General features: G+C 42.2%; 1 protein-coding gene and 1 pseudogene across 2 annotated transcripts; one reads left to right on the plus strand and one right to left on the minus strand.

Annotated features, from left to right (window-relative positions):
* Positions 1–31,024: 31,024 nt before the first annotated feature.
* ROR2 (receptor tyrosine kinase like orphan receptor 2) lies at positions 31,025–226,912 on the plus strand. Of its 2 annotated transcripts, none has more exons than XM_053303768.1 (9): positions 31,025–31,374; positions 169,522–169,599; positions 185,430–185,717; positions 188,065–188,095; positions 198,430–198,557; positions 216,523–216,837; positions 220,579–220,824; positions 223,238–223,440; positions 223,904–226,912. In XM_053303768.1, the coding sequence occupies exons 1-9, from the start codon at positions 31,305–31,307 to the stop codon at positions 225,344–225,346; spliced, it is 2,802 nt and encodes a 933-aa protein (XP_053159743.1). In that variant the 5' UTR covers positions 31,025–31,304; the 3' UTR covers positions 225,347–226,912. The 2 variants fall into 2 exon arrangements, with proteins under 2 accessions (XP_053159743.1, XP_053159745.1); XM_053303770.1 differs by lacking the exon at positions 31,025–31,374 and adding an exon at positions 31,563–31,576.
* A 29,599-nt stretch (positions 226,913–256,511) lies between these two features.
* LOC128345685 (heat shock protein HSP 90-alpha-like) lies at positions 256,512–258,660 on the minus strand (annotated as a pseudogene).
* Positions 258,661–288,358: the final 29,698 nt, after the last annotated feature.

The following is a 288,358-nucleotide window of genomic DNA, read 5'->3' on the forward strand; positions in this document are numbered from 1 at the left end:
CTGGGCAGGAGTGGGAAAGACTCCTTCCTGAAACCTTGAAGAGCTGCTGCCAGTCAATGTAGACAATACTAAGCTGGGTGGATCAATGGTCTAACTTGGTATAAGGCAGCTTCTTACGTTCATAACATAAAAGCCGTCTAAAAACCAATAACACATTTTAAAAGTCTAAAACAACAGAATAAAGTAGTAGTAGCAGCAGCAGCAGCAGCAAAGAAAGAAAGAAAGAAAGAAAGAAAGAAAGAATCTTCATTAGGAATACAAGTCTGAAAAAATCCACCAAAATAAAGTTTTCAATGCCTCCCTAAAGGAGGCAGTAATGGGGTCAAGTGGGCATCTTTTGTGAGGCCATTCCAGATACTAGAGGCCACAGCTGAAAAGATCCTCTCCTGGTACCCACTGGTATTTTCCTGGGCAGAAATAGTGGATCTTTCTGCAGTTAATAGGAACACACACTGAATTATAGTATGTATCCCTTACATTTTAATCACCCTTGTATTTACTCAATTATGATGGCTTAAGAGTAATTAAGGGGGTGGGTTTTTCATTTCCATACCCCTTCCTCAGTGCATTCTTTTATGGAGAGTTATATGTGAAGTGTAATCAAAACTAACAACTGCTAACTTGGCAAAGAAGCACCTTTTAATGAGGTGATTCTCTTTATTTAGCAGGGGGAGAGCAACTGGCCCTATCTATCCCCAGCACAGTACCTTCAGTGGCTGTTGCTGGTGTTTATCTTATTTATTTATTTATTTATTTATTTATTAGATTGTGAGCCCTTTGGGGACAGGGATCCATCTTATTTATTTGTTTTTTCTCTGTGTGAACCACCTTGAGCCATTTTTGGAAGGGCGGTATAGAAATTGAATAAATAATAAGTACAGAATTAGAGGATGGTAATTGCCCTAGTCTAGATACATTCGTGTGTAATAAAAGAACACTAGTGCTGATCCAAGATGGCTCTCCAATGCTAATTAAATTAAAAATGATGTTGAACTATCATTAGGAAGTGTGAGCACTACAGAAGCAGGACTAGATAGCATCTTAATTCCAAAAGTGAATGTATGGTTTGTTTTTTGTTTGTTTCACTTCTGCATGGCTGTTCTCTTGGTAGTGGTGGTAGGACTGTTCCTGTTTGTACTAGCTTTACTATCCTGAGCCAGAGAAAGTTTCTTGGGATTCTGGAAGTGATTAGGAGACCATTGGAACTTTATGAACTAAAGCTTTAGCAACACCATATCTCAACAGCATCCTGAAAGAAGAATCAGTATATAAGAAGAGTCACAGCACAGGGTTGTTGTTGATTTTTTAATCTACCCAAAGTTTATTAATGGCTTTTAAGTATTTGGCTATGCTCCTAAGCACAGTTACTAGGAAGAAAGTCCCACTGAGCTTAATAGCACTTGCTTCTGGAAAAAAAAATGCATTGGATCGGGGTGTTTGTCAACTATCAGCAGCATCTATTGGTTGCAGCTTTTTGCATCAGGCACATTTTTATGCCAGATGGTCATGCAAACAGATCTCTGCACAGATCTTTTCCCATCAAATAGAAAGCGAACAGTTTGGGACCAGATGTTCAACAGCACAAATGTTCATTCTAAAGATGTAAAAGAATAGGGTGAGCAAACCAGAAGCTGTCTGCTCTTTTGTACTTGTGGCCCTGGAGTAGGAATTTTATATGGTGGGCGGTTTTGTTCTTCTTTGTAATGACTAGGCTACAGCTTCATGGGCTGACTCTCTCTGCTGCATACAGCATAGCTATCATATGAATTTTGAAACTCTCTTAGTTGGTATCAGACCATGGGTGGGAGGGCAGGCAACTTTGGCTCTCCTGCTGAAGTTGGACTACAAGTCCCATCATTCCCAGCTTGAATCAATAAGCCCCTATCTAGACCATAGGTTCCCAGCCTTGGGCTCCCAGATGTTCCTGGACTTCCACTCCCATCATCCCCAGCCACAATGACAAGAGAATTGTAGTCTAACAACATTTGGGGACCCAAGACTGGAATCTCTGATCCAGCCGAATGTTAATGGAGCAATCCAGACTCAGTCATGAAGCACTTGCCATCACCATTACAAACACTCCCATTTCCATGAGCAGCGAGAGGATGGAGATGATTGACACTCCAGGGCAGGACTTTTCACCCTTTCCTGGCACTTGTTAGCATGTATGGCGTTCCTTGTTCAAACATCAGAACAGGGCTAGATTCAAACTGATTTATGGGGAAAGGAAGCTACCTAAACTTTTTTTGTGGCCCAATTTATAATTAATAAATGACAGAAATGTTTAAAGATGCATGAACGTATTATCATTATATTTTAATGTGTAATCTATTATTTAGATTGGAGAGGTGTAACTATGGTAGCCGATGGCAGCAAAAACAACAAAGAGTCTTCTGTCGCAACTTAAAGCATAGGCTAAAGCATAGGCTTTAGTCAGGTAGAGCATATTTCATCAGATGAGCAAATGTATTTGAACAAACTTGTAGGATGTAGTGAAAGGAGAGAAATCTACAGTCATTTAAACATGAATGAATGGATAATCTATCTAATATGCAGGGGCGGAGGCACCATTGGGCCAGTGGGTTCAAAGAACGCAGGGAGGCTAGTTTAGCTCCTGAGCGGGGGCCGCGCGGCCCCTTCAGAAGCTTAACAAAGGTTGGTGCTGCGTTCGCAGCACCAGCTAAGAGCAGCTCTTCCCTGCCTAAGAGCTGCTCCTGGTTGAGCGCTGCAAACGCAGCGCCAGCCTAAGTCACTCCTGAAGGGGCCACGCGGCTCTTCCCTGCAGGGAAAAGCTGCTCCTGGGCTGTGCTGCAAAAGCAGCGTCAGCCTTTGTTTAACTGCCAAAGGGGCCGTGCAGCCCCTTCGGCAGTTAAAGAGCAACTGAGTCTCTCTCGGCCGAACGGAGCCTCCAGGCGTCTGGCGTCAGATGCGGGGGCATGGCTAGCAGGGGAGCTCTCCGCGGCCAAACACAGGCCGCCGGCGGACTGGCTACACCCCTGCTAATATGGATCCTAAAGACATTGGCTTAGTTAGTTATGACTAAGCATCATTGAAATAAATGAGACAAGTTAATCATTGTTAACTTAAATTCCATTAATTTCAGTGGGACTTAATCATGACTAACAGAGGCCTGGTTCACACAATTGTTCAAATCTAGGTTTAAGGTTGATGTGGTTTTGTGAACCCACACCAAGATTTCTGATGTTGGTTTGTGTCCCAAAATGAATCTGAGATTCCCAACTTGGCATGGGTTCATACGCTGATGTTGGTTAATGACTTTAATGACTAGATTCAAACAAAGGTGTCAACTAGGCCTAAGCCTGAGTGCTGTCTATTTGCTTGATAATAGTTCCCTTGAAAACAGATTGTTTCAATAAAAGCTTTCATCTTATTAAATAGTTTTCAGATGCTGATCTTTCTACACAAGTGTTTAGACACCCACCACTGATTCTATTTTCAAAGCATTTAAGTTATAAATTTGCAGATAAACATATTTGCATTGAAATCAATTGGGCAAAGCATACCACAGAAACACAAATCAACTGCTGGATCCTCCTAGCTGACATCTAGACTAAATGATTCATGATTAGTCCCACTTAAATTAATTGGACAAGTTACTAATATTCCTATGACCAGACTAGAAGATTTATTTTCAAAAACATTAAATAAAAGCAACATTTCCAGTTTGCATCTTGTTGTTCTTGTGCATACAGCCAAATCCAGGAAAATACTGAGAGTTGTTCAAACTCATTACAACTGTTTTTGTATTAAATAAATATAATAGTCTTTTATCCTGTACAGTAGGGTTTAATGGGCTAACAGCCCTACATACATTAAAAAAACACACAAAACCTTTAATTAGTTGTTCATGCCTGCTAAATTATTATTCCATGAAATATGAGGGTTGACTGAAAAGATTTTGGCCTACATAAAATGGAAATATCCATGTCCAGCTTTCGCTTTCAAAATGGAGAACTCTGGAGGATTCCCTGCAGATTCATCATCATCATCATCATCATCATTTATTATATTTACATCATGCAACAGAATCTCCAGCAAAACATATGAAGTGGGAAAATTAGGAGTGGTGGGTAGAAGTCTCCTCACCTAGTCAAATAGAGATTATCCTATATGGTTCAAAATTGATCTTGGGCAGTATGGAGAATGGGGTTTAAATTAAAAGGTTTCCTTAAGGGTTGGTTGGGTTTTTTTGTTTGTTTTGTTTTTTGGAGAGAGAGAGGTGAACCACTGATCTACAGGACAACTAATATAGCTTTGTATCCATATACTCTTCCTGATGTGAAATGCAGCCAGAAAGAACCCTCAAACACAAGACTTCACATACATAAAAGACAAAAGAACACAAATAAGCAAGACAACATCCTGTTTGAGTTCTATTCCAAATGACTTTGACAAGTGTAATAAATCATTTTTGAAATGTTTTGCAAATTTCAAAGAACAAACAGAAAGCATTTTCAGCCCCTTAATTGGTAAGGATACTTGATTTACTTTTAACAGTGAAATGAGTGAAATGCAATCCCCTGTGTTTTCAAGAGAGGCTCATGTTCTCTGGGACAGTCTAATCTTAGATTGCATGTTAATCTTTTAATGAAATTGGACAGTTAGAAGGAGCAATTGGTTTTTGATCACTTTATTTAGATGTGACATAGGTGCTCGGGATACAACTAAGAACAAGAAAAGAAGCCCAGTAAAAACAGATTGATGTCTATAGTTGACTCCATGCAGGCTTAAAGGATTATGAACACCAGGAAACATTTTCCTCCTTCCCTCCCCTACACAATCAAATTTTTGCATTCTTTGACATTGTGTGGCATTTTCATATACATGAGCGCTGCAATATGTGATTCTTCAAATGCGTATTCCTTCATTACAACATTGATATCACACAGTCTGTGCTATAGAGACTCCAAGATAATGATTCAGTAGGCCTGTCAACTAATTTTCTTAGCTGAGTAAGGTGATCATTCATAAATATGTGTGTGTGTACACACACACACATATTTTGTGTGTGTACAAACACACACACACACTTAAAAACCGAAAGAGTTTACAATCAGAAGAGAAAGAGTGATGCTGTGCTGGTGCTGGATAGTGGCATTATTTTATTTTATTTTTTGCCCATTGCTAAAAATAAGAGCCCACACTTTAAGTGTCTCTTTGCCCAGACAGCATGGGTTTATATTACTAACGAACATTAATTTGTCACAAATAAATCATTTTTCTAAATTTATTTTTAGTGTGTTTAAATTTTCTACAATTCTTTAGTGAATACCACATTACAAGATAATGGCTTAAATCAAAAGGTTTCTTTCCACCAGTGATAGCCTCTTCGTCTTACAGAAGGGCTGTTTCCAAAATGTTTCTAAAAACATTTCCAAATGTTTGTTACATTTGTTATACGAGAATGTAACAAATACAGATATGTTCTTCTATCAGTGCTACCTTTTTAAAAAAAGACTGCAAAAGTTCTTTTCAAGACTTCTTATGGTCTCTTAGAGCGTATATGCTACAGCCTGTATTTTCCTTATTAATCATGTTTCTACTTATTCCTTATGTTTCTTGTAGCAACATGCTTCTTGTTGCAACCCCTGATACATGATGGCTCTATAGTGAGAAACGTCCTACAACTTTGCTTGTACAAGACTTCATGGAGTATCAATAAATAATTTTGCTCTTTCATTTGCTGTTTTTTTGGACCCAAACCACTAATCCGGGGGTGGTGGGTAGTGGAGGGATCAGCCAAAAGAATAGAGGTGCTCAACTCGAAGATACAACTCTGGCTGCCTTAAAGAAAGTTCTTAAAACACACCTGTTTCTTTAGGCCATTAGTTTGTGTGTGTGTGTTCTTAAAAAATTAAACACTGTTTTGCTTGCTTAACTTTCAAACGACATCTGTTATGCAACAAGCAGAAATTTTGCTCTCCACCCCCCTTCTTGTTGTTTTGCTTAATACTCTTCCTGATGAAGAGTTCTGGAGAACTAAAAAGCTTCTTGTGAGTTCTCTCCTTGCTGCTCTGTTCACATGTGTTTGCAATGCCACCACCATTCTTTCTGCTCCCATACCTGCCACTGTTGGTGCCTTTGAGTACCCCCCCTCTCTCTCCCCCCTGCCCGCCTTTCCCCCGAGACCACAAGCATCACATTACAGTACTTCCTTTGCCTAAATACTGCAAATCAGTCGCAATGTGCATGCAAACTCATGCACACTACTACTTTTGCTTCTCCTCTGCTTTCTGCTAGTTGCTAGTGCAACAGGCTAGTAACCTCACACATACAGCAGTTCACAGGGCGTATGTTGTGCATCCTTGCTAGAGAACAAGCACCCAGCCACCCTCCGCATCATCATCAACACATTATTTGTTGTTATTACTATCTTCTCCAAAATATCTAACTATAAGAGCCTGTTATCAACAGGCACAGAATATATCTGTGGCTTTATATTTAATGGCTGTGTGCATTCCAAATAGTCAATGAGAAGCCACCATTCCTGCATGAAATTGTCTTTTACTGCCTCCTGTATTTAAGCTGAAAGAATGCTTGTTCATCATTAAACTATCTCACAAAATGTGTATCCAGTCATCGATAGTAAGTGTTCTTGAGTTTTTCCAAAGTTAAGAGACTAACATGTGGGCTGCTGTTGAATCAGCTTTTTACAAGAACAAAGGGTTTCCTCTTAATGTAACCCAAGAGCATTGTAAGGGAATTTCACTCTAATAGAAAGCCAGTTATTTCTCTTATTGATTGATGGATCATTGTCTAAAAACTGTACAGTACAGGGTATGACTACCAAGCATGTAACTAATTTCCTTTTTCAACAATTAGCAGAATTATGTTTATACTGAATTTTGTTCTATTGGGGGTGGGGTGGAGGTGGGGTAGGGTTAGTTACCACTTTAAAATTGTTCTCCTTTAGATTAGCACGCAAAGAACAGACAGGTGCATCAAACCAGATATTATTCCACATATCATTTTTAATGGTTTATTGTTAATATATTTTGGCTTAGGTTCTTATATTCATTGCAACAGAAGATAATAGAAACAAGTTCCAATTACATTGGCCAGACCCTGCAAGGATTCTTTTCAAGTAATTGCGTACATCACCTGTTCAATAGTTGTTGGTTGGTGTTATTTTTTGTTGTTATAACCCTACAGACCCAATCCATTATCATTTCACACTAGAATTCAGATGTTGTAACTGCATTAAAGTAAGTTATGTCACATTCTCATATGGGTCTTTAAATATTTTTAAGCTGTCTATATTTTTAAGCTGTCATCTATAATGTAAATTTGCCTAATTCTTTATCTGAGACATATGGTAAGGAGTAAGAGAACCTTATGTGGAAGAAATATTCAGAGTTAACTTTGTCAATCAGTTAAATTTACATAAGTTTCAATATTACCAAAAATTTCAATATATGGGGCTTTTGGAAATATTGGAAGAAATCTAAAATATAGTGTAATTTAAAATAAACTTAACTATATCAATTCTATAATGGTTAGGAAGAAAGCCCATCTTTAATATTCCCATTTCGATTTCCTGTTATAGTAACACACCAGACCATAAATAGGCTCCAAAAATAAACAATTGGGTTCTTATGAGCATGACTCATTAAAAGTGGTCCCCAGTTGAATTTATAGGCAATCCTTTGAACTTGTAGGTGATTATCAATTAAATGAATTAAAGACTCAAGCCCATGCTCCAGATATGCTGGATGGAGTGGATTAGTATTTCTGCAGATACTATGGTCATGTTTGCACGTAACACAGAACTGCGGGTTGAATGGTCCAGTGGACCTGCAGTTCCACTCCCCCCCCCCACTCTCCTGTATGAATTTGGACGTAATGGAGAGCTCCCGCTCTGCAGTCTGTGAGACTGCAGAGAAGGGGGGGGACTGGCTGTCTGGGCTTCCTTCTTGACTGAAGGACAGCCCTGGGAGCCAATAGCAGCCAGAGTGAGGAGGAACAGCCCTACTGTTCAGATGTAATGCTGCCACTGCTAAACCGCAGGTCTAGGTGGCAAAGCTCACTACAAACTTAAGATGCAAATTGGAGTGGGGGGTGGGACTGTGGGTCCATTTTCAGTCAGAACTGCAATTGCCCACATTCAGATGTTCACAAATTGTAACAGGAGGCCCCTTCAACGCTGGTATCATGTTATGTGCAAATGCGGCCTACATGACTCTCAAAGCACACATTTGCTGTGACTGCTGTGCTGGCATAATGACATGGATATACTGGCCTACTGAAACCAGTGTATACTACACTGGTGCAGCTTCTTTGGCTGGCACATTAAAATGGGGCATGTGAAATGTGAGTAGAGTAAATCCTGTATTCTCTGCCCTGCCCTGCACCTGGCCTCTACACTGGTCCAGCATTACTTTGACTTCAGAGGTAGTAAAAATTAAAAATCTTCCATTGAACTCCGTTTAGGTGGTAATATTCAATGGACAAGTGAAAGAAGGTGCTTTGCCCTTCTCACTCCCCACTTTCCCACTTAAACTTATCATAACAAGCTGTTTTTATCCCCAAGGCCCCAAATGATATCCAAGGAAATGTAATCCAAAGCTATGGAGCCATCAAAGTTTTTTCTTGTGAATCACTGATGTGGCAACCCATGCCATTTACATGGTGTGCTGTACGCTTACCTGGGCAAAGTTGCCAATGAGTAGATAAGGCAGATGTCTATAGCCTCATATTTTTAGCCATTAATCTAAATCTTTGAAGAAAAACAAATATATTTATAATGCAGTGCAGTAATACTTTAAACTGTCATAGAATCGATCATAAAACGGCGCTTTCAAAATAATCCAAGCTATATTGAAAGGTGCCAGACCTCTTCTTTAGTCAGACTAAATCCCACTGGACTCCAGATATACTTTCTATTAAAATCTTATATATAGTATTGTAGATACTAGATATACAATACTATATCTTTAATTAAACTGAGGTAATAAATAGATGTGGCATGAATCTGGAATTAGGAAGATATGGTCTTATTTGTAAAGTGACTAACAGCTCTCTCAATCTATATTTGGATCACTCTTCATGATCCATTCACTGACTAAAAAAAAATTAGGGATGTCTCTCCCAATTGTACTCTGTGCAACCATCTTTGCAGAATTTAATCCAAGCAACCTAACTTGCATCAGAAATGTTTGGCCAAATCCTAGAAATTTTATTCTTCTCTGAACAACTGTTACAGGCCCATTTTTCTCAGGCTTCTCAATTTTGAAATCTGATCACTCCTCAAGATCAAGCATCTGGAGATGAATTGAGCTATTTAAAAGCAACATATGACCCTGTTTCATTTCCCCATATGAAAATGAGTACCAGGTAATTGATGTAAGAGGAGCCGTAGGCTTTAGTGCAAGGAGAAAGTGCATTTGGTTGATTAGTAAGTAGCCTTACTGACAGGGAACCCCCTACTTTTTTCATTGCAAAGAGCAACTTCACACCAAGCAGACTTTTTCCCAGCTGAGGGAAGCCCTGGTTTGCTTGCAGTAAATCTCTTGCTCAAGGTTGTCTGAAGCTCCATTTCCCAGGAAATTAAAATTCACTCCTTCCCTCTCTGTTGACCAGAACAAACTAGCTGAATTGAAGAAACTAGTCCCATGAGAACACACAAAGCAATTTCTCTCTCTCTTTCTTATGCAAGAATACCTCCTACATGCAGCTCTTGTCAAAAATAACATGACTCTGAACGGATTTCTTGAGCCATGTATAAACATGCCAAGAGGTTTTTGTACTAGCAATTCTGGAGCAGACCCATGAGGTCACTTCAGAGAAAGTATAGCCTACTATTTAATGCAGATTAGTTGTCCTTAGTATATACTGTCTCAACCCTAATATTATCTGAACTGGCTTATTAATGATTGTGATTTGAGAATTAGGAAGTGATAGTTAGTGTATATCTATCACTGAAAAAGAAGCCAATATATGCTTTATTGACTACAGAAAAGCCTTCGATTGTGTCGACCATGTCAAGTTGTGGAATATCCTTAGGAAAATGGGCATCCCAGAAGATCTCATTGTTCTCATGAGAAACCTATACACAGGACAGGAAGCCACAGTCCATACAGAACATGGTGAAACAGACTGGTCCCAGATGGGCAAAGGAGTAAGACAAGGCTGTATACTTTCTCCTTATTTATTCAATTTATATGGTGAACATATACTGAGAGAAGCTGGATTGGAAAAAGATGAGTGTGGTTTTAAAGTTGGAGGAAGAAACACCAATGACCTGCGCTGTGCTGATGACACCTGTCTGATAGCTGAGAATGCGGATGATCTGCAAGCTCTAGTAGTGAAAGTCAAGGAACACAGTGAAAAATTTGACTATGACTAAATGTAAATACAACTAAACTAATGACAATGGGTACAGCAACCAGCCTCAAAATTGATAATGAAGACGGTGGATAGCTTCTGCCTTTTAGGATCAACAATCAACAGTAATGGATTCAGCAGTCAAGAAATATGCCACAGACTAGCATTTGGTAGGGTTGCAATGAAGGCCTTGGAAAGGATATTTAGATGCTGTGCCATGTCTATACCTACAAAGATTAGAATCATTCAGACAATGGTTTTTATGGATGCAAAAGCTGGACTTTGAAAAAGTAAGATAGAAAAAGTATTGCCGCTTTTGAACTTTGGTGCTGGAGAAGACTTTTGAGGATACCATGGACAGCCAGCAAAACAAACAAATGGATCCTAGAACAAACCAACCCAGAATTTTCATTCAAGGCACAAATGACCAGGCTCAAACTATCATACTTTGGACACATTATGCGAAAACCCAGCTCCCTTGAGAAGTCCATAATGCTGGGGAAAGCTGAAGGAAAGAGAAGAAGAGGATGACCAGAAGCAAGGTGGATGGACTTGATTACGACAGCAATGAATGCTTGGACCTTAAAGTCCAAGTTGGACAGATCATCCTAGAGAGAATGTATCTATGTGGTCACTAAGAGTGGACACCGACTTAACAGCACTTAATCAATCAATCAATCAATGAAACACTGAACACCCAGCATTCAAGAGCCATACACATCCACACTTGAGGTGTCAATTCGTTTAATCACTAATGAAAAATGGGCCTGAAGTGGTGCATTAATTCACTTACCATTTATTTTCAAGTGAATAGGAAAAAGGTTCTCAAATGAACAAAATGATATATAAACTATCCATTCAGGGATGTACTTGTTTTCATTAAGGAGGAGCTTGTAGCATGGTTTTATTTTAACTATTCACACTGTAAAAGGAATGCAGATCTCCTTTTGATGACCGACCACCTCCTGGTGACCACATTTCCCCCCATAATTCCCCAGACCTAGCTGTTAAAGGCAGCCAGCATGAATCCCCACTTCTCTCTACACAAACCCCATTGTGGCCATGATTTACCTCTAAGCATGGGAATGTGATCAGCATAATCTGGCCTTCCTGGGGCCTCGGAGAAAAACATGGGCTAAGAGCAGCCATAAATAAAAGACCAAGAATACCTTCAGCTGATAAAGGTATTGACACTGATTTGGCTTTCCTGCTCTAGGCAAGGTCTGGATCTGGCAACAATGAGAATTGCAGATGTCTCCAGGGAGCCTACAAGGTCAGCATACATTTCTCCCTTCACAGAAAGCACACCGCAGATTGATTATCTGATTGAGCATTGCCAATTGTTAAGAGCGAGAGATCACCTGCCTTTTTTCTGTTCAACTAGCTGACTGGAGTAGGGCATCACTGTCCCTAAACACCAGAATCAAACCTTTTGTTACCTGCCACTGAGGATCCTTTCAACATGGGCATCCACTTAACATAGCCTTGCCTCTAGGGCAAAGAATCCCTAAAGAATTCTCCTTCTCCTGTCAATGCAGGTGGTTCTTGTGTGTACGTGCCAACATGCACAACGTATGTGCTTTTCACAATCTCATGGACACTTCTATGTGCCTCAAGATCAGCGAAAGACTCTGGGTAGATAATTCCTGAGTTTTCTCCCTTAAGCATGTTTCTGCTGGGGAGATTGATGGCCTTTAGCTGCCTTTCCATTGTGCCAGTGGTCCTGCTGACCTGATCCCCATTCCCTTCCATTAAGGCCAAGGCCTCCCTGAAGTGGGTTGTTGTATTCTATCCAGTATCTTTTATGTTTTGTTGTTTAGAAGTTTGTCCCAGTGGGGATCCTGTAGAGAATGTGGGGGGTGATCAGAAAGGAAAAGAGAGGAAAAGGAGAAGGAGAAAAATGGGTTGTTTCTGAATAGCAATAGCAATAGCAATAGCAATAGCACTTACATTTATATACCGCTTTATAGCCGGAGCTCTCTAAGCGGTTTACAATGATTTAGCATATTGCCCCCAACATTCTGGGTACTCATTTTACCGACCTCGGAAGGATGGAAGGCTGAGTCAACCTTGAGCCCCTGGTCAGGATCGAACTTGTAACCTTCTGGTTACAGGGTGGCAGTTTTACCACTGCGCCACCAGGCGCAGTGGTAAAACTCTTAGTTAAATCTAACTAAGAATAAACTCTTAGTTAAATCTATATAAGATTACTTTGTGTTTGAGAGGGAAGCAGCTATAAAACACAGATCAGCACACGTCCTGTGCTTATGTCTGGATTGTCCAGGATCCTCAAGCCCTCCTCAAGATCCATATCCTCCTCACCCCGGTTAATGGCAAAGTCTATCCTCCTTCCACACAGAAGAGGACAAACAGTAAACTTGAAATCTATGCTCACTAGTCATGCAGAACTTAGGACTGGTATATTAACTGTAATTCAGTGTCCACCTTCAGACATAACACAGAACTATGGGTCCAATGGACCCATGGTTCCATCCCCACTATCTCCCATCCACATTCAGCCTTAATGTAGAGCATTAAGGGGGAGCTGGCTGTGCAGGCTTCCTTCTTTCATGAAGGACAGCCTGCACAGCCAATAGCAGCTGGAGTGATGGAGGTGCTTCCTCCCTCAACTCTGGTTGGGGAGCATGCTCACTGAGGTGCCAGCATTTGGACATAATGCTGGCACTGTTAAATCAAAGGTAGAGGCGATGAAACCTTGTGAAAACTGAAGGTTCAATTCTCTGTTCAGGGAGGCAAACTGCAGGTCTATTTTTTGCATCAGCTGTGATTGCCTGCATTCAGTTGTGCAGTTTGCAAAACCTAAGATGAAGTGACCTCTGGTTCCGTGTTACATGTGAATGCGGCCTATCTCTTCCTTTGCTTTGTCTATCAACCTCCCTCTCCCCTTCCCTCCATGCTAGGATTCTCTCATGCTTGCATTTGTTAGAATTTGGTGCTCCTCTTAAGGACTAGGATCTTGTAGTTAGAAGATTTCCATCTGGTTCTCCAGGAGATACCAACTAACACTTTTAGATGTGTATTGTTTGTGTGTGTGCTTATGTCTTTAATATACTTTGCTATTAAAGAAACCTGGTCTTGACTCCATTACTCCCTTCTGAGTACCCTAATTATTGCTGTTGTTGGGGAATCCCCAACATGGGTCAGGATGCTTCAGGAGGCCAGGACACCTCCTGGGGCCAGACCTCCCCTGGGTGGGCCTCATAGGGCTTCTCTGACCCAGCAGGGGAGCACAGACAAAAACCCCATCCTGGGACTGTCCACCTGGCCCCAGCAGGGATTAGAAGAGTGGCTGCCAGACTGTGGCATCATCTTGCAAGGCTGGGGGCAGTTCTCATGAGATTTCAGCCCAAGATCTCACACACTGATGAGATCTCGCGAGACTTACCCCGTCTGTCAGGGGCTATATAAGGACTGGCTGATGATGAAGGGACAGGCCAGGAGGAGAGCTCATGGTGGAAGGAGCCCTGGGATTCCAGTTGGGCCATGTAGTAGCTGCTCCCGCAGGAGGCTTGTGAAGGCAAAAAGTCTCAAAATCAGGAGTACTGCTCTACAGTGGCCATAAACTCTGAGGTTGTCCTGGCTGTGTTGATGTTCGAGGAGCAGAGAGACTGACAGCTGTATGCATGTTTGCACCTGATTCAAACTAGTTCCCCCAATAGATCAAAAGCAGTCACAGGGCAAGATAGCAACCACATGCCTGATCAAACATGGTCACATAGCAGCATGTCTAGTTTCCAAGACATTGTGTATGTGTGTCGGGCGGCGGGGGGGGGGGGCGGGGGGGAGGGAATGGCAGCTGCCAGGAGGCAGACGCCAAAAGAAGTTCTGCACATTAATGACACTTTAAATATTATATTATTTAAAGAAAGGGGAAAAACCCGCCATTGCTGCTGCTCTGCTACAAAACCGTCCTTGCTTAACAAAAACAAATGGGGATAACAAAAGCAAATGACTTTTAAACTAATGTGATTTTATGTATGAATAACTAAACAAATGAGGATTTTAATAATGAAAATGGTCTTTATGGTCTTTTATTTATAGTTATCATTTTATTAGTACTATACTGTTATTAGTTCTATACTCTAAATCCATCCCATGTTCTCCCGTCCCGCCCCCAACCCCTATTCTTCCATTCTGGCATGTCAGCTTTCATTTGCTTCTCCCATACATGCTTTTCTTGACTCCGTTGATTCCATATACAGGAAGAAATGTCTTTGAGTAATAAAACGGGTACACACTCTGTGTGTATGTGCATCTGTGTGTGTGTGTGTGTGTGAGAGAGAGAGAGAGAGAGAGAGAGAGAGAGAGAGTACATTTTGACAAGTATGATTTTTTTGACTGATTAAGTGCCATCAAGGTGGTGTCAACTCATAGTGACCACATAGATAGATAGTATCTAGATAGTCAGGCTATTCCCACGATCACTGGAAAACAGGCTAAGGGAGCTTAGCCCGCTTTCCAGGGATCGTGGGAACCACTGGGCTCCCAAGGCAGCTAGCTCGCCTAATTCTCCCTCCCCTTAAATGAGGTTAACGGAACGAGTGCTCCATTAACCTCATTTTTCTGCTCGTGTGTTGCCGCAGTGCATGGCAACACACAAGTAGACTCTCAACTGGGAGGCTGCAGCCAACCTCCTGGGCTCAGGGGTCTCTCCAGGATGCCCCACCCACACCGCAGAACTAACAGAAGTTCTTCTCACAGATCATGAGAAGAGCTTCGGTACCTAGATATCAAGTATACATGCTTGATAAATGACAATTAACAATTTAAAAATAAACCAGAGATTAAAACCCAAACATTTTAGGAAACTGAGAAAGCTTGGGCAAAAAGATGGGTTTTCAGGTATTTTTTTTTTTTTAAATTGTCAGAGGTGGGGAGGATTGTATCTCATCAGGGAGCACATTCCACAATCTCGGGGCAGCGACTAAGAACGCCCATCTCTGTGTAGCCACTAAACTAGTTGGTGGTAACTGGAGACGGACCTCGTCAGATGACCTCAATGGATGGTGGGGCTTGTAGTGAAGAAGAAACTCTCTTAAATACCCAGCGCCTAAGCCGTTTAGGGCTTTATAATTAGCACTTTGTATTTTGTCCAGAAACCAATTGGCAGCCAGTGTAGCTCCTTCAGTAAAGGAGTAACATGGTCTCTCCGAGATGACCCAGAGACCAACCTGGCTGCCGCATTCTGAACCAACTGAAGTTTCTGGACTACATTCAAAGGCAGCCCCACATATAGCACATAACAAAAGTCAAGTCTGGAGGTTACCAACAGATATACCACTGTTTTGAGGTCATTGATCTCGAGAAAGGGGCGCAGCTGGTGTATCAGCCAAAGCTGATAGAAAGCATCCCTGGCCACCGCCTCAACCTGAGAAACCAAGGAGAGGTGTGGATCCAGGAATACTCCCAGACTACGAACCTGTTCTTTTTGGGGAAGTGTGACCCCATCTAGAACAGGTAGCTCGAAATCGTCTCTAGAGTTCTGACCCCACACAATAAGTACCTCCATCTTATCTGAATTCAGCATCAGTTTATTCTCCCTCATCCAGCCCATTACTGCTTTCAGGCAGGCATTTAGGGAGGACATGCCAGCTCCTGAAGAAGTTGACATGGAGAAGTAGATCTGGGTGTCATCAGCATACTGGTAACACCCAGCTCCAAATCCCCTGATTATCTCTCCCAGAGGTTTCATGTAGATGTTAAAAAGCATTGGAGAAAGTATGGGGCCTTGAGGGACATGATACTTAAGCTCAGATTTTGAAGAGCAACAGTCTCCAATTGACACCACCTGGAATCTATCCAAGAGGTAGGAGTGGAACCACTGTAAGACAGTGCCTCCCACCCCCAACACCCTCAGACATTCCAGAAGGATACTATGGTCGATAGTATCGAAAGCTGCCAAGAGATCCAAAAGGACCAACAGAGTCACACTTCCTCTGTCAAATCTCAATTGGAGATCATCCAACTGGAGATCATCCATCTGGAGATCAATACCACCGGTAATTAATCCAAGTCATAGACATGACATGAGTTCTTTACCAATGGTAGTTAGTGAGCCTCTTCTCAAGAGCAGTGAGAAGGGCTTGCAGGCGGACTTCAAGGAAGGCAGATTAAAACTACCTTCCCCACAGACAATTGTCTCCCCTTCCCTGGGTAGGCGGATCACCCACCCAGATGAACAGTGGCTGCTCCCATCAGCTCTGAGGATCGGGGTGCTGGGATGCACAGCCACTCATTGCCCTGCCCCCCAGAGCTCAAAAAATACACCGCACAAGTGTGTGGTGCATTATGGGGATCCCTTCCCCTCCCTGAGTGTGCAAGCAGCCGTGGCTGACACACAAGCAAATAAATTAGGTTTAGAAAGCACTCTGCTCTTAGAACCTCATTTTAAAGAGTGGCTACATAGGCGGGTGTGCTGCCATGGAGCTGCCAGAACCATACCGATTCTGGTGGTTCACACACACGTGCAAAACTAGGGATGTGCATGGAACTGGTTTGGGCCTCCAACTGGTTCGAATGACCTGAGGTTCCGCCAGTTTGAAGGCGGGGGGGGTTGTCTTTAAGGGTGCGGAGGGTGCACTTACCCCTCCCTCTGCTTTCCCCTGACCAGTGCTCATTGCAAACCGGTCCAGTGGGGAGGCAGTGTAACTCCCTGCCACCCCATCCTTTCTTTGGATTGGAAGTAAGCGGAAGTACCCGGCGTGTGTGTGCACATTGGGCTCACTCACATGCACGTTGTGTACTTCCGCTTACCCCCGGTCTGAGGAGAGGACGGGGCAGCAGGGAAGTATGCTGCTGCCTCGCTGGACCGGTTCGCAATGGAGCGCCGGTGGGGGGAAAGCGGAGGGAGGTGTAAGTGTACCCTCCCCCACCCTTAAAGTCAATCCCCCACCTTTGAACTTCCCCCATCTGGTTCTGTGCACATCCCTATGCAGAACCTGGTGGGGCTCCCTTTGCCCGGTTTTACACATGTGTGTGAATAGCCTCGGTGAATATTAGTGGTAACAAGAAATGCTTTTCCACACACCACAACAGTTATAACTATGGTTAATATCTAACTCAGCTGATTAATATCTCAGTTACGCCAGCTGTTGCCACTTATTGCTTAATTTAAAATAACCTTTTGCTGATTTCAATGGGCTTTAGTGTTCATCACCTTTCATAGGATCAGCCTGCAAATTTATTAAATGGACATGTATTTAAATATTGCAAAATTTCCATGAGGACTCCTCTTAAAGGATCTGGAACAATTTACTAACAGTTTAAAATAACTTGGAAATGCATCAATCAAGGCTACCTTCATTATTCAAAGGAAATAACATCAGTAGTAGAGGTACATACCTCCTGTCAAAAACCATGTGCTTTTGTTTACAAACAAATGCACATGGCTGGAGGGTGATGTCATAGTGATGTCACGGGGGCGATGCAGCTGTCAAAATGCTCTTACATCAGTGGAAATACGTCACTGGAAATACATCAGCGGAAATGGTCAGAGGAGACCCCCCACATGGCCAGAAAGGGTCAGAAGTAGGGGTACACTCTCACCCCCGGAAGTTTGGCCCCCCACTCTTCCACTCCTATCCCCAGAATATGTCCAGACATGTCCCAAAGGTGTATGTTAAGAAAAAGAAATGCATGCCCAGACATGCCCCAAATTGTTTTCAAAACACACAAGTGTGTCAATCTTGTACTGATTTTCACAGAATAAAGTAAGCCTTAAGGACTTTTAAAAGAGTATATGTGTGTGTTTGTGTGTTCCTTACCCGCAAATCAGCCACTACCAGCCTGTAAAATATATTTCAGAGAGAAAAAATTATTTGACACTTTTTTGTTTCTATCTGTCTATCTATCTATCTATCTACCTACCTATCTATCTATCAGGCTACAACTAGAGCCAGTGAGTTCTCACGGGTATTTTAGAAGTCCTGGGTGTAGGAGTTAAGGGTAGAGGGCTAGCTGTAGGGGTAGGGCTCTTCACATGCTCTAAAAACTCCCTGCTGGTACGGTTTCCTGTAACAGAGGTAGGGACATTTAACTCTGCCAAACTGCTCATAAACAGATCCAAGCCTTTAGGGAAGCATTTGGAAGGCAATGCATGAACTTGGGTGAATGCTTTGATCAGGTCCATCATGTTGGAACCCTCAACAGTAGCCCCTTATAGACGAAACAACCCCTCTCATCCCACACTGTAACTGCAGCATTCTGCCTCAACTTGTTTAACAAAATCTTTGCAGAGTTCCTAGAGTGCACAGGCAAAGTGTCTAAGATCTCTTGAAAGGAGGGGTCAGAGCTATGTGGAACTTCAGCAGCAAGCATCTCGGGTTGTGGTAGAAACAGGTTTAGTTTTCCCTTTTCGGCATCACCCTGCCTCACATGTGTTAAATATCTTTGAAGTAGACCCTCATAAAGTTTAGCCTTTTCATATTCTGTTAAGTCAGACCTCTGAAGAACTCCTTGCATTTCAGTGTCTAAAGTGTAGATTGTAGCTGCTCTGATGCTTTCCTCCTTAGGAGGAGGAGGGTTCCTTTTTAGCAGATCTAGCTGGTGTTTGGGGGTGGCAGTGGGGGCTAACAGGAATACCTATGAAAGCATCAGTGTGTGCTCCTTTTGTATCCCCCCTGTGGTTTTTTCTTGATGTATACAACAGGCCATTCGGGGGGGGGGGGAGACCTGTTCTGACCCTATAATCTTCAGGGGTTCTAGGGTTTAAATCCACAACTACGTAACCATAAGGTTCCCATGTGGCATCATGGTAGGCCTCTGTGAAATATCTGACATTCCTGGGGAAAATCTGGCTTGCCAAATTAATGATCTGTAATTTATCCCTCGGGTTTTTAAAGAGCACCATATAATTGGCATTAAGGGTTATGGTACGGGCAGATTTGCGTTGTCCAGGTTTTTTTTTATTTTTTAGAAAAACGTTTTACCACAGTTACTAGGTCCTGCAAGGATGGCAGAGAAGGAGTGTTGCCTGCCAGCATCCATTTTTAATACCTGTATGGTATAGTCTTAAAATCCTCAATGATGACGCGCTTATCAAATACCACTCTCTGTGTCTTCCTCAAAAGCCGTGTTTCTATCTTCCACCTCTTCTTATTTCTAACTATACCATTCTGCTCTACTACGATCTTGCTTGCAGTACTCTGTTCTGAAACGTAGGCAAAAACCAGGCCTTTAAGACTAGCAAAGTTAATCTTCTGACAGATAGCCACATTCAGAGTAATCCCCTTGACTGTTATACAGGATGCTCCCCCAGACAGCTTGTAGCCATAAGATTTAGGCCCTGTGCTCATGAATTCTGTTATGTACTGGTCTGATGGCAGCTCGTTTGTCAGCTCCCATAAAAAGTTTCCAAGGGGAGGGTTGTACTCCCCCTCATGAGACACAAAGATCACAGAATCTGTGTCATGGTACAGGCATCGTTCCTCTAGTTTCTCCATGATAGAGTACAAATGCAGGCCTGCATATGATGTTGTAAAACACGCTAGAAAAACATTTGTGTTGCCTGGCGGGACTATATGATCTTTTGCATCTTTCCAAGACACACAACATGTATTATCATCATCAAGGAATTCACACACAGAGACCTCATAGCTATCTGAAAAGAGGTATTGGAAAAGCTCATCAGGCTTTTTCCCTATGGAGGTCCTAGGGAGGTTTTTCCTCTGAGCAAATTTCCCCCACAAGGAATTTAAGAAAAGCTTGGCTATTTGCCGTTTAGCAGGGTTGACTTCAATCTGTTCGGGTCATAAACACACCCCTTCTTTCTTATAATACTCATCAATGTGTCTCTCTTTGTCCACCCTGCTAACATACTCTGCGGGATAGCCAGAGGATTCCTGCTTCTGGCGGAGAAATGTTTTGATGTACTCTGAAAAGAGACTGTCAGACCTCCTTTCAAAATGCCAAACCTCATAGATCTGTACTACCCTGTACCCTTTAGCGACAGCAATCTCCAATTCCACTGTGCACCATGTCTCCACCAGCGCCCTTTCCTCATTATTGTGGCTACAGTGCTCCAACTGTTGTGAGTCTGCACAGAGCCTGCACAGAGGAAACATGAGCTTCCTGTTCACCTTGACAGGTAGGACGGGGGGAAAGAGGCTGCGTGGTGGGTAAACCTTCACCTTGGCAATTCCAAAATACTCAGAGAGTGGTCTAAAATTATCATAAATTACTTCAAGGTGGCCTATAGGAAACTGGCGATTTTGCATAATAAAAGGATAGAGAGAGGTAAAGTCCGAGTAATGAATCTGTTCTCCCTCCTTAGCCTCATAATACAGACGCAGACAACCAGTCCTGCTCCCAAACAGTGCATCTCTAGGTTCCAGAGGTTCTGGAAACTGCTGCTGCTTCAGAAAATCCATCACTTTCTGGTCCCCCTTGACCATATCAGCCCACTCATGCTCCCATATACAATGGACTTCAAACCCCAATTGTTTTAGGACATCTGCCCTCCTCTCATTAGCATTGTATAGAAAACCATAGGTTCCCGACAACATAGGGTGCTGTTTGTGTGCAAGATAACAGGATAGGCACCTGTGATAAAAACATCTGTTAAATTCAAAGGCTAGTTTCTTTTCCCCGTTCACAGAATAGCCATCTAAATAATATGCCTTAACACCCCCTGATGCCTCCTGCAGCTCCTGAGGAATATCAACTTTAAACTCACTCCCTTTCAGAGCATGGTGAATATGTATGTTTTCCCTGTGGGCCATGTATTCCAGCCATTGAATGGATGGAGTTTAGAATCGTTTGCACTGATTATGGAAATCATCTGGTGCCGGTATGGTGATCTCTTTATCTTTCAGATACTTGTAACAGTACATTATTAAGCACACACTAGCAAGTGTAGGGTATTGGAAGGGGTCGATACCCACCAGCACCCTGACAGTTTTCTTCCCCTTAGCTTTATCAACTACATCCAAAGTCATCTCAACCAATTCATGTCTACATTTTGTACAGGCCTGCATCAAGATGTCTACATCTTTCTGACAGTAATAGGCCAATTCCTTCTGCATGTCAAACGTCTTTGATTTGTTTTCCTCATACCACTTCATGAATTCTTCCCTATCTGCAGGCTTCATGGTGTCCACACCATAGTACATGGGTTCTGGCATATTCCCAATATATTTCTCATTTTCTTTTTTATTAAAGAAATCTGGGAAATAACCCTTACAACCCTGAAAACCTATAGCTTTGGGGAGCTTTGCTAGGGCCATGGGCAGATGGCAAAGGGAATCTATAAATTTTATGTTATTATTTTTAACTGTTATACATAGTAGTTCTCCCCGCCCGAGTGAGTAGATCTACATCAAGACCTTCTTTGATTAGCTCCCCCAAAATGGGAATTCCGTTATATAATATAGAATTATGGGCTATAAAACTACAACCCTTAAAGCGACTGTCCGATGTAAATGTTATTACAAACTCATGCAAACATGAGGCCCCATTAAATTCCCAATCTTCCCCTTGGGGGCCCCACTTTTTCCAACCTTTCTGTTTCTCTTGATATGCTTTAACAGGATCCACCGTCTCCCCTTGAAAAGCCCTGGCATAAATATAGTTTGGCATGTGGACCCCATCCTCCTGCCTGCATTCGCAGTCATTAAACACATATTTTACAGATAGCTCAGGGTACTGTAAACGTGGAATGTAAAACTCATGTTCTTCACCAGGGCAAAAGTACTCGTAGCATACATGACACTGTTTTCCCCTACAGGGGCATTCATCTTCATGATCCGCCTCTACATAACGGCAGCACTTATCACATAGTTCACGTGGGATGCATTCTACCCGCCCCATTGCAGAGAGCATCTTATGCCTTCCTAGACAGTCTTGTGCTCTACACTGAATCTTGCATTCGGGGCATCTGATTATTCGCCCTACACGTTTTACACACCCCGTGTCCAAACAGCGGTGGCACTTCATGAAACAGTCATGGCTGTGTGCATACAGCATGTAACAGACATAACAAAAATTTCTGGAGCCAAAAAAACCTTTGATGTTCTTAACCCCCTAATAGTGAGCATCATGAAGTAACAGAAAACACATTTTGAGGTATTTCTGTTCAGTTTTTAAAACACTCCATCTGGAAGTTTCCCATTGCACAACCACAATATTGACCTTCATGTGAGTCTCTGTGGTTTTCACGTCTGCAAAAGACACTTCTTTTTGCTCACCCCACCCAAGATCCCTGTACAGTGCTGTTGTTTTTTTTGCACCTTCTTTTATCTGTGTAGCAGTAGCTCTCTCACCTAGAACAGCCATGAGACTCGCTGCAAAGCAGAGTGCTGTATTAGGCGTGATTACATCTATCCGGTGCAGTCTCTTTTTCTGTATAATGCTGTTATAAGTTATTAATTTTATATGCCTGAGACCGGCTCCTCGTGGGGGTGTAATGACTATCGCTGCCAGTGTTAATGCCCCATCAGCTAAAATTTGAGCATAACTTTGAAGCAGGTTAGACATAGCACTTAAGGTTTCAGCATTCAGATGCCCTGCCTGCCTCCTTGCAGAGTAAAGGGGGTCTGCAATCCCTGGCCCGCGCAATCTGAGCTGAACAAAGTCCCCTGGCTCTATATGGTTGTTTATATTGTCCAGAACCCTTTGAACACATACCCAATAGTGTATCACGAAAGGAGTGTACTCTGTCCAAATTCACAAACTTGAATTCATAATACATTTCAACACCATTAAAACATGCATAGTTCCTATTATAACGTCGAATAAGCTGTAGATCCATGGGTGGGGGTTCTCCAGGACTGCCTGCTGATTCTTCAGAAGAGATTGGTTGGGAATCCACTGCAGGGCCAACATCAGATGCCAAGCCTCCTTGAGAGGACCCATTGTGGGTACCACACTGCTCGGGTGCTGTAATCTGATGGCTGGCAACACTATGTGGCTCTACAGGGGGTTCAGACACCGTATCAGAATCAGGAGCATTCCTGGAACCCTCTTGTTGACTGGGTGACATGTTCCCTCCCCCTGCCTGTATGCAGACAGGGTAAGGTTGATCATTTTTATTTCTGTCTACAAAATCACACATCGTGGATCCACATCTTATTAGTGCTTGCTGCTGTTGTGTAATATCCCTCATCAAGTCCTTTTCTTTTTGAATGATGCACACTGCTTGCTCACGACATTGCTCAGCCTCTGTCATGCGTTCTACGGCATCTGCCTTATCCCTTATTAATGTTTGCATGTATTCTGTAGCCTGCGCCATGCTGGCCAAGAACTCATTAGCATGGACATTCAGCACCTGCTCATCACAGACCCCAGGTTCATGTTCTGAAACAGATAGATCAGAGGCAAGGATCACCAGGCATGTCTGGAGTAAAACCCACAGTGCTAGGGAACGTCTTTGGGAATCCACACAGACAAGGCCCCCCCCACCCACATGGCACAAAGTTGTGTGTGCTTGAGGCATGAACTTGTTTGTGTCATGCGGTGCAGAAATGACTTACTCGCATGGTACTAACATGTGTGCCTGAGGTACGTAGTTGTTTGTGTCTTGCAGTGTGGAAAGGACTTACCAGGTTCCAGGTTGACCCTTCTGGGCTTCTTGTAGGGTGGTTGGCCCTCCACGTTGGAGCCTCCAGGTGTCTTGTGTTTGGGTTGCTGCTGTTCTTGGAATTCCACATCTGCAGACAAGGGAATCATATGGCATTATTAATAAATGATCCACAGAGTGGATCATCATGGAGAGGAGAGCTGGTCTTTGGTAGCAAGCATGACTTGTCCCCATAGCTAAGCAGGGTCTGCCCTGGTTGCATATGAATGGGAGACTTGATGTGTGAGCACTGCAAGATATTCCCCTCAGAGGATGAAGCCGCTCTGGGAGGAGCAGAAGGTTTCAAGTTCCCTCCCTGGCTTTTCCAGGACAGGGCTGAGAGAGATTCCTACCTGCAACCCTGGAGAAGCCGCTGCCAGTCTTTGAAGACAATACTGAGCTTGATAGACCAGGGATTCTCAATGTTGGGTCCCCAGATGTTATTGGACTTCAACTCCCATAATCCCCAGTCCCAGTGACCTTTAGTTGGGGATTATGGGAGTTGAAGTCCAATGACATCTGGGGACCCAACGTTGAGAATCCCTGAGATAGACCAATGGTCTGACTCAGTATATGGCAGTTTCCTATGTTCCTATCAGTAATAAAAGCTATACATAAATAAAATAAAAGAGTTGAAACATTGTTTTCCCTTTCTCCTACCCTTACTCTTTGCTTTTTTCTTCAACCTTTTTAGCTGTATGTGGATTGATTCAGACACTTCTGTAGAAAAAGCTGGGGTGGGGGATAGATAGAATTATTCAGAGGTTTCCACAAGGTGAGTTCATTTGCAAGGTTAGTTTAAAAAAAAATTAAAATCTATTTTACCCTCTAGAGCATTCTCAGCCAGATTCTGCACCCAGCTCTGGGTATTTGTCAGGTCTACTGTGAACAACATAGGTCTGTATTAATCAGAACTTATTGAATTTTAGAATGAGATATTACAGAGAGAGGAAAAAAGCATCTGTTCTTATCTATGTCATAATCACATCTCTGGCCTATGCCAACTGCAATAAAAATATATATAGATAGTCTTACTCAGAAAATCCTTCAAACTGTGCTCATCTAGATTTATTTTTTAATTTTTAAAATGTATTTTACCCAGTACTGTGTTTCTAACAGCCTGAGTTGTGAGAACCTCCTCCTTTGGGATGAGATATGCGTTTTGAGAGCGAAAAAGCGTTTGAGAGCGAAAAAGTGGCTTTCCCGGCCTGGCGAGGTTAAACAGGTTCTTCTGCAGAACACCAAATATAAATCAGACATGTATACATCTTCATAACATTTTCAAACAATCTAAAAAGAGAGAGAGTAGAATATATTCATACCATTTTCTTCAAAGATATCAAGGGGGCTCAAGTCTCCATCCCTAATGCTCATCATCTTTGGTGGAACCTTTATTTTTTTCTTTCTTTGTTTTTTGGTGAGTGCTGTTGAATATACAAAAAGATCCAGGCAGGGACATATTCAGACATATCCTGCCCTGCACTCCCAACCAGAACCCTAAACTGCAGCCAAATTTATGCTTTGGCTAGGGAATGCATAGAACAGGCCTTTGGAAAACCAAAACCGGAAGGAATAGGCCCCTTGCTACTTAAAATGGAGGCTGATTTAAGCCCCCACATGGCCTCTCTACACCCTAACAGCCTGATAGATATTGAGAACTTTTTCACATCCGTGATGGCTGCAGAATTTGCAGATGGAAAAATCAATAAGGGTGGACTTTTAACAATATTTCTCTTTGGTGGATTGCTTACAAAATACCTATGCCCCCGGTGAACCAGCAAATCGGTGAACCAGACAGGATGGCCCTTTTTATTACAGATTACATTGTGAGGACTGGGTGGATTGAACATGTGTGCTGGGTGAGTGTATTTAATTTAATTTAAGCAAACATGATTGTGAGTTGTGCATACATGACCCTATTTATCTATCTATTTATTTGTTTGTTTGTTTGTTTGTTTGTTGCAGGAGAGCTGTTTTGCAGAGAAAAGAATTTGCCCTTGGAATACTAGATTTCTACATATCTTGAGGCATACATTAAGAATGTTATATATAATACTGCCTGTGTAAATATGTGCTTTAAGAATAAAAATTTAAAAATAAAAATGTGAGTGCTTTTGTTTTAAAAAGTACACTGTGGCTAAGATTTCCTACAGCATGGGAGAGTTGTGAGTATATCAGTAGCAGACCATTACCCATCAGAGGAAAATAAGAAATTGCTAAAACTAGCAAACAGTTTTCAAACACTAACCTCTTCCCAACCACACGGCTTCCCAACCACTTAAACAGTGTAATTTTTTTTTAAAACCATGTTGAAAACATTGAAATAAATAAATAAAATGCTCCTCCCCTCCATTTAAACTACAAAAAGGGGAGCAATTTTCAATTAATACTTTGCAGTTGTTTTTAACTAAAAATGGGGGTGCTATTCATACCTTGGTGTTCTTTCTCTGCTGAGGGATAGCAGACCCCAGCTTGCTGCTGGATTCAGGATGAAAGAGGAGGATTTCCTGCCTCACAGTATTTTATCAATTTGACTCATGGTCTTGCATGGTCTTTCTGATTTCAGCCAACCCTGCTGCCTTAACTGGGCCTTATCTGATGAACTCTTCTAACTTATCTTGCTTCTAGGGCAGTACCCCACCCTCCCTCCTTGTAAATAAGACAGAAATAAGCTAACCCCAACAAAAATAAATCAGACATTTATTTAGAGTCATGTCCGTTTTTGTTTTTATGAAATGATACATAATAAAATAGCATTTAATAGAAAAACAGATGCAGTCTGAAGTTGTGTTTCTTCTGCATAGAGAACATGTTAAGGATGTGTTGACAAAAAAAGAGGCTTATGAGATCACCCAGCATCCTGTGTGCATCCGTGTGTCCATGTGTCCCCCCACCCCTCAACATTTCAACCCCTGGACCAATATGAACCAAATCAGGTACAATTGTAGGGACACATAGGGTCACCTCAATGGTGTAGTTTGTGATGATGTCATCCACCCCGATCCAAGAGGGCAGACATGTAACCTTTTGAGGCACAAATTGGCTAACTTGAGAACTGCCTAACCAATTTGAACCAAATTTGCTACAGCTTTAGGGACACATAGGGATGCCCTAATGCCATCCACTCCAATTCAAGATGGCAGCTGCATGAACATCTGCGGTGGAAGCAGGCTAATTTGTGGACTGCCTAACCCATTTGAACCAAATTGGGTACAGTTCCAGTGAGTGACACACAGGGATACCTCAATGGCATAGTTTGTGATGATGTCATCCACACCAATTCAAGATGGAGGACGCATAAACTTTTGAGGTGCAAGTGGACTGACTTGTGTTTAACCTATTTGAACCAAATTTGCTGCAGCTGTAGGGACCCATTGGAATACCTTAATGGCATAGTTTGTGATTATGTCATCTACTCCAAGCCAAGATGGCAGATATGTGAATATTTGAGGCACAAGTGGGCTAACTTGTGGACTGTGATTCGAACTAGGTACAGTTGTAGTGAGTGACACAGGGGGACACCTCAGTGGTTAGTTTGTGATGATGCTACCCACCCTGATTCAAGATGGCAGAACCATAATCTTTTGAGGCACAAGTGAGCTGACTTGTGTACCACTTAACTGTTTTGAACCAAATTTGCTACAGCTGTAGGGACACATGGGCACCTCAATGGCAAATAATGTGATGATGTCATCCACCCCAATTCAAAATGGTATATACAAACTTTTGAGGTGCAAGTGCACTAACTTGTGGACAGTCTAACCAATTTGACCAAATTTGGAACAGCTGTAGTGAGTGACACACAGGGACATCTCAATGGGGCAGTTTGTAATGATGCCATCCACCCCTATCCAAGATGGCGAACACATGAACATTTGAGGTGCTAGAGATCAAATTTGTAGACCTCAATTTGCCCCAGATGTAGGGACAGTGAAAGGAAAGTAGGCTGATTAGTTCTTATTAGAACAACTTGTTCTAAAAATGCATTGATCGCTACTGAATTCAGCCAAGAGTGGTATGGTTTGCTCTTGAATGTTCTTACTAATAAGAAGAAAAGCCAAAGCAGTTTCATCTTGAAAGGGAAAAATAATTTATATTTTCAGTTACCAACTGGAAATAAAAGCCATCTTTTCTTTCTTTGAAGTAAGGTCTCTCGCAGCCCTTGGGGACATACTCTTGACAACAAAAAGGGCTTTTACAGGGAGGGGAGAGAAGCAAAAAAAACCCGTACTCAGCCCCTCTCCGCACACTTAACTGCAGGGCAAGCCCTGAGTGAAGCTAGTTCACTGGCTGCATGAGGGAGCAGAGTTCTTGCTTCACCGTCCTGAGCTTGGCTAACATCAGCCACTATCTTTACTACTACTTCCCATGTTCCAAGGCCAAAGTCTGATTTTGAACCGGAAGGCCGAGTTTATGCCTGGTTGAGACACCTCCTTTTCTTGAGTGCACTGCTGAGTGTTTTCAAATGGTAAAGCTTAAGTTGATCTATGCTTAAAGTAATCTATAAAACCAATGTAAATGTGGACAAAAATTACAATTTACTTTTTGCAGGACATGTGCATGAAACATGCATTATTTATTTGAAAATGTGTAAGCTGCCTTTCCAAAGCTTAAGGTGATTTACATACAGACAAACAAATTAACAAAAATGTTGTGCCAAATCTTTCCATCCAAGCCAAACCTTTCCGTCCAACAGTCTTTGCCAGGAGAGAAGTATGGAAGTGTGAGCCTGTTGATTCTCTTGATGTCTTAACAGCGTTTGATACCATTGCTTGTGTCATTCTTCTGGGCTGACTGCAAAAACAGAAAATGCTGTTTGACAGGGTTCTGCTCTTATCTTTCGGGGTTGGTTCCAGAGAGGGAAATTAATGTTTGGGCCCATAGTAATTTCTTTGTGGAGTCCCAAAGGGACTTGTTTTATCCTCCTACATGAAATTGCTAAGAGATAACATTCAGGGATCTGAGGTGGTGCCATCAGTATGCTATTGACATCCAACTCTATTTCTCTTTTTCACCAGAGCAGTAGCAGTGAAGCTTCTGAATATCTGCCTGTGGTCAGTAATGGACTGGATAAAAGTGAACAAACTGAAGCTCAATCATTAGGGGACCCAAGAGCTTGTGGGATTCATTCCAAAGATGTGTGCAGTGGTGCCAACTGTGAATAGTGCAAAACTCTATTCAGAAGTTACTCTCCTGCTTTCCAGAAATGCCGTCAAGTGGGAATGCACTGGTTAGTAAGGACCCCAAGCGGCTTCCCAGGGCATAGCCTGCTGCCAGCATGCCACCTGATGAGCATGGCTAGCAAGAAGTATCTGCCTAGGCACGTATAAAGATAAAGTTGTGCCATTGAGTCGGTGTTGACTCCTAGCGACCACAGAGTCTTGTGGTTGTCTGGTAGAATACAGGAGGGGTTTGCCATTGCCATCTCCCATGCAGTATGAGATGAGGCCTTTCAGCATCTTCTATATCCCTGCTGCCTGATATAGGTGTTTCCCATAGTCTGAAAAACATACCAGCAGGGATTCAAATCAGCAACCTCTTACTTCCCCCGCTGTGCCATTAGGCATGTCTACTTAGAATTGAATTAAGTTGTCTGGAGTACAAAGGAATTTACTTTTATGTAGGTATTATTAAGTATGGATTATGTAATTGTAGGGTGTTTTCTAAGCTTCCCCCCAGCACTGACTAATCTTAGCCATTTCCTCTTATGTGTTGGGGTTTGGGACAATTGCTTCCAGGTAAAGTTGGTTTAGGTCCTGGGAGTTTTCTTTTAAGAAATAACCACTGCAGTCTTAATACACTGAATAATAATTCTGCCTAGCTTCTGCCCTACAGCCATCTACTGGGATTGGAAAGAGAACTCTCAATTCACAGGAAATGTAAGGTGAAGTGGAGATGATAATGGGAACAGAAAAGTAGGGGTGTGTACAGAGGTGGTTCGGTTCAAATTTGAACTGAATTTGAACTGAACTCCCTGGTCTGCGGGCTGGTTTGTTAGAGCCAGCTGGTGGTTCGGTTTGTGCACTAGAACTGGGTTGAACTGGTCCGGCCCAGTTCTGCCTGCTTGCAAAGAGGAACCCAGTAAGGATTCCCCTTTGCAAGCAAAGAGGGAACCCTATGGGATCGAAAAGGGGTGGTCAGGGAGGAGGTACCTTTACATGCTGTGTCTGCAGTGTGGCTCCCTGGCGGCAGCGACTCCCTTAGGCCCTGCTGGCACTCCCCCCATCAGTGTGGGTAGGCAGGGGCCCCGTATGGACCCGTGTTGATGTAGGGGGAGTACTGGCAGGGCCTAGGGGAGCCACTGTCCTGTTGCTGTGCACAAGGTTATCTTCTCCCCGTCCCCACCAGACGGATGGATTCTCACCCCTTACTGGACGGATTCCCCTTTGCAAGCATGCTGAATCGGCCAACCCAGCCTGAATTGGTCTGATCCACACCAGACCTGGTTCAGCTTTTTGTGGGGCTGGTCTGGTTCGAGCTCAAACCAGTCAAACCTGGCCACTTTGAATCAAACCCATTTCGATTTCAATTCAATTTGAATCAAACCCATTTTGATTTCAGTGCACATCCCTACAGAGAAGAGGAAAAGAAAGATGAGCTATGAGAAAAGAAGTGAAATAAAGGACAACGTCAGATAAGAGGTTTTGAAGGCAGCAGGAGAATGAGGGAATCTAAAAGACTGAGACAAGAGCAAAGGATACTTGAGAAGAGAAAGTCATAGAGCTCTGAGAGAATGGAAGACGGAAGTAAGGAAAGGAAGCAGAAAAGGCAACTTTTAGCTTTTTAAAGCTCATTTCCCAGGCTCCACAATCCGAGTCCATTAACTTCATCCCCAGTCCCCATGCTCAGGCTGTTGCTGCTCACACTTTCTTTTGCTCCCCGCTGTCCTCTGCCTTTCTGAAGATGCAGAGAGGACGAGTGGGGGAGGGAGAAGGTTCCCAATTGTTGCTCCCTCCTTCCTCCTCCTGTGCGAAAGATGCCAGAGGAGTAGGAGGAGCGCTTGCCCATCCGCTCGCCCCCTCCCTCGCTTTGGGGCTGCCGGTCGGTCGGTCGGTCCGCTGCAGGCTGAGCAGCCGCTGGCCGGCGTGAAGTGAAGTGCGCGCCCAGCAGGCGGACTCGGCGGCTCCCCTTTCCTCCCCTCAGGCAGCCTCGGCTGCGGCCAGTGCAGGGCGCGGATTCTGCTTGGGAAAGGCAAAAGAGCGCTTTCTCCTTCAGCTAGGACGAGCCGTTGCAGATCGGGCAGGCGGGCAAGCAAGCATCTTCCTTGGGGAAACTCCAGCCGCCACTTCGCCAGGAGAAGAGGCAAGCGAGGCCACAAAGGGCTCTTTGTGCGGAGGAAGAGGCGGCGGCGCGGCCCCTTCGTCCCTCTTTCTTGGCCGGCGCCAGCATGGGGGCAGCCAGCGCCGCCTTCTTAGCCCTGCTGGCGGCGTCCTCGCTTCTTCCCCTCGACGCTGCAGGTAAGGTGGAAGCGCCCCGACGGCTAGTGGACGGCAAGCTTTGGTGAGGCGTGCTCAGAGAAGTCCTGGGGACTTGAGACACGCGGCGAGCGCGCGCGTCCTGCTCCTTTGGGGCGTTGAAAACCATGCTGGCCGCGTTTGTTCCCAACTTACTGACCGGCTTACTCTGGAGTAGCCCTTTGAAAGACGGCCGCGTGTGAGCGTGCGTGCTGCTCCACAGGAGTTCAGTTAACTTTTCGCTTATTCCAAGTAGTCGTACAGACTTCACTTTAGCACTGGGCGCTAAAGAAGTCAGTGAGAACTGACTTCTCGTCAAGAGGCGTGGCAGTCTACCTATGCTGGAGCAGCAGCTCGGTAGAAGCCAGGGTAGGGGCAACAATGGTGCATTATTCTGCGCTAGACAGAGTAAGACTGGTGGCTGCTACGAATAGCTGCGAGTTATTTACTCCCGAGTTCTGTTGGCTTCCTAGGAACCCTTGGCTGACTTGCTGGCGAGCTGGTTGCCTTAAAGAAGTCCGGTTGACTTCCACCTAGAGTGCCTCTCCAGCGGGGCGACTACTAGATCTCTTGCAAGCTAGCCTTCCTTAAAACGATTCTGGATGGGAGTAGTCTTAGGTCTTTCTGAGTTCACCGGGACGCGTTCCCAAGTAAGCACCCCCAGGATTTCAGTCTGAGGGTGTGAGCCTCGGCTGCTCGCGAGTAGTCTCACTTGGCTAGATGAAAGCTCGCCGTTCCGTGACTCTCTGAACCACGGGACGGAATAGTTCCGGGCGGGCCCTTCGAGAGGGACACTCCTGAAAAGGACCACTCAAGGCGCCTGTCCTTCATAAGCACTAAGTGCTGCCGCTAAAATAGAAGAGCCTTCCTTCCATGTAAGCCTGTCGAGAGTTGTGCAAATCCTTTATTTACAGTTTCCCACAGCACCGCCCTTTCCCTCCCTCCTTAAAAGAAGAAGAAGAAGCCCTTTTGGTACAAAATAATTGCCCTTCTTTGTAGAGAGGGAGAGAAGATGGGAAGGTGAGCTTGGCGGAATGGTGGTTATAAAAGCTTTGGCGAAATGACGCGGCTCCATCCAGCATTGTCCGCTCCCCCCCACCCCCATTTGCCTCTTTTGGAGACTCGCAGTGGGATGACTGCTGCAAATTGTCACATGGGGGAAGTTTGGGGGCAAAGAGGCGGGAAAAGGGGGGGGTTCATCTCCTCTTTAAACACTTTCGGGGTGCGGGGAGGGCCCGAGAGAAGGTTATGTTTAGAGTCTGAGGAGACAGGAAGGAGAATGCCTGCCTCTTTGTTGGTGTTTCAAAGGAGCCCAAGATGGGCAGAAAAATCGCCTCCGCTGCGCCTCCCTTCCCCTTTGACTGGCTGTAATTTGTTGTTTGGCTTGTTGAGTGTAGCCAGAAACTACTGGGGAAAACTGTACCTGGGAGCTTCCTCCCACCCACCGTCCCCCCCCCGGGGGGGGGGCAATCCATTTCCCGTGTGTACCTGGCTGACCTAACCCAGAATGGGAGGGGAGAGGGGGGAGCGGCGGGGATCAGGAAACATTAGGACTCGGTTCAACAAACCTTGCAATTGTTTAGAGAGCCCGAATTCAAGCGGCCCTATTAACATCTGACCTTGCACCCTGGAGGACTGACTGCTGCTGAGCTGTTGCCAGATCACCCGGCATCTCTCTCTCTCTTTCTTTTTGCTCTAACAGCAGCAAGATTTATGGGAGCGCTTTGGTGAAGGAGGAGTGGGTAGTGTGTTGAGTGAATATGAGACTCTCTGGTGGAAGACTTAACAGACCTTGCAAAAGCAATTGCCTGATCTTGCATTTTATGCCCAGCTGTGGATTTGTGGCACTCCTTGTCTCAGGCGGACTGAGCCAGGCTTGCACTGCAAGGCAGGAGAGAGAAAAGGAGAAAAACTTAGCAAGTTAACAAGAAAAACTTGTTAAGTTTTTCTCCTTTTCTCTCTCCTGCCTCCCCCACCCCCCATGAGGCTGGAGAAGAAGGTGCTGTTTTAGGCTGTCTCTCTTTGATCCCTGGCTCAATCATTTCTTGGCCAATCACCCCTTTTACTCTGTCCAAATAACTTTGGCTCCATCTCTAGTCTGATTTGCCTAGTAATGGCATGGAGATGATAAAGTCCTTCTTCCCTTTGAGTCATGTTTAATCACTTGGCAGTGGGGCAATTTGGCAGGTAGCCAGTGGAGCTTCCATTTAATTTTTTTTTTAAATTGATGTTAACTTTGATTGCCCTGAAGAGCAATAATAGAGAATCCATCCCAATAGAAGAATAACAGGCCAAAGCTGCAGATTAGAGAAGGCCTGTTAATCAGTTGCACGTTTAAAAGGACTTTTCTTCCTTTTGTTGAATGCTCTAATCCATTTACCTCTCCCCAGGAGGTGACAGATGTCTAGATTTCCTGTTATTCAGCTCTGGGGTCTCATGGTCTTGCCATTTGTTGCTTTATCCTGGGGTGGGAGATAAGGTTTCTGAGTTTATTTGGGGGGGAACCTTATGGCTTTTTTGAGCGACTCTTGGGCGACAGAGAAGAATCAACAAGAGCTCCAACAAGCTGCAAGATCCCTGCATGGGCTTCCCTCCTAGGGAGCTTCAATCGCTTTGGGGAAGTGGTTTTTATCATTCCTAGAGCTGGGAAAACAGGATTGAAATATCCCCAGGGCTGGGAGAAGACTGCAAAATGATGGGGATTATACATGCAGACTCTGTGTGTAAAAAACAAACAACTTGGGAACTGCTAACCTGAGGATGATAGGCACTCTGTTTGGGGCTGGAACTCCAGCAAAGTGAGAAGCAGTCCTCCAGCCCAACCCTCCCCCACTTCCTTTCAACAGCTGGATCTGTTTTAAGGGGGCCAGCACTGAAGGACACAGAAGAGGGGTCCCCCCCTTGCTTCCCACTACAAGAAGTTCTCCTTCCTCTGACAGATTTCAGGCAGTCCTTAATTCCCTTAGCTCATTGTCATAATGGAGCCTTGTTCTTTTTAACAAGAGTTACTTTTGCTCCGATAACTTCACTGACCATTGTACTATGATGAATAAAATACTTGTTTCTCTTTTTCTCTTAAAAATGAAATTATGGGAAAGGAATGTCTTTGCAAAATACTGCTATTATTTTAATGAAGACCTAAGGAAAGCTGGGTGCCTGCTTCCTCCTTCTTTTACCCAGCTCTTCTTTTCCTCTGAAGTGCCTAATTTTAAGAATCCTGTGTGTCTCTCTTTCACTCCCCTCAGCGGAAACCTGTGTGTGAAATTCTAAAATGCTATTTCCAGGTAGTGGTCACACCCTATTTGCTAAGGAAATAGCTCTGCATGATTGAGTCTTTTTCTTTTTCTTTTTCTTTAAAGGTTCAACACAGTTTTAGATAGAGATGGAGGTGTTTGCCTTTTTCTTGATATTGAATAAAGTCGCTGCATGGGAGTTAATGCTGTGAGGGACATCAAGCTGGCAATATTATTACTGAGTATGATAGCGGGGAAGTATTGCCTAGGGAGCAAGAGGTTGCAGGTTCAAATCCCCACTAATATGTTTCCCAGACTTTGGGAGACACCTATATCAGGCAGCAGTGATATAGGAAGATGCTGAAAGGCATCATCTCACACTGCATGGGAGATGGCAATGGTAAACTCCACCTGTATTCTACCAAAGAAAACCACATGGCTGGCTCTGGTCGCCAGGAGTCAGCAGAGACTCAAGGGCACAACTTTACTTTATGATAGCACAACTTTACTTTATGATAGAAAATATCCATGTGTTTGTGGTTTGCTTGGATTGCTTTGACAAAATAACTTTTGCTGTGACCACCCTCTCAGGACTTTTAGCTTGGATGGCTTTAAAAGGGGCTTAGACAAATTCATGGAGGACAGGTCTATCAATAGCTACTAGTCTGGTGGCTATAGGCCACCTCCTGCCTCAGAAGCACAATGGCTCTCAATATCAGTTTCAGGGGAGCAACAGCAAGAGAGAGAGAGAGCATGCCCTCATCTCTTGCCTGAGTTGGATGAGATGAATAAGGCCCTCTCAGGAGCATTCCATGTGAGCTAGCCAGGCCCCATATCTGTGCCCAATCGCACAGAAATTTGTGTGTTTCCCCTCCCTTTTTTGAGGGGGAGGTATTGTAAAAATGGAGCTGCACATAAGCAGGCCCTTTCTTGGAGACATCAGTTCCCATGATAGACTGTTTTGCATGGTGGATGGTAGGAGCTTTTTCTGCTCTACAACAGCATGGCTGTGCTGGTCCTTGGTGAATGTATGAGCTGGGGCTGTGAGATTTGGCAGGCTGCAGAAATGTATTGTTTTATCTAGCTGGCTAAATGGGGTCCTGAAGTCACATTCTCATTGAAGCATACACTTACATACCTTTACACCTTAAAAACAAAACAAAACACCTCAGTGCATCCATTAGCAAGAAAATGGGGTGCCCTTTAGACGACTCTTTTGTGTTCCATTCAGTTGAGTAGGCTTTACTTCTAAGTGAGTTTGGTTTAGAAGGATTAAAGCATAACACTTGGTTCTTATACATAGTTACTTAGATATCGAAGACACACTCCAGGCTATGTGGGAGCTAGTCCTTGTGCCGCAGTCCCACATAGCTGAAGTATGCATGTGAGTATCTCAGCCACATGAATGGGGATTATAATGTGGTTCTTTCAAACATAATAACCACTCTCCCTTCTAGTAGGGTGCCAGACACTTAGGAAAGACCTGCATGGTCAGCTCTGTGCATGTGGTCACACATGTCCTGCTGCTGTGTGGAATATCATCACCAGGAAGTAACTCCCACTTAAGCCCATGTCAGACATTTTTAAAAGTAGGGATACTGCACTTATATATAGTGTCCTTGGAGTGGGTCTTGAAGCCCTGACCCTGCATTGACATGCTCAGAATCCCCACCTTCCTGCTGGTCATGTTTACAGTGTTTGAAGAAACACATGTTGTAATCATGGATTCTTTCCACCTGATTCTTTTCTCCAACAAGTGCAAGCCCTGTCCCCTGCACTGATGCCCTATGCTTATGGCATTTAGGAACATAAGCTGCCATATACTGAAGCAAACCATTGGTCCATCTAGCTCAGTATTGTCAACAGACAGGCGGAGGCTTCTCCAAGGTTGCAGGCAGGAATCTCTCTCAGCACTATCTTGGAGAAGCCAGGGAGGGAACTTGGAACCTTCTGCTCTTCCCAGAGCGGCTTCATCCCCTGAGGGGAATATCTTGCAGTGCTCACACATCAAGTCTTCCATTCATATGAAACCAGGGCAGACCCTGCTTAGCTATAGGGACAAGTCATGCTTGCTACCACAAGACCAGCTCTCCTCCCTGAAAAGACAACTACTGTAAGTGTGAACAGATAGTTTCCATGTTTGGAAGGTAGGGGAGCCCCCACACTTACAGTATGTGTTCAGACAAATGCTTTAAGTGTGGGGCTTTTGAAAGTATCAGTTCAAGGGCAGGGATTGTGGGAGTGTTTCAGGATGCTGCACATGAGCACAGCATCCTTGCTTTTTTAACATCCAAAGAAGGTTACAGTTGGGTGTGGGGTGGGGTGGGGAGGGGGGAAAGGTGGCCTAAATCTAAATGTATTCTATGGAACTTGTTCATACATGCTTACTCTGAAGTAGATACTACTGAGAGAGAACACAGCCATTACACTTACCTTGTGTTTGGCCTTTTGGGGTAAGAGATACCATGTGTAGACAGTGTGTTGAGTCTCTTGCTATCACTCTCAGGAATCTAGAAATCTGTGATTATCTGACGTGTTCTCTTGTGTTTTATGATCATATGGGATGGTATTCAGGCATCATCCCTTGTCTGTTGCTTTAGCAGCTTGTTCCGCTGCCCTTGTGGCTAATTTTTCCAAGACTATCTAGTCGTATAAGCCTATGGTTGATTCCTAAAGTAGCTGATATCCTTGGTCTGCCTTAGCGGTTCTGAACACCATTTTCAAATAAGGCAGAGTACTTCTTCCTAAACAACAAGTGATGCATCAAGGGATATCTTTTAGAGAGTGGGGTGGGGTGTGTGGAGGAAGATCTCCCTTAATATGTCTTTCAAAATCAAATAATGTTAAGAGAGACTAATATATGTGGCAATGATCCACCTCAATTACCTTGTCACCTGATTTATCCATAGTAAGCATAATGTCTGCTTTAGCTCTGAGACTCCCGAGTAAGTATGTATAGGGCTCCAACCTTATGCAGACGTGAGCAGTGAAGGTCATGGGGTGTATTTGCATCCTGTTATCTTCCAAATGATGCAGCAAAACAGTACCGTAGAGTCTCTGTGATGTACAGGCTTTTAATGTTGCATGTTCTGGTGCAAGGTTAGTCCCCCATCACGTCTATAGAGGTATTGGCCTCGTTTGTACAATAAAACTGGCTTGGTATGCAAGGCAGCTGCTAGGCTTGATCATGTGGTTACTCTACAGCTCTGCATTTCAGGTAATGGTAATTTTCAAAGGGAAAAAAAATAGCAAAATGTATAATATAACAGGCAGTTAATGAAATCTCCAAGCATCCAGAGAAATCAGATGTAACCTACACAGCTCAGCAGTAAGGCTGAGTAAAAGGGTGGGGCTAAAGCTGGAATTCTGAGGTGACAAGATTTTGAAAAAGGGAGGAAAGAGATTTTGAAGTGAAGAGGAGAACATCTGTTAGGTCCTATTATACCATTTTAAATGCTTTAGTGATGTACCTCCATTAGTGACATCTTGCATGTGCTTATGGCTATTTGGAGGGAAGTACAATTGAAATCAGTGGTTCTTGCATTTTAAGTACACTTAAGTCTTAAGTGCATTTTAAGTACATTTAAGTCTTGGGAACCAGTTTTCAATGTTCACAATCAAGGAGTAAACAAACCTTGAATTAAGTGCAATAGCTTGTCTCTTTTTTGTGGGTGGGAGCAGGTTGGTATAGAACAGGGTTTTTTAAAAAGCCCAAAAGTGCCAGGGAGCCATGGTGCCTAGAAATTTAACTGTGCTGCCTAGCCTAGGCATAAGGTACAATCTTTATTTGTTGCAGACAGCTCTCTTTCTGTTGTAAAGTATAAAACCCATTTACATTCTCCCTGACAATGTCAATCACTAAGTCTGGTAATTTTGTCAAGTGTCCATTGTCTGGCTCGCAGATCCAAAGAAAATGTGTCAAAGAGAAGGAGAAACAAAAATGGAATATTAAAAATCTGGACTTTGAAAGTAGATTTTCAAAAGTCACTGAATACAAACTTCCTTTTCTCCTCTCCTCCCCTTTGTAGAACCACTAATTTTAGAAAAACAGCAGTTAACCAAAGAGTAAATAGCACAAATATCAGATTAATAACGAATACTGTGTATAATAAAGCCATCAATATATCAGTCACTTGTTGCTAAACATCAACCACATGCTAGGAATTGGTTAATTCACTCCAAACTATAATGTGTGTGGTTGGAAAAAGAATGTAGAACATGGCTTTTTCTTTCTTTCTTTAATTAATAGAATATTTGGAAGTCAGTATGACAGGAAAATATATAAATAGGCTGTATTTTGTGATATTCACTGGGAGTTATGATGAATGTTTTGCTTAAAAACAGCTGTTATACAGCACCATCAATGGATATGGTGCCTACAGCATACTTTAAAAGGCGGGGGGCCTATTGGTCTAGGGCCCTTGGCCATTCTTACCCATCTGCTCTGCAGGTGGACATGTGGAAATTCTCTCACACACGCACAGATTGCTACTGATGCAAATGTTTGTGGACTGAGGCACTAAATTAGGTTCTGGCTTTAGAAGAGGACATCATCCACCTACTCTTAAGGGAAGAACTGCATATTATTTAGCAAATATGAGTTTCCAAACCAGTTTTTACTGAGGGAATGCAATTGTGACACAGCATATGTGGAGGAAAATGGGTTGGCATTAAGGATTCTTAACACTTACTGTGCCCACTAATTCTTCCTGAGGAACCCTCCTTTGGAGGACAGGTTGATAACTCTGTTTACTTTGGGCTAATTCAAACATGACCCAAACATACAGCAGGGATGTGCTGAGAGTGCACCCACCTTGACATAACAGAAGGATATCCCGACATGCTCCAATGCTTCAGGCCTGTTAATCCAAATGGCCTCTAAACACATGCTCCAAAACCCATTCACCTGTGATTGAAGGGAGCCCTGACAATGCGTCCGGATGTCCTTCAGTGACATCAGGGCACACACACTCTCTGCATGTTTCTGCCCATCTTTGTTTGTTTAGGCTGTGTTTATGGGAACCAAGCCAGTGTGTAGCTCTGCCCTAAAGCTGTATGCAAGGAAATAACTAACAAGTGAGGCAAATGAATTTGGCAAAGGCTTCACAGAAAAGGTTTAAGAAAAGCCCCCCTCAATTACATATTTTGGTGCCACAAAGAGGACTTAAGAAGGAAGGGGAGATCAGCAAAAACTGTCACTTCCCCCACTCAAGCAACAATGTAGTAGAAAGAACGTGCACTGCTGCATATGTGCAGTGTAAGTCTGTTGGCCATTGTTCCTTAAAATTCATTAGTGAATGGATGCCAGTGCAATGTTAGGGGAACTTGGCAATTTCAAAGTTGTAATGCATTTTATAGGAAATTATCCCTAGGAGGTATGTGAAAGAATATGTACATGTTTTATTAATTGATTCAGCAAAACAAGAAGACAAATTTCCACATAAAGCCTTGAATTTGTTTCATGAGAACGTTGAAAGTGCATTAAGTGTCTTTATTGATTCCCCCCACATCTAATATTTGATTCCCCCCAAATCAAATATTTCAGTTCAGTTACTTGAAAATCTTATTGAGATACAGCATGGGAAACTAATATGGTAGATTTTTGAAAATAAAAATAATAGGTTAGGGATGTGCACAAACCATTTTGATGGGGAGTGGTACCATATTATTATTACATTTATATCCCACTCTTTCTCCAAGGAGCCCAGAGTGGTGTACTACTTACTTGAGTTTCTCTTTCACAGCAACCCTGTGAAGTAGGTTAGGCTGAGAGAGAAGTGACTGGCCCAGAGTCACCCAGCTAGTTTCATGGCTTAATGGGGATTTGAATTTGGGTCTCCCCGGTCCTAGTCCAGCACTCTAACCACTACACCACGCTGGCTCCCTATTATTTAAGCAAGAGTAACCATAACCATTAAGCATAAGTAAAGTCAGATCTTATCTGTTCCTATGCCACACCACCACATTTCCTGGTGCAGTAGTGCACTGCTCAGAAGTCTGCATGCAACTGCGTCCATGTCGCTGTGTGCAGGCTGGGGTATAGTGCCGCAGCTGTGTGTGGACTTTTGAGCAGTGCAGTGCTGCACCAGGAAATGTGGTAGAATGATGGAGGATCAGATAAGGACCAGCTTTACTCATGTTTAAACGATTCGGCGGGCTGCACCGCTGAATTAGTGCACATCCCTAATATAGGTCAAATAGCATCCCAAATAAAATCACAATCTATTTAGGGCATCAGTATTTTACGTAGTATTTGCATAGTAAAAGTTTGAAAGAAAATTTATGCAAATGAGAAAAATTGCATGGGAAGGTTTTGCAATTCAAAGTTTTCTGGAAAACCCACATCTCTGAAGGAGTAAGACAGCCGTGTAAGATTTTAGTCAATTTCTCATCCACTTTGTGAAGATGTGTTTCTACTTACAAAAACCAGTTTCCTTTGTTCACAATTACATCAACAATTGTAGAATCTTTAGCTTCAGCTTCTTGTGTCAAGAAGCAGATAAGATTTCCACTGAAAAACTGTTTCCCCCTGAAGTGCCCAGATCTTGTTAAGAGCAGTTTTGTCACAAATACTTTTCTTCCACAATCTCTTTTCTTCTGCAGAAAGCATAGAAATGCAAGAGAGGAGAGGGGAGTGTGGAAGAAAAGAAGATTGACAAACCTGAGGGATTAATCCTATTTAGGAAGCTTTCAGTTGTTTGCAGGAAAGCTGATCTTTTAAATATACTTCACTTTGGGCAAGATGTTAATAGCATTCAGCACTTGTCATTTGTATGGAAGCAATTTGATTACTAATTACAAAATGAGCATTCAGGCTCTGGCTGGTTAGGATATTGAAATGCAGAAAGATTTGTTTTCTATGTGCTGTGAAATGTGCCTGATAACTGTGTGTTTCTTTACTAAGATTTTATTAGGGTGTCTTGCATGTATCCTGAATATTGACTAGCAAGTTATAAAGTCTGTATTAAAAGAAAATAATATGTTAGAATGATGTAGTACCTGAAGTGTATAATTACATGCCAGAAAAAGTTTAATACATTCTTCTTAGAGCTCTAAACATCACAAGCACGGTCAGCCAACATTTCCCATCTAGGTGGTATACAGCACAGTGCTATGAATGTCTGTTCAGAAGTAAATATCACTGAATTAAATGAGATTTGCTGCCAGGTAAGTGTGTATAGGACTGCAACCTTAGACTATCTTTGTATTGAGATATGTTTGTTCTGCGGGTGATTTAAGTTGTAAAATTCTGTTCCTTTTGGAACAGACTTTCTTGTGTAAAGAATGAGGTGCAATTTAAGCTTGTTTATTCTCTCTGAGGCTGTTGCTTTATAAAGGAAGCTGTCATTAAGCTCAGTATGTCTGGAAAGTATGCAAGTGCCCAAGTCTTCTAATCCAGTGAGTACAAACTAGTTAGAGCTTCAAAGAAAAGGAATGACAGGCTTTTGTTGCAATGAAAGAAGAAGCATTGTTTGTTAATCCTGTTTTTTATTGTTATTTAGACTGCTGGCTCCTGTAGCATACCCTGTAACCATTTGGAACAAATAGCAGTTTTACTTAAATGATTGTCTTCCCTTTGTGTTTGACTAAACCATGTGAGAGGTTTGAAGTCAAAGGGTCTTCCCAGTTTATACTGCATTTACTTTTTTTGGAAGTTGTAATCTGATTTTGAGCTTTTAGCCTGATGTAGTCTATTTTAAAACATGTAAAACTGATCTTACTTTCATTTCAAAGTGGCATATGTGTCATTCTCAGAAGAAAACTTGAGTTTCTTGCACTTCTGTTTAACATTTATCATCTTGAAATGTACAATTGGATAGATGGTAGCACACCAGGACCTCTTCGTTTTTGTTTTGACACATTTCCTCCCTTACTGTTTTTGACAAAGAAACACTATGATGCCTTTACAAATTTACTGAGCTGTGGGGAAAAGCCCTCTATTGCTGGATATGATAAATGGAGATTAAAAAAAGAACTTGGTGGCATTTTGGTTGTATACCTGAACCCAAGCACTTCTTGTCTCACATATATATTCACTAATGTGTCTTGAAATGCTTTAGCAAAAACTCCAGGCAAACTGAAGGTTGAGGCATTCTTCTTAATTTAGTATAATTAGTGTGCTAGGTACTTCAGAGGTCAGTAGATGGCAACTGCTGTGTTTCCTTCAAGTTGTGGTTCAGATAGGAGTCTCTTTTGTTGGATGGATTAAACTGGTGGATAAATATGCAAAATACTATGTCCCAGCTTCTCCCTCCAGGGTACTCTGTTGAGGAGCAGGGGAGGGGACGTGGGCGTGGAGGTGGAATGGCTGTGGTCTCTAAGATCAATATCTCCTTTGCCAGGATCCCTGTTGAAGTGTCTGACTACATTGAATGTGTGTACCTAAGTTTGGGGCCCAGGGATAGCAGCCATGACAACTATGGAGCTATCCCAAGTGGTCTTGGGACTGACGTATATTGCTAGTCACACACTTGATCTGGTCTTTCACTCTGAATAGGGTGGTGTTCCGTGGGTAGGGACTTTAGTGATTTTCCCATTGTCATGGATGGACCACCATCTGGTTAAGGTTGGACTCACAGTCACACTCCACCTGTTAAGATCATCTGGAGAGGTTCGTCTGTGGGTGCTGCCAACATGCCTGGTGGCTACTCGGGAATGGGCCTTCTCTGTTGCAGCCCCTGGACTTTGGAATGCACTCCTTGTTGAGATAAGAGCCTCCCCATCTCTGGCAACTTTTAAGAAGGCACTGAAGAAGCATTTATTCACCTTGGCTTTTAATTAGATCTATGGTTCTAAAAAGAAAAGAAATTTTCTTTTTCTTTTTAAATACTGGGTTTTAAATGTTTTAAAATTTTAAATGTTTTAAATGATTTTAATTAAGTGATTTGATGTTTTAAATTTTAATTGTAAACTGCCCAGAGACGCAAGTTTTGGGCAGTATAGAAATGTAATAAATAAAATAAAAAAATAAATAAAATGTTTCAAGTCCAAAGGGTTTCTGCTGAAGAACTGTGTAAAGTTTAAAAGCTTGTCTACTCCTACACCAACTTAAACTCCTGAAAACGTCTCCTAATAACTGTAACTTAAACATTTTCTTTTTGTAGCTTTAGGCCAGTGCTGCTTATCATACTACAGCAGTTTTAAGCCATTCAGGAACAGTTCATCTGGTAAGTATTATGTCAGAATGAACTGGCTCTCTAACTGAATTTCCTTGCTTTTTCCAGTTTAGTGCCCCAACATTATTTTTCTATACTTTTGTGTATTTAACTAGAAGGACTTTGCATGCTGTGTAAGGAAAAGATAAATTCAGCCATGGTTCTGCAGCAGAATAGAGTTGGGATTAATTGAGTGTGAAAGTTAGCTTTTCAACACAGATGATATAACTGTCCAACTAAATTGTAAAACTATCCCAGAAAATATTTTACTACTTGCATTGTGAAGATCATGCATAATAGATTTGGTTCAGAATTATTAGAATGGAAGTAATTAACAGAACATCTTCAAAGTGCTTTTGTAAAAAATAGTTCCATCAAGAGAGTCAAGGCCTTTCCTTGAGGTCTTTCTGGGCAGATTTTGTCTATCCAGAAAGCATTTGCCAAGTTGAGCTACCCAGGATCCAAGCATAGAGGTAGAGTACAAGACAAGGGCATTACCTGCAATGGGGACCTGGCTTGAGAAAAAATGGAAATGCAACTGCAGATGTTTTGCAGACTTGTTTCCCAAGGTGTCTAGATCATGTGAGATTAGCTGGAACCAGATAGAAGTAGGGATGTGCCGATCGTTTCAACCGCAAAACATGTTGACTCAAAACTGAACACCCTCTTTAAAAAGGGCCTGTTTCAAGCTCGGAGCAGAACAAGCCCATTTCAATTGAGATGTTTCAACATTTCAGACACCATTTTGGAGGCCTGTTTTCCTCCTGCCAATTGGTTTTCTTGCACTGGCTTCCAATTGGCTTGTAATAGCCTTGCTGCTTGCTTGGCTTGTTAAAATACAAATCAAGCATTGTCATGGGCAACTCTCTACCCATTGGCTTCGGGGGAAGCCGGAGAGACAGGGGAAGACAAAAGGAGGAAAATTCAAAGGGACAGGGAGGCTGAGAGAGCCTATCTATCAAGATTTATCTATCTTGAAGAGGATACATCAGGAGAGGAAGTAGGTAGGTTTGGTTTTGTGGTTTTCTTTTCTCGATACTGAGTATAATATGCTGTGCTATTGCTGCTATAGCTATCTGGTTTTGCTGCATCTCAGATTGTCAAAGGCAGAACCTGGGTGCCTACCTTCCTTGAGTTGTGTTTTGGTTTGTTTGTGAGATAGTGTTGAAATGGAAATTGGCAGCTCTGTGTGTGTGTGTGTGTGTGTTTAAAATATTTCTTGGGGACTAATGTGATGAGCTCCATGACTGGCCTTGAGATTACCTGTACTTCACTCACTTCTCTGGTCTGCCCTGCAATCTGTGTTGCAATGTGTACTCGGTAAAAAATGTGGTTGTAGTTGCTCTAGCTGAGCTTATGGCTATGCTTGCTGCTAAGTAAGGGTGCTGCTGTGGCAGCTGTTGCAATACTAGGAAATTATAATTGTATGTGAGAGAAGGCAACTTGTGCCAATGATGTTACTGCAGCTCAGGTACTGTGGGAGTCATCATTGTGTGTGAGAGAAAGCAACTTGTGCCAATGATGTTACTGCAGCACAGGCACTGTGGCTGGCAGTAGATTCTGGGTTAGTGAATCTTTTTTGGCCTTTTTGGACTGTGTTTGAAATGTGTACTCTGTGTTGGAGGACAGATTCCATTTTACTTTTTCAAGGCAGGGTTGCAAAATGTATTGCAAATGGCAGTGCAAAACTTGTGTGCATGCAGTCTGTGAGTGCAGGTTTTTCGAGCCAAAGGGAACAATTAGGAAACTCCAAACACGCCATTGTTCCCCATGGGCAGCTCCTAGCAACACCAAAGTGGGGTGTGTAGTAGGTCATGATGGGACCTACTTACCACCCAACCCACAAATGAAATTGACAAACAGGCAATTTTAATTTTTTTTTTAACCTTTCCCCCCCAAACCCTCCAAGCTTGGTTGGGTGTTCTCTCTAACCTTTTTCATCTGTGTGTGGAATTAGTTTTGTTATGAGTGGCAGTATCAAGGCAGTGTATGTGCTTGTACATTCAGAATGGGGACTTCTTGATTCAGCCTGAGTGGGATCTAAAATTAACTGGACATAAAAAAACTTGTGAGTGTGTGCCTTAGAGAGAATACTGAACCTGAATACAGGTGCACTTTTGGCCTGGGAAGCCATGATATGACAATCGTAATGTGTCCAGAAACATTTGTGAAAAGCCCTTCCACTTCTTTTTGTACTGACCAGAAATACAGAAAGCCCGTCCTTCCTTTACTTAAACAAATCAAAGATAAAATTAAATTTCTATACCAGTATAAAATCCTGGACCTAATTTAATAGGAGACCTAATGTATTACATCTATACTTTTGTAATCTGGACAACAGTTTTGTTTGTTTATCCCACCCTGAATAATTCTACTTGAATCATCACACTGGGTTAGGTTTGGGTGCAGTGTGAAGGTGTGGCTGTATTTATTTATTTAAAATATTTATACCCCCATCTCTCCAGTACACTACTGCTCGGCATGGCTCAGAACATTAATAAAATAGATACAATGTAAAATAAGACTAATAAAGTTGACCAAATTAAGTTAAACAAGTTAAAAGACTAGGTGAAAACCTGTAATTTTAAATTTTAAAATTACATTTTTTAAAAGTTTCAAATTAAAAGTTATTAAAAAATCCTAAAAACTAGGAGTTATAAAAACCAAGGAACTTACCAGATATAAGCAGCAGATGAAACATTTAAAAGTCTCTTTAAAAAGTTGTGTTTTTAACAGTTTTTAAAAAGCATTGAGGGAGGGAGCATGGCAAAGCTCTTCAGGGAGGTTGTTCCAAAGCTGAGAGGCCACAACTGAAAAGGCCATTACAACAACTTAAAATAATGTTAATGCTATTAAAAACCACCAAACTATTAAAACCAGTATCTAATTAAAGCCTGGGTGAACAAATATGTCTTCACTGCCTTTTAAAAAGTTGTAAGAGATGGGGAGGCTCTTATTTCAGCAGGGAGTGTGTTCCAAAGTCTTGGGGAAGCAATGGAGAAGGCCCATCCCTGAGTAGCCACCAGATGAGCCAGTGGCAACTGCAGACAAACCCCTTCTGATTATCTCAATGGGAGGTGTGGTTCATAGCAAAGAAGACATTCTCTTAAGGGCCCAAGCTGTTTAGTGCTTTATAGATCATAATCAAGACTTTGTATTTTGCCCCAAAACATATCAGCAACCAGTGTAGATCTTTTAAGATAGGAGTGATATGGTCTCTCTGAGATGACCCAGAGACCAACTTGGCTGACACATTCTGGACCATTGGTCCCTCTAATTTTTTTCATCTCTCTGCGGAATGAGTTTTGTTCTGGGCGGATGTATCAAGGCACTGTGTGTGCAGATGCATTGAGAGTGAGGCCTTCCTAATTCAACCTGAGCGGAATCTAAAATTAGCTGACCGAACATCAGAAAACTTGTGAGCACACGCACGTGCGCACGCCTTAGAGGGAACAGTGTTCTGGACCAACTGCAATTTCCGAACTATGTACAAAGGCAGCCCCACATAGAGCACATTGCAGTAGTCAAGTCTGAAGGTGACCAGGAGATGTACTACTGTTCTGAGGTCATTTATGTCAAGAGATGGATGCAGCTGGCATATCAGCCGAAGCCGATAAAAAGCACCTCTGGCCACCGCCTCAACCTGAGGTTCGGATCCAGAAGCAAAGGGGAAATAAGTTCTTCTCTAGCATCCCAATACAAAGAACAGTACAGCAGAACATGGGTGACAGTTTCCAGGAGGCCAGCACCACAAGGGCAAAAAACCATAGCAAATTGGTCTTTAGTAAACCTCTGTTCCAAAAGAGAAGAGGGCAACACGTTTAACCGAGCCCGAGCAAATGTGACCCGAAATGCAGAGGGGAACAACAAGTCCTGTTAGCCAAAGACATTAGTTCCTGACGTTCAGTGACATGCAACCAGAGAAATAGTATTTCCTTCACCTTATTGCATTCCTGAGTGAGAAGTTCAAAAGGAAAAAGGTCCAGTTGCATTATTTTGTTATTTACATATGTTAGCCAAGGGTTGGGATAAGAATCCACCCATAAGTATTGAAAAAAAGAGAATTCCTGAATCTCTGAGCAGAGTTTACACCATCTGGCAAAGGTAAGCTCCCAGGCTTTACAAGCTATGCAGAAAGACCCAGGTTCCAGGCATAGAACAGAGTATGACATGCACCTAGGCACTGCGAGGATTGCTCTTTAAAAAAAATAGACTGTACTCTCTCCAGTTCAGCTGACACTCCCTGGATCCACAGCAGGACTCCAAAAAGTAATTGGGCCACAATCTTAGCATGGAATACCTGAAGAGCCATGGGAACAAAAATGACCCCCTTTAGAATAATAAAAACGCAAAAAGGCACTGAGTGTATTATGGGCTATATGAATTGAAGACAACCTATGGGCGTTCCAATTAAGATTATATTGAAATATTTTACCTAGATTTTTATAGCTGTATACCTGCTCAATGTGATTCTGATTTATTACCCATTTGTATAATTTCCTGGATTTTGAGAAAACCAGGACCTTTGGTTTTTTTTATAATTAACGGTTAGTTTGTTATCATTATAGTAGCCGGCAAAAGTGCGCAACAGTCTTTGAAGACCTAATCTAGATTGAGATAGCATAGCTGCATCATCAGCATAGAGTAAAACGGGCACTCGTATATTAGCCAGCTTCGGAGCATGGGAATCCACCCTGCTATCTTTTTGTTGTTTCCTGCTCTGGCCAGAGCTTAATCCCTACCTCATATTCCTCCAGGTCTAGAATCCAACACTACCAACAAATAGAAGGCAAAATTTAAAGTAAAAGGGATGCACGCTGGAACAAACACATTTTTACATATACGCAGATGGAGTATGAATTGCCTGTGATTACTCAGGAAACAAATCTTTGGTAATTCACTGACTCTGACACTTTCAGTGAATTACTAAAGATTTGTTTCCTGCAAATTCATACTCCATCTGCTTATACTGTATGTAAAAAAAATTGTTTGTCCCAGCATATGCATCCCTTTTACTTCTATTTGTTGCCCACTCACCCAGTCCAGAGAGATCCTTCTGGAGCTGCTCTTAATGTTACCATCTTGAATAATGTGGTATTATTTGCAAACTATTTCACTACCTACTCCAGATAACCAATGAATAATAAGATGCAGGACATATTCCAATAGAAATATTTGCAAACCCAATATACTGTAGCTGCTAAGCTGGAGTGTAATTATTGAACATCAAAACGTGTGAGTTTATCTGGTTTGATGTCTGAAAGGTAAAAGTGTTGTTTTGGTTTTGACTTTATGTTCTGTTTTGGTCATGGACTGTAATAATCTTGAACTTGAATATACTGTAAGCAGTTTTGTATGAATTCTTCTAGTTTCTTTCTTTCTTTTTTTTAAAAAAATCTTCTTTTGCCAGATCTCTGTTAATTCTGAGTTAGTCAGGTCAGATGCTGGACATCACTGTTGAGTAGAGGCTGCTAAATTGTATTGAAATATATGATAGTTTCATAGTTGGACAAAAGCAATGGCGTTTAGTCATCTTCTGAATGCCTTTAAAATCCTGACTTGGAATGGAACTATGAGTTTCCAGGAGGAAAAGGAACAGTACTTTTACTTAAAAAATTTTCATGATAATGTTTCCCATTGGCCTTTTGTTGTGAAAGTGTTCACATTGCTTAAGAAGAAAGCAAACATGAGTTTGGTTGACAATGTTCTGTTCAGTGATGAGGTGATGGTTATGACTAACAAGATATTTATGAAGTGATAAGATTATTCTGTGGTAAATTTAGTTGCAGTAAAAGTTCTTTTATTTACTAGTCAACGCTCTGAGTAGCTTCAAATTAAACATAAAGATAAAATTTAAAAAAATTGTATTCTTTGAGAAGCCACTTAGATCAGCTGATTTATTTGAGAGTTCAGAACTATAGTAAGTTAACCCTTCCACCAGGAGAAAAAAGTAAATATTTTGATCTGTAGGTGTACCATACGTGGCTGTTCTCCAACAACTTGCTAAATTTAAATGTTGAATCTTAAAATTTCTGCATCTACCTTCAGTAGGTATCTGCTTCCAAACTGTAGAAATGTGCTTGACTGTTAGAAGTTATGCAGGGTTTTACCTGTGATATGCAGTGACTGAGAATGTGCTCCAGGATCATTAACTAAGTTTATTCAAACCAAAAGAAAATACCGTATCTGTAAAATACCTTATTTTTATTCTTGGCTTAAGAAAATGCCTTATCTTTAGTTTATACACATTAGGGCAGGGCTGCACAACTTTGGCTCTCCAGTTGTTTTTGGCCCTCCATCTCCCATCATCCCCAACCATGGTGGAAGTTGTAGTCCAACATTTGCAGGGTGTCTGAATTTGTGCATCCCTGCTTTAAGGGCTAGTATAGATGTTGGTGATGATGGAAATGCTTTATATTCAGTGCTATGTGTGCTGGTTCACGTTGCCATAATCCTGATGTACACATACACATTGGTGTGTGATTCCCCACACCCCCTTCACCTTCTTCTGTTGCAATGGCCTGTGTTGGTTGGGCTGAGATCCTTCAGGCTGCTGAGCAAGGCCTTCAGTGAGACTAGCTGGAGTGGGAGTTATCCGGCAACAAGCAGCAAGTTCTAGATGGTACGGCGAAATGAGTTCACAGCTCTTGAAAAAGACCGATGTTGCTTTGACAGTGGTAGCAATCCAATGTGGACCATAAATCAGTGTACTTTGTGGGAAGGCCCATAAGCTAGTGGTGGCTCCCATCAATCATAAGTGTGGTTCCCTGACTGATCATTTCCTAGGCCTGTGTGAAACTTTGACTGAAGCCGAATACTTGGCACAACTCCCTGGCATCATATGGAAGCGACCATTCTCATTGCACAATGTTTTGCCCAGCACTGGTAGGGCTCCTTGAAGGGGAAAAAGTCATCCTCTCAAACACTAGATCATCTTAGAAGGTGTGCACAGAGTGCTGGGAAGTGTGGTCCTTCCCAGTGCTTAACCCATGGAGCTCTCTGCGGAAAGTGCTGGGGAGGAATACATTTCTTCCTAGAACTCTGTTGGTTTCCCAGTGTTCTTTATGCACCTACGAAGATGGCACTGGAGAAGGCTCAATTCCTCCTAAAGGCCTTCCTGCGACTGAGAAAAGGAGAGTATTGAAGGGAATCATGTTGAAGGTTTTTTGGCAAAATGGCCTCTGCTTGAAAAAAAATGAAGATCTCTGTCCTAAATAGTAAAACAGACCTGATGATTTCCTAAGCCTTGATACTCAGCTGAGAGCTAACTTCAAACTGTGCCCTTTGGTGTAGGCTGGGTTCCAGAATGAGTGGTTGCACAGTTTTTCCCATTGTGGCGAATTGTGCAACTGCTTGTTCTGAACAGCTTCGGGGCTACTTACGAGTCTGCAGCACCTGGCAGGGCAGAGCGTCACAGAGACTGTAGGCTATGCATCAGGTAGCCACTGGCCCCAGATCCCCTCTGTTAGTTGTATGCCTCCCAGAAGTCTAGCATTCTACCAAGCATTTGTGTTGCTAGTTTTCATCTTATGGTATTAAATAGAAAATGCAGTGAGATAAAAATTATACTACATTTTAGTGAAACCAAATAGTACAGTCTGGGCAATAAAGCACTTTTTGGGTGGTCTATTTGTAAGACCAAATATGAGAAACTGATTAGGAGAGTATACAAGAGCTACATTTTGAATGGATATATGCAGTCACATGTGAATGATATGTATCATCATGTGCTATTGCAGCTTCTGGTCCTATATTTTTCATTCAGCAAAATAGAAATGTATATTAGTTCTTACGTGATGGTTTAAGCTGGCATTTCTACACAGAAGCAATACTTGTGTAGAAAGCCATATGTGAGAAGACACTGAGTGGTTCACTAACATGTGTTTTGGAGTATGGTAATACCCTTTCTTTGATGCAGCCTAAAGCTGCAGCAGTTTGGTAGGTATGGTTTTAACTTTTAAAAACATTTCTGTACTTAGTCATTCTGAAATCAATGAGGTGATAAATGGGAGGAAGGCCTTGGCATGCAACACTCTCTTTGGAAGGCAGAAACTCCTATCTAGACATCATGGAATTATTATTGCTTTCATAAAGTCTCACATCCTCCCCACTCCCCCCAAAAACACTCCCAAAAGGTCTTTCAAGACTTTCCTGGTCTCTCTCTGAAGCACCAAGAGAAATAACATACAAGCCATGTTCTTTCTCTGCTTCCTGTGAACATGTGCTAGAGTTCTTGCTGATGCAGCTGGGCTTTCCATGCAACTTGTATTTGACTGTATTTGCCAGAACTCTTTTGCCTTCTACTTCTGTAACTGTTTCTTCCCTGGCTAAGGGTAGACTATTTTCAAAATCAAATTGATGCATGTACTTTCCTACTGGACTGTTTCTTTAAATAGCCCAATTTTCCTTAGGTAGTTCAGTTTTCAGCTACTAAGGAGCTTCTAGATCCAAACCTTTCCCTGGTGTCCAAGGTTGAGGTGGTGGCCATTGGTGCTTTCTAATAGCTTTGGATGATATGCCAGCTGCGATGATATGCCTTAAGTGTCCCCTCTGATCCTAAGCGTCCCCTCCAACCCGCTTCAAAAGTGGCCCCTTGGTATACGGAAGATATACGGGGGCTGAAGCGGCAAGGTAGGCGATTAGAGTGCAAGTGGAGAAAGACTAGACTCGAATCCAACAGATTACGACATAGAGCACACTTAAAGATATGTGTCAGGCAATACATGCGGCAAGGAAGCAATTCTTTTCTGCCTGTATTGCTTCTGCGAGTTCACGTCTGGCAGAGTTGTTCAGGGTTGTGAGGGGGCTAGTATCTGCCCCCCTCCCTTGAACCAGAATTTGGAAGCATCAGTCACGCGCTGTGATGTGTTTAATGAATTTTTCTCAGACAAAATCTCTCGGATTTGGGCCAACCTAGATGGAGACTCTACAATTAATTTTATGTCTGAACTGGAGGTGTCCAATAATTCCTCTTATATGATTCGACTAGCTCAATTTCAGTTTGTGACTCCTGAGGATGTGGACAAGCTGCTTGGATCGGTGAGGCCTACCACTTGTTCTCTTGACCCTTGTCCAACATGGCTTATTCTATCTAGCAGGGAGGCTGTTGTAGGCGGCCTGGTAGAAATCATAAATGCTTCTCTGAGGGAGGGCAGGATGTCTCCTTGTCTTAAGGAGGCAATTATTAGACCTCTTCTAAAGAAGCCTACATTAAATCCCTCAGAATTGAGCAATTATAGGCCTGTCTCCAACCTCCCATGGCTGGGCAAGGTAATTGAGGGGGTGGTGGCCTCTCAGCTCCAGACAGTCTTGGAGGAAACTGATTATCTAGACCCATTTCAAACTGGTTTTCGGGTGGGCTATGGGTGGAGACTGTCTTGGTTGGCCTCATAGATGATCTCCAGTTGGGAATAGACAGAGGAAGTGTGACTCTGTTGGTCCTTTTGGACCTCTCAGCAGCATTTTTGGAGACTGTTGCTCTTCAAAATCTGAACTTAAGTATGGTGTCCCTCAAGGCTCCATACTCTCTCCAGTGCTTTTTAACATCTACATGAAACCTCTGGGAGAGGTAATCAGGGGATTTGGAGCTGGGAGATATCAGTATGCTGATGACACCCAGATGTACTTCTCCATGTCAACTTCTTCAGGAGCTGGCATATCCTCCCTAAATGCCTGCCTGGAAGTAGTAATGGGCTGGATGAGGGAGAATAAACTGAAGCTGAATCCAGATAATACGGAGGTACTTATTGTGCGGGGTCAGAACTCCAGAGACAATTTTGATCTACCTGTTCTGGATGGGGTCACACTTCCCCAAAAGGAACAGGTTCGCAGTCTGGGAGTACTCCTGGATCCACACCTCTCCTTAGTTTCTCAGGTTGAGGCGGTGGCCAGGGTGCTTTCTATCAGCATCAGCTGATACGCCAGCTGCATCCGTTTCTCGAGATCAATGACCTCAAAACAGTGGTACATTTGTTGGTAACCTCCAGACTTGACTTTTTAATGCGCTCTATGTGGGGCTGCCTTTGTACCTAGTCCGAAAACTAGTTGGTTCAGAATGCGGCAGCCAGGTTGGTCTCTGGGTTATCTCGGAGAGACCACATTACTCCTTTGCTGATGGAGTTACACTGGCTGCTGATAGGTTTCCAGGCAAAATGCAAAGTGCGAGTTATAACTTATAGAGCCCTAAATGGCTTAGGTCCTGGGTATTTAAGAGAGCGCCTTCTTCGCTATGAACCCCACCACCCATTGAGGTCATCTGAGGAGGTCCATCTCCAGTTACTGCCAACTTGTTTGGTCACACAGAGACGGGCCTTCTCGGCTGCTGCCCCGAGATTGAGGAATGCGCTCCCTGCTGAGTTACAATCCTCCCTGTCTCTGGCTATTTTTAAAAAGCATTTGAAAACCCTTTTTTTTTTAAACCCAAGCCTTCTCAGGTTTTTAATTTAAAAATACTGTTTGTTAATTTCATGGTTTTTAAATTATTGTATTGTTTTAACATTTATATGTGTTATACATTTAACTGTTTTAACTTTTTATGTGTTTTAATTGTTGTTAGCCCCTCAGAGATGTAAGTTTGGGCAGGGTATAAATTTAATAATTAATTAATTAAATCTGTTTCTTGAGATAAACAACCTCAGATCAGTGGTACATGTGCTGGTAACCTCTAGACTTGACTACTGTAATGCGCTCTGTGTGGGGGCTACCTTTTGTATAGTAGTTCTGCAGTTGGTGCAGAATGCGGCAGCCATGGTCATCTCGGAGAGACCATATTACTTATATACTAAAAGAACTACACTGGCTCCCAAAATATGAAGTACCGGTTATAACCTATAAAGCCATAAACAGTTTAGGCCCTCTGTATTTAGAAGAATGCTTTCTTGCCATGAGCCCTACTGAGATAATCTGGAGAGGTTGGTCTGCAGTTGTAGCCCACCAGCTTGTCTGGCTATGCAGGGATGGGCCTTTTTGTTGCCGCCCCGAGACTCTGGAATGCACTCCCTGCTGAAATAAGAGCCTCCCCATCTCTGACAACCTTTAAAGTCTCTAAAGACTTCTTTTTTCACCCAAGTTTAACAGCTGGATTGTGGTTTGAAATTGTTTTAAGGTTTTCATTTTTAATTGGTTTTATGTTGCAAACTGCCCAGACACAGAAGTTGGGCGGTCTACACAATTTGACTGACTGACTGAATATTTCCCTCTTCCTCTCTGTTTCAGAGAGACTTTGGGAGGACTGAGAAAATAAGAGTGTTAGTAAGGAATAACATGATACTGAGGGGTTGTGGGTGGCCATGGGATTGCAGAGCAGAATCTTGTAAGATTGATTATTCTGGTTATTGGCATCAGAATCCGTTGCTATAGATATACTTAAATGTCCAGATGTTGGATTATGTACTACTTGTGTTGGCTTGATCTCAAAAAGATACCCTGAAAAGAGCACCTGTGCCTCTAAATTCTGCGTCTTCAATATTTGTTCAAGAATCTTTGGGGATTTTCTTCTTGGTTGTTCTTTCCCAGGTCTTACTCTCCTTCCCTCAAATAAACTAATCGCCTCTTGCTGTCTGTCCTAACCGCTGGAGGTTTTAATAAGCTCTGTTCTGCTCTTTATCTAAAAGGCAACACAGTTCATTTTGGTTTTGCATAACTGTTTTGCATCTAGAAAATTTTAAAGTTGGATGAGACTTGATGGGTCATCAAGTGCAGCCCTCTGCTGTAACACAGGAACTCTCAGTCAGGTCTGGGAAAACGTTCCAGTTGCTTAGACTTCTGTACTGCATTTTGAGGCATCTGGTATTTTTCGAGCAGTGGGATATCCTTTACCAAAGACACTCCTGCCAGATGGTCTCAAAAACTAGAAGAGATTCCACAGTCTCTCAAGGCACCATGTTCCCCTTTCTGCATCACTGCTGCACTAGGACTAGGTCTACTTTCCCATGGTCTAAAATCCACTGTGTTTATTTCAGCTAATTGAGTTGTTTCCTGCCATCAAGTAAATATCTGAAAACATGGAATTTTTTTTATTTTGTGCCCTGCCACCTTGGGGACAAACTAGAAGTGATTTGGGCAGCCACATTTGTTTGTTCACATGTCTGATCTTTAGCACTATAAAGAGTGCTAGGTGCATGTGTGTCTAATTTTGGGATGTGAAGAGAGCTGAATCTTTCCCTCCCACCCCAACTCATTGCCTTACCTCTCTGTGGCTTGTCACTTCAGATGTTCTCCTTTCTGGTATTGGAGCCCGGATGGGAAGAAAGTGCCTGAGGCGGTGTCGTACAGGGCGGGACAAAAGGCCAACTCCCCATACCCACTCACCCCCCCCCCCCATTGATTGGTAGCCGTGAGACAATTATGTACCTATATCCTCTGATAGGAAGGCATTGTTGTATCTCTTTGTACTGTATTGTTTTCCTAAGTTGGGAAACTCTTTTGTTCCATCTTCCAGAGCTTTAAAGCTCCAAGAGTCCTGCTGTGTTTTTTCAGCTCACTAAAAGCCCACAATCCTTTTCTATGTTTCTTTTTCAATTTTTTCACTGCAGAGTATACATATTTCCCATGATACTGAGATGTCATAGGGTTTTGGTCACTATTGTTGGGCAGTGATTGTAGAATTTGGAAGAGCTAGGGATGCTTGGTAATGTGAACATTTGTGTCCTTTATCACTTGAAATTCCACTAGGTAACTAATAACAACTCTTCTTCACATGGGAAAATTAGACACAAATATACCTACTACCCTTTATACATAAACAGAGCTGACAAGTGAACATCCACTGGGATGTTCATCCACTGGGTATGTGCAGCCTGTTAGCAATTTGGGGTGTACAAATCCAAGTACATTTAATTGATTAAAAATTTCAATAAAATAAACATTTTAATAAAATTAATCTTATGTGAAGAGTTTGTTAACCATCCAGATGTCATTACATTTATTGACTGGAATGCTTGGTGCAGGCTTACCGCTTTGTGAGCATCTGGGTAGAATGCTGCCAGCACACTTTCCTTCTGTAAAAGAAATTGAGTCTTTCTCTTGTTCAGCTTGAACATTCAAGGGGGAGCCATTCCTGTACCATGTTGGCTTTCCCATGGCTATGATCCTGCCCCATTAAATGATTCCACACCTCATTTTAATCCCCACTACTATGTTTAATTCTATGTCCCACTACCAGGGATTCTTAAGAAATGCCTTTTCATATTCCTTAAGGCAGGGGTTCTCAAACTTGTAGTTCAACCGCATCTGAGGTCCCAATACCCATCACCCCCAATCACAGTGGTCTGACTCTTTGGCTTTGAAGGTTGCTCTTTCAGCCCTCATCCACCAGATAAATGGCTACTGGGAAATAAATTGTCCTTAGCAGTTGGATTACTATTGTTCTACATGTCTGGTGGGGATCAACATGGAACTAGTGAAGGCTGTATGATCCATGTGCCAGTCATGATACTGAGCACAAAGTTCCAGGGGGGAAAGTACATGCGTTTCCAGTTGCTGTTTTTGAAAGGTTCTTTTTGCAGCCCTTCAGAAGTTCCATGTGAATGCAATTTAATAACTCTTGTGTTGTTTGATTTGCTTTCCTTGCCATCTGGTTTCTCTCTTTCAGGATAAAAAGTTTTTTCTTTTCTTCAGCGAACATTTTAAATGTCAGGCACATCATCTGAACATTTTAACTTTGCTCTGAAACTTGGTAATGAAACTTGTTTTCATTGAGAGAGGCCTTCTATTCTCCTACATTCTCTCTCACCCTCTCTCACTTTTGAGTGGTAGCTGTAGACAAGTTAGAATGGCAGGAGTTTATGATCTTTTCTTTTATACTCTAATATTAGTTGAAGGCTCAATAAGTTATAATATGGCAATTAGGTTGCATACATTAGAGAGCCAGGATAGCATAGTGTTGGACTAGGACCAGGAAGACCCAGGTTCGAATCCCCATTCAGCCATGAAACCCGCTGGGTGACTCTGGGCCAGTCATGTATCTCTCAGCCTAACCTACCTCACAGGGTTGTTGTGAAGATAACAATAAAAATAACCGTGTACCTCGTGAGTTCCCGGAGGAAGAGCAGGATAGAAGTGTTAAATACATACATATATACATACAAACACATTACCTGCTCCTGTTCCTGATTCTTAGAGCTTAATTATTAGGGCTGAACTAAGCTTTTATTTGTGGTAGAATAATAATTGCATTAAAGCTTGGTGGTGATGGTGAACTTTTAATTTAAGCTTAATTTCTTAGCAGAAACTATAGAAGGATAGAAGAATCTGATGTAACATTTTTATTTGCGTTGCTGACGTGGTAAAGGTTTTTGGGCTTTGTTTTTACTGCTACATTCTTCTTTATTGGTGAGGATATTGCACACCAGGACATATCTTTGTATTCCAGCAAGATCTTTCCCTTTTGGAAATTGAGGTGGTCTCTTATGGAGACCACTTTAACAAATGGAAACAGACTGGCTTTTTAGTTTTGCATTACACAAATTGGAAAATTGAATGAAATCGCAACATTGATGAGAGCATGCATGCAATTAAAATGGCTCTTTTACTTTCTGTAATGCAGTCACAACATTGACAAGTGACATCTTCCATATTGGGAGGTCTTCTTAGCTCCAGTTGTTAAAATGATCCAAGCAATCAGGTTTTAGGCTGTTGATTTCTGGATGTCCCAAATCTCACTCTATGGGACGATGGTAGTTTGAAAGAGGTGTATACTACACAGCTGGTTTACCTTGAGATTCTAGACTGAAACAATTTTGCTGAATCTGCACGTTCAGAATTTATTACTAACAGACTTTTCAGTTGGTGATTTATATTTTAGGCAGCCTGTGTTTTAGTGTGTGCATATACTGAGTCAGCCATTTTGTTAGATTTCTGAAATCTTCACTCAGTCTGTTGTGTTTTCTCTGCAATGCAATGGTTTGACTTTGTGAAAAGATCAGATATATTCCTTGTTGGACATTATATGCATGTCTATTTATTTAAATAATTATTTTTCTTTTGCTGCTTTAGATGTTCTTAGGTCAGCTTTTCCCTTCCTGAAACAGAAAGTTAGGCCAAAGTTATCTTAGTATTCTTCCTATTCTCTAAACATTTTTGGTTGGAGATCAATATACAGTACACACTTCAATTTAGACAACTAAATTGTCCTACCAGAATGATACATTACTGGTATGCCTTGGCTGAAGCCACTTAGCATAAACTAATCATCCTGCATGTTTCCATGCAGATATTCCCTGTAATTTGCTACAAGTTCTTTAATGTGTACTGTATTCTATTACAAAGATTGACTAGTCATACAAAATATGACTGTATGATAGTGGCCATATTGAAACATGCAATGGGTTATAGGGATGTACAAAAGATTTGACAGGATCGATTCAAATTTGAATAGATTCAACTCGAACCTGCTTGTACAGAATGTGGTTTGTTCGAATAGATTCAATTTTGCTTGAATTGGACTTGAATGCGATTTGAATTCACCCAAATATGAATTGATTTGAAAGAATCCTATTCTGTGCAAGCAGATTCAAGTCAAATTGATTTAAATTTGAATCAATTCTTTCAATTTTTTTGCACATCCTTAATGGGTCATTTTATTTTCACAATGTTCCTGGGTACTTAGGGCTTTGTATTCATCCTTTATTTTAGTGAGAGATTTCAGATGATAATATTTTTGCTCAAGAAATGGAGACACATATATTCACACCAATACACACAACTCTATTGAAAAAAAATGCATATACCAGTGGTCTTCATTGCATGGACACTAGTGGCAGCCTGACATGCCTTCCCCTTCCCCTCCCCCCCACTGTTGGTCATAGCACGGGGGTGGGGAGAGAGAGTGAGGAAGCAAGCATGATGTCGGGGCTGGTGCAGCCTGTTGCTGCTGGTGGTGGGGTTATAATTTTAAACAAAAACACATTCACCTGCAGCCAGCACTGCTGGCATCTACAGGTGAAACTCGGAAAATTAGAATATCGTACAAAAGTCCATTAATTTCAGTAATGCAAATTAAAAGGTGAAACTGATATATGAGACAGACGCATTACATGCAAAGCGAGATAAGTCAAACCTTAATTTGTTATAATTGTGATGATCATGGCGTACAGCTCATGAAAACCCCAAATCCACAATCTCAGAAAATTAGAATATTACATGGAACCAAGAAGACAAGGATTGAAGAATAGAACAATATCAGACCTCTGAAAAGTATACAGTGTACTGTGCTTGATTGGCCAGCAAACTTGCCTGACCTGACCCCATAGAGAATCTATGGGGCATTGCCAAGAGAAGGATGAGAGACATGAGACCAAACAATGCAGAAGAGCTGAAGGCCGCTAATGAAGCATCCTGGTCTTCCATAACACCTCATCAGTGCCACAGGCTGAGAGCATCCATGCCATGCCGCATTGAGGCAGTAATTGCTGCAAAATGGGCCCAAACCAAGTACTGAATACATATGCATGCTTATACGTTTCAGAGGTCCGATATTGTTCTATTCTTCAATCCTTGTCTTCTTGGTTCCATGTAATATTCTAATTTTCTGAGATTGTGGATTTGGGGTTTTCATGAGCCATGATCATCACAATTATAACAAATTAAGGCTTGACTTATCTTTCTTTGCATGTAATGCGTCTGTCTCATATATCAGTTTCACCTTTTAATTTGCATTACTGAAATTAATGGACTTTTGCACGATATTCTAATTTTCCGAGTTTCACCTGTAAGCTCAACTGGCAGTGCCCAAGGCAGGATTCTGCAAGGAGGCTGCCCTGCCTCTGTGCATGTGCAGGTGCCATTTGAGGGGGTCAGATATATTTTGCATGTTTTGCTGTGCTGACCTCTTGAATGATGTCCGTGGATGTGCAGAGGCCCCCAAGAGGCTGGGTAGCCTCCCTTTGGGACCCTGCCTCAGGCGCCAACGGTTCAACTTGGATGCTGGGGGTACTGGTTGGGTGAGATTTTTTTTTTTAAAAGTTATACCTTGCTGTCCTTACCGGCCCCCATGGCAGGCTTCACCGGCCCTGATGTCATGAGCACTGTCTCCCTCTTGCTCTCCACACTTCTGTGGCTGAGGCCACTGCTCTTGCTCTCCCCCTCCCAGCTCTTGGCTGCAGCCCCACTCAATGAAGATCACTGGCATATACTTCCATAGGGAATGGTGCATATATCTGTTTTGCTGTGCATCCACTGAGAATTTTCTGACAACTGTGGCTTCTTTAAACATGTGCATGCTGCAGAATGTATACACAACCTTTAATGCGTAATGGGGTATGTACTTCACACTCATTTCTAGCATTGGTTCACAGGCAGTGAGAAGAGGTTAAATGTTCTTACTTCATGTACACCCACAAAATACAGGTGAAACTCGGAAAATTAGAATATCGTGCAAAAGTCCATTAATTTCAGTAATGCAAATTAAAAGGTGAAACTGATATATGAGACAGATGCATTACATGCAAAGCGAGATAAGTGAAGCCTTAATTTGTTATAATTGTGATGATCATGGCGTACAGCTCATGAAAACCCCAAATCCACAATCTCAGAAAATTAGAATATTACATGGAACCAAGAAGACAAGGATTGAAGAAAAGAACAATATCGGACCTCTGAAAAGTATAAGCATGCATATGTATTCAGTACTTGGTTTGGGCCCCTTTTGCAGCAATTACTGCCTCAATGCGGCGTGGCATGGATGCTATCAGCCTGTGGCACTGCTGAGGTGTTATGGAAGACCAGAATGCTTCATTAGCGGCCTTCAGCAATTCTGCATTGTTTGGTCTCATGTCTCTCATCCTTCTCTTGGCAATGCCCCATAGATTCTCTATGGGGTCAGGTCAGGCAAGTTTGCTGGCCAATCAAGCACAGTACACTGTATACTTTTCAGAGGTCCGATATTGTTCTTTTCTTCAATCCTTGTCTTCTTGGTTCCATGTAATATTCTAATTTTCTGAGATTGTGGATTTGGGGTTTTCATGAGCTGTACGCCATGATCATCACAATTGTAACAAATTAAGGCTTGATTTATCTCGCTTTGCATGTAATGCGTCTGTCTCATATATCAGTTTCACTTTTTAATCTGCATTACTGAAATTAATGGACTTTTGCACGATATTCTAATCCTGTATGTACAACAGGATTAAAGCCAGGATATATCTAAGGATATATCCTGGCTAATAACCCTGTATCTAGTGATGCAGTAATAAATCTTATTGATATGTTGCAAAAGCATGAATGGCTGAAGTTTATGGTCTGGTCAATAAATAAATGCTTAGACTGGATGCATGCCACAGATGAGACAAGCCAAAATACAACACAATACCAGTCTTCCAGAGCTGTCATGTCCTGGGTGAAGGAAATATGTGCCAGAACAAATGCTTTAAATTGTGTGATGTTCTTGATTTAATATGAGAGGAGAGTTGGTCTTGTGGTAGCAAGCACAAATTGTCCCCTTTCCTTTGGTAAGGAGTATCCACCCTGGTTTGCATATGAATGGGAGGCATGTATAACTAATATATTCCCCTCATGGGGCTGCTCTGGGGATTGTGCAAAAGGTTCCAAGTTCCCTCCCTGGTATCTCCAAGCTATTTTGGCTGAGAGAGACTCCTTCCTGCAACCTTGGACAAGGCGCTGTCAGTCTGTGTAGGCTATAGAGGAAAGGAAAGGTTGTGCTTTCGAGTTGGTGTTGATTCCTGGAGACCACAGAGCCATGTGGTTTTTTACTGCTAATACAGAACCACTGCTAACTGAGCAAAGAGCCATCTTTTAGAGTGGTGATTCTTATTTTTAGCAGGGGGAGAGCAACTGGCCCTGTCCAACCCCAACACAGCATCCCGTGGCTGTTGCTGGTGTCTACCTTTATGTTTCTTTTTAGATTATGAGCACTTTGGGGACAGGGGTCCATCTTACTTATGTATATATTTTTCTATGCAAACTCCTTTGAGAACTTTGGTTGAAGAGTGGTACATAAATTTTTGTCGTTGTTGATGAGCTAGATAGGCCAATGGTCTGACTTGGTATAAGGCAGTTTCCTATGTTCCTATGATAGTTACTAAGAGCATCTTTTGCTACAATAGAATAATACTCGAATTTTGTCTTGAGCAGTATGAATACGATGAATATTGATATATTCGCTTTTCAACCAAAGTTCCCAAAGTGGTTTACATTGATAGATTAGATAAATAAAATGGCTTCATGTTCCCAAAGGGCTCACAATCCAAAAAATAAACATAAGATAGACACCAGCAATAGCCACTCGAGGGATGCTTTGCTGGGGTTGGATAGGGCCAGTTGCTCTCCCTTTGCTAAAAAAAGAGAATCACCACTTTGAAAAGGTGCCTCTTTATCAGTTAGCAGGGGATACTAATAACATATATTGTGCTTCAGATGGTTAATGGTTCTGTATGGTTGCCAATCCTGCATTGTTGGTGAATAATCCTTCACTTTTTAAAGTAATAGAAGAGTTAAAAAAATTACTGATTTTTAAAAAGATATTTAGGTTTGCATACAACGTGGCGCTTCTCAGAATGCAGTCAGCCCAACTGTTTCCTCTTTATCAGGTAGTCCCCCTGAGCCCTTATTGAGATTTGAGGGACCCTTGGCAAATCTGTCACTTGTGGCAGAAGTTGGCCACAGAGGGAGGGAAGTAAATTGGGTGTAAAGACTTGTTCCACTAGCAATAGCAATAGCACTTACATTTATATACCGCTCTATAGCTGGAGCTCTCTAAGCGGTTTACAATGATTTTAGCATATTGCCCCCAACATTCTGGGTACTCATTTTACCGACCTCGAAAGGATGGAAGGCTGAGTCAACCTTGAGCCCCTGGTCAGGATCAAACTTGTAACCTTCTGGTTACAGGGCGGCAGTTTTACCACTGCGCCACCAGGGGCTCATGCTAGTGCACTTCTGCCTGGTTTCTAGGTGAATTCCAGCTTGCAGCCACCTGTGCCACAGCCCACAGCAGTCCTGAGGGTCCTTCAGCCCTCAGCAAAGGCTTTAGTGAAGCATAGGGGTTGCCCTGTTTCAGAGGAGAAAAGGTGGTGACTGGCACAAGCTAGAGTCAGGAATGTTCTCATTGCTTCTTGGCACTAAAGCTGCTGTTGCCCACAGAGGTGTAATGAAAAAGTTATTTTTCTTATTATTTCAAATGATTTGCCCCAAAATAAATCTGGATAATTAACGGAAACAGGACAAGTGATTAGAAATGAGACAGATATTTCATATTTCCAACACTTTCTTAGGTCATTCTAAAATCTAATGTACTTGTAGGATGTTTTTGCATTTGGTTTTATTGTTCAAAATAAAACGTATAGGAAATCCTCACTATTCATGGGAGTTCCATTCCCCAACGAAATGCAAAATGAAGTGCTCTACAGTGTTCCAAGGGCCTCCAGCACTCCAGCAATGCCTCCCCAAAGCACCAAAACCTGCCCCACACCCAACAACCCATGATTTTTGGACTTTAAAAAAAACCCAAAAAGCCACAAAATGGATCTGATGCCCCAAATGGCAGCCAGAAATGAACTCCGTGGCCATTTCTGGCTTCCTCTGATCAGTGGATACACAGATTTAACCCTTTTTGTGCTGGTTTAACTTTGCATTTTCTGAGGTCGGTTGCCGTTTACCTGACCGCGGATACGTGAAACCACGAGTGCTGGACCTGCAATTAATGAGGTCCTCCCATACTTTAAAGCAGCAGTCATGTTAAATTCTTAACATATCACCTGTAGAGAATGTTTATATTGCCCATGGAGAGAGAGAACTGGTGGCTTTCATACGTATCTCACCTCTGCCATGAACTGGCCTTATAATGCTTTACTTTGGTTGAGGGGGTTACTACTGCTGGTGGATATTTGGTGAGTCACTAAGGCCCAGTGCAAGTATAACCAAGGCTAAGAGACTGGTATTAAGTCTCCTGAATCCCTCTCTCAAAATTGGTCAACCACTTGCTATATGGAGATGCTGCTATTTTATAGAACTGTTGTAAAAATTACTGAGATAAGAGTTTTCAAAGTGCTTTGGATAATTAAGTGCTATATTAATAGTAATTACTGTATTATTATAACACAGTAGCTTATTTGCTTTTCTGGATGAATTCTGATTTCTGCTGATCATAGCGTAGTTTTTACATTTTTATTGTGTCTCTCTCTGGGCTTTGGAAAAGTTAGAGGTCAGTATTTTAATATAAATTGTCTCTGTCTGCATATACACTTACACTTTAAATTTTGGTTATGGGTCATGGTGTTATATACACACATGGACAAACTTGTTGATACCCTTATACAGCTCATTGAAAAAGTGTTTTATGCCTCCTGAAAAGCGATTAAATGAAAAGCAATTGTCCCATGTATACCTGCATGCCTTTGATACTGTATGTCATCGAGTAAAGCAAAGCAAGTGTGAAAAGAGATAAAGTATTGCTTATTCTACAAAGATATTCTAAAGTGACCCGGACACATTTGTTGGTACCCCTAGAAAAGATCATAAATAATTGGAGTGATTTTTCAAATTAGCTGTTTTCTTTAATTAGTATCACACATGTCTCCAATCCTGCAATCAGTCATTCAGCCTATTTAAATGGAGAAAAGTAGTCACTCTGCTATTTGGTATCATTGTGTGTCTCACAATGAACATGGACCAGAGACAGCAAAGGAGAGAGTTGTCTGAGGAGATCAGAAAGAAAATGATAGACAAGCATGTTAAAGGCAAAGACTATAAGACCATCTCCAAGCAGTTTGATGTTCATTTGACAACAGTTGCAAATATTAAGAAGTTCAAGGTCCAACCTCCCTGGACAAGGCCGCAAGAGGAAAATCGACCCCAGAATGGGCAGTCGAGAATGGTAGACAAAAAGCCAAGGACAACTTCCAAAGAGATACAAGCTGAACTCCAAGGTCAAGGTCCATCAGTGTCTGATCGCACCATCCGTCACTTTTTGAGTGACAGTGGGCTCAATGGAAGAAGACCTAGGAGGACTCCACTGATGAAAGTAAAACATGAAAAAGCCAGACTGGGATTTGCTAAAATGCATATTGACAAGCCACAATGTTTCTGAGAGAATGTCCTTTGGACAGATGAGACAAAACTGGAGCTTTTGGCAAGTCACATCAGCTCTATGTCCACAGCTGAAAAAATGAAGATTTCAAAGAAAAGAACACCATACCTACTGTGAAACATGAAGGAGGCTTGGTTATGTTTTTGGGCTGCTTTGCTGCATCTGGCATGGGGTGCATTGTGTCTGTGCATGGAACAATGAAATCTCAAGACTATCAAGACATTCTGGAGTGAAATGTACTGCCCAGTGTCAGAAAGCTCTGTCTCAGTCGCAGGTCATGGATCCTCCAACAGGATAATGACCCTAAACACACAGCTAAAAGCACCCAAGAATGGGTAAGAACAAAACATTGGACTATTCTGAAGTGGCCTTCTATGAGCTCTGATTTGAATCCTATCAAATATCTATGGAAATAACTGAAACATGCAGTCTGGAGAAGGCACCCTTCAAACCTGACACAGCTGGAGCCATTGGCTCAGGAAGAGTGGGCCAAACTACCTGTTGACAGGTGCAGAAGTCTCATTGAGAGCTACAGGAATTGCTTGCTTGCAGTGATTGCCTCTAAAGGTTGTGCAACACAATATTAGGTTAAGGGTCACATCATTTTTGTCCATGACATTTTCATTTGTGTTATTCTTTGAAATATTCTGTTGCATCAAAACTCTTAAAGCAAAGTCTGATTTTTGTTAAATGCAGAATAAACAATGATGGGTGCCGGTTACTTTTGTCAGTTTCAAGTTATTTTAGAGACAATTGTGGGTTCTTCTTTTTTCGTGGAGGGGTACCAACACATTTGTCCATGTATGTAAATACTTTTTGTAACTGTGCTGTGTGTAGTAAATCATGGATGGTTGATTACCCATTAATAACTATTTTACACCAAGCAATCTAGCAGTCAAGAGTTATGGAGGTGAATTCAGCCCCCATTAATTTGAGTAAGTCTTGTAGGCAACCTTGGCTTTCCAGTAATTGTTGAACTACAACTCCCAGCAATTATTAAACCATTTACTAGAGGAATTCTTGGTGGATTGCATCTTCTTTCTTTATATATATTTCTCTAAGGCATACCCGTGGCTAATCCCATGAGTTCAGAGAGCTGCCGGATAGCCACAGGACTGGTGGGGGAAAGTAAATGGTGGTGGCCGGCCAGTGGGCAACGAAAAAAGCAGCAAATAGTGGTGGGCGCGGCGGCCAGCCGGCCAGCAAAGAAAAAGGTGGTAGCAGCACGGGGAAGAGGACCGGTGAGCAGGGGTGGGGAAGAAGACGACTGGCGAGTGGGGGAGGAGGAAGATGACTAGTGGGTGGGCAGGCGAGCGAAAAAGCGGGGGGTGGGGGAGAAAGCAGTGCGGCGGGGGGGAGAAAATGATGGCGGTGGTGGCTCCAAACTAGAGGTGTAGATGCTCTGCGGCCAGCCCAGCTAGTATCAAATAATTACAGAATATTTTTTCCAAGTATCTGTATGAGAAAATGATTGTAATTGGTCTTGCTGTTTTTCATCCTCCTGACATAGTTTCATGCATGCGTCCATTCCACTTGCCTTCTGGTCATGGAAGACAGATGTTCTCATCTTTGTTGGGAAATTAGTCTTTTTTCCCCTCTTTTTTTTTTTTTTTTGTCAGCCATGAAACTGGTTTGGGAATTGGGTATATATTAATATTTTAATATATTATTCCATATGTTCACAAAGCAATCACGGTAGGATATTGCATGATGGTCAACGGAATGTTTCCATTATCTCTCGTAAATTATTAATGTAATGCCAACTAATCTTGTATTTGCTTCCATGGTTATATGGTTCTTCTGGGATGTTAAGAAGTCTTAAAAGTAAAATTGAGAGAATAATTTTTACTAAAATTATGTGGAAATATTCTCTGGATTTCTGTCTTTCCAAATGGAGGAAATTTCATATATTTTAGGAACATATTCTTTGAAAACGTGTATAGCCTGTTATGTTTCTTTTTTTTCCTTAAAAAAAATATTCTTGTTTAACAAATGTAAACATACAGTTGCTGCCTGAGGGATTCTTGTGAATAACAATATGCAAGTTCATGTGCATAACAATACAAGATTAACTTTCACAGCAAAGAATGTGAGTCTACATTTGCAAAACATTAAGATCTACTGAGATTAAGCCCCTGCAGTTTTTACAGAAAATGTATTTTAAAACTACTCACACCTATTGTTTCTTTATTTACTATACTCACAGCTATTTATTTTTGACTGCTCTGAATAAACAGAAGAGAGCAAGGGATAATAATGAAATAGAAATAGAGTTGGAAAGCTTAATTTTCAGTTGGTTTCAGATTTGTCTGCCTAAATGATCACCATTGTTCAATAACCTGTGTTGGGGCCCAAGACTCAGGTTCACATCTTTCATGTTTTAGTCAGCTCAGCAGTGTTTTGTGTGTAAGTCTATGTGCTGCTCCTGAGTTTTCTTGGGTCCCATGGGCTATACTACTCTGGTCTGTTAATTAAAATGGCTGCATTGATTGAGCTCTTATTAAGAACCTGGCTTGGTAGACCACCCAAGATGGAAATGCTGTTCTAGTTCTCTTGGCTTCATCAGCTGCATTTCATATGTAACATTCAGCTAACAGTCCGTAAGTGTTCATTCTATTATTTTTTTAAGTGGCCACAGCAGGAAATGGTGGTCATTTGGATCTATTTCATGTGGGATATCCTTTATATGACATTCCAAAGGTCTGATTTATGTGAATATTATTTGTGTCTGGGTGGAGCCTGAAAAATAAATGAAAGCTCAAAAAGAATGATTCCCTATTATTGTGAAGATATGTCCTGACAAAGTCATTTCAGAATTACCTCCCCTCGCCCCCAAGGCGAGGACTGCAACGAGTGGCTGTTAATAACTTCACAATTAGAACGGAAGATACGAATACGATGCATATTTATATACCACTTTTCAACAAAAGTTTTCAAAGCGGTTTACACAAACTGCTCCCTGTCCCCAAAGAGTTCACAATCTAAAAAAGAAACATAAGAGAGACACTAGCAACAGCCACCGGAGGATTGCTGTGCCAGGGACAGATAGGGCCAATTACTCTCCACCTGCTAAATAAAGAGAATCACCACTTTTAAAAGGTGCCTCTTTGCTCAGTTAAGCAGGGGACTTGTTTTGTTGACCATATAAGGACACAACCGCCCTGCTCGATCAAGCCAAAGGCCTATCTAGTCCAGCATCCTGTTTCACACAGTGGCCCACCAGATACCTCTGAGAAGCCCACAGACATAGTTGTCTTTGGTAGAAGGATGGGTTTTATTTGCATGCTCAATTAGCATGCATGGGATATTAAAACATAGTAGTTGGTATGTTTTGTGAAACATATATTATTAAGTTGGTTTAATGCCATTGATGTGAAAATTTTAATTCAGCTTATTAAAAATAAATATTGTTGTTTTCATTAAAATGCTCAAAGTGGTTTACCAAGTATTGGAAACAGAGATAAATTTTGTATCTCTCTCTCTCTCGTTGGATGATAACATTTGGTAGAATGAAAGTCCGTGAATGGGAAGAGAATTGTCTCCAATGTAAGGGGTCCTTGCCTGAGTGCAGCTCTTCTATTCACTGAAGGAGCTTTCAGTAACAGAGCACTGATCTGCCAAAGGTTAACAATGAACCCATTATCTAGATATAAGAAATAGTAAAACAGTAGGGCCATCTACAATAAAATCCCATAACTGAAAACCTAAAATCAGCCTACTAGTACTGCCTTGAATTACCAAGGCAGAAAATTATCATGAGAAAAATCACAACTGCCTTCTGCTTGAGTATATTTTACATTTATTATTCTGTGCTTTGTTACAAAGGCAGTGAGACTTTCTGTTAGAATATTAACTTACTTTAAAAAAAAATAGCATCTACAGTTTACTTATCTGCATTATTGCTCTACTTTATTGTAAATATGGTGTGTCCTTGTCTTAAAAAGATCTTCCCTGGGAGGACTCCTTGGTTGTCTTGGAAAGGGACTTGAAATAAGTTAATTTGAGGGACATTGCGTCAGTTTAGCTGTTCCCTTTTTATGTAGGGGAAAGTCTATATTGACAGGGAGATTGTTTCATTTCATTAGTGGGAACATTCTGCATGTCCAAAGGGGAAAACACACAAACAAGGATAAAATGTTGGGAAGCCCTTTCTATGTGCTCAGAGTGCAAATGGATCTCTGCATCAGGGGAAAGTTGCAAAATATTATTCTGTACAAATGAATGAAATATAATCCATTTTGGGTTCTGTCCAGTACAACCTTGCATAATCTTTCACTCAATGGCGCTCTTTAGACTGGACTTCTGGGATGAAGTCTGGAGCTTCCAAATGACTTGCCGGAAGGGACTCCAGGGGGGACCTCGGAGCAGCCCGTTGTGCTTGCCTGCTAATCTCTTGTGGGCGGCAGGGGGTGGAGGCTGAGAGCCGAGCAGCCTGAGAGAGGGCCTGGCTGCTTGTGGCCAGGTGGTGGCTAAGGCGCCAGGCCGGGCCTGGGCGTTTGTGACGCTTGTGCAATGCTGGCCACTAGCATTGCAAGCACATCACATATTTGCAACACTCACGCCTGTGCAGTGCGACCCGCTAGCATCACAAGTGCATGATGTCACATGCTTGTAACACTAGCGAGTTGCACTGCGCAGGTGTGAGCACCATAAATAGGTGACGTGATGTGTTAGCAGCTTGCACTGTGCAGGCCCGGGTAGCCAGGCAAGCGACCTGGCCAGGCCAGGCCCAGTGACTTGGCTGCTGGCTTGGGCTTTCAGCTGCTCCCTCCCCTCCGGCTGCACACAACAGCCTGGAGATTGGCAGGCATCCAGTGGGCTTGCCTCAGACTAGCAGTGTGCTTGGCCACATGCTGCCACCCCCAGTCTCCGAAGACCGGCAGGTAGCGAGTGAGCATTCGGCGAGCACACATCTGTGCAGGTCAGTGAAGTATGTTTCTCATACTTTTTTATTTAAAAAATATTTACCAGCTTTCTTTGTGCATGTTCTCTTGTGTAAAAATAAATAAATAGTGCATTCTGATAATTTAAGTGCCAGGACTCTCAATGCAAAATATGGTATGCGCAGGTCTGTGAGAAGTATTGTCTTCATATTCCACCCCCCTCCTAAAAAAACACCAATTTTGTCCAGTCACTTTTATTGCAGCACTGCAAGAGAAAAGCAAAGTAGCTCCAACATTTTGCCTGCTGTTCTGAATGGTGGGTCCTCTTTCCTACACAGTCCCCAAGCTGTGTAGGAAAAAAAGCAACAAAAATCCCACAGTCTTACCCTTTCCCCTCCAGATACCTTGTGTTTTTACATCTTTACATTCTTGCAAATTCAATTGCTTAAATATTGGATCCTTTTGAGACAGAGCAGGGAGTTGGTAAAGAAATACATGGGATGGAAATGTGTTAAGTTGCATGTTGAAATATCTGGGCTAATGCTTATTTGCATAAATATACTTGTTTTACATTATTACATTGTCCCCACACCCCAGTCCCAAGAAGCACACAGAAACAATTATTATGGGTATAAGGGCCACAACTTCATTAGTTAAATTAAATTGAATAAGTGAACTGGATGGGGACAAACTCCACCCCCCCCCCGACAGCGCGAGCCTACCCAAGACTGATTTCAGACATCCCTGTCCTCCCCTGTGCCTTGTATGGGCAACACATCCTGACTCTGAAAGGAAGCAGGTAAAACCCGCTGCCAAAATCACAAGGGATTGATTGACCAATCTATTCTTTAACTGCCCAACGGTGATGACCAATGTTAAATTCCTCCTAACTTACTACCTGGCCCACACTTTCCCTGCCACAAAGGAAGGTTAGCCTAGCTTGGCCTATCTACCCCACCACCCTCCAAAACCACTGCAAGCCCCTTTAGAATATTTGCAGGTACAGGTCGCAACCCTCTTCTGACAAGTGTACTCCATCGGGCTGGAACAGTTGAGGTAGGGTGTGTGTCAAACCTGGCTGTGGGAGCACAGCCCCTCCTGAGGCAACAGCAAGTTTCCCAATGGCTGCCAGTGCCTTTCTCCTTGTCTGCTCAATACCCCTCATACTTTGCACTCCCTTCCCAACCTTGTGCTGAAGCCATTTGGCCCAGATGATACAAACCACAGGAATCCAACTTTGTATAATGGGAGGATTGAAACCCCATCCCCGAAAAGGAGATACTGGTCAGGGATACATGGGCCACTGGCTGGTACCTTCCTGGGAAGTGTGTGTCTCATGTTCACCTGCTGACGGCAGCATTGGTGCTCCACAGGTACTGGCTCTGCTGGTACAGGTACTGCTGGCACTGGAGGACTGCTGGGCACAGGAATCACAGGAGTTGGATCAGCTGGTCTTTGTGGCTCAAGCGGAACTGGCACTGATGTTACACACCCTTCTTCCAGGGACGCCAATCTATTGGACAGGGACTTCAGTAATTCAGTCTTCACTGTCCCCCGAATACATTATTCCCGTATGGAACCCTAGATGTGCCTGCCCCTTTATCAGATGGAGCCTTCCTGGCACCCTCAAGCACCTCCATGTGCTGAATCAGCAACCAAATCTGCGCAAGGTCATCGTCATCCTCCAAGGATGAAGAGTGGGGGGCAGAGCGTCTAGGGGGCCTCACCAAATGTCCTCTGTCTTTCCCTTGGCTTTCTTAGGGTGCATGACCATTCAAGCCAAGACCCAATTGAAAACCGTGTTAGCTACCAAGTTATCAATACCCCAAAGATCCAACCCAGAGCTGTCCCTTGGTATGTGGCACCTCTGCCCCAATCAATGCCCCCAAGGTCCAGCAGGAACAAATGCCAAACAAAAAACGAACAAAACAACAATCCAGTAACCTGCCCCTGGGAAATATGTGGGATGGGAATGTGTTACGATGGCATGTTGAAATGTCTCTGCTAATGCAGATTTGCATAAATATACTTGTTTTACATTATTACATTCTTTTGACTTCAGTTGCTGTTTGTGCCCTCAAGAACCCATGTGTTAAAAATACTGCCTGTGTGTGTGTAGGGGGGATGAAGTTTAACTTGTAGTGGGGGGGGGATCCAAAGGCTTTTAGGTGATGATGCTTAACTTGTAGGGGGGAGGGGATCCAAAGGCCTTTAGGTCCAGGCTCCAAAGTTACCTAGGTGCATTACTGATTTCACTCTCAAGTAATGAAATGATACCTTCTCACATATATCCGCTGTAGAAAGTTTCCTAGAGAACGAGTTGATCTTTAGAGACTTTGATCTGATCTAAAAGTACAGCAGAAACATGAGATAAAATTTTTCCTGGTGATCATATACAACTTCATATTGCTAGTGGGAGATCTCATCTTGGAATCATCCTCCATGGGAAGATGAGTAATATTTATATAATGCTTTTCAACAAAAGTCCCCAAAGCAGTTTACATAGAGAAATAAAAATAAATAAATATGGCTCTCTGTCCCCAAAGGGCTCACAATCTAAAAAGAAACATAAGATAGACACCAACAACAGCCACTGGAGTGATGCTGTGCTGGGGCTGGATAGGGCCAAGATAGGGGCTGGATAGGAAGGAAGCATACATAACTAGTAGCATGTTGGGCAGGAAGCCTAGCCCTTATGTTGAGCATTCTAAACAGAGCATCTTAAAGTCTACAACATGTAAAGCTTTCTTGGACAATAGTCTACTTAATCAGATATTAATTGCTCCACTTAATCAATCCGCTACAAGACCCCCCCCCCCTCTCTCTCTCTGCTACTATGTGGTGATCCTTCTAGATCTGACTGGTGACTTGTGTGCTGATTGCCGTGTGACTTGCCTGCCTGGTGCAAAGGTTCTACCTAGACATCATGAGATGTCTAGGTAGGCTGTTGGTGAGTGCTAGCAGGGAGTTAGCAGCTGTGGTACCAGTAAGACTGGGTAGTGCAGCTGAGCAGTCCTTGAAGTCCTTGAGCACCAAATTTAAAGTGCTCAGTAGAAGGTTGAAGTCTAGATAGTAGTTTTGGAAATGCTACCAGTGGCAGCTTAAGAGGACGGAGCTGTAATGTAGATGAGATGGTGGTATTGGAAAGTTTTACATTTTGGGCTCATTGAGGAACATTTTGGGACAAGGGGGTGGGGCTATTTCAAAGATAAGGACCTGTTTCAACTATAAGGAACCACACCACCGGCTCTTAAAAATAAATAAATAAAAGTAGGTCTGAAAATTTTTCCAGTATTTATGTCCTGGAATGAGCACTGGGAAAGTCTTAGTTTTTTGGGTTTTTTTTAAATTATAACTAAAAAAAAAATAAAAAATTACATGTCCATAATGTGGATATAGATTAGAAGTTGACAATGAGCACATTGACAGACATCCAGACTAAAGACATGCTGGCAGATTCCATTGCATAAGTAAACAGCAATTTTTTACAATCTTGAAAATACGTCCCTGAGGGTCCAACAGCTTAGGGACGTAGTTTTGGGAGGGACCAGTGGTTGTAGGAGAGGGTGATTTCTGGCAATTCCCCCTTTCTCCTTTATGTGATGGAAAACAGCCCTTCACCATTGTCATTAGTGTGAGTGTCAGCCACTTTAACTAATGAGGTTTGCATAAAATGACTAAAGTTTACATTCAAAAATGATACTTAAAAGGCAATCTATGCAAGTGTTTATATGCTAATATTAGAGTCCTCATAGCAGATGGGGAAGTTAGGCTGTCTGCGTCCAAAAGATAATATAGATATAGTGAGAATATAGTCTAGTAGCATCCATACACATTTAAAACATTGCACACTTTTCAATAGAAATTATCCTGCTATTTTGGGTATCTTGTAAAGCTGCTGGCTGCAACTAACTGAGCAAATGATTTCCAGAGAAAAAAATGGTGTTTCTGTACATACATACCTATAAATACAATGTTCCTGTAAGTAGTTACATATCATGAGACATTAAATCAGACATTGAATTATTTGTCTAAATTAGACAAATCCAACATTTAAAAAACATATAATTGTTTCTAATGGCATTCAGATGATAACTTAACTTATAATTCAGTATTTTTATGACGCCAGGACTTGACATGACTAACACTCACTTTCCACCTCTCAATGAAGCATCCACTCCAGAATATGTGGAAACATTTCCTTAGGTCCTATGCCGATTACGATCTGACATAGCATGCTTCATTAACATTAGACCCCTTGTGTACAAATCAGTAGGCCTTTAGTGAATATGTTTATTTTAATAGTCCTGCTGTCTAACTGTTCATCCTTTCTTCCAAGGGATAGTCAGCTGAAAAGATTAATTACAACTTTAAAACTTCCTGGTTTGTTTGGTATTGCATCAATTCATTTTTTCTGAAACTGTTTTTCTGAAATGATGCATTTTTTAAAAATGGAAATTTGTCTGTTTATATATTGTAATGGTAAATATTCTATCGTGCATCACTGTATAAGGTACATTGGGTACCTTGGTGCCTGTGCAGTGGGCCTGAACAAGAAGACATCTAAGCCCTATGCACATGTTATGTTCAACACATAAAATCAGTGTGCAGTGCATGCATGTACACATCTATATTATGTTGAACACATGTACTGCAGAACACTTCCCATCTGTATTCTGCTTTTCAGGGGCCCCATACCCAGGTTCATTTGTAAACTGAATCGTATCCAGTCATTTACACAAGTACATGTTTCATCCCTTGCCGACTGCTAGGGTTCCATTTTGGCAAAACCATGCCATTGGCAAATTTGCAGTTGGCAAGGCATTAAGGTCTATGACCACAAAAAAGTCCTAAAAATTAAGGGAAAAAATAATAATTAATAATATAAAATATTAAATTTTTTTTAAAAAATCACAAAAAAATAATGTAATATTGCCAAGAGTCACCAAGAAGGAGTAGATCAAATCTTGGGAAAATTTTTGAACCCCCCCTCCCCCGCCCATCACTCAAAGGCATTTTAAATTGGCAAGGGCAGCAAGGGTCACTAAGAGGAATGAGCAGATTGAACCTCTGAACCCCGCAAAATAGCTGAAACACCGGCCACAACCACTAAAAAAAACCCCTCACCAACCGCAGATACCTGGGTCATGGTTGGCAGGACCTGTCACAATTTTCCCATTTGCTTATAGTCAAAACCGCAGTTGGTAAAACTGTGGTTGGCAAGCGAGGACTGTATACAGATCCCTGAATGTATGTACAACATAATGTCTGAACAGAGCTCCAGAATGAGAGAGGTGTTTTTAGATTTCTGTATATGGAATCTCATAAGTAGCTTTGAGTCTGGACATTTCTTGTTTTCGATATTACAATTGCAAGAAAAACTTGAGCCAATTTGTGTCCTGTCTAGCTGAATCCTGTGTCAAGTGGTAACCTTTTAAATGAGTTTTTTTACCCGAAGGAAAACGGAAGATTTTGGAGAGAAATGAAGTGTAGTAGAGCACAGCTTTATTTTCTGGGGCCTGGCCAAGTGGAAAATGGATGTATGTCAGTACTAATTAAAGAATTCTTCATTGTAAGAGTACAGCACCTTTTATAATGGTGATGGAATGAAGTGTAATGAGAAAAAATAAAGGTTTGGATTGAGCAATATTTTGCTTTAATCCGTTTTAAATCTGAAGGGAACTGTTATGCTTGCACAGAGCCTAAAAGGGACTAATTAAACAGCAACATTTTCCCTCCTCTAATAGAATTAAACACAGTGTTTTCATCTAAGATAAATTAATATTACCATGCCCTTTGCTCTTAAATGAAAAGGGAACAAATTGAGAGTGTACTTTAAAAAATTGCAGGTAGTGCATTATTTGAAGATACTTCATAATTGCTACCCTGAACTCAGAATCTGGGCCGTATTGTAACAGACTACCTAGGGAAATGGGCTGCCTTAGGTTTGTTGTTCCTTGGACAGAGTATTGATCTCTGCAGACACATGTACATCCTCTCTCTCTCTGGGTGAGTTCACATGATCTTTGCGAAGTCAGTAACCAGGCGGCTGAGATTCTACTGAGATTACTCACCCAACTTCAAATCTCGATTACAGAAGTTGGGCACATCTCAAGAAGTCCACTGTGGGAGCCAGTAGCTTGATACAGCACGCTTGCTGTGAAGTGGAGGTTCCCAGATTATTGGCTTGGTGGTGAACTTGGGAACCTTTTTCTCCCTTCCACAATATCATCCTCACCCACTTTTACTCATTGAAACACACTTCCTTGTGCTGAAGAGGATGTGAGAATGATCTAAACTACGTGAGTTTAGACTGATAGCATGGCTGTCTCCCTTCTGTTTGGTAGCCTTCTTTCTTACAAGGCTGCCTGGTGATGTGAGAGAACAAAAGGCTGCCTGCATTATGAGAGAACAAAAGTCTTGGTTACTAATAAAATCAACATCTTAACAGTGGCCATTACATACTCGTGCTTGTTAACTTTTACAGTATTTAAAAGACATGAAAACTCAAGTTAGTATCAGTACTCCAGAAAATAATTAATTCCAAGTGTCAGCTTTAAAAAATATTCAGTTGATCCACCCTACCCTCCCACCCTTGGCCTCATCTATCTATATATTTAATTCTTCTAGATGTACCTGTCGCTAATCCCATGTGTGGCAGCTCTCGCGAGAGTTCGCAAGCAAGTTGATGATTAGCGACGGGACGGCCAGTCACCAAGGGCAAAGCGGCGCCCGGCGAATGGCTGGGAGTGGGGAGGAAAACTGGTGGCCTGAAAAATGACTGGGGGTGGTGGGAATGGCCGGCCAGCCACGGGGGGAGAAGTGGGCTGGCAAACAGCTGGCTATGGGGGATGGGGAGGAGAAGCGGCGGCCAATGCCCAGCCGTGGGGGGTAGGGAGGAGAAGTGATGGCCCGACAAATGGCTGGCCGCCGGGCGAAGAATAGGCGCACAGATGCTCATTGCTAGGTCAGCTAGTTTACTTTATTCAGTCAAGTAATTTCATTTCATTGAAACCAAATAAATCCCCCAGACTGAACTCAAGTTGAGCCTTTTTCAGAATCGTTTTCTGCTGTTCACAAAACATCTGTTGATTTAACCAGAATCTTTCTGGCAGGAGATACAAAATCTAGAATGATTCATACCATTTATTATTATTATTATTTTACACAGTCAGACAGGTGTTATTGACTGGTTTGTTTTATCCAGACATCGAGTCCTTCCCAAGGACCTGGGATGGCTGAATTTTATTGTCAATTGTTGTAGATATCATCGCAGAATATAGGCTGTTCCCAGTAAAGTTGCTTTTTGTAATTGGCCGATGGTGATTTCTGTGGCCCCTATGGTGTTGAGGTGCTCTTCAAGGTCTTTTGGAACTGCACCCAGGGCGCCAATTACCACTGGGATTATTTTGGTCTTTTTCTGCCACAGCCTTTCAATTTCAATTGGTAGATCTTTGTATTTGGTGATTTTTTCTATTTCTTTTTCTTCTATTCTGCTATCCCCTGGTATTGCTATGTCGATTATTTTGACTTGTTTTTCTTTCTTCTCGACTACATTTATATCTGGTGTATTGTGTGGCAGATGTTTGTCTGTTTGTAGTTGGAAGTCCCATAATATTTTTACATCTTCATTTTCTACCACTTTTTCGATGTTATGGTCCCACCAATGTTTGGCTACAGGTAGCTTGTATTTTTTGCAGATGTTCCAGTGTATCATCCCTGCTACCTTGTCATGCCTTTGTTTGTAGTCAGTCTGTGCGATCTTTTTACAACAGCTGATTAGGTGGTCCACTGTTTCATCTGCTTCTTTACAAAGGCGGCACTTGCTGTTTGTTGCGGATTTTTCGATGATGATGATGATGATGATTTCGATTTCTATACCGCCCTTCCAAAAATGGCTCAGGGCAGTTTACACAGAGAAATAATAAATAAATAAGATGGCTCCCTGTCCCCAAAGGGCTCACATTCTAAAATGAAACATAAGATAGACACCAGCAACAGTCACTGGAAGTACTGTGCTGGGGGTGGATATGGCCAGTTACTCTCCCCCTGCTCAATAAAGAGAATCACCACAGTAAAAGGAGCCTCTTTGACCAGTTAGCAGGGGTATTTTAAAGGTCTTATATCCAAAAGTAAAGAGGCTAGGTGGCTTCACACAAGATGAATTTCTTACATGGAAATAATTTTTATGTTATGTTGCTTCAATCCGGCATGTAATCGTTTGTTTGTAATGAACATCTGTACTCCTGTTCTCCTGCAGCAAAGTGATTTTGAGATATCTGAAGTGGCCCTTGGGAGAAATGTGGATGGAAAAGAAGCAGCTGACCCCTTTTATGAACTGTGGCACTTAACTGCTGAGCTAAAAATGTTTTTAAATTCCTGACAGATATTTTATTTATTTAATATATTTTTATACTGCCCACTACCAAAGTCTCTAGGCATTTTACAATAACAAAATAAACAAATTAACACATTTATAACATAAAATTAACAGTTAAAACAATAAATAAAATTCAACTAAAACAACTAAAAACTTCAATTAAAAAGCATGGCTGAAGAGAGGTGTCTTCAGTAGTTCAAATTAATTGAAATGATTCAATTTTAGAGTATTTTGTTAAGAAAAATAAACCTAAATCATCAAGATTGTAGATTTGAATATGTAGTTGATCCAGAATGAAAGCATAATGAGGAATAAAGGTTTTGATTCAAGATGTGATAATTTTGTAATCATGTTCTTAGATGTTTGGCTGAACATAGTAGCTGCTGGGGCTGTTAATTTTAAAAATGGGATAATTGAGCACTGGATGTAGTAGCTACCACCAGATTGGGTTGATCCTTGATTTACTGCCTAAATGATTTTTAAATGAATATAACTTCTTATGACTGTATTTTTCTTCTTTTTTTAAATGAAGCTTTTGAGTACTTGGAAGCTTACTGTGCACTCTACGCTGAATGTTTTCATTCTGCTTCGGAGCCCTGCTTAGTTGGGATTTGAAATACATCAGGAAGTGCCGTTAGGAGGTACATTCCTAGAGAACTCAATTATTATACTTGCAAGCTATTTAAGAAAGTAAATCTGGTCTGGCAAAGGACTTATAAACCTCCTGCAGCTCCATTTGCTGTATACTGTAGAAGAGGGAAACCTTGTCCAAAGGATTAGAGGCGGGTGGGGGGAGGGGAGGAGACACTAGTCACAAACATAAATTCTGTTTGGAAGATTAACCTTAACTTGAGGTTATAATTTATTGTATTAGATGAAAAGTGATTAATTCAAGTTGGTATTATATTCCGTAAGCTTCACTTGCACATATGCAGTATACAGTACATCGTTAACCCATTATAAATGGCTATTAGAAGGTAAAGCCTTTACAAGCAGTTAATTCCTGGGTAAATGGTAACCCTTCATTAGATTTAGGAACACTGTTAAACCACAGGAAAAAAGGTAAGCAGGAAATGTTAGGCACAATATAAGATATATTTTCTGGTCTGGACCAAATAAAGAATTTACTTATTATAAGATATGGACAAAGGTTATTTTTAGTTGTGTTGTCTGTGTCCTGTGATTTGCATTGTTTTGATTTTGGAGATACTGGATTTACTAACATTTGTGGTAAGGTTTTTAAAATGTAGCCACAGTTTTTGGCATGCTTTGTTTTTATTTTAAACTATGTAAATAAAAACATGCATACAGCAAATAAGCAAAACCAAATAAACTTGGCAACCTCCAAAAGCAATTGGACATGTTGGAAGCATCCTTTTCATGGAGGATTGAGAAAGGAATATTTATTTTATATGAAACAGAATAAACTTGAACAATTTCATTGCTAAATTTGTCAGATTGATTCCAATATTTAGTTTTCCAGGATCCCAACAATAAGGTTGTACTAAAATTTAAGAGCTTTTGCTAAAATAATATTTTAATGGGGTTTTATTTAATAAATAAAACCATCTGCTTTCTCCCAAGGCAGTTTGTAACTTGTATGGTTGCTATTTGGCTTTAAAATGGATTTTAGTTGACTGTTAGGTCTGAAACATTCAAAGAGTGGAGCACACATATATAAGTGGTGTAAAGTTGTGCTGTCGAGGCAGTGTCGACTCCTGGCAACCACAGAGCCATGTGGTTGGGGTTTTTTTTTTGTAGAATAGGGGAGGTGGTGTAGGTTGATTGAAAAGACAAGTTGTGTGGAAAAGGCTGGAGTTCTGATATCTTTTTAAAAAGTAAATTAGTGCTCAAGTTATTTAAGATAGTGATCAAATTGGTACTCTGAGTTTTTAAAGTCCCTGAATAGTCAGTATTTAAGAAACATTAAAGTGTGAGGTGCTTCTCCTCCTCACCCCCCTCACCCCCCCAATTTTGATTTTAAAATGTCATCTGAACCGGGTTCGAAACTGGTTTTCAACTTCAGGCTTAAGCCCTGAAACATAAAAATTAATTGTTAGAGAGAATATCTCTAAGCATGCGCAGAATATCTTTATTTCATGATAGTGTCAACAAAATCAGATCATTTTGGGGAATAGTGGTAACGGCTTATCCATGGCCAAGATTGCCAGGGAAGGTGGGAGGAAAGACGAGGCTAAGCAATGCATTCTGTTCCAGTTGAAAATAGTTCATTCTACACTGTTTTTAAAATAGCCATTTCACAAAGGGAGGTGTTAGTTTATAGCAATAGTGCCTTGTTCTTCACTTGGGTCTTCTGCCATTTTGTTACTTCAGAAATTTCTTTTTGTGGCAGAAAGATATATGTACATTCTTTCCAGAAGAATCAAATGTTTTCGGCATGGCTAAAGGAACCTTCATGCCAGTTCAATTACGGTCTTAGGGCAATGTTCTTCATTGCAAGGCCTGGAAGCCAGTGGTGGCTCCCATCAACCCTAAGTGCAGAGCCTTCACTGATGTCTGATTGGGCCTGTGTATAGTTTTAGCCAATGCTGACTGTTCTACACAGCCCCTCTGGCACTATGTGGAAGTGACTATTTCCATCATGCTTTGCTTAGCACTGGGAGGGCGTCCTTTAAGAAAGACGGAGCCATCTTGAGCTGGAAAGTGTAGTTCTTCTAGCACTTTCACCAAAAAGCTCCTAAGAGAAGGTTCCATCTCTCTTAAAGTGCCCTCTTGGCACTGAGAAAAGGGTAGTACTATGCAGAGTTCAGCACAGTGGGAAACAGCTCTTGCATTGAAATTGTTTTTGTTTTGTTTTTTGCCAGTAGCCCTCACTTGAAAAATCGTCAAGATCACAGTCTTAGGAATGGTCTGAAAGCTCATTATGCAGCAAACCTGTTGAAGCTAAGCAGGTCTGAACCTAGTTGCTTGACTACTGTAATGCACTCTATGTGGAACTGCCTTTGTACGTAGTCCAGAAATTACAACTGGTGCAGAATGAGGCAGCCAGATTGCTCCCTGGGACAACATGAAGGTAGGGGTGTACACGGAACCGCGGAGCTGCGGTCCGGCACTGGGGTGGGGGGTTACTTTAAGGCGCGGGAGGGTTTACTTACCCCTCCCACCGCTTTCCCCCCTCCGATGCCCGTATTTCATGGAATAATTGTTCTTACTATTTCCTTGAGCGCCCCTTCTCTGGCGCTCTGCTGCAGCGATTGTTTTAGTAATGGGGCGGCAGGATATCTCCCTGCCACCCCTTCCTCCGCTTGGCGTCATGGCATAAAGTGCAAAAAGGCTTTGCAGCAAAGCGAAACGGAAGAAGGGGTGGCAGGAAGATATCCTGCCATTCCGTTTACTTAAGAAAGTACGTGTGCGTGCGTGGCCTTTTTGCACTTTATGCCATGACGCCAAGCGGAGGAAGGGCTTACTCCTCCCTGCCCCCCCATTACTAAAACAATCGCTGCAGCAGAGCTCCAGAGAAGGGGCACTCGAGGAAATAGTAAGAACAATTATTCCATGAAATACGGGCACCAGAGGGGGGAAAGCGGCGGGAGGGGTAAGTAAACCCTCCCGCGCCCTTAAGGGGACCCGAATCCGAACCACCCAGGTCCGGACCGGTCTGGAGGCCTGTAGAATGGCCTCCGGATCCGTCCAGGCACATCACTACATGAAGGGACCACATAACACCGGTTTTAAAGGAACTGCACTGGCTGCCAATATGTTTCCGGGTGAAATACAAAGTATTGGTTATTACCCACAACGCCCATAATGGCTTGGGTCCAGGGTATTTAAGAGAGTGCTTCCTTTGTCACAAACCCTGCCAACTATTACAATCTTCTGGAGAGATCTGGTTACAGTTGCCACCGGCTCATTTGATGGCGACCCGGGATCAGGCTTTCTCTGTGGCTGCCCTGGGGCTTTGGAATATGCTCCCTCCTGAGAAGAGCATTTCCTTCTCTGTTTGTTTTCAGGAAGACCCTCAAGATTCAGCTGTTCTCTCAGGCTTTTAATTAGAATTGTAATAATTTGTTTAAGTAATTTGTTTTAGTAGTAAAAATTTAGTAATAATTTTTAGTAATCTGTGCTACTGCTTTTATTGTTTCATGTATTTTAATCTGTGTTGATTTTTAAATATATTGTTTTAAATTTTGTACACCGACTAGAGAAGAAATCAGGCGGTATAAAAATAATCTTAACTTCTTGAAAAAATTCTTCAGAAACAGCTGCTATTTCTTTTTTTTTTTTAGCATGATTGTTAAGGTAAGATTGTTAAGGCCATTAAGGTGGTTTTTGCATTAGGGTTCTTGTTAATCCACCTTTCCCAGTGGCAATGGATGTTTTTACTTATTAATATAAAATAAGTCACAGGTGTAAGAATCAGTGGAAGGCTTGGGGCAGGACTGGTGATAGTAGTGCAATATGAGCACAGTGGGAAGAAAGACACTTATGAAGTCTTGAGTAGTGTCTCGGTTCTTGTTACCTTATAGCAGATGAAAGTCAGTTTGTCAGATGTAATTTATAGCTTCAGTTCTTTGAAAAGGTCATTTCTTGAAGAGCTCATGGCCAACTCTCATGGCATATCCTGAATTACTTGGGTTTCATTTTCCTGTGCTGTTGCTAGGCATGAATCATAGCCATCTCACCATACCGTATATATATGATAAAGTAGCTTTAGTTATAAGGAAAAATGCCTTGGTGACCCAGTGAGAACCCTTGTATAAGATGTTTTGAAACATTATCTGTTGATTACCTTAGTGAATAGGTGAGCAAGTAAAAGTGTTGTGCTTAACTTGCTCATTGGGATTCTTTTGTATTGCAGGTATTCTGTATAAATTTTTGAGATGAAATCTTCATGATATAATTTTACATTGGAAGTACAAATATTAGCTCGATTCCTGGACCCATTTTCAAACCAGGAGAGAAAAAAACAAAATATGTTATGCCTGTAGTCTTGTCATTCGTCATTTGCTCAGTTGCTATTGGCAGCCTAGAATTTTGGGGGCAGCGATTGGTGCTGGAGAGGGAGTCTCTTTATTTTTAAAAAAGTTTTCACTGAAGCAGTGATTTCAGAGAGTACCCGCAAAAGCGGTCATTCCCCCATGAGGTCTGGTGAAGCAATGACCTCAGGAGTGATAACACCTGCTGCCATAAGGTCAGCGATACCTGGAGGGAGGAGTTCAGGTACCTGCCTCCCTTGCCGTGGGTGTCAACACATCTGTCTGCTGCTGCTGCCCAAACCACCACCTCTGTACTTTCTTGCCCCCTCAGAACTTTGGAACTCTCAACATTCTAACCCAGACTTCCTGGAGTCGATCGTGCTAAGTCCGTGCTAGTCCCAGCCCTCACAGGCTCCACTGGCCAAGGTGCCCCCCCCTTGCCATATTACTGGCTTCATCTGCCATATTACTGGCTTCATCTTGCTCTACCACCTGCTGTTTGTATAGCACATTCAAGGCAGTGTGCCTATGGTGGCTCTCAGTCGCTGCTGTACTGCTAAGGCAGTGGTGGCATGCACTCTCATCCCATCTCCAGCAACAAACTTGTCTGCTCTCCGGACAAGTTTGTTGCTGGTGGTGAGAGAGAGCTCCACTGCTGGCTTAGCAGTGCAGCAGTGATGGAGAGGCTAGCCACTACTGGTGGAGGCACACTCCATGCAACCTTGCATACTGCCCCAGCAGCTGAGGTTCTCAGCAAGGGGACAGAGGGCAGTGCCAGGGCCAGTGAGATGGGGTCGGGGTAGTGCCAGCAAGAGCGTTGTGTGGAATCATATTTCCTCATAATCAATAAATGAATGTACCTATGTTGAGTAATCAGAAAACTAATTATCTTTTTTTCTTACAGAGTATTCTAGCAATTAGTTTGTGCCAGTAGCCCTCTTCAGATGTTATTCCAAAGACACTATACACAAGTAGGGTGTCTAAGGGAACAGAGGTCCCACCCCAACCCTGTCATATCCATCGAAAGGCTCTGGGTGCTGCTATGGTCTTCTTCATATTCACATTATGGTACATATTAAAGTTGGGTTGCACAGTTCTTCTAACATGTTTGCGTCGCCATACAAACGTTAAATCTGAAGAGTATTGGGCTGCTGTAACTCCTGGGCTTATTTGAAGGAGCTCTTCAGGCATCTGACTGGCTGACTGGGGGCATGGCCACACCATTTGTAATCTCTCTTTCTCTCTCTGAGTGATCAAGGTTGCTTTTAATTTCTCTCCCATTAACTCTCCCCCCTCAACAAAGTGGCCTCCATTGTTCCAAAGTCAAGAAAGCTATGAAAGGGAAAGAAGAAATTGGAAGTCCTGCCCAAATGAAGAGAACAGAAAGGAACACAAACTCTGGCAAAAGAAATGCAAGGTGACAATAAGGAAGGTGAAAGAGTGTGAGCAACATTTCAGCTAAAAGCATCAAGGGGAATAACAAAAACTTCTTTAAATACATCAGAAGCAGGAAAACTGCCAGGGAAGCGGTTGGACCATTAGACAATGAGGGAGTGAAAGGGATTATTAAGGAGGATATGGAAGTTGCAGAGAAGCGAAATGAGTTCTTTGCATTTGTCTTCATGGCAGAGGATATTAAGCATATACCTGTTCCTGAAACAGGCTTTTTGGGGATGAGGCTAAAGAACTGAATTAGATAGAAGTGACAAGAGATGATGTTCTAAACTGTCTGGAAAAACTGAAAACTAGCAAATCGCCAGGGCTGGATGGCATCCATCCAAGAGTCCTCAAAGAACTCTTATGTGATATTGCTGACCTCCTTGCTAAAATATATAACTTATTCCTGCAATCTCTGTACCGGAGGACTGGAAAGTAGCCAATGTCACACCGATTTCCAAAAATGGATTCGGGGTGATCTGGGAAATTAGAGGCTGGTTAGCTTAAGGTCCGTTCCAGGCAAATTGATGGAAAGCATCCTCAAGGATAAAATTGTAAAGCACATAGAACAACAGGTCCTGCTGGGAGAGAACCAGCATGGCTTCTGCAAAGGTAAATCTTGCCTGACCAACCTTTTGGAGTTCTTTGAGAGTGTCAACAAGTGTGTGGATCAGAGTGATCCAGTTGACATAGTATACCTGGACTTCCAAAAAGCTTTTGACCAAGTTCCTCATCAAAGACTCCTGAGAAAACTTAGCAGTCATGTCATACGGGGACAAATACATGTGTGGATTGCTAACTGGTTGAAAGACAGGAAACAGAGGGTAGGTATAAATGGAGAGTTTTCACAATGGAGGGAAGTAAGAAGTGGGGTCCCCCAGGGATCTGTAATGGGGCTGGTGCTTTTAAATTTATTCATAAATGATCTAGAAGCAGGGGTAAGCAGCGAGGTGGCCAAATTTGCAGATGCTACCAAACTCTTTTGGGTAGTGAAATCCAAAACAGATTTTGAGGAGCTCTGAAAGGATCTCTCCAAACTGGGGGAGTGGGTGACAAACTGGCAAATGCAGTTCAGTGTTGGCACGTGTAAAGTGATGCACATGGGGACGAAAAACACCAACTTCAAGTATACGCTGATGGGATCTGAGCTGTTGGTGGCTGACCAGGAGAGGGATCATGGGGTCATGGTGGACGACTCATTGAAAGTTTTGACGCAATGTGCGGCAGCTGTGTAAAAGGCCAATTCTATGCTAGGGATCCTTAGGAAGGGGAATGAAAATAAAACTGCTAATATTATAAAACTGAACTTAGACAGAATGATAGTGCAGCCACACCTGGAGTACTGCGTACAATTCTTGTCACCACATCTTAAAAAGGACATTGTTGAACTGGAAAAGGTGCAGAAGAGGGCAACCAAGATGATTATGGGCGTAGAGAACCTTTCTTAGGAGGCAAGGCTACAACACCTCGGGCTTTTTAGTTTAGACAAAAGACAACTGTGGGGAGGCATCATAGAGGTCTATATATCATGCATGGTGTGGAGAAAGTGGATAGAGAGAAATTCTTCTCCCTCTCACATAACACTATAACCCCGGGTCATCCTATGAAATTGATCGCCAGGAAATCTAGGACCAACAAATGGAAGTACTTTTTCACACAACACACAATCAACTTGCAGAATTCTCTGCCACAAGATGTGGTGACAGCCAACAACCTGGATGATTTTAAGAGGGGTTTGGATAACTTCATGGAGGAAAGGTCTATCATCGGCTACTAGTTGTAGGGCTATGGGCCACCTCCAGCTTCAAAGGCAGGATGCCTCTGAGTACCAGTCACAGGGGAGTAACAGCATTAGAGAAGTCATCTCCTCAATTCCTGCCTGTGGCTCCCAGTGGCATCTAGTGGGCCACTGTGTGAAACAGGATGCTGACTTGATGGGCCTTGGGCCTGATCCAGCAGGGCTGCTGTTATGTTCTTAAGGGCAAAATTGGGATGTACTTATGATAACCGTTCTGATTTTTCTGCAACGTGGCTCCATTTCAAAACTTAAGAATGGTAATCTTGTGTGGCATAACTATGTTGCTCAGGTGCTGTTCTGTCTCTCATTCAGGAGCCAATCTGCAAGCCTGAGCTCCAAAGATTTCTTGACTTTAATAAGGTCTAAGGTTTAAAATATAAGTGGAAATTACAAAAAATTGCTTTATAAGCCTGTAGGCATTGATCCAACTTAATGCAAGTGAGCTTGCATATACATTAAGTGGATGTGACATATCCACAGGTTTTGCTAGAAGTTATAGAACTAACCTTCCTTCCTATCTATCTCCCTTCTCTCCAGTGTGGTGGTCCATTAAGGTAGCTTGTGTCCCAGGAAAGTGTTCATAATCCATAGTTCAGTGTCTTGTTCCTGTATGTCATTTACAAGCAGCTAGTAATAGCTTGGACCATAAACATTAAATAGAAGCTAAAATTGGTATAATGAAAACCTGCAGGTAATTGCAAGATTTCTCAACTCGCTACCACAAGAAAACCAACTACAAGTTTGGTGGCCACAGCTCTGAATGTTCTTCTTTAGATAATGTTTTGTGCACCTGAGGAAAATATTTATGCACACCAACACCAGGTTTTGCTTAAAAAGTCTATTCCGTGACCGTAGCCAGAAGCAATTCCATGCTGCTTGAAATAATGTATCCCAGATACCTAAAATGGGAAGGAATTCTCTTCCTTTTGATAAATGTATTGAATATTTTTTGACTAAAAGCTAAAATGTTTCCTACTTTAAATACCACACACACACACACAATTTTAAATATTTCAAAAACTTAGCACATTGGTGGTTGAATTTTCATAAGTTTATTATTATTAGATACTAATTACTTAGGCTTGGCTTGACGTTACATGACTGATTTGGTATGGTATTTGTTACTTAATGTTTTTGTTTTGTGTTTTAAAATGTGATTAATGTATTGATATCTAACTCTGATTGCAGTAAGTGTGAAGCAATGGGTTGGCTTACATATGTATGCTCTTCATTTGACTCTAGCATCAAATATTACCTGTGTTTATGAATAATCACAGAAAGGATAGCTGAAACACAATTATTTTCATTAAAATAGTGTCACACATTCAGTTGTCAATAGTAAAGTGTATGGTAATCAAGGAATGAATGACCAAGCAATGTGTGCATACATGAACCAGCTTCATGATTCAACAGGGCTATTCTGGCTGAATTTTGCTTAAAATGAAAAACCTGAACACAACTAGTTTATGTAATTTCATAGTAGTAGAACTTTGGAACAGCTAAGTCAACTTCACAGCATTGTCTTGTATCTGAAAAATAAAATTAATTATGCATTTTTCTTATACTGCTGTTTGAGCTCGGATTTTCTACATGACAAACTCAGACTAGTGCACACCTGAAGAAAGCCAAATTGTACATTGAGGTACTGGGAAAGCTGACCGTGGATAGGATACACCTGTGTTAGAGCACTCAGGAAGGCACAGCAGAATACAGACACATTTCCTTTAGGCAAAGTTAAGTTTTATTAAAGGGCAGAGATTTACAGCAAAAGCTTTGGTTAATACCAGCAACCTTGCTGAGAAAATGATCTTCCCTAAAGAGGTTAATACCCTGAGAATGGCACTGGAGGGCCTCCAATATACATTCACAAGTTAGCACTAAGGGTTAGAGGATAGAGTTATAGGCACTAAGAAATTCGAGTGTGAGAGAGAAAGTGGGAATAGAAACCCCAATCTATAGCTGTCTGATCTTAGGTCGATGGGACTGGATTACAGATATTGGAGTTTGTGGGCTTCCTTCGTAGAAGTAAGTTGAGACTTTTCATTGCTGGGGCTGAGTGGGAATTCTAGGTCACTAGGCAAGGCAGTGTGTCTAGCAAGCACCAAGCTCTGACTGCCAAGGGAGGTGCTCCAAAGGATTTCCCAGGGAAGAAAAACAAAAGAAAAAGCCAAAAATGCCCAAGTGCAAGAGACAGATCTCTATATGTACTGGCAAAAGATGAGATGCCTTTGGGATGGTGGGAGCAGCCAATCAAGCAGTGTGCTGCTCCTCAAAACCATTGCTATCCAATTTAAATGTGTCTGTAGAATCCACAGTTGCCTCTATGCAGGCCCGTTCATAGGACGGGATGACCGGGGTGATCACCAGAGAAAAAGCAGCGGGTGGGCGTCTGCGCAGCTTGGAAGTTGAACTGTTCTCCTGATTGTCCTGTGGAGAACAGTTGCTGGGTTATATTATGCCATGGACTTGCTGGAGTCCCTGCAATGCTGATGTTAAATTCTTCCTTCTTATACTTCTCTATCTGCAAAGCACATTTTGTTTCCCTCTACTCCTTCACCCCCTTTCCTCTTATTTACTACTTCTTCTGGGATCCCCCCCCTTATTGTTTCAAAACAGTTGTTACAGCAAATAACCAACCCTGACCCCACCCCCCCTCTGCTAATTTGTGCCAAAGCTCCTTTTGAAATTATGCTCGCCTTAATTTGCTGTGGAACCTCCATGGACCCCACTCCCCTGCCTCCAACAACTCTCTCCGAAGGAGGGAGTTTTAAGTTTAAAAAAATGTATTTTGGTTTGACCCCAAACTGAATACGTTAAACGTCAAACCTGTTTGCACATCCCTAATCTTTTGCACCCTGTCACTGACACTGCCTAGCAACACAAAACATTGTCTGAGAGGCAGGTCGATTTGCCACCCCTCAAAATTTGCCATTGTAGGCAAGTGCCTGGTGGGATGTCCCTGGTGGGATGGCAAGAGGAGGTCTTCTATAACTTCCCAAGGGCATGGTACTGGGTGCCAGAACCTAAGGGGTATACTCGTGAGTCAAATGGGCTGTAACCCAAAATTTGGCTTTAAAAAAGCAATATCTGGCAACAGAGCGTCGGGGCCTGCCTACATTGTTCTGTGGACAGGGAAATACTTAGACAAAAGCTGTTGACTATGGCCATATGTTCTCTTATACATTTCTCTTAAAACAAAAGGCTGAATAGGTTCTCTCCCAAGGGAGGCAGCTGCAGGAGGAATGAAGACACTGATCTTCAGCATGACTCAGTTGATTCTAAAAGTCTTATCTATGGGAGGGAGGCTGTCTTTGACTCCTTGGTTTATCTCAGTATTTGCTCATTAAGAGGGGGAAACTGCATTCCAAACTCAGTGTTCCAAAACTTTCTCTTTCTTGCACTTTCTGTATATGCTCAAGGACAGTGACCGTTAAGAATGCTTGGACCTATCATGGTACTCACTGAAGCAAGGATGTAGATGGCACAGCAGGTGTATTGGCACTTGTCTGAAACTCCCACTGAGGGCAACAAGCGGGGCATGACTGAATCAGGCAGGCCGAAGTCACTTCAGGGATCAGAAAGCAAGGCAGGAGTGACATCAAGCCAGCCAAGGTCTTCGCGGAGATCAGTGGGTACAGAGGACGAGGCAGAAGCAAGTTCAAGCAGGCAGATGTTGCACCAAGTGGAACTAGGAATCCAAGAACAGACTACAGTATCAGGTCCACAGGGGCTCTGCATGGGCTGTTGCTCCAACAAAGGCCTGGAGCAGACTAAAGGCTGTTAGCCCAGGTTTAGATTTTTAAAAATGGAGATAACTCTTTCCTCAAAATCAGGACCCCTAGGTTTTAAAGAGACCTGGTCCTGATAGGACTAGGCGTCTTCAGTCTCATTGGTGGATTCCTCAAAATCTTGATTCGGAGGACAATGCGGTATCTTCAGGCCATGGCAAGGAGAGCTGGGGTTCAGGTTCCTGTACCTCACTCCCTTCCTTGGCTATGGATTCCCAGAGTGAGTGGAGAGTCATGGCTACAAATCATGAGCCCAAGTGGTATTTCCTAAACCCTTGCAATTGCACGGTTGACCTGGGGGTACTAAGGAAAATCTGGCCAGAATGACCAATTTCCTTTCTTTGAATTAGAGGAATGCACTCAGGTAGAGGCTTCCTCGTGATTAGAAACAGTGATACAATCATTGCAGACAGCCAAGATTTAATGTGGGGATGTACTGGGGTGCAGTTGGGACAGGTGGGCATGACAACACTTGAGCCAAAATGAGGTAGTCATAACTCTGGGCTTAAATGGACAGATTTTTTGACTATCTAATTTCCATGGTTTGTGAAAAGGAAATTTATCATTAGTTTTGGCAATCCAGTATCCACACCAATATTACACTTAACACTGTATAATAAAATATTGTGCAGTGAACTGTATTATATTTTATATATTTCTGAAACAGTTTTAGGATATTCTGTTTTACAGTGGTGTAGTAGGACTAGGAGTCACCTTAAGTGGCGCTGTGGGGAAATGCTTGACTAACCAGCAGAAGGTTGCCGGTTCGTATCCCTGCTGGTACTATATTGGGCAGCAGTGATATAAGAAGATGCTGAAAGGCGTCCTCTCATACTGCGTGGGAGATGGCAATGGTAAACTTCTCCTGTATTCTACCAAAGAAAACCACAGGGCTCTGCGGGTGCCAGGAGTCAAAATCGACTTGATGGCACATTTTAATTTACTCTAGTAGGACTAGTGTGGTATAGTGGTTAGTATTGAACTAGGATTAGGAAGACCCGAGTCTGAATCCCAATTCAGCCATGAAACGTCTCTCTCAGCCTGACTTACTTCACAAGGTTGGTATGGGAACAAACTTAACCATGTACATTGCTGTAGGTTCCTTGGAGGAAGAGCAGGATATATTGTAAAAATAAGTAATAACAAAATATACTACAATATGTACAACAGTTTCTTGTAAGCAGTGGTCCCTTTAATCTTTTTCATCTCTGTGCGGAATGAGTTTTGTTCTGGGCAGCAGTATCAAGGCACTGTGTGCCCAGGTGCATTCAGAGTGGGGCCTTCCTAATTCAAAATGAGCGGGATGTAAAGTTAACTGAGCGGACATCAGAAAACTTGTGAGCGTGTGCACACTTTAGAGGGAACAGTGCTTGGAAGGCTCATGTGGGGCCCAGTTTGGTGAGGCGGGGGGAATCTCCAGCATGAGAGCCATTTCCCAGCTCCATGTAGTGCTGTACTTTTCCCTGTGTTGGGGGGGAAAGGACTATAATAATAATAATAGAGCCCTGTAAAGCCCCAGCACCATCCTGAAAGGCGCACATAGAGTGCTGTGAAGGGACATTCTCCCCAGCACTTTAGCCACAGAAATCTATGAGGAAAATGCTAGGAATGATGACACTTCCCTGCGGAAGGTGAGATTATCACGTACATGTACTGCATGTTGGAGTGCTGACAGATGTTTTCATTTTTTGGACTTACTTGCTACACTCTTGACAAAAGTGTTCATCGTCTCAAACAGTTCTGGTTACAGAAGGCAACCCATTTTCAGAGATGCCCCACCCACTACCTTCCAAAGAGTCTTTAGGATTGTGCAGGGGGCTGCTGTGACGATAAGGTATGGGGAATATCCTCTGGCACTTTGTTCCAGACAGGCAAGCTAAGATTTGTAGAGTGAGTGAGTGTGGGTGTAGGTTTATGTAAATGCTCTCATTATTATTGTGCTGTAATTGCATATTCATACAATTTTAGATATAGGATTGTCTTAAATATCAGTCATCCCCACCCCACCAAACCTCCAGAGGTTAGTTTGTGGAATCAAAAACTCAGCGATGTAGCATCTTTTTTCATAGGATGTTTGCCTCCATTTTTAACCTACTTTCCAGTAGGCTTACTATATCACACGTACGTGTGTGTGTGTGCGCATCAACTTTGCCTTGCCTGGACCAATATGAACCAAAATTGGATACAGCTGTAGGGATACAAAGACAACCTCAAAGGCATAGTTTGTGATGATCTCATCCACCCCAATTCAGGATGAAGGATGCATGAACATTTGAGGCACAAGTCAGCTAACTTGTGAACCACCTAACCAATTTGAACCAAATTTGCTACAGCTGTAGAGACATATAGGGATGCCTCAGTAGTGTAGTTTGTGGTGATGTCCTCCACACCGATTCAATATGGCAGACATGTGGAAATTTGAGGTGCAATTGGGCTAATTTGTGGACCGCCTAAACAGTTTGAATCAAATTTGCTACAGGTATAGGGGCACATATGCTCAAGGACATATTTTGTAGTGATGTCATCCACCCTGATTCTGGATGGCATTTGCATCAATGTTTGAGATGCAAGGGGGAACTGATTTGGACCAAATGTGGTACACTTGTAGGGACACCTAAGCAGCGTAGTTTTTGATGATGTCATTTACTCCAATTCAAGATGGTGAACACATGAAAATTTGAGGCACAAGTGGGCTAACTTGTGAACTGCCTAACCAATTTGGACCAAATTTATTCCAGTTATAGGGATAGTGAAATAAAAATAGGAAGATTAGTTCTTACTAGAACAAGTTGTCATAGATCTGGGTTCACCCATTCAGAATCTTAAGAGGAACAGTGGTTTTATATATCAAAATTTTAGTTAGACTGCTTTATATGTTACTGCTCTTGTGAATCATCACTGGTACTTTTTATTTTTGTTATCCGTGGATACAAAAGGGTTAAAACCCATGTATCTGTGGGTCCTAGGTGAACCTTTCAAGATAGTTCCTAGGTGGCCAGAAATGACCTCGAAGGTCATTTCTAGTTGCCATTTTGTAAAGAGGAGCCATTTTGTGTTTGTTTTTTTAAAATGCTTGCTATTTTTTCATGGAAAAATGGGGAATTTGGGACTGGGGGCATTCCTGGACCCACAGAGCATGGTAGGGCACATTTCTTTGCATTTTTTGCATTCCCCCACCTTTTCACCCATTTCCCAACCTCCAGGAACTTAACCCTCCCCATCCATTGACTTTAATGCCCCAGCATCTGCGGTCCCCTGCGGAAAGGAATCCCTGCTGATAACGGGGTTCACCTGAAGTCAGCTTTTGTCCAGTTGCAATGTTACCTTCTAATATTAATATTATAGTGAGCGGCATATAGTTTTCTTAGTTTCTGTCCACCCATCTTTTTGTGATTCTGCCGTTATCCCAAACTAATTGATCATGAACAGAAAACACCAGCTGAGCTGCTGCTGCTGCTAGCAGTTTATTTGCTTGAATGGGTTTTTGACTGATTACATTTTACCCATTACAGATAAAACTCTTAATGGAATAACTAAAAAAAAAAAGATGTAAAATATCCAGGCTTATAAAACAAGAATAAACTGTTTGAGATGATGAACACTTTTGTCAAGTGTGTTGCAAGTCAGTCTAAAAAATAAAAGAATATGTCAGTACTCCAACATGCAGTACATGTATGTGATAATCTCTCCTTCCTGCATCTTCCTTACCTTGGCATGGCTTTGCCTCTAATCTCCTGAGCTGGAGAGTAAGCTTCACTTTGTGCTGTGGCAACTCAAGCACCATTCTGTTTCTGACCAGGAATGCTACAAACTCCTTCTTGGAATGGCTGGCCATTCCATTATATTTCATTGTGCATAGAACTCAAAATTGAAACTTATTTGAATAAGTTTGGGCTTCTGATTTTCATTGGTTGGGTACATCTCAGTGGGATGCGCCAAGGGAAGTAGACCCAACACCCTCTGGAACATTTGGCCCAAAAGAATGCTATTGGTATGTGGTTCTTGCAACATGGACAGCCATTCTGGATTCCTTCGAAAATAGGATACATATCTCAAATACTAGCTAATTACATCAATATAAACACCTTTTAAATTTAATTTTAATTAATTATTTCTGAACTCTTCTATACAGGAGGTCAGATAACAAGGAAATGCACATTCTGTATCAACAGCTGGTATGGGCATTCAGCAGAACAAACAGAGATGTAGTGTTGGTACTTGTGTTACAATTATAATATTTTGAAAATGAACAAATTTTGTGAATGCTTTATAGTGGTGTATAATTAACCAATAGTTGAGAGGAAAAGGCCACCTGCATGAATATTTCCCTTTTATTTTCTTATGTTCAGTTGGGAAGGATTTATGCTTGATTAAGTTACTGTCTTTTATCATAATTAAAGAAAAATGTTGTGGAGAATGAACTAAAAACAGTGCTCAATGAAAAACAGATTGTCAGAGCTGTAGTGAAACAAAAGGTACCCTGTCGCACATGCCTCCTTCTTCCTGAATAATGACCAGTCAAAAAGATTTATCTACTGTGAGAATGAATCAACTATGATTTAACCATGGGGAGAAAAAGGAGGGTGAGTGTGTTGAAATTTTTTCAGAAAAGATGCTGTTTTGGCTGGAATGATAGGAAGAGAAACCCCAGAAATACCCCCCCCCCCTATTTGTAAACATTCTTGCTTGTTTCTACACTTCCTTTGCTTGAAAGTTGGTTGATTTCAACAGAATTTAAGTGAATGATTGCATACACATGGCTCTTGACTTATAAAGGAATTAAGTTCTCCTTGTGGTGCCTCAGAGTCTCTTATTTTAAACACTGTAGCTATCTTTACTTTTTGAAATATGTATTCTTCTAGCAGATTTGATTGTGCAGTTCCTCTCAACTTGTAACTAGCTGCAGTTCCCCACCAAGAGTAGCACACGGTAAGAAAATTGTAGTGCCATGCCACAAGTTAATGAAAGGAAATAAAACACATCTTTGTTTTTTGTTTTCCTCTTTTCTCTCTCCAACTCAGTCACTCTTCTTTCTGTCTTTCTTTCTTAATGGTGGTGTGCCAGGTTAGAGGAGACCATTTTAGGTTCATCAGAACATGTTCTGGTGCAGAAGATGAAACTTAATAACACAGGTTGAATTATTTTAACATTTTGATCTAATTGTGTAAAACTACTCCAAAAGTATGTTGGATGGATATCAACTGGTTCAGTGTTTAGGGTTTAGTGCTGCTTGTCATGTGTTTCAAGGTCATAATATAAGGATTTTCCCCCTCTGCCTCACCCCATTATCTGCCAAAAATAATTAACTACATCATGTAATTAGTGTGTTTAAATATTACAGGAGGTGGAAGACTTACCATGGGGATGCTCATCTCTCAGGTGAATGGGGGCTTGGGGCTTGTTCATTTGTAGCTTGAAACTCTAAAATGGCTTCTTAACCTGTGGTTTTCTAGATGTTGCTATACTACAGCTCCCATCAACCCTAGCCACAATCAATCATAGCTGGGGATGATGGGATGGGAATTGTACTCCAGCAACATCTGGAGTACCACAGGCTGAAACCCCTGCTCTAAAAGAATTAACTCTCAGAAGCCTGCCTACCTAAACTCCTGGAGGTTATTCTTAATTAACCTCTGGTGACCAGGTTTTACAAGCCATAAAGTCCTGCATGTTGGTGATGCTGTCCTTGACAGTCATGAAAGAATTATAAGATATTTTCTTTGCTTACTACATTCCCTGCCATTGGTGAGAACAAAGCATTGGCCAAGAAGAACAAAAGGTATATACTGACAACAAATAACATCTCCCTTACCAGGGTCCCTGTTAGGGTATTAGACCATATCGAATGTGTGTACTTGTGTTTGGGGACCAGGGATAGATTGGGACTTCTGTTGGTGTACCGATTGCCCTGCTGCCCAGTGGAATCCCTTACTGAGCTCACGGACTTAGTCGCGGAACTTGCGTTGGAGTCTCCCAGACTTTTGGTGCTGGGGGACTTCAATGTTCATTTTGGGACCAGAATATCCTGGCGGGAGAAGCTGGGTCCAAACTGGACCACTAGCCTCCCCCAACCAAGTCTCAGTAATACACATCAGGTCGGCCCCTTCATCCATGATCAAATCATGGATGAGTTCTGATTTATTTTGGACCGACCTGGCATTGCAGAGGAGCAAGGTAAGGTTATGTGGGATGTTGGCAGTGCTCCCCGAGGTCAAAGAGCTGGCAGGACAGCTGGAAAGGGGGACAGCTATTAGATTTCTGACCACCCTTCCCCTGGAACAGCCTGCTGACCTGCCAGCATTTCTTCTTCTATTACCCAACACCACCGGAATAGCTGCCCTACCTTCAATGAAGGCACTCCCTGGCTCCCCATCTCCAGACAAACCCACACACATTACAACTTCAACCCAACCTCAGCACAACTTAAAACAGATTGAATAGAAGCCCCACTATTGAATGCCTCCCTCTATACAAATGGTTGGACAAGGTGTCCAGCCCTCGCCCTCGTTTCTCCCCCAAAGGGGCAACCCCCTCTGGTGTTGCCCCTTCGGTGGCGGGCCCGCCACCACCGGCAGTCTTCCTATATAGGCTGAGCAGTAAGCTCAGCAGGTGGAACCAGGAAAAACTGCCCAGTCACCCTCACAGCCCCAGTCCTGCAAAGCCTCTCCGGAAGCAGCCCTGGGGGGAGGCAGATGGCAACCAGGGAGGGCAGAAGAGAAGAGGCAAACACCCCAGTCTCACACCCTGGGGGAGATGGTATCCTCTTCTCCAGCAGGCTTCTGAGGGCTGTGGCCACTGGCAGTCTTCCTATATAGGCTGAGCAATAAGCTCAGCAGGTGGAACCAGGAAAAACTGCCCAGGCACCCTTACAGCCCCAGTCCTGCAAAGCCTCTCCGCAAGCAGTCCTGGGGGGAGGCAGATGGCAACCAGGGAGGGCAGAAGAGAAGAGGCGAAGAGGATACCATCTCCCCCAGGGTGTGAGACTGGGGTGCCTGCCTCTTCTCTTCTGCCCTCCCTGGTTGCCATTATTATTTATAATAATCAGCAACAATTAGTCCTAGTTTGTAAGGAGTTTCTTTTTGTGGTGATTGTCACTTGAGCAGCTGTTGTCTGTTTACAAAGTGTCTTGCAGTTCTTTTCTAATTTCCTGTCTCATCAACAGCAAATTCCATGCTATGGATCATTAGGAAAGGGATTGAAAATAAAAATGCTAATATTATAATGCCATTAAACAAATCTATGGTGTGGTCACATTTGGAGTACTGCATGCAATTCTACAATGTCCTTAAGACACAGTGTCCAGAACTGGAAAAGGTGCAGAAGAGGGCAACCAAGATGATCAGGGGCCTGGAGCATTTTCCTTATGAGGCAAGGCTACAGCATCCAGGAGGGTTTAGTTTGGAAAAGAGGCAATTATGATAGAGGTTTGTACAACCTGGAAGCTGCAGTGAGCTCGTTCAACCTCTCCCTTAACACTGCTTAAGGGAGGCGCCCCGCCAGAGGTGCAAGCCTTTGGTGTGAGCCAAAGGGCAAGAGCCAAAGGGCTCTTGGCCTCTGTCTCTTAGCCTGGGGCTCGCAGCCTGAGGCACAGAAGCTGAAGAGTGGTAGTATTGCTGGGGCACACCTGCGGTCTGCAAGGACAGTGATAACAATGTGCCTCTGCAAGGTGCCTTGCTCATCAAGCAACACATCTGATGCATGTTGGAACCCATGCATGTGGTCTAGAGGGTGAAGAGGACTTTGCTTTTAGTAGTCTCTGTACTATGTACTTTGCCTTTTAATTCTGTCCACCTGTGGTAGCATGTGCTTAGGAGAGCAGGGGACTGGGGAGTAGTCTGGGGGCAGCTATTTCTCCGGTGGTGGGCAGAGGGAAATATGGCGGTGGGAGTTGGGCAGGCTGTTACAGGGGGAAACGATCTAGGCAATTGAGGCCTATTTCTTTTTTGAGGTCTTCTCTCAATCCTACAGCTGCAGGGAGTTCTGGGAACACTCCCTCAAGGATTAGGGTTCTGATGTTGATTGCCAAGTCAGTAGATGCAAAAACATTTAGTTGTGGATGAGAATGCTGACCTGGTGGACCTATGAGATAGGATAGGAGTTCTGATGGTGTACTGACCACCCCGCTGCACCTCAGTCTCCCTTCTTGAGCTGATGGGTTAGTCTTGGAGGTGGTGTTAGGTTTCCCTAGGCTTGGAGGGAAGCCTCTTGGAGGCTTCTTGGAGGACTTCAGTGTCCATGCCAAGACCTCCCTTGTAGGAGCAGCTCATGACTTCATGGTCGCCATGACCACCATGGGTCTATCTCAACTAATATCGGGCCCTACTCACGAGACCTGGCTTTTTCCAACAAGGGACTGAATGATCTGCAGGTGGGGGAGTCTGACATAACTCTTTTGTCATGGACAGATCATCATCTGGTGGGGTTTAGATTGACTGCTTCGACGAACATCTGCAGGGGTGGTGGACCAATTAGAATGGACTGCCCCTGAAGGCTTATGGAGCTGCTCGGTTTCCAGACAGCTCTTGGGGAGTTTCCAGTGTCCAGAGAACTTGTGACTCTGTTGAGACCCTGGTGAATCTCTGGAATGTGGATACACCCCAGGCTATTGACATGGTCACTCCTAAATGCTCTCTCTGGCTTGGTGGAGTCCATTCTGCTCCTTGGTTCTCCTTGGAGCGTAGGGCGATGAAACAACATGGATGATGGCTAGAGCGACATTGGAAGAAGACCCATAATGAATCTGACCGAACCAGGGCTACAGCCCATTTTAGGGACTACTCCGTGGCAGTTCTCTCTCTGCCTCCTTTGTGTCTCTACAGTGTAGGTCAGCACAGCTGTTTCATGTGGCAAAACTGAGGTTGAATCCAGACAAAACGGAGGTGCTGTTGGTCAGTAGGAAAGCCAATTGGGATGGGGTGATTCAATCAGTTCTGCATAGGGTTGCACTCCCCTTGAAAGAGGAAGTATACAGCTTAAGGGTGTTGCTGGACCTGGCTCTGCTTTTGGATGCTCAGGTGGAGACGGTGGCCAGGGGTGCCTTTGCACAGCTTTGGCTAGTGCATCAGCTGTGGCCCTTTCACGAGAAGGCATATCTGGCCACAGTTATCCATGCCTTAGTCATATTGTGGCTGGATTACTGCAATTCACTCTACATGGGGCTGCCCTTGAAAAATATTTGGAAGCTTCAGTTGGTGCAGAATGCAGCTGCCAGGATTCTTTCTGGAACTGCTTGCTTTAAAGCCCTTAATGGTTTGGACTATGGATACCTGAAGGACCGCCTGCTTCCAAGGATTTCTGCCTGCCCAACAAGATCATCAGGCGAGTCTTTGCTCCATGTTCTGACATTGAGAGAGGCTAGATCGTTGTGCACATGGGGTAGGGCCTTCTCTGTTGTTGTCCCCAGACTCTGGAATGCTTTCCCAGTAAACATTCACTGTGTGACAAATGTGGCTGCTTTTTAAAAAAACAACTAAATACTTTTTAATTTACTCATGCTTTTACTTCTTAGAGGTTCCAGGTTTCTCAGCCTTCTTGCCGTTGTTTCTAATTGTTTCTTGGTGTTTTATAGTTTTAATGTTAAATTGATATTAAGGTTTTAAATGTAACTTTTATGGAATTTTATTGTATTTTAACTTTTGTAGACCACCCTGAGATGCATTATGAAAGATGGTATAAAAATTGAGCAATAAATTAAAAAATTGAATAATGTGTATAGTAGAGAGAGTGGACAGAGATACATTTTTCTCCCTCTCTCATAACACTAGAACCAGGGGTCATCCCATGAAACTGAAGGCCAGGAAATTTAGGACCAACAAAAGGGAGTACAGTAGGTCCTCTTTATTCATAGAAACTCATATCCATGGGGTGTCTAATAGACACACATTTTCAGTATCTGTGGATAGAAAAGGGTTAAAACCCATGTTTCAACCCAACCTTAAAACCCATGGTTCAACCCAAATCCATGGTTCCTAGAGAGTGGGAAGTGACCATGGAGGGGACTTCCACTTGCCATTTTGTCTGTAGGAGCCCAAGAGGAGACAAGAGGAAGCATTTTGTGACTCATTTCTTTTTAAAAATGGACTTTTTCTGTGGCTTTGGGGGGCATTGTGTCCTTTTGGGGACATTCCTAGGCACATGCGGGGATTCCTGGAAATATGGAAACCCCACTGAGCATACCAAAGTAAGGGTTTGGGTTTTTTTTCCTCCTTCATTCCCCCTTCAGCCTGGAACCTAACCCCTCTTGCCCCATAGCAATAATGCCTCATTACTCATGGCTCTGTTACTTGTGGTAAACGAGGAACGGAACCCCCGTGAGTAACGAGGTTCTCCTGTACTTTTTCACACAGCACATAATGAATCTATGGAGTTCTCTGCCATGGGATGTGGTGATTGCCACTAGCTTGGATGGCTTTAAAAGAGGCATAGACAAATTCATGGAAGACAGGTTTGTCAATGTCTACTACTCTGGTGGCTATAGACTACCTTCAGCATCAGAGGCAAGATGCCTCAAAATACCTGTTGCAGGGGAGCAATAGCAAGAGAGAGGGCATGCCCTCACCTTTTGCTTGTGAACTTCTCATGGGGCATCTGGTGGGCCACTGTGTGAAACAGGATGCTGGACTGGATGGCCTTGGCCCTAATCCAGCAGGGCTGTTATCTTATCTTTTCAATACAATGTTCTTATCTTTTCAATACTTTCTCTGAATAATGTTGAAATATTATTCTTTGTACAGCTTGGATGCTACTTTAAAAATGACTGCATACTAAAATTCACAATGTTCCTTTCCCTCGTCTCTGACCGTAGATTTAAAAATTTGTAATATTTCTAATGCTGATGGCTTAAATTAAAACTATTTTTACATTTCCTTTCATCATTTACTTAAGGTTAAGGCTCACTGAAGTATCATTAGTGGTGAGCCACAGGTGATAAGTCACCCTTAGTTCCTAATTTAACTGCAAGATTCCATGATATAAATAACATTTCTTTAGGGTCATCTGTTTCTCATTGAGGAGAGATTACATGTGCTACCGCAAGATGCTAGCCTAGGAATTACAATGGAAATGTATGTGCTTCCCTTTTCAGAATTAATCTGCAAACAGGTTTCTATCAACATGAAAAGTGGAACTCTGAACTCTTGTAGGATGGATCTGATTTGGACCTTGTGGAGTTATATCTAGTGGTAGCAATGTAATCTTATATCCTGCTGTTGTAATCTGCATAGAAATTTTGTTTCTGTATGAGTGGCTAGGTTTTTTTCTTCCTTTCAGAAAATAAAAAAATATCAAATATCATTAAATCGAGGCTAACTAAAACAGCTTTGAGAAATGAATCTGAGCCTGTCTGTATGTTGTGATGGGCACCTGAGTAAATAGAAAGTTTGGATTGGTTGAGATAAATTCCTGCTGACTTTCTTTCTTTCTATATCCCCCTGGGATCAGATGATTTTGCATGGAAAGAAACAGAATCGGCTGAGGTTAGCCTGGAGTATTTGGGACCGCAATATATAGACCTTTTCCTGTATTTCCATGCTATGTCTGCTTACTTCAAACTTTGTTAGAGATATTTCAAGCAACCTGATATAATGCTGCATACATTGTTTACAACCAGGGAGAGTGGTTTGTGCCAGTTTGTCTGATGTAAGAAGGGTCCACAATGTATGTGAACACTTGTAAGATGGTGAAAAGAAAGAGGATTTTATGGTGCTGAAGTTATTGGCCCGTAGAGGCCCTTTTTTCTGGCCCTACTCTCTAACTGGAATAAGCTTGATGGGTACCAGAAATAACCTTTTTTTGCTGGCAGAATCACACCTGTGTAACATTTTCCTCCCCAGGGAGATCCATCAGGCTCCCTCTTCCACAGCAGTGGGAGATTTTTACGTTTGCCTGGCTTTTAGATTGGACTGTTTTAGTCAGTGAAACCGCATCTGTTTGTAGACTGCTGCTATTAGATTGTTTTGATGCTTATCTGCACAATTGTTGGTGGTACTACTATGTCTGTGCAGTACTGTGCTCTTCTGGTATGGGGATGGGGCCTTTTTATAGGAAGCCGAGCTCTGTACCCCACCAGAGGTGGTTGAGACAGTGCATGGGGTACACTATAGTCTGTTCCAGCACTCCCTATGAACACCAGGGATGTGTGAACTGGCGCCACCTTGAATTGGGCCCAGTTCGGCTTGAGATTTGGTTTGAGGGTGCTGGGAGACATTAATTTATTTATTTGTTAGAAGTTTGACTTGCTAGCTCTGAAGGCTTTGGCAGACTCAGGGTGCTGCTGGGGTGCTCCCTGGGGGAGTCTCTGGCAGCTCCCCTCCCCCCAAATCTCCACAGGCAGGTTGTTTGCATGCATGGGCCAATTGTGTGACCTGTGTGATGATGCAGTTATGCAAATGTTCCGCATGCATGTGCAGTGGCCCAGAAGATGGCTGCTGCATGCACAAATGGCCAAAACAGTCTGTGGAGACTTAGGGATGGCTGGCAGGGTGAGCTGCTGGAGACCCCCCCCCCCGCTGCCAGCTGCAGCAGCACCCTCCCCCCAAGGCCACCGAAGCCCTTGGTGGTAGAACAAATTCCTTTAAAACAAATTAATGTCACCTGGCACCCCCCAACTGGCCCTGAACCAGTTTGAATTAGAACTGAACTAGGGCCCACATTTTTTTTTTGGTGTGGGGGGGGGACTGAACATGCCCAGTCCAGTTCGAATCCGATTTGGATTCGAACACAACTGGGCAAACCATTTTTGTGCACATCCCTAGTGAACACCACTTTCTGTGCCCTGTGCATCGTCACAGCCTCTGCTGGGGTGGTATGGAGCTCAGCTTCCAGTAAAGGAGGCCTCCCCTCCATCTGAAGTGTGCTGCAAGTGGCCACTTCCAGTTATATTAGTACCAGTGCAATTGTGAATATTATTCAGCTTTGGTGGTGCCAAAGCCAGACCTAATATTCTAGGTATAGTATATTTTTAATTCATACTATATACCGTGTTTCCCCGAAAATAAGACAGTGTCTTACATTAATTTTAGCCCCCCAAAATGCACTAGGGCAATTAGCGGTACTTCAGAAATTACTGCTAGGTCTTACTTTTGGGGAAACAGGGTATTATATGTTACCATCTTTAACTTTTGTAAGCCACAGTGTGCCTCTAATTAACAGCAAATGGGGATATGAATAATAAAAATAGGTTTGGCATGTTTGTTTTTTTAAAGCAAACTCTTTTTTTTTTTTTTTTTTGCCTACTTTCCAGTAGGCTTATGAGATCACCTGGCATTGTGTGCGTGTGTCCCCCACTATCAACTTGGCAACGCCTGGACCAATATGAACCAAATCAGGTACAGTTGTAGGGACACATAGGGACACCTCAACGGCATAGTTTGTGATGATGTCATCCACCCCAGTCCAAGATGGCGAACACGTAAACTTTTGAGGCGCAAGTGGGCTAACTTGTGAACTATTTAACTGATTTGAACCAAATTTGCTACAGCTGTAGAGACACATAGGGATGTCCAAATGGCATGGTGCGTGATGATGTCATCCACTCCAATTCAAGATGGCAGCCTCATGAACATCTGAGGCGCAAGTGGGCTAATTTGTGGACTGTCTAACCAATTTAAACCAGATTGCGTACAGTTGCAGTGAGTGACACACAGGGACACCTCAACAGCATAGTTTGTGATGATGTCATCCACCTCAAACCAAAATGATGCAAACATTAATTTTGAGGTGCAAGTGGACTAACTTGTGAACAACTTAACTGATTTGAACCAAATTTGCTACAGCAGTTTGGACACACAGAGATGTCCCAGTGGTGTAGTTTGTGATGATGTCATCCACCTTGATCCAAGATGGTTGATGTGTAAACTTTTAAGGTGCAAGTGCATTAACTTGAGGACTGTCTAACCCATTTGAACCAAATTTGATACAGTTGTAGTGAGTGACACACAGGGACACCTCAGTGGTATAGTTTGTAATAATGTCATGCACCCTGATCCAAGATGGATTCATGAATGTTTGAGCTGCAAGAGATCTAACTTGTGAACCTCGATTTGAACCAAATTTAGTCCGGTTATAAAGTGAAAGGAAAGTAGGCTGATTAGTTCTTACTAGAACAAGTTTTAAATGTAACTTTCTCCTAGAAAAGGGGCTTTTAGGGAGTTTTTTTGGGATTCCGGTTATGAAGACATTTTCTTTCTAGCTATTCTTGTCAATGAGAGGGCCAGTTTATAATGACATATCTCCATAACTCATTATTGTTTGCTGGAAAGTCAGAGTGTAAGAACTAAAAGGATCCACTTTGATTTTCATTTAAAGAAAATAATAACGGCAGTAGTGTTTGTTGGATTCTGAAACCTCCTACTAAAGCACAGCAATGGGATCAGATCTTTTAGCATGCTAATAGTCTCTTCTTATAAATCTTAGTAGTTTTTCATTCACATAAGTACTAGGGATGTGCAAAACGGCTCGACATCTAATGGGCTTGATGTCGAGCTGGTTCGGTTCAACAGTCCGTTGTCGAACCAAACCACCCCCTGTTCGGTCCGACCCTGGATCAAAAACCCTAACTGTTTGGGGTTTCACTGACTTTTTCTATTTCTTTTCCTTTTTTCAAATTTTTTTTAATGCCACTTACCCCCTCCGGAGAAGTTGTTGAAGGCGGTGTATGTGTGGTGGTGGGGGTCTGCGAAGGTTCCCCCTCCCCCCGCCAGCCTCAATGCAGCCCGAACCAGCCAGTTAGGCTGGTGTTTGGGCCTGTTTGGGCCTTCCCCGTCGGCATGATGGCCATTTTAGAGGCTGCTGCACCTGTGGAATTGGCCTCTGAGAGGCCTGGGTAATGCCAGGCCCCTCATAGGCCAATTGCGCAGGCGCGGCGGCCTCCAAAATGGCCACCACACCAAGGGGGAAGGACCAAATGGGCTGAAGATCCAGCCGAACTGGCTGGTTCAGGCTGCATTAAGGCTGGCAGAGGGAGGGGGAACCTCCACGGACTCCCCTGCCACCTCCAAGAATGCCCCTGGAGGGGGTAAGTGACATAATTTTTTTTAATTTTAAAAAAAGAAGAAAAAAGAAAAAGGTCTGTGAACCCAACCAAATGGGGGCGAGTGGTTTCGAAGGGATGCTGGACCGAACTGGCCCGGTTAGGTTCGAGTCCGGTCTGGACTGAAACTGAACTGGGCCAGCTGGTTCCGTGCACATCCCTAATAGGTACTCCTAGCATTGACAAAACCAGTTCATTGTAACTGAACACAGGGCATTTCTATCTTCCCATGGATAGCTGTGGCATGATTTGTTATATGGTTATATATAGAGAACTTAGGTAAAACATGCTCCATTGTGAGGGTGTCTATTCTCTTAAATAAGCAAAGAGTAGCTTAGAGAGATTTAATTCAAACGGATGGAGTTGGTGACTGACATCAAGATGCCACCATAGATTAATTTTTTTTTAGCATGACAACCTCTCATTTGAATGTTTTGATATGTCACAGATGTATGGTATGGCGAGACTCCAGCCAACTGCATACTAAAAATATGTATGTCATCTGAGTTGTCACAAAAAGTAGTAGTGCCTTCACCATATCATTCACCACCTCTTATTCATCCCAGTCTAATCAAATTGTAGCTCAGTGGTTTTCAGTACTTTCTGTGTTGACTATCCTCAGAGGAATCTCTAAAGGTCTGGGATATTGTGTGCTACAGTGGATTCTGGGATGCACACAATGTTCAGGCTCACTATCACTTTGCATGACTTGTTCATCTATGGCGTCACACTTGCAATCTGCCACACAACTTCAAATCTTGGTTACAGATGTTGGGTGGTGAAGGCAAGTGCTGCTTTGCAACCCAATATTGGTGGGTTCAGACAACATGAAAGGCAGAGAACTTCCAGCTCACTTTGGGAGTATGTGATTTCTGGGAACTGGTGGTTGGCATGTAACTTGGTGCCAGGTTGTGTGAAGCTCTCCCATCTGCCTCTCCCGCTTGTTTCAGAGGAAAGTTCAGTAGTAGTGAGCAAGCTATCTTTCAGCCATCTTTTCTTATCTTTTCATTAAATAATCCCAGGGCTGGTGTCACACCAGCAGGCAGTCCAGTGTGGTCTATTGGAATGAGTTGTGTTGGGAGTGAGAGAAGGAACAACAGGTTTTCCCACCAGCTCAACCTCCCTCTCCCTCTGGAAAGTTGTAGGGATTGTGTATAGCTAAAATGGAGACCTGGGACCAGGTTTTTATGGGCCTTAAGAAGCCCCCTTATATTCAGCCCTCCCCACTTTCCTTGCCTCCACCAATGGCCAATTACAGGAAAATGATACATGCAATTTGCTCTGATGGTTAGAGAAAGTGAAGGAAGAATTATTTTCCTTCGCATGTAGAAGAGACATAGCTACTAGGGATGTGCACAAATCCGGCTTGGTCTGTTTGGTTTGAATTTGAAGCAGCTTCAGACAAAGGTGGGTAGGTTTGGTTTTGGTTTTGCTTGAACCCTCCCCTGGTTTGGTTCGAATTCGAACCAGTTCTAAAAGGTTCTACATATGGTATAATGGGGACTTGAACTGGCCCATTGTTCCCTATGTAGAGCACATAAGGGCACAAAACCAGGGTAGTGGTAGGCACCCAGGGGTGACAACCACCAACCGAACCCCAAAGCAATTGGACACTCATATGATATTTAATGTATTTTTGGAAGTTTTTTTCCAATTTTTGCATTTCTCCCATAGGGAATAATGGGGATTTGAGGCAGCCATTATTTGAGGGCACCCCAAAGTGGGTCTGGAGGCACGGCGGGTTGTGCCACAACTCTCCCCAGGCAGCCCCAAGCCGATCTTCATAGAGATTCATTGAAAGAACTCATACAGCCACTAAGAATCCAGTTTGTGTTTGGGGACATGGGGAGAGAGAGATTGAGACCAGAGAAGCTACTCTGATAGAGATATACTCTGAAAAGGATAGACACAAAAAATTTCCCGGGGGGGGGGGACGGCTTGGTGCTGCCTGGGGGGAGTTGTGGCACTACCTGCTGTGCCCCCAGACTCACTTTGGGGTGCTCTGGCACCCCGCAAAGGGGAGAATGGGCTGGCCGGGCTGCCTCAAATCCCTATTATTCTCTCAGGGAGAGATGCAAAAAGTTGAAAAATCTAAAATCACAGAAGTGTCCAATTGCTTTGGAGTTCGGTGAGTGGTTAGTACCCCTGGGTGCCTACCACCCACCCCAGTTTTGTGCGCCTAGCAGGACACCTACCAACATATAGTGACACATCTAAAAAGACAACCAACTGGAAACCAAAAAACCACCACAGGAACAGACCTGCTGCTGTGCCTGCACAAGTGCAAAGCCAAGGGAACCAAACCAAACAACAGCACAGACTACATAACAGCCACAAACCAACAAGACCTAACAAGACGGCACAAGGCAGTAAAACCAACCTGGCACGCAAACTGCAAAGAAAGAGGGGCAAGGCAAAAACACACCAACACACCGAAGGAGAACTGAAAGTAACACATACACACACTTTGTTCTTCTGCTCTTCTCTTTGTGTGCAATGCATGAGTTTTGCCTGTGGGGAAAGAAATGCCTCGGAGTGCCTGGTCCACCCCATCTTTGCTGGAGGCCTCACAGTGCCCCAGGCACATGGTGGTGGCACTAGAGCACATATGATTATTATCGGCATGCATGTGTGTTTGAGTTTGGTGTGTGTGCGCTGCAAGCTAGGAGTTGGGAAAGGTGGGGCGGGCTTTGAAAAAATTTAAGGGATAGGAACGCCTGGCTCAGAAGTGGGTCAGTGGAGGCCATGCATGATGTGGTGTGGCAGGAGACCACTCACTCATCATGGCTGGTACATGTGTGCGTATCAGCAGAACTGCAATAAACAAACTACTACTATACAAACCAGACCAAAAACACTATCTACAGAAAGGAAAGGAAAAACCTCTTCTACTACTGCTACTGACATCCACCCCCCCCCACACACATGCACACAATACTTTTATCTAGACAAGCATATATTTACACAGTCTGAAATATTTACAAATATATATTGACAGTCCTGCTGCCCTCCCCCCGCAAGTCAAGTATGTACAGCAGCAACACATTTAAAAATTTATGTACCACAAATCTACATTTTTACAGTCCCCGCCCCACCCCATGCCTGCTGCCTCCCCTCAAGTCACTTATTTTCACATTCAGAAATTTACATGCTTACAAATCTACATATTTACACACCTACACAGTGCCACACTGGCACAAACTGCCTAGTGTCTGTATGTGTGCCCATGGCCAGGGGCCAGTTCAGCATTGGGATACACCAGTGGGGGTGTGTATTAAGTTGCCAAGTCACAGCACTAGAAGGCACGCTGTAACATGGCATGTCTGAAGGAGGAAGGGGGAAAGATAGGGATGAGTGGAAGCTGCTGCAGGGCAGGTTACCAGCACCATGAGTCAGTCACTCACCCAGCTCAACCTCCAGCTCGGGGTAGCCCAGCAGGGGGAGGTTAACCTTGAGAAAAACCAGCTGCTCGACCAAGCCAGGGTCCAACAGGGATCGAGCGGGTGTTACCACATCACTAGCATGTGAAAACACCCACTTGCTCTGGATGCTGGTTGGCGGGCAGGAGGAAGCGCTCCACAACCACCACCAGGTCCCGCCAGATTTGGCAGTGGGTTGCCCAGAACTGTGCGTGGTCTGTCTCAGGGTCTTCCTCCACAGGCTTCTCCAGGTACTGCTCAACACATTGCGCAGCACTGGTAGGCCGAGTCTCCCACAAACCGGGCAAGGTGCCAAGGCACACCCGCTTAAACCACTGGGCTGGTTTAGTGGGAGATACTGTCTGTTGTGTTGGCTTGCTGAGATGCTGTGCCACCAGACTGGGAAGAAGAAGGGGTGGGAGCTGAAGGGTCGCCCACACTGCTATTGCTGGGTGTGGGTCGCGCATGTTAGGGGTGTACATTGAACTGGCTGGCCCAGTTCGATTTGAGTCCAAACTGGACTCGAACCTGACTGGCCCAGTTCGGTTCAGCACCTCCTCGAACCCCGCCGGTTCAGTTTTGCACAGCAAGTTAAACTTGTATCATATAAGGTTAGATTTTTGATATATTAATTGCCTGTGGTCAGGTTGTCTTCATTTCTCAGGGATAATGAATAATTATGTTGCTCTGACTAGAGCGTATTTATGTAATATGTTGAAAGTTTTGTTATTCCTTTTTAATTATATTAGGAGGACCATATGTGTATATATAGTATATTATTATATGGTCCTACAGGGATGCCATACACAAATTATAGTCTTATGTGTACTTTCTGGTTCTTACATTGTCATTGTTTCTGCAGTGTATGTATATAACTACAATTTCTTTGTGGCATCTCAATAGCATTAAGGACCAAAAGGGAAGTTTCAACAACAATGCTTTCTAATTATTTCAGAGCCAGAGCATCATAATTTCTGTAGCAATTTCTTTTTCTAAAATACTTGTGACATTGATCGGTTGCTTGATGGTAATACATTACTTTCCCTATAATTTGGAGTACTTGTCAGATGCTACTGATTTTTCCAGAATGAACATCCCTCACCACATCCACCCTTCAACATCTGCTGGCACAACTTCCGTGTCTTATCACTCCTCTTCTGTCACAAGCATTTCTGTACTGGGCCACAGATGGGAAATATTGTCTGAAATTATTCTTTGGCTTAGATAGGAGGCTGCTTGGGGCTTACTCTTCTATTTTGGCTTTTTTGCCTCTGAAAAGTTAAGCCATCGTAATAAAGATGGAAACAAAATATGATTATTCAGTATCAGACAGCACAAAAGGCATATACTAGAGTATAAGCTACTGTGTGGTAACTTCTGGCTTTCAGTACCCATTAGTTTCAAATTTAGATTAATTTTTCTTTTGGGAAAGTTTCCCGTGCCTTTTGGTTAAATGAAACCACGGAAGGTTATGATTGACAAGATGATTAATTCCTCAGCATTTTTGTCAAGTGTACATAAATCAAAGGTGCCAAAACATGTGATGGCATTTTGTCTTTCTTACTGTGGGCTGGAAAGTTGCTAGGAAACATGCAGTCATTGCTAAGCCACTTTTCTGCTGACTTTGAACCAGTTTTGTGGTTTTGTAACGGCAGACTACGGGGAACCAAAAGATATCTGTACTCTTTTACTCACCCTTCCCTGAATTACTTACTGCTTGGTGTGTGTGTTTGTGTACGCGCACGTGTATTGCAGGAAAAGGGGTACAAGTACATCCAGTGTTCTTTCACCCAGTAGTATGAGAAGTAACTGCCTGATTTCATGCAATTAAAATTAATTCCAAAGAGCAGCTTTTTGCCTTAACTCCTGATAACGGCCAATGGCTAGCTTGCAGGAATAAATTTCTAAGAGATGTGAATGATTATATAAAGGAAACAGAGTTGGTTTCCCATGGAAATGGAATGTTGGAATAGTTATAACAACTCACTCTAAGGACACCTGTCATCAGCCTCTGAATTTCTTTCCCGGTGAAAGAAATTCTTCTAGGGATTTGAGCAAATAGCCATCACAGTTACCCAAGCGGTGTGCATAGATGAATATGAGTCTTAATATTTCCCTCATTTTATTTCTGCTAGTTTACTGTGCCATTTATTTTTCAATATCTTTTGCCCAAGTTCAGTCTGCATCAGTCTTTATATGAACAGTCAGGAACCCTTTCTCCAGCTCTTACATCAGGACTGTACACATTTATATTTTGACTTGTCATGCATGGAGTGCCTCCTGTGAGTCCTCTAAAGCAAAGTTGTTCAGTATATTCATGAAATGCGGAGCATCGTTATGGACCTGGCCTCTATGGTGGATGTGCTGTGAGGTCCAGTAGAGGAATAAGACGTGAATGATTTTTCCTTTCAAATTTGTTCTCTGAATTAACAGTGAACATATTTCCTTCTCCTGGCTTTCTGAGTCAAATCACAACCTTCTGCCTGTGCTTTGGAGGCAGCTTTACGAGCAGTTCAAGCAGTCTGGCAAATAAGAAGCTTATATACAGCAGTAGAAACAGCACAGCATAAATTACAAAAATCATAGTTTTGTCGTTGGGAAAAGAAACTGGAAGCTTAATTGTTAAATCTGTGTAACTGTGATAGGGAGTGCTTGCAAGTGGTGGGGTCGAAGCCACAGTTGCCTGAAACAGCTACTGGCTCATGCAGCATGATTGGAGAGCTTGCTGTAAATATACTGTACTTGTGGTTCCTTTCTTAACCAGTGGCGCCAGGAATTGGTCCCAGGGTTTTAATTTTCCCCCCCTTAAAAATTCTTCATATTACATTATTAGGGGTTTTTTTAAAGTGCTATTGTTCCATATTTGGATCATTAAAGGCTTTGAGGTATGCCCTCACGCTTATAAGAAGTATGGATGTCATCAGTATCCCAAGTAGTGTATGTTTTCTATATCTTTATTTTAATGTCGTTCTTGACTCTCTGCCCAGGTTTGGGTTATTAGGTTTTCCTCTCTGCTAGAACAGAAATTAATCTAGTTTCCCCTTTTGAGTGCACAAAGAAGCCTTCTCTTTAGTTTTAGTGAATTAAAGTTTTACTGTAGGCAGCATAACTGTATATTGTTGTTCTATATATTTTTTTAAAGTAGGAACAGGCCATTTATTTTTATGAATGTCTCAGCTGTAAAAAGGTGCTGTGTCTAATTATGAATTATTAGGTTATATTTTGAATGGATTCCTCTGCTCTTTCAGATCTTTTGATCCATTAAGCTCTTTGCATATAATGTTTTCTAAATATATGGTTAAGTTTGAAAAGTAAAGTTTAGATCATTTATATATCTTTCTTTAAAAATTAAAGATTAAATTGGGAATTGTAGCATAGGAAAGGGACATTGTTGCTGGGAGTCTAAACACATGATGTTGAATCCTGTGAAAAGACTGACCATCTTTCTAACAACAGAGGGGGAAAACTGAATTAATAAAAAAGTGAGGAAGGTGGGGTACATTTGTCATAGGAAAAGTCAGTGACATACATTGGCTCCACAGATAAGCTGATGTTATTTTTAAGGATGTTGAATTCCATATTTGTGCTTTTGGAAAACTCCCATATTCTGAGATCAAAAAACCACCCTTTAATTATGACTGGAATGAATCCTATAAATTGGGCTAATGTTATATGTTTTCTCTGCTTATTCTGTTGTTGGTGTATGTGTGTTCATTCCCACTCACTCAAACACATTTTGGGGCAAATTAAATTTATTCAAACCAAAGTGGCACACGGACCTCTCTGGTATGGAGGTTTTGCAAATCTTGTGTGTAAAAAATGTATGGGAGAGAAGTTTCATGGCTGAAGAGTTTGTGTTTCCTTAATGTTACCTTTTGGTGTAATGACTATTCTTTTAACATTTCCCATTCTAATAATTATTTTCAGGGTACATTTTTTAGGGACAAGAAGTTAGGAGTTTTTTCATAGTGCATTCATAGGTCATGCTCCATAGACAGGGCCTGATTTGCATAGCCCCAGTTTTGGACCTATCTTTGCTTCAGCAACAGGGCTGCAAAAGAGCTCTGTTTCCTTCCCTATCAGATTGATCTGCTACTTCCTCTTCTCCTTTCTTCCTCTCGCATAGCTCGCTCAAGTGGGAAGGGAGTTATTTTTTCTTTTCTAAGAACAGGATTTTTCCTTCTTCTCGTTTTTAATTCAGCCAATTGGTCCTTTGTTTGCCACCTTTACTTTTGTTTTCAATTTGTGGCTGTGGATTCCTCACAGACTGGGGACATTTTGGTGGGCTCTCAGAGGAGCCACAGTCTGGGGATCAGGGTCAGCCAGTGCATAAGCAAAGGCCCCCCCAAGAGACATCACTAGTGCTTAACTTGTCTTCCTCGCAAGAGAAAGCAAGAAGCCTCCTCTTGAGACTCATGAGTGGCTACGCAGCACTCCAGAAAGGCAGCAAAGAAAACCAAGCACCTCAGTACTCTGTTAGCAAGCATTTATTATTTCTTGTTTACACAGTCAGACAGGTGTTATTGACTGGTTTGTTTTATCCAGACATCGAGTCCTTCCCAAGGACCTGAATTTTATTGTCAATTTTATTGTCAATGGCTGAATTTTATTGTCAATTGTTATAGATATCGTCGCAGAATATAGGCTGTTCCCAGTAAAGCTGCTTTTTGTAATTGGCTGATGGTGATTTCTGTGGTCCCTATGGTGTTGAGGTGCTCTTCAAGGTCTTTTGGAACTGCACCCAGGGCGCCAATTACCACAGGGATTATTTTGGTCTTTTTCTGCCACAGCCTTTCATTTTCAATGTGTAGATCTTTGTATTTGGTGATTTTTTCTATTTCTTCTTCTTCTTCTTCTTCTTCTTCTTCTTCTTCTTCTTCTTATTATTATTATTATTATTATTATTATTATTATTATTATTATTTAATTAATTCAATTTCTATACAGCTCAGGGTGGTCTCCAGTGATCTACCACTCAAACAATTCTGCCTACACTTCTGAAGGAAGGAGAGCTGGAGGGAGATATCACCAGGTTTGGTGCCACTGTTCCCTCTAAGGTGTGTGCATGTGTGCGGGCTCACAAGTTTTCTGATGTCCGCTCAGTTAATTTTAGATCCCGCTCAGGTTGAATTAGGAAGGCCCCACTCTGAACGCATGTGTGCACACTCTGCCTTGATACTGCCGCCCAGAACAAAACTCATTCTGCACAGAGATGGAAAAAAATTGAGGGACTGCTGGTTGGCACGCTAACTCACCTCCGCTGCCACTGCCACAGCTGCTGGTGCCACTAGGATAGCCAGCTTTACCTTGCTCTCCTCTAGCAAGCTACCTTCCACCCTTGCTTAGTCCACCCATAGCTGACTTAGTAATGAAGGCCTCCAGTCTCACATTATTGCCACCACAGTGGCCTATCCTTTCTCTGGACATAGAGGCATCTACTCAAATGGTGACTGGGGAACATGGAAACCAACCGAATTGCCCAGCACCACTGCCTCCTTCATCTTCAAAAACCAAATAAAACAACCCAAAAGCCCCTACTCCCAGGGCATGCACCCTTCCTTGCCCATCCTGCCTATTGCACCTCTTAAGCTCCCTGCTAAGGAAAGAGAGCTACACGGCAAACTATCTGATTGGATCAAAGAACTGTTGGCTTGAGAACTTCAGTCCCATTTATTGGCGTACCCTCCCCAGCAGCCTGCCATCAGGGCCATTGGGTTTATCTGGGTCACCCTGGGGTAGTACTGGCAATACTCATAATAGCCCTAGACAGCCATGCCTCTCTTCATCTCCCCACTCTGGTCCTTCTAGAAACGCCATTGCAACTACAGAGCAGGGCAGTTCCATCACTAACCCTGCTGGCCAACAGGCACAAAGGGAAATCTGTCACCTCTGTAGGTTCTCCTAGTGACTCTCCTGAACACAAACTGCCTCATTCCACTCCATCTAGGCCTATCCCTAGAGCCCCATCACCATCTCAGCTTCTGGCAAATACCACTATTCCTATATATGACTGACTCTTCTCTAGAGGACCTGGACCTAGCTCTTCTCCCTGATAAGGAGAGAGGAAGGAGAGCTCTCTGATAAAGACACAGTGCAGCAGCCCTCTATCTCCATCTGCCTTTTTGTTGCAGAGGACTTTGAGGTGCTGCTTGCTAGGTTAAGAGAATTATTAAGGAAGTGACTCCTCCTGACCCCTCAACCCCGTCCCCCAGCTTCCTCTGGGCCAAGGAAGGCGCTTATGAAAGACATTCCCTCCGACACCTTAAATTACAACAAGATCTCAACAAAATAGTCTAAATAGCTTATTCTTCATGGCTGATTTGAATCTTGATTGCATTCAATATGCCTCCAGAGCTATGGTGTTGGACGTGACTGTCCATAGATCTTTATGGCTGAATCACTGGAATAAACAAAGTTTTGTTTCTCATTTGACAAACAAGCTTTCCCATCTTATTCCCATTCTTTTTCTACTATTCCATTTCCCGCCTTCTTCCAAAATGTCCTGATGGCAAAATGGAATGCTCCTGTTTCATCTAGAACTATGGGTATCATGTCTGAACAATTCTATAGCTTACCACAAAATATCATGTTTTAATTATCCGTTTCTCGCATTGATGCACCCATTGCACAGTTTTTCTCTGGAGTGGTTATGAATAAAGATGGGGATCAGTGTTCCCTCTAAGGCATGTGCATGTGTGTGTGCTCACACATTTTTTTATGTCCATTCAGTAAATTTTAGATCTTGCTCAGGTTGAATTGGGACGGCCCCACTCTGAATTCATGTGCGCGCACACTGCCTTGATACTGCCACTCATTTCACACACAGATGAGAAAAATTAGAGAGAACTGATGGGGATGAACAACTCAAAGCTCCAGAGAATAAAAAGAGTGACACATTATACGAATATGACAAATATTTATATACTGCTTTTCAACAAAAGTTCCCAAAGCAATTTACATAGACAAAAATAAATTTTAAATAATAAATTATTATATATATTTATATATTATTATTTATTATGTAAATTCCATTACATTTCAGTGACTGTGATCAGAGCAGCCACAGCAGATTCCAACTTTGTCAGGGTTTCTATGCTTGGGCCAAGAAACTTATGAAAGACATTCTGTTTGAACACCCTAAATTACAAGAAGGATTCAATAAAATAGCCAAAGTAGCACGCTTCATGGCTGGTTCAAGTTTTGATTGCATTCAAGATGCCTCCAGAGCCATGGCTTTAGATGTGACTGTTCGTATATCTTTATATACCTTTGCTAACTTGGCAAAGAGGCACCTTTTAACATGGTGATTCTCAGGGGGAGAGTAACTGGCCCTATCCACCCCCAGCACAGTACCTCCAGTGACTGTTGCTGGTGTCTATCTTGTGTTTCTTTTTAGATTGTGAGCCTTTTGGGGACAGGGATCCTTCTTACTTATTTATTATTTCTCTGTGTAAACCACTCTGAGCCATTTTTGGAAGGGCGGTATAGAAATTGAATGAATGAATGAATGAAATATGGAATCACTGGAATGTGGATTCTAAAGCCAAACTCAGTCTAGCCTCTACCCCTTTCAAAGGGACAAAACTATTTGGCAAATTCCTTGAGTCTGTTAAATAAATAAAAAGAAAGCCAAACCTTCAACTCTCAAATCATAGGGATTTCCCCACCACTATGGCCCAATCCACCCAAAATCAATGTGTGCATAGGAACAGGGTTCAAAACTTTGCTCCCATCTGGACCAGTTCCACCTAGGATTTATGGGTAGTAGCCACCCTTTTTCAGGGCTACTCTCTCGATTTGAATTGCATTTCCTCAAGCTACTTCATTATGTTGCCAATTTTCAAAAATCCAGTCATCTTTGGGTGACTGAAGCCATTCTATATCTTTAAGAGATCCATGCCATAGAACCAGTACCTTTGACAGAATTATGTACCTTTTTGACAGAATAATTATTTGTGATTCCAATAGAGGACAGATCATAGAGGGCAGTTCTTGACCTGAATTGTGTCAACCACTCCAATCTCAAGAGGAAATTTCATATAAATATGGAAGCTCTCAATACTCCATATCAAAGAGCTGATCAAACCAGGAGACTTCCTAGCCTCAATAGACCTATTGGAGGCCTGCCTCCATATTCCTATCCTACCAGCTCATTGACAGATCCTAAGATTCTGTTACAATCAGCAACACATGAGAATCCAAGTACGGAACACACATGAGAATCCAAGGGCTCCATTTCCAACCATACTTGGATGACTTCCTGATTCATGTACGTTGATGGAATCAACATATGCCTGACACTTCACCATCTGGACAGCCATTGAACAAAGGCCCACCTGATATCATCCCAAACACTTTAGCACCTGGGAGCCTGCTTTGACACTGCCAGCACAACCATTTCTCTTCCTCCAGATCAACAAATGAAACTATCAACTCAGCCTTCTACTACACAAGCCCACTGTGGACTTCATGTTCCTCTCCTTGGTCTTGGGCTCTATGATTGCATGCCTTGAATGCACTCCCTGGACCAGCTGGCAATCCCGCCTCTTACAGTAGCTCCTTCTACCATTCCAGGACCTCACCATGGCTTGCTCACACAAGATAATTCATCTGTCTACCCATCTCCACCACTCACTTTGATGGTGGCTCTGCCCCATACTCTCCAAGGGTTTCCTGTTGATGGATCCAATCTAGTCATCGCATCAGATGCTGGTCTCCTTGGCTGGGGAGCACACTGCAATGATCAGTTCACACAGGGCAGGTGGACTCCCCCAGAGCTTTGCCACAAAAACAGTTGGCTGGAGCTGCAAATGGATTGCCTTAACCTACTCCACTTCCTCCACTATATGTTACTGTCACATCCTAGTTTGCATGGACAAGATTACAGTGAAATCCTACATCATCTGTCAGGATCTCACTGCCTGATGGTGGAATCAAATCAGCTCTTCCATTGGGCAGAACTTCAGCCAGCTTCTATCACAGCTCAGCAGCACCATGAACCTTCCGGCCATCTGGCTCAGCTGTAGACAGTGGAACTAGTGGAATGAAGTCTCTACCCATAAGTGTTTCAGTCTATCATTCTCTGTCTAGTTCTCCCTCTTTTTGTCTCCATCCAACCACCTTCTACCACAATTCTTCATCAGTTTCCATTCTTCTCAAAAAGGAAGCCATATATGTTCTCACAACCCTGTATCCTCAGGGTCTCCTTATGTCTTCCCTCTCATAGTACTAATCAGGAAGGTACTTTACAAACTACAGCTAGAATGGGTAGAACTCATACTCATTGGCCCAGGAGGCTGTAGATTAATAGCCTTAATCCATTTTCCCTTCTTTGCACTTACCACATAAAACAGACCTTCTCTGCCAAGGTCCAATTCTCCATCCAGATCCCAAATGACTACAATTCTGCACATGAAGGTTGAGCACTTCTGATTAGCAAAGGAGGGTCATTCTGCTGTCATTCTACTAATAGTTTATACCAAACCACCTAGGCAGCCTTTCTTCACTGGACCTGGAGGAAACACATTGATCCTCTCTCTGGGTGTATTTCTCACGTTCCTGCCTTACTTCAATCAAGACTTGACCAAGACCTGCCAAGTCCCAATACCTTAAAACATCAAACACCTGCCTCAAGGTTTTACTACTGCAATGCACTCTATGTGGGGCTGCCTTTGTACGCAGTTCAGAAACTGCAGTTAGTTCAAAATGCAGCAGCCAGACTGGTCTTCGGAACAACTTGGAGAGACCATATTGTGCCTGTTTTGATACATTGCAATGACTGCCCATATGTTTCCGGGCAAAATACAAAGTGCTGGTTATTACCTTTAAAGCCCTGAATGGGCAATATAAGGGGCAATATAAAAATTGAATAAATAAAAAATAAATAAAATAAAGCCCTTATCCTCTTGATTGTTAGCATTTCACCCTCACATCAGACATTTCCTTTTAGGGACCTCGAATATTGCTGCTGCTCCTCTACACCGATTCCCATCATGTAACCTCAACAAAGTTCTTAATGCCATCACTCAAGCTTAGTTTTGAACCCCTGAGCTCAGCTCCTTTCAAAATCCTTTCTGATAAGGTACTTTTCTTGTTGCTCTGTGACCTCAAAGCTCTGTGACCTCAGCACACATCATTTCTGAATTCGAGGCTCTCTTAGTCAGAAAAGAGTTTCGCCTTCTCCAACCTGAATCAGTAGTGCTCAAAAATTGATCCTTCCTTTCTACATAAAGTCAGTTCTATCTTTCATAGGTCTCAGGATATTATTTTTACTGTCTTTTTGTCCTTCTCCATCTTGTCCCAAGGAAAAAGCCTGACATGCTCTTGATCTCCGCACTGTGCTTCTATATTCACAGGACCGGTGCTCAGATTTCCTCTTTGTTTCATTTCATCTGCCCACCTTGAAGGTGTGCAAAACCATTTATATCTTATTGGATTAGAGCTTATATTGCAAAGGCATATGAATATCTTTCACTACCAGTACTTCACATCATTACTGCTCACCCACAGCACCTCCATCTCTGCTGCCTTTTCAGCTCAAGCCACCTTGGCTGAAATCTGTAGAGCAGACACGTGATAACTCCTTTTATTAAACATTATAAGCTGGACTTCTTCCATTTGGCACAAGTTCCTTTGTATGTTGCAATGGGTAGTCCAGCACTGATCCACTCACTCCCTGTTGGATACCACTATGATTTGTCCTGTACTAAGGATGGCCTCCTGCATTATGGAAGAAGAAACATTGAACTTACCACAGTAAGTCCCTTAATACCGGACATATCATACCAAGAGTTCTTTTTTGAGATGGAGGTCATCTGAACCACCTGTGGATCTTATTTTCCCTTTTATGGTTTCCTTCAGGGAAGCACGACTCCCAGGGAATGATAGTGGTAGTCAGGGTATTTCCCTTCAATTCTCCCACTAATTTTATTCTCTTTCTTTCAAGTTTCTCTTTGTTCTATCTATTTTGGAAGCTACAACAGGCCCGGAACTGGGGTTTGGGCACCCTCAGCTGCTATGCAAATCAGGCCCTGTCTATCATCCAAGTCCACAACCTGTACTAAAAATGACCTCCATAAATTATGAAAAAGAACCCTTTGATAGGTCCAGTGTTTCTGTTTTCTGTGTGGAGAAGATAGATTTAAGTTCTCTTGTGGAATTTTTTTTTTTTTTTTAGATGCTACATGGCACATCTCAAAGAAGATGCCATATGGCAGACAATTTGTACATTGTCTCTTGATAATAAAAAGCATCTGTGGGGAGCTGCAAGTTTGAGTAGATGAGTTGCAAGGGAGGTACTGATGAATTCTTTTCTCTCTAGCTATTTTTCATTCAAAATTCTTCCCTACTTGCTTGATCATCCATAGGTGGAAAAGACACAGGCCATTAACCCCTGTAGTTGGAAAAGCAGCAGGGGTGATGATTGTGAGTGGAAACAGGAATGGGTTAAGCACTTTGTTCCCCTGCTGTTCTTCAGATTCTACTCGCACTTGCTGCCTCCCAAGGGTGCATTCCAGTGAAAAAAGGTCTGGAGACGGTTACATATGTCTGCAGTATCTAGTGTTGGCCCTAAGTTTCAACGCACCTGGCCCATTATCCAGCTGAAACGGAAATATCCTACTGTAGATGTTAGTTCAAGCCAAAAAACAATCTTGGTTTTAAGAGAAATGCATATTTATTGTGCATAATTATACATATAGGGATGAATATATCCCCAGCTGCATATAATGAAAGTCCCAATATCTGTTCCTTTTCTTTTGCTCTCCTTTTTCTTTATTTTAATGATTTGGGAAGATTACTACATTAAGCTTCTTGGAGCCTGAAATTATGTGAATTGATGTAAACCAGTGGGGCTAGACAGTCTTGACTGACCACATGGAGGGAAGAAGGGGCAATAAACTGGATGAGGGTGATCAACCCCATTAATTGCCAATAAATACATTCCTAGTATGATGTGTTTAGATATTTGGAGCAGGTTCTTTGTGCTTTTGAGAAACATAGTCAACAGACATTTTGAGTGTGAGAAGCTGAATGGTGCCCTTGGGGCCAAGACTTGATAGTATCCTATATGGATTCCCTTCACTCACCATTACCAGGTTCATCATCAGATATAATAACAAACAATGGCTGACACTCAGGCTAATGGAGTGTGTGTGTGTGTGTGTGTGTGTGTGTGTGTGTGTGTGTGAGTGAGATGAGTTCCAGGATAAAGTAGTGTAGGCAATTGTGTCATGGGGATTTTCACTCATCTCCCCTTTCATCTCCACTCAAAATTATGACCTTAAGGGGTGCACAACCCTAAGGAACATAGTTTAAGGTGGCAAAAAGCATTTCAGAGGGAAGGGAAGGTGGACAAAAATCACATGTGTGCTTGCCCCTTGAGTAAGCATCCGTGATGCTTCAGTCTGGAATGCAGCGTGCTACACACCTGCTTCCTTTGCTGCATGTGTGTTACATCAGTCTGGATATTGCAGACCACATTTTGAAGCTTTGCTTTTCCTCTTTTATGCAAAGGAAGGGGGAAGGGGAGGAGAGAATGTGAGCTCAGTGTTTGTACCTCATTCTAGTAATGATAAACTGTTGTTTGCTGTTAGGTCTGTCAGACCTATATTTGACTCAACCATGGTTTAAGTTATTGTTAACCAAGGCTTAAATGACTCTGGAGATGCACCCAAACTCCCACTCAGTACCCAGGGAGTTGGATCACCGGATATACTGTATTAATCTGGTTTGGAGGTTAAAATAAAGTTATTTAGCAAATTTAAAACCCGAGGAGTTGCATTAAACATGAAACCAGCTTGCTATATAAAAAGCTAGTGTTATATCTGAATCTGATTCAGAGCTCTCTTCCAAGAATATCTTGGCAAGCTCTTCTGTCATGCTTCCATTGCTTATCAAAAGCCAACTGTAAACACTAAAGCAACAGCAATAGCAACAGAAATATGGAAGAATCACCCAGCACACCTATATTTATCTGTGACTCACTAGTATGTTTTGGTTTCTATTACTTCAACATGCCCCCTTCTATTGCAAAACCTCTATTTCTCTAGCATAGGTGGCTTCAGTGACCTACTGAAGGTTTGATAACTGAAATCAAGCCTCATCCAGAGGTGGTAATTGGGTGAACAAGTTAAAAGGGTCAACTTAAGGTTCTTGATTGAGAGGTGCCATTAAACCTGGCCATCTAAGGAGATGAGACTGCAAGTTGCTTGATAACCGCCCCCCCCCCCCACCGAAACAACAGAATAAGTAAATATTATTCAACATGAACTGTGCAAATTGCTGATTTAAAGCACACACAACCCTGTTTTGATGTTCACAAGGACATTTTCTTAGGTGGTTCACAAAGAAGTAAAAACATGATACTATAGTTCAGGTTTGTAAAGGAATTACTTATATCCCATTTATCCCACCCCACCCCCACCCCAATTGTTTGTAATGATATTCTTGTACATATAAAAATGTCAATGAAAATAGCCAAAAGGTTATATCTTCAAGGCAAGGTGACCCTTTTCTACAACAACTGGAAAGAACAGGGGCTGATCTAAATAGGTATAGGAATTAAGAGTAATAAATTACTAAAACAGCATTTTGTGGGGTAACCCCTAGCACTATGAGTGTATAGTACTGTCAGTTTTCTATGCAACACAATAGAGGTAGGGGTTTGGGGTTTTTTTGGGGGGGTCATTCTCAAATATGATACTGTCTACCCTGATACTATCTGAGGGTTATGAATGTCTAGGGTTAGGGTTAGGGATTTTATATAGGGATTAACAATGAGTTCTGCTAGAGGAGTAGGTGGTTTTATGCACTGGGAAGAAAGGCAGCAAGGAAAGGGATCTTTCAGTCCCTTAGCCTTGAGTGGCATTCTGGTTGCATGAAATCTAAGGAACTGTTGATGGAGGGCAGCACTTAGAATTCCAGTTAAGTTAGAGAAGTGGTATAAGTGCTAGACATATGGATAATTTGTGTTACAAGATTATCATACAAAATTGCTAACTTTTGCCTAGATTTAAATGTGACCTCAAAAATAGTGATCATTAAGCTAAGTTGTTCAGGAGGTATAGGTAACACCAAGTGCTGATTACTATTATTAACCACGTTTTAACAAGAAATCACAAAGTGCAGAAGGTATGCAAATATTGCAACGGGTATGAAAACATGGCTTCCTGTCCCAAGGGGACTTGCAGTTGGAAAAGAAAATTCAAGGGAGGTACCAGCAACAGCCATTGAAGGAACACTTCATTCGGTTGAATAGACAGTTGCTTTTCCTTGGTAAATATAAGAGAGCTACCACTTAAAATACATTAAGATACAGCACTAAATCTGTCTCCGGCACGAAAAAAACAGGCCAGTGCCACTCTCTTGCTGAAAGAAGCCTTCAATCAGTGGAGGAGATGGTGCTCTTGAGGCCTTGAGCTGAATAGTTTACCATGTGTATGTTAAAGCTTTGGGACTTAAAGCTACTGGCCTACAGGGCTGCTTGATTTAGTTGTGGTTCTTGTTAGTGAAGTTTGACCTTTTAGTTCAGTAAGAGTTTGAAATGGGAAAGAGAGGGAAGACAGACCTTGACAGTATTTGACATTTCTGGGAATAGGATAGATGAATGGGGAGAGGGCAGTGTGAGAATAATCTTTCCTTGAGACATTAATTGAGAGAGAGGCATTCCCACAAACCTGATATGATGGATGTGATGTGGTTGATACTGAATATTCTCTAGCTTGCATGTGAACTAGAAGATGAAGAGGCAAGCAGTGCCTCTGTGTGTGTGTTTGGCGGGGGGTGGGGTGGGGGGATGGGGGCTTCCTTTGAAAATGCTACATGAGGTTGAGTTCAGTGGAGAAATGTGGCCATTCTGTGGGGAAATTTGGAATCTGCATAACTGCTCACCATCTTCCCCCATCACATGGATTCAGTCCTCTTCCTGGAGGCACTTCAAGAAAAAGCACCATTACTTCTTGCTAGGGATGTGCACCTTGCTAGGAATGTGCAAACAGGTTTGACATCAAACATGTTCGGTTCAGGGTTGAACCAAACCACCCCCTGTTGGGTCCAATCCCAGACCGGACACACACACCCCGTCCTATTTGGGGGGTTCATGAGTGGTTTTGGGGTTTTTTTTTGTTAAACTTAATCCCTCTGTGGGTGTTCTCCAATTCAGCGGGGGGTGGGTTGAACTTCTCCCTCCCTCTGCTGGCCTCTTTTTGGTCCAAAACCGGCCTGTTTGGCCATTCTTTGGTCCATTCAAGCCTTTCCTGTGGCACAGTGGCCATTTTAGAGGCTGCTGTGCTTGCACAATGGCCTCTGCATGGCCTGGCAGGCTGGTGGGTGGAGGGGGAACCTCCACAGACCCCCTTGCCGCCTTGGAGAGGGTACATAAAAAAAATTAAAAATAAAAGAAGTTCATGAACCTGAACCATACCCAGTGGGGGCGGAGTTAGAGGGGCTGCCAGACTGAACTGGCCTGGTCCAGTTTGGGTCCAGTTCAGACTCAAATTGGACCAGCTAGTTCTGTGCACACCCCTAGTTCTTGGCACTGGTGGAATGAGCATTGGAGAGAAGTAGAATATATCATTTTCTTCAGAGTCCTGTGGTGCCTCTCTCAGCATAGGAACTCAGGAATGCAAAACTGATAGTTGATGGTTCTCATCATAGTTCTATTGTCTGAAATGGATTCTCATGTGGATGGTTACGAATTCCCTCCCAATGACAGAAGGGAAAAAGTAGTGTTGGTGAAAAACTTTGAAACTATAGCCACTGTCGTGCAGGCCTCTCGCTTGTGCAACTTTTTCCTGGAACAACACATTTATGAGCAAATCAGTTCCTTTTTGGAGTCCAGAATGACACCCTACAAAATGGTCCTGTAAAGGTACCCTTTATTAAAGGTTTCCCTTTATTAAAGATGCTTTTCAGGATGCTATTCAGTTAGAAGCAAAATCCCTAGCCATGTTTATTGCTAAAAAGAGGACAAGAAATGTTGAAACATCAACATTCCCTATGTCTCCATTGACAAGGACTCCCAGTTGAGCCACTCTTAAGTGAGTGGATCAGATGTTCAGAGGACAAAGTGTTTCTCTCCCACTAAGCCCCAGAGAAAGCGGCTGAGGATGGGGGGAAGCAACATTCCTAGCAACACCAGGGAGGTTCCCTGCAACTGTCTTTAGGCATTTTTGACCTAATAGGAGAAAGTAATGCCAGATTATTTGATTCTCTACTCTGTGAGAAGCACTTTCATAGAACTTCATTGTTTATTAAGGGACAGGTTTTTGCCCACTCCACATTTTAAAAGATCCTCCAGAGTAGCAGTGGAGTTTTTACTTTTGTTTTTATTTTGCTACAGCTGTTCACGAACTGTCGAGAAGCCCTTTCCTTGGTAGGAAATCATTGCTCTTTTCTGCCTCCTGTCCTAGAGAAAGGGGACTTCCTAGTAGGTTCAGAATGTCTTCCCATTTTGGACTAGAATAAAAACTTAACAGATAAGAGAACAATATCTATTTCTTTTTGCTTACACTGGTTATTATACTGAGTGTCTATAATAATATAGGCATGTATTCTTTGGATCTGCATAGTCCTAGACTCCATTTATTTATCTATTGATTGATTGATTGATTGAAAATATTTATACTCCGCCCCTCCAGTCCACTACTGCTCGGAGTGGCTTACAACCGTTATTGTGGAGTTCAAGAAAATCCTGTTGGTGGTGCTTTCTTTTTGTGCACTCAAAATGTCATCTTCTTCATCCATACCCCTTTGCAAGCTACTCTTGAGGAGAAAATGAGTGCCATGTGTGTTGGAGCCAGTGAGGTGCTTCTGACTCCTGTTGGAGTTGCGTATTGTATATCTAGCTTGTCAAAGGTAGTGCTGTCTTCATCATCCTTTCACTTTTGTTTGCAGAACACTGGATCTGTGTTGGCAGTGGTAATATTGCTGGTGTTTTGGGAACACTGGTGCATATTCTTCTTCTTGTGGACATCTGCCTTAGACTTAGCCGCAGAACAACATTGCATAGATATCCAAAGATATCCAAGCATTCCTTTATAATCTCTTTTGAAGTAAGAGTACTTTAGGAAAACACTTTACTTCTGGTAGTGTTGATGATCACTGCTTTTTTCACATACTATTGCTTTGCATCATGGAGGTCCCCTAGAATATTGGCAGACACTATCTTGTATATCCACCATCACAAATACTAATAATTTTGCATTTCTCCAAACCTTTTCCCAATGGGCTTTTGCTTTCTGGAGCCAAGTATACCTTTTATTCATCTAGTCTTTCCTCCTTTGGAAAATCTTCCAAGACCTTGGGGAAGCATTCCCATCTCGGAATTAGGCCAACCATAACAGCTGCATAGGTCATCAAATGGTGAGTGAGAGCAAGCATCCCACAGAAGAAAGTGGAATTGAAGTTGAAGATATTTGTTCTTAGAGGATTATTTTATACTGGTGAAAAGGCTTGCAGAATAAAATTAATGAAAAAAATGTAGAAAAAAATTGACCTCTTCTTTTAGTACTCAGCCTTTTCTTAAGCAAAAACGTATGGTTTGATATTTTCTGGTCTCCAAGCTGGAAATATTATAGGAGGTCAGATCTGTGGCAAACCAGAAAATGAGACAAGCTCAGTCTGTTGCAACTTAGCATTTTATTCTTACCTAGAGTTTTATATATTGAAAGATATGGATATATTGAAAATGATTTTTTAAAAAAATCAGTCTAGTTTCCCCTCTTTTCCTAATTGGGAAAGAAAAATATGAATGTCTTTCATATAGAGTTACCAGTAAGTAAGTAGTTTCATTTATTATTTTTGTTTTGGTTTTGTTTGATAAAAACTTAAATCATGTTTGATTTAAGCTAAGAGTTAAATCAGAGTTAAAACGCTTACAATTTTTGCTCTGAAGAGTCTGGAAATTGCAAATGAAGGTGGATAGCTTAACTTCTGTAGTATGAAAATAGCACAACTTTGTGTTGTCCCACATTATGCTAGCTTTACAAATCCGGCTCCATACATCTAAACTTTGCCTTGATCTTTTCAGCTCAGCTTTGGATTATGAGGGCTGTGTCCAAGCAGAATTCAGCAGGTGCAGATTTGCAATAATGCTGCATGCAACTGATGGATTTCTGCCTGATGGATTGTGTCATGATCCACTTTTTTCCTGCAGTAATTTCAATAAATATATTGGCTGACATCCAGACTACTGGACCTGATGCGGAACTGAGAACTTCACATCCACAGTGGCAGCCTTCTTGAAGAAGGTAGCACCTAGCATGCAATGCTCCTTCCCTCCCTTCAAAGCACCTTGATAGAAATATGCCCCTGATAGATACAGAACTCTCAGGGACATATTTCTGTCAGACACAGAGTGTTTTGAATGGGAAGGACGATCTCTGAAGTTTGCCTTCCCCGCTTTGTGCACTAGGCAGTGCACGGTTATGTTAGGCTCTCCACAGTGGGTATTCAGTTCATCTTCTTTGTCCAGTTCAGTAGCCTAGAGAAAACATTGAAGCTCATCATTATCAGGCAAGAAAATGGTGTTAACCAGTGTGTTCTCTCTCTTTTTCATCTGTGTGCGGAATGAGTTTTGTTCTGGGCGGCAGTATCAAAGTAGTGTGTGAGAACGTGCATTCAGAGTGGGGTCTTCCTGATTCAACTTGAGCGGGATCTAAAATTAACTGAGCGCACATCAAAAATGTGTGAGCAAACACCTTAGAGGGAACATTGGTGTTAACTCCGTTTTAAAAATTGTTAAAGCCTGTCTTCCTGGAAGTAGTTTGCATTTCATGTACTCCCCATGAAATATTCCATTTACCATCTTCTCTACTTGGCTTTTATAACTTCTAACTGTACCCTGCTTTGAAGTGGTGTTGGTGTTGGGAAAAGAATGGAGAGGCCGGTATGCTCCCTTTTTTGGCCACCTGTTTTTAGTTCTTGGTTAGAAGTGAGGGAAGCTGGAGAGAGAAGAAAGACAGACAATAACATGGCAGGATGCCTCTGAGTACCAGTTGCAGGGGAGTAACAGCAGGAGAGAGGGCATGCCCTCAGCTCCTACCTGTGGCTTCCAGCGGCATCTGGTGGGCCACTGTGCGAAACAGGATGCTGGACTAGATGGGCCTTGGGCCTGATCCAGCAGGGCTGTTCTTACATTCTTAACAAGCAAGCAAGAACCAGGGATTCATTTTTACTATGGCCATCCCTACTTTTGTTGTTTGTTCCTGCTACTCTTCTGCAGAGGAGGACATAGCAGTATGTGCCCATGAGAGGAGGACTCCTCCAGTTGTTTCTGCACTCAAGTCCTCATATATCTCTGACTTGTTCCAAGAGCATCTGTTGCCAAAGGCCTGTGAATGAATAGTGAGACCATTTACTTAAGCTCTGCTGCTATATCATGTCATTTAATCTGAATGGAGCTTGTGCAAGAACATCAATGCCTGCTGGTTTGGTCCTCAGCATATTCAGACCTAGTTGAGTCTGAATAGTTAAAATCCCTTTTGAGTTAGAATGGGAAGTTGAGATAGTGGTCCCTTCTTTTTAAAGCTTGGCAGTATATATAAGCTAGGGATATGTATGTGTTAAACAGAATTTCATTTTTTCCAACTAGCCTATATCCAGATCATGCACTTTTGCAAGGACACAATGTCCAGCAAAAGGAACATCTGTTGCAAACTAGTTCTCCAAGTAGAAGATGTTAATGCTTGTCCAACCTTGTATGAGTCCCAGAGAACACAGGAACATAGGAAGCTACCTTGTACCAAGTCAGACCATTGGTCCATCTAGCTCAGTATTGTCTACACAGAATGGCAGTGGCTTCTCCAGGGTTGCATCTTTCACTAGTGGTTGTGCTACACCACAGAGAACCACAGTTTCATACAGCTCTGCAAAACTCTTGTGTGTGTAGCTTCTCTTGTGCTAGTGCAATACTGGTTTGGAGATCAACCATTGTACGTGACTATAATTCATGATCCTTCAGTCATCCTTAGCATGTCCTTGTGGACTTTCAAAATAATGTTTACTGAAAAGGGTATGAGATGATCCAGTGCCTCCAACATGGATGGGACACTGAGTCATCTCATAACTTTTTGTTGACAAGTAGGCTATTGGAATACCAGTTTGGAAGCAATGATATGTGGGAAGAAATATCAAACAGATACAAAGGAGAGCTGTTATTTTTGGACTGAATTTTCAGGCTATGAGGAAGAAACCATACAATTGGAATGAAACCATACAATTTTAAATTAAACATTTAAAAAAATGTCTATGGCTTTATTTTTTAGCTTCACTACTCAAGATGAATTTCTGCTTACTCCATTCAACATAGTTTGTAAAAGAATGTCGTATTGATTCCTCGGGGAATCAAGGGATGAACTATTTGTGCAATGCCCCTACACAGGTGCATAATCCAAATTTTTTTGCTATCTATTGCTGACTCAGGACTGCTCGGTGCACCATGCCTCTACATAACTGGGCTTGGAGGTGCAACTATGTAATAGGTGTACGAGATGTTATATGACCTGTTCCATACCTCTCTTTCTCCAAGCTTCCTGGCCAAGAACTGCACACTTCTGAATATAGATAATTGTGAAATGTTTTCACCAGGAAGAAAGGTACTTCTTGTTAGCTACCTTCTTATATTTTCTTCAGCTCTTTAATTCCTGTACCCACTTCAGTCAGTTATAGATCATAGCGTTGTCTTGAGGAATTCCAGATGCAGAATGTTACTGCATTTCTTCTGTAGCTGAAAGTTACAGTAAGAAGTTTTTTCCTTAACTGCCATGGCTCAACGAGCACAGTGACCTACAAGAATTCTACTTGTGTTCTAACTAGACTCCAGGCCATTTCACACTCTATGTGATAGCAGTAAGCCTTGGTTTGCAACAGAGTGTACACTCACTTGGGGATTGAGATCCAGTCTCCCATGTACTTGTGTGGTACAGCTAGATCTAGAATGCTCTTTCATTTGTTGTTGAGGGTGAGTGTCAGTCAAGTACAATACCAAACCAAGATTTGGAGGGATAAGAAGAGCTGAGGAAAAGATGGCCTGCCTGTCTTTAATCCTTAGCGACAGCATTGTGTTAAATTAACATTGGTCCTTAAAATGGTTCTGTTCGTTTAAAGTGGAATATGGATTTTTATGTTAAGCTGTACTGGCAAAATTTGTAAACTAGATTTACTGATCTCCAGAATGTGGCATTCTATATATTTAAATTTTTAAAAATTGCCTTCCTATTTTACATTAATTTCCATCCTTCTCTGTTTTTACAAGCTTTGAGTTTTTTCCTCCATTCTTCGGAGTGCTCAATTTTTATCACTTCATTTGTTTTTGCTGCTGCTTATGATTTTTGTGTGTGTATGTTTCCCTGTTTTGACGAAATACTGCCACCTTTTGTTTAAAAGAAGTGCACCCCATTCAACAAATACAAATCATTTTTAGAATTCTTCCTTGATTGAGTATTTTGTGTGTTTTCTAAGTAGACTTCATCTATCTAACCTTTAAAAACTTGGTCTCAGGATTAAGCTTAGTAAGAAATCTTGTGAAACAGTGTATGCCTTTCTTGTGGAATTTTTAGAATATTCTTGTTTCTTTTCATGTTCATTATTCAAAAGTAACTAAAAGACATTAATGAAATTGACATTTAAAGCACAACTTTGTGCATAGTTCTTAAGCCTTTGTGAAAGAGTAATGAGTGGCTAATAATGCCATCACCCATTATTATTATTATTATTATTATTATTAATAATTCAATTTCTATTGGGTGGATTGGGCCAGTTACTCTCCCCCTGCTAAAGAGAATCACCACAGTAAAAGGTGCCTCTTTGCCCAGTTAGCAGGGGCATACTTAGCAACCCCTACATAGCAGGGGTTATACTTTTCAGTGTGTCATTAAACTATTAAGTGATTTTAACTCTTGATTCTCTGCAAGTTTTTAAAGGCAACTGAACGGAAAGGATTATGTAAGTGTCAACTGCAGACAAATCTAAATTTGGATAAAATACTTTATTTCACTTAATTCCGTTTTTAGAGGTATCCATTGTAACGTGCCTGGTTTTGTATGAATTTAGATTTTGTCATTTGCTGCTATCTGATATTGAAAAGCAGTTGAACATTTAATTAATGTAATAGCAGTGAACATTTAATTAAGTTAACATATATTTAAGCAATTGATTTTGTTGACTAATTCCATAGAAAATATTGAAAGTTGTAAATTCAAGAATGGTAAATTCTTGAAATATATCTGAAATTTTTCTGTCATGTCAGGAACCCGAGATCAAAGTAAGATTAGGGTTATTGGCTGTGGGTTTGTTGAAAAGGTAAATTTTGAAAGATTAAAAATAGTTACACCACAACTGTGTAGATTTTACAATTTTAAATCATTTAGGTTTGTCCTGTAACTTTTATCTAACATGTCCAAAGTGATTTAACATCAATTGAGAGTACAGTTCTCCCTTGCCAACAATGAGGGCTCCATGCAAGCAAAACCGCACGGTTGGCAAAATCATGGCTGGCAAGACTAAGAAGTCTATGGGAATCAAGGGTTAGGGGAACTGCGACCCCTCATTCTCCTCCTTTCCCCCTCCCTCCCAAGTCCGCCAGACACTCCACCTTACTCTCCACTAGCCTCGCGTGCTGAAGATCCATGAGGTTGTTTGGGGGAGGAGTGCAGCAGCGGCAAGAGGAAGGAGAAATGCCCCACCCCACTCCAGAGTGTGGGGTGGAGAGGAGAGAAGCTGTGGTGGCAGAAGAAGGAAGAGAGGAACCAAACAGCCAGCTAGCCAGCCAGCTGCAGCAAGCAGGAGGAATATTGCTGCCTCTGTACACGCCTGAAAGGCGGCGAGGAACAGGGACTGGGAAGTGGAGCTCTGTGGTCTGGAGTGAACTCTCTCACCTCCACTTCTCTCTCCCTCTCCCTCTCCTCTTCTATCTCGAGAAACTCACTTATGCTTAAGTCGGTAGGATAGACCACCTACAAAAATCCAGTTGTGAATACTTAAAACTGTCTTAGAAAAATCCGCGGTTGGTGAGAGATGACTGTATTTTAACACTCCTTTCAGTCCTTGTGACAACCATTGTTTCCTGCTTTGCTGTGTGTGTAATCTATCTCAGCTACTGTGGCATTAGTATTCTTTGCAAGGTTGTGACAGAGTAGGAGCTTCTTGTAGAAGCAGACTGAGAATGACAACAAATGATCATTCTTGGGCCTGCTGCAGAGATAGAGTATGAATTGAGAGGTCAAAAATCAGGAGGTTGTGGGCTTCTCAACCAATCACTGTGGCAAACGTGATTGTTGTGTGTACATTAAGTGTGGATGAGTGACACACACAATTCTTCAAACACTTATGTACAGAGGTTTGGGAACCCTGCTGTATCTGCAGAAATAATGTATGCTGTATAAAGTGTGAAGATGTCTGAAGTGATCCAATCTGGATAGCAGTAAAGATTTTCTGAAATGGAGAACTGGATCCAATAATAAAACAGCAAACAGGTAAACCTAAGTAGTTTTAATATCTGATGAAATGTTTAATTGCCCAAGAATTATTGCTGACTGTTTATTTCTAGAAATAAGATGCGATTACATTGTGGGGATAACTATCAATGTTGTTCTTCAGGGCTCAGAGAGAGAAACTGAAGGGAATAGCTTCTGATGTAGAGAAACTGCTATGTATTGAGTTTATTTCAGTACTTGTTTTTAATGATTTACTATTTGTGTTTACCGCTTTCCATTGTTATTATTTTGCTTCTATTTCTTCCGGCTCCCTAGAACTTTTTCCTATTTGTGCCACTACACTACCCACTCCATATGTGTGTGTGATGCACAAAATGGCCACTGTGCATAAATGCATGGTAGCTGCCCATCAGTGTGGTAGCAGTGATCTGTAGCAGCAGAAACATGTAAGAGTCTTAGAGTCAAGCGGCTGATGGTAACTGCTGTACTGGAAAGGTTCTACCCCATGGTATATAGTGACTTATCTTTATGGAAGGTACATATCTTACTCCAAGTGAATCGTACTTGGAATCCCTTTTAGAAAAAGAAAATGAGATGTATTTGCTTGCAGAGCTGGTGTGATATCATGGCAGATTAAAGAAATCTGAGTACAAAGAAAATTGCTTGCTAAGATACAAAGCACTTTCTTACGAGAACCCATAAAGTTTATAAAGTCTTAGACAAGAGAACACTTGATGATTTTCAATGTTGTATTGCAAGTTATATAAATCATACATGCCTGCGGTTTTGGTGCTATAAACTTTGTTATGATTTGAACAGCAGTATACTGTGTTGGATAGAAACTGAGAGGAAGGAATATAGTATTAGAAGACTATTTAATATATTAAATAGTTCTTTTTATGTATTATCTGCTTCTAATGAGAGCAGCATGACATGAGCAGTAAAACCTATGACTGAATATTAATCCTGCCACTATTATCTAAAGCCTAAATGTTGTCTAGATCCTCCCTCTTTAGCCCACCCATAAGCAGACATTTTTGCCAGGAGACATAAGGCAGAACAGCATTCTTAGACTGAGTTGGAAAAGCAACTATTTCCTGGCAGAGAATGCACTTGGTTAAATTATAAAGTGGTTTCACTTGAACAGAGCCCATGCTATCAACTTTTATTAGGGCGCTGTTTATCTTGGGCCTTGTGGGAGTCAGAAGAAGTTGTTCAAATGGAACATTTAGGTAAACCTTTGTGATACATCTAATGGACCATGTCTTCATGAAATATAGGACTGAGGAAAGTGTTTCATTTAACTCTCAAGTCAGTTTGCTGCTTTGAAAATTCGTCTTTGGGGAAGTGTGTTTATGCTAAGCAAAACTAAATAGGATTTATTTTTGTATTTCCAGAGTTTCACTGCATTTGTTCATGGCACTTTGATAAAATATTGTCTTCATTTAATTCAAATGGAAGTTGACACTACATTGAATTGCTGTTGCACTGCTCCATATACGCATGCATGCATACATATATATACACACAGTGTAATCTGTGAATATAATTTATAAAGATCATGGAGTATGGCAACTCACATCATGGTCATGTTAACCTTGTGGTGTTAAGCTTCCTGTTTTGGCTTCGTTCTGTTGGTAGAAGTTGCTTGGCCTGTTCATATGTTTTGAGAAGCCAAATGTGATGTCTTCATACTGGCACATCTGATTGGAAGGTTTGTTTTCCTGACTAAAGCAATTGCTTCCAAAATAATAATGTGGTGTTTATTGGTGAAGACTTATTTCAAGTCCTAAGCCAGTCACTTCTCATTCAGAGACTCTCTTAATATGATGCTTAGTCATGTGGCTAGATACAGTCTTTAGGAAACTGAGCATTAAATCTGGGCATTTTTTAGTTTTGTGAGGAACTAGTTTGGTAGAGGAATATAACTGACTTGATTGTTAATTTTTTTTTCTGCCTGCTATCCTTACACTACCATAGTAAGAACTGGACTATAGTTTTTTCTTCTAGTTCTGTGCTTTTGAAATTGGACTTTAAAGTAGTGAAAGATGGACCTCTTGATTTTACATTATGGCTCAGGATGGAAACAAGGTAGCAGTGCTTGGTAACCCTCCACAGGTGAAGAGAAAAGTGCTGGGGACATCTGCAGGGTTGGGGCCATGGGTTAAAGCAGGCCTGCTCATCTTTGGCCCCCACATCTGTTTTTGGACTACAACTCCCATAATCCCCAGCCACAGTGGCCAATAGCCAGGGATTATGGGAGTTGTAGGCCAACATCTGCAACTGGGTCGAAGTTGAGTAGGCCTGGGTTTAAAGCAAAGAAATGCTAATGGACTGTACAATGTATTTATGGAAAAGAGAGTTCGTTCTAAAGGACAGCATAAGAATGAAAGGATTTGGGAGAAGGTGAAAATATATTCGGGGGGGAAAGAGATGATAGTGGAAACTCAGAGTGTTCAAAAGAAATACTCAAACTTCTAGGGGGATGCTACAGTAGTTTGGCTGGGGTACATATGGTCAAGGTTGCAATCCTATGCAAACTTATTTTGAAAAAAGATTTTACTGGCTGGCATCCGGATTAGAACATAGCAAGCTGCCATATACTGAGTCAGACCATTGGTCCATCTAGCTCAGTATTGTCTACAGAGACTGGCAATGGCTTCTCCAAGGTTGCAGGCAGGCACCTCTATCAGTTCTTTCTTGGAGAAGCCAGGGTGGGAACTTTGAACCTACATTCTCTTCCCAGCACGGCTCCATCCCCTGAGGGAATATCCTGAGGGAATAGACTTCTAGTGTCTCATTCTTATGCATCCAGGGCAGACCCTGCTTAGCTAAGGGGACAAGTCATGCTTGCTACCACAAGATGAGCTCTCCTCCTGGTACATCAGTTCCTGACATCAGACTAATGTTGTGGCATTGCACCAGGGGCAATTTTTACTATCTCCTCTTTTCTCTGAAGCCCACTGGGCCTCCTGAAAATATGTCCCTGACGGTCGTGCAAAGCACCAGCAAAGTGCTATTCTGGATGTCAGACTTACTTCCAAATAAACATACTTAGAGAAGAGGTCTTAATTTCCCTAATTAGATGAGTTTATATCCAGTGCTAGAAATAATAGTGTGCTTGTTAATATTGTTCTCCTTTAGCTGATAGTTCCAAACAATTTATTGCCCCCCTTCCCCTATTTACCATCAGTTTCACATAGCAGAGTCAGGAACCCTAAGTATATAAAGCTCTTTAAGAAGTCAAAACAGGACAGAGAAAGAGTTTGAATTTCCCAACGATTGTGGGCTTGAGGAGTGAAGAGACTTTTGTTTCATTTTAAAAGAGCAGGAGAGTATTTTAATAGAAAAAAAACAACCTTTCAAGCAATCCTAGAAAAGTAATTAACAACTCAATTATTCATATGTAGAGTTTAGATTGCCACATAGATTATTATTCTTTAAACCCAAACCCGTAGATTCAAAGAAATGTAAGCTAGCAGAGATTTGTGTGGTGATCGTGCATTTTACGAGGTACATACATTAGGATTTGCTCCAGTACTGTTATAGTGACCTGATGTTATGCCTATCCTAGCAAAATATCTTTTTTAGATGATAGAAATAGGTCAGTAAAAGAGTGTATGTCCATACTTCTTATATCCATTTGCAGTTGATAGGTGGTGTCCACATATACCCTCAGAACTGATTTGCTTTTATAAGAGACAGTTGCTGTAGCCTGACCTCCTAATTGTTGAATTGCTGTTTTTCTTTCTCCCCCTCAACAGGCAGACTCCCTTTTAATTTACAAAAAGACAGAGAATGCTTGGAATGTAGGCTACCTCCTGTTAGCCTACAATCATGGGGTCAATTTGCACTAATTGCACCAAAGCAGCTGTTGCCCCAAAGGGGACAGAAATGCAGTATCTCAATCAGAGGCCAAAAGGAATAAGAGCTTAGTTGCTCTTTCAGGAGCATTATCCAAACACCACCAGGGAGCATGAAGCACAATAAGTGAAGGATCAAACTAATCCACTTGCTGCATCAAAGGCAATGAAGCCTTTAAAGTCTCACTTCATCCTGAGTTGGCAGGAAATTTCAATTATTTATTTATTTAATAAATTTTTATGTTGCACAAAGCTTACTTTTCTGGGTGGTTTACAACAAGCAAAACAAACAGAAAAATTAAAACATTAGTTAAAACAGAATAATTAGACCATTTAGTTAGTTAAAACAGGATTAGACCTGTATTGACAGATTCAGATGGGCATCACACAACCCATTCATTCAGCTCATGTTTGATTTATAAGGCAATATGAGATCTATTTTTATGATAGCAAGTAAAGTTTTTAAGTTTTTGAAATACAATACACTTGCATAGATTCTGCTTTCAATAGCTGGGTGAGGAGTTGACTGGATGGATTTTCACCTTCACTATAATTAATGTAATTGCTGCCTTCAGCCTAAGATGCTGCAGTGTATGGTCTGTTTCAGGCCAAAGCCAGTTTAAGAACAAAATGGAAGAAGCAACATCTGATTCAGATTTCAGTCTAGATTTCTTTTTATATTTTAATTTGCTGGATGACAAATAAGCACTTGGCTTTGTAATTTTTAAAAATTACTGAGGATGCTACCAGGGTACAGCTGTTCATGTGAAGCATTGGGATCATGGCTGATCCCGGAGCTGCCTCACCAGGTAGCTCAGGGATTTTACCTGGGTAGAAGGGCACGAGTGTACGCTTCCGCTCAGATCTCTGGTCTTGTGTCTGCTCAGGCTGCAAGCCTGATCTACTCCTAGGACGCCCAGCTGAGGGGGAATCCCTCACAGTGCATTTAGGGATATTTGGAGGCTGGTCTGGTCTCCAAAATGGTCTCTATTTCCTGGCTTCCAGAATACCATGCTGCCAGGAGCAGTGCAGATTGTGTGGGCATGCAAGTTGTGTGGCCCATGAAGCAAAGATTGTCTAGGGGGAAGGTAGGAGCACTCCTCTCTCTTTCCCACTCCCCAGATCTCCCCACCTGGTGCAAAGGTCATGTGAATGACCTTACTATTTTTGTTGAAATAACAGTGTAATATCATCATCAACACATGCATATAACAAACAGTCATGAAGAATCATTATATAAGAGTACATTAGTAAATATAACCATGTGAAATATATATCAGTCTAATACTTTCTCCCCACGCTTTTTCTAGGCACAGGCAAAGTTAGTTTGTTTCTATGGTGTCTCAACTTTATACATCATTGACTGTAAGACTGAAAAGATAAACAGCCATACAGTAGGAGAAAATGCACCAAAAAGGAAAGGAAGTATCTTAAATTCTAGGCTGTTGAACAGGCTGCTTAGAGTAAATTAGTTTACTCTAAGTTACATAATTCAGCACTAAAGTGGACCTTCTTGTCTCGATCAATTTGCATGCTTTAAGATGGACTATATTTATATTTTGTAGAAAAGAATTGTTGGAAAGGGAGATCTTGTGTGGGCAGGAGAAGGTACCTATGACTCAGTGAGAATTTATCGTAACAGGCAGCACAGGCTCTGGGAGGTAAAGCAGCCATGCAGAGCTATGATATTGTTTCTCTTGAACTTTTCACAGTTACCGCTTATAGTTTTTAAAATATGCCTTCTGTAAGTCACATTTTTGCTTGAAAAAAATATTCCAATTTTGAGAATTTCTGAAACCCAGATTCTGCACCAGATTCCATATTTTGAATGTTGAATATCAGCAGATGAACAGAAGCTGCCTTAAACCGAGTCAGACCGTTGGTCTATCTTGCTCAGCATTGTCTACACAGACTGGCAGCGGCGTCTCCAAGGTTTCAGGCAGGAGTCTCTCTAAGCCCTATCTTGGAGATGCTGGGGAGGAACCTTCTGCTTCTCCCAGTGATCCCATCCCCTTAGGGGAATATCTTACAGTGCTCACATGTCTTCAGTTCAAATGTAAAACAGGGTGAACCCTGCCCAGAAAGGGGACAACTTTTACTTGCTACCACAAGACCAGCTCTCTAAAGGAACTTACTGCTTGACTGTATGTAGTAAGCAACTGCTACTAATGCACAGTTTGTTAACCAGACGGGACCCTTTATGTACTTACCAGCACATGGGAGTGTTTAGAAATAGGGTCCTAAATTGACTGATTCTGTGGTCTGGTACAATATACATGTCTGACAGTCTCTTTAAGCTCTGTAACTTGTCAGAAAAGTTCAGTTTCCTCATCTAGTGAGAGAGCACAGTTGCTCTTTTTTTGGTCCAGAATAACCAAATATTTCAACACTAGAAGACTGTGCTAAAGGTAGCTGCTATTTGGAAATTAGCTTCTCTCTTTTAAACTGTCTTCACCAAACACCCAGGAGAATAAGAAACTGCACTGAGTTGTACTACCACTGCAACCAGAAAGCAGATGGCTAGGTGGGTAGACATGGGTCCTTGGGATCACCCCCCACCCATGGTTTATCTGGCCTTGGCTCTTAGAGATGTGTGCAAGTGGCAACTGGGAATGATCTTGAGTACAAAGTGTCAGTCTTTAGAATTTGTAACATTGTACTGGAAAAGCTTGTATAGATGCATAGCTGTATATATTTTGGTTGTTATTGCAATAGGGAAGGGTTGTTGTGCTCGTGATATGGTTGTAGCTTTCGCAGAGGCATCTTCCTGGCCAGTGTTGGAAACAGCTGGGGTAGGTCTACTAGTAGTGGTTTTGCAAGGCTTTTGTTATGTTCTTGGCGTGTAAGTGGTTGGCCATTCTACGTAGCATTGAACCATGAAGAAACCAAATGCCTAAATTTTCTTTAATGTAACAATACTAAACTTGTCAAGAATGTAAAGGTAGACATTGTATGAAGATGTGCTTTCTTCATAGACATCTCACTATTTTGCTCTAATTAAGATGTTCTATAATTAGGAGAGGATCAAGCAGGTATCTTTTAAAAAATGATTGGTTCATATTTTTATTTTTATTTGATTTATAGTTCAATTTCTGTACTGCCTTTCATAAAATTCATCCCACAGTGCTTTACAAAAGTTAAAATGCAGTTAGAGATGTGAAGGTCTAGTGGGGTGGTGTTGGTGGTTTTTTCCCAGAAAAAAGTAAAAAAAATAACAACCACCCTGTGTATTTCTAGCATTCCCCTCCCCCAGGCCTTCACATCTCTAAATACAATAAAATTCCATAAAAGTCATTATTTAAAACAGAATTGTTAAACTTTATAATTAAATAAAAACAGTAAAAGCCGTAAAAATATTTTTAAAAACCCAGCAGCCATAATATATTTGCACAATGCTAGTTGTCGACTACTACTACTAGTAGTAGTAGTCGCCATCATCATCATCAATGAGTGAGGAACACACGTAAATGTATGTGTGAATGAGACTTACGTTTGCATAGCAAGCTAAACACATTCATTTTCCTGTTTATCTAGTTGTAGCCATGGGCACAGGAAGACATGCCAAACCAATAATGTGATCAGTACCCTGAAATACTATGTTCATCAGTATAGTAAGGTTCATCAGCTATAGTATCAGGAGGTGATTTTGAGATTGGGGCTTAATTTGTGTTATGAATTTAATTTGCTTTATGTATTGATCTTTAACTTAGAACTGTTGCTCCGTTTGATTTACAGCTAGGTAGTGTAGCTTGTAGGAGAGATTGGGCTGTAAAAATGAAATACCTCTTTTTGTAAACTTTTTTTTTTAATATTTGGGTCTACAACTGTATAGACAATAGCTTCATAGTTTTGTGACACAATTTTGGATAGGTATAGCCTTAGATTTGTACAACACATAATTGTAGGTGCATGTGATGGAAACTGATTGGATTGCAACATGTCAGTTTAACTAGACAAACGCTATATACTCTAAGCCCCAATCTCAAAATGACCTCTTTGAGTATATTATTAAATATCCTGTGGAAAAACCTTGCCACACACAGGTGGGCAAGATTCTAGGCAAGTTGTGGTAGTCCCATGAGAAGATTAAACCATACTATCTTAGCACATCTGTAGAGAGGTTGTGTTAGAGAAATTCCAGTTGAAACCTGTATCTGTGGGGGTCAACTTCATGCTTGTACTTGGCATCTTTATTCTGAGAGAACTCCATTTTTAAATAGGGTAAGCAAAGGACATCTGCAATCAAGTAAGTTTCTAGGGGACCCACCCAGTCTAGCCTAACAAGCTAGCCAGGCAATGCAGGAAAAGACCCAAGTAATCTTGTGTTTTGTATTCTCATGCTTTTGACACTGTTGATAGTTTTATTTGTTTCCTTTTTACTTTTAAATGCCATATAACTTCTGATTTCCTTAAATTCCATGTTACTTGTGAATTACAGTTCTCTTCCATCTTGGATTCTGTCCCATCTGCCATCCATGAATGAACTACTTTTGATCAAGTTTCCTTGTATGTCCTGTAATCTGGGAGGCAGGGCAAGAGGTCAAGGAATACCTTTGTACCCCTCGGTTATTCACAATGCAAATATAAATTTATCTGTCTTTCTAACTATACACACATACACATACACACACAAAGCTGAAGTGTAACTGAGTGGCATATGGTTCTTGAAAGACGGCCAGAAGTTGAATTGATTTGGTATGGCCAAAACTCCCCCCCCCCAATTTACCCCTTCCCATGAATCCAGATAGAAATTCTGAAAGTAGTCAAGTGTCATTGCTCCTCTTTTAAACTAAATCTTTATTTCTGGATAGATGCGACAAATATTAACCATTAATCAGTGGTCCCTCTAACAGGTATTCCCAGATGTTGACTACAGTTCCCAGCATCCCCAGCTGCAACAGCCTTTGTTTAGGGATTATGGGAGTTGTAGTTAACAATATCTGGGAATTCCTGTCTGGGAACACTGCTGCTAATTAAATACAACATTTGTCACTAGCTTGATGATGCATGTGTTGGCAGGAAAAAACCCATCTTATGGTCTGGTCTGGAGGGGAAAGTAGCAAAAGAATGGTAGAAGAGATTATTAAGATTATTGCCATTTCTAGTTGACAATAATAAATGAGAAAGTCTTTAGAATTTCTTAAGCCTTACAATTCTGGCAGGTAAAAAACCTATTTGTTTTAACATGTTGGGTACTAAAATTTGCAAACTACTGATTTTGTTTTTCATGTTTTAAGATGGATCTTTTCCATTGTGTTATACCTTTTGAGTGCAAACAAGATTAGACACAGTAATTCTTCAGAACAGAAAGTAGGTTGAAAATAAGATAATATGATTCCATCAAGTCTTATCCCTTAAAGCCTATTCCACACCCCATTTCCTAGGCCCATGGCGTGAATTTGGAAATTCAGTTATGTTACTTTTATTTCTAAAGTGTGGTCAATGATGTATAAAATAGGCGGAGACTTATGACACAATGAAACAATGGAAAACACAATGAAATTAATTACATACTGTGTAACTAACAGTTATTGGGCTACCTCATTTTGGCAGTTCTACATGGTAGGCAGTCTTCAGAATTGAGACAGCTTGAGGACCCAACACCTTCAGTACCTTTTTATTTTATTATTTAGAAAGATATTTTGTTTCCTATTAATATGAAACAAATAACTTTTGGGATAGAGAACTTCTTATAATACTATAATTAACATGCACAATTGATTACCATCAGTAAAACAGATTAATGGAGCATAACAATAGCTATTAGCCATGATAATTAGGAATGGAACCTCTAGCAATATACATCTGAGTTGTAGAAGCCAGGGATTATCTCTGTCTTTTCTACTGTTGAGCTTCCCTGTTGGTCTGGACATTTTTACACTGGGGTGAATGCACCACTAAGAGACCTTAAAGGCCAAGTTGGAGACAGATCATTCTGGAGAGAATCTATCTATGTGGATTATAAGAGTTGACACCGACTTGACGTTACTCAGTCAATCAGTCAATCAATCACACTGGGGTGAATGGTTTTCTGGGCAGATTCAGCATAGCAATTCTTGACTCTTTATTGAAAAGAAAACCTTGTACTGAGGCATTTGTCACGGAGAATCTTAGATGAAACACACACACACACACCCGCCGGCAAACCACGCCCCCCACCACCACCAAAAACATTATTGTGGCATTTCTATTAAAGCTTTTTCAGGTATTCGGAAACTTGGAATGGAAATATCTCATTAGGTGTGGCTACGACCTATAGAAGAAAGTGATTAGGAGTCTTCACTGGGGGAACAGCACAGTTAATGCAGCTTGAATCATGAAAGATTACAACTTTAAGCCATTGGCAGGTGTGTTAAATCTTGTATGAAAATATAAATGCCTTCAGTGCAAGGCCCAACAAATTGCACAGTGCTAGTGCAGTAGAAACAACATAGACAAACACTAACATTTATTGTGACACAAGCTTTCGTGAGATATGTAAAGTGGTGTGCTTAGTGGATGGGTATGCTTATCTATTTTATTTATCTTCCTTTGCCACATACATAGTTACTGGTGAACCTTGCCATTAGTGGATCTGATATCTGTAGTTTTGTGTATCCATGGTTGGGTAATTAACACTTGACCTCTGCATATGTGTGTGGAGAAATTTGTGCACAAAGGGTTAATTTTGCATGTCTGTGGGTTGGCCTAGGTTATTTCCAGCCACTATTAACCCCTGCTAACATGGCAAAGAAGCACCTTTTCACATGGTGATTCTCTTTATTTAGCAGGAGGAGAGTAACTGGCTCTATCCACCCCCAGCACAGTACCTCCAGTGACTGTTGCTGGTGTCTATCTTATGTTTCTTTTTAGATTGTGAGACCTTTGGGGACAGGGATCCATCTTATTTATTTATTATTTCTCTGTGTAAACCGCCCTGAGCCATTTTTCGAATGGCGATATAGAAATCGAATGAATGAATGAATTTTGAGGGCAGGAGCCATTTTGTGGCTCATTTGCAAATTTTTAAAAAATAATTCCTGGGGCTCACCTGTAAATGCTGTTCATCTTGCTTTGTCACTTGATAAATGGTTCACATCCTCTGACTGGATCTATTGACTGCATCAGATTTTTTTTTTAAAGTATGTGCATAGTAGGGATGTGCACAAAACCAATTTTGCATTCTGTTTCGAGCCTGAAACACAATGCAAAATGGCCAAAATGCATCATCAAAACAGCAGCCAAGCTGGTTGTTTTGACGAAACAACTCCAAACATTTTGAGTGTTTCAGCCATAGGGAACAATATGGAAACTCAAAACACCCCATTGTTTCCTGGGGTAGCTCCTAGGGACAGAAAAGTGGGTTGGGTGGTAGGACATGATGGGTGCTACCTACCACCCAACCCACAAAATAAATGGGCAATTTTTAAAAGAAATTTTCATTTGAGTAAAAATGTTTCGCGGTTGAAATGTTCTGCACATCCCTACTGCATAGTAATCTTTTCTTGCATTGCTTGGCCTTTTGGACCATACTCACTTGGCCTTTGGACCACCATACTCACTCATGGTATATTAGTGGACATATACGTGTCCACTAATGTTATCTCTTCATGCATCTGACATAATAGTGTCTGGCCCATGAACACTTTTGGCACAATAAATTTGTTAAGGCTGGTTTGGATGATACTCTTATTTATCCATGTCAATATATGGAGAAGTAGTATAGATGAATATGCATCCCTCATACACTCTGTGAAATTCAAATATAAAACTAGTACTTGAACTGTGAATAGAGGAACTGTGCATAGAGGAACTGGCTCCTGCTCTTGGATAGATGCCAGTGCACTGGTATGTTGGGTGGGGAGGAAGATGTGTACTTCTAGGCTTATCTCCCATGCATGAAATATCAGCGAATTGTCCATTTATCTTTTAGGGTGCCACAAGATTTATGATTGTTGTGTTTGTACCCAACAACCACTTAAATCAAATAGCTTGTAGTTGATATTGGTGCTAAGGAAAGGAATCTTTACAGTCTTGTAAGTGGTGATAGAAAATATTTTTCTATGGTGAGAGAAAATCATTGCGATGGAATGTATTTCCCCCCTAGTTTTATTAAGCCTTCTTACTTTGCAATGCTGATTAGTGCTTTATGCATTTACACCTTCTACCACCTAATTTTTCTTTACTCTCTATGCTTATACAAAGGGCAGCTGGAAAACATAGTGCTTCAGCCGGCCTGGCAATCAAGGCAGTATCACATTTTCCAGTAGAGGAACAAAATCTGTCCTGTATAGTTTAACAAGCAAGTCCTGCTTCAAGAACAGTGTTCACTTTGTTTATCTGAGGATTAGTGAAAATCCCATAATTCATCACTAGTCTGTCAGAAGCAAGTTTTAGTTGATTTAGTGCTTCATTCTACATTGGAAATGTATACACTTTTACCTTAAATGTTTAATGTTCTTTCTCAAGTACTACTTTGTAGCATCATGTTCTATTTCAAATGGCTACAGTTTACTTTCTGAAATGACAGATCATATTAATGAATTAAGAAATGCTTTATAAAACATTGCTAGGAAGATAGATGTATGACCTGATAAAACTTTGCAGAAAAGACAATTAAAGTACTGACTTTCAGGGAGATTGTAACTTGTCTGCAAGTAAACATTAGCCTTTATAAGACTGGATGATAAAAGTTTCAAGAAGGTTATTAAAATAATACTTCTGTTCTGGATTTATCTGATATTTCAGCAGTGGACCATGAAGCTACTGAATGGAATACAGTGACCCATTAAAGCTATAATGAGGGAATCACATAAGTGATACTCATGAGAACCAAAAATTTGTGAAAGGGTACCCCAAATGTTCAAAAAAATATTCAGATGGGTACCATCTGGGACAGCCTCACTTGCCCATCCCCTTCTCCCACCAGCTGCCCTTGTTGCCACTCCCTCACTGCAGCTCCTAATATACCTGCCACCGCTCTCTCACAGCTGCTTGGTAGGATATGCACAGACCAGTTTGGCGCCTCCTTAGGGAAGCACTGACCCAGATGGGTGGAGCTCCAGAAAATCAAAACATTGCAAGGAGCCAGCCAAAGCCCCAAAGAAAAAGAGCAAGAAGCCTCCTCCTTCCGTTCAGCTCAGAGAGCACTTGCTCATCCAGGCAGTCTGCCAGTAGAGGAAACTGTGCCGCCTCCCAGCTGCTTTGGCAGACCATGTGGCAGCCACAGCAAACTCTGTCTGTCCTTGGGGGCACGTCTGGGGCTTCTGCCCTAGCTAGTCCAGTGATCAGCATGGCAGAGGGGGAACCAGCTGGTCCGCACTTCCCTCCCCGTCTAAACTACCTCATCTCTTAATGGATGGCTCTGCTCCACTTGACCAAACTTCCTTTGAGACAGGAGGAAATTCAACTCCAGTTGAGCCAACCAACTGTGGGTAAGCCATTATCTGTGAATACTAATATCCCTCCTCAGGGACCATTTAAGCCACTAACTGTGAATACTAATGTTCCTCCTTGGCCATTTAATCTGCTTACTGGGGAGCAGTAATGTCCCTCCTCAGGCACCGTTTAACCCCTTTACACCTGAAATGGCAGGATGGCTGAAGGATTATATTGCTAAAGAGTGCTTAGCATTCCGCGATAATATTGCAACTCCTTCTGTTCCAATCATTCCCGCAGCTCCTCAGCTACCACCTGAGCCCCCTGCAAGACCCAGAAAATCAAAAGGGCAACTTTCTTCTTTCTCTCTAGACACCAGCCCTATTAGTCAGGCCATCCCCACCTGCGAAAGGGGTCACTTTGTATAAGTTAAAAGACAGCACAGGCCAAAAATTACAGCGAGACAGAGATGTGAAATTAAAATTACAAAATGCAGATAAATTTGTTATTTCTCTATGTAAACTGCCCTGAGCCATTTTTGGAAGGGCGGTATAGAAATCAAATTATTATTATTATTATTATTATTATTATTATTATTATTATTATTAATAACCACAATAACAACAATGAGGGTTTTTCACTCTTCCTCCTCAGAGAATCTCCCTCCTCCACCTAAACGCCCAAACCTCCCCCCAGCTACTCCTGTTCCTGCGGTATCCACTTCCTGAATTGGCTCGTCCAATTCAGCCATTTGACCGAGGGCCACCATGTCCTCATAAGGACGGACAATGTCACCAACAAGTCGCATGTCAACCACCAGAGTGGCATCAGATCCCGTACCTTGATGGAGGAATATGACCTCCTCTTCTCCTCAGCAGACACACATTGCGTTACTTATTGCAGAACACGGTGAAGCAAACCTTCAGGTGGACTGGCTCAGCAGATGCACGATAGACTGGGCAGAATGGAGCCTACACCCAGAGGTGTAGATGGCAGCCCACATGGGCCAACTGCAGATAGACCTATTTGCCTCCGACCTGAACCACCAACTTCTCCAGTACTCCACCAGGTTCCGCTCACCCCAGGCAGAAGCAACAGATGCCCTCCAAGTGCTATGGCCACCAACTCTCCTTTATGCCTTTCCACCCACTGCCATAATCCCATGAGTCCTCCGGAAGATAACCATGGAGAAAACAGAAGTAATCTTCATCGTTCCTCACTGCCCTTGGAGGCCCTGGTTCTCAAAACTAGTGGCTCTCTCTGTACATCCTCCATGGTGTCTTCCATATGCCAGTATCTTCTTTCTCATGGACCCCTAGTAGATCCAGACCCAGGATGGCTACATCTCTGCACCTGGAGGTTGAGCACGCCAAACTAGCCCCCCACGGCTATTCCTCTCTGGTTCAAGACACCATTTAAATCAGACCATGTATGCAGCCTTCTCAAATTGGTCCCTCAGGAAGAACATTCATCCTATTTCTGCAGGTGTACCTGAAATCCTTGCCTTCCTCTAGACTGGCCTGGAATGACACCTATGCCCAAACACACTTGAGGCAAACTTTGGCACTGGCATTGGTCCTTGACTTCTCTTCTGGTTCCCCTATCCACATATCTCCCGTTTCTTGAGAGGAGCTTCCAGTCTCACTCTCCCTCCAGTACACAGATTCCCTCTTAGAATCTGAACAAAATCTTAAACACTCTGAAAAAGCTGCCTTTTGAGCAGCTTTCACAACCCAGTCTGATGAGCTCTAGTCACAGGGGGAAAGAATCCTTCATGGTAAGACCAATGTTCCTTTCTCACATTTGGAACATCCCCCCCCCCCATGCAAAAGTCCTGTGTAAGTGAAAAGCAATGTGAAAATGACATGAAACTCAAAGGCTTCAGGACATTCTTACTCAAAAAAATATTATTATATTCACTTTTCTTTGGAAACTCAGTCCCACCAAAGATCTCACATTGCTCTATCTAAATGCATACACATAGCTTATCAGATCGTTCCTGTCTCTAGGGCTTTTTTCATCTGCTCTGCTCTCCCTATAGCAACCCTTTACCAGTAGCAGCTTCTGTGTAAGAGTTAGTTAAGAATGCTCTACTAATGACTTGGCTTCTGAAAGGAAATTCCATCTCACTAAGGTCATAAACACTCACCTTCATGCTGGGTGTGTGTGCCCTACTAAGTTTAATTATTAGTTCTGTGACATCTGTGTTAGGTGGGCTAAGAACTGGGAGGTCAGGTCAATAAATTATTTCTATACAGTATGCTTTTAAAACATTGAGTAGATTTATAATGCTTCCTTAGAATCCAGGAACAAACACATTACCTATTCTGAATGCTTACGCTATTGACTCTAGATCCCACGTGCGGATTAGTATTCCATTTAGGAATCACTGGGAATGGGGCTGAGGGGTAAATCCAAGATAGGTCTGCCTCCTATCTCCAGCTAATACATGGCATTGATAAGAATATGGCGAGTTTGTGATTTTAGAATTAGAAAAGAAAGAGAGAGAAAAGTGTTACATTAAAACAGTTCTAAAACTCAACCTACTTATAACTTCTGTGGCCTCGTGGCACCCTGATACTAGATATTTTTGCTTGTGGATTCAGCTGTGCAATAGCAGGTAACACTGGTGTAGTGTGGCTTGTGATGTTTTGTTTGTGCTTTGTAAGCACTTACTTGATGCAACAGCAGTTTTAAGGGACTTGTTAAAGCGTTTGTTAGTCACTTTAAAGTTTTTCCTCTGAATAGAGTATGTCTTGTGATGTTGTAACACAAGCAAAGTTGAAATTTAAGAACAAAAATGTACTGTAGTATAAAATCAGCAAATATTAGGTATAAAGAAAAACAGAGAAAGCAACTTAATTGTATATGTCTTCATTATCGAACATTACTGTTTTACCAGTTGGGGAAATAGTCCTACACACATTCTGCCATTGCATCTGTTCAGGTTTAATCTTTCCTATGCAAATGCAAAATCTATGCAAGTGCAAAATCCTTAAAACAGCCATGTTACTGTTTGAACAACTAGTATAAATAGTGTACCGCTCCATTACCAAGAATATAAATAAATTGAGATAGGTAAGAGTTCTCTAGAGCTGAAAGTTTAGGTTATGCAAAAACTTCAACAGCTGTAATTTGTAGGTCCTTGCAGACTGAGAGGTGCGAGTGATGTGAACTGTGGAAGTCAACATTTGGTGAATGTATATTTTGTCACGTTGCCAAAAGTCAGGACTTACTAATGCTTCTTTTGCTGTGTACAAATTCTGAACAGAGATACATCTAGGATAAAATAATTCTTCTGAAGTGTATTAAGATATAGTTTGTTTTCAAAAATACAACACATAATGATATTATTACAAATAAATAAATAGCTAATTGTTGTTGTACCTTTTGGTAACAGGCTAGTATTTCGAGAATAGGAAAAGGAGTCAGTGCATGAGAAATAAGTTGTCGTAGGTACTGTTCCCCAGACGGTCTCCTGCATGGGACCCATTTAAAATTTCTTTTTGTATGTACTAAAAAAAAGACATTTTATGGCCATGCATCTGGTTGGGGAGAACGAAAATATGACATTGAAAAATCTCACTTGGTAATTTCTCTATGTGTATATTTGAATCTAAATGTCAAAAAATCTAGCTAAATGAAGGTAATATCACTGTTTTGAAGATGGTTTTATTTTCTTCAAAGGTAGCATCTGTTCAGGTTCTACTGAATTCCTGAAGTTCATTTGCACTTCCGAAAATCAAATTTTAAGAAGAGCTTCCACTTAGACACATTAGCTTTTCCCAGTAATGCTAGGCTTTCCAGAGGCTGCTCTGGCTGCATTCACATGTAAAGCAGGACCGCGGGTCCAGTGGACCCATGGTTCTGTACCCCCCACCTCACCCCCACTCTACTGTCCACCTTCAGATGAAATGGAGAGCAGAGGGGTAACTGGTTCTGTGGGCTTCCTTCTTGCTGGAGGGACAGCCCACACAGCCAATCATGCATGGAGAGAGTGAGGAGCTCACTTTGTTGCTGCCCCCAGACTCTGGAATGCTCTCCCGGTGGCTATTCGCTCCTCAGTCTCCATCACAGCTTTTAGAAAGAGTGTAAAATCTTGGCTTTTTGCCCAGGCATTTATTTGATTCTCTGCTTCTGCTCTTTATCTTCTGTATTGCTTTTATGCTTTTGTTTTCAATTTTTAATCAGATTCGTTTAATATTTTTCACTTAATATTTTAATTGTGTCTTTTTTACCATCTTGTTTTTAAGTTTTTGCTGTAAACTACCTTGGGATTGTTTTAATGAAAGGCAGTGTATAAATTTAACAATGAATGAATGAGGCAGACTGGAACCTTGGTTATGATCAATGAAACTCATTACAAACCAAGGGTTCAAATTTGAGTGACCATCTGGATGTCCAGATTGGACTAGAGGTACACACATTTGGATGTAACGTGGGGGAAACCTGCAGCCCATGCAACTCTCTACCTTCTTCCAGTTGGTTACAGACACTTCAAAAATTAAAACTTGAATGTGTTTTTTTAGAAAAACAAGTTTTTAAAATGTTGCTCATTCAAAAAGAAATGGAATTGCGCGCACACATACTAAATCAACACTTAAATACTAAATCAACAATGAATACTACTACTAAATACCAACTTAAAGCTGGTTGTCTCAAAGTTCTTTTCTGATAATGGGGCACTTTCTTTCAACAATAGAGTAAAAAGGGGGGATAAGGTATTGTGTGCATTTAAAGCGTGTTATACGAAAAACAGAAAGCAAATTACAGAAAATTGTTTAGCAGATGTTTATCGTTGTTTCTTACATTGTGTGTGTGTGTGTGTGTGTGTGTGTGTGTGTGAGTAGGGCAATCCTCAAAAGCAAAATCCCGGATTGTAATGTCTCATATCCCCATAAGAACGTAAGAGCAGTTCTGCTGCCTCAATCCCAAGGTCTATCTAGACAAGCATCCTCTTTCCCGCAGTGGCCCACCAGATGTCTCTAGGAAACCCACAATCAGGAGATGCCCCCTCTCTTGCTGTTGCATCTCTGCAGATGGTATTCAGCGGTGTCCCACCTCTGAACCTGGAGTAGCCTATAGTCATCCAGACTAGTAGTCATTGGTAGACCTGTCATCCCTGAATTTGTCTAAGCAAATTCAGCTTTTAAAGCCATCCAAGCTGTGACATTGTCTACATAGTCACTTCTCTTCAAAGAGTCACATAGCACAAAAAGGTGTAATGAAGCATTCCCCGATGCTGAAGTGAATAGAAAAATCTCAACTCTTATGCAGTCCTGCATGTGCACCAGAGTTTCTAGCTGAGAGCAAGTATATTTAAATTGAGGAATAAGTATACATCTTTTAAAACCATAGTTGGGTATATTAGGGATAAAGTTGTTGGTCACTTGTATTTTGCATAAAGTGCATTGACAACAGAGACAAATTAAGGTATTTTTTAATATTAGGGAGGATGATGTGATAGTAAAATAAGTAGCTCCAGCTAGAACTAATTGAGCCAACTTTCTGCTGATTTTAATATGGTGACTCTTAGCTTTAACTCTCTCCTATGTGCTGTCAATTGGTTTTCTATCCAACTGTCACCCCAAGCAGTAGTGTACTGGAGGGGCAGGATATAAATATTTCACATAAATCAAATAATTGGTTTAATTATTTGTTTTAACTAGTTTTAACTTTTCTGTTTTTGTTGTTGTAAACTGCCCAGACACGTAAGTTTTGGCCAGTATAAAAATATGTTAAATACATAAATAAAAAGCTCTCTGTACATGGCTGACAAAGGGCTGTTATCTATACTTTGAGTAGCCACCAATTTGCAATGGCATGTCAGATTGGCAAAATACTCCCGTTGGACTCCCCCAGGACTTTCTTCCATGTGCTGTGAATTTGGTATGTATCAGACTGTAAATGCAGAAGTTATTAGAGGGAACACAGAGACCCCCATAAGCTTTCTTCCCTTTAGAAAGTAATCTATAAAGCAAACTTGGTCTGATTATTTCAGTTTTTAATGGACAGAGTCTGTCATCTGTTCTATCTATGGCCCATGCCCAATATATATAGAGGAATGTGCAAGGTAGACTGACATCATGTTCACATAACTGTTCCTTAAAATTACTTTGCATTGTCAGGGCATTGGAGAGTGGTGATAATGGCTTAGATCCAAAGGTCTCACTACATATGCTGGAGACACTGCCACATGAGCCTAATGTGGGAGGTGTTGGCTAATTTCCTCCTTACCCCATCTGCAGCCCCCTGCCCACATTCCCTCAAAGCTGTTCTCACAGTGTAGAAGGATCTTCAGGAAGCCTTCTGGGAGGTGCAGTGGAAAAATCACCAACTTTATCTTCTGCTTGCACAGTTCAGTCTTCAGCTCCAAAAAAGTAATCTTAATTACTTTATTCTGCATTTACATTAATAGATTATCTTTTTAAATTCTACAGTTGTTTTATCTTTATAGTATTGTGACTCAGTAATAGTCCTCTGTTCCCCCACCCCAAAATACAATGTTTAAAACATGTATTGGTACTTTCCCGAGCACTAACAGTTTGCATTTAGATATGCCTAGGATGTTTTTCTTCTTGCATAAGTATCGAGCAGTGAAGGTAGAGGAGGCAAATTGTTAAAATATAATCCACCCTATATTCATGTAGCATCAACTACATGTGAGCAGAGCACAACAATCTCAATGATTATATTTTTAAGTCCACTTTAACTTACTGCATCTTATCCTAAAAGTTCTCCTTACCAGCGATAGCATCCTTTAACTTCACTGAAAAAAGCACATAACTCAAAGGCAGTTAGCATTGTATACAGGCTTTTACAAAGTAATTTGCATAAGGAGATAAGGGATTCCATGTGCATTATTGGGTTGCTAGATGTGTTGTTTCCTCCTCCAGCAACAGCATTCTGTAGCCAGCAAAGATAAATTTTGTGTGAATAGCTGATTTCACTACACAAGCCACAATATGGGCTAGTTTTCAACTTTTTTTCTGAGTTAATACACAGAGTGGGTTCAAATGTCATGCTGGGCTCCATGAAAGCTCCCTCAGCCTCAGCAGCATGTTCCCTTCTCCAATCCTAATGCAAGTACAGTGCGACCTCAATATCCATGTATTTGCAATCAGGTAAAAAACATCCGACCTTGGCATATGCAGGAAAAAAGGGGGAGGGGTTTCACACCAACATCACCACGCAACACACCATTTTGTGTTTTGGAGCCTCAAAATGGCTCTGTTAGCCATTTCCCCCCAAAATATTTTCATTTTGGGTACAGTGCAACTCAGGGGACTAGCAAAGCATGGTAGGGAGCTTCCCGCTGCACCCCCCTCCATTTGGCCGATGTTCAGTCATTTTCAATGATTTTCTGACCAGGAACCTAACCCCTGTGATCTCATTTCCCCCAATGAATCCATATTCACAGTTTCCGTATCTGTAGTTGTAGCCGGGAACAGAACCCCTATGAATATCAAGGTCCTCCTGTACCTACTTCCATTCTCAAATGGGATATGTTGAGTTTGGTTGCAAAATCTGAACCTACCTATCTCAGCATATTCTAATCTACTTGTTTCAGAAAACCCAAGCCCCCAAACTCACTTGAACCCTTAGGTTCAAGTCTTGGGTTCTTTGAAGCAAATAGGTTAGGATGTGCTGAGGATGGTGGGTTTGAACATTGTGACAAATCTTTGCATGTCCTAATGGAGAAAGGCATTTGTGCAGGGGGGGGGGCAGTGTGTGTGCAGGGTGGGAGGGGGCTGGAGAGGTTCTGCGGAGCCCAGCTGCAACTGAGGTTCCACGTGATGTCTTAAGCTACCCACATGGTTGAATGTCTTCCATCTCCTGCAAGGTCCTTACAAGCATTATTCCGCCCCCTCACAGAGAGTATAAATTAAGGTTTATGAAAGGTGTATAGACAGGGGTCTCATGACACAAGTTAGTTTATGGTGTTATCCTATTTCAGGAAAGAATTTACAGAAGATTCTAAACTGAGAGTAGTACAGTCATCCCTTTCCAGCTGCGGATTTCCCAATTGCAGATTACCATATCTGCGACTGGGAAATTGTCAGCCAACCATGACCAGACTATCTGAAGTTTGGTCACATTTTTTTCAAATTCGGGTGGGTTTTGGGGTCATTTCTTGGGTTGGGGGCAATTTTGGGTGGTTCAGGGGGTTATTTTCAGGGATTGGGGCGGTTTTTCTATTTTTTACCTTATTTTTTTCTCTCTTTTCCGACAGCAGTTCCCCAACGCCCTGTTTTTCATGCATTGCTATGCCTCGTCAACTGCAAATTCCAAGAACGGCACCTTGTGGTTGGCAAGGAATGGCTGTATGTGAAAAATCTATCTGGACCAAGGGGCCACCGTGTCATTTGTACATGAGGGGAAATGTTTAAGAACAAGCTTAAAGCTCACTGCTGCAGATTAAATTAGAAGCTGGCATGTTATAAACACTGCTGCAAAGCTATTATTTCAAAATATACTTGGTTTGACTGACTTACGAAAGAAGTACTTGACTTGCTTCAGAAAAAGAAGATGGTTGGTGCTGCTTTCACAACACTTTAGAGCCATTTCTGCTTAAACATAACTATTAAAAATTACAAGGCAGTATAAAGTGTGTGAATGCTTGTCAGATGTACAAACAGTGAGGGGCTTTCTTTATCTTTCGGAAGAGCTTTCTTGTATAAACACTAGCAATTGTGTTGAAAAGAAGGTTTCTGATTTTCTCTTGAGTTTGAAGAGTCCTCAGCACAGAACAATGGTGTTTTAGAGGTGCCATACAGTTATCTCTTTCTTTCCCTTTCATCTCATAAGTACATATATCCTACATAGTCATAAGTTGTAAATTGTGTCAAATTTATATGGAAATTGAAGTATAGAATTATTTTAAGCTGCAGATATAACTAGGATAAAATTATGAATAGCTGACTGCCACCCACACTTTATTCATTGAGTTGGAGCATGTTGTCAAAAGTAGACATTTTAATTAGCTCCTTGACAATGGTGTGTTACTGTGGGCCCAGTCTGTGCATAGTTTCCCTTGTGTACTGAGTGCTGGCTCTTCTCGACCTGTTTTTGTGGAAAGCTGTCCACTTGTGCCAGTGTTTTGCTCTCTTCTGTGCATTCAGGAAACTGGCCTAGATCTCCCTAGGTTTAACCAGTGTGAAGCCTTCCTCTCCCTTCCTGAATTCTTCTATAGTTTTTAACGGTGTTATTCAATGGAAATTTGTAGTCTGTTTGAATGTAAATATACTGAAAATATGTTACTTACAAAAAACATACAGAGTAATATCCAAAACCTAGAGGGGTTATTCCAAACTACTTCTGTCTGTCTTGCATATTATTACACGAACACTTGCATGCATAGTGTAACACGCTAGCTGCTAAGGGCCTTCAGAAGTTATTCATGTATAAGAACCATTAAAGTAATGGAATCTAAGTTAGTAATGACTAACTTCGTCTCATTGATTTCAGTAGTATTTAGTCATGACTAACTTTCTTTGGATATAACCTATTTTTAATGAAAGTACTTGGGGAAAATTTGCAGATGGCAAACATCATTTTAGATATTGCCTTTCTCTCTCATGCAAGGGAGAATGAAATTCCTAAGATAACATACAGTATGTAACACAATGTGTAGGTTCATACATAATGTAGCACCTGCAGTGCTTGGAGTGCATGTCCCCTCAATCCCTGTGCGCATGCCTACTGACATTGTAGGTTATGCATGCCAAAATTGGTTGCAGTGTCTGAAACCACCAATCTTGACGCATCCTAATCTACCTACTCTAAGGAACCTTAGATTTGACAGATCTTCGTTTCAGATCTTCATTTCAGATCTTGGGTTCCCTGGGGAAAGTACGTTAGGCTATGCTGAGATTGGTGGGTTTAGATATTGTGACCAGTCTCACTATGGTTTTACTGTAACTAACAATAGAAATAGGACATGCTCACCTGGATGGAGGGGAACATGTTCTCCTGGAGCTGTGGGAGCTCATGCAAACCTCAGGTGCTGTGTTATGTGTGAACTCACCCACCATATCATTGATGAAAAGTATGCATTTTGCTTCAGAACTATTGTACTTACAAATTAAATTGTAAATCGTTCATGTGATGAATTGACTAATATTTCTTTAATCAACAATGCTAACACAAATGCATTGAATTCCCACTGGTGGCAAGGTGATTGGCTAATATGCGAGCCAGCCATTGTGGTGTATCTGTGCTCATCCTTTCATAATCAGGTTTGTTATGTATATATTTTTGCTGCTCCTGCTTCACAAGATTCACAAACAGCATTTGAATAATGACCACTTACATAAGATTTGGAACAATCTTAGAAGTAGTAACAGTGCTTACAGATGTGCCACTGCTTACAGATGTGCCAACAAAAGAACTAATAATATAAAGGTTGCTAACAGGTGTAATAATTGTAACATTAAGATAATTGCTATTCACTTAGGCCAGCTGCCCACTTTTTCAGAACTTAACAAGAAAATTCCAGTTGAGACCACACTCCATGCACTTTGGGAATTCTTGGCAGCAACTGAAAGCTTTAAAATGTTGCCCCGTAAGCTTTCAAAATGATTAGAATTTCTCCTAGAACACCAAATTTTGATACTTTTAGTAAATACAGCTCCCATTGGTCATTATTTACTTCTTGATTCTCTGAGTCTTCATTTTGATCTTAAAAATAAGTCTGTACTGTATATTATAGCTAAAGTTCTTGGATGGTTAGAAGGCACTGGGAAAGTTTAGGACTATCAACCTTTCTGCTCCTAGCTCTGTAGAAAGTGCCTCATTGGAGTCAGACCATTGGTCTCTCTGGCTTAGTATTGTCTATACTAACTTGTAGCAGCTCTCCAGGTTTTCAGACAGAGTTTTTGCCAGCCCTACCTGGAGATGCCAGTAATTAAACTTGGGACCTTGCACATGTTCTCTTCCACTGAACTAAAACCCCATTCCCAGCTTCCCCTCTCCTTTCCTCAGATGCTTCCAGGATCTGAACATTTTTAGAATTAATACTCCATGCTGGAAACACTTAGTATTGAAAATGGCAATATCAGAATGTGGAGTTCTTTTTCTGTTGAGAGGAGTTATCCATTACTAATATCCTTTCACTAATACCCATCCTGTATTCAGGAATGATGGATTAATTTTTAGTTATTTAAATCATATCTGTTACTAAGAAATAGTATTTAATTCAGCATTATATCAGTACAATTTAAGTTCCAATAAGCAGTAAGTGGCAGCCATCATTTTTTCATCTTACAAATCTATATCACTTCTTGCCCATCAAACTGTTAATTCCAGCCATTTCTGATGATTTAAGAAGCAATTCCATAATTCTGGAACAAGATATAAGATTCCCAAATAATCCTAACCACTTCTAATACATTTCAAATTTAAACAGTTATCCATCTCAGAAACATGGAGACATTTCAGGAATATGCATCAAGAGTGTTACAGGTGTGTGCAAACCAATTCAACTTGAACTGGGGTCTGTGTCAAACTGGCTCAGTTTGACCAGTTCGAGCTCGTACCCAACTGGTCCTCCAAAAAGGGAGGCCAGTCCTAGCTCGAGCCAAACCGGGCCCAGTTCTAGTGCTTTTAAAGGGGGAGCGTCAGTGGGCCTAGGGGAACAACTGCTGGCCCACTGGCACCCCTGAGGAGCTGTGCCACTGCCACAGCGGGTAAGGTAACCGCACCAGCCCACCCTTTTTAAACACTGTAGGGTTCCCCCGGTGTTTGTAAAGGGGGAATCCTTACCGTATTCCTCTTTACAAGCACTATAAATGGGGTTGAACTGGTTTGACTCTGTTCTAGGCACGAACCAAACAGCCGGCTGGTTTGGCATAACTGGTACACAGACCAGGACGCTCAGCTTGAGTCTGGTTTGGACTCAAACCAAACCGTCCAGAGCAGTTCCGTGCACACCCCTAGTCACAGTTTAATCTATATCCTAACATTGTTGAAATAACTTCTGCAATCCAAGTTCAATATGTATTTGTATAAGGACATCTCTTCTAAAGACAAAGGAATCCTACATGCTCATATTGACATTTGCTGCACCACCACCACTGTGTGTGTGCCAGACAGTATCTTATTGGAACAATATTGGAACTTCTCTGTGGTGAGCTCAGGAGAAAAGCTTAGATGAGTATCTCACTGTGCCCACCATTCTTCCCTCTAACGTGCATGCTCCAAATCCCAGACCCCTATGCAGAAGATTCTGGCGGGTGCACAGTCTCTGTTGCACCCGACCCCTTTTCCCTCCCCTCCCCAGCCAGGAAGATTGCCAAGCTTTCCCCTTCCCCAGCCGGGTCACTCCCCCCACCATCACCTCCCCTCCCCCCACTGGGCCTCTTCCTCCTCCAGTTCTGGCTGCAGATCTCGCGAGATCTGCAGCCAGAGGAGGATGGGAGGTAGTGGCGGCAGTGGAAAAAGGACACAGTGGAAAAATAATCTGTGCATGCGTTTGTGTGAGTGAGTGTTATGTGCACACACTGCCTCAATTCTGCCTCACAGGACAAACCTCTTTCGCTCACTGCTTTTAAAAATTAGAGGGAACACTGGTGCCTGCTCAGCAGAGTAGAATGAAACACTTCATGAAATAGTCTAGAGGCAAATCTCTGAAGTTGCCCTAGAAATGTTTGTGCACATTAACATGGATACCCCCTTTTTAAAAAAAAAGAAAGGAAAAACTTTTAAACAAAAAAATGCATCCATCATGTAAGGGTACTGCTTGCTTAAGCAGTGTATTATAGATTTGTGCACTAAGACTCTCCTTGCATTTTTGCTTCTAGGAAATGCATGGGTTGCTTATATGAATGAAGTGGTAGAGCACATGCATTGCTTGTACAAGGTTCCATATTCTGTTTCTTGGTATTTCAGGTAGGGTTGAGAAATACCTCTTTCTGAAGAGAAGCTCTGCCAATCAGTGTAGACCATGTTGAACTAGGTAGACAAATAGTCTGACTTTGCTGTATGGACGTTTCATGCATTTCAAAGGTAATATGATAATAATAGGATACTGTTCTCGCCTCAGAACAATAGTACATTTTCTGGTCACCTCCAGACTTGGAGACTGCCTTGGTTGACCTGATGGATGATCTCCAATTGGGAATTGACAGAGGAAGTGTGACTCTGTTGGTCCTTTTGGACCTCTCAGCAGCTTTCAATACTATCGGCAATAGTATCCTTCTGGAGCGTCAGAGGGGGTTGGGGGTGGGAGGCACTGCTTTGCAGTGGTTCCACTCTTACCTCTTGGGCAGATTCCAGATGTTATCCCTCGGGGACTGTTGTTCTTAATAAATGAAACTTCGGTATGGTTTCCCTCAGGGTTCCGTATTGTCTCTGATGTTGTTTAAAATTTATTTATTTATTTATTAGGAACATTTAATATACCGCCCACTTCAAAGACTCTAGGTGGTGCACAAAAACATGCAAAACAAGGCAACATTTAAAATTGCATTTTAAATTAAAAACTAAAGTAACTAACCAAAAAAACCCCAACCACATAGGTAAACTACAGGGCAAAAAGAAAAATCTTCAGTATAGATTTGAAGATCAGTAAGGAAGGGGCTAGACAAATTTGAAGGGGAAGAGAGTTCCAAAGAAGTGGGGCACCAACCAAAAAGTCCCTTTTATGGGTCCTAGAGCTCCGAACCTCTCGGAAATCAGGGACCGAGAAAAGGGCCATCTGAGATGATCTAACCGGCTGGGATGTAACTGGATGGGAGAGGCGGGTCTGTAGGTAGACAGGCGCCAGGCCCCAGGCCCCACAAGGCTTTGAAAGTCAGAACCAGGACCTTACATTGAACTTGGAAGCGAATAGGCAACCAGTGCAATGACTGCAGGAGAGGTGTTACCCTGTAATATTTTCTGGCACCCATGAGTAGGTGAGCTGCTGCATTCTGGACCCGTTCTAAAATCTACATGAAACCACCGGGAGAGATCATCAGGAGATTTGGTATGGGGTGTAATGACACCCAAATCTTTTTCTCCACGAGGGCATCATCAGGAGAAAGCATAATCTCCCTAAATGCCTCCCTGGAGGCAGTGATGGGCTGGATCCAGATAAGATGGAGGTACTTACCATGCGGGGTCGGAACTCGGGAGATGATTTTGTTTTGCCAGTTCTGGATGGGGTCACAATTTCCCAGAAGGAACAGGTACACAATCTGGGGGTGCTTCTGGACACAAAACTCTCCCTAGTGTACTAGGTTGAGGCAGTGGCCAGAGGTCCTTTTTATCAGCTTCGGCTGATATGCCAAATGCGTCCATTTATTGAGATAAATGACTCAGAGTAGTAGTACATTTGCTGGTCACTTCCAGACTTGATTACTGCAATGCGCTCTATGTGGGGCTGCCTTTGTACGTAGTCTGGTAGCTGCAGTTAGTCCAGAATGAAGCAGCCAGGTTGGTCTCTGGGTCATCGTGGAGCACTCTCTTATTGAAAGATTGTTTGCTGATAAGTTTCTGGGCAAAATACAGCATTTTGGTTGAAACCTCCAAAGCCCTAAACAGCTTGGGCCCTGGGTATTTAAGAGACTGCCTTCTTCACTATGAACCACACTGTCCATTGGGGTCATCTGGAGAGTTTCGTCTGCAGTTGCCACTGGCTCATCTGCTGGCTAATCAGGGATGGGCCTTCTCCATTGCTGCCCCGAGGGTTTGGAACACACTTCCTGCTGAAATAAGAGCCTCCCCACCTCTTACAACTTTTTAAAAGGCAGTCAAGATGCATTTGTTTACCAAGGCTTTTAATTAGATATTGTTTAATTGTGTTTTTAATAGTTTTAACATTTTAAATTTTAATTGTTATGTTTTAATCTTTTAATATTTTTTATTGTTTTGTTGTGAACCGCCCGGAGACTTCCTTTTGGGGTGGTATATAAATGTTTTAAATAAACGTCTCTTCAAACAAAATAAGAGGCTTCAGGAGATATGTTTGATTTTTTTTTTAAGTAATGTAAATTTTCTGACCTTTTCATACTAACTGGACTTTTATCGAAGCAAAGGGTAAGGCTTAGTGCTTATTTGTGGAACAACATTTTTCTTCCAGCCTCATTCTTAAAGGGTTTAGTCCAAGGCGACAAACACTATGAATATTTTATTTATTATCTTTTTAACAGAGTAGAGAACCCTGAAAAATAATTTGTTCACCAGATTAATAGAGTGTTTGGCTCATAAATTATTATTTGAAGCCTTTTGGAGAAACTAGATCCCCTGCACCCACCCACCCACAGCCAGAAGCACTAATTAATCAATCATGCAATAATGTCACGGATAATCATTTTATTTGATGTGCTTAGAGCTGCAGGTGTGTTCAGTGCTGCTATTGGGTGTATTTAAGCTATGTATTTGCAGTTCAGGCACTCAAGTGTTTTTCTGAAATGCCTTCCCATTTTCAGGAAGCCTTTTTATTTGGTATAATACTTCACCAACACTTGCGATTTGTTCTGAAGGCAAATGCATGTGTCATTCTTTCAAGTTTAATGCTGTGCTTGTTTCATTAACTTGCATTTTAAAACCATGTACTCTCTAAACCAAAGACTAGTAACAGATGTGCTCTCTGCAAGTAGATGTGTGTAATTGTTTATCTGAAAAATTACCCACATGCTGTATTCTTCCAAAGTAAACAATGGATTGGAAATTTAAGAATGGTCTTCATGATCTAACTTGGGATTGGTGTGCCCTGATGCCAACTAATTACATCCCCTAAAATTCCCTGTGACACTTGATGATCAGGGGCATAGCTAGGGGATAGGGGGCCCATGTTCACCCCTCTCACCGGTGGCCCCTTAGAGTGAGGGAGATAATGAAGAAAATATGGAGGGATGGAGCTGGGGGGGCCAGGGTTCTTTGAACCCATCCACTCAATTATAACTAAACCCCTGATATAGATATAGTGTAGGGATGTGCACGGAACCAGCTCCCTTCGAGCCATTGGTGGGGCAGGGGTGGCTTTAAGGATGGGGGAGGGTGCACTCCCCCCTCTGCGCTGCCCCCCCTGCACTGCCCCCCCCGTACTGCCCCCCCTCATGACACTACCAGGCACTTCTGATCACAAAGACAACGGGGCGGCATGGATGTACGCTGCCACCCCACCAGACTATTTGTACTCAGAGTGCCAGAGGGGAAATGTGGCTGGGGGGGAGGGTTAAGTGCACCCTCCCCCATCCTTAAAGCCACCCCGCCCCCCGCCCCACCCTCCATGTTTGAATCAGTTTGAGCGCAGGGGTTCCAAACCTTTTCGGTGTTCTAAGGATAGAATGCCGACCAGGTTTGTGCACATCCCTAAATATAGTGCATGCTGGAAAAAGAGAGCTCTAGTTTGGTTGTGCAAATCATCATCATTCTTTTTACCTTTAACTACATACTTATTAGTTCTTACTTAGGGCACGATGGGAACTGAGGGAAAGAGAAATCAATTCTGCCTGCTAAATTGTGGACCCTGCAGTCATCATTGATTGATATTAAAAATAGGCCTACAGAAATATGTTAATGTTATTGTTAACATCAACTGTAAACCTCCCTGAGCCTTTTGGAAGGGTGGTATAAAAGTTTTGATAATAAATAAATAAAAATAAACTGTTAATGCTAAGAATAGGCCTATAGAATGTGCTTGATAGAATGTGTGTCTGGTGGGCCAGAAGGAAGGTTGAATGGAAAGTGCGCCCGCGGAGAGAGAAAGGAGAAGGAAGAATCATTATACAGATGAAACTCGGAAAATTAGAAAATCGTGCAAAAGTCCATTAATTTCAGTAATGCAAATTAAAAGGTGAAACTGATATATGAGACAGACGCATTACATGCAAAGCGAGATAAGTCAAGCCTTAATTTGTTATAATTGTGATGATCACGGCGTACAGCTCATGAAAACCCCAAATCCACAATCCCAGAAAATTAGAATATTACATGGAACCAAGAAGACAAGGATTGAAGAAAAGAACAATATCGGACCTCTGAAAAGTATAAGCATGCATATGTATTCAGTACTTGGTTTGGGCCCCTTTTGCAGCAATTACTGCCTCAATGCGGCGTGGCATGGATGCTATCAGCCTGTGGCACTGATGAGGTATTATGGAAGACCAGGATGCTTCATTAGCGGCCTTCAGCTCTTCTGCATTGTTTGGTCTCATGTCTCTCATCCTTCTCTTGGCAATGCCCCATAGATTCTCTATGGGGTCAGGTCAGGCGAGTTTGCTGGCCAATCAAGCACAGTACACTGTATACTTTTCAGAGGTCCGATATTGTTCTATTCTTCAATCCTTGTCTTCTTGGTTCCATGTAATATTCTAATTTTCTGAGATTGTGGATTTGGGTTTTTCATGAGCTGTACTCCGTGATCATCACAATTATAACAAATTAAGGCTTGACTTATCTCGCTTTGCATGTAATGCGTCTGTCTCATATATCAGTTTCACCTTTTAATTTGCATTACTGAAATTAATGGACTTTTGCACGATATTCTAATTTTCCGAGTTTCACCTGTACAATTGAGAACCATTGCCTCTTTTAGCACTTCCCCAGTCATAACTCTGCTGAGTTACCTGACACCTGCTGACTGAGCAAAGAGGCACCTTTTCAAAGTGGCGATTCTCTTTATTTAGCAGGGGGAGAGTAACTGGTCCTATCCACCCCCAGCACAGTACCTCCAGTGGCTGTTGCTGGTGTCTGTCTTATGTTTCTTTGAGAGCCGTTTGGGGACAGGGAGCCATCTTTTTTTTAATTTATTATTTCTCTCTGTAAACCACTTTGGAAACTTTTGTTGGAAAGCGGCATATAAATATTTGTTGTTGTTAACAATGGTTCTCTTAACTCTGCTGAGTATGGTGGTGCTCTTCCCTATCTTAGCTAGTTTTTTTAATCTCAGCTTGTTTCCCTTTTTCAGCAAGTTTTAGTACCAGGGAGAAGACTGCTATAACCTCTCCTATCCATAATATGATTTTATTTGGCATGAATTGACCTGGTGTGAAGTTTTGAGACCTGACTGAGTGATTCTGAAGAACTAGTCTTTTGGTTCAGTGCTACTTTAGGATAAGACTGTGAGAGAGGTAGAATCATTGTTATTGTGCTAAGGATTCTCCCTCTTTTGTGAGGAAGGCTGTATAGAGTACTTGCACTTTTGAGTGTACAAGTGGCCCTTGTTATCTGTGGTCTCACGGATAGCAGCTCTGTATATCTGCGGTTTGGCCTAAGAGACCTAGTTTTTTTAAATTTGCCTTTATTTTTATCTTCATTTGCCTAGTTTTAAAAATAGGCAAAATATCCACGGCTCCTGGTTGGTGGGAAATGACTTATGATGTCATTTCTGGCCGCCATTTTGCAGCACGGAGCCATTTTGTGGCTCTTTTTAAAGAGGGTTTGCTTTCCCATTTAGACAGCTCATTTGCCATTTAAAATGTATGAGAATAGACCAGGCATCCAAAGACAAGTGAAGCCTGTCATTTAAAGAAGGCAAAGTTCTCCTGCAGAAACTTCCTGTCTTCCTCTTCCAACGGTGATCAAAAAGTTACTGCTGAAATAGTTAGGTCCCAAACATCAAGTGATGCATGTTGATTTTTGTTCTCTCCCCCCGCCCCTTATTTCTAGAAACCTAGCACGTGGCAGAAAATGAACAGAACATATCAGAACTATGTAAATTATAATTCTTAAGCTAAGATAACATGGTTTTCTTCAAGGCTTTCTTTATTCTTCTAAGGATTGCTTATGGATAGTCAAGGATAATTTAATAGTGAATCTAACTTGAATCTTGTTGCTTAATAAAATTGTGCTTTGTTGACGTGCGTGGCTTGCCACTTCTTAGAGGACTTGCTTGCTTGAAAAGATGGCATTGCACTGTAGGCTTACATTCCTGCATTAGGTCACATTGCCTCCTAGGTCTGTGTGATGTCATTTGGCTCTAGCTTTGACTACTTTCATTCTGCAAGCTTGCTGTTACTCTAAATTCAGTTTGAGAGGAATTCAAAAGCATTTTTTAAAGTAAAGATTTAAAAATTGATATTGAAATCATTAACACTGCTTGTTTAAGGAAGCATAATGTCTGTAAATGTGTGTGTGTTTATCCTATCGTTTCAACAGGAAGTCTTCAGATTTGGCCTTGCTGTTTTTATTTCAGACAGGAACCATAAGTAACAGAGACAGTGGAGGTCCTATCCATGCATCTCTGTGAAAGGGATGTGCTAACTGTAGCAGTAACTGCCTCTTTGTAGGCATTCAGCACCCTTTGCCGTTTTGATGCCTGTTGCCAGGAGCTGCACGTGTTGGGGAGGGCGAGAGGGAGAATTCCTGTGAAAGGCTATGATTCAGCAGCCTAAGCAGCTTGCCTTTCACAGCCAAAGTAATTAGTTTGGCAGCTGAATTAAAAACTTACAGTGGGTCCTTTGTTTGAGGAGTTGTAGACGTTGATCACTGACAGTAGGCCAAAAAGAGTGCACCCAGGAAAATAATAGTGAGTGGCATGATATTAATTTGAAGGGAGTCTTCATTTATTCATGCGTTCTATACATACTCATTTTGGTGGTTCCATTTCAATTTCTAAGAGCTGGGATGATCAGTGGTAAACTGAAACATACCTTTTCAGCTTCTCCATGTGATCAGTATGGACACATTCTGTTTGCACATCTTAAATACAAGTGAGTTGTCTGCATGGGTGGGATGGATTGGCATAAAGGTATTCTGACCACAGCCATCTGCTGTGACATTAAACCTACACATTGATCGTGTATCAGTAATCAGCTGCAGGACTGCTGTTGAATATTTTCCCTTTTGAGTTGTATGTACCATGGAGCCACTGATGTTTCTCATCTATACACTAAGCAAAATATATTATACTTTTATAGCCTAGCCAGACCTGGAGGGTGTAGTGATGAAATATAATTGCTGTGTTAAATTTGGCCATCAGTTCACTTTAATTGCTTAGCACCCAAAGGTCAATAGTTCATTTCACATATCTGTCTATGTGTGGATTTTTATGGCTAGTGTATAAATCAGTCAGTGAAGAGGGATAGCAATGTTATCCCAGAATGCTATCTTTCAGATAACGGTCTGAAAAGGAAATTATCCATGTGTTGTGTTTGAGATCCTTTGTTGGGCTTATTGTATTGATCATTTAGGTCTCAGCAGTTCTCTTTTGTGTCAGATTTTCAAAGAGGGTCATTGAAATCCTAGTTACCAAGTTCCACGGTAGTATGGTATTTGTGCAGCTAGCTTGGTTTATTTTTCTATGTCAGCCAAATTATATAATTTGGCAAGCTATAATTTCATAGCTAGATTTCAAATCTTGGTAAGGATATTTCTCCCTAAAAGCTTTATATAATTCTCACAACTGGAAAACCTATGAAATATACAACTATAACTTAAATCTGTTGGAAAGAAGGAACCCATATGAGCCGAATATGTGTACATGTTTGTGTTTGACAAAATAGCTTGAGCAAGGATGACCTTTGTGTCACTTATATGTTACAAAAATTTGTCCTAATTTACTAGACATGCAAGAAATCATTGTTCTTTCAAATCTGTTCATCTCTACTCACACCTATGGAAGTCACATGTCAGTGACCCAAGAGTTTGGATCTAGTTTCTTTTTCCCTTCCAAAAAACTGAGAATCTAATACAATTTTTCTTGATAGGCCTGCATCAGACTAGTGATTCTGTGTAGCAAGAAGACCTTACTGTTACAGAATAACTCTTCACTAGTAGAATAATGGCATCATATGTGTATCTCTTTCTCAATCTCCTTTTTTAAGCACACAATTTGGTGGTGGTGGTTTGATTATTTGTTGGCACATATTTGAGAATGGGGTGTGTCCAATTTGGCAAGATTTAGCACATGGTAGTGTGTGACTTGTAAGCTTGATGTGGCGGAGAATTTTCAAAACAGATCAAGTAATTGTATTTTGGTGATACCATGATACAACTTCATGATTGTATCAATGTTGTGATCTGCTTCTGACCAAAGAAAGCTTTAAGAGGATAGGATTGAAAAACTTGGCAAAGGTAGAACTGGCCAATATGGTGAAGAACAGATGTTGGAGTATTTCAAAGCACCTATAAGCACTTTCATTGCTACACTGTTTATATGAAACAGCTTCAGTTTTCCTAGCACCAGATGGCTTATTAGCAGTTTTTGCAGAGTCTTGTACATCATCACTCATGCAGTGCAGCCATCATCGCTCATGCAGTGCAGAGTTTGAGGTTGCTGACTTCCAGTTTGGAAATTGTCTGGCCTAAAATTAAGAGACAATATAATTATTTAAGGTGAATTTTAAAGACCAGGGTATCGTTTTAAGAAGCCTTTTTTTAAAAAAGGAAGAAGTTGAAATGACAGGTCTGTTTTGAATGTATAATTTACGTAATGCAAAGAGGATCTTTCAAATTTAACGTTGCTTATTCAGACAGATGTTGCTGTTTTATACTTTTTGTGGCTTGTAATTATCCGCTGATAAGGGACATCTGGAGGTAGATGTTTTTGCAAGAAGTAAATATACTGCTCACAAGGATGAATTGCACAGAGCTATTATTAAAGAATTTTTAAATGAGCAAATGCTTTTGTCTCTTTCCATCTTGATTTGAGGGTTTTTTAAATCAGTTAGGAATGCAGAAGGGTGGGAGCTAGGAAATGAAACAGTCCCTTTTGTGTCTAGTACTGACTTCGAATGTTTGTCTGTCTCCAGTATTCTACTAAACAATTAAAAAAAATCTGAAAACACAAGAAAGAAAGCTGAATTTTCTCTGAACAAGCATCTAATTATTCAAAAGTGTTTTTCTTAATCCAGTTAACTGAAGTATGTGTTTAGAAGTCATGGTGTGGGTGTGCAGTGTAATGACTCTTGGATATTAAAAGCTTTGTCAATTTCCAGTGTTTTCAATCTATGCATATTCATGTTTCAAAACAACCTGAACGTTCCCAATCTACTGTACCCCTGACATAACTCAGATAATGGATGAGACTAGCACAGAGACATTTTTTCTGGTTCCTCTTCAGGTAGATAGAAAGCACATAATAAGGCATGAATGTAACAAGGCTTCTAAAAGTATAAAGGTCTCCCCTTTCCCAAACAGTGATTTAATGACATACCCAGTTGTTGACACTTATCTTTGCATGTACATTTGCAAATGTGTTCTATTCAAAGTATGGTCTTTGGCTTTCATGACACATATAAGATATTTACAATTGTCTGTTGAGGTGTAGATGGCTTTTGAAAGCAGACTTTGCAAATTGCCCCCTCTCCTTGTTATCTTCATGGCTGAAAATGGTGCATGGTTTTTCCCCAAAGAAAACAAATAATAAGAAATCATGGTTTTTCCCCAACTGGAAAACAAGTAATAAGAAATCATTTTTTCTTTATATTGTTTTTTCTCTATACTATTTCTTTATACATTATACTTATATTTTTTCTTTATATTTATTCTTTATACTTCTTTATAGTCAAAGTATGGAAGTGCCTGGATTATAACTGAGTTTTGTTTCTGCCTCATACTGTCCTGGTGTGGATGATGCATTCCCTGCCCATGTGATTAGAAAGGGAATGTGCCAAGAGAGTGCACTAATTGTGATGCCAACATGTCCCTTAACATATGGGAGGGGCTGTTCAACCTAATGGCAGCTCTACATGCAGCTCAAATGCTTAAGTACAGGTGAACCCTTTTATCCAAGGGGGTTCCGTTCTCTGCTACAACCACAGATAACGGGGCATTGTGGCAATGGAAATTGAGGGGTTAGTTCCTGGGGGCTGGAAAATGGGCAAAAACCAACAGGTTTTTTTCTTCTGCAAAAATGGGCAGGCATAAAAAGGATACTGTTTTAGAAATGGAACTTGCTAAGTAGCTTATGGAGCTGCAGAAGAAATTATGTAGTCCCTAACCCTATTCAAGAAATATTAGGCCACTTTCTACATGCATTAAAATAAAGGAGGATTGTGGTGGTAGAATGGACTGTACTACTTCAGGCTACAGGTTCAAATTCAAAACTGCATGAGAGGGGGAGGGTCTAGGAATGTGCACGGAACTGGCCAGCCTGGTTTAGCTCAAATCTGGTCTGGGTGCAAGACGCTCCTGGTCAGCTCAGTTCAGGCTCGGATGAGCCCAGGCCCGGTCTGGTCCAGCTGTTGAGCCAGTTCATGGACTCTATGGCCACACTTGTAAAGGGGAATCCGGTAAGGAATGGACTCTATAGCCATACTTGTAAAAGGGGAATCCGGTAATCTATTTCCCATTTGGAAATACACAGATTTATTTTGTGGGGTTGACTGAGTGCAATTAATAAAAGTTAAGTTAAGTAGATGGAAGTTTTGCAAAGTCAGAATAAAATCTTGGTTAGAGAGAGGGAAAGGAGAATCTAAACATCTCATCTAGACTTAATTTAATGTTATATGCTTTGTAATTTTTTGTGTAGGAGAAATGGAGATACCAGATTCTAATGATCCTTTGGGTCAAATGGATGGCCATGAGAGACCAGTTCCCACACACAAAGGTAATAATAGTCATTACATTTTGATGTAACATGTAGAGGTCTTGTGTTTATGATCTACATTTTTATACGAAGTATAAACTTGCATAGACGTGCTTTTTAATAATAAAAATATTAACATGCAAATTTATACCGCCTACTGAAATGTGCCACATATATAGGATCAAACGCTTTAATATTGATGTAAAGTACAAGTATTTTCAGGAATTTTTGCTGTTTGTCTTGCAGTCATTTTGTGATTGCTACCAATCCTTCCCTCAAGTCCTCTGCAGGTGCCAAAAGACTGGGTGGGGGGAAATGTTTTCTCCCTTTTAACTGATTTTGCAGTAGGTGCAAAATGAAACAAACACAACCCCCTTTGTCTAATCCTCTGGCATGAGAAGAGGATATGCTGGAGGGCAGAGTTTTGCTTTGCCTTGTGCAGACTACACTTTTTATACCCAGGGACTGCTGCTATCATCTGGGACTGGGGTAGGGCAGGGCTGGGGGATGGTAAGTATGCTAGTTGCAAAACCATGCTGTGAATGTTACACATGAGCAAGCCCATTATGTCCAATGGCCTACTCACAGGTAACAGATGCTGAATGATTTGAGCCACTCAAATCTAGCAGCAGCCAGCACCCCTCCCACACACCAGTAGCTTCCAAGCTACGTAAGGCCTGCCCTTGGCCTAAAGATTATGGTACTGCAATTTCCCTTCCTAATATTTGATCAAGGATTGCCACTGCTCAGTTTTCTGTGATGTTCACATTGATCAATGTTTTCATCAGCAGCTCTGCTTCCAGCATGTAGAAAACATCAGCTAAAGTACAAAAAGCATTGTTGTGCCTCCAAGAATAGCATCCCCCTAAAACCAGTTACTCTGCCTCTTGACTTTTGGGTCAGTTTAAGATAGAGATATCACTGCGATCTTCTCATGTGCCCAGTCAAGAAATGAGCCAGGGAAACTTGAATTTTCAGTTAGGGCTCTTTATACAGCTTAGTGAGCACTATTTCTGTTTTCTATAAGCCACTAATGCCTAAATGTCATGAATAGCTTAGAAGTACAAAAAAGCACCTGCTAAGAAATGTTTTTCACTGGCAACTCTGCTCTGAAACTGAATTTATTTGCTCAGCTGTGAACTAAACATAATTTGCTAAAACTTCAGATAAGTAAACTGATACTAACTTGCCTTTAACCTACCTGAGTCACTGAATTTTAGGTTCCTACTAACATGCATTCTGGTTGCTCTAGCTTCTCAGAACAGAGCACCTTAAAAAAACAAAAAAACTTTTGATTACCTTAGGCTTTTTTCTTTACAAGCTGTTTCAGAGCACACATGCAATTTGGAATGTTGCACATTTTGGAATTAGAATGTGGAACATTCAGTAATTATGCTTGGATATATGCCAAGCTGTGTACTTTTTGGCAGCATGAAATACTATCGTATTTGAATCAACCTGTCAAGGATCTGAACATTTTAGGTGGTGATATTTATTATAACTAAACCTCTGACATATGAGACACGAATTCTGATTACTGTATCCTCATTTAGTTCAAGAACATGATGCATCAATTCTGGTTTTGTATGCATCTTAGAAGTGCTATATTTTATTGGCCTGTTTTTGCTTGCTCCTCCTGAATACTGTGTTATGTGCTGCAGTTCATCTGCTGAACTTGAAATGGCTAAATTAGAGACACATTGGGTAGCTGCTGTGCTTTATGTTACTTGATGGGTTTTATGTCCTGCTTTCTCTTAAGTAGTTCATTAAATATTAAGCAGCCTGTTAATACAAACATGTTATGTCAAGTTTTTATTAACAAAGTAAAGAAGCAAGAACTGAAGCCAAATACAACTGTGAAAGTAAATGTTATATGGGTTGCATTTACTGATTTACATCAGCTACCTCACTGGAGTTTCAGGAGAATAAAGTAGGATGAGAACTGTTAATGTAATGAGGGAACTATGAGACATCCAAATATAACGAAGAATGGCCTGTGAACAGTGAGACTTTGGAAATGGCTCTGTAGCAGGCCAAGCTGAGTGCAAAAGCTGAATGCAAAATGCCTGCTCAGTGCTGCTCGCTTGTTTTTACAATGTTAGATGAGCAGTGAAAATTAGATGGGTTTGGTAGCCTCTAGTAGGCCACCATATATGGCTGACATGTTGGGTTTGACTTGGTGATTCACGAGTTGTGCAGTCCTGGTATAAGTTCTTTTCAGATGAGGTTTTAATGTGTGGAGTTGGAGGGGAGCAGGATCTCATGTACCCAACTTCCATGGGTTTGGAAGGAAGTTGCTATGCATGGTCGTATGTGCAAAGGACTACCACATGATCAGGGATCTGAAAAAAAGCAGGGCTCCTGATCATGTGGGAGAAAACCCTCCACATGTACAACTGACTTACAGGAAGTTTTTCAGACTTTAAATCAAATGCATGGAAGTGGGGTATGTTTGATTCCCTTCTCCTTGAAGGAATGGGGTTAATGTCTGAAAACAGCTCTAAAGAGGCCACCTTTCAGACTTCAGTGTGAATTGTCACAATGCCATCAGAAGGCCTACTTAAGACCTGCTCATCTTTGTGTGGCAGCAGAAGTACGGCTCTCTTGGCTGAGGGAATGACTCTGCAGCTGCCTCCTCCCACCCTTTCCATCTGCAAAGGGGAGCTTTGTCCCAGAAATCCATCCAGTGACACAGAACCATCCATGGAGGAGATGACAGAGTGGCTTACTTGGTCAAATGAGCTGCTCTGTCATCATCTCCTCCGTTGCAGGGACTTCTGGAGGAAAGCTCCCATTTGCCTTTAAGGAGGGCGCCTGGAGGAGGTGACAGAGCAGCTTGGCTAAAATAGTTCTCATGCAAAAAGGGGGAGCTTAAGCACCAGTACACAGAAAGAGAGGAGGGGAAAGACCCACAGTGCTGAAAAAGCTAAATGCCTGATGTGTTTGCAGTGCTCCACTTGTCAGTGTCTCCCAAATCTTTTTATAGCTTTATTTCTGTCACTGGAGTATGATAAAGCAAACGAAGGTTTGGGAGACACTGACAATTGCCTCTGAAGAAGAGTGGAACTTTTCAGACCTTTTCTGAAGTATATCCTATTAATTTCCAGTATCTTGGCTCCCTCCTCTCTTCTTCTGAGATAGTTGCCTGTCACACTGGGCATCTGGAAGAAAGCTCCTATTCACGGATGGGGAGGGCACTTGGAAGAGCTGCTGCTGTCAGTGTCACAGAGCCTCCAAGAGCTGGAGCCAATCTTTGAGTGTGATAACTTAAGAACATGAGAACAGCGCTGCTGGATCAGGCCCAAGGCCTATCTTGTCCAGTATCCTGTTTCACACAGTGGCCCACTATATGCCTCTGGGGAGCCCACTGGCAAGAGGTATGTGCATGCCCTTTCTCCTGCTGTTGCTCCCCTGCAACTGGTATTGAGAGGCATCATGTCTCTGAGGCTGGAGGGTGGATCACAGCCATCAGACTAGTAACCATTGATAGACCTGTCCTCCATGTCTTTGTCTAAGCCCCTTTTAAAGCCATCCAAGCTGGTGGCCATCACCACATCCCATGGCAAAGAATTCCATAGATTAATTATGCACTGTGTGAAAAAGTATTTTCTCTTGTCAGTCTTAAATTTTCTGATCTTCAGTTTCATGAGGTGACCCCTAGTTCTAGTGTTGTGTGTGTGAGAGAAATTTATCTCTGTCCTCCCTCTCCAATCCATGCATAATTTTATACACCTCGATCATGTCCCCAGGCCCCTGATCATCTTGGTTGCCCTTTTCTGCACCTTTCCCAGTTCTGCAATATCCTTCTTAAGATACGGTGACCAAAGCTGTACACAGTACTCCAGATGTGGCTGCACCACAGGGCATTATAATATAAGGTACAAGGGCATTATAATATTAGCTTTTTTTTTTTCCCCAGCCGCCTTCCTAATGATTCCTGGCATGGAATTAGCCTTTTTCACAGCTGCCACACACTGACAGTTTCAATGAGTTGTCCATCACGACCCCAAGATCTATCCTGGTCAGTCACCGACAATTCAGATCCCATCAGCGTATATGTGAAGTTAGGGGTTTTTTGCTTCTATATGGCGCACTATACACTTGCTTCCATTGAACTGCGTTTGCCGTTTTGGAGAGATCTTTCTGCAGCTCCTCACAATCTGTTGTGATTTCACTACCTAAATAGTTTAGTGTCATCTGCAAATTTGGCCACTTCCCCAACTGGCTGTATCCATTGGGGTTTTCCCCCCTCTCTGTGTTTATAGGGTTGGTAAAATCTTAAAACTGTCACCACACATTCAATAGATACATAACCTTTTGCTTTCAAACATTGTTGCTGGTGAACTGAATGATAAGTGTCATTGCATACTAATTCTGTTATCATGGACGAGAAATTATCAGCCAGGTCTAAAAAATAAATGTGAGTTAATTATTAATAACAAGCCTTTGCTATGAAAAACAACCAGATATGTTTTTCACTGCTCTAAAAGAGGGATGTTACCCCAGGACTCCGTTTGGTCAGAGACTTTTCAAATGAATCCAAACATTCGATATAATAGTTTGGGTTCGAAGAATTCCATGGCTAGTTTTGCATGTGCAAAGGAAATCTGGCCTTCTGTCTTGCAGCCTCCTCCCTCCCATGCCACATGGTAAATCTCTTGATAGTTAGGAAACTGGTATGTTGTACAGCATGGGGAAGGGGGGATACTGCTGTGTGAACGAGAAGGAGCAGGCAGGCGCAGTTTTGTCTGGACACACCCAAGGTCTTGGACAGTTCTAAAGTAAATGGTTGGATCCCAGCCATTGAAAACAATTATAAAATTTCATGGTCAAAATGAAAACTGATGTAATACAATTCTAGTGCCATTAACATAACTATAGTTGTTGCTACCAAGTTCAAGTTCGGCCAAAGTGGCTTTCCCCCAGATAACTTTATGGACAATGTTCAGCAATGTTTAACGGATCTTATTATCAATTGAGTATTACTTGTTTGACTTTAATGAAGTACCTAGGCAGATACCAGATACTGGGAAATCATAGAAAAGACTCTTTTGGGGGGGGGGGATGAATGCAATATTCTGTCTGATGCTTTGGCAGTGTTTTGGAATGCTGTTTTGCAAAATGAGTTCTTTTAGGAGCTATTTTATATATTGAAATGTAAAAAAATCAGTAATACAGGTGGCCTTTGTTACCCATGGTCCCGGCAACCGCGGTTTTGCATTTCTGCAGTTGAGCTATATAGACCCGACTTTGTTATACACAGTTTTAAAAATATTCATAATTTGCCTATCCGCGGTTCCTGGGTGTAGTTAAAGAGTTAAAAGTTAATTTATTTATTAATTTAAAATTAATTGGTTCAGAATACAAATGGCATTCAGTTTTGAGTGTTTTGTATTCTTTATACTTTATTCTGTGTCCCTTTAAAAAAAGTGTTACTTATATGTCTGTTAAAATAATATCTTGTTGAGCAATGTATCATACTGTAAGACTCATACTTTTACAAGTCAAAATAGGTCAGTACATTGTTTCTGTACAGGTGTAATAACAGAAAATTAAAAAGACCCTTGAATTTGTTTTGGCTTAATAGTAACATTGGAGCTCTAAATGTCATCTTTTCCAAGGACTACTTTGGCTTTGGGTATCTATTTCAATACAAAACATCTCTAAAAATTCTCTTACATATTATAATGCCTTGTGGTGCAGTCACATTTGGAATACTGTGTACAGTTCTGATCACCTCCCAAAAAGGATATTTTTGAGCTGGGAAAGGTGTAAAAAACAAACAAATTGATCAACGGTTGGAGCACTTTCCTTATGAGGAAAGGTTACAACATTTTGGGCTTTTTAAGGGAGGTAATCAATTGCCTAGCTCTACTTGACTGGAATTTATACAATTATGCATGGTGTGGAGCAAATGGATAGAGATAAGTTTTCTCTCTCTCCCTCCCCCCTCTCTCCCCCCCTCCCCCTCTCTTCACTCAGTGAAACTCAATGGGTATTTGAACGGGTCTCCCCGATCCTAGTTCAACACTCTAATCCGGTTCTGGGGTGGCTATTACTGTAGTGGTGGGATTGGAGAATAGAAGAATTGGCTCTGGCAGAGCAGCTGGACATTACAGGGGAAGGGAAACCAGTAATTAAGTAACTGTTTCCACTTCCAACTGCTTTGTCAACTCTCAGGCCTCGGGAAGCAGCTCCAACGACCCACAGAGTCGGGTCTTGATCCTCGGCAATGCCAGGTCAGTTCAGAATAAGACTGAAGTTGTCCACTATTTGATCATGGATGAGGGAGCCGATCTGGCATGTATAACTGAGACCTGGTTGGCGGAAGTGAGTGGTCCAGTGTGGGCTCAGCTTCTCCTTCCAGGTTACTTTGTCATGGAGCAGGCTGGGGGAAGTGGCCAGGGGGGTGGAGTGGCTGTGGTCCATAAGAATACCATCTCCCTTACCAAGGCCCCTGTGAGACAGTTGACTTATACTGAGTTCATATTTTTGAGGCTGGGAACTAGGGATAGATTGGGGATTCGGTTGGTCTTCCGTCCACCGCGCTGCCCAACTGACTCCCTAACTGAGCTGATGGAGCTGGAGTTGGAGTCTCCTAGACTTTTGATGCTGGGGGACTTCAATATCCATTTTGGGGCTGGCTTGTCTGGTGTAGCTCAGGAGTTCATAGCAGCCATGACAACTATGGGCCTATCCCAATTAGTTTCTGAACCAACTCATGTTGCCGACCACGCACTTGATTTGGTTTTTGTTCAGATCAGGAGGGTGTTCAATTGGTGGGGGATCCAGTGGTTTCCCCATTGTCATGGACGGACCACTACCTGGTTAAGGTTGGTTTCTCAGCTGCAATTCACCCCTGCAGGGGTGGTGGACCTATTAGGATGGTCCGTCCAAAAAGGCTGCTGGACCCAGTAGGATTTCAAAAGACCTTGGAGCAGCCAGTGATTCTGTTGATGCCCTGGTGGGAACCTTGAACAGGGGACTCATCACAGCAGTAGACAAGTTTGCTCCTAAGCATCCCTTCCAACCTGATTCAAAAATGGCCCCTTGGTATACGAAGGAGTTGTGGGAGCTGAAGTGGTTGGATAGGCGACTAGAGCACAAGTGGAGGAGAATTCGGTTCGAATCTGATAGGATGCAGCATGTGACCCATCTGAAGACTTATGCAATGGCAGTGCATGCAGCAAAAAAGAGATTCTGGTCTGCGTGCATTGCAACTGCAGGTTTGCACTCAGCAGAGCTATCCCGGGTTGTAAGGAGCTTAGTTTCTGCTCCTTCTACTTCAAATCAGTTCCCAGAGTTGTTCTGCAGTGATGCTTTTAATGGGTTCTTTGTGAACAAGATCTCCTGTATTCGGGTCGACTTGGATTCCACTATTTCTGTAAGGTCTATGGAGGAGGTGTCCAGTGATCCCTCTTGCAGTATTAGATTGGATCAGTTTCTATCTGTGACTCCTGGGGATGTGGACAAGCTGTGTGGGGCAGTGTGGCCTACCACCTGTTCTCTGGATCCTTGCCTGATTTGGCTGCTTCTATATAGCAGGGAGATAGTTGGAGGTGGCCTAGTTAATATCATAAATGCATTGCTGAGGGAGGGTAGGGTGCCTCCTTGTCTGAAGGTGACAATGGTTAGACCACTCCTTAAGAAGCCTTCCCTGGACCCCTTAGCGATGGATAGTTACAGGCCAATCTCCCTTGGTTAGGCAAGGTGATTGGGAAGGTAGTGGCCAACCAGTTCCAGGCAGTCTTGGAGGAAACTGATTATCTAGACCCATTTCAAACTGGCTTTAGAGCTGGCTATGGAGTTGAGACCGCCTTGGTCGGCCTGATGAATGAGCTTTACTGGGAAACTGACAGAGGGAGTGTGACTCTGCTGATTCTTCTGGATCTCACAGAGGTGTTTGAGGATACTATCAAACATGGTGTCCTCCTGGATTGCCTGGGGGAGTTGGGCATAGGGGGCACTGCTTTGCAGTCGTTCCGTTCCTCTCTCTCGGGTAGATTCCAGATGGTGGAGCTTGGTGACAGTTGCTCCTCAAAACAGGAGCTGTTATATGGAGTCCTTCAGGGCTCCATTCTGTCACCAATGCTTTTCAATAGCTACATGAAACTGCTGGGTGAGGTCATCAGGAGATTTGGTGCTGGGTGTTACCAGTATGCTGATGACATCCAAATCTACTTCTTTTCATCTTCAGGAAATGGCACTCATTCTCTAAATGCCTGCCTATAGGCATTAATGGGCTGGATGAGGGATAACAAACTGAAGCTAAATCCAAACAAGACGGAGGTGCTCATTGTGGGGGCTCAGAATCTGAGGGGTGAGTTAGATCTTCATGTGCTGGATGGGGTTACACTCCCTCAGAAGGAGCAGGTGCACAGCTTGGGAATACTCCTGGACCCAGGCCTCACCCTGGTATCTCAGGAGGATGCCATGGCCAGAAGTGCTTTCTATCGGCTTCGGCTGATTCGACAGCTGTGCCCATTCCTTGAAGAGGATGACCTCAAAACTGTGGTGCATCAGCTGGTAACCTCCCGGCTTGACTATTGCAATGCACTCTATGTGGGGCTGCCTTTGTACATAGTTTGGAGACGTCAGTTAGTTCAAAATGTGGCAGCCAGATTGGTCTCTGGGGCAACCCAAAGAGTCCATATTATGCCTGTTTTGAAACAGTTACACTGGCTGCCAATATGTTTCCAGGCAACATACAAAGTGCTGGTTATTACCTTTAAAGCCCTGAAGAGCTTAGGTCCAAGTTATCTTAGAGAGCACCTTCTTCTACATGATCCCCACCACATGTTAAGGTCATCTGAGGAGGTCTGTCTACAGTTACCACCGGTTCGTTTGGTGACGACTCAGAGATTGGCCTTCTCTGTAGCTGCTTCTGGGCTGTGGAATGCACTCCCGGGAGAAATCTGTAATTTGAGTTCATTACTGTCTTTCAGGAGAGCCCTTAAAACCTATCTGTTTGGTCTGGGCTTCCAACGTTTTTTTAAAATTACTAAAATTATTAAATTCAATTAAAAGCCTGAGAAAACAGGAGGGTCCTGAGGTTCTTCCTGAAAACAAACATAAGAACAGCCCTGCTGGATCAGGCCCAAGGCCCATGTAGTCTAGCATCTTGTTTCACACAGTGGCCCACCAGATGCCACTGGAAACCACAGGCAGGAGTTGAGGGTATGCCCTCTCTCCTGCTGTTACTCCCCTGCAACTGGTACTCAGAGGAATCCTGCCTTTGAGGCTGGAGGTGGCCTATAGCCCTCCAACTAGAAGCCGATGATAGACCTCTCCTCCATGAAGTTATCCAAACCCCTCTTAAAGCCATCCAGGTTATTGGCTGTCATCACATCTTGTGGCAGAGAATTCCACAAGTTGATTATGCATAGTGTGACAAAGTACTTCCGTTTGTTGGTCCTAGATATCCTGGCAATCAATTTAATGGGATGACCCCTGGTTCTAGTGTTATGTGAGAGGGAGAAGTATTTCTCTCTATCCACTTTCTCCACACCATGCATGATTTTATAGACCTCGATCATGTCTCCCTGCATTCGCCTTTTTTCTAAACTAAATAGCCCCAGGTGTTGTAGCCTTGCCTCATAAGAAAGGTGCTCTAGGCCCCTGATCATCTTGGTTGCCTTCTTCTGCACCTTTTCCAGTTCTACAATGCCCTTTTTAGATGTGGTGACCAGAATTGTATGCAGTAGTCCAGGTGTTGCCACACCATAGTTTTGTATGAGGGCATTATAATATCATCAACAGTTTTATTTTCAGTCCCCTTCCTAATGATTTCTAGCATGGAATTGGCCTTTTTCACAGTTGCCACACATTGAGTCGACACTTTCAACAAGCTGTCCACAATGGCCCCAAGATCCCTCTCCTGGTCAGTCACCAACAGCTCAGGTTCCATCAGCGTATACTTGAAGTTCGGGTTTTTGTCCCAATGTGTATCACTTTACACTTGCCAACAGTGAACTGCATTTGCCGCTTTGTCGCCCACTCACCCAGTTTGGAGAGATCCTTTTGGAGCTCCTCACAATCCGCTTTGGATTTTACTACCCAAAAGAGTTTGGTATCATCTGCAAATTTGGCCACCTCGCTGCTTACCCCTCCCCTACGTCTAGATCATTTATGAATAAATTAAAAAGCACTGCTCCCTGGGGAACCCCACTTCTAACTTCCCTCCATTGTGAAAAGTCTCCATTTATACCTACCCTCTGTTTCCTGTCTTTTAACCAGTTAGCTATCTACACATGTACTTGTCCCCTTATCCCATCACTGCTAAGTTTCCTCAGGAGTCTTTGATGAAGGACTTTGTCAAAAGCTTTTTGGAAGTCCAGGTATACTATGTCAACTGGATCACCTTGATCAAAACACTTGTTGACATTCTCAAAGAACTCCAAAAGATTTGTAAGGCAAGATTAACCTTTGCAGAAGCCATGCTGGTTCTCTCCCAGCAGGGCCTGTTCTTCTATGTGCTTTACAATTTTATCCTTGAGGATGCTTTCCATCAATTTACCTGGAATGGACATTAAGCTAACTGGCCTGTAATTTCCCGGATCGCCCCTGAATCCCTTTTTGAAAATCAGTATTATTTTTGCTATTTTTCAGTCCTCCGGTAAAGAGCCCAATTTCAGGGATAAGTTATATATTTTAGCAAGGTGGTCAGCAATTTCATATTTGAGTTCTTTGAGGAATCCTGGATGGATGCCATCTGGACCTGGCGATTTGCTAATTTTTTGTTTTTCCAGACAGTTTAGAACATTGTCTCTTGTCACTTCTATCTGACTCAGTTCTTTAGCCTCCATCCCTGAATAGCCTGGTTCAGGAACAGGTATATGCTCAGTATCCTCTGCCGTGAAGACGGACGCAAACTACTTATTTAGCTTCTCTGCAACCTCCATATCCTCCTTAATAATCCCTTTCACTCCCTCATTGTCTAATGGTCCAACTGCCTCCCTGGCAGGTTTCCTGCTTCTGATGTACTTAAAGAAGTTTTTGTTATTCCCCTTGATACTTTTGGCTAAATGTTCCTCAAACTCTCTTTTTGCCTCCCTTATTGTCACCTTGCATTTCTTTTGCCAGAGTTTGTGTTCCTTTCTGTTCTCTTCGTTTGGACAGACCTTCCAGTTTCAGAAGGAAGTCTTCTTCCCTTTTATGGCTTCCTTGACGGTACCCGTTAGCCATACTGGCATCCTTCTGGACTTAGTGGTACTTTTCCTTCTTTGGGGTATACAGTCTAACTGGGCTTCTAGTATTGTGGTTTTGAGTAAATTCCATGCACTCAGGAGCGAAGTGACTCTCCTGATTTTCCCTTTCAGTTTTCTTTTCACCATACTCATTTTGGAGAAGTTTCCTCTTCTGAAATTCAAAATGTCTGTGTTAGATTTCCTTGGTGATTCTCTCCCCGCATGTATGATGAATTTGATCACATTATGGTCACTGTTCCCTAAAGGGTCGATGACACTGACATCACACACCAGGTCCTGGATGCCACTCAGCATTAAGTCCAAGGTCGCCTTCTCTCTGGTTGGTTCCAAGACCAACCCAGTCTATATGTGGGTAATTGAAGTCACCCATTATTACAGCCCTGCCTCTCCTTGATGCCTCCTTGTTTTCCTGCTGCAACTCCCAGTCACTGTCTGCATTTTGATCTGGAGGGTGATAGCACGTCCCCAGTAGTATGTTTCCTTTCAGGCCTTGTATTGTCACCCACAGGGTTTCTGTGGAGGACTCCAGTGCTCCTAGGTTTTCTAGCTTGTTAGATCCTATGCCTTCTTTAACATACAGTGCTACTCCATCTCCAAGGCGCCCCTCCCTGTACTTCCTATAGAGTTTATATCCAGGGATAACAGTGTTGCACTGGTTCTCACTGTTCCACCATGTTTCTATATCTATTTCTGTGTTAGCAACCAGCTCACCCAGAGTGAGCAGAGAAGGAGATGCTGTTATTTCAGCAGGAAGCCCTGGGGCATCCACAAAGAAAGCCTGGTCCTGGGTCACCACCAAACGAGCTGGTGGCAACTGTTACTGGACCTTTCCAGAAGATTGTAACAGGCTGCAGAGATTATGACAAAGGAGGCTCTCTCTCAAATAGTCTGGGCCCAATCCATTAAGGGTTTTATAGGTAATAACCAGCACTTTGTATTTCACCGGAAACATATTGGCAGCCAGTGCAGTTGTTTTACAACCGGTGTTATGTGGTCCCTTCCGGTTGTCCCAGAGACCAATGTGGCTGCCACATTCTGCACCAATTGTAGTTTCCGGACTATGTACAGCAGCCCCACATAGAGTGCATTACAGTAGTCAAGCCTGGAGGTTACCAGCATATCTACCACTGTTTTAAGGCCATTCACCTCTAGTAATGGATGTAGCTGATGTAAGAACCGAAGCTGATAAAAAGTGCTCCTGGCCACCGCCTCCACCTGAGAAACCAGGGAGAGCTTTGGGTCCAGGCACACTCCCAAGCTATGTACCTGATCTTTCAGGGGTAGTGTAACCCCATCCAGAACAGAGAGATCTAAACCATCTCTTGGGTGCTGGCACCCCCTCAGACAGTAAAATAAGTGTGCCATCAAGTTGATTTCGACTACTGGCACCCACAGAGCCCTGTGGTTTTCTTTTTCTGTGGTAGAATACAGGAGGGGTTTACCATTGCCGCCTCCTGCACGGTATGAGGGGTTTACCATTGCCTTCTCCTGCACAGTATGAGATGATGCCTTTCAGCATATTTCTATATCGCTGCTGCCCAATATAGTATCAGCGGGGATTCGAACCGGCACCCTTCTGCTTGTTAGTCAAGCATTTCAGATTGCGTCTTATTTGGATTCAAATTCAGTTTGTTATGCCTCATCCAGGCCCTTACTGCCTCCAGGCAGGCATCTAGGGAAGATATGCCATTTCCTGATGTAGTTGGCATGGAGAAGTAGATCTGGGTATCATCAGCGTATTTGTTGATAACACCCAGCACCAAACCTCCTGATGATCTCTCCCAGCGGTTTCCTGTAGATGTTAAAAAGCACTGGAGACAGTATGGAGCCCTGTGGGACGCCAGACTTCAGTTCTCGTTTTGCAGAACAACGGTCTCCAAGCTGGAATCTGCCAGAGAGGTAGGAACAGAACCACTGTAAGGCAGTGCCACCCAATCCCACCTCCTTGAGGTGATCCAGAAGGATACCATGGCCAATGGTATTGAAAGCTGCAGAGAGATCCAAAAGGATTAGCAGAGTCACACTCTTTCCGTCCATAGCCAGTTGGAGATCATTCATCAAGCCTACCAAGGAAGTCTCAACCCCATAGCCCACACGAAAGCCAGTTTGAAATGGGTCTAGATAATCTTCATCATCCAAAAATGCCTGGAGCTGAGAGGCCACCATCCAGTCAACCACCTTGCCCAACCATGGAAGATTAGAAACAGATCTGTAATTAGTGAACTCTGAGGGATCCAGCATAGCTTTTTTTCAAAAGTGGTCTAATAATAGGCTCCTTAAGACAAGGAGGCATCCTGCCCTCCCTCAGAGAAGCATTTATAATATTTACCAGACCTTCTTTGATAATATGATTATCAGATGAGATAAGCCAAGTTGGGCAAGGGTCAAGAGAACAGGTTGTAGGATGCAAAGAGAAGAGGTTGTAGGACGCAGAGTCCAAAGCAGCTTGTCCACTTCCTCAGGGATCACAAACTAAAAATGATCCAATCTAATCCCATAAGAGGAGTTGCTGGACACCTCCACAGCAGAGTTCTCTCTAATCTTTTTCATCTGTGTGTGGAATGAATTTTGTTCTGGGTGGCAGTATAAAGGCAGTGCATTTAGAGTGGGACCTTCCTGATTCTACCTGAGTGGGATCTAAAATTAACTGAGCGAGCATCAAAAAACTTGTGAGTGTATGCGTGAGTGCACGCAAGCATGCACGCCTTAGAGGGAACACTGCTGCACAATAGACACTGCAGTAACTGTGGAATCCAGCTCGGCCCGAATTTGAGAGATTTTATCCACAATAAAGTCGTTTAAAACGTCACAGTGAGTGGCCAATGGTTCCAAGTTTAAATTCAAGGGGGGGGAGAGTACATATTAGACCCCTCACAACACTGGACAACTCAGCTGGATGTGAATTTGTGGAAACAATGCAGACAAGAACAGCTTCTTTGCCCACCCGTACTGCCAGAGTATAGGTCTTCAAATGTACTCGAACAGACTTGTGCCTAGTCTTTCTCCACTTGCATTCTAATCGTTTACCTCACCGCTTCAGCTCCCGTAACTCATCTGAATACCACAGGGCTGTCTATAAAGCAAGTCAGAGAGGACTCTTAGGAGGTATTGTGTCTACTGCTCTAGTAAGTTCATTATTCCATCTTTGTACCAGAGCATCGACAGAATCATTAGCATAGCCAACCCTAAAGCCCTCCAAGGCTTCTTGGAATCCTATTGAATCCAGTTACCTCCTCGGGTAGACCAATCTAATAAGTCCTTCATCCCTGAAGAGGTGGGTCATGGCTGTAAGTTCTACCTTAACCAGATGATGATCCGTCCATGACAATAGGGAGATGACAGGAGTCCCACCCATGGAACACGTCCCTGATCAGAGCAAAAGACCAAATTGAGCGTGAGACCAGCATTATGTGTCAGACCAGAGACCAATTGGGATAGACCCACATTCGTCATGGTCACTATGAACTCTTGAACCACCCCCGACAAACTGGCCCCAAAATGAACATTAAAATCCCCCGCCACCAATAACCTGGGCGACTCTAATGCCAACTTAGCAACCAGGTCCATCAGCTCAGGGACTTCACTGGACATCGGTACACCAGCAGAAGTCCCAGTCTATCCCTGGTCCCTAGGCTTAGGTACACACATTCAATATAGGCCAGGGGTGGGGAACCTTGGCACTCCAGCTGTTTTTGAACTACAACTCCCACCATCCCCTGCCACAATAATTGTGGCTGGGGATGATGGGAGTTGTAGTTCAAAAACAGCTGGAGTGCCAAGGTTCCCCACCCCTGATATAGGCCAAATCCCTGATATGGATCCTAATAAGGGAAATTGTATTTTTATAGACCACAGCCACCCCACCTTCCCGCCCACATCCTCCCCCTGTTCCCTAAGGAAACTGCCCACACCCTGTCAAACTGCCCCAACATAATGAGTTTAAAATTAATTGGCAGGTCACAAAGCCAGCTGTAAGGCAAAAAGGTATTTGTATAATATGTGACCATGGCCTAACTACACTTTTTGAATGTTGGAAATGATTTGATTATCAGAACCCTGGGTTCTTGCAGGACTTTAACTATATGTTCCATTGAAACATACAGATTATTTATTCTAAATATTTCTTTTTTGTCCTTTTAGCAAATTTAATATTTATTTAGTTATTTATTTATTGTTGAATTTATATACCACCTTTCATTAAAAACAATCTTAAGGCGGTTTACAAAAGTTAAAAAAACATACAATAAAATGACAATAAAAATATTAAGCTAAAAATATAAAAACGAACCAAATTTAAAATCTATAAAATACAAGCATAAAAACTAACAAGGTTAGTTCTGTTGGTCTTTAACAAGGTTGTTTTTGTTTTGAATATGATCCTTTTAAGCAATAGCCAGTTTTTATATTATTGAAACATCATAAATGATTAAAGTGATGCCATGGCACGAGCAGCTTTGACCATATACAGTTCCTGAAGAAATTTTTTTGATCAGACTAATTTCTCGAGAAATGCAGAATTATTTGAAAGCTTAGTTAATTGTGTATCTGTTCAGTGTATGTTTAATTTTAAAATGATTTTCTAATACCTTAGGAAGTTTGCTTCTCCCAGCTCAACTTCAATCTTCCGATCTTTCACCTTTTTAGGTTACTTTTTGACCTTTTTGGAACCGGTAAACAATATCACCATAGTCCAGGGCCAGACAGCGATTCTCCATTGCAAAGTAGCAGGAAATCCATCTCCCAGTGTCAAATGGTTAAAAAATGATGCACCAGTGGTTCAAGAACCAAGAAGGATCATCATAAGGAAAACAGACTATGGCTCACGTTTAAGAATCCAGGACCTTGACACCACAGACACTGGTTATTATCAATGTGTGGCCTCTAACGAGATGAAGACAATAACTGCAACGGGAGTTCTGTTTGTAAGGCTGGGTGAGTCACTTTGTTTTAAAATGTGGCTTTTATAACTAGATTTATTGCTTTATAGACTAGCTCCTACTTTTCACAATATCAAAATGAGAAATTAATTCACTGATTTTCCCCTCCCCTTTTGGAAAATAAATTGCAGCATGAAAGAAAATCAATAAAGTCATTGCCCAAGGCTTCCTCCTCAGCACAAAACATCTGGGTTGAACCTGATACCATTTACTAGTAATAAAAGAAAGTAGATACAGATGGAATGGTCTGTAAATATGAAGTTCTGAGAACAGCACCAATGTGAAATAAGGTTTAGTCTAAGGTACAGAAAGGCAAACTTTCATTACTTCTCATTTCACAGTGCTGCTTGAACTTATTGTGGCCAGAAGAGAAGTAGCAGCAGCCGCTCTCCATCTGGTATTCATAGCTTGGGACCCAATCTTTTTAAAATCACACGTCTGTGGTGGTTGGAAGCTGACTACCTGCTCAAAATCAAGGCACAAAAATTGTCTGCAGGAAGTGTTAGTCACTTTAGGACAGTTGTCGATGTTGTAAGGCCTATCACACACAAAAACCTTTGATACTTCTTAATGAAATCCTTAAATTCCACTTTTCCTTGCCTTAAATACAGGTGAAACTCGGAAAATTAGAATATCGTGCAAAAGTCCATTAATTTCAGTAATGCAAATTAAAAGGTGAAACTGATATATGAGACAGACGCATTACATGCAAAGCGAGTTAAGTCAAGCCTTAATTTGTTATAATTGTGATGATCATGGCATACAGCTCATGAAAAACCCAAATCCACAATCCCTGAAAATTAGAATATTACATGGAACCAAGAAGACAAGGATTGAAGAATAGAACAATATCGGACCTCTGAAAAGTATACAGTGTACTGTGCTTGATTGGCCAGCAAACTCGCCTGACCTGACCCCATAGAGAATCTATGGGGCATTGCCAAGAGAAGGATGAGAGACATGAGACCAAACAATGCAGAATTGCTGAAGGCCGCTAATGAAGCATCCTGGTCTTCCATAATACCTCATCAGTGCCACAGGCTGATAGCATCCATGCCACGCCGCATTGAGGCAGTAATTGCTGCAAAAGGGGCCCAAACCAAGTACTGAATACATATGCATGCTTATACTTTTCAGAGGTCCGATATTGTTCTATTCTACAATCCTTGTCTTCTTGGTTCCATGTAATATTCTAATTTTCTGGGATTGTGGATTTGGGGTTTTCATGGGCTGTATGCCATGATCATCACAATTATAACAAATTAAGGCTTGACTTAACTCGCTTTGCATGTAATGCGTCTGTCTCATATATCAGTTTCACCTTTTAATTTGCATTACTGAAATTAATGGACTTTTGCACGATATTCTAATTTTCCGAGTTTCACCTGTATTTTAGCCAACTTGATTGTAGAAATAAATATTCATTGTGGCAGCTATGTGATCACAAACAAGAAAGCATGCAAGAATACCTGGTTAATTGTTTCCCAGTGCTCCTAAGCCCATATACCGACATATTTCAAGGCTATAAATTTTTAGCATAAGTGTGTGTCAAATCAGCCCAGTATTTCTGCCAATAGTGGTTTGGCATCTATTATGCAAATCCTGTGACTGCCTTGTGATATATTTACGAACTTGCTTTTGCTTTGATCCAGAGCTCTGCATACAGAGAGCTGTCATTTGAAGGGTTCATTTCAATGAAGGGTTGTGATCTCTATGTGCAAGGAGGGAAAAACAGAGTGAGTCCCTCCATTGAAATGAATAGAGGCATTCTTGTGGATGGAATAATTCCATCAGCACTGTAAGCAACATCTTGTTCGAAGTAGTAAGTTGCACACTGGAATTATGTTGGGTGACTGGCTTGTTCTGAATCCTTGATGTAATGATACTAAACCTGAAGGATGCTATGCATTCTATGCATATCTGATTTTATTATGATGACTGTCACTACTGTTTAAGTAACTCATTAAAACATAGGGCCGTAATATCTTATCTTATTTGTAGCAAGTGTCACATAACAGTGCCTATTATCTTTTTTTAAAAAAAATCTACTGTATTTGTTTTAATAGTGCTGTTTTAATAAGAGACTCATTATGGAGAATACCATGCACTGAAGGATGTGCCATGTTTCTAGGCATGCACATGCACACACAAAAAACATTCAGATTCTTGCTTCAGCAGGTACAAGATACTGATTTGTGCTTTTGAAAATAACTATGTAAAGATGGTGAAGAAAACACATACTTCTATCTGAACTGAGCTGGTTATTTTTTAAAAGTGCATTTGTTTATTGATATTTTTGAAGGGCCAAAACAGTTAATAATGTTTTGTTTATGTGTTTATAGGTCCAACACACAGCCCAAACCACAATTTCCAGTAAGTACTACTTAAGAATCATTTACTGTGTGCCTAGATATTTTGGTGCAAGACATCAGGTGATAGAATTGTTAAGCACTGTAAAGTCAGTTCATGGCTTTACTAAAACTTTAGTTGGGTGGGACAATTTCAGAATGATTTAAGGCATCTTCTCTGATAAGAACATTGTGTTGTACTTGGTTGGAGTTGACAGAATGTTCTTACTTTGTTTTCTGCATGCTTATTTTATCTGTTGGAAGAACAATGCAGCCAAATGTCTTGGTGGTGATTGCACAGTAACCATTGTCACAAAATTCCTGAGTGCCAGCAGTGAGAAGTGAACAACCTTTTGTCACTGTGTTTTAACTTTTAGCCATTTTATTCTATTGTAACTCAAAAAACTGAGTTAAATTATATTCTACTGATGTCGGGTGTAGCAAGGGTCTCGGCAGCCCAAGAACAAACTTCTGGGTGCACCGGCTGTCTATACCTTTTCCTCCTACATCACCATGCCAATGCAGGGGGCATGGCAGCCCCTCACCAGTCAGCGGAGTGCTTTCTTCACTAGCTGGGTGCTTCTTTTTTATCACTTGCAAGGGAGAAAAAGGAAGCATCCATCTGGTGGAAAAAGCGCTCTGCCAATCAGGGAGGGCAGAGTGTCACCACATATCCATTCCCAGCACTGGCCACATGCCTGTCCTCAGCATGTCTGGAGTTGGCAGGTGGGTGGGAAGGGTAATGAAATGAGGGAGAGACCCCCATCGCAGCCTCCCAAGCCCCGTGCTGCCCCCCCACAAGGCCCTACAACCCAAGGACATTTGTTCTCCACTGCTCCATACATGCACGACTGATGTGGTAATTGTAGTAATATACTTATTGTAATATAAATCCAAAGGTTGTATTTAATGTTTGGAGCTACAATCTTCCTGGCCTGAATTCTTGCATCTTTCATTTTTAAGATGTATTTGAATATATTTAGAAATATAATAGTTCTGCATAAATGAGAGATAAAGGGATGTGCTTGAGTGTGAGTGTGTCTGTGTGTATGAGAGAGAGAGAGAGAGGGAGGGAGGGACAGAGAAAGAACGAGAACACACACTACACACATACTACAAAAAGCTGAATATGAATGGCAGTTTGTCCAGTCAGTCTTTGTCTCAAGGTAGGTTTTCTGTTCTGTTCAGGATCTTATTCCTAAGTAACAGACATATGCATTGTTCCAGTTATTCCTGGCTCATATATGTAATACAGGCAGATGGAACCATCAAGATTTCCTATGGAAAAATTTCAGTGAATTTGAGTTTTTAATCTAAATATCCACTGTATGTCCAATATCCATCCTAGAATCCATTTTTGACTCAAGAAGTCCTATCCTGCTGCACATCTACCAATCTTCAAGAACAAATTCTAGTGATACACGCTGATTCCTATTGCTGTGTCAACTTTGATTATTCTGGTTTTGTAGAAAATTGGCATATAATTTTTTTTAGAAAATAGCATTCCAGCTACCACAAAAACTTTGTCATATTAATAGTGCAATCTTAGTTACAAGAATATGGCACCAAAGCCCCTGACACATTGGAACTGGTTTCAGTGAGTGGAATGTATGATGTTGTCATGCCATGTCAACATGAGAAGCCTCAGCATGTACATGGCAAGGTGTGTTTCCTAAAATAATTGGGTTCCAGAAGGTATCTGACTCATTCCAAAGCAGCTCTGCCATGAATGAAAATGGATTTTTTCCTTTTTCTTTCTTTTTAATGCAATAAAAATTAATTAATAAGTATAAACTGTGTTATCATCCTTAACATAGCTATGGGGATTCTTTGGAACAGGATGTGTTGTATAAAGTGGTCTGAGTCTGCTTTCATAGTAGTTTGTAACAATACTGCTATAATTGGGAACATGGTTAGATGCTTAGGTATCTAACTCTTAAAACAAAGGACTTCAGAGCTTTTTGATACTCTTAAGAGTATCTAACTCTTAAAACAAAGGACTTCAGAGCTTTTTGTCCTTTGAATGTATAAGAGCTCTTGGGGAAAAACTGCTAGACACCAGCCCTTTCATCAGTAGCAGCATCTTGTATGTACACAAAGTATGCCAGTGAATAAAAGGATTCTCCTAATCTTCCAGATCTGAAAGCCATTTGGTCTTCAAAGAGATCTTTCTTGTTTTAAAACAGTTTGTAATTTGATAAGTATGTAGTGCTTTGAAGTGAAATTGAGCCATAACCTTTATAGGTAGCACATGAGTATTCATATGACTGTGCGTGAATAAATGTTTTAGAACCCGTGCAGAAACACAGTTTCAGTGTTATATGCCTTAATTATTGTATATATCAGAACACTAATCATATTATAACTAGTGGAGAATTACAGTAATATTGAAGGATGTGACATTTAACTAGCCAAAAGGGGGCTGATAAAAGAGTGGGGGAAACTCTTCTGAAGTAATACAGTAGAGTTGGCAGTCAACCTCAATTTATGTTGAAGATGAGACTTAAGGCAAATGGCGATTCTGTGGTATTTGGTTTGCAACACAATTGCAAACCAGGTTAAATTCCTAGCATCTTCAGGTGATACTGGGAAGGACCAGTCAGTGTTGACAATACTTAGCTAGGTGGACCAAAAGCCTGACTCAATATTACTTATTTATTTTATTTATTTGACATATTTTTATACCACCCACTATGTCTCTGGGCGATTTACAGTTAAAATTGTTTAAACATTAAATCAGTTAAACAATTAAAATCACCCAAATATTAAATTCATTAACATCTTTTTTTTTAAAAAAAACCCAACATTAAAATACAAAAGCCCAACATTAAAATACAATATACAGCAGGTTCCAAGCCACAAGCCTAACTTAGGCCAGTGACTTTCCTCCGATTCTACTTCACAAGGATTATTGTAAAAATAAAATGGGGCAGGGGAAAGCAATGTCTGTCACCTCAAACACCTGGAGGAACAGTGGTGTGTGTTTTATGTACTTTAGGTTTGTTTATGAAATAAATACAATTTCTCAGAATGTTAGGAGCTTTAATTTTCGCATGCAGCATTGCATGTAATTGCCAAGTTATTTGCCATTGTTTAGGTTTATCTTGTGGAATGCTTCCTGTTCAATGCAACCAGGAATAATCCTCTTATTATGATTATTTTTATAAACCACTTTACAAACGTTTTGTTGGAAAGTGGTATATATAAATAGCAGAAGAAGAAAAGTACTAATTTGGTTCTTTTATCTTTTTTTGTCTGATGTTTTCCCTAATAACTATTTTCTGTTTATACATTTGTCAATGTATATCTCTTTCCTCCAAAACTATATTTATCCTCATGTCACACTATAATGTTTTTAGGAACTCTTAATTCCCTGTGCCAAGGTATCTATTTCAGTTACCAATAGAAGTGAGCTTAAAGCTGATCCTTCATGTCGTCTTTTCTGCTATGGAATCAATATTCTCCTAAGGAATCAAGCAGCCACATCTGCTTCTCACTAGAGTTGTGCTACCCTCACACATGTCCACAATAGTCTGATTATACGTCTGCAGAAAACATTGGCCAGAGGCATCATTATTTCAAGAATGTAGAAATGCTGTCTTACCTCTTAAGCCAGTAGGGAATTATTTGTATTTCTTCTTGGCACAGTTCATTGTTCTTGCATAGCTAATCTTAGAATTAGCTGGATTACGTGTAATTAGATGAAGATATTGGTGTAATACAATCTGGACATAGAGGATTTGAAACTTGTCAAAATTGTATTATATTGCTATTGATTAAGAGCTTTCTGTACCCAAAAGTACTTGATTTAATTAGCCATTTCACTGCAGAATCCTATCTGTGAAAGACCATGGCAACAATAATAAAGCAATCGCTATCACTCCATAGGTGGGAGCTTTGATGGAAAGGTTTGTAATTAACCAAATACAGGAGAAGCACAATAGGTGCAGGTGTATCTATTCAAACAAAGGAAACCATTTCAACATCCTATCATAGGCACAAACTAGGATGAGAATCCACTGTAAGGACGTACTTACAATATATGTGTGTGTGGGGGGGTGTTCTATGTTTTACTGCTGGGAAGACTTATGTGGCAATTTCCATTTTTTGGTTGTTGCATAAGGATGTGTTAGTGGAGTAAACACTTGAAAGGTTGACGATCCTCTTGGCAAAGCCTTGCTATTCTTGGACACATCATTAACTCAGTTCACATATAAGGCTGCTGATGACACAACATACCAGCAGCACTTCCACCAGTGCCTCTTTGTTGCTTAAAGGGGCCTTTCTTGATTTTTCTCGGCACTGGCATCGGGGAACCTCTACTAGGGCTGCAAGGTTCTCAGAAAACTCCCCTGAACCAGAGAATAAAAGTGGAACTATGTCCTCAGGTTGTTGTGAAGCTGCTGGCTCAGATTCTCATCATGCTGGTTGGATGGTGGTCCTGGCAACACAGGGTCACCCAGGGACTGAGCTTCCCCACCCTCCATCTCCTCTCTTGAACTGTTCACCTCATGCCTCAACTGGTGGGAAAGGTGTCCTGTATTTGAGGTGATGACTGCCACCAGTGCTTAGGCTACTGCAGCGGGTTCTCCCACCGCCCCACCTCCGTGCTCTCTTTGCCCGTCGTCAGCCTTGGGTGATAGAGAACAGGTAGCAGTGGTGGTAGATTGCTCAATGCAAGGAGCACAGGGCAGAAGAGGGTAGAAAAAGATGCTCCAGCAGTGTTAAGCTGTAGAGCTTCCAACTGCTTTATCTGCCTGAAATAAGGAATAGGCAGAAAAGGAGGAGGAGATGCCTGCAGAAAAGAATCAATATTTTCTTCACATTATCCATAACCCTTCCATTCTAAGTAAAAGAAACCTTAGGATTTTAAAGCATCATGGGTTGTAGCTAAAAAGAAGAAGAAAGCAAGCCATGACTCAGTCCCATAGAAATTAATGGGTCTTATGTACTATATTGGACAGCAGCGATATAAGAAGATGCTGAAAGGCATCAACTCATACTGCATGGGAAATGGCAATGGTAAACCCCTCCTGTATTCTACCAAAGACAACCACAGGGCTCTGTGGTCGCCAGGAGTCGAGACTGACTTGACAGCACACTTTACCTTTACCTTTATGTTAATCATAGTCTTGATTGGTTTTCTTTGGATACAACCCAAAATTTTGTTTCCAGTATGGGAATATAGCATAGTAGTTAGGCTGCTACAGGCCTATCTGCTATATTGCTACTAAAAACAGCATAGTTGTTTTGAAGATACTTCATTTTGATATGCCTTCTGGCTCACTCACATGACAGCCAGCATACAATAGACATGTTGGGCAGTTAATGTACATCATGTTCTGTCTGTCTTTATCCTGAAAACTAGCTTATTTGATTGATGAAGAAAGGCTTCTTTGTTCTATAACTTTGAAGCTTTGTCTAGGTGTTTTTAGTATACTATACGATATTCCTAATTTCAGTAACCCAAAGGTCTAAGGGCATTTGAGACAACTTGCCAAAAAGCTAGATGAAGTTACATTCCATAAAACTACTAATATTGCTTCATCTTGAAATCTGAAAATTTGAGTTCTGATTAATGAAAGTAAATTATCTGCAACATTCAGGAAATTGGCATTGCCTGTTCTTGTTCATTATTATTTTTATTTTATTTTTTTAAAAAGTCTCCTTTTCCAAAGGCATTTATCAGTGCTAATGTGTTAAATACCAGTGATATTAATAAGTTAGATGTAGGTTTGGAGGTAGTATCCACAGTTGTGTTTAGTCTGCAATAGGAGTTTTTGCTCTGGAGTATGGAGTGCTTACTCCATATGAAAGTCTGCTTACTGTTCCTGACCAAGAACATTTATGAATGCTACCTTTTGTCCTTAGTTTTATGGGTGAGCGAGAACTGTTGTTGAGTTTGAGTACTGATTTTGCAGACACGTGAACAGAGTAAAACACAAACTACATGATTTTTTAAAAGTGCTTCTGGATTGTATCCATTTTGCACCAGAAGGAGACTTCAGAACAAAACAGAGGTTGTCTCAGAAAACTGTATCTGAAACATTGGCCCAGTTCAGACATCACCAAATAATCATGCTTTAGCCATAGGGACCATGTTTTGTATTGACACTCCTTCCCTCCTCCCTTCAGATACTCAGATTCTTTCTCTTACAGCATAGTGACATCCTGGCTCAGTTCACACACAGCTGGAGTTAAACGTGGCAGAGGCTGGAACTCCAATACGTCCGAACATGTGAAACTGTGGTTTCACAAAAAAAGCGACCTCTGGTTTGCCTCGCCAAACTCCAGATTGAACCTCCAGTCTGCACGCCGCTGAGTCCTCTGGTTTGCTTGCTGAAGCGCTATGTCTGACTCAGGATGCTGCCATAACCACAGTTTTGCACCGATTTTCAAACCACAGTCATAGAGGCAGCAGCACAGACCCTCCCAGGGATGTGGCAGCTCTGTGCCAGCAGTGCCTCTCACTGGCTGCTTCTTGGAGAACCAGCCCCACCCCTCCTGTCACCTCTGCAGCTATGGAGTTGCCCAGCTGCCATGCTGGACTTGCCGCACAGTTACTTAGGGGCATTCCCTCTTATCACTCTGTCCCCTGCTCCACCCACCTTGCAAGCAGGAGGGAAAGGGGACAGGATGACAGGACAAACACGAAGAGCTCCCCCCCCCCAGGAAGGAAGCGACAATGATGTACACTCACAAGCACAAACACTCCAGGTGGCTACATAAGCAAGGCACCCCACACAGCACTGGGAGGGGAACATTTGAAGGGTGTATGTGCATGTGCCCAGGGTTGGCTTTAAAAGGCAGCCCCAAGCAGGGTTTCTTGAACAGCCAAGTTCTATTTCTTACACAGGAGTGGGGGGGTCTTCTCCTCCGTAGGCTCCATAGACTCAATGCAAAGGGAGCCCTAATATAATTGTCTGGGAGCACTAATATCAAATGTAATAGTGGTACTCGTGGACATGCCACCTATTGTCCCACAGACTGCTCTCTCATGAGAGTGCCAGCCCTTGAATTCTGAATGTGTTTAAAGGTCTGTCCCTGTGTTTGTTGAGTCTGGATGGACTGCTTTGGCAGAGTGACCTCTGGCAACATTATCCTAGGTTATGTTGGGACAGACACCTACGCACCCCATCCTTTGCTCTGACTCATCTGCACTTCCCCTCCTGGGAAATGTCAGTGTTCCTCTCCCCTCCCAGAGTAACAGGGAAATATTCCCACCCACACACCACACCGCGAATTCATGCTTGTACGAGACTATCAGGATACAGGGCTCTTTGGCCACTGCCGGTGCCATCGCTGCCAGACGAAACACTGCCATGGTAGTGATTTAAATTCCCTTTGCCTGCCAAGGGCAGGAGATTCTCTCAGAAAATACATGATCACGCTCGGCATGCCCTCTTCAAGATTGTGGCCAATCGCGGCATGTTGAAGGTTACCACTTGTAATAGAAGGCCAGGCTACAATCCTCCTCTCTGCTTGCACTCAAAGCCTTCAAAGAAGTATATATCGAAAAGAGTACGGTGTGGATGCTACAAACAGGTATTTGAAAGCCTGTATATTACAGAGGTACATGTCATTGTACCTGAATTTGCTTTGGCCTCTATTTGCGCACTAGTGGCAAATGCAGGCTTGTTTTGTACAAAGTGCTACTAAGAGACTGTGTAAATTTAGTCTGTGTTATTCTTAAGGCCAGTTTCACGAGTGCATTTGTAATGTGAATGTTAGAACTGCACAAGCTACAGTGGCTCACATGCTGTACAGTGAAGTGCTGCTTAGGTTGAAAACAAGTCGCTAAAGGTCAAGTGACATGTTTTCGATCTAAGTAGCACTTCTGGAAAGTGGGCTCACTACTTTTAAGAACTTGGGCTCTTAAACAAACACTCAAGACCACCATCGCTTTGGTAGGAGTCCGCAGCAATGCAGAGGGACCCACATGATATTGCACAACATGTGGGCAATGTACTTACAGCAGCTCTTTTGCATTCTCTCCCATGTTCACAACAATCTCAAGCAATATGTTTCAAACTAAAGGGTAGTGACTGATATTCAGTGCAGTCTTAGAGGCCAGAGCAAGAGCTCTGTCTTCGCAAGGAGCTACTAAACTAACCATAGGCAAGGCTTGACTTACAGTGCAGGAGGAGGGTGAAGAGATTTTTTTGCTCCTCCCCCACTCCCCACAAAATCCCCCTTTGTATTGGGAAATATGTCCAAGAGACCTGCACAGCCCTTGTGGACGTTTTCCTGTACATGAAGTATCAGATATGCTACTTATAAGGAAAGTATCTTATTGTTAAAAGAGAGTGGCATATTTGATCTTCTCACTTAGTCCTAGTTACAGAACTATGGTTGGTATCCAGCTGGATACCAAGACTGCTGAACTTATCCAATTAACTGCTTGCTGATTCCCTGTTGCGGGATAAAAGGTTCACATGCAATCTCACCTTGGCTGTGTTTCTCTTTTTTTCCTCCTTTTTCAGTTTTCATCTTGGTCTCTCCTTACAAGGTAACCCCTTCAGCAGTGTGGTGTGGCCTCAGGTGCAAGGTTTTACAAATCAGAACTCCACACAAATTTAAAATAGCTTAACAGGTTTTACTGTTTTGTTGTGCCAACAATTATCAATTAAATTAAAAGTGTAAATGCAGTGATGAGTTCAAAACATATTTACAGGCTAGCTTAAGGCAGAAGCATGTCACACCACACTATAAAGAACCAGCTGACTCATTTGACTTACCAAAACATGAACCTCTTGTACTTCTTAGGTAAACGAGGATATCTTTTTTCCATATCTGGGACTCTCTGCTACTATCACTTTATTCCTCAGATACTGCATTTGCCAGGTGCCGAAAGCCCTATTCAGCCATTACATTTTACGAGTGTACAGATATCTATACACTTCCAAGTGTTTTTGTGTGACTGACTGTACTTTTATTCATTTTAAGTGTGAGCCTTATTGAGGGAACAAGGTCCCTCAAATGCTTGGTACAGACAGGAAGCGTACCACTTGACCTGTGTTCAACATCACATATGAATAACTGTACCTGTGTGCAGATTATATACATTGTACGATTGTTGGCATAATGTCCGAATGGAACGACAGTCATCATCTTACTCCCAAATTTCCCTCCCTTTCCCATTACACACAAGCATTCACTCTTTCCTTTGTGCTGTAGCCTAGCCAAGATGGAGAGAAACAAAGCCAAAGGTGAACTCTCACAGGCAAGATTGAGAAATGATGTGTTTTGTTGTGCTAATGAAGCTGTAGTTGAAAGCAGCCTTCTATTAACAGTAAACGTAAGCTCTTCTGGCATTCAGTCTCAAAGGGCTTTGAATGGAGCACCTGCCAGATCTAAAGCTATGTGAATCTTTCACAGCCCACTTATGACCTGTGCAGCAATGCTTGTCAGATGACTTTGCTCAGGGACTAGGGCTGCCAAGGCCAAAAGGACCCTACCCTAGCATGTGGACTGAGTGAAGTGGCGGCGTGTCCCAGAGACACGTTCTCGGTTCACACACACACAGCCCTTTACCCTGCCTCATTTCAAACCAGCTTTCAAGTTCCTGAAGTTGAACAAATACCATCCCCAGGGTTTTAGTAATTGGCCAATCCTGGCATTAAGAGGAAGACAAGACGACAAGCTTTTTATATAAGTGTTTCTCTGGAGGCGCTCCATTTTAGCAATATTATCCTGGTTTTTAAAAGTAGGACAGAGTTCAGTGCAGACAATAATTCAACATATGCATTAGGCTCTGTGTTGGAAAAAGAATTTGGCATTAAGAAGAGAAATGGAAGGGGGAGGGGAAAGTTGTGCACTGATTACTTTTCGTTCTGTTTATCTAAGCCATGGTTCAGAATTATGCCATATTTTAATTAAATCTTGGCAAGGCCTGTTTTGCTATTCACTGCAGGAAATGAAGAATTGCAGAAGGAGGTGGGAGAAGAGAAACAACTGCTTGCCTAATTGCACAGCGTTCCGTTAGATGCCAGCAATGTATTATGAGGTGCAACATGATCCATATAACTATCTCCATCAAACAGCTTTTTAATAGAATCACCTGTCACATCCCATTATCATTAGCATAGGATTTCTAGAATAATTCTTGTTTTCACTTTGTGGCATTTCCCTCACCGCGCTCTGAATTAAAATGTTCACTGGTGCCCTTGTTACTTCCATAGCAGTGTCAAGTGATACTAAGGTGAGAGAGCAAGCGTCTGGAGAAATGAAAAATGTCAGATTTACCATTTCTCTTTCCCCTTCTCCATTAAAGACTATAATTCTTTTTTAAAAAAAATCATCAGGGAACAAGGAGACATCTGCAGATGTGCTTACAGGCTCCCAATTTATCATTTGCAGGGAAGATTACCATGAAGATGGCTTTTGCCAGCCTTACCGAGGAATTGCCTGTGCTCGAATCATTGGAAACAGGACCATTTATGTGGACTCTCTCCAGATGCAAGGGGAAATCGAAAACCGAATCACTGGTAAATTGCATACTTCTCTTCTCAGAAAATGTTGTATTTCATGCAGAATCTTGAGATCCATTTTAACAACCTAATAAACAGAAATCAATCTGGATAAAACTTTAAAAGCTTGCTGTTTGGGGTGAATTCAGACAGACCGTTGTTTTTCCTATTGCCCAATGACTTTTGCAGTAGTTATATGGAATCAAACTGTCTGAAAGAATTCAGTGTATGCTGAATCTTTTGTAACTTAGTTTTTGTGCTTCTTGTTACATTTACTTACTGCATTTGTACTGCCTTTCTGCTGAGGCACTCAGATAGATTACTGTTTAAAATAATGAGTTACAATACATGCTGCATCCCACTTGTCTTCCAGTCTGTCTCCTTGTTCTACTCTGAATAGGTCTATTAAAATGTGGAAACAAAATTAACACACACGGAGTAGGGAATAAAATGCAAAGAGGAAAATGAGCAAAATTAGGAGCTAACACTTACGTAGAATTGCATAATTAAATTGCATAATAATCAAGTAAGAACACAAGAACAGCCCAGATGGATCAGGCCCAAGGCCCATCTAGTTCAGCATCTTGTTTCAGACAGTGGCCCACCAGGTGCCACTGGGAGGCCCACAGGCAAGAGGTGAGGGCATGCCCTCTCTCCTGCTTTTACTCCCCTGCAACTGGTGTTCAAAGGCATCCTGCCTTTAAGGATATTGCTCTCAGACTAAAGTGTACCGTTGAGTCGGTGTCGACTCCTGGTGCCCACAGAGCCCTGTGGTTGTCTTTTTTAGAATGCAGGAGGGGTTTACCACTGCCATCTCCCGTACAGTATGAGATGATGCCTTTCAGCATCTTCCTATATCACTGCTGCCCAATATATGTGTTTCTCATAGTCTGGGAAACATATCAGCAGGGATTCGAACTGGCAACCTCTGGCTTGCTAGTCAAGTCATTTCTCCACTGCACCAGTAGGTGGCTCTGCTCTCAGACTAGTAGCTATTTATAGACCTCTCCTCCATGAATTTATCCAAACCCTTCTTAAAGCCATCCAGGTTGTTGGCTGTCATCACATCTTCTGGCAGAGAATTCCACTAGCTGATTATGCATTGTGTGAACAAGTACTTCCTTTTGTTGGTCCTAAATTTCTTGGCAATCACTTTCATGGTTCTAGTGTTATACAAAAGGGACCCAGCCATTCAGGGGCCCATTGCACATGTGCAGCGGCCTCCGCAATGGCCACTGCAATGGGGAAATGCCTGGAACGGGTAGAAAAATGCCAAAGGCTGGTGGGGGGAAGCGGGAACTCGACAGACCTCCCCCTGCAACCTTGGAGAAGCCCCCCAGACAGGCTAAGTACAAAAAAAAATTAAAAATGTAAAAAGGCTTGTGAACCCCCAGAACGGCCAGCAGGGTTCAGTCTGGGGTCAAGCCAAACCAGAGGTGGTTCAGCTCGACCCTTAACCTTTGAACTGAACCGGTTCAACGTCAAACCAGTCCAGTGAACCAGTTTGCACATCCCTAGGTCTGATTGCTATCTTTTAGAGTAGGGAGTTCTAGGCCAGATTCAATGGTGGCCAAGGTGATAGTACCTTGCTTGCTTATTCAGAGTTTCATGCTATCGCTGGCAGGTTGAAAAAAAGGTAAATTATGCCCTGTTCACCGCTTATGGCACACAATAGTATGTGAATTGATCTTTGGGTAGATGGGAGGGGAATGATGTATTTAGATCTCTGCTTTGTGTGTGGAGACTTGACTATGCAACCTATAGCCACTAGATCAATAGCTATTAGTCTGGTGGCTATAGGCCACCTCCAGCCTCAGAGGCGAGATGCCTCTGAATACCAGTTGCAGGGGAGCAACAGCAGGAGAGAGGGCATGTCCTCACCTCTTGCCTATGGGCTTCTCAGAGGCATCTGGTGGAACACTGTGTGTAACAGGATCCAGCAGACCTGCTGTTATGTTCTAATTCTCATATCCCTTTTTGCTATATATTGTGTAACATATATATTGTGTAACACTCCCACTCCCAATGTCTCAAGGTGCATACCCTTTGTCCTCCAGTATGTCAGCTTGTTCTACTCTGAATAGGGCTTTTGAAATCTGGCAACAAAAGCAAACAAACATAAAAGGAAGACCTTTACTGAAATCAAGTGGAATTGTACATAGTGATCATGGAAAGCATCAGATCCTGATAAATTCTTATCTGGTTTTCAGGTGCAATTGAATAATCTGAGGGTAGAAATTTCACCTCTGGGGTCATGAGTCTTACCACCATATCTATGCCTTTATCCCAAGTTTATCTTTGTATTAAGAGGGCTTGACAGCCCCAGTAGCTGAATAGTACCATGCCACTGCTACCAATAGCTTACCAGTAGAACCTCACTGCAGTGTTATCAATTATCTTTTAAAATCCACTTGTGTACCAAAATAAAAGTTAGCTTTGGATGGGTTTTTATTATCAATTAACTTGACTGATTATGACTTAATAAACTGATCATGTAAACTTCCATTTCTAGATAATGATTGCTCATGGTGAAAAGGCAGCTAAAGTTATTGAAAGAAAGGGACGGTATACTTATAAGTTGTCAGATGGAAGAGTGTGGAATACTTCCCATCTTGCCCCTGTAATTAAGGAAGAGGGTGGCATTTCACAGTCAGTGTTTGATAACTTTGGTTCAGTGTCTGGATTTCAATTGAAAGTAGAAGAGGTCCCAAGTGCAAATGAGCCACCTTTCTATTCCTGCTGGTGAAATTTATAGCAATTAGCTATCACATTCACTTTTGGCACAAAAAAACCTTTAGAGCTGACAGTACAGTCTCATCTTTATCATCAGCAAGTGGCAAGTTACAAAATATACACTGTCCTTCTGTTCCTAAACAATGAAGGAGTAATGCTCATTTTCTTGCTTCAGAAATCGCTTCATTCTTAACTGCCAGGAAATAATTCTCAAACTTCTGAATCCAGACAGGAAATATAACTGGTGGCTCACCTGCGCTCTGAAGGAAAGGGGCTGGTGGGTAACATGCTATCGTAATTTGATTGCCAATATGTTGTATCCAAGACAAGACACTAGAAATATCAACCAGGCGCGTAACAATGATAGGGCAAGGGGAGACAGTTGTCTGGGGGCCCCACTGCCTGGAGGGGCACCCCAGAGGCACCTCATGTGACTCCCCATTACCCCCTGCCCAGCCCCATAGCCTCTCAGCCACTTGCCCTCTTCGCCGTCTCTCCAGCTTGTTCTGCTGGCCCGCAATCGAAGCAGCAGACAAGCTGCCAAGAGCTCCTTTTCTCCCGCCTCTCAGCTGATCGGCGGGTGGGCGGGGCTTCCACGGAGGCCTCCGTGTAGGCTGCAGTGAAGCCTGAACTCGAGTAGGGCCCAAGCCAGCCAGGAAGGAGGAGGCAGCCAGAGTGTTCTCTGCAGCAGAAGACCCCCTGCTGCACTGCTTAACCCAGACCAGCATTTGCCAGGTAGAGTGTGAACTCCTTTTTGTGGTTACCTTTCCCGCCCCCCCCCCCCCCATATATAGGGATCTGCTTGCCATAGGGCTTGGATATGGGGGGGGGGAGGGACTGAGAAGTCTCTGAATATTTATTTTGAAACAGCTTGGAAAATTTGCTGACTTAAAAAAAACTATCTAAAAAGTCCTATAAGTGGCTTGTTTCATGGCAGAAAATTGCAAAAACTTCTGGAACAGTATTTTATTAATTTTATTTATTCATTCATTCATTTATAAATGCACTTATGTTCAAGTTGTTTTGCAACCCAGAAGGTCTGAGTGAGAACTGTGAAGCATGTCTTGTGCTTTTATTTTATTTTATTTTTCTTGTGTGTGAACTGCTCCCCAATAACTTGCAGGGACTTCAGGGTCAATCTGGCCAACATGTGAATGCAGCACCTCCATTCCAGAGGAGATGTGTCTTAAAGGGCTTTAAAAGCCTCCTGTGAAAAACCTCCTGCAATCAAACTTGACTGAATTTGTTCAGAATTCTGAGAAAACAAACATAGGTTCACCCTGCATGGTTGAAAGTCTCCTTTGCTAATCTGCAGCGAGGGGCCCATTTTAATAATTCATCTTTCTAGTGTGTTCTAGGCATTAAAAGTAATACAAATGTATAGTACTCAATGTATATCACTATATATTGTGACGTGTGTGTGTGTGTATTCAGTGAAATGTATTTGCAGGCAGCATACTTATTTTGGAATATCAGACTTAAATCCTTGGGGGCCTGGGGTGTGCGGAGGCCCTGGACTTTGGGGGGGGCGGGCCCATTTTAAAATCTTGTCTCTGGGCCCACTCCAACCTTGCTACGCCCCTGATATCAACAAAATATGTTTATTAAGAGCTGTTCCCACAAGACATAACACACAGAGTCAGAGCTGAGCAAGCCTCTCTTCTGCTGCTTCCAGCCCTTTTTATCTACCGATTTGCTTCAGCTGGCTTACACTTCCATACCACTTAAAGGCACAGTACAAATCTTAAAACCACATACACCACAGGGTTTCAATTGAGGCTTCCACTGATGAAGGAGAAAACAGCTTTTCCTGCTATAAATTTACTATTCCCATTGCTTGTAGGAGTTGCAGTAGTGAAAACTAGAGAGAATATTCGAGTTACATGCTCATGAAGTCCACTTGCTTCATAGAAAAGGCTCCTTTTGATTCTACAGTTCTGGACTGAAGGAACTGAAACAATTTATTAAGCACCAATTTGAAAATATAAATGTTCGCTCTCATATAGAGATGTAAAACTTCCAGACATCTTGAAGACATGTAAAAACTAGGTGTTTTTTTTTTCTTTTTGTGGGAGGAGGGTGTGGCAGAGAACAGAACAGAAACTTTAGTAAAATTGAAATATATGCAATCCTTGTTTTTGTATTGTTTGAACTTAATTTGGTATTTTAAGGTTGAAAATTAAGATTTTCCTTTTTAAAAAGAAAATAAGGCATTTGTTCTTTTAAATATTGTATGAAACAATGATTACAAATATATGTAGGGCTAGAGATCAACCTGTAACACTCAGCTGATATACTTTCTTAGTTGATATACTTTCTTCTGTTGATCTCGGTGTCAAAACAGGTGGGATGGGACCAGGAAGAAGCAATTCTAAGCTACCCAGTATAAATTCCTATTGTTCCTGTTCAGCTCAAGGAAGCCAGCTCTCTTTAAGAAGAGGCACAGGCCAGGGCAGCTAGCAAACAGAAGGAGAACTGGAAAATGGGAAGAAGGGCTACTATGGAACTCTCTCCACACAAGCAGATAAAACTATGTATTGAAAAGCATTTCATGCATCCACTTGTGGAACTCTCTGCCACAGGATGTGGTGACAGCCAACAACCTGGATGGCTTTAAGAGGGGTTTGGATGACTTCATGGAGGAGAGGTCTATCAATGGCTAGTAGTTGGAGGGCTGTGGGCCGCCTCAAGGGCAGGGTGCCTCTGAGTACCAGTTGCAGGGGAGTAATGGAAGGAGAGAGAGGGCACGCCCTCAACTCCTGTCTGTGGCTTCCAGTGGCATCTAGTGGGCCACTGTGTGAAACAGGATACTGGACTAGATGGGCTGTGGGCCTGATCCAGCAGGGCTGTTCTTATGTTCTAGCTGACCTGGTGCAGAGTATCTGCGTCCCTAGTTCTCCCTGTCTCTCCGCCCTCCTATCCCTTTAGGTGTTCTTCCCCTCCCCTTCAGCTCCAGTTCATTCTCCCCCAACAGTCAGCCTGGTCACTTCCCCTTGCCACCCAGCGGCCAGCCAACCTGGGCGCCACTTCTTCTCGCCACCCAGCTAATTCCTCTTGCCACCTGGCTGCCCTAGCCGCTGCTTCCTCTCACTGGCCGCTTGCCTTCCTCTCCCCTTCCCCTTGTGAAATCTCATGAGATCTGCCACACATGGGATTAGTGATGTGTATGCCTTTGAGAAATATATAGATAGAAAATATTGTATATGAAGTCCTTCCCCCTCCCAAAATATCTAATTTCTCTGGCTCTGCCCTTGGACAAAAAAATGAAAAGAAAAAAACACAGTTCTTGCCCATTTCTCCCCCCTCCTCTCTGTATCTAATCCTAGTCCTATATAGGACTCTTCACACAGGACCTTTTTGACTAACATTTCCTGTAAAAAAAAAAAGAGCTTGTTCTATGAGAAAAAAACTTAAGATATCCAAACTAGAATGAGGAAACAGATTTGTGCTAGGAAAAAGCTGCTGTATATCTTGACTTAACATGATATTATTGTGTTAATTACACAACTTCAAAGTGTTCCATCTGTTAATTTGCATTTACTTCAAGCCAGTGCAGTTTATAACCGTGGAATGGAAAGTGGTGACACCTACTGCTCAAATAAGGAATTTCATTTAAAAGGCCAATTACAAACATTTTGGTCTTAAAATGAGCAGTGAAGCCTCTAGATCCTTGGACTACATCCTCTGTGATTTGTAACGGGCTTCTCACTTGCAAGTGGTGCCCAACGCAAGTTCTGTTCTATATATTTCCTGGCTAAATAATGGCAGCATGCCTCTTCCACAAGGCTGAGCCTCTGATTACAGTGTTTCTTCGCTGTGGTCTCTGTATTTTACACCTGCCAGCCGTTGACGTGTATGCCAGGCACGACGAACTTTTTAAAATGTGTCTGCTGTGGATCTAAGATCCCTTCCCCCACTATGCACACTGAGTGTCTCCTGTGCTTAGGGGCATCCCTCATTGTCGAGGCTTTTCTTCACTGCCAAAGGTTCACGTAGCTTCTCACTTGAGTGCAGCCCTGTGGGACCTGGCTCTCCATTCATCAGAAGCCTTGGCATTGAAATGATCGGCAAAAATGACCACGTCAACACTGTCTAATCGTCCAGAATCTGCTTCCGCCATGGTTGAAACCCTGGTCTCGATACTCTCATCAACACTCTCCGTCAGCGGGCCACCTACGGTACCGCAAACTGTGACTAGGACGGAGGATATGCAGAAGTGTCCTCTGCCACAGGTGCCACAATCTTCTCCGACCTCTGCTGGGTCAAATCAGCAGAAGAAAAAGAAGCCAAAGATCCAACATGACCTTCCAGCAGGTCAGCACCTTCCTCCGATACTAAAGAAGAAAGTCAAGCCGAGCTCCATGCCAGAAGGCCCATTGGCCAATAAGTAGAAGCAGGATCCTTCTTAAGCGGAGTCTTGTACAGGTGAAACTCGGAAAATTAGAATATTGTGCAAAAGTCCATTAATTTCAGTAATGCAAATTAAAAGGTGAAACTGATATATGAGACAGACGCATTACATGCAAAGCGAGATAAGTCAAGCCTTAATTTGTTATAATTGTGATGATCATGGCGTACAGCTCATGAAAACCCCAAATCCACAATCTCAGAAAATTAGAATATTACATGGAACCAAGAAGACAAGGATTGAAGAATAGAACAATATCGGACCTCTGAAAAGTATAAGCATGCATATGTATTCAGTACTTGGTTTGGGCCCCTTTTGCAGCAATTACTGCCTCAATGCGGCGTGGCATGGATGCTATCAGCCTGTGGCACTGATGAGGTATTATGGAAGACCAGGATGCTTCATTAGCGGCCTTCAGCAATTCTGCATTGTTTGGTCTCATGTCTCTCATCCTTCTCTTGGCAATGCCCCATAGATTCTCTATGGGGTCAGGTCAGGCGAGTTTGCTGGCCAATCAAGCACAGTACACTGTATACTTTTCAGAGGTCCGATATTGTTCTATTCTTCAAGCCTTGTCTTCTTGGTTCCATGTAATATTCTAATTTTCTGAGATTGTGGATTTGGGGTTTTCATGAGCTGTACGCCATGATCATCACAATTATAACAAATTAAGGCTTGACTTATCTCGCTTTGCATGTAATGCGTCTGTCTCATATATCAGTTTCACCTTTTAATTTGCATTACTGAAATTAATGGACTTTTGCACGATATTCTAATTTTCCGAATTTCACCTGTACGTCCGTGGCATCTACACGTGCAGAGGCTAGGAGGGAGCAGTTGGTACTGACGGATGAACTAGAGGGTGCTTTGTCCAACAAAGAGGCCTATTCACCTTATCAGCCAACAGAAGAGGCATTGTGGATGCCCCGTCGGTGTTCACCAGTTCTTAGGTGATCGGATCAGTTCTGTCCAAGGGATCGTGGTGCTCGTTGGGACTCGGATGACCAATCCTCAGTATATAGACAGGATAGGGACTGGGACTGTCTATATTTTTCCTTCTTCTGACCAATACCGCTCGATAGAACATCATTTTCCGCAACTATCAGGCATATAATGCCACATATAATCATTTTCTTTGGGAAAAGGTGGCTCTCTTCTTGGATCTCCTACCACAGGATAAGAAGGATCCAGCCAAAGCCTTGCTTCGGGAAGTGGTCCAGGTGACCAAGCAAGAACTTTTCTCAGCTCGGCACTCAGCGGAATGTGCAGCCAAGATTATGGCTACGTCATTGGCACTTAGACGTCATGCCTGGCTGCATTCTTCTGGCTTACACTACAAGGCCCAGGCTAGGAATGAAGAGCTACTGTTGGAGAGCACTAGCCTTTTCATGGTGCAAAGCAATGATACGCTCCAAAAGGTACCAAAAATGCGGAACACGGCGAGGTCTGTGTCGTTCTCTTTACCTAGAGTCAAGACACAGCGACCTTCCCGGTGGTGTCCATATCAGCAGAAGTTGTCCTTCCAGCAGCAGTCCCCTTTGGATCGGCCCTTTCATGGAAGCAAGTTCCAGCCATGTCATAAACTGGGCTCGCAATCGAGTAAACCACCCTTTCAAAAACACCACCCGAGCACTTTCACCAAGAAACAATGACTCGGGGAGTTTTCGGACTCTGCTAGCACCATTTGCGGACAAATGGGGAGAGGTGACGACGGACCAATGGGTCCTATCCCTAATACGTTTGGGATACGTCCTCGAGTTCCAGGGGCTCACCCCGCAGTCCCAAATCATGACCACTCCATCCACTCCTGACCTTCAAAAGTAGCTGCTCTACTTTCAAAGGATGCGATAGAGCACGTCATTGATCGGGAAATCGCGACTTCTACTTTCGGTACTTTATAGTGCCGAAACCAGACAGGGGTCGATGCTCAGACCCCAGGGCCCTAAACCAACACCTACAGGTGAAACTCGAAAAATTAGAATATTGTGCAAAAGTTCATTAATTTCAGTAATGCTAATTAAAAGGTGAAACTGATATATGAGATAGACGCATTACATGCAAAGCGAGATAAGTCAAGCCTTAATTTGTTATAATTGTGATGATCATGGCGTACAGCTCATGAGAACCCCAAATCCACAATCCCAGAAAATTAGAATATTGTGAAAAGGTTCAACAGTCTGGGCTCCAGGTGTCCCACTCCAATCAGCTAATCAATCCATAACACCTGCAAAGGGTTCCTGAGCCTTTAAATGGTCTCTCAGTCTGGTTCATTAGGAATCACAATCATGGGAAAGACTGCTGACTTGACAGTTGTGCAGAAAACCATCATTGACACCCTCCATAAGGAGGGAAAGACTCAAAAGGTAATTGCAAAAGAAGCTGGATGTTCCCAAAGTGCTGTATCAAAGCACATTAATAGAAAGTTATGTGGAAGGGAAAAGTGTGGAAGAAAAAGGTGCACAAGCAGCAGGGATGACCGCAGCCTGGAGAGGATTGTCAGGAAAAGGCCATTCAAAAGTGTTGGGGACTTTCACAAGGAGTGGACTGAGGCTGGAGTTAGTGCATCAAGAGCCACCACACACAGACGGATCCTGGACATGGGCTTCAAATGTCGTATTCCTCTTGTCAAGCCACTCCTGAACAACAAACAACGTCAGAAGCGTCTTACCTGGGCTCAAGAAAAAAAGAACTGGTCTGTTGCTCAGTGGTCCAAAGTCCTCTTTTCTAATGAGAGCAACTTTTGCATCTCATTTGGAAACCAAGGACCCAGAGTCTGGAGGAAGAATGGAGAGGCACACAGTGCAAGATGCTTGAAGTCCAGTGTGAAGTTTCCACAGTCTGAGTTGATTTGGGGAGCCATGTCATCTGCTGGTGCTGGTCCACTGTGCTTCATTAAGTCCAGGGTCAACGCAGCTGTCTATCACGAGATTTTGGAGCACTTCATGCTTCCTTCCACAGACGAGCTGTATGGGGATGCTGACTTCATTTTCCAGCAGGACTTGGCACCTGCCCACACTGCCAAAAGTACCAAAACCTGGTTCAATGACCATGAGATTACTGTGCTTGACTGGCCAGCAAACTTGCCTAACCTGAACCCCATAGAGAATCTATGGGACATTGCCAAGAGAAGGATGAGAGACATGAGACCAAACAATGCAGAAGAGCTGAAGGCCGCTATTGAAGCATCCTGGTCTTCCATAACACCTCAGCAGTGCCACAGGCTGATAGCATCCATGCCACGCCGCATTGAGGCAGTAATTGCTGCAAAAGGGGCCCAAACCAAGTACTGAATACATATGCATGCTTATACTTTTCAGAGGTCTGATATTGTTCTATTTACAATCCTTGTTTTATTGGTTTCATGTAATATTCTAATTTTCTGGGATTGTGGATTTGGGGTTCTCATGAGCAGTACGCCATGATCATCACAATTATAACAAATTAAGGCTTGACTTATCTCGCTTTGCATGTAATGCGTCTGTCTCATATATCAGTTTCACCTTTTAATTTGCATTACTGAAATTAATGGACTTTTGCACGATATTCCAATTTTTCGAGTTTCACCTGTAGTGTACAGGTGTTTTCGGATGCTGTCGATACCGACCATCTTGAGCATCCTGGAAAGAGGAATGTGGATGATGTCTATCGATTTAAAGGATACCTGTTATCATGTGTCTATCAGACCACAGCACCATCATTTCTTGCAGTTTCAGATAGAGGGATCCTCTATCAGTTCAAGGTGCTGCCATTTGGACTCATGACAGCGCCAAGAGTCTACGAAATGTCTAGTTCTGGTAGTCGCATTCCTACAGGAAGGAGGAGTGCAGATGCTACCGTAGCTAGACGATTTGGCTCGTCCTGACATAGTCCGAGCGGGCGGTCTTGGGAGTTCTTGGTATCGTGGTTCAGACACTGCAGGGCCTAGGTTTCAGGATCAATTTCAAAAAGTCTCAACTGGTAACGACTTGACAGATTCAGTTTATAGGCCTGATCTTCAATACTGTGTCAGAGAAAGTCTTCCTCATGGACCAGTGCATCCAGGCTCTCAGAGGGCTAGCTTTGACATTCCTCTCAGGAGGGCCTCAAACCATGCAATCGTTTAATGCCTGTTTGGGCATAGGGCAGCAACTACCGATGTTTTGCCCCAAGCTCGCTTCTGTATGTGTATCATTCAGAGGTGGTTTCTGGACATGTTCTTCGGGATCCTGTATACCTGGAGCAGACCTTCCCCACCTGGGTGTGCACCTCTGTGGTGTGGTGGACAGAATTTCCCCAGTTGGGGTTTGGGGCTCCATTCAGACTTCCACCATCACAATGGGTCATCACCACCGATGCTTCGGAACTCGGTTCTCGTCTGAGCGGGCATTGGTCTCCTAAGGAAAGAGCCCACCATGTCAATTACCTGGAGTTGTTGGCCATACTCATGGCCCTCAAAGGATTCTTGCCCAGAATTTTGGGCTGCATAGTAACTGTACAGTCGGACAATACCATGGCGAAAGCCTACTTGAATCGGCAAGGGGGCATGTCTTCGGGGAGCCTTCTGCTCCTCTCCCTGGAACTGTGGAGTTGGTGCTTCACACATGTGGTGTTGCCCCTGGCGGTTCACATACAAGGTGTCTTGAACGTCCAAGTGGACAGATTGAGCAGGTCATTGACGGTTTCCCATGAGTGGGCCTTGAACAGGAGTGTTCTGGAGGACCTATTTGCTCAGTAGGGGTCTCCAATCCTGGATCTATTTGCCTCTCAGGGCAATGCCCAATGTTCCATTTATTGTTCCAGTGGGGGACAGGGTGTGGGTTCATCGGGGGACACCTTTGCCCAGCCGTCCTAATATTATATATATATATATATATATATATATATATATATATATATATATATATATATTCCCCATTTCCCCTAATTCCAAAGGTCGTGAACAAACTGAAACTGGACCATTCACAAGCCATCCTGATAGCACCTTGGTGGCCCAGGAGGCCTTGTTTTCTGACCTTGAAAATACCAGCGGTGTCTTGGAAGAGGCTTCCACACCTGGCGGACCTGCTGTACTCCACCCGGCTGGGGTACTCCACCCAGAGTAATGGCCGAGTACTCCACCTGGATGTCCAATCCCTACACTTGACAGCCTGGAGGATCATACCAACTTCCTGCCTAGATTGAGAAACATTCTGGTGGCAGCCAGGAAACAATCTACACGGAAGTCATATGAACACAAATGGACTTGTTTTTGTTCCTTTTCTGTCTTACATGGTTTTGATGTGTTTAATCCCTCTGTGCAACATATATGCAATTATTTGAGGTCTTTAAAGGAGTCTGGTCTTAGACTTTCCTCCCTAAAGGTGTATCTAGCGGCTATTGTGGCCCCTTCTCCCCTCAATCAGCCTTCAAAGACCCATTGGTCAAAACTTTCTTAAAAGGCCTTTCTCATGTTTTCCCTGATGACCCTATCATGGCACCAGCCTGGGAACTGTCGGTGGTGTTAGCCGGCTTCCTAAGACCCCCATTCGAGCCCTTGGCTTCGGTAGAGCCGCGCCTTCTAACCTGGAAAGTCGCCTTCTTGGTGGCAATTACCTCTGCGAGGAAACTGAATGAATTGCAAGCTTTAAGGGTTGATTTACCATCTTTACAGTTTCACAAGGACAAAGTGGTACTTAGACCAGATGTCCAGTTCCTCCTGAAAACAGTGTCTATGTTTCACCGCTCTGCACCTCTCACTCTCTCTGTGTTCTTCCAGAAACTCTTGTCAGAGGCGGAGCGTAGGTTACATCGGTGGGATATCAGGAGGGCATTGTCCTTCTCTGTTCATAGGTCTGCAGAATGGAGAAAAACACCCTCCCTATTCATTCTCTATGATGGACCCCGTAAAGGGCTCCTGTTTCTGCTTAATCCATGTCCAGGTGGATAGTTTCAACAATAGACCTTTGTTATCAGTTGGCTCGTAGGCAGTTGCCTGCCTTTTAGTTCAGTCAATGGCAACATTTAGTTCATTCAATGGTGATGTCAGTGGCCTTCAATCGGTCATCCTGTTGGAAGTAATTTGTCAGGCTGCTACTTGGGCTTCACTGCATTCATTTATCTGCCATTATGCAATTGATGCCAGGGCAAGAAATGATGCTTTATTTGGCAGAAGTGTTCTGCAGTCCATTTTCAATTGAAACACTGGATTTGAAATAAAGGTTATGCTACTTTTAATGTTGCCTATGTCTCTTCCCTGCTCCTTGGGTGCTGGCCCATTGGTGTAAAATACAGAGACCACGTTGAAAAATGACAGGTTACTCATCTGTAACTTTGGTTCTTCTCATGGTCATCTGTACTTTTACACGCCCTCCCATCTTCCCCACTGGGTCTCCTGAAGGCAGACTCCATGACTGAAGAGTGAGGAGTGACACAACCACATATAGTGGCTCAGGGGTGGGGTTCCTAACTAAAGCAGGAGAATTGAGTTTGTTAGGTTCCAACGAGGTCTCTGCGCAGGCACAAAGCCCATTGGTGTAAAATTACAGATGACCACTAGAAGAACCAAAGTTACAGGTGAGTAACCTGTTGTTCCTTGCCAGTCTGTATCCAGCCATTTTCCAAGAATCTGTGAACTGTTGAAGCCCCATCTCCCACTGCAGCATGTTTGTCTTTGCGCACATCTTCTGATTTTAGAAATTTTTAGGCTAGTGCAGTTCGGCCTTTTAATAAAAGTCTGAAAAGTTTTCCTCTTGCCACCCCCCGCAGCCCTCTCTCCACCCCCTGCAGTGCTCTCGTGTCATCTTGCAACCCCCCGCAACTCTCTGTCCTCCATCTTTCTATCTGTGTCTCACAGTCCTTGCTTTTCCCTGCCGCTGCCACGGACTGTCGCTCACTCGCCTGACAGTCTCTGAGCTCCCTGCTGCTTCATGGCGCAGCTTAGCCAACCGTCTGCCACCTGCAGCCCCCAGAGCCAACTGTCCAGCTCCCAAAGCCACCCCCAGCCTCCGAGTTCCCTGCTGCTTCACGGCGCCCCCAAGCCAACTGTCAAACTACTTTCCAGCCAGTCCGCAAAACTCCCTGATGCTCTGGAACTCTCTCCCCCTCTGTCAGCCAATCACCTCCTTTCTGCCATGTCCCCACGCATGGCTCCTCTTGGAGAATTAATAATATAGATTTAATAGCTGCTGGCTTCCACAATTATCATAGGACAAACCTTTTTAGCTTAACCAGCATCTTTACGGCTGCTTCAGATAGGATATTTTGTCTCCACTCAATGAATCCTGACTTGTCCTCAAATGTGCACACATGCATAATGAAGAAGTGTTAGAATGAACTTGACACTTGTGGATACAACTTCCATGATTTCAGCAACTGAACAAACTGAAGCTGAACTTACAGCAATTGCTTGTTGTCTAAGCACATGTACTGCAAATTTTATTTATTTATGTATTTATTTATCGTATTTTTATACCACCTGATATGCATATCTCTAGGTGGCAAATTCACGTTTTCACCTGTGATCACATGCAGGGGGTGGGGGTGGGGATGTGGTCAAAGATAGATCAGATTGCTTGTGTTTAGGCAATAAGTGGTGCTTATTGTTAGAGATTTTGAACCAAGAAACTTTGATCTAGTGTTGCTAAGGAAATAATTGTCTCTTTATCCCAAATATGGAAAACCCTTCACTACTTTATGTTCCTTTTCACTGATTTATTTTGTAGTGGGTCCAGAACCTTCATTTATCTTGGCCATGTTCTTATCTGCATTCTTTTACAGCTCAGCTCGCTCAAGGATATTTTGCTATTGATTAAAGTGGGCTTGGCAGTTCATTGTACTCTTTAGTGCATATTACTGAAGTTCTCAGTAAACAATGGATTCCTTGAGGGGTGCTCTCATGCTTTTCACTTAACACAGGCATGGTTGTTGCAAACAGAAAAGAGTGTAGTGCAGAACGCTTATACAATCCAGCCTTACCTGCAAATTCATTGTTATATTTTTTGCATTACAAATACTTGATGTTCTTGAATATTGAATATTGTTGAGTTACTTCATTATTTGAAACATCTCCCTCTCCCAGCCCACCCGAGAAAAGTAATCAGTACTTTTTTGTGTTTCTGGGCACTAGAATATGCTCCATTAAGTTAAATGGAGAAAAGTAAACATTCTGCTGTTGTAGAAACCAGTGGAGGAGGTGGGGAGCATACTTGTTGAGCATAGGGGGCTGGTTTGATGTATTGCTAGTGTCTTTACTGTAGTCATCTTTCATAGTTCTTGCCATTTTGTTGCTTCTGTCCTATTTGCCACCTCTGTCCATCTTTCCCTTTTTCTTATGGCCATTCCTATGTATTCTCATAAAAAAGAAATCCTGGTAGTCATAATTGAAGATGAAGCTAAGGTGGCAGGGTCATCTGTTCCAACGGCCAATATTCCACTGCTATGTCAGCTGTGGGAAGTAGGGATGTGTGAATCGATTCGGGTACAAAACAATTTGTACCCAAATCTGTTTGGGGTGATTTGTGGACAAAACAAATCACCCCTGTGCTAGCTGGCCAGATTCAGATCCAAAACATATCGCCTAGATTTTGGACCTGAAAAATTCGTAGATTCAGATCTCCATGTTGTGGTGATATCTCTTGCTGTCCCCATTTTGGGTCAGAATTTTTTTAAAAAAATAAAAAAATCTTGCCCTCCCCAAGCTTCAGATTGGTGACTTACAGTGTGCAATAGTGGGCTTGCGATCCCTGCCTGGCTCCGGATTGGCTCATTTCCAGTCAAATATTGTGTTGCCAGGGGTGACTGACCCTGCATTGGCTAGGGGAAGGGTCAAAGAAGGGACCGGGGGAGTTCAAAGGAGGGATTTCCAAATGTAATTAAGGAGGCAGCCGGCCATCATTCTGCCTTTCTGCCTCGTGGGAGAAGAGAGAGAGAGAGCAAGAGGAGCTTTGCTTTGCTTTGCTTTGTCTTGCCTGCCTGCTGCCTGGAGTGGATTCTCTGCTTTTTGTTCCTGCTTTCCTGATTGAGGAAAAGAGAAGATTTTTTTTAATCCCCCTTCTTGCTGCTGAGAGAATCACTGCCTGCACCTGCTGTCTGTGCGAATCGATTTGGGTACAAAATGATTTATGTCTGAATCTACCTGTTTGGGGAGATTTGTGGACAAAACAAATCACCCCTGTGCTAGCTGGCCAGATTCAGACCCAAAACAAATCGGGAGTGATTCAATTTGGATACAATTAAAAAATTGATTTGTGCACATCCCTAGTGGGGAGTATAGGATCCAACTGAAGGAATAAAGGAACGTGGCAAGGGACTAGACTTTTCCATGACTCAACTCTCTGCAGCCCCTCTTCCCAAGTGCTTTTCTTGCATCCAGAGTCACTTCTGGTATTGGTATTCCCATCTGAGAAAATAGTGACTGGGGTGATCAGAATGAGAAGATTCTGAATTCCTCGCCTATGCAACTCTTTAATTTCTTAAATAAGACTTGCTTTCTACGTGATTGCAGCAGATTTGAGTTTAAACACACATTGTTCTGCTGCCTCATCTTTGTGCTTTCAGAAACAGTTATCTCTGGGCTCAGCTGTGAAATGTTTGAATAAATGTATTGAACAGCATGTCTTTGATCATGTGCTTTGTGCCTTTATTTTATGATTGAGTATACGGAACTCAGCCCAGCACCTCTGGAATTTCCAGGGCACAGGTTGTGACTTCCAGACAGGTTTAAGAATTTCTCATTTTAGAAATTAAGTGGTCTTCACTAATCAAGATTTAACCTTTCCATATTGTTTAGAACTGATAGGGTGACTCCACACATAATGGCAGCAAATAAGTAGGAAGGAATTACTGGCTCCCAGTGGGAGCACACTCCTGGTACTTCTGGCTCTTCCAAGTTGTCCAAACTGGACAATCTCCACCACCTGACTTCCTCTGCCCAACTTCAAATGTAGGTTACAAATGTTGGGTGGCAAAGGAAATGCAGCATTGGCAAGTTCAGATGATATGGAAACGGCGGAAATACCAGGAGCATTTACTCACCAAAAACCAAGGGTCCCACCCTGCTTACTTGCCACTGTTACATGCGAAGCCGGCCATAGAATATTGTAACACTGTTCTTTTACCATTCAAATCAACTTAAAAACCACACAACAGAGATCTGCATATGATGGCGTGGGAACTACTAAGAAGTTATGGCAAGTTGCTGTGCTGTTGGGAAATTAGAGAAGGAAAAAATGGGAGGGGATAATGCTGCAAAAGGAACTATAGTTAAGGAGAAATGACTGGACAGGTGCATTCCAAACAGAGAAAACGTTGATTGATCCTCAAAGAAAATGTTTCGGCTCTTTTATTGGCTGGGGTCATTTCTGAAGCTGCTCCTATTGCTGAATTCAGGGTGGCCATATATACACTGCCTAATCACCCAAGGCAATTGCTCTGGTGCTACCTCATGTGTTAACTAGCCCTACATTAGAAACAGATACGCCAGCTTTGTATCAGTTGAACTGCCACTTTATCCATCCAGGCACTTTGGAAATTGGAAATTTTATGAAGGTACTAAAAATTCTGCATCCCTAGACCTCACAATTGTATAAGTTACAGAGTTTCTTTGGAGGAAGCCTTGAGAGCCAGATCAGTTTGGGTATGTAGGGCAAATGTGCCCTGCTGCATTTTGTGAGCATGAGGTTGCCAAAATATTTCCTATAATATACAGGGGAATCCTACACATGGCATCTATTCTTTCGTCTCCAAATGTGGCTGCCTTTTATTAATATCTGTAATTGGTACTCTACTTTGAAGATGTTTCAATTAAAACATTATTATATAAAATAAGATTATATTCTGTTTATTATGAGAACTCTTAATGCTTGACTATTCTTTCTGTATTTCCAGCTGCATTTACTATGATTGGAACATCCACCCATTTATCTGATCAGTGCTCCCAGTTTGCCATCCCATCTTTCTGTCACTTCGTGTTTCCCCTGTGTGATGAAAGCTCTCGGACACCAAAGCCAAGAGAGTTATGTCGAGATGAGTGTGAAGTTCTGGAGAATGACCTGTGTAGGCAGGAATACAACATTGCTAGGTCTAATCCACTCATTCTGATGCAGCTTCAGCCGCCTAAGTGTGAAGACCTGCCACTGCCAGACACCTTAGAGGCTGCCAACTGTATAAGAATTGGAATTCCTGTAGAACGGCTCAATAGATGTAAGTTATCATTTTTGCATTTTTGCCTCAGCCTTTTTTGCTTATATAAAATATTTGATTTACATAGGACTGTTAGCAATTACTGCTTTTTTTGCCTATTTAATCATTTTTAATTGATGACCCTTGCTGAGGCTTAACAGCCCTTATTAACAGATTAAAACTACAATCTTGTGCATCCATACTTTGGACTAAGCTCCATTGAACGTAGGGAGACTTGCTTTAAATAAACATGCAGAGGGGTGGGTGGGTGAGTAAGTGATGTGTATTTGTATGTATATTTAAATACTATCAGAACCTTACTAGGTGCATTTTTTTAATATGTGGAGGAAAGCTTCTGAGGAGTATGAGATAATAGCTAATTTAATAAACAAAAGCCTTTATTATTTTTAGAAGGAAAGACTAATATTTTTGGTTAATTTTTATAATTTCTCCATAGAGTGGAGAGCTGTTTTTTCAGGACCCAATTCAATTCAGAATCCTTAAGCCTACTTTTACTTGGCTTTGCCTCTGTTAGCTCCTGCTGCCACGGGTGGTGGTAAAAACTAAGTAAAAGCAGGAAGTTTCTTTTTGTTTTTAAAAACAAAAAGAAACTTCCTGCTTTTACTTGGTTGGAAATTGAAGGACAGTTTTGGAATGTATTTATACCTCTAACTTTGGGAAAGCTGTTTGCTTTTTGTCAGGAAAACTGAGGAGTGGAGGTAATTTCTGATTAGCCACCTTAAATGGTATAGCAGAGAAATGCATGACTAACAGGCAGAAGGTTGCCAGTTCGAATCCCCACTGGTGCTATATCGGGCAGCAGCAATATAGGAAGGTGCTGAAAGGCATCATCTCGTACTGCGTGGGAGGAGGCAATGGTAAACCCCTCCTGTAATCTACCAAAGAAAACCACAGGGCTCTGTGGGCGCCAAGAGTCGAAATCGACTCAACGGCACACTTTACCTTCTACCTTAATATTCTGATTGCAATAGACCTTAATGGGCTTATAGATTCCTGGAAAAATCATCAAGTGCAAAGGCCTACATCCCCAAATGTTTTAAGATTGCTTTTGGTAAATGAAATAAAAATTATCTGGAGGATCATGGCCTGGGATTCTAAACTGAGTTTAGAATTTACTCTCTAGAATCAATAGAAATATCAATTTTTAATATCATGAAAGCTGCTTAAAGTCTTGGTTATTGGAAAAATGGTTTCAGGTTTATGTAGATCATGCATAAGAGAGCCAGTGTGGTGTAGTGGTTAGAGTGCTGGACTAGGACCGGGGAGACCCGAGTTCAAATCCCCATTCAGCCATGAAAACTAGCTGGGTGACTCTGGGCCAGTCACTTCTCTCTCAGCCTAACCTACTTCACAGGGTTGTTGTGAAAGAGAAACTCAAGTATGTAGTACACCGCTCTGGGCTCCTTGGAGGAAGAGCGGGATATAAATGTAAAAATAATAATAATAATAATAATGCACTGGTGCATTTCGACTTGGATTTTGGGAGAATTAATATGGAAATTGATTAGATGAATAAAGTTAGATGATAACTAAGCATCTAATACTTAATAATACATCACTGGAATCCTTCCTAACACTTTAGATTAGGTATGGGCATAATAATCTTTAAAATAATATATCATATTGCTATATATTATCGGGTAATAACTTAAGAAGCCCATAAGGCCAGTTTTCAGGATTTGTAAAAGATTTGTTTCACAACAGCAAAACATCCCCCCACCCCAATCCATTTTAAGAGAAATTCAGAAAATAGAAAACCACCACAAAGATGCAAGAACTGAATCTGGTTATTCAGTTAACCTATAATAGGTTTAACAATACTTTAGGATATTAGATGTTAGGAACAGTCATTTAAAGAAATAACCCTTAGTCAGAAGGAATAGAGAGGTTCATTAGCAATTCCTAGGATGAAAGAATTATTTTGATTGTTTCATATGTAATGACCTTGAAATGGTTAACCCAAAGGCTATAATGAGATTATCGGGGCTGCTCAACTTTGGTCCTCTTGCAGATGTTGGCCTACAACTCCCATAATTAATGGCTATTGGGCACTGTTGCTGGCGATCATGGGAGATGTAGTCCAAAAACAGCTGGGTGGCCTAAGTTGAGCAGTTGAGCCTGGATTAGGTCTTCATTTAGGGCAAATAAGTAAATGTATATTAATAGTTCAGTTTTGTATAAGATGCATATTTGATAAAATGTAATTAGTGTAAACAGTAGAACAATCATAATGGTTTTGATTACTTGGGTATAATCCTTACTATATACTATATATGGTTTTCTGTTTTGATAATACACAAAATAAAGTAGCAGTTGAAGGAAGGGTAAACTTTTAACTGAAAGGATCTGAAGAGGGACAAATTGGATTGGGCACAGGAAGCAAGCTGGATAAATGAAGACTTGCTTCTCTGATGAAAAAGATGCCTAGATTTAGCTCCCCGCTCCCCCATCATGATCCCAATCTCTCTTGGAAAACTATGGAGTTTAAAACTGAGAACAGGGAAGACTGAGCTTATGCAATTGTTTTTCTTCCATGAAGAAATGCATGTGGAACATATGGTCTGAATGCAAAGCTCAAGTGGATTTTGTAGGAAAATATGTGAGCAAGAAACCAGACTTCTGTCTGCTCCTCATCATAGGTGTTTTCTGCAAAAACATTACATTACATCTGGCTTGCGCTCCTCTCTCTCCCTCCCCCCGTTCCTTTTTACCTCCAGGCTACTTGAGATTGGAAAGGGGTGCATCATGGTGGTGGTGGTGGTGGTGATGGTGGGAAGAAGGAACAGCAGATGTCAGATCTCTGGCCTCTCTCATGTGATGGAAAAGGTTATTGCCAGAAGTAGGCAGGTTCTGCCCCAGGCACCTGAGCAACTGCCAGACCTCCCTGATAGGAAGGGCTGCCCTTTGCACATGCTGAATGCTTTCAGCTTCATTGTTTTCAATAGCATGCAATGTATATATGATACTGTGGCGTAACCTTTATGCTGCTGTAAAGTACTTGGTGTTAAAAATCCACAGTGGAATAGGGCTGGTGGAAGTGAAGGACTGACATCTCTGGAAAGAGCATGTTTCCACTGATAGAATGACATACCAGAGGCAGCAGGCCAGAGCAGATCACCTTGTGCAACTGGAGCAATTTTAATGAGATACATAAATATTATGAAACCAGTACAGTTATGTTTAGGAAAATAAAGCAAAACCAGACACAGAGTGAAAATAAAGAACAGGAGTTGGTAGATAGAAAGTTTCAGGGGCAAAGAGCAAGAAAAAGCAGTTGGAAGTGAGATACAAGACAAAAGGACATGAAGAAACAGAGGACAAAAATAACAGATGAAGCTCTGGTGGAATAAGAATGTTGGGCAAGGTTAAGTGATTCAGACATAGGCTGTTTGACATTTATGCAGTCATCTGTTTGCTTTTCAGAATGATTCCTTATTCAAATAGTCGACCGGAGAGTCATGCATCCTGAGTTATTCTGGTTTGTTTCTGCAAACTCCCAGAAGGGTGTTCTATAAAAGAGAGACTTAAATCACATTGAAGTGGATGAGTTTTCTAAGCAGTGTTAATGCATATTGCCAGCACTATACTGCATCATTCTGCAGATTTTCCATTATCTTAAATCACATTTGTATTCTATAGTTGGCCAACAAATATGTTTAATAGGCATAGGAAAGAATTTCTTGGAGGGAAGTGGGTTGCCTCCTATTAATCATGGATCTTCTGTAAAACCACTTCTTGCAGATCACCCATGTTACAATGGCTCTGGAGCAGATTACAGAGGGACTATCAGCATCACAAAGTCAGGGTACAATTGTCAGTATTGGGACTCTCAGCATCCTCATTCCCATGCCTTGACAAGTGCAGACTTTCCAGAGCTTGGAGGGAGCCATGCATACTGTCGCAATCCTGGAAGCCAGATGGAAGGTCCCTGGTGTTTTACACAAAACAAAAACGTACGCATGGAACTGTGTGAAGTACCTTCTTGTAGTATGTATTACTTTTTTTCTCCCTGCTTCTACAGTTGCAATAAAATATCTATAAAAGCAATTCACTCTTAAGAGGCATTTTCATTATACATTTACTTATTTTTACATAGTGAAATTAATCCGAAATGCTTTATTTCCTGTTAATGCATTGATTGTTTAGTGATACCTGAAGCCTGTGGGATTTAAGTGCATGTTAACCATGGCTTAGACTCTCTTCTCCTTTGATTTGAGGGTGGTGAGTACCAGTGTTCCCTCTAACAAGGATTTCCAGATATTGTTGACTACAGCTCCCATAATCCCCAGCCAAAGACCGCTGCAGCTGGGGATGCTGGGAGTAGTAATGAACAACATCTGGAAATCCCTGTTAGAAGGAACAGTGCTGAGCACTATGGAAACCATGCAAGTTTATAGCACCAAGGATAAGCTCTGTCATCATGATCTTCCCTGAAACATGAAAACAACTGTTAAGTCTTCCCAAATGCAATCTTATCCAATAATGTTAAGGTGCCTACAGTTTCCACTTAAGCTCTAAAAAGGGTGGAAGTTGAAAGTTAAGACATTCATCTTAATTCCAAGCCATGTAAAGAGTGAATACTTTGTCTTTACAATTTAAATCCCTCACATTGCCTTGGTTTTCAACATTAGACTGGAGAGGAGTGCACCCAGGCAGATATTCAAAAGGTGCCGCTTCCACACTAATTTGCTTGGGATGCTGATGATGAATTTCCGCTTGGTGCATCTGTATAAAGCATGGTACTTACCTAAATGTCACCTACTAGAGGAAATATCAGGGCAGAATTCATCAGCTTCACAATCCATCCTCAATAACTTTCTTCAGTTACACTTGATGGATTGGTGCTTGGTGCATTGGACATTATCCACACCATCTCACAAATAGTAAATGTCCAGACAGAAGTTCAATAGGTCCACAGTCATTTCCTACAAATACACCTGATGAATGTTCTGCCTGGTAAATCTCTGCAAGGCACGGTATGTATCCAAAATACTACCTATTACAGTAAATGCTGAAGCAGAATTTAAATAGGGATAGTAATCTCACCTATCACTCCTCCATTCAAGCGGATAATAATGCAACAGTTTGCTTTCCTTTCAATATGAATGTTGGAGTGGGGAAATACTGATTTAGTGTCATGCCCCTGATCCAAGATATTGGGGAACAAGGTGAATAGTTCATGCAATGGTATTGGTGGGGAAATCCTACAATCCAGACCCTGGACAACCCTTCTCCACTCTAGGTCAACTGGGGAAACCAAAGCCAGCACCCCGCAGACTCAGCCCTGCCTTGTCTTCCAATTTGGAGAAGTCTTTCAAGGACTTGTTCAAGTAGCAGTCCCCAAGCACCTCCAGAACCAGTGTGTACAAACTCAGACAGAGTCTTCCCCAGAGAAGAGGAGAGGGTTCTACTCTACATACGCAGCAGCCATATAATCTACTCATATCTGCATGGGCATAGCTAGGGGAGAGGGGGCCCATGTGCACCCCTCTCTCTGGTGGCCCCCCAGAGTGAGGGAGATAATGAAGAAAATAGTGACTGATGGAGCTGGGGGCCCAGGTTATTTGAAGGCTTTCACTCAATTATAGCTACACCTCTGTCTGTCTGTGCAGTAACCATATAAACTAGCAGTCAGCTACAAGCATCTGCTAGATGCTTATATAGAGAGAATCTTTTCTCTTTGCAGAGATGCTGGGGAAAAATCAAAAGACATCATTCAAGTCTCTGCAATTCCTCCAGCTGCTAATAGTGTACTGCTTGTTCTCAGGTGTGGCAAACTGTGTAAAACAATTTTCCAAGGCTACAAGTGCCACAGGTTATTAGAGAACTACAGATAGATATTGTTTTGCTGTATGGAGTCCAAGGCAAAATGTGGATGCATGGAACACATATCCATATCCATGTCTTCCTATGAGGGATTTTAAGAAAGCCTGCCAGTGGAAAAATGGGGTTAGAAAGCAACCATAGTTTTGGAACCTTAGTGCAAGACTAAATAACATGTGGCATCAAAAGTCCAACCTCCTGCTAAAACTGTGCTTGGGTTAGCAGCCTTGCATTAATACTATAACTAGAGCCTTCCTGACTGAGCTTTAGGAAAAGCATGTTTCTGTATTTTGAAAGTTAAGTTAAAAGGCTTTATGTATATGCCATCAGTTCGTGACAAGAGCACAAATGGATTGGATTTGTGTATTTCATATTTCTTTTCGATATCAACTAGTTTTACTTATTATTGGGAGTAGGAAATAATTTGTGATTGGTGCAATATTTATTTTACCATTGTGCTTGTTTGTGGGGGGCATGCAGGGAAGTGAAACTTCAGGTTAATCTCTTGGTGCCTGTTGCATTGCTTTTCCGTGTGTAAAACCCTTCTGAAAACATGAAATGATTCAAATTTAAACAGGTCCACGTGACAGCAGCAAAATGGGAATCCTCTACATCCTGGTTCCCAGCATTGCCATCCCTTTGGTTATTGCCTGCCTTTTCTTCCTGGTGTGTATGTGCAGAAACAAGCAGAAGGCATCCACCACTACACCACAGCGTCGTCAGCTGATGGCGTCTCCCAGCCAAGACATGGAAATGCCGCTTATTAATCAGCACAAACAGGTACCATTTTAAAAACATCATGTTTGTCAGATGCACTCTGTGTTTTCTAAGTTCTTCAGTTATGGGGTTTTTCAGCTGAAATAACTTTAGAAGGAAGTACCTGCAACTTCTATGAGAAACATAAGGGTCATTTTGTTAAAGTATAATCTCCTTATTCAAAATACAAGGATATCATATGCTCCTAAGGTGAATGGCCCTATGTATAAAAAGTATGGTAACTTATTTTACTTGCTTGCAGTTGTCAGTTCATAGATTTGCAATTTTTTTGTGAGTTTATAAAACAAATGGGATGCTTTTGACTACAATTAACAGAAGCTAAAAAGACGCTTTGATTAAATATTTTCTTTGCAGCATTTTTCCAAATGTTGTTAATGTGCTGTGAGCTCAAGGGAAGAGCAGGAAATAAATTGGTACATAGGTAAATTAATCCATTATAACATATACTCTCTCTATTTACTTTCAGACTAAACTAAAAGAGATCAGTTTGTCCACTGTGAGATTTATGGAAGAGCTCGGCGAAGAAAAGTTTGGAAAAGTTTATAAGGGTCACCTATTTGGTACAACTCCAGGGGAGCAAACACAAACAGTTGCCATCAAAACACTCAAGGATAAAGCAGACTTAACTCTTCGTGAAGAATTTAAACATGAAGCAATGATGAGGTCAAGATTACATCACCCCAATATAGTTTGCTTGCTAGGAATCGTGACCAAAGAGCAGCCCATTAGTATAATTTTTAGCTATTGTTCCCATAGTGACCTCCATGAGTTCCTGGTTATGAGATCCCCTCACTCTGATGTTGGCAGCACTGATGATGACAAGACAGTGAAGTCTACATTGGAACCAGCTGATTTTTTTCATATTGTGACTCAGATAGCAGCAGGGATGGAATACCTCTCAAGCCATCATGTTGTCCACAAAGATTTAGCCACTAGAAATGTGCTAGTGTTTGACAAACTTAATGTGAAAATATCTGATTTGGGTCTTTTCAGGGAAGTTTATTCTGCCGACTATTATAAACTAATGGGAAATTCTCCACTCCCTATACGGTGGATGTCCCCAGAGGCGATCATGTATGGCAAATTTTCTGTTGATTCAGACATCTGGTCCTACGGAGTGGTGTTGTGGGAGATCTTCAGTTATGGTTTGCAGCCTTACTGTGGCTATTCCAACCAAGATGTCATTGAGATGATAAGAAATAGACAGGTTTTGCCATGTCCTGATGACTGCCCTGCATGGATATACTCATTGATGTTAGAATGTTGGACTGAATTTCCCAATAGAAGACCAAGATTCAAAGACCTACACAATAGACTGAGAACATGGGGAAACCTCTCAAACTACAACAGCTCTGCACAAACCTCTGGTGCAAGCAACACCACACAGACAAGCTCGCTCAGCACAAGCCCGGTTAGTAATGTCAGCAACACTAGGTATGTTGGACCGAAGCAGAAAACACAAGCTTTCCCTCAGCCACAGTTCATACCAATGAAAGGACAGATAAGACCTATGGTCCCACCTCCTCAGCTCTACATTCCAGTCAATGGCTACCAACCAATGCCAGCCTATGGAGCTTATTTGCCCAATTTTTACCCTGTCCAAATACCAATGCAAATGGCACCTCAGCAGATGGCTCCTCAGATGATTCCAAAACCTGGATCCCATCACAGTGGGAGTGGTTCCACGAGCACGGGATACGTAACAACAGCCCCTTCTAATGCCTCCGTGGCCGATAGGGCTGCTTTGCTGTCGGAAGGTACAGATGATATACATAATGCAACAGAAGATGTTGCTCAGAGTCTGGTCCAGGAAGAGGAAGAAGAGGAAGGCTCAGTGCCTGAAACAGAATTATTGGGTGATAATGACACTCTTCAAATGGATGAATCAGAGTTTCAGTCAGAAGCCTAAGGGTGTTGCCTTGTTTCCAATTCAAAACTGGACGTCTTTCAGTATGACAGAAACTATAGTCCATCTGACTTGCATAATCAATTTTTTTCTTTGACTCTTAGGCACAACTCCTAATCCAGAACCACAGAAAATGCAGCAATAATGCTATTACCATGTTTTTGGACTTTTCTTTCCAGCAGATAACATGAAGATAGATAATTGCTGTTTTTAAAGCCAGGGTTGACTACAGTTTTTGCAGAGAGGCTGCTTTTATAATATACTGTTGCTGTGCAACATATAGTGGAAATGCATTGCACATCATGTATATCTTGAACTCTGATTGTAATTTTTTTTTTTAGTGAATTCTGGTTAAATCAATAACCAAACAAGTTGAGCTACAATGACATACAGGTTGGTTTTGCATGTGAAGAGGTACCCAAGATGTAATGGACATCTTACTAAGAGAGCATTTTCTCACTGATTATATTCATTGCAAGGGATTTATAAAGATATAGGTAAGAAACAGGTAAGAATATTATTCATAAGTTGAAATCCACAGTGAAGCCTGAGTTCAGGTGAGAATGCAGAATTAACTCTTGTATGTGTTGCTCTTTCAGACTGAGCACTGCAAGCCACACCCACCCACATAAATCAGTTGATTTTCTGTATGAATTAATGGAAGCCATACGTACAGTTATAGCAGCAAATACATTTTGATAGTCAAAAGAAGTGGCAGAGTAGGCTATGCACTAATCTAACAGGCCAACCTCTTTTTCCTGTTGGTGGTAAATTGTGAAAAAAGGCTCATTCTGTGGATCTGAAATAGATTTTGTCATGTTTTAAAAAGGATTTTAAACTCATTTGGTGTCAGTTAAGATGGTGCTAAAAGAATACACACACAGCCTTTTTTCTTAAAAAAAAAAAATCTTTTTAGTGATTGTAGATCTTTTAAGACCAAAATAAGCAATATTGTACAGAATGTTTAATGCTTTTTTGCGTGAGATGAATCATGTACAAAGTGGTTTTTTTAATGTAATTTATGTTTTGTTACATTTTATATGCTTTTTTTCATTGAAGCATTTGGAACTTTGAAAAGAATGCCTATATAATTTAACCGTTTACGTTATGATTTGTAACACATTATTGGAATTTGATTTGGTTTTGATATGGTGATAAAAATTGGTTCATACATTTCATACTCATTTCTGCAGGATAAATAACTACAAACACATAGTTGCAAGCTGTAAATCTAACACATGGAATATCTTACAAAGTAGCACATAAATGTTTGATTATTTTAACATGTTTTTTAAAAAAAACACTGTAAAAGTGGAAATCCGTGAATTTCCCTTTATGTTTTACCGTGTACACTGTGCCTTAGCTAAGTCCATTTGGATTCACTTGAGGTGTATCATTACAATCTGTAGCCCACATTAATGTCAGGAGGCGCTTCACTGGTTTCCAGTTTCTCTCATGAAATTGCTTATGCACTGGTAAGTAAACAATGGAAAGCTCTCTTGCTTGTAAATATAAATGCGAGTCGGAGACTATTAATAAATCATACAAATAAATTTGAATTTTATTTACTTTTTAAAGTGTTCTGTTGAACTTTGATACTATAGCATATTTATATATTCATTTAAGGGCTTTTTTCTTTTATGTTCCTGTTATCTTACCTATGAGCATAGAATGGCCATGCAAATAAATTTGTAAAAATAAGAATATTTCATAATAAACAATCCATTAAATCTTGGTGAAATCTTTCCACTATAGAATTATATACCTATCTATTCCTCCCTCCCCCTCACTGCTAAAATTATAACACAAGACACATTGAAAGAAAGCGGGGGGGGGTGTCTTTAGACCTTCGATGATATATCGTCATATGCTTCAAGACAGTTCTCTCCAAATATCTGAAGGTGTCTGCCAACCCACATGTATGGTACATTACTTTCTCAGACAGTGCTAAGCGAGTATGTCCTGCCGCTCATGTGTTAGCCTAATCATTTGGCTGTCACCAGCATGCTTTTGAGAGTAGAAATCATTGTTTATGCTCACCCAGTTTGCCAGCTAACCATCTTAGTGCTGGAGCCACATACATTATTAGCATTCCTATTTCCTACCAAATGTTGCATCAGTAAACATTTTCTTTCTGTAAACATGACTTTCCTTTATTCATTCTTATGTGTCTAATAGATCATACTACATATTTGATCTGGGTTGGCCAGATTGTTTATTGTCCTCAATTTTTAATCTGGGATTCACCAAAAAAAAACCCCACCTCTTCATAGTTATATGGATCAAAATATTTTATTTTATTTTATTTTATTTTATTTTATTTCTATGCCGCCCTTCCAAAAATGGCTCAGGGCGGTTTACACAGAGAAATAACAAACAAATAAGATGTAACATGTTACACATTTGAATCCACTTCTTCCTTGCTTCTGTGATAGTTGTGTTCCTGTATGACCAGGAATTCAAATAAGTTGATCCGAAGGCAGCAGCTTCTGGAAGCCGTGTAAGAATTACTTGATGTGTCACTATCCAAGTGAGCAGGAGTTGGGATCTGCCATTTCTGTGCCTGTGGACCCCCAACAGGCAATGTGATAAGATGATACATCAAGACTCTCTATATCTGGACAGCAGAGTTATGCAAATAGGGATGTGAATGAAACAAATTTTGCATTCTGTTTCAAGCTTGAAATGAAACATAGATGGCTGGAAAGTTCTGTTGAAACAGTGGCTGGCCCTGGCTGTTTCGATGGAACAAACTTGAAATGTTTTGAGTGTTTTGGCAATAGGCAACAATGGGAAACTCTAAACACTCATTTGTTCCCCAAGGGTAGCTCCTGTGGACACCGAAGTAGATTGTGTAGTAGGGCATGATGGATGCTACCTTCCACCCAATCCACAAAAGAGATGGACAAGCAGGAGATTTTAAACAAAATTTTAACCTTTCCCCAAAAATACCCCATGAGGTCCTATGGGGGTTTGGGGGAAAGGTTAAAATTTTGTTGAAAACCACCCACTTGCCTATTAGGTGGTAAGCAGTTCCCTGTAAAAAGGAATCTCAGATATTGTTGACTACAACTTCCAGCAGCCCCAGCAGCCCCACTGCAACTGGGGATGTTGGGAGTTATAGTCAATATCTGGGATTCCCTGTTACAGGGAACACTGGTGGTGGGTAGCACTCATTGTGCCCTACCACACTTCAGTGTCCCTAGGAACTACCCATGGGGAACAATTGGGTGTTGAGTTTCCCCATCATTCCCTATGGCCAGAACAAGTTGCATGCACTCAAGCTTGCAATGCATTTGCAACCCTGCCTTGAAAACCCTGCAGAAGCACACAATAAAAGAAAATCTGTCCCTCTCAACAAAGAACACTTATTTCAAATACAGTCCAAAATTGGCCAAAAAAGAATCACTGATCCAGAATCCACTGCCAGCCACAGTGCATGCGCTGCATTAACATCATTGGTACAAGTTACTCTCTCACACAGAGATATGAGTCTTTATGTATGTTCCTAGAATTGCAGCAGCTGCCCCAGCAGCACACCTAGAAGCGAGCATAACTATAAGCTAAACTAAAACAACTGCAGCCACCTTGCAATGCAGATAACAGAGCAGTGAATGAAGCACAGTTTAGTCTCAAGGCCAGACACGGAGCTAATCACAGCAATCACCAAGAAGTATTGCACCCACATAGAGAGCTGCCAATGTCAATTTCTCACCACAACACTATCTCACAAACAAAATAAACCACAACTCAAAGGTAGGCACCCAACTTCTGCCTTTGTCAATGACCACCAAAGTGGGGATGTCTCCTCAGTCAGCGCTGGCCTTCCTCCCTGCCAGGGCAACATGAATGCAACATCCCCTATAGAGCAGGGGCTCCTGGAGGGCTGATCCCTGCTGCTGTTTGTGTACTTCTCGAACAATGGCCTCTCTATCCCTGCAGCATCACCGCCATTTGCATACGCCTCAAGTACTGGCCTCTCTTTCCACATTGGGGGGTCAATGAGGATGCAACCTCCCTGCATGTGACTGCCTCTAGGTGACTGCCGGAGGCAGGGCCGGGCCAGCATGACTCTGTCCAAATCCTGCATTCGCAAGACTTGCGAAGCCTGATGGGGAAGGCCTGGGAAGTCAGTGATGAGGGCTAATTCTCTGAGGAAGACCTTCCTCATGCTGGTCCTGCCCTGCCTCTTGTGGTCCCCTAGCCTGCAGGGATTTTGTGTTCTTATTGACCCCCAGTGTGGAGAGAGAGGCCAATACCTGAGGAGTATGTGAGTGGCAGTGGTGCTGCAGGGAGAAAGGCCAGCATTTGCGCACAAGCAATGGCAGGGATAGACCCTCTGGGAGCCCCCACCCTATAGGGGATATCACATTCACAATGCCCTAGTAGGGAGAAAGGCCAATGCTGACTGAGGAGAAACCCCTGCTGCGGGGATCATTGACAATTGCAGGGTCATGTCAAGTTCTCGCTGACCCCCGCTGCGGGGAGAGAGTCCAGTGCTTGAGAAGTGTGTGAGCAGCAGCGACAGCCAGCAATCAAGATTCCGGCATCCCTAGCTCTACAGAAGATTTTTATTTTATTGTATTGTTTTGTATTTAACACACTTCTATAGCTCCCAAAACTTATGTCTCTGGGCAGTTTACAACAACAAACAAAAAGCTAAAACATTAGTTAAAATAAATGACAAAAAAACCCCTTAAAACAGTAGTTAAAACAAAATAAATGACATAATAAAAGTTAAAACATTACAAAAATTTAAAATATTACAACATTTTAAATTCTTAAAACATTTTAAAATAATGCTAAAACTGTTAAAGCAATATTTAATTAAAAGGGTGAAAAGGTACATCTTTAAAGACTTAAAAAGTTGTCAGAGATGGGGAGTTTATTTCAGCAGGGAGCACGTTCCAAAGCTATGGGGCAGCAGCGGAGAAGGCCTGTCCCCAAACGAGTCTGTGGCAACTTCAGACGGACCTCTCCTGATGATCTCAATGGGCGGTGGGGTTCATGACAAAGAAGGCGTTCTCTTAAATACCAAAGGCCCAAGCCATTTAGGGCTTTATAGGTTATAAACAGCACCTTGTATTTTGCCTGGAAACTTATTGGCAGCCAGTGTAGATATTTCAATACAAGAGTAATATTTATACTTAGGCTCCACAGTTATTGCAGTGTCAGATGCAGAGGTATCCAGCAACTCCTCTTGTGTGGTTAGACTGGATCAATTTCAGCTTGTGACTCCTGAGGATGTGGACAAGCTGCTCCACCTGTCTGCTTGATCCTTGGCCAACATGGTTTATATGATCTGGCAAGGGGGTTGTTGTGGAGAGCCTGGTGGCAATTATAAATACCTCTCTGAGGGAGGGCAGGATGCCTCCTTGTTTAAAGGAAACAAACCATATATGTGAAGAAATGCATATGCACCGTGTGTAATTATCTATTTCAAAACACACACACACATCATATGAAATAGTTCTCATCAAAACATGCCAAAGTTTATAACCAAACTACAGTTCAGTGAATCTTATCAAATCAATTAACATTTGCAATTGACCAGATATATAAATGTTTTGACACAGGTAATCAATTGAACCTCCTGTACTAAACTGTGGAGGAGGGGTTGTTTTACTTTTAGGGAATTTGTTATAATCCACATGATTCACATAGCAAGGCTTTGCATATGAACACCTCCACGGCAGGAAGCACTTTCATGTGACATCCACGTGTTGGTGCAGAAGAGGGCAACCAAGATGTCGGGCCTAGATCACCTTTCTTATGAGGCAAGGCTACAATACCTGGGGCTTTTTTTTTTTTTTAAGATGACTGCGGGGAGACATGATAGAAGTCTATAAAATCCTGCATGGAGTGGAGAAAGTGGACAGGGAGAAATTCGTTTCCCTCTCACATAACACTAGAACCAGGGGTCATCCCATGAAATTGATTGCTGGGAAATTTAGGACCAGCAAACAGAAATATTTTTTCACACAATGCATAATCAACTTGTGGAATTTTCTGCCACAAGATGTGGTAACATCCAGCAACCTGGATGGCTTTAAGAAGGACTTGGATAACTTCATGGAGGAGGGGTCTATCAATGGCTACTAGTTGGAGAGCCACCTCCAGCCTCAAAGGCAGGATGCTTGTGAGTACCAGTTGCAGGGGAGTAACAGCAGGAGAAAGGGCATGCCCTCAGCTCCTGCTTGTAGGCTTCAGGTGGCATCTGGTGGGCCACTGTGCAAAACAGGATGCTGGACTAGATGGGCCTTGGGCCTGATCTAGCAGGGCTGTTCTTTTGTTCTTATGTCCTTATGTCCTTCCACTGTAAATTTTATTGAAACCGAGTATAGGATGTACTTCCATTTTAGAATTGCGTCTATGCCCAGATAAAGATAATTTTCTGTGTAGCTCAGTCAGTATCATTAACTACTTCAGACCTTAGAAACATAGGAAACCTTTATACTGAGTCAGACTATTGGTCCATCTAGTTCTATTGTCAACACAGACTGGCAGCAGCTTCTCCAAGGTTGCAGGCAGGAGTCTCTCTCAGCCCTATCTTGGAGATGCCGCCAGGGAGGAAACTTCTACTCTTCTCAGAGCTGCTCTAGCCCCTAAGGGGTATATCTTACCATGCTCACATGTCTCTCATTCAAATGCAAACCAGGGCAGACCCTGCTTGGCAAAGGGGGTAATTCATGCTTGCTACCACAAGATCAGCTCTTCTCCCTTAATTTCATATGCACATACAAAGCCAAACTAGTAGCAGTCCTCCAAGGGTTCAGACAGAGATCTTTCCAAACCTGACCCAGAGATGCAATTGATTTGAACTTCTGAAGGCATGTGCTTCAATGCAGAGCAATAGCACCTCCCCTTTCAGCTGGTGTTGGATTCACAGCCCATGTCTGACCCTAGTACCAAAAATCTCTGCTGAGCCTTCGTTTGGCCCATCTTAGATTGCCTGTGCCAAAAAGCAAGTCAAGCTGGCCCTTCTAAAGAAAATTAGGTACATTGTATCAGGATATCCATTCCCTACAGTCTAGATCAGGGATTCTCAACGTTTGGTCTCCAGATGTTATTGGGCTTCAACTCCCATAATCCCCAACCAAAAGCTGCTGGGGCTGGGGATGGGAGTTGAAGTCCACTAAGACCTGGGGACCCAACGTTGAGAATCCCTGGTCTAGATGATACCGCCAGCAGCTTCACATAAATCCCCAGTTCCTTTAACCTGTTCTTAGCTCTTTGAAGAAGAGCAGTGTATACGTCTTTAACTATGCATATAGTTTCCATGAGGATACTCGGTGTCCTTGCCATCCAAATCTACACATATATGCCTAGGTATAGTGTTCATGTTTAGGTAGCCAAGATTACAATGCAACAGGCTGTGTTGAAGGTGGCCATGGAGAGTATTTTGCAACACATTATTCCATTGAAAGAGAATGGGCTCCTATTAGTTCTGTCTGTCTAACTTGGAGCCAGGCTGGCTTACTTAAATTGGCTGCTGGAACCTAGGAGGGCTGTATTTATATGCCCTGCTCCCAGTGCTGTTTCACAAATAAGTTCGTAAATAGGTTCTACAGAAAATAAATGTTTCAATGAGTAAAAATGGTATGAAGTCAATAGCTGTATTTAGTCATTAAAAACAGTCTTGCACTAAACAAATGTTCTGTTAAGAACTACTTGCTTGCTAGGTTGTAATCAGATTGTTGATAATAGTCTGGTTTTGGAAAATAGCTTCCAACATGTGTGCTCCAGATATGAATGCTAGATTTCCTTTCCACAAAAATGTAACTGTATACATTTGTTTGATGTGCCAATATGTGATCCTAACACCCTGATGAATCCTATTATATAAAATCATGCAATGTATTGTATTTCCTTTAATAGTTTTCAGTAACATGATTATGCCCATGGGGCTTAATTTTGCAGAAGTAATTGGGCATTGACTGTCTCTGTTAGCAAGGATGTGCTTTTTATATAGCTACATTTATTTTGATAATGCACATATTTTCAAAATAAGTTCTTAAATTACATTTTGAGTGGAACAGGTTTCTCTTAAAATGTATGGTTTTTCTGGCAGGAAAAAAACTATTTAAATGAAATGCAGGGTTTATATTGTGGGGGCTTGGGGGAATAATAGGCCTTTTATCAGTCCAAGAGAACTCAAAATGTCTAATAAGACATCACACTTTTAAACATGATTTTGTAGTTGCTTTGCCTGTGTGGAAGTGGTTTGGTGCTCACAGAGCAGCTGTTTTGCATGAACAAACATGCTTTGGATGCTACTATATTATTATTATTATTACATTTATATCCCGCTCTTCCTCCAAGGAGCCCAGAGCAGTGTACTACATACTTGAGTTTCTCTTTCACAACAACCCTGTGAAGTAGGTTAGGCTGAGAGAGAAGTGACTGGCCCAGAGTCACCCAGCTGGTATCATGGCTGAATGGGGATTTGAACTCGGGTCTCCCTGGTCCCAGTCCAGCACTTTAACCACTATACCACGCTGGCTCCATATGATCTGGGCAAAAAGGACAGAACCAAAGATCTACTTTTGGTGCATGGAATGATTTTGAAATTGGACTAGAAATGTGTGTGTCACCAGTGTTCCCTCTAAGGCATGCACACGTGTGTGCACACAAGTCTTTTGATGTCTGCTCAGTTAATTTCAGAACCTGTTCAAGTTGAATCGGAAAGGCCCCATTCTGAATGCACATGCGCAAACACTGCCTTGATACTGCCACCTAGAACTAAAATCATTCTGTGCACAGATGAAAAAAACACTGAGTGCCACCCCAAATCACTTTGCCAATGTGTGTAACTTCCCAATAGCAGCAGCAGCAGTAGCAGTGGTGACATTATCAGGTCCCAGCTCTGCTCCATCCTCCCTCCCTGTTTCATGTCGGCATCAGTAAGGGCGAACCTATGGAGCAGAACAGGGGCTCAATGCTGCCACTGCCATTGCCATTGTTACTGCTTTGGGGGTATAAAAAGGAGGCGATGCAGGAGGTGATGGCAAAGGAGATGGCAGTTGACTGGGGCCCTTCCTCCTCCTCCTGCAGTAGTAGCAGCTGCCGCCAATCTCTCTGGCCTTGTACACACAGACTTGGCACACCACTTCTGGCAGATTGCCGATCCCTGCTCCAGAGTGTGTGCGAATTCAGACTCATGTGCATCCAATCAATAAAATCCAATCCTTGTCAATTTACTTATACAGAATATATATGGATTCCAGCTGATATCCCACCTGTGTCTTGTTGCCAATGAAAATGTGTAGTGTCACATTCCACTGTGAATAGTTTCCCCCAGCACAGTATGAGTTTTGAACAATGTCTTCCTTCATCTCTAGAATTGTGATCAAAGAGTTGAAAGGAGTGAAGAATGTTATGTGGAACCAGAATGAGACCCGCAACTCCCTTTCTCAAACATCAGAGCCTGCTTGTGCCAAGGGAAGTTTCATATTCCTTCACATCCAAACAGTCAAAGATTTTGGTTGTAGAAGAAGATGTATTGATGTGTCCACTGTGTTTATGCAGCATATAAAAGATTGTTAATACAGTACTAATAATCCTGCACTACATAACTGACCAGGAGCAGACTTCATGACATTATTCATCCATTACAGAGCTTAAAATAGCTTTTCCTCTTTAGTTTATGTTCTTCCATAATAGGTCATCTCCACATCTCCAGCCACTGTTGTTTCTCTTAGGATAAGCGTTGGTGTACAGTGGTGTCTATTGGTTGGCATCTAGATTAACGCTATGCTTGCAGAAGGCTGTTGCTCCAGCTCGTTGGCGAAGTCAGGAGCTTGTGTTCCAGACTAGTGTCTGGAGCAGCAGAAACAGAGATCCGCATTATGTTCTGCTGTCCTTGTGCAAGCTGACTGAGAGTGCAAGGGTGTTACACAGTCGTGAGCATCCAAGCGGCTACATGACCTCAGTGCTTATGCGCAATGTTGTGCTAGCGTTGGGTGTTAGCACAGCATGAGTCTGGATGTTCACCTCAGTTTTTATAGCATTCCTTTTTCTGTTGGTATCGGCGTTCATATTGTTTAAACTGACAGGTGACATAGCAATGAAGAAAATATCAAAGTGACCACTATTAATGAAAATAAAGGTTTTTTTAAAAAGACAACTGAAAATATTAAAAATAGTACTACTATCAAAAGCTAATGTTTTTTAAAAAGAGATAGTTTTAAAAGTTTGTTTTTTTACAATGGAAAGAAACATATTGGTTTTTTACAATGGAAAGAAACATCCCACAGCCTGATTTTTTAAAACTGGTCCAAAATTATAAAATCTATCCACAATCCTGTAGTACTCATGACAATCATGGATTCCCTCTTATTAGATGACATTTCACACATTCAGTACTTAGGCTAGTCTTAAGTTATATCAGAAAACTGTAGCATGTCTAAAGCTCTAATTTAGAGAATGCATCTCTGCGTGAGTTCGTGTTGTCTAGGGTATTAAAGATAAGAGCGAGAGAGTGTCTACAAAATACTCATTATTTGTATAGCTTCTATTAAGTATATCTAGAACATTAAAACAGACAAATGTAAAACATCAAAATGAAATTTACAAAGGCTTTATATGAAAAATAATCTGTAGAAGCATTTTTTCAATCCAAAATCCTACTGAAGCTCTTCCCATACTGCAAAGAATCCAGTGAAGTACTGAAAAGCAACCTGATTCTCCATTTGGGAGTTAAACTCTTATAACATTTCTCATGATCAAGCAAAATGTTGTCAGAAGTATGTCAGCATTCCAGTATCTCTCTTAACAGAAAACTTTTGTTCCTTCTTTTGATATATTGTTACTGCAACTCAGATACGCAATTAGATCACTGACTACTATTCCTTAAAAACATCTGGTTCACAAAGACTTGGTTCTGGAAAAACATTGGGTTTCAGGTGGAAACATTACAGTTAAAGAGGGACATTTTCTAGTCTAGAATTGAATCAAATGGCTGAAGGGAGAAAGGAGGGCGATTTTTATTTTTGTATCCATAATATATGAATGAGAGAGAGAGAGAGAGAGAATTTTATGCAGTGAAGGAAAATACAGTAGCTGACACTTTCACCTAATTACTCAACAGAAGTCCTGTTGAAATTAAGCAGTTCTTTTGAATAAATCCTGAGTAAGAACTATTGAGTAACATAGTCTAGATGTCAACCTGTGTCTTTGATTAAGAAAGTGCATAGATACTGGCCACATTCGCATGTAACATGAAACCGGAGGTTGCCAAACCTGTGGTTGATTTTTCAGACTGTGAAACACATCTCAGATGTTCATTCAACCACCATTTTCTTTTCTTTTCTTTTTTCTTTTTGCATTTATTATTGGTTTTCTATATACCAATGTGACTTCCAGTTCATCTTTCAACATAGTTATACTGTAACATCTATATTTGCTCTCATATAAATATTTTCATCATATTTTACCAACATAATCCTTTAGTTTCATTACTCAAATTCCCCAACTGTTATTTTTACATTTCAAGCCCCATTGATAAATCCAAATTTACATTGCTTTTTTCCTATACAATATAGAGGGTTATTCAACCACCATTTTCAAGGCAGGGGAGCTCCTCCCTTCTCCTGGTCCACCAAGGCCACATCCCAGCAAGTTCCATAATGCTTGCATCAGTAGACTGTGGACAAGGTGTCAGCACGTCTCCAGGGTGGCAGCCATCAACCACAATCTTCAAGGTGGGCGTGCTGAGCACAACCTTGCCTTTTTGTAAGAGTCCACCCACCCTTGGCAGGGAAAGGGCATTAAATTGCTTTAAATGCCATGCCATGCCAGCCCTTCTGAAAGCAATTACATCACCACCCTGATAAGAGCACTGCAACAAAAATGACTCACACAAGCACAATTTCTGGTGGGGGGTGAATCTTGGGGAGCACTCTTTTCCTGGTACTCAGGAAATGATGACTTCATAGGAGGAATATGTATATGAGGGAGGGCAAAGGATCCTGGGTTCTGGTCCACTGTGACCAAGGATACTCTTGCAACGGCTCATCCTGGCAAAGCAGTCCATGAACACCAAACCACACTCCTGCCCCCATGGAAGCTTGCCACCAGGGGACTAGCATGAGAGAGCCAGTATACCGGGGAGGACCTTAGACTCAACAGCCTTCTGACAAATTGCACACTCATGAGTTCAGCTAATGCAAAAAGGGGGGGCCTGCTTGCTAATGATTTTGCAAAGCAACCCCCTCCTTTCCAGTGAAGCCTTTGACACATCCAAAAGAGATTTTGATGCCCCATGTGCCCAGGCATAGCCCGATGGGCAGACTGGGGAAACACCAGGACTGGAGACAGACCTTTGCACACCCAGGCCCCAATTATGGCAGGACACAAATATATTGGAAGAACTACGGCCACTTTATTGATTAAATTTACAAATAACCTGAAACAAGGCATATACTAAATGGAATGTGGGACACCCCACCCCCCAGGAGGACTGACTAGAACAGGGTGTTCTCATAACAAAGGCTGCCCAAAACAGGATGTCTATTCCACCCAGCTCCAGGTCAGGACATCACCACAATCATAAGGTTTATCCCCACTGATGGGAGGCCAGCCTGCCCCACCCAACCCAGGCTGCAAAACACTGAGTGGTGAGTGTAGCTAGCCTCCAAGTAGGGGCAGATCCCAGCCTGAGGGCCGCAAAACCTGCAAGGCCTGTTCCTTGGCCTCCCACTTGCCTTAATCAGTCCTCCAGTCAAACACCAGTACGGAAGAACCTACCCCAACCTGCACTCTTCCACAAAGTGACCAACATCCTAAACAATGAAACCCTACCAATATAATCAGGGAGAAGTAGGTGAAAAAAGGCAACCCCCAGAGCCAATCGGGTGTGACCCAAAAAATTCCTGCTTGGCCCCAATAAGGCGACCGGAGAACCCTCACTGAAATGGGATGGGCGGGTGGGTGTCTCACTCGAGAGCAACTCAGAATGAGCAAAGGGAGCCGGCCATTTATGCAGCCAGTTCCCTGCTCCGACTGGATGGCTGTCATGCGCCAGGGGAACAAAATGCCATCCCAGCGCTCTAATGGGGTTGCACTGCTTATGTTGCCACCTCAAGTGAATGTGAACATGCATCTTTGTTGCTTCATTTTCAGAGAGAGCAAATCACATAGTGCCCATCTTTCCATCCCATTCTTTATTTCCTGATTGCCAGGAGGAAGCAGCAAGGGACAGATCTGGAAGAGGGCATGCCCCTGTGTAACTTTGCCATTCGACAGACATTGAAGCTTGGGATGGGACATGGTGGTGTCCCTGTTGCCAGGCAACTGCTTTGTTGGATCAAAGATGGGACCCAGGCAAGTGCTGAGAGAGGTAGCCAGCGAGAAGTGCCACAGGCATGCAGTGGGCACGATCCCAGGTGGGTCTGTGCTGCTGTCTCTATGATTACAGTCCAGAAACTGAATGAAACCGTGGTTATGGTGCTGTCCACATTCTCATTCAGACATAACACTCCTGCCAAAAAACCTCAGATTACAGCAGCGAAACTCACTACAAACCGAAGGATCAAACTGGAGTTGGGAGAGGCAAGCCTCAGGTCACTTTTGCCGTGAAACTGTGGTTGCATGCATTTGGACGTAATGGAGTTCCAACCTCTGCCCCAATTAACTGCAGTTTCGCGTTACGTATGAATGCAGCCACTGACATGCAACTAATCATGGTTTTGTTTAAAACACGCTATTTAAACAGTTGCAATATAATAAGCTCATGCAACAGACTGCTGTGGTTTTCCTAATGTCAGGTTTGGAATAGCTTATATTTGCATTGCTTGTCTGCCAGCGGGGCCCAGATACTGCATTTCTTGGAATGTCAACCATTGACCACGATATAAATCTCTACTTAAAAAAAACAACTGAACTAGAATGAGGGTTTATTTTGTAGACACTTCTGCCCTCTGATGTGCACTCTAATTTATTTACAACCCTTGCAAAAGATGTGAAACTGTTTGCATGGGGGCAGGTGTCAGGAAGAATAGAAAACATGCCCCAGTCACTGAGTCAATGAGTGGATGCTCCCTTCTCTGAGACTGGTCCTGAATAGTTGACTAGTTGGGGCAGAATTAGATATGGATATGCATTCAAATTCACAGCAGCTCAGACAGAGGACATCCATATCCAGATCTACATCTGCATGTGAATGTTTCCTGTTTCATGGCATTCAAGGGGGATGTATCCCACCCCAGTACAGTTTCTTAGCAGTGGCTGTTGCTGGTTTCTATCTTCTATTACTTTTTAGATTGTGAGCCCTTTGGAGACAGGGAACCATCTAATTAACAAATCTCCAGGGCCGGATGGCATCCATCCAAGAGTCCTCAAAGAACTCAAATGTAAAATTGCTGACCTCCTTGCTAAAATATATAACTTATCCCTGCAATCAGGCTCCGTACCAGAGGATTGGAATGTAGCAAATGTAACACCGATTTTCAAAAAGGGATCCAGGGGTGATCTGGGAAATTACAGGCTGGTTAGCTTAATGTCTGTTCCAGGCAATTTGATGGAAAGCATCCTCAAGGATAAAATTGTAAAGCACATAGAAGAACAGGCCTGGCTGGGAGTGAACCAGCATGGCTTCCACAATGGTAAATTTTGACTCACAAACCTTTTGGAGTTCTTTGAGAGTGTCAACAAGTGTGTGAATCAAGGTGCTCCAGTTGACATAGTATACCTGGCCTTCCAAAAAGCTTTCCACAAAGTTCCTCATCAATGACTCCTGAGGAAACTTAGCAGTCATGGGATAAGGGGACAAGTACATGTGTGGATTACTAACTGGTTAAAAGACAGGAAACAGAGGGTAGGTATAAATGGAGAGTCTTCACAATGGAGGGAAGTAAGAAGTGGGGTCCCCCAGGGATCTGTACTGGGACTGGTGCTTTTTAATTTATTCATAAATGATCTAGAAGCAGGGGTAAGCAGCAAGGTGGTCAGATTTGCAGATGATACCAAACTCTTTCAGGTAGTGAAATCCAAAATGGATTGTGAGGAGCTCCAAAAGGATCTCTTGAAACTGGGGGAGTGGGTGACAAAGTGGCAAATGCGGTTCAATGTTGGCAAGTGTAAAGTGATCCACGTTGGGACGAAAACCCCCAACTTCAAGTATACACTGATGGAATCTGAGCTGTCGGTGACTCAGGAGAAGGATCTTGGACTCGTGGTGGACAGCTCATTGAAAGTGTCAACGCAATGTGCGGCAGCTGTGAAAAAGGCCAATTCCATGCTAGGGGTCATTAGGAAGGGGAATGAAAATAAAACGGCTAATATTATAATGCCCTTATACAAAACGATGGTGCGGCCACACCTGGAGTACTGCGTACAATTCTGGTCACCACATCTAAAAAAGGACATTGAAGAACTGGAAAGGGTGCAGAAGAGGGCAACCAAGATGATCAGGGGCCTAGAGCACCTTCCTTATGAGGCAAGGCTACAACTCCTCAGGCTTTTTAGTTTAGAAAAAAGATGACTGCAGGAAGACATGATAAAATCATGCATGGTGTGGAGAAAGCGGATAGAGAGAAATTCTTCTCCTTCTCACATAACACTAGAACTGGGGGTCATTCCATTAAACTGATTTCCAGGATATCTAGGACCAACAAACGGAAGTACTTTTTCACACAACGCAAAATCAAATTGTGGAATTCTATGTCACAGGATATGGTGACAGCCAACAACCTGGATGGCTTTAAGAGGGGTTTGGATAACTTCATGGAGGAGAGGTCTCTCATCAGCTACTACTTGGAGGGCTAATGGCCACCTCCAGCCTCAAAGGCAGGATGCCTCTGAGTACCAGTTGCATGGGAGTAACAGCAGGAGAGAGGGCATGTCCTCAACACCTAGCTGTGCCTTCCAGTGGCATCTGGTGGGCCACTGTACGAAACAGGATGCTGGACTAGATGGGCCTTGGGCCTGATCGAGCAGGGCTGTTCTTTTTTGAGAACTTTTGGTTGAAACGCAGTATATCAACATATTCACAATAATATGTGCCCAAATGTGTATCCCTATCCATAGTCTCTCCTTGCTGTTCTTGTAACTGTGTGGAGCTAGGACTGGCTGGAGTGAGGAAATGGTGATGCAGCGATGGCAGGCAATTAACCCCCTAGTGCTGCATATTGGAACACCTATCCTCTTTCTGTCTAAGTGAGTACCTTGACACCCTGAGTACCTTGAGGAGAGCTGGTCTTGTGGTGGCAAGCATGACTTGTCCCCTTAGCTAAGCAGGGTCTGCCCTGGTTGCATTGGAATTGGAGACCATAAGTGAGCACTGTAAGATATTCCCCTCAGGGGAGGGATCCACTCTGGGAAGAGCAGAAGGTTTCAAGTTCCCTCCCTGGCTTCTCCAAGATAGGGTTGAGAGAGATTTCTGCCTGCAACCTTGGAGAAGCCGCTGCCAGTCTGTGAAGACAATGCTGAGCTAGATAGACCAATGGTCTGACTCAGTATATGGCAGCTTCCCATGTTCCTATGACATCATGTTCAATGTATCATAACTGATTGGGGTTATACAGAGCCCTAATTTTGGTACCAAATGTTGCAGCATACTGGATCTGTCATTAAGGTACAGTGTCTTTCAAGGGGCTTTCCAAGCACTGAAAGCCCACTTTTCAAGCCAAAAAGCAAACCTAGTGAAAATTCAGCACAGAAATTCCATTTTCTGTTACATGCTTCAGGCATTTCTATTTGGCACAAATTGGCTTAGGAACATAGTGAGACAACCGAGTCATGGTGCTCAGCCAATTACTATGAATGCATATTTTAAAATATAGATAGCAGCTAACTAGGGGAAACTGAAGCAAGGCATGGAATATTAATGGTCAGTAGTTCTAAAAGGAACAAGCATTTAAAATCTGTTAGATATGTGATGCATGCTTTGGAGTGGACAGCATGATGGAAATACTTGTGATACAGTCATAAAAGGGATACAAGAGCAAGTGGTTGGAAATTTTATAATTATAGGCATACAGGAAGGTGCCTTATATTTGTGTCAGATCATTGGTTCATCTAGCTCAGCACTGTCTGCACTGACTAGCAGTGGTTACTTGAGGTGTCAGGCAGGAGTCTCTCCCAGCCCTACTTGGAAATGCCAGGAATTGAGCCTGGAACTGTATGCATGAAAAGCAGATTCCCAGCCAATGAGCTACAGCCCAATCCCCAACATGACAGAGACAGAATTGAAAAAATTTCTCAGCCAATGTTTTCCTAATTCTAATTACTTCTAAAATGAATTCTTTGTTGAAGCGAAACACTGGCAATTGTGTTTGATGCATTAATATTTACTCTCCCCTTTTTACCACATACATTTGAATGTTGAATAAAAATGTCTTCTTATATTCATTTAAAGTGATTTAATTCTCAATAGGCTTGGAACATTTAGTGTGGAATTATATTTCAAATTACTTTTGAAATTAAACTGAGATGTAATATGACAATTTGCCTACCACTCAACTGTAGAAAGCATTGGGTTATGTAATCATAATGATCTGGAAAACGTTGCTAAGACAGTTAACCATTAACATTTCCTAATGGTGGACAAAACTGAATTAACCACAATTGCCAATGGAAGGCTCATAAGAATTTTTTTTTTTATGCACCCTATAGGGTGAGATGAGGCACTGCAAATGAAGAGGATAATTTGTGTATTATCCTCTTACTGAGGGATCACATGAACGAAATCCTCTCTGGACTGGTTTGCACAACAGGCAAAGCCTCTACGTGTTCAGAAGCTTCTGGGTGCCTATGGCAACCATCAGTTCTGATTTGTTGCAGACACACAGAAAGAGATTTATCCAGCCATCTCTGCCACCAGTGCTACTGTTAATCCTTCAGCCTTCATTTCTTGAGGCAGAGGAACGAATCAGTCACTGCAGTGGCTGACTGTTTCTCTGAGAAGTGAGATGGCAAACACCTTAAAGCATCACCAATAGCAAAGGGAAGTCTTCTGGCCTTTCTCCCCTTACTATTGGTGGTGGTGGGGGAGGGGCTTGGACACTAGGGAGACATGAAGGCACTGTCAGCCAAAGCCCAGTGGGATAGATAGCAGTTCTTCCAGTAAGATGCAACAGGGAGAGCTGGCACTCCTCATCGCAGACTAATCACGCTATTCTGTTGCCTGCTTGGTTAAAGAAGGTTTCCCCTTCCCTCCCAGACACTGTATACTCCAGTGCCTTCAAGAGGAATGAAACCATCTTGCTTCAGCTCCTCTCTCCATCACTGGGCTGCATATTCTGAAGACTAAAACTGTTTCTTCTTCCAAGAGGAAACTTTAGATAAAAATTGCTACTGCTTCTTTAATCAGCTCCAAGGGAAAAATCCGTAGCCATATATTTTAAGAATAATTTTTATGTATTAAAGTTAGTTGCTTTATATTCTTACAGAAAGTTACTAAATCACATTCAAATACTACCCCCTTCACTGGTAAATGATTCTTTACAAATGCAATCCTTTTGCAATTTAATAAGAGCAATTAGAACTCTAATACAGAAAATTGAGTCTATATAGCCACCTGCTGGAAAATATAACTGAAGTCCAGCTACAATAATTATATACAAACCTTTGTATTGTACAGTGTTCTAAACAAACAAAAGTGACGGAAGTTCTTAAAATAGTTTGTAGCAAGGTCAATGGCTCAAATTAGAGCCAATTGGCTGATTCACAGACCCATTCAGAGAGCAAATAAAGGTGCCTGTGAGTCACAGTCACTTTTCACTTTGCTCTTCAAAGTCATTTTCCCCATCGCTCCCAGAAGTCACAAATAGTAGACTAAGTTTAGTTTAGTTTAGTTTATTACTATCAATGATCAAAGATCAGCAAATGAAATTTACAGAAAAGTACAGATAAAAAAAATACATACAATAACAATGGTAATAATCAAAAGGAGAACAAATCCCATTTACGTATAAAAATAGCTGTTATCCTAACTGAACCAAGAATCTAAAAGAGAGGACAGGAAATTAGTTGCTGTCGAGTCCTAATAGCAATAGAGCAAAACTTAGCCACCTTATACGTAATAGAGGGAATTTTGTCTGCAAGCAAAAAAGCAACATAAAATTCTTCTGAATGACCAGGTAAAGATAATCATCATCATACTTTATTTACGGTCTTTGACCAGAATATAATTGGAGTTAATAAAGTCTGTCGTATGTCCTTATAGAATAAGCAATGCAACAGAACATGTTGTACATTTTCAACATCTCCTAAACCGCAAGGACAAAGTCTGTCACTCCTTGGGACCTTCAAAAATCTCCCAGAAAGCACTGCAGAGGGCAGTACATCATGTCTCGCCCTGAAAAAGGCCTTTTGATGACGGGGGTAAATTAAAGTTTGTAAATAGGAAGATGAACCTCCAAAAGGGAAATCAAGTCTATACTGAGCTGAAATACTTCATCTTTGTCAAAAAGCACAATGCATCTACAGCTAGAATATTAAGCGGGACACACCTTTTGGTACTTACGACGCCAATTGGTACCAGCTCATTGGTTGCCAGTTTGCTCCTAGGTTCAATTCAAAATGCTGGCTTATGCCTTGGAAGCTCTAAACAGTCTGGGACTAGATTAGGTCAAGGACTTCTTGTCTCAACATAAAACAGAGATTTATTGAGATTGACTGTGAGGCCCTGGATTGACTGTGAGGCCCTGGATTACTTAGGGGTTGCAAGAGATGGGGCAGTGTAGCAGGTAGGGCAGTGTCCTCCTAAGAAGCTTCATCTGGCTTCCTCCCTGCCTGCTTTTAGGTGAGCAATAAAGACATTTCTGTTATGCAAAACATTTAGCGAATTATTGTCTTAACCAGTTGGTGGAGGGATTGGTTTTATTTCTGCTATGTGTCAGTTTTAACATGTTAGGGTGGGAAGCGTGTGTGTGCACACTTGCGCAAACTGCTGCCTTGGATAGAATATACATTCAGATAAATACATACATGTCCAAAAGCATCTTAAGAATTCATTTCTCTTCCCTCCCCGCAATTGATGCTAACTTTTGACAGTTCTGCCATTATGTTTATGTGAAAGCGGGGGTACAACTCTCAAAGAGGCCGTTCTTGAAAGTAAAAAGTGACCTTCAGTTTATGTTGTTAAAAGTAAAGTGTGCTATCAAGTTGATTTCGACTCCTGGTGCCCACTGAGCCCTGTGTTTTTTTGTGGTAGAATACAGGAGGGGTTTACCATTGCCTCCTCCCACACAGTATGAGATGATGCCTTTCAACATCTTCCTATATCACTGCTGCCCAATAAAGTACCAGTGGGGATTCGAACCAGAAACCTTCTGCTTCATAGTTAAGCATTTTCCTGCTGCAGCACTTACGTTGTTGGAGACCATCAAATAGAATTTAGCTAGTTGCGCTGAATAGATTGTTCTACAATTACAACCTCTTCACCTGCATTTATATGATAAAAGCTTTTAAGGGGTTTTTTTGGGGGGGGGTTGTATATGGCATTCACAAAGCTAGTTTTGCTCACCATCTGGGTCATCGTTGCCTGAAAGTGGGGTGGGTGGCCAGTGCTAAATTGTGGCCTCATTCAATGGATTCCACTTTAAAGATCACCTTCCACTACTGATCTCCTCCTTTGCTCTTCTTCTGAAGCACATTTAGGGAGTCAGAGAGAGAGAACGCATCCTCAAAACTGCTGAAAGGGGAGCACAAGATGTGAGGCAGTGAGGAGTTAGGACCACAAGAGCTGCTTTTGGTGCAATGAAGGGCTTGGGCATACCACAGCATAACCTACTTTTGAAAATCCCCTATTGTTTCAAATGGGAAGTAAAGTCATTAAATTGGTTCTGTTCTGGATCAAGTTCTTCAGTTTTTGTAAAAAAAAAAAGTTGTATTTTTCCAAGTTCATCAGTTTTTGTATTATTATTTATTTTATAATTACTAACTTTTTGAACTCTCTGGTTAATAAATATTTTGCTCTATTGCTTTTATTGTCATGAATTTTAATTTGTGACTTTTACATATTTAAAGTGTTGTATACTGGCTAAAGATTTATATATCAGGCAGTATAAAAATATCATTAATAGACAGACAGACAGACAGACAGACAGATAGATAGATAGATAGATAGATAGATAGATAGATAGATAGATAAGTCCTGGTCCAAATACCAGCTTCAAAAAGTGATTGGGTACCTATTTATTCATTTAAATACATTTTTCAGCCATTGTGAGTGGATGTGGGGTGTGTCCTTTTGTCTCCCTGGTTCCCAAAGCAGTTTATGTGACCTGAAGAACTGGTGTTCAGGAAACACAAACTCAAAGCCCCCTTGGGACCTTGATTCTTTGAACATGCCTAATTTTTAAAGGTCAGTCCTGATTTTTTAGGACTTAAGGGATTTTCTTTGTACCACATACTCCTTGTTTGATAGTGGTCCATGCCCTAATCTACCCCCCCACCCCCACAAAGTGACTCAAGCTCAGTGAAGTCATACAGGAACTATCTAAGGGTGTAAACTCAAGCTTACTTTCTCAAATTACCCATTAGCACCCTTTAATCATCCTGTGTTGTTAACACAAGGGAGGAAAGGGTATTAATGAATATTAATTACGAATGGCTCATAGTGCTTTAAAGGCAGGTTTTCCCTTCAAAAGACACAGTAGCAGGTGCCCATTGTTAGCCTATTTTCCTTAAGGAAAGTAAGCTTATGAGATCATCTGGTGTGTGTGTGTGTGTGTGTGTGTGTGTGACATCTACTTTGCAATGCCTGGACCAATATGAACCAAATTCGGTACAGCTGTAGGGGCACACAGAGATGCCTCAGTGGCATAGTTTGATGATGATGTAATCTACACCGATTCAAGATGGTGGACATGTGAACATTTGAGGTGCAAGTGGGCTAACTTGTGAACTGCCTAGCTGATTTGAACCAAATTTGCTACAGCTACAGGGACACATGAAGCAGCCACCAAATGGCACAGTGGGGAAATTACTTGATTAGCAAGCCAGAGGTTGTCGGTTTGAACCCCCTCTGGCATGTTTCCCAGACGATGGGAAACACCTATATCTACCAAAGGCAACCACAGGGCTCTGGGGTCACCAGGAGTTGACACTAACTCGATGGCCACTTTACCTTTACAGGGACACATAGTGATGCCTCAAAAGCATAGTTTGTAATGATGTCATCCACCCCAATTCAAGATGGTGGATAAAGATCTGCATGAACTGAGGTTCAAGCACTTGTTCGGTACTGCTGGGAGGGGGGAGCTTTAAGAAAGAGGAGAGTAGGTCATTACCTGCTCTCTCCCGCCCCATACAACTTCTTGCTGGGGCGACGGTCAGCCCCAAAACCAAAACATAGCACCAGCATAAGCATGGCATTTGTGCATGAGTGGGCACCATTTGCATGGTCAGCAACATCATGCTGACCACGCAAATGGTGTCTGCACATGCATGGACACCATGTGCATGCTGGTGTTGTACGCATGCACAAGGTACTTTGGACGAGTGCCACCTCAGCAGGAAGCTGCATGGGGTGGCGGAGAGCAAGTAAGGACCTGCTCTCCTCTTTCTTAAAACTCCTGCTCCCTTCTCCTGCTCCCCACTCCCTTCCCCATGGCACAGAACTGGTCCAGACCTTGTCCGAACTGATTTGGCAGTGAACCAGTGCTCAAACCACATTTCATGGACATCTTTAATGGTGAACGCATTAATGTTTGTGGCACAAGTGGGAACAGATTTGGACCAAATTTGGTATAGTTGTAGGTTCACATAGGGACACCTCAACAGCATAGTTTGTGATTGTGTCACCCACTCCAATTCAAGATGGCAGACACATGGACATTTGAGGTGCAAATGGGCTAACTTAACCACCTAACCTATTTGTACCAAATTTGATACAGGTGTAGGGACACACAGGGGCAGCTCAAGGGCATAGTTTGTAATGATGTCATCCACCCTGATTAAAGATGGTGGATGGTTGAGGCACAAGTGGGCTAACTTATGGGCTGGCTAACCCATCTGAACCAAATTTGTTATAGTTGTAGTGAGTAACACACATTAACAACTCAATGGTATAATGTGTGATGATGTCATCCACCCCAATTCAAGATGGTGGACATGCGAACATTTAAGGCTGAAGTGGACTAACCTGTAAGGATGGTAATTATCAGTTAAGGTTATCGTGAAAGGACAGTAGGCAGGTTAGTTCTTACCAGAACAACTTGTTTTTAATTATCTGCTTCTGTATACTCCAATGGGGAAAATCACATTTGAAGCAAGTGTTCAACCCTCACATTCACAGCATGACATATATGTACTGTATTTTGTGCTTCTAACTTGGGTATCCCTACCAGAGTGCAAAATACTTCATATGAAGAGGCTTTAAGGAGCCAAGGGTTGCTATTTAGTCAAGTGTGATATATATTTGGTACCTGAATTCTTTGTGGGATGCTTTGCAAATTGTTGCATGTTGTATTTGCTCATTTTCTTGAATCAAGTATACCATGAAAGGTTTCTTTTTGACCTTCCTTATTCAGTTAGGCCTTCCTCTAACTTTATATGTATTACTCCTTGACTGCTCTATTTTAATAATTGCCTTTTATCCTGCAACTATCATTTTAGAGGCTATTGTGTTGTGTTATGTTGTGTTTGGTTTTTAGTTGTGCTGAAAAGTCTCTATGAATTCTTTTAGATGAATGGCAGTGTGTTAAATAAAGAAATAAATAAGCAAGCAAGCAAGCAAGCTCAAGTCTTGAGCATAGCATCCCAAGCAGCCTTAATAAGGAGGTGGAGAGGGCCCTACTCTGGTAACATTCTCACAAAAAGTCAGCTCTTCATTCTAAAGGGCAAAACACTATCCCTCAGCCATTGAATTCTTTCAGTCATGCCAAATGTTTGTTCAGAGACAAAATACTGCACCAAAAGTCAAACCTTTACATAGGCCAGGGCCTCTGTTCAAATGTTAGTGCCTGTCATAAGAGCTGTCAATCTTGGCTGAAGCTGTGCCTGGTTAATTATTTTCTCTCTACATTTATATATAAACAAGTGAATTTTAGCCCGTTGAAAAACGGGCGCTAGTAATGCTTTCGGCCCCGCCGCCGAACCGCCCTCCCAGTTGCCCGATCCCACCATTTGTACAGGAAAGGGAGGCACGAACGGCAGGACCCGGCGGCCATGTTGGGGCCGGGAGAAGGAGAAGTGGCCGCCGCCTACGCCAGGAGGAGAGTGCGGGAGAGGCGGCGGCACAGCCGCGGCCACGGCCAGAGGTGGCGGTGGCCGCGACGGGGCAACTGGCGGCGGGAGGGCGGTTCGGCGGTGGCATTTTTCAGGGCCAATTTGGCCCTTAGTAATTTGGCGGGGGGACGGGAATGGTGGGATCGGGCCCCAAGGTTTCCCCCCCCCCCCCCGCCCGGCTTTACTGGCGGCGCCAGGCCTCGGCGGTGGCTCTGCCACCGCCGAGGCCAGCTTCCCCGCCGCCTCTTCCCCCGGCGCCTCTCTCCTTTATTTGCGGCGGCCACTTCTGGCCCTGCCGCCGCCTCACCCGCACTCCCGCCGCCAGTTGCCCCGTCGCGGCCACCGCCACCTCTGGCCGTGGCCGCGGCTGCGCCGCCGCCTCTCCCACACTCTCCTCCTGGCGTAGGCGGCGGCCACTTCTCCTTCTCCCGGCCCCAACATGGCCGCTGGGTCCTGCCGTTCGTGCCTCCCTTGCCCTGTTCTGGGCATGCCCAGAACAGGCCAGGCACGAACGCACGCTTGGTGTCCGTCCACGGACGGACACCAAGCGTTTTATTAGAGAGGATAAATCTTATCTATCTATCTATCTATCTATCTATCTATCTATCTATCTATCTATTATCTTTCTGTGTAAACTGCCCTGAGCCATTTTTGGAAGGGCGGTATAAAAATTGAATTATTATTGTTGTTGTTGTTGTTGTTGTTGTTTCCTTCAATATGTTCATAATGTGAATGCATTAAAGACTCCCAGGACTGCTTACCTGGGGATTGCTGCTGATTCCTGGAGACTTTCATCCATTCCTGGAGGGCCGGCAACCTTCTCATGAACAGTCAAGGATGTTTGTAATTAGTCCATTTTTCCACAAGATGGTGCACACAATCAATCGTTGGCTTCTGCTAGCACAATGTTTTTTTCTGCATGTTGATTCAGATGGACAGGTATGCCTTCATAGCAAGCTAAGCAATAACAAAGCAATTACAACATAATGTTCCTTCTCTGGCTGAGGATGATGCATTTGTTGTTTTACATTAATAACTGATAAAACATTTGGCACAGATGGACATTTCCCCCCTGTCTGTTGACTAGAGGCTATAGAACTCTTTGCTTTGCTGAACAGTTTTCAAGCAACATACATGAATATTCATGGAATGCACATGAATTAAATTATAAAGGCATCTGTTACACCATGAGGGACTTACTGCTACACTGGTCACTTGCTGTTCAATTGGAAAACACAAACATTCAAGAACTCTTCAAATGCTAAACTTTATAATCACTTTCTACTTGAGACGATGGAGCTATTAAGCAAAGCAATTCTGTTATGAAAACACAGATGGATATTAAATGAGTGTGTGTGTGTGTGGGGGGGTCCATTTTAAAGTAAACTGAGTGCCACGCTACATACTGAGTGCCATGAAATAGCAACTAATAATGGGATGCCATATATAACAAGGACCGCCTTCTCTTACATGAACCTACCTGGGTATCCCATTAATGTCTTCATCCCAGCCCCTTTCTTTATTTATTCAGTGTATTTGTACACCCAAACTCACATCTGTGGTGAGTTTACAACAGGCATAAAGCAAATTAAAACAGAAATTAAAACATTTATAAACAGTTGAAAACCACAATTCTAGTTAAAATGCTTGGGTCAATAAATGCATCTGAAGACTCTTTTAAAAAGCTGCTGGAGATGAGGAGGCTCTTGTTTTGGCAGGGAGCACATTTCAAAGCCTCGGGTTGGTAACAGACAAGGCCCATCCCTAAGTAGCCACCAGATGAACTGGTGGCAACCAGCAATGGAGCTCCCTGGATGATGTCAGTGGGCAGTGGGGCTCATAGGGAAGAACATATTCTCTTAAATACCCTGGGCCTAAGCTGCTTAAGGCTTTAAAGATAACTAACCTGTAACATACACAGATTACTATCATAAGCTTACACAATGGGAGAAAAACGAACAGCTCAGATCGAATATACTAAACAAACAAACAATTAATAAAATTAATAATTAATTAATAAGAAGGCATCAAAGACATTTGCCACAACCCCGAGATATTATAACCATGAAAACAGTTAATGGTTATAAATTAACCATTAATGCCTTCTTATTAATTAAAATTAATTAATAAGAAGGCATCAAAGAAATTTGCCACGACCTCGAGATGATATAAGCATTAAAACAGTACTACTTAATCAAATATCTGTGACAGGCACAAGCAGCTGCACAAAACTTAGCCACCATATCTGTCTGTGAGTTACGATCAAAGAAAAAAAAATTCCCCTGTTCCTACCTGGGATTTTTGTAATATATTGAGAAAAGGTATATGTGGTACTTAGCCATGGGGCGGGGGGGAGAGGAGGATGTAGTCTTTCTATCAGTAAATGATGACATCTATTGAATATGTAATTATTCATCCCCTTAATGAATTCCTTGGAATGAAGCCAAACATTGTTAAGTGCTGCCATTTAGGCATTTTGATGGGTGTGCATATCTGTGTTCTAAACAAATGAGCAGATTTAAACAAAAAAATAATCATTTTTTAATCCCAAGTACAGTACTTCTAAAAACTGCTGATAACCCCCACCATATCAAGGAAGATATTTCCTCCTGTCTATGAAATGACAGGCTATATCTTTTCTGTGATGCTGCCTGCTGCTACACACAAGTGAGTGTCTATTAAAACCAAGGAAAGCATACTTTACTTCTTTATAAATATTGTCCCCCCCCCCCATATGCATATTTATACCAATTAAAGTGATTACAACTTGAATAATTATTTAATTGTGTGATTGATAGCTTTACTTTTTTTTTTTAATTATTCATGGATAGGTTTACTATTAAACAAATCTGTGGGGTGGATATTTGATTCTTTATTATATTTACACCCCACTCTTCAGTAACGACTGGTTCTAGAGTGTCCTAAAATTATAATAATAATTAATAATAACAAATTATTAATGATGATGTGCAATATATTTAGGTGGAGATATTTATGGGAACCTACCACGGTCATCCGCCTGCCAAGTCCTATTATTCTGCCTCATCATGGAGGGGGGGGGTGTTAGTAGGGTCACCCAAAGCCTGAAGGTCATCCCAGCTGCCCAGCTAAAGCAAGCAGGCACCCATATTGGGCAGCAGCAATATAGGAAGGTGCTGGAGGCGGACAATCATTTCAGTAACAACAACAAAGGCATAATTTCATATTGCGCGGGAGAAAGCAATGGTGAACTATTCCTTTATTTTACCAAGAAAACCACATGGATAGACAAAATGGAGTGATTGTTGATGTAGTGCCAGATGATGGGCTCCTCGGGTCAGACGGTACTCAACATGCTACTGAGGAAGAGCTGAGGATCTCTCAGAGTACCGATGGTGTTTATGACACAGTAAGACTAAAGCCTTTTGGACATCTAGCAGCTGATGTTGCTGTGCGGGAAAATAAAATCCAAAGCTGCAAAGACAGAATTACAATGGGAACATGGAACGTAAGAAGCATGAATATGGGGAAGCTTGACACAGTGAAAGATGAAATGAATTGACTGCAGATTGACATCTTGGGCATCAGTGAATTAAAATGGACTGGAATAGGACACTTCCATTCAGAAAATCATACAGTTTACTACTCAGGACATGAACACCAAAGAAGGAATGGTGTTGCTTTCATAGTCAGGAAGGATATAGCACTGAGAGTATTTGGGTACAATGCGGTCAGTGACCGACTAGTATCAATTAAATTTCATGGACAATACTTTAACATGACAGTTCTTCAAGTCTATGCCCCAACGACTGATGCAGACAAAGCGGAAGCTGATGAGTTTAATGCTCAAGTTCAGTCTGAAATTGACAGAACAATCAAGCAAGATGTGATGCTGGTGGTTGGAGACTGGAATGCCAACGTTGGAAAAGGTAAGGAGGAAAGCACAGTCAGACTGTATGGTCTACAAAACAGAAATGAAGCAGGAGAACAGCTTATTAGTTTCTGCAAAGCCAATGATCTCTTCATTGCTAACGCATTTTTCAAACAACCAAAGCAGCGACTGTACACATGGACATCACCAGATGAAATACACAGAAATCAAATTGATTACATTATTGGTGCAACGAGGTGGAAGAGCTCAGTTATAATAGTAAAGACATTAGCCAGGAGCCGGTTGTGGAACACATCATGAACAAGTTCCAAGTGCAAGTTCCAAGTCAAGCTAAAGCGGAAAAACAAAGCTATCCAGCTTCCATGATATGATCTTGAGAATGTACCCACCATTTTCAAGAAGAACATCAGGGACCACTTTAAAGTTCTGAACCTCATTGATAGGGAACCAGAGAAACCGTGGAATGAAATCAAAGAAGTTGCTTAGGACAAATGTGAAAAGAGACTTCCAAAGACCAAGAAACAGAAGAAAGCAAAATGGATGTCAGAACTGATGGTGGAAATTGCCAAGAAGAGGAGAGAAGACAAAGTCAGGAAAGATAAAGACCCCAGGAAGGAACTTAATAGGGAATTTCAGAAAGCTGTTAGAAGAGACAAGGGGCAATACTACAATGACATCTGTAAACACCTTGAGGATGGAAATAGACAGATCTCTCAACTCAGTGGGAGGTTCCAACATCAAATTGGTATGTTACGGGATGCCAAAGGACAGATAGTAACTGATTCAGAGAAGATCAAACAGAGATAGAAGGAATATACTGAAAATCTGTACATCGGGGACATCAACATCCAAGACACTCTAGAAGATATCCTCTTCTTGCAAGTACTCTAGTATGGGAAGATGAAGTTAGATCAGCACTCCAGTCATTACCAAGTTGGAAGGCTACAGGAATGGATGGAACAGCTACAGAAATATGGCAGGCAACAGAAGAAGAATCCACCAGGGCTCTAACCAAACTATGCCAGCAAATTTGGAGAATGACATAGTGGCCAACAGATTGGAAGAGGTCAGTCTACATACCTATACCAAAGAAAGGAGACTGAACAGATTGAGCAAATCATTGCATAATATCCTTAATCTCACATGCTAGCAAAATAATGCGCAGGATCATCCAATGCAGATTAGAGCTCTGCGCAGAAAGGGAAATGCCGGATGTTCAAGCTGGTTTCAGAAAAGGACGAGGAACAAGAGATATCATTGCTGATGCACGCTGGATAATTGATAAAGCCAAAGAATATCAGAAGTATTGACTACAGAAAAGTCTTTGATTGCATCGACCATGTCAAGTTGTGGAACATTCTTAGGAAAATGGGTGTCTGAGAACATCTCATTGTTCTCATGAGAAACCTATATATGAGACAGGAAGCCACAGTCCAGATGGAACATGATGAAACAGACTGGTTCCAGATCGGCAAAGGAGCAAGACAAGGCTGTATACTTTCTCCTTCTTATTCAGTTTATATGCTGAATATATACTGAGAGAAGCTGGATTGGAAGAAGTTAGCGTGGTTTTAAAGTTGGAGGAAGAAACATCAATAACTTGCACTATGCTGATGATACCACTCTGATAGATGAGAATGCGGATGATCTGCAAGCTCTAGTAGAGAAAGTCAAGGAACACAGTGAGAAAATGAGACTATAACTAAATGTAAAGAAGACTAAACTAATGACAATGGGTACAGCAACCAGCCTCAGAACTGACAATGAAGACACTGAAGTCGTGGATTGCTTCTGCCTTTTATGATCGACCGTTAACAGTAAAGGATCCAGCAATCAAGAAATACAATGCAGACTAACACTTGGCAGGGTTGCAATGAAGGCCTTGGAAAGGATATTTAGATGCCATGACGTGTCTATACGTACAAAGATTGGAATCGTTCAGAAAATGGTTTTCCCCATGACACTCTATAGATGCGAAAGCTGGACTTTGAAGAAGCAAGATAGAAAAAGCGTTGACGCATTTGAACTTTGGTGCTGGAGAAGACTTTTGAGGATACCATGGACAGCCAGGAAACCAAACAAATGGATCATAGAACAAATCAATCCAGAATTTTCACTCGAGGCACAAATGGCCAGGCTCGAACTATCATATTTTTGACACATTATGCAGAAATCCAGCTCCCTTGAGAAGTCCATAATGCTTGGAAAAGTTGAAGGAAAGAGAAGAAGAGGACAACCAGCAGCAAGGTGGATGGACTCGATTATGACAGCTATGAATGCACCACTGAGAGAGCTTAAAGGCCAAGTTGAAGACAGATCATCCTGGAGAGAATCTATCTATGTGGTCACTAAGAGTCAACATCGACTTGACGGTGCTTAATGGTCTCGGGCTGGCTGGTGTTAAATATGTCAGTCCCAAAAAGCAGATCTTCCATTGCTCTATAGCAACGTAGGAACATAGGAAACTGCCATATACTGAGTCAGACCATTGGTCTATCTAGTACAGTATTGTCTTCACAGACTGGCAGCGGCTTCTCCAAGGTTGCAGGCAGGAATCTCTCTCAGCCCTATCTTGGAGAAGCCAGGGAGGGAACTTGAAACCTTCTGCTTGTCCCAGAGCGGCTTCATCCCCAAAGGAAATATCTTGCAGTGCTCACACATCAAGTCTCCCATTCATATGCAACCAGGCCAGACCCTGCTTAGCTATAGGAACAAGTCATGCTTGCTACCACAAGACCAGCTCTCCTCTCCTCCCCCCGCCCCCTATGAATTGTTATTCAGGATTATTAAATACATGAGCTTAAGCCTAAGTATACAGAACACACAAGTCTTTTGTATACATCTTAGACATGTTCCTTGTCTGGACTGAAGAGAAACACAGGATTTGCAAGATGCAAAGCAAAAGTCACAACGGCCAGATTTTCTTGCAAAAGAAAGCATGCATCCAGCTTTATACTAGTTAGATTATCTTTATTATCATAAAATCAAGTAGCCCAATAGGATGTATGCTTTCCAGAGACTCATTTTGAACCAATGGCTTCTGTTGAAGACGGCACTGGACAGATGAATAGAATCAAAACAGTCAAGTACATTTTTCATTCTCAGATCCAGTGTGTTCTGTGTTATCCAGACAAGAGAAGCCATTTTCATCAGTTTCTTGCACATTTGTGGCCTTATCTTCAAGTGACAGCATTGCCTCCAAGACTACAGACTAGTTTCTTCAGCATACTCCATCAAGGCCCAGACCATATTTGATGATGCTGTAAATATGTCTAGCATGTATCTGGGGATCTTCTGCCCTGAAGCCAGACAACAGGAGAGCAGTCTCATACAGCAAGATGGCCAGGTATCTCACAGCTTTGTCATTCGGGTCCACTGCTGCCTTCCGTCTTAGTACTTCAATGATTGAGTGGTCAGGATTTATCTCCAGGAGCCTCACGGAAAGCATAAATTTGCGGCATCATTTGTTAGGACTTGTGCCTTTATGATCCTCTCTGTATTGGCAGTCCAGCCGTATCCACCACTCACAATGCAGCATGGAGAAGTCACCAGTCGATTCGAGACCACAACTTTATCGACTCTCCTTCCCAGCTCCTTTCCTAGGATTTTGCAGAGGTCTTCTAGCTTTGCTTTCTTCTCTTCCCGTTCTGCCTTTTCCTTGGTGGTCTCTGGAAAGGTCAAACCTGCTCTTGCTGTAGAGAAGAATGGTTTCCCCGCAAAGGCCTTCAGTTGCTTCATGCAGTACTCATCAGCCGGTTCGGTCATGTAGATGATCTCTAAGCTGCGTCTGCGGAGGCACTCCCCCAAAGCGGAATTCTCTACCTGCTTTAAGGTTTCACCAGCAAGGTAGTATATCAGACTCTGGTTTTCCTTCATCCAGGTGCAGTAGTCTTTCAGGGACACCATCTCATCTCCAGATACAGAAGTGAAATACCTCAGCAGCTCTGACCGTTTCTTGAGGTTCTGAGGCTCTTCATATATGCAGCTTTATGTTTTCAGAGAAGGTCTTATAGAACTTCATGTAATTTTCTTTATTTTCTGCCAGTTCAGCTAAGAGCTCCAGACATTTCTTGACCAAGTTCTTCCGGATCTCGTGCAGAACCTGGCTCCGCTGTAGCTTGTCACAGGCGATATATAGAGGCCAGAATTCACCCCACCCTACACAAAATTCAGATATTCAGGCAGGAGCTCCTCACAGTTATCTATGATTAACACCTTGCGGATGCAGAGCTTGATATTCTTCCTTAGCTTCTTCTGCCTCACTGCATGAAGGAGACTAAGAGGGGCATGCCTTGGGATAAAAAGGAGTGCTTGGAATTCCAGCTGTCCTTCTACTGCAAAGTGTTTTACAGCCAGGTAGTCCTCCCAGTCATTGGTCAGGCTCCTGTAGAGTGCTCTATATTCCACATTAGTAATGTCATCTGGGTTCTTGGTCCAGATTGGCTCTCTGGCGTTGAGCACTTCCTGGTCAATGTACTTCTCCGGGATCTTTTTTCTGTCACCAACTTGCTTTTCCTCCTTCTCAAAGCTAGCATTTTCAGTATCTGGCTTATCTTCAGCCTTCTCTTCTCCCTCCATCCTTTTCCTCTGTTCTTCCATTTTCTCTGGAACAATAACTTCCTTTTCATGTTCTCTCTCCACAAAGAGTGTTATTGGATAGACAATGAACTAAGAATAATTCTTGACTATTGCCTTGAGCCACCTTTCCTCTAAGTACTTGGTCTGGTCTTCTGTCAGATACAGGATAATCTTTGTGCCACGGCCTAGAGGCTCACCATGGTCCAGCCTGACAGTGAATGATCCACCAGCCGAAGACTCCCAAGCATACTGTTCATCATCATTGTGTTTGGTGATCACTGTCACTTTCTCAGCAACCAAGTAGGCAGCATAGAAGCCAACACCAAACTGATCAACCACAGAGATATCTGCACCAGCCTTCAGGGCGTCCGTGAACTCTTTTGCACCAGACTTGGCAATGATACCCAGGTTCACCAGGTCAGCTCTGGTCATCCCTATGCCAGTATCCACAATGGTCAGGGTACAATCATACTTATTTGGAATCAGATTGATCTTCAGGTCCTTCCCAGAATCCAGTTTGCTTGGGTCTGTCAGACTCTCATATCTGATTTTATCCAGGGCATCAGATGAACTTTTGATCAGCTCCCTAAGAAAAGTTTCCTTCTTGAAAAAGAAAGTGTTCATGATCAAGGACATCAACTGATCTACTTCTGTCGCAAAGGCAAAGACCTCTGCCTTTTTCTCTTCCTTAGAATTGGCCATCTTGAGGTTGACTTCAGCCTCCAAATGAAACACTGTTATGTGTTACCCTGTTACCCTGTTACACATGTCCATAGATATAGACATGTGTATAAATGGACATTGCTCTACAGATATGGACATGGACTTGTAGTCTTAATTTGAACTAGTCAAAGCTGACCTAGGAGATTAGTGCAAGGACTCTTTACATTGTCATTATAAGATCTTCCTGCCTACTTTCAAATAAAAGTATTACTCATTTCCTTTCATAAGAGAATGCCTGCCCAGAATACATAAGGGAAAACTGAGAAGCAAAACTACATGCTAGCTTATGAGCTACTACTATGAGAATGAATAAATAATAGCAAGATAAATAATAGAAATACATTTTTGGAGATCGGGTATGAGGGGAAAGGTTGTAAACAAAGAATGGGAAAAGACATTGGGGAAAACTTGTTCTCATCTTGCATCCCAGGTTCATTCCATTAAAAGTTTACTTGATTCAGAAGTGACTGCATGAATAAGCTTACATTCATTGCATTAAACATCTCCCTTTTCACAGTCATAGATCATCAAAGCAGTGTGTTCCTTTGGCAAGTACAGTATATGCTCTGCTCAAGGAGGTTCGAACCAAAACCAGCTGCCATCCAATCTCACTGCTGCCATTCCCCCTCCCCCCCCCCGCATTAATTTTATTCTAAGAGAATTAATATTTGTCCATATCCATCCTGGATATGGGACTTCAATTACCTTGGTTGTCCTTGTAGATGACCTACACTGGGAATTTGACGGGGAATGTGTCCCTGTTGGTTCTGCTGGACCTCTCAGTGGAGTTCAGTATCATTGGCCACGGTGTCCTTCTGAACCGCCTCTCGAGTATGGGGGTTGGAGGCACTGCTTTGGAGTGGTGTCGGTTCTTTTAGGAAGGGAAGGGTCCAGAAGGGTACTGGAGGACTACTGCTCAGCTCCTTGGCCACTGGTTTCTGGGATCCCACAGGGCTAGGGTGCAATTCAACATCTACATGAAACCGCTGGGAGTGGTCATCCAGGGACTTTGACGCTGCTGTCAGCAATATGCAGATGACACTCAGCTCTATCTCTCCTTATTTCCTCATCCTTGGGAAGCAGTGGATGACCTGAATCAGGGGCTGGAGGCTGTAATTGGCTGGATGTGGGCTAGTAAGCAATTTGAATCCAGACAAGTTGGATGTGCTGTTGGTCAGTGAAGGCTGCAGTGGCCTAGGGCTGAGCATAATAAATATTGATTGATTGATATTAAGAAGGCAGGGGTATGTTTGGAGGACCATCCACAGTGGGGTGAGGATTGCAGCTCCTGATTTCAATAAATTTTCAATAAATTTTCACTTCTGGCGCCTCGATCATCTGGCTGCTGGGTTTGCATGCAAACCCAAATAGACATTCTGGCCATCTGAGAGTCAAGATTGCTGGCTGGTGTTAAATATGCCAGTCCCAAAAAGCAGATCTTCCACTGCTCTATAGATATGGACATGTGTATATATGGACATTGCTCTACAGATATGGACATGGACTTGTAGTCTTAATCTGAACTAGTCAAAGCTGACCTAGGAGATTAGTGCGAGGACTCTTTTCATCGTCATTGTAAGATCTTCCTGCCTACTTTCAAATAAAAGCATTACTCATTTCCCTTCATAAGAGAATGCCTGCCCAGAATACATAGAGGGGAACTAAGAAGCAATACTACATGCTAAATTATGAGCTATTACTATGAGGATGAATAAAATTGATGAGCCATTTTTGGAAGGGCGGTATATAAATAAAATAAATAAAATGCGATTTCTAGAAGAAAATGATTAGTTCTAAAAAGGATTGGGTCATGAAGGATCTGGAGCTGAAAGGGAGGGCTAAGAGTCAGTTTGGGATGAAACTCATGGCACCATTACGATCTGGGATTAAGATGGATGGGGAAAGTGTCTAGGATCCCCGGCCCTTCCCCTTACATGGGCTGAGAATTTGATTTGTATTCAATTGCCACCCCACCTTCAGTGCCATCTTTTGGTGCTCCATTTAGTTGCATGAGAAGAGTTATCTAAGCCACAGTCTTTAACCCACAGCCTCCACATCCTGCATTATGGGCATAATTAATTGTATTGGTATCAACAATGAAAAGGATAGATAGTGGATAAATCACTCATCTGCATTATGTAGAGGATCATGGGAACAATGGTACGGAACCTGTCAGATGAGTCTAATACTGACATAGGAGATACCTGGATTGTTTGAATGGTGTTTGAGGGCTCAAGAGGATGACATTTTGTTTCATAAGGGATTATTTAGGTGGTATGCCTTTTTAAAGAAGCGTGGGTCTTTGGGGCATTAAAGCTGTTTTAAAAATCATGTTTCATGTTTAAAAACATAAAACTATTTTAAATGTGTGTTTCCTTCTGCATAGCCTTTCCCCTGAAAGAAAGAGGTTCTTTTTCATACAGTGCAGAGACTTAGTGCAAAAATATTTCACTTCCAGCTGCATATTGCAGGTGGAAGTTGTATGCATTGGAATTACAAATAACCCAGGAGAAGCCTCCAATAAGAATTTAAAAAATCCACTTACTACATAGGATTTTTGATGCCATTCATAATACAGAGCAAAACCTTTCCTCCTGATATGCAAAAGCAGCAATATGTTTTTACACTAAGTATCTGTAAATAGAACGGAGTCATGGAAACCAGTGATAAACAGAACAAATCAATTTTAGAGCAACTGTAGAAATCCATGCCCACTTAAATTTCACTTTTTTCTTTCTGAACAGAGCCAAGTGGACTCTTTTACATTTGCATTATAAGTTGAACAGTTTAGGTACTGGTTAGTACTTCCGTTTACTGCTCTCAGTCTGAGTATATGGGAGACATGGACTGCATAAATTTATTGTTAGTGCATTTGCCTGTGTTCCTTGCTCTATGAACAAGTACTGAAGCAGTAACTGAGACACTTCAAACACAACATGAAAATGTCTTCTTGATATGTGCCTCACTGTAGCTGGCTTCTGCCCTTTCAAGTTAGTTATGATGAAGTAGTATCTTACATCTCTATAGTCATTAGCAAAACAAAAACTAATTCGCCTGTGAGGTAACAGTGCTCCAGGCATTTTTTCCCCTTTTCTCTTCCTCTATTACCATATGTTGTTTTCCTTTGTACACTGCAGCTGCTGTAAGCCAGGACTGTTTCTCTGGCATTCTTTTCTCCAGAAAGAATGTTGAGATAGCTTGGCTGAAGGCCAATGGATCAAAACACACTGTGTTACTTATAAGAATACATTGCATACAGCTTAAAAGGTGACAGGTAGCTGAATCCTTTGAGAGGAAAGTGGTTGTGTGAGCTATTATTTAGAAAAACTGCTCTTGTCTTGAGTTTCTCCACTGTCTTTCAAGAGAGGGGGAGAACATTTTTGTATGTGACATGCTCATCTGCAAAGGCTCTTTGCTGACATTTTCCAGGAATCTTTTCTTCCTCAAGGATGGCTATCATTCAGAGACAATTTTGTATCATCTTATTGATGAACTAAATGGGAGCAAAGCTTTACAACTCCACCAAACATGTTTGCTGGAGTGAATAAAGATTCAGGCACCTTAATGCAGAGACTGATGCTTCACTTTTCTCTTCCTCTCTTTTCTTGCTCATATAAGGTATCCTGTTTTGTTTTTTTTAAGTGACAATTGGGTAATGTGTGGGTCTGTAAACACACATTCCCCCCGCACACTGAATTTGTTACACTAGATATTTACATTTACCATATGTCAACTTCCACAGGTGAATGTTCACAATCCCAGACATATTGTGAGACTGTCCAACCTGTGATGGTTTATAGTGACCTAAAGGAGATCATCATTGCTGACACTTGGTAAGATCTGAGCCGGTTCTTCTTGACTTGCCCATTATGGCAAAGTTTAAGTGCTCCCTGTCAGTGAATGATTATGATTAGATGAATTTCAAGAATTGAATGAACATTTTTCTTCATTCTTAACTGTTCATATATAGAGGCTGTTGACACAAGCAGCCCTACTTGGGCTTGTACCAACCTACCAGGGTAGGGCCACTCATGTGAAGCCCTGGGATTGGGGCCAATTCCAGCACTGCTCTGCCGGATAGCCCAGGAATTTTCCTGGGGCTAGTACACAGGTAGATGGGGTTGAATGCTAGATGGGGTTGAATGCTTCTACCAGGCATCCCAGTTGTGTGTCTGCTCTGGCTGCTTGCAGAACCAGGTGCCTAGAGTGTCCGGCTTGGAGAATTCACCCAATGCACCGTGCTCCTCACAGTGTGCATTGTGGGATTTCTGGAGGCCAGGTGGTGTTTCCTAGACCTCCAGAACAATGTGCCACTTGCCACAGCAGCAATCATGTGTGTAGTGAAGTGGCATGACAAATGGGTCCAGGAAATGGGGTGGGGGAGATGGGTATACTCCTGCCCTGTGTATATTCCTGCCCCACCCAGGTGTGTGTGTGTGTGTGTGTGTGTGCTGGTTACATATTCTCTCTATATATAAAATCAGTGAAACAATAGCAAAGTTCATAACATTCTGTTTTAATAAATCCACAGCTTCACACTGCAGTCATTAAGAGGGATAAGAGTAGGCTCAGAAGTGTCCTTTCTCTACAGCGGAAAAGCTTCTATCAGATCTTGTCATCCAGGAGTGTTGAGGGTTTGTGCCTTCGGCTTTGAAAAGGAAGTGAAATGCATTGAGGAAAACATCTTAGAACTGGAAGGCAATGTTGCTTATTGGAATGCCTCCATTTGTTGTCACTGTTTTTAAAATGGCAATTGAGGTTTAGGAACTAATTGAAGGTTCAGAGATTTAATATGGTTTGTGTGCAATGGGGTGGTGTGGGGGAACAGAGATTTTGTACTGGAAGTTTGTTGAGACTGGCTTTTAAAAAAGTGGCCCAAGTGATTCAAAGGTGGAGGGTAAGATGGGCAATTACTGTTTTGCCCAGAGCATGCCAAAGATTCTATCTCTGAGACTGACAGCCCAATCCTATATGGATTTAGATGCCCCTCAGTTTATGAATTTCAAAGGACTTAGGTATGATTAACTGCATAGGAGTGGCCTGTTAGCAACACTGGCAGCTTGAATATTGCTCTGTTTAGAGCAGATGCTGAATTGCTTACTCTTTTGGTATAATGGGAGAAGAGAGGGAGGAGAGGAGTTTAGGAATTTTGGAAATTAGTGGCAGCAGATTTGTAGAGAAACCTGAAAGACCTTTAGAATATCCGAGGTTACTGGTAGTAATACAAGTTTAGGTGGTAATTGTCTGAACTCACATTTCCCTCCACACATCAAACCACATGTGGAAGGGGGAGCAGGATTGTGGCAGCTGGCCCCCACTGCGATAGCCACACTCCCTCAGGCTCCGTCCTGCACTTCCCAGTGCAAGGTGGGGAAAGACTGATATATACTCCTATTCTCAGCTTCACCATAACATGGAAGTTGGGGCCAGTCCTTGCAGGAGTGTGGCTATCAGCAGGGCAAGCTGCCATGATGTTGCTCCCTTTTCACATGCTGCCCATTCATGTGAAGAGAAAAATGAGTCTGTAACCATTGGCTGACATCCAGACTCATGCAGCACTTGTGCTGCTAATGCTGCACTGGCCCTGGCAGGAGGGGCAATTTTAACCTATCTTCACTCTGAAGCCCAATGTGTCTGCCAAGAATATGTACTTGAGGGCTGCACAACCCTTAGGGATAAATTTTCAGGAGTCACCATCAGCTTCAAAGTGAAGCAGAGATCATCAAAAATCACCCTCCCCTGTATTGTGCACACAGTGTCGCTTTGTTAATCTGGATAGCAATAAATAAATTACAAATAAAATATGAACAGAGTTTGGAATACAATGCCAAATACAAAATGTATCTACCTGATCAATTGTACCAAAACTTCATAGTAGGTATTTATCATAGGTATTTATCTGTTCACAAGAATTTTCCCATATCATTAATACCACATTATTTCAAATAAGAAGCACAAAACTACTTAGCTGCTATAACAAATAGAGCTATATTGTATATAATTTGTATATGCATATTACACAGAATATATTTTTTTAAATTTCCTGCTCTGAAGTCTCATGATCAATCATTTCCTGCTCATGATAGATCATTTATCTATCACATCGGCTATGATAGATAAATGATAAAAGAGAATTTTTCTCTAGGATGTCTGTATAGTGGGCAGCAAATGTAATGTATTTGAAACCCTCAGGGGGTTCAGAATTTTAAGGCATTTGAATTCCCTAGATGGAATCTTAATTCTGTATATTCTTTGTTTATACAGGAAAGGGTTAAGACTGCCAAGTAATTGATTCTGATGTAAATTCTTAAAACCAAAGTGTAGCAGGTAGAGAAACTAGAAATTTGTACCTGAAGAACATCAGTGTTGACATCACTGAACCGCCCTGAGCCATTTTTGGAAGGGCGGTATAGAAATCGAATTCATCATCATCATCGTCATCATCATCATCACCACCACAACCAAACACAGTCATGTAATTTACTCCTGCATCCATTATTATTATTATTGTTATTGTTATTGTTATTGTTATTGTTATTTTACATTTATATCCCGCTCTTCCTCCAAGGAGCCCAGAGCGGTTTATTACATACTTGAGTTTCTCTTTCACAACAACCCTGTGAAGGAGGTTAGGCTGAGAGAGAAGTGACTGGCCCAGAGTCACCCAGCTAGTTTCATGGCTGAATGGGGATTTGAATTTGGGTCTCCCCGGTCCCAGTCCAGCACTCTAACCACTACACCACGCTGGCCCTATTAATAATAATAATAATAGTAATAATAATTAATAATTAATCAAATCTTAATCAAATCCTCAGATGAAGGCAAATAATTTCACCTACCCTGAGTCCAACTACCCCTCTGTAATTGTTCTAGCCAGCACTATGATCCTCTAGGCCAGGGATTCTCAACATGTGGGTCCCCAGGTGTAACTGGACTTCAACTCCCATAATTCCCAACCAAAGGCCACTGGGGCTGGGGATTATGGGAGTTGAAGTCCAATAACATCTGGGGACCCACACGTTGAGAATCCCTGCTCTAGGCAGTTCAGTCTCAGTCAAAAAGTATGGGTGATTGTTACCCACAAAATTTGTAGTACTTTGCAATGAAATTACAACCTAATTTGTATGTCTGGTGCACATGAAAAGTCAGCTTAGAAATATTTTAAATAAATAAAATACCCATCATTTCACGCCGGCAGAGATAAAAGAAGCAGTCTTGCAGGTCAGCAGGCTACTTCCAATCCTGTAGCGTAGGGAGGCCAGTGGCAGCCCCGGGTCAGCCCACCACTAGCGGCCCTCCTAGCGACTCCCCCTGCATCAGATGCCGTGTCTGACAACAGATGCAGGGGGCATGGTTTTGCTCACAAATGGGGCCACATGCCCCATTTGCGAGCAAATCCTGGCCAGTACTATATTTGCAGCATGGCTGGAAGGAGCTCTCCCACCTTTAATAGGTAGGAAGATGCATTCCCAGCCATGCTGCAAATATGGCTTTGGCCAGAATTTCCTCGGAAATATGAGCGCGGCCCCATTTGCGAGCAAAACCTTGCCCCCTGTGTCTTGCGTCTTATGCAGTGGGGATGGCAGGGGCACGAGGAATGGCCCCTGAGCACACCGACCCGGGTTCTTTGAACCCATGCTTAAAGATCACAGGCCACTCAATGCAACAAGATACTATAATGCCTGCACACCATGGGGAAAAGTTGAGTAAAGGTAAAGTGTGCAGTCAAGTCAATTTCTACTCCTGGGGCCCACAGAGCCCTGTGGTTTTCTTTGGAAGAATACAGGAGGGATTTACCATTGCCTCCTCCCGCACAGTATGAGATGATGGCTTTCAGCATCTTCCTATATCACTGCTGCCCCATATAGGTGTTCCCATAGTCTGGGTAACATACCAGTGGGGATTTGAACTAGCAACCTTCTGCTTGTTAGTCAAGCATTTCCCCACTGCGCCACTTAAGGTGGTACTGGTCCAGAAAAGTAATATATGTCATAAAACCACCTAGTCATTTTAAAAAGTCATAAAACTGTCCAGAGATTTGCGTTTTGGGCGGTATATAAATGTGATAGATAGATAGATAGATAGATAGATAGATAGATAGATAGATAGATAGATAGATAGAACTCAGTAGCTTTGAGAATGTAAAGACCTCAGTTAGCCATCAAGGTTTCTGCCACAAGGCTGGAGTCAAATATAATGACAGTCCTTTGCACTCTGCATATTTAAAAATACCCACATTGCATTCAATATAAATTTAACAACAGAGTGTTCTAACACCTTAAAGACTAGCATATTAGCATGTGATTTCATGGACCACAGTTAATGTTATCAGATGCATGGTGCATCCTCAGTAGGCACATCATGTGGCTGATGAACTGCACTGTGATGTAATTCATGAAAGCTTTTATTATAACAATTAATGTGTTAGCTTTAAGGGGTCACAAAACTCTTCATTGTTTTTGCTGCAGCAGACTAATACAGCTATAGCTTTGAAAACAGATTTAAATTTCTAAGCAGGCTTAAACCATAATACGAAATCTCCTAACATCCAGATGTTTGACACTGCAAAGTTATACTAGAAACATGTTATGTCTGCAGGACTTAAGGCAGACTCATAATCAATTCACACCTCAACTGTCTCAGAATTATTCAACAATGACAAAGAAGTTAATCAATCAAATAGTATTGTAAAAATAGACAAAGCTGTGAGTATGAAAACAATCCGCCAAAAATAACCCACTCTTGCAAATCATTCCCTGATTAAACTTTAGCATTAAGATGAAAATATGTTAGACTTACTGCACGTTCTCTCATCCCCATGGGACACATTATAAAAAGATTTCTAATTGTGCAGATTGTCAATCAGAAATGGAACAAAAGATGGGAGGAAAGATAATATATAACAAAATTCATCTTCTTTAAACGGTTGCCTGCTAATGGATCATGTATTATTTTTCTGATATTGATCTGATAATAATTATATAACAGAGGAGATGGAACAGAGCACTTAGACCATACAAACAGATGTTCTATAATGGAACACCTACTTTCTCTGCAAGTTTATTGAGAAGACCTGTTGCTTCATAGCCACTGTATGGTTGATTCTCGTGATGCCTTTTCTGAGAGTGGATATTCATACTGCTGGTTTAGCAAAGTGTAATATATGTGACAGAAGAATGGCTGCCATGCAAAGGTATATTGTGGTCTTGCTGAACAAGCTGGAATGCTCATCTAGGCATTGACTTCCTGATGGATCTCAAGAAAGCCCCATAATATTTATGTTAATTACAGAAAATCAATGCTTTCATGTAAAACAGAACTAAAGCACATGGTGATTTAAGGCAGAAGTGGGGAAAGTTATTATAATAGTCCCTGAAGATGGTAAAAGCTTTTTGTTTAGGGACAGAATGGATGGAGTATATAATTCCAGTCCTGTTTGAACTGCATTGGTCACTTACTCATTTCTGGTCTCAGTTCATGATTTTAGTTCTTGCCTTTAAAACCATATTTTCCTGTATATGTCCCTCTGGAAACATTAGAGGCCCTCCCCACCAACTGAGGTTTGGAGGATGGGCACAAGAAGCCAACACTCTGGAATGCGCTCCCTAGGGAGTCTCATGTGGCAACATCACTGCATGCCTTCTTGCGCCAGATAGAGACCTGGATCTTTATAAAAACCTTTCAGCAATGATTGATTTGATTATTGTATTATTTTGCTTAGTATTTTTCTTTTGTTAGCCACTGAGTTCTCTAGGAAGTGGGAAGAACAATGGAATAAACCTTTTTTAAAAATGCATTAATATACTCCTGAGTTTTTTTACTCTCAATTGAAAGCTCTAAAGTTTGTACCTATAACTCACTGGCCACCTTCGGATGCAATGGGCCCTGTGGTTGTGCTGCACCCCCTGCTCTCCCATCCTCATTCAGACGAAATGGAGAGCAATCTAACTGCAATCACGCTGACTGCAAAGAGGAGGGGGAACTGGCTGCTGGGGCTTCCTTCTTTAATGGACAGCCTCAGCAGCCAATGGCAGCCAGAGTGAAAGAGGAGCCTCTTCCCTCAACTCCGGTTGCATGAGGGGAAAACTACGGGGCCAGCATTCAAATGTAATGCTGGCACTGCTCAACCAGAATTAAAGGTGACAAAACTCCACTCTGAACCAAAGGTTCAGATTGGAGTTCGGAGATGGAAATCAAGTGTCCATTTGCCTGCTTAACTCCAATCACCCACATTTGGACATACAGCAGGTGTGGAGCCAGCCGAGTGGTGGCCTGGGTCCAGCCCCGCCCGGTGGCCCCTCTGATGGCATCCCGTGTGCATGATGTCACGCGCACAGGGTGTGCTCTGAACGAATCCCCCCCCCCCGAGAGGGAGAGAAAGGGAGAATAGAGAGGGAGAATATCCAGAGAGAGAGAAAGGGAGAATAGATGCTTTCAGGCAGCAAGCTGCCTGAAATGACAGGGAAGTGCTCCCTTGGGCTCTTCAGAGCCCGAGGCCACATGCAAAGGGGGCATAGAAATGCTCCATGCAAACACTGCCTGAAAAAGATCGGCAAGCGCTCGCTTGGGGCTCTGGTAGCCCGGGCTTGGGCAGGGGGGATTCGTTCGGGGCTCTTCCAGAGCCTGAGCCACGCCCCCCCCGGGCTTCATTGGCCCCTACAATTGGCAGCCCGGGTTCTTTGAACCCGTTCTCACAATGGTGGCTACGTGACATACAGCTACCAAAACTGGAGGTGAGGGGATTTCCAGTTTCATGTTATGTGCGAATGCAGCCACTAACTTCTTAATCAAAATACAACTTTCTGCTTGCTAAAATTATGTGCACTGACAGGCTTCTAACCAATTGGGTTTAATTTTTGACATGATTATAAAAACACTTACAGTGAGGGAAATAAGTATTTGATCCCCTGCTGATTTTGTCCGTTTGCCCCTGACACAGAAATGACCAGGCTATAATTGGAATGGTAGGTTTATTGTAGCTGTGAGAGACGGAATAACAACAAACAAACCCTCAAAAGCCCAGTGCCCAAAAGTCAGCGATGGATTTGCATTGTAGTGAGGGAAATAAGTATTCGATCCCTTCACAAAAGATGTCTTAGTACTTGGTGGCAAAACCCTTGTTGGCAATCACAGAGGTCAGACGTTTCTTGTAGTTGGCCACCAGGTTTGCACACAACCCAGGAGGGATGTTGTCCCACTCCTCTTTGCAGATCCTCTCCAAGTCAGAAAGGTTTCGAGGCTGATGTTTGGCAACCCGAACCTTCAGCTCCCTCCACAGATTTTCTATGGGATTAAGGTCTGGAGACTGGCTGGGCCACCCCAGGACCTTCATGTGCTTCTTCTTGAGCCACTCCTTTGTTGCCTTGGCTGTGTGTTTTGTGTCACTGTCATGCTGGAATACCCATCCACGACCCATTCTCAATGCCCTGGCTGAGGGAAGGAGGTGCTCACCCAAGATCTGACGGTACATGGTCCCGTCCATCATCCCTTCGATGCGGTGAAGGTGTCCTGTCCCCTTAGTAGAAAAACACCACCAAAGCATAATGTGTCCACCTCCATGTTTGACGGTGGGGATGGTGTTCTTGGGCGCATAGGCAGCATTCCTCCTCCTCCACACACGGCGAGTTGAGTTGACACCAAAGAACTCGATTTTGGTCTCATCTGACCACAACACTTTCACCCAGTTCTCCTCTGGATCATTCAGATGTGCATTGGCAAACTGCAGACGGGCCTGTACATGTGCTGCCTTGAGCAGGGGGACTTACGGGCACTGCAAGATTTCAGTCCTTCACGGCGTAGTGTGTTACCAATTGTTTTCTTGGTGACTATGGTTCCAGCTGCCCTGAGATCATTGACAAGTTCCCCCCATGTAGTTCTGGGCTGCTTTGTCACCATTCTCATGATCATTGCAACTCCACGAGCTGAGATCTTGCATGGAGCCCCAGACCGAGGGAGATTGACAGTTGTTTTGTGTTTCTTCCATTTGCGAGTTATCGTGCCAACTGTAGTCACCTTCTCACCAAGCTGCTTGGCGATAGTCTTGTAGCCCAGTCCAGCCTTGTGCAGGTCTACAACCTTGTCCCTGACATCCTTCAACAGCTCTTTGGTCTTGGGCATGGTGGTGAGTTTGGAAGCTGAGTGATTGCTTGCTTCTATGGACAGGTGTCTTTTATACAGGTACTGTAACAAGCTGGGATTAGGAGCACTCCCTTACAGAGGGTGTTCCTCATCTCAGCTCGTTACCTGCATATAGTGAAAAGACACCTGGGAGCCTGAAATCTTGCTGGTTGATAGGGGATCGAATACTTATTTCCCTCACTACAATGCAAATCCATCGCTGACTTTTGGGCACTGGGCTTTTGAGGGTTTGTTTGTTGTTATTCTGTCTCTCACAGCTACAATAAACCTACCATTCCAATTATAGCCTGGTCATTTCTGTGTCAGAGGGCAAACGGACAAAATCAGCAGGGGATCAAATACTTATTTCCCTCACTGTATATAAGTTTCCTTTCCCTTATGAAAACTACACGGTTGCTGAAGGAAGTAAAAGAAAGATTTGCCAGCATCTGGACCAAACATGTCTATGTTCCAGGAAGAAGTATTCCCCACTGCAGAGAGCTTCCTGAGCTCTGTGCCTATTGTGCCCGGTGGGTGGGATGGTTCACATGTTCACCAATTCCTCTTTCCCCACAAGGACATAATTTCAGCAAGTACTAGGCACATCCGAAGGAAGGAAAGATCAGTGGAAATTACTCTGCCCTTGCACAAAAGGTGCTGCAGATCTCAAGAGACTCTCCACAGCAGGACACTTCACTCTGGAGCGCAGCTGAGCCTTGGTCAGGAACACAGGAGCATAGGAAGCTGCCTTATACTTTGTTGGACAATTGTTCCATCTCGTATTGTCTGACTGGCTGGCATTGGCTCTCCAGAAAGGACCTTCTCTTCAGACAGGAGCCTTTCCCAGCCCTACCTGGAGATGCCAGGGATTGAAACTGGGACCTTCTGCCTGCAAAGCAGATGCTGTACAACTGAGATATTGCCCCATCCCCGATGTCAGTCATTGCATTTAGTCTTATATATGGACAACAATTTCCCCGCACATTACACTTTTCTCACATGTTAAGTGCTGAATATATATACTGCTTAACCTACTCCCCAGCAAAAAAGCAAACAACAAAAATAAACCCTAAAGATTTATTTACAACTGATATCAATACTGTGTTTTCACTCACTGATAATTTGGGTCTTCATAACATTTGTGATTTCACATGTTCACAGAAACACACACATGTAATTCCAAATCACCCTCGGACTAAAGCATAGTTCTAATCTGCATTATGTTCTGAGTGACAAGGCTAGGATAAAGATAAGGATGAGTTTTAGGAGAAAGATTATAAGGAGCATCACTTGTACTGGTCCATTGCCATGCAGAGAAAACTTATATTGAAACACAATTCCATAGTGAGTGAGCAGCCCAAAAAGACTGTACTGAATTTTGTTGGTTGCCTTTTCTTTTTAACACACACAAAGAACCCCTGAAAATAATTCATTAATCCATTTGAATGGAGCTGTTCAACAGTCCACATAACCACTGAAAATGACCCTTTCATTTGAATACATCTCAGATAATGAACTTTCCCCCCACAGATATGTCAAATGCTGGATGAAGGCAATGGCAAACTTATAAACTTGGTACATTTTTGAGACTGACTCTCCAGTTTCACTGATATTAAAATTCAGTGAAGCCCTCCTCACGATTGGTGAGAAGGGCTACCATCTTTTGTGGGGAGGAAGCCCGAAAGCACTTACCTCTCCACAGGTGACCGCAGGGATGTTGCTAGGTGGGTGGATCACCTGCCCAGACGAGTGGAGGCTCTCCTGCGGGCCGCCCGTGCCTCACTTGGACGCTCTGGGGGTTGGGCTCAGGGAAGCACCTCTGCATGGCATCCTGACCCCCATAGCCCCCCAGAGACACACGATTAAAAAAATGAGGGTAAGGGAGTTCTCGCTCCCTTAACCTCATTTAAGAAGGTGGCTGTTTAGGTGGGCTTGCCACCATGGAGCCCGGTGGTTCTCACCAGCGTGCAAAACCGGGCTGGGCTCCCTTAGCCTGGTTTTGCACGCTTGGGAGAATAGCCTCAGTAAAAGTTCAGCCGTTGGGGTTGTATGATGATTAGAGATATTTTTTATTTCTGTTTTTAAAAAACATTTTTGAGAGCCTGAGGATTTTGGTATAAGCTGCTCTTCTCTTCTAAGCAGGTGCCTATGTGTGATGTCATTACAATATGATGGGGCTTAATGCTTGCAATACCAAAAAGTGGAAAGATAAATGAAATATGAAAAATGTGCTGAAAGTTATATATATATATATATAGAGAGAGAGAGAGAGAGAGAGAGAGAGAGAGAGAGAGAGTATACACACACACACCATGTCTGCTGCCTTCTGAAACTCAAGCAGCCTATTGTTTTGGTAACCAATTGGATAGCTCCATGCGTGAGCACACCAGCTGTACCTCAGCCCCTCCAGATGCATTTTTTTAATATTATGAATTAGGTTTTACTCTCTGTCTCATCTTCATTCATGCAACAAATTGCAATCGTCAGACTGAAACTAATCCATAAACACTTATTTCAAAAAATGAAATTGACATAACGGAATGGGGCAAGGATGGGGGGAAAGAGGAGAAATTAAGCATTCCTCATATTTATATATTCAGTAATATTAATAAAAAATAAAACATTGAAACTAATTTTATATTACTTCTGTGGAATGAAACCTTTGAAGGCTATAGTAGGAACAGAGTTCATTGGTTGGCATGCTGTGCAGCATAGGGATGTGCAAGTTGGCTCAACTTTGAGCCGGCTCAACTTCAGGTCATCAAGGAGGGGTTGGCTCAAATTGAACTGGACCTAGTATGGCTTGAACTGACTTGAAAATCACTGGTAAAGGGGAATCCACTAAGGATTCCACTTTAACAGTAAAGGAGGAGACCAGGGGACTAAAGAAAAAGAGTTGGGGTGTGACGGGAGTAGAAATTTACCTTCAATTTGCTACCACCGATGGCTGCAGAGGTCTTGGAGGCAACTTCCCCCACCCCCTCTTCTGCACCTTCTCCAGTTCTATAATATTGTTTCTGAGGATTGTGACCAGAACTGTACACAGTACACAGTACTCCAAATGTGGCCATGGTTTTGTATAAGGGCAGGCATGGAGCCAAGGTAAGGTGCAGCAAAGTGAGAATGTGCTGTAGTATTGTGGCCTATTAACAGTGAATGTATAGATGAATTTTAGGATTTATAGAATGTAAGTAGCAGAGCTGTGTGGAGTGAAACTCAATATTTTACCCAATATTTAACCTTCACAGCTTGCTGGTCTCTGATGGGCTGTCCATGCACTCTTGATGCCAACCTACTATCGTTAGGGTGCATGGCCATCAGCAGGGTCACCATTTCCCAGTCAGTTCCCTGCTTCTCCATTCCTTGCCACTGCCACTGCTACCTGTTAGCTAGTGCAGCGCTAGGTGGCTGGATCTGCTCTTTGGCATCTGTGTTTCTTGGCATCTAGCCAAGAAACACAGTGCCAACTGGCTGGGAAACGGAACAGTCCCAGGACTCCATGGGGGGAAGTAAACAACAAATGTCCTTTTTAAACTCAAGTTGTGGCATACAGGTGCTTCCCCCCCCACCTTTTCTCTCTTTTATGGTGGGGAGTGATGAGAAAGACTAGAGCCTTTTCTCTTCACCCCTATGGCTCCTCGTAAGTAGTTTGAAAGGTGGAGTGATGTGGGGGAGCCAGATTTGCTTTGAGCTGCTGAAAAGTTTGGCTCGAAGTAAAGCAGGCCCCTCAAAGTGGGCCTGAAGGAGACTTTGCACAGGTCTGCTAGTAATTATGCCTAAGTTTGCAGCATTATTGGTGCCCAAAAGTTTTTGACCTATTTTTTCCTGAACAACTGCTGTCCTATCACACATATCACAAGAACAGTTTGCAAAGTATTCTTGAAACTATTTTGTAGCTAGAGAGCTCTGCCTAACACCCCACCTGAGCAAAACTACATGAATTACTGGCCCTGATAATAATTCTTGGTGTTCATTTTCCCTGCTTAAGCACTCTGTGCAGCTGGGAAGCATCTGGATCAAGGCCACAATATGGAGGGTGTGGGACTTCACCCCTTGCCACTGGCGTGGTACTGATCCAGATCAGAGACCCCATCCCCACGTCTATTATGTCTTCTGAGGTGGATGCTGTCATTGGTGCCAATGGGAGCTCTTCTCCTGGGGCAAACAGCAGCTGTGGAAGCCTTGATCCAGTATGAGACCAAGTAAAGGGTTGAACCCACCTCATGCCATGATCCCGATCTGGATTGGGTCCCCCTGCAGCTCCTGTCGAAGCAAAAAGTGTGCAACAAATCTAATCCCTCAGGTAACATAGCATTTCCCTCTTAATTTTGACTTTTTTTTTTTTGCCTCCTACTATGTATATTTATATACTACTTTTCAACAGAAGTTCTCAAAATAGCTGGCATATAAAAATAAATAAATAAGATGGTTCACTGGGGTCACAATCTACAGCTTTTAGTAATGTGCTGTCTACATTCTGAGATTATTTCCCACCCATTGTTGTTCAAAACTAACCCAGTTTATGCTGCTGGTGGTTCTTTTCTTTTTTTAAATTTTCATTTTAGTTTTCATAATTGTTTTGCTAATTTATGTATTTTGGAATAACAGGAAATACATAATACTAGCCGGGCTGGGTGTAGAGCATCTGCACCTCTGGTGCTTCCCCCTCCTTTCCGCCCACCCGCCCTCCGCTGCCATTTTCTTCCTCCACCCTCCTGCCCGCCACCACTTTATCCCCCCCCACCTTTCCCACCTTGCCCGCTGGCGCTTTCCTCTCCCCCTGCGGGTAGCTCGCTTGAGAACTCTTGCAAGAGCTGCCACGCATGGGATTAGCAATGGGTATGCCTTAGAGAAATATAGAGAGAGATTGTTCACAGGATTTGAGGGTCTGAAAGTCCCAGATTCAGACCCCAACAGTTTCATGAAGACATGTTTTCTATTACTTAAATTTTCTGTCTCATTTCTCTCAGTTACAAAGGGATATTTTTTCACTAGGGTAATTAATGGAAAACTGCCCATCAACTATAGTGAACTATAATAAAGCTATTTACATTCTGTACAAGTCTAGCTGTGTTTAAAACAGCATAAACCATCTAAGAGAGCTCCAGATTGCTGTGTTCACATATTTATTTAAAGTTATGATTGTTCTCCTTGTGTTTAATGCCCTAACATGTAAAATTAAATGCTTTTAATAAAGGCTATTAACTTTACAACCCTTGGAAAAGTATTTGCAATCTCTTATCTAGGTTTTTAATCTTTATTACAGTCTGAAACTACCCTTTTCCCAAGGGTCTGGTAGTACAAAGTAAAAAAGACATCTGTGAACACAGAAATCATTTTAACTGTGGTTGTCATAAATTGACAGACATTTTAGAATAGCTGCTTCTGACAAGCAATGCTTTAAGATATAGTATCATGCTTTTAATACTTAATGTTTTCCAAAAATGCTCTTTTAGCTACACATAAACAACGAACAACTTTGTTCAGATATATTTAATACCTATACTAAAACTAACAATGTATTACAATGGAATTATGGTTGGAAGAAGTATATGGATCAATAATTCAGGGATTAGGAAAGTAATGGTTGCAATGTGTTCAAAAATAAATAAGTAGAATAGTTTTCTCAGACTTTTAAGACTATTTGTGCTTTGTTATATCATCAAGTCACAGTAGTGTCTACATGGGAATTTCATGGTTTTTCCAGTTAGCTGTTGGACCATTAGACTGGAAATGGATTGAGGAAGAAATTATGATGGCCCAGGCTATGTTTCATGGGTTTTTCAGAAACGAGACACCTCAGTGCAGGCTGTACAGCCTGCATTGGTCTCTCTCTGATATGAGGATTAACAGGATATATTTGAGCTGAAACAAATATGGACTGTGCTGATTCACAGTCCTGATCACAGTTTCCTGATTCATGGAAACAATGAAATAGTGCTTCATTCCGTGCAATTTGTTTTCAGCAGCCAGCTTTTCAGAGCAGGGAGGTTCAGTATTTCTTTTCAAGAAGCTAAGTTTTTGAGCAGCTCATATTCTTGAACTCTCAGTTTCAGAACCTTCCAGAAGGGAAATGGCTTTATGACAACAGAAGAAAAAGGCTCATTTGAAAATGAATGCCTTACTATGCAGCTGGTGGGTCAAACAGAGTTCTTATATCACCTGCGTGTGAACTGAAAAGCAGCTGTCAGGTACAGTGAATTGTAACTGTTATGGCCTAATTCAGAGGTTCTCAAACTTGGTTGCTGGACTACAGCAACCATAATCCCCACCCACAATGGCCTTTGGGACTGGGTGTTTCATCTAACCTCCTCTGTGGACCCACTTTTGAGAACCCCTGGCCTAGAGCATTTTTGTTTCTAGATCTGAAGCCATTTCATGTCTCCCCAGTCTTGAAGCTTCAGCATAGCTGAAGAAAAACCAGCTTGTCATCAAAAGATAGAGACCAGGCATGGGTGTTTGGGGTTATGCAGCAAGTCAGGCTTTCTCCTGCATGAATCACCCTTTCATAGAGCCAGCATTCATCGGCCTCCTCAGTCAGTTTGACTCACAAGGTCATGGAAACCTTATGCTACAACAAGCCTGTTCTGTTTGGCAAATATTGACTTTTCACCTACTGTTTTGTTTTTAGCCCCAACCAGTGAAGCTGTGGATCATTTAGGAGCTTGTCCATGAACCAAATTGTGGACCAGCTGGTTTTGCCCATGAAGCTGTACAAAAAAGGAGACTGATCTGGCAAGGAACATAAGAGTCCAGATCTATGCATGCTTGATTATGTTTTAGCTTCTTTAAATCTGGAATGATACAATTCTTTCTTGGCACAAGTCTGGGCCGGTTGCTCACAGCCCCAGGGGACTGATTGGTGACTGGTAACTTGTATCAGTTAGTCACATCTCCCTAGTGACTGGCTCCATTACAACAGAACACACTGGTATAGCACCCTTTAAAAAACAAAAGTCTAAAATCTCACTTGGTGAAGAAACTACTTGGTGATGAAAAAAGAGGGCACTAAATATACTCCCTGGTTCCTCTGGCAAACAGGTGATCAGTAGGTGACTTTGACTTTTAGAAAAGGACTGCCCTGTCTGTTGGATTGGGCTGGGTAATCACATGCCCAAACACATTTGGGTGTATGCTAGATGCTTAACTAGCCTGCCTCCCATGCTTGTATAGCTCTAGCTGGATGGGAGTGATTCCCTTTAAATCAGCTTGGGTCTTCAGCTTGCACCTTCTAGCTTTCTCTCTTGCTTCATGGTTGCTGGGCAAAGGGCTTGAAGGTCCTATAAATAAAAAGATCTCTCCCAGACACTTGGGAATCCAAATGAAGAAAGGCACAGCTACAGATTTTCCTCTCTACATGCTCTTGCTAATCATGTCTAATAATGCAATGACAGTCCAGTCAAAAGGGACTCTTTTAGCTGTTGAGGAGTTTACAATGGAACTCTAGGAGGAGTGTGTGTGGCTGTCAGGCACTCTGGTCCATGGGCTGGTAAGTATCTGGGGTAGACAGGCAAGTAGCAACAGTCAGGTGGCAAGCAGAAGACTGGCAGGCCGGTGGAAGGCAGATAGCAATTAATGGAGGGTGGGAAGGGATTCTTATGCCACAGAAGAAAAGCTTAGAGAACAGCAGATCTGGGAGTGGAACTCTATAGAGGGTAATGACACAGGATTGGCCTGATTCCCAGGGCCAGGAGAATCCTAGGATGCAGAGGTAAGTCTCACAGCTTCAACTCTGTTTGCTTCTCTGTCTGGGCTGTCTGACAGTGGCTTACTTAGGACTTTTTATAGGACTTTGAAAAGAGGCACTTTTTAAAAGTGGTGATACTCTTTATTTAGCAGGGGGAGAGCAACTGGCCCCAGCACAGCATCCCTCCAGTGGCTGTTGCTAGTATCTGCCTTATGTTTCTTTTTGGATTGTGAGCCCTTTGGGGACAGGTAGCCATTTTATTTATGTGTTATTTATTTTTCTATGTAAACAGCTTTGAGAACTTTGGTTGAAGAGCGGTATATAAATATCCATAGTAGTAGTAGGTCAAAATCAATATCTTGAATTGTGTTTGGAAGGCAGTACAAACCCAATGCAGATCTTAGTACACTGGTGCCATCTATTTCCAGGTGACCAAACAATTACATGTTCTGTTGTAAAGCCATTTAAACAACACTCTGAACAATCAAACAGAATCTGAAAGCTGAAGTGCTTGTGTTGGAAGTCTAAAGTCTTGTCCGAGACTAGTTAGATCATTACGTGTTTGAGACTGAATGAGCATACATTTTAAAGCTGCTTGTTCCCCGTGCTAAACGACTTAGCAACAGAAAGCAAAAAGGACATCAGAGTTGAAGCTTTGGAGTTAGCAATTCTGTGGTTTTGGAGGGAGACACAGCAGGGGTAATTGTATTCAGGCAGTTTTTGTTCCCCAAATGCTCTTTCATCAAAAGAGCTTTATTACATTATGCCATGTTTTGTACTGGTGTTTGTAATATCACACTGACTTATCTGAAGCTGCTTTGAAAAAGAATGCTGCCTCCTTCTGAGCCAGATTTGGGCCTCATTAAAATTCACACAGTCAGTCAAAAGCTTTGAGCACTTTGCTGATGTGGAGAAGGCCGTGTGTGTGTGTGTGTGTGTGTGTGTGTGTGGTGTTTTGAAGACCATTATTATTTCAAAGGGTGTACACATTCAGAGGCACCTTGGTTTGGGGTTGATGAAAGTGGAGCTTTTGTCAAAGCGCTGTGAGACTCCAAGAAGTCAACAGCTTCAACACAGTGCAAGCGTTTTTAATAAACCAGAAGGGGACAGAGTAGAGCCAGGAGTAGAGCAGATGGACAGTTGGTCAAAAAGGCCAAATGACAGTAAGGGAGATAGCACACACCAATGTCAGGTAGAAGATGTGGCATATAGGTGTTTCTATACCAATGCCAGAAGCCCCCAAGCCAAGATGGGTGAGCTGGAGTGCTTGGTTGCTAATGAAAACATAGATATAGTGGGCATAAAACTGGTGGAATGGTGAGAACCAGTGGGGCACTGTTATTCCTGGATACAAACTCTAAAGAAAGGACAGAGAGAGGCAGTTTGTGGGTGGAGTAGCACTGTATATTAAAGAAAGGATAGAATCCAACAAACGAGGTGGACCGGAGTTCTCCACAGAATCTTAGGAACATAGGAACATTAGGGGTGACAATATGAGGACTGAAAGGTAATGTGTTACTAGGGATGTGCTATCACCCTCCAGATCAAATACTGATAGTGACCTGGAGTTGGAAAAGCAAATTAAAGGGGTGTCAAAGAGAGACAGAGCTGTAATAAAGGGTGACTTCAATTACCCTCATGTGGGCTAATTCCCATGTGTGTATTGACATAGAGGCCAAATTTCTAGACATGCTAAATGACTGTGCCTTAGAACAGTTGGTCACAAAACCAGCCAGATAGAAGGTGATCTTGGACTTAATCCTAAGTGGTGCCCAGGACCTGGTGCGAGATGTCAGAGTTGTAGAACCATTGGGGAACAGTGACCATAGTACGACCCAATTCAGCCTATATGTGAGTTGAGCATATATGAGTCCAACACAGATGCCTTGGACTTCAGAAGAGGAAACATCTCAAAAACGAGGGGACTGGTAAAAAGGAAGCTGAAAGGGAAAGTCAGGAGGGTCAAATCCAGAAAGAATGGAATTTCTACAATAATAGAAACTCAGTTGGAATGTATACCAAGAAGAAGGAAAGATACCACCAAGTTCAGGAGGACAGCAGCGTGGCTAACAAGTAGCATCAGGGAAGCTATAAAAGGAAAGTAGACTTCCTTCATAAAATAGAATTCCTGCCCAAATGAGGAGAACAGGAAGTAACATAAACTCTGGCAAAGGAAATGTAAGATAATAAGGGATGCAAAAAGTGAGTTTGAGGAGCTTATAACTAGAAGTGTCAAGGAGAATAACAAAAACTTCTTAAAATATATCAGAAGCAGGGACTCTGCCAGGAGGTGGTGGGACCGTTAGATGATGAGGGTGTGAAATGGTTTATTAGAGAAGATAAGGAAACTGCAGAGAAGCTGAATGAGTTCTTTGCATCTGTCTTCATGGCAGAGGTAACTGACCATATACCCGCTCCTGAACTGAGCTTCTCAGGCTTGGATGCTGAAGAATTGGGCCAATTTGAGGTGATGAGAGAGGATGTTTGGTGAGGCAAACTACAGGTTTCTTATGCCGTGAAACCATGGCTGCACGCATTTGGACGTAATGGAGTTCCAACCTCTGCCTCATTTAACTGCGGTTTTGTGTTACATATGAATGTGACCTAAAGCTTTGATCATCTTGTGTTCAGTTTATGTCATATGTGAATACTATTGAAATGTGACCAAGGAAGACCCCTGACAAGTCATGAAAGCCATTAAGTATGGTGGGGCGAGTAGCACTGCAGCAGTAGGCTCCAGCTTGGCCTTCATGCTTCCATTTAAATGTCTAAGAGACCCTAAGCACATATGCATATGGGGTCACTTCGGATGTTTAAACGAGGACATATAGGTCAGGGTTGGAGTCTGCTGTTGTAAACTTTAATGCACTTTCAAACATATCCTCATTCATGATACTTTAATGTCCCTCAGGAGAATAAAATGTATGGAATATCTAGTGCACTTTGTTTCCATTGTCTGCTTAACATTCCTGTTGGGGACTAATTTACTGGCAGTTCTCAAGAAGTCTCATCCCTGTGTGGCAGTGCTGCTCACATCATCTAGCAGCCTCAGAACTCTGTGTGCAATGACTTCTGCAATACTGCTCTAGCACGGCCTGCTGAAGAGTTATAGCAGTGTGTTAAAAGTCAGTCATGCAGAGTTCTGTGTGGGCCTCGATCAGCAAATGATTGCCCCTAGGCATGGCTGCTGCAGGCGGCCAAAGTCAGACTAAGCTGCAGCTCCCTTGAGAGGGGAAGAATCAGCCCCTCTGCGCAAGCTGACTTAAAATTCATTTGTAAAATTGTTGCACACTCTTTATCCAGAAACCTGTACATAATGTCAATGTGAGATGAAAAGCAGATGAGAACCATTTTTAAATAAATAGAATGGATGTTTCAGTCAAGGTAGCTTTTTCATTCCATTCCAGATGGAAATGAGGAAACTGATTAAAGTGTCACATGTGAAAATGGCCTGATAGATGGGTCACTCAGGGACATCGTGGCTGAACCTGGCTATCGAAACCAACATCCACCAATACAAGAGCCATATTATTTGAAATCCATTCCTAATTTGAGGGTGGATACTTATTTAATTATCTATTTATTATATACTCATCCAGTTTTTCAAAAGTTCATACTGCTTTCAGTCTGATTCATTCAATTCACTGGAGCTACAATAGTTATTATTATTATTATTACTACAATAGCTGAGGGTGTTTCCTTTAAGAGGTTTGATGGCTTCAGCTCCTAAAACCAGCATTTATTGATCCTGTGGAGTCAAAGTTACAATTTATTTTTACTATGAAGAATCTGATTTGGCTTAGGGTACTTCATTTTGAATACTGCTGATTCTTTTTATCAGGGCAATAATAGATGAGCTCATTCAGTTCTCATGAAAAGAAAGAAATTAGACTAGTAACTAATACTAACTAATAATTGTATTAGACTAGAGATTTTTATATTGGGTGGTATATAAATTCAATAAACAATAAATAAATAGTAACTAATACTAGTCTAATACTAGTCTAATTTCCAGAAGGAGGAGGAGGAGGAGGAGTTGCCTGCCACTTTCTATTGAGCTATTTGTTTATGTAGTCTAGTTAAATTCTCCAGCTCATTCTCCTTGGATTCATAAACTGACACTGTTTTGAACTGAGAAGGCCAGATGTAGGAGTTTAACTTGAGTATTTATTTAAATGGCTAACCTCTGGGTACTGGGAATTTTATTTTGTTTTGTTTTCTATTCATGACCTGTTCTTTTTAGCTCAATGGACAAAACTGAACATACAATAAATACTCAGAACAATTTCCAAAACAGTTCCACTCAGTACGATGGAGTTTTGTTTGCTCTACAATATCAGAAGTTCCAAGGGAAACAGAAACTGTCTGTACTGAGGGTTATTTTGCTTGTCTGGTGCAGTGTTTTTTCTAGAGTTACTCCTGCTAACTCAGCAAACAGGCACCTTTTAACATGGTGGTTCTCTTGTATTTAGCAGGGGGAGAGCAACTGGCCCAATCCATGCCCAGCACAGCATCCCTCCAGTGGCTGTTGCGGGTATCTGCCTTCTGTTTCTTTTTAGATTTGAGCCCTTTGGGGACCGTCTTATTTATGTATTATTTATTTTTCTATGTGAACCACTTTGAGAACTTAGGTTAAAGAGTGGTATATAAATATCTGTAGTAATATTTATAGTAGTAGAGTACTTCTAGCACTTTTGTTGCCAGTCGTCTTCCCTTATGCAGCAGACATGCATTTTGCGCTTCAAAGCTATCAGGGTCTCCTCCCCTCCTCCCTGAGACAGGGAGGCATGCCCAGCCAGCCAGTAGAGTGCCGAGAGAAGCCAGGGGCTCCAGATGCCAGGACAGTCTCGGCAATTACCTCTCAGAAGCCAGAGAGGGTTCAGAGAGACATGCAACAGCTGCTGGGGGATGGGCAGGTGTCGCCCAAGAGGCAGCAGACTGGGAGAGGGAATAGCCAGGATAGCAACTCCACAGCTGCAAGCAGCTGGAGGAATGATAAGGCAGGGGGTGAAGTTGGGGAATGAGCCACCTGTGGAGGCCGGGGATTGGGTGTCCAGGACACATGCCTGGCCAGGGAAGACGGAGCCGGCCGAAAGCGGGGAGGAGTGTCCGGGATGCAGGGTTTTATTTAAGGCAGAGGCTGCTGAGGATGAGCAGATCAGTTGGGATGGGGTTTGTGGGCCTGACAAGTCTCCCGGAGAGTAGCTCAAGCTTTTGGCTCCCAATGATAGGTGAAGGAGGGGAGCTAATAAGCTTCCTTCCTTCCCCAATTCTGAGGCAACGCCTGTGCCTATAATTCACTGCGATAGAACAGAAAGGTCCCTTTGGAGAATTTCTCCTCCCAAAAGCCGGACAGAAGCATTGAGTTATTGAGCAGCTCCCGTTCTGTGCTTAGATTTGAATGGCTATGGTCTGTCATCTTTCCACCATCCCCACTTTAAAAATTCCCCTTTGTTTTTTTTAAAAAAAAAAAACATTTTCTTGTAAACATGAAAGGTATGTGAACATGTGATGTACAAAGAAAACAGAACCCTGAACCTCAATTATTTAATTGGGGTGAGTGCGGAAGAAAGTGTGTAATAAGAATGAAGAGGGACATAACAAGGATGTCCCAGGCAGCAGAGAGGCCTGCTAGCACTTCAGTGTGCTTCCTTAGCTGCTTTCCGTTTCTAATGTGTTAAATCTTGACATTTTATTTTGATGGATTAATTTTAATCCATTTTGTGGTATTTTATGATGCAATATTTGAAGCTGTTTCGAGTGCCTTAATGGCAGGAAAAAATGGCATCTAGGTATGGATAAAATACAGCTGGTCCTGGCTCTTCTGCACTGCAGCTGGCTTGCCAAATGGTGAATCTTTGTTGAATGAGACATGACTGGAAGATGTGCTGTGGTCAGGGCTGCCCTTAAAGAGCCCTGGTGGCGTGCAGGGCCTGGGGCAAATTAGCCAGTGTGGGGCCCCCTTCCAGTTAATTCTAATGGAGGCTAAAAGGGGGGGTTCCAATGGGGGTTAAAAGAGTGAAGCCCAGGGCAGTCTCCCTGCTTGCCATGCCCTCAGAACAGCCCTGGCTGTGGTGCACTTCAGTGGCATAAGATAAGGTACAGTCGAGTCGATATCAATTCCTGGCGACCACAGAGTCCTGTGGTTGTCTTTGGTAGAATACAGGAGGGGCAGGGGTGTAGCAAGGTTGGAGAGACAAGATTTTAAAATGCCCCCCCTCACTGAAGCTCAGCTCATGAAATAAAGAAATCTTAAATGAGACTGAATAGTGGTAACAAAAAGCATATATATATATATATATATATATATATATATATATATATATATATATAATAAATCACACACGCACATACAGTGTGTGTGTGTGTGTGTGTGTGTGTGTGTGTGTGTGTGTGTGTATATATATATATATATATATATATATATATATATATATATATCTCCTATAGAACATCATCCTAAATTATTTTTAAAAAGGTTTTGTAAATTGTGGACAAGGCAAGTCATTTAATGGTACTAGAGAAAGACATGCTGTTCTGGTAGCTCCAGGTCTTAACACTCACATTAATTTTGGAGGATGAATACACCTGAAGGAAGCCTGGGCGGGTGCGCGGCTGGGGGAGTCAGTCATATGACTTGCCTCGGGGGGGAGGCAGTGGGCCCCCAGACAACTGTCTCCCTTTGCCCTATTATAGTTACACGCCTGAGGAGGGGTTTACCATTGCCATCTCCCACGCAGTATGAGATGATGCCTTTCAGTATCTTCCTATATTGCTGCTGCCTGATATAGTTGTTTCCCATAGTCTGGGAAACATACCAGTGGGGATTCGAACCGGCAACCTCTGGCTTGCTAGACTTTTAATCACCACTGATGGAAAGAGGAACCACGCACATATGCTCTGCTCTCAAAATCATAACTGATGAGATAGTTTGTGATTAGAAAATGCAGTGAAATGACTCTTCTCTGTGTATTCTTATGAATATGTAATAGTTCTTCAATGACAGCCTTGCTATTGTTTTTTCCTTATTTGCTTATTACTTTATTCTGTCCACAGAGCCTCCTGTGCAAAATGTAATGTGCATTCCAAACCTGGTTAAACCTCATCAATTCCTGCTTCCCTTCTTTAAAGCTTTCATATAAACTCCAGCCATACCTCAATTGTGTTGCAGTTATGGCTGTTTAGCACTCTTATTTTCATCTTGCAAATAACCCAGGTGCTTTTGTTTCATTCTAGCATAACCCTTGGTCACTTACTGGAAACCAGCCAAGTCATTTGGTTCCAAGTTCACTGATACTATCCCCACAAATAGTTTCATGTCTCTGTAGTGCACGTATATTGTGCCAGGAGGTCATGAGGTTTAAGAGGACATAAGATGCTACACTGAGCGGCATTCGGCAGCCAGGGCAACTCTGGGACAACTAGTTTAGGGGAGCAGTGAAGCAGTTTAGGAGAGCAAAGAAGGTTATTGGGGAGGAAGGATTTTGTTATACACTAAGGTCATTCACATTACTTATTCTGCTGGGGCTGGAGAAAGGCAGGATCACTGTTTCTTTTATACGCTGCCGCTTGGTTGCCCACATGATTGGCACTGTGGCAAGCAGTGCTCCAGAGGCAAGGGGGTGGAAGTCTGGCTCTCAGAAATCCCACAATACACTATGCAGGTAGCACAGTACATTAGGGAATTCCTGCTGCTGGGCCACTCCTGTCTCCTGGTTCAATGGTGAATATGGATGCCAGAAGCTTGCTCACCCATAGGAGCCAGGAGTGAGGTGAGGGGCATGCATGCATTGTCCTATTCAGTTTTATTCCGGTTTAGAACCCGGGCTACCCGGCAAAGGAGCACCAAGATCAGGAACAATCTCAGTGGTTCTCACAACCAGCCCTACCTGGGCTGTTCCCCAAATATGACCAGTCTCACCCATCTCCAAAGGCACAACATTCACCCAGGTACCAGAGCACACCTTTGAGGCACATGGAGAGGTCCAGGAAATAGCCGTTCCAACCTGCATGACACCCCAGTGTAGATGTTTGTGCTTCCGCCTGTAGTACTCTTCATGGCATGTTGGGGGCTAGAATTTCCACGTGTGTGCCATCTATATATCCAATGATGCCCAGGAACAACTTCTGCTGGAACCCCGATATCACCTCCTGCAAGTTGTCCAGGTGGATCACATCCTCCAGGAACATTTCCACCAGCAGGTCCACCACTTCCTTGACTATCTCACAGAGAGTGGAGGTGCCAACCGGTTTCTCAGAACCAGGTAGTTGCAGTTGGAGGCCAGTTTGTAAATTGTTATGGCGAGCCACTTGCACATGGCACATCACATTGTCCTACCAGCACAGCCTCCATCTCGCTTGCCAGAAAGTCAAAGATCCCCTGAGACTTCCTGAAGCTGCCCTAGAAACACTTGTCATCCCCCTCTTTCACATCCTCCATTGACCTCCAGGTGCTGTTGTACCTTTTGAACCCACCTCTTTGCCACTGTCCAGTCTTCTTGCAGGACATGGGAAGCAGAGAAGAGGACTGCCACATACCTCTGGGCTGTTTCTACAGCTACCTTGGAGTGTACAATCAGCCCATCAAATCTCCTGGAGACAGCAAAAAACCTTACAGCCTCCTCATGGGGAGCTGCTGGAGGGGAGCAAAGAACTGCCCCTCTGTGCCTCAAGAGGCCCGAGTGGCTTGGGAATGGCCCGGAAGTGCAGGCAGGAAGGCCCCTGGCACTAGCAACTGAGGTTGGTAGAGCAGCTGCTTGGGGGCAAAGGGTGGTGCCTGGTTGGTGATTCTAGAAATAGACTTGGCCGTGCATTTGAGGTAGGCAGTGTACCGCTCAAACTTCCTCTCCGTTTTTGGCATCAGACCACTCCATGGCACCCACCACTTCCCTCTGAGATCTGCAATCTGAGACCGCTTCATAGACCCCCACTGTGCACTCAGACACCTATTTGTGGGCCCACACTGTCTCAGCTTTGACCTCTTGCAGGACCTGCCTGTCTTCCAAGGAAGACCCCCTCTCTTTGGTCCATTTCACACAGCAGCTCACAGGAGGCCTGCTAGCTCTCAGCATGCTACGAGATGAGGTGCTTTGTGAGTTGGAGGCAGTCCACACACCTCCACTTTGGTCATTGGCCTGCGTGGGGTGGGATTTTGCTGATCTACAGGCATCTCTGGCATGACAGGTCTTGCAGGTTCTTCCTGGACAGGATGTGTAAACAGGTTTGACATTGAACGTGTTCAATGTTGAACTGGTTCAGTTTGAGAGTTTGGGTCTTTGCAGTCACATGGTCAATCCAGCAGTGTCCGAGGTTATTCCCCACTGGTGTGCTGTCAGGAACCCACACCTCCCACCACCACCTCACAGGGCGGCAATCCCTAGGCAGAGAGTGTGGCGGGCATGGAGGCAGAGCACCATAGTTGTGTCACTAGACCACCAGGCTGGACAGAGGAGGATGAGGTCCCAAAAGAAGGGGCAGCATGCTGTCACCCTGGGACCCAAGTGCAGCTAGGGACCTCTGCTGCCAGATGAGGAAAAGTAGGGATGACCGGAGGGGTGCCACTGAAGTGGCTTTTGTTTGTGCAGGGGAGGTTGAGGTGGTGGCCAGTGCTGCTGGGGCAGTGACCTTGGTGGCCATTTGCTGAGCGGGCCTGCTTACCCCCTTCAGGGTAGTAAGGGTGGCCATTTGGCTAGCCCTCAGCTTCCTCCATGGAATTGGGTGGCCAGTCCCCACAGTGAAGTGCCTCCTGTCCAGTAGGACTGATGCCAGCATGGGCCATTGTCCTGGGCTCCACTCCAGAGAGCTTGTTGTGTGAGGTCACCTCTTTAAATTTCTTTTTGAGGTGTTGCATCCTCTCCTTGCACTG

This window comes from Hemicordylus capensis, chromosome 2 (genome assembly GCF_027244095.1).
Source record: "Hemicordylus capensis ecotype Gifberg chromosome 2, rHemCap1.1.pri, whole genome shotgun sequence".
NCBI lineage: Eukaryota > Metazoa > Chordata > Lepidosauria > Squamata > Cordylidae > Hemicordylus > Hemicordylus capensis.

Coding starts and splice junctions, on each gene's coding strand:
- ROR2 (XM_053303768.1), top strand. CDS start 31,305: ATGGGGGCAGCCAGCGCCGCCTTCTTAGCCCTGCTGGCGGCGTCCTCG. Junction 31,375..169,521: donor TCTTCCCCTCGACGCTGCAG/GTAAGGTGGAAG, acceptor TTTTTTGTGTAG/GAGAAATGGAGATACCAGAT. Junction 223,441..223,903: donor TTATTAATCAGCACAAACAG/GTACCATTTTAA, acceptor ATTTACTTTCAG/ACTAAACTAAAAGAGATCAG.